General features: G+C 44.9%; 2 protein-coding genes and 1 long non-coding RNA gene across 5 annotated transcripts; 1 reads left to right on the forward strand and 2 right to left on the reverse strand.

Moving 5' to 3' along the window:
• Window positions 1–10,633: 10,633 nt before the first annotated feature.
• GNG12 (G protein subunit gamma 12) lies at window positions 10,634–135,030 on the forward strand. 3 transcript variants are annotated; one of them, XM_026497842.4, is made up of 4 exons: window positions 10,634–10,774; window positions 59,011–59,063; window positions 129,334–129,452; window positions 131,151–135,030. In XM_026497842.4, the coding sequence occupies exons 3-4, from the start codon at window positions 129,360–129,362 to the stop codon at window positions 131,274–131,276; spliced, it is 219 nt and encodes a 72-aa protein (XP_026353627.1). In that variant the 5' UTR covers window positions 10,634–10,774; window positions 59,011–59,063; window positions 129,334–129,359; the 3' UTR covers window positions 131,277–135,030. The 3 variants fall into 3 exon arrangements, with proteins under 3 accessions (XP_026353627.1, XP_048076208.1, XP_057166557.1); XM_048220251.2 differs by having other exon boundaries at window positions 10,634–10,746; XM_057310574.1 differs by lacking the exon at window positions 10,634–10,774 and adding an exon at window positions 11,306–11,412.
• LOC130543446 (uncharacterized) lies at window positions 42,418–49,288 on the reverse strand. Its single transcript, XR_008958808.1, has 2 exons — window positions 48,959–49,288; window positions 42,418–46,959 (listed from the first exon to the last, which is right to left on the reverse strand). It is a non-coding gene; the product is annotated as an uncharacterized LOC130543446 (long non-coding RNA).
• Window positions 135,031–155,724: 20,694 nt separating the features above from the next.
• GADD45A (growth arrest and DNA damage inducible alpha) lies at window positions 155,725–158,906 on the reverse strand. The gene is made up of 4 exons (XM_026497844.4): window positions 158,663–158,906; window positions 158,055–158,156; window positions 157,563–157,800; window positions 155,725–156,495 (listed from the first exon to the last, which is right to left on the reverse strand). The coding sequence occupies exons 1-4, from the start codon at window positions 158,704–158,706 to the stop codon at window positions 156,382–156,384; spliced, it is 498 nt and encodes a 165-aa protein (XP_026353629.1). The 5' UTR covers window positions 158,707–158,906; the 3' UTR covers window positions 155,725–156,381.
• Window positions 158,907–288,358: the final 129,452 nt, after the last annotated feature.

The following is a 288,358-nucleotide window of genomic DNA, read 5'->3' on the forward strand; positions in this document are numbered from 1 at the left end:
GAGATCTGCAGGCTCCTAGAATGCTGACAGCCAGGCTTAACCCTTCCCCACCCCCGAAGAGGATCTGAGCTCCTTTCTGGTGTATCTGAATAGTCCAAGAGAACAGACCTACAGAAACCAACAGAGATCGCAAAGACCAAATGTCTGCTGCGTCACCGTCCGCCACCGCTCCGCAAGCCCTGCACACACACAGGTTCTAATCAGAACTAGCCAAGGATCAGCAAGCTTTTGAAGAAAGCTAACATGAAAGACACAGATAAAAACAAGGAACTAGACATTTTTTAAAAGAAAAACGAAAAAGAAACTCAAAAGAAACAAAAGAAACAATGAAAAAAAAAAAAAGAAAAAATCTCCAAAAAGGAAAGAATACTTTCCAAGAGATGAAAAGATATTGCATCCAGATAACCATTTATTATTTAAAAATAAAGTGTGTATGTGGTGGATGGGGAGAGAGAGAGATGTGGCATTCAGAGAATAAAAGAGGTTTTTCTTTTTTTAATGCCAAGAAGACAAAGACAACTATCAGTAACAACATCATCAGAATGTATATCTCTTAGAGGAAAAACTTAAAACAGGTGTTACACTTTGGGGGAAAACATTTAATGAATTAATAACATTTAATTTGAAAATTACACAAGTAGTATTCATAAAGAGAGTATAAAATACCATTAATATAACACTGAAATGCATGTACACAAAATAACAATATTTATTTTACTTATTTAATTAACTTATTTAGTAGGCTCCACGCCCAGCATGGAGCCCAATGTGGGGCTTGAACTCACGACCCCAAGATCAAGACCGGAGCTGAGATCAAAAGTCAGACCCTTAACCAACTGAGCCACCAGGTGCCCCAACAATATATATTTTATAAGGACACATACAAATAAAAAGATACACATCAGAATTAGAATGTTCGTCTGTGAAAAGGAACAGGGTAAAAAAAAATGGCAGTATGAATGAATGATCTATCAATCAAATAAGAGAGGGTTCATGCAGAGATTAATAATAAGGGTCAGTCATTGAGGAAAGTCATGAGAAATATAATTAGCTGAAGCTTCTGCACCAGCGTTAGAAGAGGGAGTGTCACTATAGTATTCACAATTCTTTCAGTTGGAAATAACAGAAACCCAGCTTGTATGAACATAAACAAACAAACCATCAACAATGGACTGATTTACTGAAAAATCCAGGGGTAGTCGGTTTCAGGAAGAATCGGATCCAGACTCGATGTCTACAGTTCTCCGCTCCACTATCCCAAAACTTAGTGGCTTAAAGTAACCATTGACTTTGTTCATGTGTGTTAGGAATTCAGGAAAGGCTCAACTAGACAGTTCATTTCTAATTCACTTGGTGTCGGGTGATGTCTGGCCAGAGGCAGAAGTTCCTCTTCTACAGCAGCTTCTTCATTCAAGTCGGGTGCCTTGATGCTCTGTGTCCCCACTCCTACACACACACACACACACACACACACACACACACACACACTTTCTCACATACACACTCTGCATTGTAGCTTAGTTGTTACTCAGTTGCTATTTCTGCAAACTACTTTCATGGTAAATAACCTGGTACATCTAAAGTTCCTTGTTCTGTCATCTCTCCAGTAATTCAGTCTGTTAGCGCGTACGGATGGAGTACAGGGAAATATTCATGACCTCGCAGTTACTGCTCAGGGGCCACAGTTTAATTTCTAATGCACTTCATAGAGTAGAACTAAATGTACAAATCTTGACTGAGAGAAGACCATGTTCTTCTGAAACTGGAGGGCCTGTAGGCAAAGTTTAGTGCATTATAAAATTATGACGCATTGTACAAATGGGGCTTATTAATAATTATGGACTGACCACTGTGTCTGTGTGGAAAAACTCCCTTCTTTTCAGTGTCAGCATACTATAAAAGTCGTTCTCTTATATTGAAGCCAGAGAAGATTTGGGGGTTTTGTTTCTTATGTTTGTTTTAGCAGAGGAATGGAGCACAGTTCAGGTTCCTTCTAGGAAGAGTAATCTGGACTCACGTAAGGGGAATTGGGAGAGGAACTCAATCTATGATCTCTAAATGTTTTTTATTATGCACATCATCAGTAAAGACTTTGAGTATGTGGTCCCAACATACGTGTTTTTATTTACATATTATATACCTGAACTACTGTACTAACAGAAGGAGAAGACATAATAAATATAGCTATAATTTCTAATGTTTTTATCTTGCCCTCAGTTAACTGACTTGCAGACTAGAGTCAGAAAGACAGTGGAGAGGTTTTTACGATTATCAAGGGATGTTTTTAAATATTTTTTTAAGATTTTATTTATTTGAGAGAGAGAGAGAGATTGAGACAATGAGTGGGAGGAGGGGCAGAGGGAGAAGCAGACTCCCTGCTGAGCAGGGAGCCCAACATGGGACTCGATCCCAGGACCCTGAGATCATGACCTGAGCTGAAGGCAGACGCTTGACTGACTAAGCCACGCAGGCACCCTCATGTGAAGTTTTTAAGAAAATAACTCATTTGTCAAGTTCATCATTAGGATACTTATTAATTTAAGGATGTTAATAAAGATAAGCTTTCTCTTTTAAGGAGGAGGAGTAAGCATGCTATTATGGGGCAGGAGTGCTGAACACTGGTCCCAGTGTTACCAGCCTCAGAAAAGAGGTCAGGGTGGCAACTGCACTGTGAAACATAATTAATATTTGTAAAGGGCTTAGGGCCAATCAGATTAAGAGGCAGGGTCAAAGGCAAGATTCATTATTACTGCCAGGTTCCTAATTCCAAGCCGATTCCAAAAATGTGACCTAATCTACCAAAAGCTTTGGCAGATTTACCGAGTAGCTTGACCGAAGTTGCCAGCATTGTACCCCACAATGTCCTCAAATTGCAAATGAATAGAATTTGGCATATGTCCATCTAGCCTCAGAATAAGAGCCTCTGCTCTCAACAAAACTTGTTTAATTTCCTCACTTCGCATTCAAAGCCTCCCATGATCTGGTCCCTGTTAGCTTTCACTCATTCCTTCAACATTTCATGAGCCCTGTTATACATCAGGCGACGCTTTAGGAGCTGAGGACGCAACAGTAAACCAAACAGACGTGCCCTCATGGAGCTTACAGCCCGCTGAGGGAGACAGACCACACGAAAAAGGAAACGTACAAAGCAGTGTTAGATAATGATAAGTGGAAAGAAGACGAAGACGTGGTTCAGAGTGACAGGGGAGAGAGCTGCTTACAGTCAAGATGGGTAAAGGAACTGGTTTATCTTCCTACACGAAACAACCCAAACAGAGACAAAATATCTGAAACAACAGTTTGCAAAACACTGTACTTCAGATGACAAGAGGACAGTCATCCCTGAGAGAGAAAAAACAAATGAGGGGAGCCGTACGGAGTCTTCCCAGAGGAGAGCAAGGATTTCAAGAAGAGTCTGGTGGGCCCCTTGAGTTGAGAAGGTGGGGCTGGAAGCTCAGGGAGGTCGAGGCAGCTAGGACTCATAGGACAGAGCACCAGAAAGAGAGCTGAACAGAGAGAGAACCTGGAGACCAGCAGAAAGTCCCCTTGACGATGATGAAGCATTTGATGGGAATAATGAGTAATGGGGAACTCATGCAGATGAAGCAACCACCCAGGGCCAGGGAAGGAACCATCTGTAAGGATTAGAGGTAACAGTGCCAGATGCTCACACAGGGCCAGGAATGGTGCCTCTTCTACCCGCCAGACTGGGAAGCCTCCAGACTTATGGACCATTGGGTAGACATTCAGGTCTTGCTTCAGCAGGGAAAAATTAGCTCTAGAGTGGTAACTGCTCCAGTCTTGTTGGATAAATCTTAAAAGCAAGACCTAAAAGGATAAATCAGTTTCCAAGTAACTTAACTATATTCCAGAACAAAGCTCAAGGCTATTTATAGGAATACAAAAATATCTAGCACAATCCATCAGAGGCCTCTGGAAGTAGATCCATGCCCAAATCGGTAGTGGAACCATACATGACTAATAAACACAAGCAAAGACGTCCAACCTTCCTAGTAACCCAGGAAATAGGAAAATAACAGTGAGACAATCTGGGGAGGGTTTAAAACATAAGAGGAATGTGATCAGAACACTCTTTAAATTACTGCATCTTTATTACATTCAACATTTAATGTGGCACGTAATTCTCAGGGTAGTCTCAAGACAGAAATAGTCCATATTTCTATTTTTAGAAATACTGAGATAATAGAATAATACCAACGATGCCAGGATCCTGACATTATTATTAGTATTACTCTATTATCTCAGTATTTCTAGAGCAATACTGAAACACTAAAAACAAAAAGAAAGTCATTTTAATCGCCTTTTCTGAGATTCCCCTACATCCTGAAAAATGTTTTAGGTATTCCAAGAGTGATGCAGTGTAAATTGGAGTCACAGAGGTTGCAGGCTTGGTATTTTCCATTCTCACCAGAATATAAAGCTAAATGAAATTAACAGGTCTGTTATCAGGGTGCCAGAGAAAATACTTTCCATTCCCATCACAACTTAGCTCACAGGTCCACAGAGTTGACTGTGTCGGAGTCAAAACCCAGTGGCATAGGCTATAGATGGATGAATAATCTAATCATCGTCCACCAGGCTGCCTCCCTTTCGGACTCTGCAGGGGCCTTCTGTTTTCTTCAGAGAAGGTCTGGGGTGAGTGGCTGACAAAGAGAATGTTTCTGTTGCACAATTTAATTACTTAGCATCTAAGTACATTCCACATCAGGGCCAACATCCAGCTCTTCTGGCCGAGTTCTAGAAATGAGCAAGGGCCTGGCATTGCTCAGGCTGGCATTGCGTCCTCTCGCTCCTGTGGTTTCTGTAAGTGAATGCACTGATGCTGGGTATCACTGAACGTGAAGAAGAAAGATCCCAAACCTCCTCTGTGAACCTGGAGGCCAGATGGATTGTGTGGGATGGGAAGCTTTAAGGAAAACTGGAGGAGAGTATGACAGAGACTGAATGAGGGAATAAGGGATATGTCCCATCCAGTTCGCAGCCTTTCCCAGGGAGCCTGGCACCCTCCTTTCCTCCACAGCTCTGCTGGCTGTTTTTCCTCTGGGTCTGGGTTGATCTTCAGGACCTCGCTCCTCCTCCCCAAGAATAATTTATTTAGTCCAGGACTTCCTCAATCAATCTGTCTTGGAGAGACCCATGCCAGAATGAGAGAACCTCAGTCCTCCTCCTCCTCTTCTCTCTTGTGGAATAGCATTTGCGGGCAAAATGGAGAACAGGTTGTGACCTTATTTCATTGGAAAAATGAGAAGGAAATGGAAGAGCAGGAGGTAGAGGAAGACAGGAGGAGCAGGTAGAGAAAAAGGGGAGTCCGAAAAGAATAAGGGAAGAAGGGGGAGGAAGAAGGAGAGTACACAGACATTAACCACCCCAATACTGGTCATGTCACTTTGCTGTGTTATTACAATCACCACTCAGGACTGGGAGGTACTTTACATTATACAGACTGTATTCTTTTAAAATAGAAAATTCAGATGCACTGAAGTCTGAAGAAGTAGTAAAATCTAGGCTACAATTTGCCATACTGAAAAAGTTTTCTAATCCACTTGTCTATACCTCTCTAAAGAGGCAGATAAATGTTTTAGGCTTCGTGAACCCTAAGGTTTCTGCCACAACATCGGACTCTATCCTTGTAAAGCAAAAGCAGCCAAAGACAATAGGTAAATGAATGGGTGTGGTTGTGTTCCAATAAAACTTTATTTACCCAAACAGATGGCTGGTGGTCTGGCCCTCTGGCTATACTTTGTTTTGTCAAACCCTGGTCTACAGGATGCCTTTTTTTCTTCTTTTTATAATAAGAAAAAAGACACATTTATAATATCCGAACCACCCACGTTATTCATAGAGAAGCTACGTATTCACTGTAAAAAAAAAAAAGAAAGAAGAAAAAGAAAGAAAGAAAGAAAGAAAGAAAGAAAGAAAGAAAGAAAGAAAGAAAGAAAATGTATGCAGTATTTAAAAAACGTAGGTTACCTGAAATTTCACCCTGAGAAAAAAGCCCTGTGAACATTTTGCCAAGCATCATTGCAGAGACACTGATTTGGGTGCGTGTGCGCGCGCGTGCATGCTTCTTTATATGTGAGTGGGAAATTCTATGCATGCTCTTCTGTAACCTCCTTTCTATGCTCAAAAATATGTTCAGGGCATCTTCTCACATGAACATGTTTAGATCTCCATCTTTTCACGGGGCGCGTTAGAAAGCAGGACCGTATCTTTCCTGGACATTTGTGTGGGTTCCCCCTTAGCCTCTGCATTTCTATTTCCTAGTGGCCCACTGGCTGAAACCCTCCACTGATGGGAATTTTGCTAACATATGAGCCCAGGTATTTGACTTCTAGGCAACAGCGTCCGAAGACTTCCACTCTCCCAAGCTAGAGGGCCTAGTTCTCTAATAAGCCAGAAAGCTCATTTTGAGTTAGTAATCAAGTAACAGAAGTTACTGCCTCAACTTTGGGCCACTCCCATCCAGGCCTCCGAAGGCTTCCACCCACTTGAGGATGGAACTGTGTTGAATTGCCTACTGATCTGTACCCACAGTTTTGGTCATAGCTCCTGCCTGTAGCGATACACGTTTCAACATGTTACTTGGGAATTTCCGAGACTGTGGGTGCTTCTCCCTAACCTAACTTCTACATGGAAGATGGCAGCCTCTGACTGAGCAGAAAAACCAGTTTGTGAAACACTTACCCAGGTAACCTATTCAAAAGGAGGTAGCTCTCCATAACTTCTGGGGCAGGTTCGGGCAGAGTGTGGCCATGGGCAACAGGACAAATAAAATTCTTAGGGAGCAAATCTGATATTCCAGAAAAACTGTTCTGAAGTCTGTAGAGACCTCGTCACCCACAGACTGGTCGATTTGCCCCATTTTTTTTTTCATCTTTCTTCACCCATCTCTTTCTGATTGATGCTTTCGTTAGGGTGCTGTTATTGAAAACCGAATAGAAGTTCATAGAAGTAGTGCTTCACCTATGAATTGCAACTGACTTTGAAAATCAGTTGTTCTGAGTTATAAAAACATTTCTCTCGCTTGCTTCATTAGGGATTATATAGCAGAGAAAACCATCTTTTTTTTTTTAATTTTATTTATTTATTTATTTATTTGAGAAACAGAGAGCGAGAGAAAGTGCACCTTGTCAGTGGTTGTGTGTCGGGGTGTGTGGGGGGGGGGAGCAGGGAGAGGGACAAGCAGATTCTGCACTGAGATGGAGCTCAAGGCAGCTTGATCCCCGGACCCTGAGATCTCGACCTGAGGGAAAGCAAGGGTCCAGGAGTTGGTCACTTAACCTTAACCGACTGAGCCACCCAGGTGCCCATGAGAAAACCATGTCTTCTAAAAAAATTAATTTCCATGGAATTGGGACCTTAGAGACCATTCTCTTACAATCTATTTTTATTTTTAAATAAAATAAAATATTTATTTTTATTTTTATTTTATTTATTTATTTTACAGTCTCTTTATTTTAAAGGCAAGCAAATGCCCAGTAAGGTTAAGTGCCCCCAATTCACAGTTTGTTAGTGGCAAAGTCAGGACTTAATCCCAAAGGCTTCATCTCATAATGTATATTTTACATAACTACACTGCTACTCTTAGGCAATTGCTTTATTTGTATTTATTTGTCTCTAGTACCATTGGAGGGGTAGAAAATAGTTGGGCCAGACCATAGAAAGGGGAGGAAAAAAGAGGGTTTTTTGGGGTTTTTTTTGTTGTTGTTGTTATTTTTTTTTGAAAAGTGTTTTTGAAGGAGGGGTGCCTGGCTGGCTCTATCGGTAGAGCATGTGACCCTTGACCCCAGTGTCATGAGTTCAAGTGACATGTTGGGTGGAGAGCCTACTTAAAATAAAAATTAAGGGGCACCTGGGTGGTGCAGTCGGTTAAGGGTCATGAGATCGAGCCCCATGTTAGGCTCTGCACCCAGCGTGGAGTATGCTTGAGTTTCTCTCTCCATCTGCCTCTGCCCCTCTCCCTGCACTCTCTCTCTCTCTAAAAAAATAAATCTTTTAAAAAAATTTAAAAATTAAAAGTCTGAAGGAAAAAAATAGGAAATTAAATAGGTTTATAGTATGAGAAAGGTTAAATGCAAGCAAAAATTGTCTAGGGGCCATGTGGAAGACCGAGGGGTCAGGCCCTCCTGGGCTGGGCTTGTACTCCTGTTATGACTGACTGACTATAAGCCCGAGTGAGAGCTCAGAGATCGTCTGCCTGGAGTGATCCTGTGGAGTTTCTCCCAGGTCCTCGGCTCAGCCCTGAAACCTCAGTTCCTGACCATTCCCCGCTGTGTCCATCAGCAGGCATTGCCCTCAAGGACCTGCTCTGCCTATGGCTACACCTCTTCCCAGGAATGCCAGATATGGAGAAGACTGCAAAGGCCCACTTCCCTGGGCTCCATCTGGTGTAATTCTGAAGAGCCACAAACTCCAGCACCCTCTGGGCTCTAGGCCCAGCTGTAACCACATTGACAGGCAGCTTCTCCCTCTGCCCAATCCTGCCAACCTCACTCCCTTACAAGTGAGGTGTAGCTTTTTAACTACTTGCCAATTAAACTTCAAGTAAGGTGTTTCTAGGTAACTCAATCTAAAACACCACCCCAATTAACATTTTGTGTGTATCCTCAGAGTGGCACCAAAACCCAGACTTCCTGCCCCATCATCCTATGAGCCTAAACCATTCTCAACTGTTCTCCCTCTTGGATGGCTAAAGCTCCTGTTGCGTACAACTTGAGCTAAGCCCTCCTCCTACCAGGGGCAGCCTCCCAAGCTGTGGGGTGCTGACTGCTAGTGTATTCCATAAGGTGATTACGCTAGCATGGGATGGGCTGATTTTTTACTTTAACAGTTGTTATCTTAGCTGGGGATTCCCCCGAAGCAGACCTTGCGATGAGGACTCAAGTGCATCCCGACCAGCTTCACTGATGTGCCATCTATAGAGTCATGCACATCTGTGCGGAAACACAGGACCCCGTACTTGGTCTAATACTCTGCTGTTGCCAGCTTGAAATTCCTGATACGTTAGGAACATTCTTCTTTATCTTGCATGAGGCCCTGCAGATCACGTAGTTGGTCCTGATTAGAATGGGTTCTTAGGAAACACTGGTTGAGGAGTGGGACCTAGAAGGGTAAGAAGACCAGGCAAGAATGTGATACCAAGCAAAATCCCATTGAAGAGGGGAGGGAATTTGGCCCAATCTCATAGGAAGCTCTGTAGACAGCAGAGAGCCACCCTGGCATTGTCCCAACTGAGGGCTAAGGGACCATAATATTTATACCTGCATTCTCTGTCACTGGATAAAGGGTGGGGTGGGGGCAGGGGCACACTAATTCCCAGGCACTTCCAGCTGTCCCTTGTAGAGGCAAAGCAAATCCGGCAGCTGACGGTGGTACTCGGACACTGAGATGCAGGTGGCCAGGACCACACTCCCGGGGTGAGGCATCCAAGCACTGCCTCCACCTGCAGTATCCCTCTTGCAGCCTGGTCAAATTATTTCACTGGGAACAATACTTGAGTAGAGGTCGGGAGGAAAGTAAGAGTAAAGATCATGTCCTAACTGCAGTCCTTGGCTGCAAGCTTCCCTGGGCCTCACTTCTCTTCAGCTGGTGAAACTCAGCACACAGACATCCCTCACCAATGCCACCAGACTCCATTTCAAGCATGGACTCTGCCCACACTGGTTCCAAGTGACCTACTTTGGCCTCACCTTCTCTTTTGTCTTCACCCTGTCAAACAAGAAAGCAGATACCTGGGGATAAGCGGGAAGACTGCTGAGTGGTAAGATTTCTGCACATCCGTCTTTTTGACTCTTTCTGGACCTTTTGAGGGTGAGCACCTTGTCTGATTCATCTCTGTGTCTCTCCATCACCTTTAGTGCAATGCTTGGCACACAGCAAGTGCTCAGTGAATGTTCCTTGAATATGGCTGTTTGTATGAATAGTTTGAGCTCTGTGTAAACGGAAGTGGCTCTTCAGACTACCTGACCCTGAATCCATTCAGAAAAGACCAACCAAATCCAATTAATTCGTTATGCAGAACTCTGCCAGGTATTGGGCATTTGGAAGCGCAGATTTCCTGGGGGAGAGATGGAGAAGCTCATGATGGGTGCGTGCACTTCAAATTCAACAATCCGCTGTTCTATCTCCATTTTCTGGGAAACAAAATCTCCCCATGGCCCCAGGGCCCTTTAAATTTTACTGTGACTGTTTTCTTAAGAAATTCCTGGAGCAGAGCCTAACTTTTGTGTAGGGGGTTGCCAGCGCTCACATTCACGGCCCAGGGGACGGTTGGCATAGGGGTTAGCGAGGCGTTCGCACGCGAAGGAAACTTTGGAGGAGTCAGAGCCGCCGGATGGAGGGTCCTGTGAAGTGGGGGGCCCGAAAGTCCTTGAACTCCAGGGCCTCCATGGATTTAGGGAAGGGAAAATGGGGAGGGCCAAGGCGGCCAGACGTTTGTGGAGCTCTACAGCTCCCGATCTCTCCGCTTTGGCGGGCCGGACACGACAGGGGTTCGGCGGCTGAAGCCCAGAACAGTCAGGGTGCCTGGGCCGGAGGGAGGGCCAAGGGCCAGAGGAAGGAGTCCCGGGCCGTCGCCGCCCCGCCCGTCGGGCTGTCCGCCCCGCCTACCCCGAGCAAGGCGGAGCCGGCGCCCGGAGAGGCAGGAGGAGGAGAGGTCGGAGCCGTCTCCAGGAGCCCTTAGAGACCGAGTCCCCGGCGGCGGCGGCGGGGGGAGCGCACCGGCAGGCGAGTGGGCACCGAGCGGCGGGCGCAGGTGGCGAGTCTGGTCCCCGCGGGCACAGGGGCGCAGCGCGGGGCGTCGGCCGGCCAGTTTGGGGGCCGCCTCCGAGTTCCCGGTGCTGGGAAGCGAGATGGAGGGAGGGAAAGGAAGGAAGGAAGGAGGGAGGGAAGAGTGTCCCGGAGGGCGGGGACTGGCCGGGACACTGGGCGCCGGAGAAGGGGATGGGGGAGGGCGGGCGAGGGACGCCGAGACCCTGAGGCGGACTGCGCGCTTGCCCTCGACGGGCGGCGGCCAGCGCCCGGGGAAAGAGGGGGCCCGGCGGGGCTAGGACTGGGGACGCGGCCGCTGGGATGAGGGCGGGAGCGGCAGGAAAGGTCTCACAGCTCGCCCGCGTTCCTCGCCGGCCCGCGGCCGTGCGCCCCACGCTCGGTTGAGGTTGGAAGGCTCCGGTGTTCCCAACCCTTCCTTGCGGTGGTGCCAGGCTCTGGAGGCGGGCAGGCATCTGGGGGCGGCCGGGGCGCCACGCCCCTCTTTCCTACTTTCTTCCGCTCTTTCTTGGGACTAGCGGGCGGGCGAGCAGCCCTGGAACCCGCTCGCCGCTGGGTCTAGCGGGGAAGTAGCAGGTCAGAGAGGACAACCTCGGTCACACGTCCCGCGAGGGACCTTCAGCAGTGAGTGGCCTGGAGACTGTCTTTGCAGGTGGTATGGGGAGGTCGAGGCTCAGACGCGAGTCTTGTGTGAATTTTTTTTAAAGCCTTGTTGGCACCCTTATTACGTGGATCAGGGTGACTCCACCCCTTAATTTTAGCTAGGGCAGATCAATTAAAACTAATTTTAAAACACTTTAAAACACTGTCACTGAAGGCGTCTGACACTTGTCCTTTGCCTTATGTTTGTGTCTTGTAAACTTAAGTCATTCGTAACTTTCGCAGAACTCGGGATTCTTGTTAAATCACCGCCGTGGAGTAAACTTTGGACAACTGGAAATCCAAGAGAAGAAACTGATGAGGCCTGTTATCTCATAGTCACCCTTGACCGGGCGCGGTTGTATACAAACAAGGTTATAGAGAAGGAAATGGGCAAAAACCGGAGAGGGGAGGTCCCCTGCGCCCACGTGTCGGGACACGTTTAATGGCTGCTCGGAGTGGAAACAAACCGGGAATTTATTAGACCTTGTGGAGTTGGACAAACTTCACATGATTAGCTTCCTTCCCATCAGTTATTTCCTTTCCTCCCCTGCTGTCTTTGTGGACACTGTTTATGTTTCCTGGGGCTGTTGTAGCTTCGCCTGAATGGATTGTCTATAATGAATCTTTTGGATGTTGTCAGAGTCAGGGTCTGTGTTGGTGTGTTCTCTACTTTAAAAGCAGAGTTCGGCTTTGTTTTTAAAGTGCTGGTGTCCACACTGCACCATTGCTGGGTTTCCCAGCTCTCAGTATAAATTATCGCAGGATGGCGGCCCTCACCTAGGAGAACCAGGAAGGCAGGCGACTCGGGAATGACAGGGTTGGGTTTTACTATTGCCAAAACAATCACATTCAAGTAAAGAGCTGTTTTGGGTTTTTTGTTTTTAAGGCCAAATTGTATGTATTAACAAGCCCCTTTTTTCAATAAGCAAACATATGATTCACACACTTAATTTTTAAAAGTAATCAAACATTTTAGAGACTCTTCAGTGATAAAAGGACTCTGGGATCAAATGTTTAGTCCCTTGCTTCCCTAACAGTTAACTAGCACCATAAAACCCTGGTTTAAGTCCAAAAAATGCTGAACAGTCTAACAACTACGTTTTTAGACCTTATAAAAAATGTGGTCATATTTTTACTGTGTTTAACCCAGGTAATTCACTAGGTCTTGAACCCCGAAAGCATTTGAATTTGTGTAGAAATACATAAAAATGTGAAACTGTGTTTCACAAGACTGAGAAGATTAATATTTTAAGTCTTTCTGTGTAGCAGGCTCCGTTCTCATTTGAAAGATTAGCTCTCAGCAGTGAGATTGGTGGTGTTGGGCTTGTGTTGTCCTCACTTGTTGAAGGACATGGTGGTCTGTCCAGTTAGGACAGCAAAGAGGTTCATAGTCAGAACACTTGAGGACGTGGTTCGCGAATACCAGGTCAATTTTGTTTTTATGTTGGAAACCTGTCTGAGACAAGAAATTAAAAATTTCAAATTTAGAATCACGTTATTTATTGCTGGATAAATGGTCAGGTTTGTATTGGGTGTTTTTTGTGTAAGTTTTGTTACGTCAGCTTAAGCTTAATTTAGGGAGGTAAATTGTGGAAGTCAGATTTTTTTGAGGCCTGATTTGGAAGAGAAGCAGTTTAACAGTGGTTTGGAGTACGCGTTTCGGTGCAGACAAACCTGGATGGAAGTATTAGTTATTTAATCTTTTCAGTCTGATTGGTAAAATGGTGGTGATAGTGGTCTCTGTCTCAAGGATTTTTATGAGAATATATGAAACAATCTTTGCAAAACACTTTGACGGCACCTAACACACAGTTAATGTTCAACGTGATTAGATATTCTACTTCTCTAGCTTACTCTAGCGGCAAGCTATTGGATAAATTACAAGATGGCAGTTTAAGCCTTCTGGAAATGCTAGATAGAGCTATTTTAAATTCCAAAGAAGATACCTGATTTTATAGATAGAGCTGTCTATCTAGACGTATAAAATACCTGTGTACATATGTGTGCCATGTTTCTACCACAGTGGTATGAATAATTATGATTAATGGATTAATAGCTTTAATATGCTTTTAGTGCTGAAGTTATAGTCATATGATATTTTTAGAGCCAGGCAGTCAGAAATATTTCATTAATCATATTTTAAACTTAAAGAGAGTTTATATTTTAAAAAGTTGTGTTTATTAGCCTGGGTAGGAAATTAAACCAGGAACAGAAATATTTATCTTTAACCAAGTATGATTTTTAATTAAAGTATGAAAAAATGTGACCAGGGGGTTTCCAGTTATTTTTCATGTACTGATATTCAATGCCAATAGATAAGCCATCAGAAGTGTTTAGGACTGATTGGGAGCATTTTGTAAACGTTTTATAAAAGTGTTGTGACTGGTTGTAAACTTTTGTGAGAATGGGTGTTCAGCTGATTCAAGGACTCTACTCATCACATTATTGAATCAATTGCAAAATTTAAAAAATGCTTCCCTCTTTAAACCAAATCCTTTGAAGCACCTGTTGTTTCTTCCTTAACGCCTATCAGGTACATGTGATTAGACTGATGGGAATGGTAGCTTCTGTAACAGATGACTTCTCATTTTACTCACCGTCCCACAGAGATGCAGAAATGGTGCTTTATGATATTTTTAAATAATTGTAAAGGGTACAGTGTTATTATGAATCGTTTCTTGCCTATAACATTATACACCGAAGCAGTGAAGGACTTGACTGAATAAATTATGGATTCTTTTCACTGCTGGAACATCATAGCATAGTGATGGATTCCTGGCTTATGCTTCTAGGTGTGTAAGAGTATAGGCAAATTGCTTCCTATCTTTCTGCTTCCACGAGGTGTTGTGAGGGATAAATGAGTTAATCTGTCTAAAGCATTTAGAACAGTGACTGGCATATAGTCTATGTTCAGCAAATATTAATGTTAAATTATTACTTCCCGAGCTTTTCTCTTTCTAAATGTTATATAATGAGCATGTATTACTTTGTAACAAGGAAAACAATTATAGGAAATTTTAATGTTTCCCCCAAATCTAAAAAAGTTCAGTGATGTAAAAAGTCCCGCCAGACAATGCTTACGAAGTAGGAGAATATAATTAGGCAATTGCCATTGCATTTTTTAAATGTGAAATGGATTGCTACATTAATTTGTTCAAATTGATTCTCCTCGATCTCAGTCCCATTTTCCTTTCTTATTAGAAACTTAAAAAATAAAACACTAATCCATGAAGTTCTGTGTTATGATAGGTTAAGTCGGGGAAGGACAGTGTGCACAGTTACAGTGCATTAGTAACAATTATAGCTAGGTAAAAAAAAGTTTATGCAGATGAAGGAACATCTGGAAGAAAGTACAAACCAGTGGATGGTGGGATTCTGGTGCTTTCCCTCTTTTCTATCCAGTTTCCCCAGTGTGTTTGTGTATTTTTTATATATATATATATATATGTCTTCTTGTGTAACAGTTACTCAGTAAATACTGAGTTTTTTAGCTGGTTTATTAGCTACAAATAGTAGGATTTTGTTTTAGAAAAAAACACCAGATTGCATAGCAGTTGAAGGTCCTTAAATGTCAAAACCTGTGTAGTGAGAATTGTTTAGCAGTAAAAGAGAGGCCCTTTCAGAAGTTTATAGGTTTATCTTTTTTTTTCTTCTTCTTCTTAAAAGATTTACTTGCCAGAGAGAGAGCAAGAGCATGGGGGGGGGGGTTGCAGATGGAGATTAAACCCTGAAGTGACTCCCTGCTGAGGGCAGAGCCCAACTTGGGGGGCGGGGCTCAATCCCAGGACCTGAGCCAGAAATCCGGGTGGGCCGACTGCTTAACCGACTGAGCCACCCAGAGGCCCCTGGAGGTTCATCTTAAGAAATGTTTGGAATTAAGGTTTGTATACGGACCAAGTCTCCCCACCTTGACTTTATGAAATGGCCCCTTCTCAGGTCTAGACCCCACGTTGACAGGTTGCGTGCACACACCCCCTTCAGCTGTCAGGTGCCTCCTTGACAGTCCCGAGGAGGACATAAGTGCACTCCGTTTAACAGGAAAGTTTGACAGATAAAAAGTACTTCCAGCACAAGTGTGTGATCCTGGGCCCAGATCTCAGCCCTTCACATTTATGATCTTGCTCGGTCCTCACAACAGCACAGACAAGGAAGCAGAGGGTCCCTTAGTGGCAAGATCAGAATTTGACCCAGTATGCTTCCGCCTCGCACGTCCCGTGCACTAGGCACACTCTGCTGAGAGCTGGCCTGGAGCTGCCTCAGGCGACAGGGGCTGGGGGGAAAGGGGAGTGGGAATTCCATTTAGAAGCTATAAATCAAACCAAGAGAAAGACGGGAAGAGGGCTCCTTTTAGGGGTGAGATGACCCACCTGAGGAGAATTATCAGTGCCTTTCCATCAGGCTTAGCCCTCTTCAGTCAGAGAAGTCAAAGCTTCCAGAATTGCCTCAGAGACCCAGCAGGCCTGATGTGATCTCTGTGAAGTCGGTCTCTCCCAGGCCTAGACTGCCAGAGAGGCCTCCAGAGTACAGAGGAAGGAACTGGCCTGCTAAGTTCTGTTCTAGAACCACCTCTTACCAACGGGTCCTGTCCTCCCCACTGTGCCTCTGTGAGGAAGAGCAGTGAGCAAGTGACTTGGATCTATAGCAGAGTGGAGTGATTTGACTGGAAGTTATTTCTAGCTGGATTTTTCCATTTATTTGCCGAGTCTTAAAAAATCATTTCTAGTGTCACTTAAATGTTTGGTGTATCATGTCAGACTTTATCGGGTACCGTAAAAGTGCTTAGTGTGCGTGTCTGGTTGCCATCCTCTGACAAGGAGAGTTTCTGTCTTCTTTTAATGGGTCTGCATTTCAGAAGATTACTGTATAATAAAAGCCAGGGTGTTGCAGATGGTTAAGACTTTTGATACTTTCAATTCCGCTGGAGAATTAGTAGCTAAAAGAAGAAGTTCTTTTAGGTCTGCTTAGTGAATCAGTTGCTAAGAATCTTCTGAGTTTTTCACATTCATTGATTATAAGCGGAAACTTGGCTTTCTTACAGAATAGATGGTCATTCTCCTTGCAGTCAGTGTCCCGTAATTGACATAGGACCCCCTTCGTTTGACCAAGGAGAATCGTGTAAGTTCTGGTTTAACTTGGGCGGCATCATCAGAAATGCTCACTTGTACAGAGAGTTCATTCTGAATGGCTGTGTGCAAACCATCTGTACCCACTGGGGGTGGAATCGTAACTTTACCGACAGAGAATAATTGGGATTTTATTGAGCTGCAGATACTATGGGCCAAAATGTCCCGAACACTGGACCTTAAACCCTAGCTCTCACCGGGACCCTTTGACTAAGACCCCAAGCTTGTGGTGCCCTCAAATTTTGTCTGCTTTTCACAGAAAAAATTATTGCAGAGGAACAACACAATTTAGCTATCAACATGGGCTAAATGAGTCTAAGGATGGAAAGAGGAATCAAAATCCAAAAGCTGCTTGGATTTTATTGAGGCTTAGTGAGGACTTTGTTCATATAAAGCCATCACACTGGGTTTATTCAACCTGAATCTCAGGCAAATCAGAAAAGTGTTGAAATCAGCAGACTTGATGCCTGTCCTGTACCCAGACTACTGAAACCTTCTGAATTATTAGAGCGTGGCCTGCACATTAGACCATGGGGCTTCACAGGGGTGTATAAGGTAATGATTGGCTGTTCAGACAAGTTGTCAGGGGAGAGTTGGACGCCTGGCCAAGTAGCAGAAGTATTGAATTGTGACTTCTTGACAGGGCTGCCTTGAACTCTTGTACAGGTTGTTCACTGCACAAGTGTGTCCGGCCAAAGAAACAAGTGGGGGCTCAGATCTGCTCAAAAAAACCACGTGTCCTAGGTTAGAACTGCCTCTGCCAGGACGAGGGGGCACTTCTTTCTGATGCCAGCAAATCTGCAGGGCTGGGTCCACTTGGAGGGGTTGCTTTCTTCTCACACAAGGGCACAATGCGGCTGGCAGTAGCTCTGCCTCTCACAGGCCTCTTCAGCAACAATAACCTCTAAATGCCATGAGCCTGCAGAGTCCGGCACATAGTAGGCGTTTAATAAATGCCAGTGGAATGAAGCAATGTAACCATGTTCTCTGTAGTGTGTGTCCGTAAAGTACATGAGCCAGTGTTCTTTTTTTAATCAAATCAGTAAAATTGATTGTATGTGCTCGGAAATGCACATTCAGGGGTGCACGTGCCCTATGATGGGTTTCTTCCTCTTCCATTTCCTAAAGGGCAGGTAAAGACCAGCAGTCTGGGGGTTGTTGATATTGTTTACTGTTAGTCGAACACCAACAACATGCTCAGTATTGCCTGATCTATCCTGGGGTTCCTGCACCCTTTTTGTCGTCTGCCTGCTGAATGGAATACATTGGTGACTCCTGGGAATGTGCAGAGGGACTCCTGTGCTTTATTGACCAGCTTGGGCCCTTCCCCGGGGAGGGGGCAAGCAGCAGGCAAAGGACAGTGGCTGCAGGAGCCTTTGGAACTTACCTATGAGCAACTGCTTCTCGTACAAAATGATTTTTCTAGTGTATGGTAAGCTTTAGCTTATGGCTAAAGCTACCAAAAACTAAGGAAGGAGTTTGTCTGTGCCCCCTCCATGCCAGCTGGCACTTCTTGCATACTTTCTCTTTTAAGTTGATCCTTTAGAAAGCCTACTCTCAGAACTCACTTCCTCTTCCTGGCAGCTCTCCTGAGAGGCGATCGTACAGCAGGTAGGACCAGTCATGTTGAATTGATCAAACTGCTAAGAGAGTAGTTCTGAGGAATAGGGGTGCTGGTTTGTACTTAGGACTTTGGCCTTCTGCACCTTTATGGAGGGACGGCTGAGCTTGGTGTGGGGAGGGGGGGAAGCTCACAGGTACAGAAATGTAAATGCCTTTGGCATTTTATCTTGGTTACTGCAGCCTTCTTCAGGCAAACTCAGATTCCCAAAGCAGAAATAGCAGGATTCCCTACTGAGTCAGATAGCAGATTCACCTATTGCACTTACAGTTATGGTTTGATTTTGCAAAATTCCAGGAGGCTCAAATTTTCAGGAATTTCTTTCTGTTGAATTAAGCGGAATATCCTGATACATGCTTTGCCCTCTTTTTTTTTTTTTTTCCTTAACATAAATGTGTGATGAGCAGCATGCTTCTGCCATTACTGTCCAAATTGAGAAAGCAAATAAATGCCCCTGGCATGGTGCCTGGGAGGTAATCTTGGCCTTTCTGTCCTTACCTCCCATTTGCCCGCAGTTCTCCGGCTTTCTTCTGGCTGCAATGAATATCAGGGGCCACAGGGACGCCCCCCACCCCCACCCAGCAGGTGATGTGAAACAGGGCAGAGATCGACCTCTCCAGGCTCGCTGTGCGTACCCGAACTCTGGACTGAGGTTTCTCTCATTTACTGATGTCCCCATGGGAACTCACCGGCCTCTGTGCAGATTTCCCAGACCCCTTCGGAGCCAAATTTCTCCTTCGATAGGCGTCTTCCAGGCTGGTCTGGTCATCTTCTTCACACTCATGTGAATAATGGCTTGTACAACCTCTTCAGTTGTTCGTTTTGTTTTTTAGTGAGCTTCACGCGCAAGTGAGGAGCTTGAGACCATGAGATCTCACCCCTCTTCATTATTTTAAATAGGTCATGTATTTATATTATCTGGTCCCCCGAACTCTCATAACCATATATAATAGTAAACACTGAGAGACCTTGCTCCACCCCTTCCCCATCGAAGTCTTTCCCACACTCTATAGGTTCCAACTGGTAAATGCAGCAAATATATATATATATATGTGTGTGTGCGTGTTAGTAGTACGTCGTGGAGATCTCTCTCAGCACACGGAGATCTCTGTCTCTCTCTAACTGCACATTATTTTGTCACTGTGTGGATGTCCCATAGTTTATTCAACCAATCCCCTATTGCCAGACTCTTGGATTGTTTCCAGTCTTTTGCTATGACAAACAGTGCTGCCGCAGATAAAGGTGGAATAGGTCATTTTGCCTTTGTGCAGGTGTACCTAAAGGCCCAGTTCCCAGAAGTGAGCCTGCTGAGTCAAAGGGCCCTGTGACCCCCTCCAGAAGGGTTGACTCCTTCTGCCTTCTTACCGGCAAACGCACTGGATGGCCTTTCCCCCACAGCCCCACCAGCAAGAAGTGTGTCAGCTCTTTCTATTTTTGCTAATCTGGTTGGTGAGAAATGGTAACTTGGAGTTGTTTAAATTCTTCGAATTATGAGTGAAGTGGAGGTTTGGGGCCTCGTACATTTTTCCCTGTGCGCTGTCTGAGCCTGTCCATCCTCCTATGGGCATTTATTGACCTTTCCTCCGGAAACCAGCCTCTTGCCTACATTGCTGTCAGGATCTCTTAAATACAGACTTAAGAATGTGATGGCTCTTTTGGGCCTAAGGGTAGAGGGGGCTGCCAAATTGTCAGTGCAAAATTGAGAGAAGTGGAAAGTAGGGTTTTATGCCAGTTGCTAATGTCTGATTTATAAATAGTTTTCGGCTAATGGTATTATTAAACTGGGGCTTCTCCAAAACCATTATGAGGATGATCTTCTAGTCTAGAATTTCTCCCTCTCAAACAAAAACAGGAGAGGAGATGGAGAATATATAAATTCCAGTGGCATTTCCTGCGAGATCTTTTAGGAAATCTGGCGTTTTCTGTTGATGTGTATCTCCTGAAAGGCTCTACGTGCCGCATTGTTCTGTTTACCCACTGAATTGGGCTCCTGTTCTCCCTTTGACTTCGGCATCAGAGAGCTGTTCTACTCTACGTCCAGAGTGAAAGAGAGGAAAGTAAAAGTGCAATGTGAGGAGACCAGCCGGAGTTCAGGATTCGGCGAGGGGTGAGGGGCTGGAGTTGCACAGCATCGTCTTTCTTCTTGACGGGCTCTTTCTGTCAGCTCCGGGGATGATAGGTTCACATAAAATTAATTTTCATCTTTTAAAAAATGAAATCCATCCAAAGAGAGATTGTGGTTTAGCGAAAAGGATGACTGTGGTTTTTTTGGTTTAGAATCATATGAGGCAGTCCTGTATAAAGTTAGCCTACATCTATGTCAAAAAAAAAAAAAAGAAATAAAGAAAAAGGAAAAGCTAAACTAACCCCATATCAGCAACAGACTCTCCTTCGCAGAGCTCACACGTGTGGTAGAGGCCCATGAAAGCTCCGAAAGGAGGACCTGCTGCTCCAGGGCCCAGTGTCCCCTTTCCACTGCCTGAGGGTGTCGATGATCATAATTTGTGAAGGGGGCTTTTCGGTTCTCTGGATGCTTTTTAGTTTTCCTTCTAGTACTTCCTTCTGTTGCCGTAGTGCTGGCCTCCCCCGCTACTGTGTCAGCTCCATGAGGATAGGCTTTTGGTCCGCTGCTCTGTCCCCAGTACCTAGAGGGTTACCTAGCACCTTGACGTGCTCCATCCACAGTGGGTGAACGAATGCTGCTGAGGGCAGGTACCTTCTGGACCTGACTAGGTCTTTGCAGTCAACTGTGTACGATAGGGATCCGTGTCAGACATGGGCCTGCCGCAGGCAGGGGGGTGTCATGTTAGCCATTCCTGGCCTGGTCTTTGAGCAGGATTCCTTTGCCCTTATGTGCTCTCTGATAGTATGCGTGATGGTTTAGAGCTCAGGCTTGCAGTCTGAATCACCTGGGCAAGTCACCTGACTTCTTAGAGTCTCTGCCTATTTGCAGCATAGAGATGATAACAACCATATTTCGACAAATTCAAGTTGCCCTCAGTTTTGGGACGTGCCATTATTCTGTATGCCAATAAGAAAATACTGCTGTTGATTCAACTATAACCCACGGCCACCCTCATCACCCTTGAAACTTTATTAGTTTCCTGTGGCTGCCATAATAGAGCTTAAAATAGCACACATGTGTTATCTCACGGTTCTGTGGGTCAAAAGTTGGCATGGGTCTGGCTGGTTGCCGTGGGTTTTACAAGTCCTAGATCTTATTGGGAGGCTCTGGGAAGAATCCATCTGTAGGGTCATTGAGATGATTGGTAGAATCCAGTTCCTTCCAGTTGTCGGACTGAGGTCTCTGTCTCCTTGCTGGTCATCAGCTGGGGGCCGCTGTCAGCTCTTAGAGACCTGTCTGTAGTCCTTGTACGTGGACCTCACTTCTCAGAGCCAGCAATAGCATGACAAGTCCTCATGCCTGGAATCTCTTTAAGGTGTCCTTCTGCTTCCTCTTTGCCTCCAGCCAGAGAAAGTTCTGTTTTGAAGGGATCATTTGATTCATTTGGGCCCACTGGGATAATCCAGACTATGCGTGCGCACCTCCCCCCATATTAAGGTCTGTAACCTTAATTATAGTTGTGAAGTCTCTTTTGCCATGTAATATAGTCACAGGTTCCAGGGATTAGGACATAGGCATCTTTGGGCGACCATTCTGCCTACTCACAGAGTCATCCCAGTATCAGGGATGTAAACAGAATATGCTTCTTAGAATTGATGAAATACTGTCTTTAGCTTAGGAATAAAGGAGCTGCTGATGAATAGAAACATTCAGTGTGTTAACAGTAAGTGCTCAGGTATTCAGGAGTGTTGTTATAATTAATATTAGGATCCTACTGCATGCATTAAACCTATCATCTTTAATTTCAGTTGAAGTTATTCACAGTTAAGTGCATTTGGGTCTGATTGGGAGAAAACAGAGTTCCAGCAGTTAATTTGACGACGATGATGTGCTAGGAGCTTTGCATACGCTTATTCTCACCTCGCGGTAGTCTTCTGAGGTGCGTGATACTGGCTTCATTTCCAGGTTGAGGAAGCAAGTTCGGAGAGGTTGAATACTGCGTAAGAGCTAGTAGGAAGTGGTGGTGGCATCTTGCTTTGAAGCCAGGCTGTCTGACTCTGAAGTCAGTGCTCTCCATGGCGCCATGTTACCTGTCCCATAGTCCCTGGTGGTACCGTGTGGAAAGTGCAACAGTGAGAGGGGACCATCAGGTTTATGGGATGGAGGAAGAAACATTGTCCTGTGACATGTCTGTCTTGTACTCATGTTTCTTTGCTATTAATGGTTTAGATCATTGAGGTCCTGTCTCTTCATCCTTTTTTCAGTTTTTAATACGTACACAAGTGATCCTTTTCCATTCAATAGGTATCTATCAGTTACCTACCCCGGGGGTACAGCTATGAGCAATACTGTGATTTATAATGAAAAGTATATATATGGTTCATGCCTTTCCGGGCACCAAGTTCCTAAAACTCTTGGAATTTTTTTAAGTGGTGAGAGTGCTAAACCTTGTTATGTTGTGTTATAGTTAATATTGTTATGTTAATGAGGTGACTTTTGAGCCCCACCTAAGGATGGGAGCTGGTTACCAGGGGAACTAACCTCACTTGTAGAAAATTGGAACTTTCAGTCCCGCCCCTCTGACCTCCCAGGAGGGGAGAAGAGCTGGAGTTTGAATCAGTGACCACTGGTTAGTAATTTAATCAATTGTGTCTGTGTAATGACACCTCCATAAAAGCCGCAGTGGAGGAGGTTAGGATAGTTTCTGGTAGGCGGACACCTGGAGATGCAGGGAGCGGAGCTCATCTGGGAAGCTCAGCGCCCTTCCCCACACCTTGCCCGATGCATCTCTTACATCGGGCTGTTCCTGAGCCGTAGCCTGTTACAATAAACCCGGAATCTAGTAAGTACAATGAGTTGAGTTCTTTGAGCACCCTCACGAAGGAGTCAAACACAAGGAAGGTGTCGTGGAGACCTTGGCTCTGTAGCCTGGGTTTCAGAAGTACAGGTGATCTGTGGACTTGAGGCTTGGGTCTGAAGGGGCCGGGCCTGGTGGGGTGGTCTTGTAGGACTGAACCCTTAATCTGTGGAATTGGATGCTATCTCTAGCTACCCAGTGTCAGAGCTGAGTTGAGTTGTGGGACACCCAGCTGGTGTGGAGAATTTGTGGCGTGGCTCCCCTCTCTCTCCTTATCAACTGGAATTGGGGACCAGAACCCTTTTACATACTGTGCATGGTGTTTAAAGGGAGGAGAGTTTAGCATTGGGGCATTTCTGCTTTTTAAACTATTTAAAGTGTAACCAGGACAAAGGGGAAAAGAGAAAAGGAGGGGAGTGATTGAGCAGAACTGGAGCATAAGTAGTAGCTACCTGAATTCAGTAAACTACTCTAAGATCATTATCTCTAGAATTTTCCCAAGATGTATCTGCAGGTTGTCTATCTTGGGCTCTTGAAATTTACATAGACGTTGAAAACCATTATTCTTGTCTCCCCCTCAACACCTGCTCTTCTTCCTGCCTTCTCTAACTCGGGTCAAAACTTCTCCGCCCAGGATGCCGGGCTCCGAACCAGGACACCTGGAACCCCTCTCTCCTCCTCACCTGCCTGCAGCTCGGATACTCCTGGCCCCCACCCGTGCCTGCCACATCCGCCTTCTGACCAGCCCACAGCCTGCTCCTTACGGCACTGCCTCTCACCTGGGCGGTTGCCATGGCTTCCAAACCGCCCTCAACCCTTCCTGCCGCCCCCAGGGTGATTTTCCTAAAACTTCATTCTGAATATGGCACTTCCTATCTCGCAGTCCCCCTGAGGCATCCCAGGCTAGTGGTTGTGGGTTCATGGTGTCCAGGTTCAAGGCTTGGCTGTGCTTCTTGCAGGCCCTGGAATCTTAGAAGAGTTGTTTATTTGCTGTGTGTCTCTCCCCATCTCTAAAATGGGACTGATACTAGCACCTACCACACAGATAGGTTGTGGGGTGAAGTGAGTTAATATGTGTGGAGCAGAAAGCCCTCAGTGAACATTGTTAGCCGCCAGTGTTTGATGGCAGGACTGGAGCTCACCTTCCCTGCTGCTCCCCGCTCCCGTCCCAGGGCCCTGCAGCTCGGGGTCTGCTGGCAGAGCTCTTCACTGAGGAGCTGCAGCTGGGGAAGTACCCACATGAAGAGCACATATTTAGACATCTGCATAGCACTTTGACAGGCATTTTACGTCTCTTGAATCTAATACAGAATTGGACCTGCATTTTATATTTCATTTTTCTAGCAGTTCATTTTTAGTGCATTTTATCCAAGTATGGGTCCATGATGGATTGGAAATAAAACCAAAAAGCTGATCTCTCTGCACAGATGGTTTGAGAAGCATGTCTGTGTTCCCACAGGCCCTGTGCAGTTGATCCCCTCACACGGCCAGGTTACCCGTACTCACTGTGGAGCGTTAAATCGCTCTGAGTGGCTTCCCATTGTTCCTCGGCCAGCAGTGTATCACACATTTCTCAAGTGTCATTCTCCGGGGACATAAGGATGAAGAAGGTACTGCTTCTCCTTTTGAAAAAGTTTCCCTCAAACTACTCAGTAAATTCCTGCCTGTCTTTTGAAATCTAGCATAATTTCATTGTTTCACCCATTAAGAAAACGTTTATTACATACCAGCAGTTTATGAGGCATTTGCTATACTCTCTTCCTGCCCTCGAGGACCATAAGCTACTGGGGGCAGTAGACACAGAAGAAATAGCTAACAGCCCTTGCGTAGGAGTGTTCCATAGCAACGCGAGTTAAGTGTGGAAGGACAGAGCAGTGTAAGGGGGCATGGGGAAGTCAGAATGGTGTCACAGTTAAAGTAGCTGCATTGTCATCGAAAGGTGAAGACACAGGTCTTGAGGTCAAGTCCAGGGCCAAAGCCTAGCTCTGCCACTCACCAATCATGTGACTTTGAGTGACTACCTCTCTTAGTCTGTTCAGCTTGCTGTCACAATACCACGGACAAGGTGGCTTATCAGACAAACATATTCCTCTCAGTTCTGAAGGCTGGGAAGGCCAAGATTAAGACGCTGGCCTTAGTGTTCAGTGTCTGATGAGCGCCTGCTTCCTGGTTCATAGATGGCCGTCTTCTCACTGACTCCTCACGAGACGGGAGGCGGGGAGCTCTCTGTTAGGAGAGCGTGAATCCCATTCCTGAAGCCTCCACCCTTGTGACCCAGTCACCTCCCAAAGGCCCCACCTCCAATGACCATTGCGTTGGGTTTAGGATCTCAGTGTGAGTTTTGAGGGGACGCACACATTCAGACCATAACATGCTCTGAATTTCAGATTCCCCCTCTATAAAGTGAGGGCAGCAGTCCCTGTCTACCTCACAAGGGTGTTTTGAGGCTCCCCTGAAGTTCTCGTATACGTGGTGTGCTTAGGAGAGCTGCCGTAGACAGCTTCATAAATGTTAGATGCTATTACTCTTGCTGTTGCCTTTTTGCTCTCTTCTCTGCCTGCCTCTCGGGACATATTTAAATTTTTTCTTGTCTGGATTTCCAGAGGTATACTGTTAAATAATTACAACGTTGAATTATGCAGCTTTACCTGCCAGAGACAGGCAGTCAGTGTCCGGTGTACAGAAGACTCAATGTTTAGAGAATTTACATTGTATTAGAATCTAATTTTGAGCATGTCTTTTCAAAAGGCTTTGTGAGGAGTCTGATTGTTATGGACTGATGTGTCTCCTCCAAAATCCAGGTGTTGAAATCCTAACCCCCAAAATAATGGTGTTAGGAGGTGAGGCCTTTGGGAAGTGATTAGGTCATGGGGGCAGAGCTCTCATGAGTAAGACGAGGTGTCTTGCCCGCCACCATGTGAGGACACAATGAGAGATGGCCATTTTTGAACCTCACTGAATGCACTGGCAACCTTGACCTTGGACTTCCAGCCTCTGTAACACTGCCAAGTAAATGTTTGTTGTTTAAGCCACGCAGTCTGTGGTATTTTTGTTACAACAGCCCAAATGGACTAATACACTGGTCAAACATTAATTCCCTCTTTATAGGCGGGGAAACTGAGGCTCTTTCTATAATGTTGCTATTACTTGCCCTAGGTCATGGAGCTAGCTAAGGGCGGAGGTGAGATGAGAACCCCACGCCTCTTGTTTCCCTGCTTTGTGCAGCCTTGTCAAATCTACCCTGCGAGCTGGGGGTCTGTCTGGGTGCTGGCCAGGGTCAGAACTGCTTCTCACCTGGCCCCACCTGTACCAGTTTGGCTGAGTGGGCAGGATCCAGGCCCAGAGAACCTCAAGACACCCTCCCTCCCCACCTGCCTGCAGGGCTGCTGCCCCACTGGTATTTATGGGTCATACTCTCCACGGTGAGGGCACAACTGGAAACCTGGGGTGGAGGGGGGGGACAGAGGTCATCTGAGCTGGAGGCAGAAAACTGCGGGAGGATGGAAGCAGGAGCGGGGGGTGTGCCTAGGAGTGAGTAATTTGTGAGGAAGGCCATAGAGCTAAGCCGAGGAGGAGGAGCCCAGCGGAGTCAGGCGGTTGGAGACTTAGGAAAGGTATAGGAAGGATATTCAAAAGGCAATGAAGCCAATAATTTTGACTTTTTCCCCTCTCTGCAAACATCTTAATGTACTTTTCTTCCCACTCTCTTTGAAGGGGGTACCCTTCACACTCTGCTCGGGAATATATTCTGTGCTCTAATCTCTTAGACTGGGTTGTAATCTTTTTATGGAGGCAGGGCAAGGGGATGAAGTCACACCAAGTTCTGACCTTGAACTTTTATCTTAAGAAAAGTTTAAAATTTAGGATTTTAGCTTATCTTTAAATAGTATTATCTTTTTTTCTCTCTCTCTTTTGTTAGAAAAAAAGAAAAAAAAATTCTCAGAGGGAACAGGATCTGGTGGCTTCGGCAGCCTTGATAGAGAAGAGAGCAGGGTGGTGACTTGTGAACTTGTTTGCACGTTAGAATCAGCTGTGGAGTGATTTTGACAATCATGAAGCCCTGGCTGCACCCAGCCCCCGAGGTCAGCCCGTCTGGCCTGGGCCCCGGAGGGCGGTGGAAAGCTCCCAGGTGGGTCCAGGCCACAGTCAAGGGTGGGGAGCACCAGAAGGATGGCCTTCTCACTGCCTGAGTTAACAGTCTGCAGGGCGGATAATTGACACTGTGGGGAAGTCGTGATGCGGCCGCCTGTGAGTCTTAAGAGACTCTGGCTCATTGTCCTCATCTCATTATGGGGTTTGGGAGCAGCCCTTGCGCACACATCCTCTCTGTGCGTCCCCTTCCTCGAAACACACTGAGCTCTCCACGCTTGAGCTATCTAAGCCATCCCTTAAAAAACAAAAATCTCTTCCTACATATGAAGAAATTATTGGTGTATTCTGTTAGGTAAAAATAACAAGGACTGTCCTCGGAGGGTGAGTGTCACTGTTCCCATTTTGACGGTCACCCACAGGGTAACAGCACAGTAACTCTGGGAACAAGGTGCACTGGTGCCAAAGGGGTCCTGACCAAGGCCGTTCTATCTCTCTGGCAGGTCACATCACCTCATGGCAGTTTTCTTGAGAAGGCTGAAACCTGGCATTCTGTGACATCAGTGCACGCCCAGGCTCACCGTATGGAGCCTAAGAGCAAGTAGTTGTTTTTGAGGGGCATACATAGGCTCTTGAATTGACTAGAAATGGCTTTAGTGGTCAGCATAAGTTTTGTTTTATGTCCAAGTAGCACATTTTTATCAGGGAAAGGAAAAATGGTGAAGGAAGGTTACCTATAAAATTTACATTCATAGAAATGATTTGTGGGTTTGTTTTGCGAGATACAAACACAGTTTTGTTGTGTTTAGATGGTTGGGATTGAATGTCCATTCCACATAGAAATCCATAGGTTTTCCCCATTTGCTCTGGAGAGCTAGAAGCCTTCTGTATGGTTAACACTTTCCAGAAGTAACTGAAACTGGAGGTCCCTCAAGAACTTTTATGGTCTTAAACTGAACAAAAATGAAAAATGAAATTTCAAGAGTACATCTCGGTTTTAAGACTAATTTCACTTTTTATAACTTTGATGATGGAAAGGAAAGGAGAGGAACTTTTCTGTGCCAGCTCTTGACCAGGCATTACAAGCTATAAAATATAATTAGTTCATTTTATGGAAGAGAAAACTACGACTCAGAAAGGTTCAGTAACTTGCCCAAGGCTGCACAGCCCGAATTCACACCTGTGCCTGCTCCACCATACCATGCTGTCCTTTACTATTTAAAAAAAAAAAACAAAAAACGCACATAACTCGATAAGTGTTCATTTTCTGATACCTTTAAGAGACCTTTATTGTTCACAGAAGATTGTCCTGATAAGCATAGAAATCATAAAAGCACATGAAAGCATTGTAAGACCAGGGGCTTGCAGATCCAGCATCTACGTGAAGGACGGAAAGTCCAGAGGGGAGAGAGTGGAACTACTTCTTGGCAGGTACCGTGTTTATAAAAAGCCTAGCAATTACTCACACAAATTTGTTTTTAAACTGGCTCATAACAGCTGCAAAGACAGGAATTATCAGTTCCCCACTCAATTGTCTTTTTATCATTTGTGACTTGCCCTTGTTACAGGTGGAGCTTCCTAGGTAGGAACAGTTTTGCTGATTGTTAATACGCCTTTGGTTGACGATCGCACTGAACGTAGTGTTTTGGTAATTTTACCAGAAAAAACAATGCCGAGGGAGTTTAGAGTAAATGTTGGAAAAGTGACAAAATTAAAGGGTTGGCATTCTCTGGGATTTCAGGAAGGGCTCAGGGCTGGCAGTCTGCAAAGTGTGCCAGAGGACAAATCTGGAACCTGTGTTTGCTAAGCAAGTACAATTTTTTTTTTTTAACTTGGCTTGCGTGTTTTTGCAATATTTCCTGCAGGTGTTTTGAAATTTAGACCTTATAAGGTGAGACAGTGTTCATTGTGCACATTGAAAAGAGGGGTCCTGTACTGGCAGAGGGCAGGAGCCTGACCGGTGGATCCCAGTCCCGGCTCTGCCACTTGCTACTGTGTGACCTTGAACAAGTTATTTAACCTTTCACTGCCTCGGTTTACTCTTCTGGAAAATGGAGCCACTTCTTGCTGGAGCTACCGTGAGGCATAAGGCAGTTGATACATATAAAGAGCTGAGAACTGGGCCTGGGCACTGAGTTAATTAGAAGCCCAGTAAATGTTTGCCATTGTTATTGTAATTAATTGGAGTTTAATTAACGTAATTGGATGGGCTGATGGAGCCGCTGGCGAGGAGCTCCCCGAGCCAGCCTTCTGCGGATTCTGGCAGCGTAAGTAATTCTGTCCAGCTCCAGGATTTGAGGTGTGCGGTTTTTTTGTTTTGTTTTGTTTTGCTTTGTTTTGTTTTGTTTTAATCCTCGTGGTACTCCAAATTTCTATTTCTACAATCTGGAATAGTGGAAAGATCATTGAACTGTTCGGTGTTTTTTTAAACGTGTTAGTGTTCTAGCTGTACTTTCAAAATGTGATAGGTGTGTCATCTGCAGAAAGTAGTTGCTCAGTGGGTAGAGCTGGACCCAGGAAGGGGTCAGGAGCTTTGTGAGGAGACCGCCTCGCCCCGGGGGGCTGTGGGAGGGGCCTTGTGCCCGGGCGTGGACTGATGCCCAAGCATCTGATCTCTGAGGAGCCAGCCCACCCCCCAAAATCACAGTGAACAATGTAGTTTTCATTCTGTGGTGAAAAGAACTGTATCAGTTTTCTGTAGGAATCTATTTTTTTCTCCCCCTAAAGTCCAGCACATTTGTCATGTAGATCCTTAGGTGAGGAACCCTGGGGGGTGGGGGGCGGGACTCCTTAGTATCTTCAGCAGTTATTCCTAGGGAATATTTGGAGAGATTGTTCTCGTGGCCGTTTCTTATTTTAACCCTTGAAATGATTAGAAGGATGCCGTTTCATTCTTACTCAGTGATTGTGTTCCTACAGGAAATAATAAAGTCCAAGTGCATTATTCTCCTGATCTAATTTGATACAGGGCCAGTGTGGAAGTCCTAGGAAAGAAGCGTGGGTAGTCAGAAGCGTGCCCTCTGGAGTTCGAGGTGCAGAATCAGGGGGTGTTAGAGCTGAAAGGGGCCACTGCGATCGTGGAGTCCAACTTGTGCCTTTTACAGATCAGGAAACCGAAGCCCAGATATTTGCCTGAGTTCCTAGGACTAATAGTGGCATCCCTGGGACTCCTGATTCCAGGTCCAGCTACACCCTTGACATAAAGGGTGGACTGTAGAGCAGCTCTGTGCAGTAGAACTTTCCACAGCGATGGACACGTTCAGTCCAGCTACATGCGGCTCTCGAGCACTTGGAATGTGACTAGTGCAACTGAGCACTTGGATTTTTTGCTTTATTTGATTTTAATTAAAATTAAAATTGCTATAGCCACATGTGGCTCCTGGCTGTCATTGTGGCCAGGCCGGCTTTGGAGACATTTAGGAGGAGAAAAAGACCTCTCATCCCCTTCTGCCTCATTCTCACCAGGTGAGATGCCCTCTTTTCTAATGGTTCAGGTACATCTGTCCTTGTGCCAAACCAGGAGAATCACTCTGGGCTGACCACCCCACTTTGTGGATGAAAGGTGGCTCCCCTGTAAAATGAGAGGGTTGTACTTCGATCTCTCTCTGTGTCCTCGGTAGGACTGCAGACCTGGTTCTTGCCACTGAGCAGCCATGCAAACTTTAGCAGGGCATTTAGCCCACCTGTGCCTCAGTTTCTTCATCTGTTACCTGAAGTAGTTGGCACCTGTTCTGTACCTTCCCCCTTCCCCCCGACCCCCCCTGATATTGAGTGAGGCTCAAATTAGAAAATCAGTGAGAGGAAATGCCTTTGCTGCCTCCTCCTCCTCTTCCTCCTGCTTAATAGTCTTTGGTGTCTGGAAGTATTTTTAGTTTTGATGTGAGTCGTAGGTGGGTTTTCTTTAAGATGCTACAGTTGGTGAACTTCTGTGTCAAGGTGAACCTTATTGTCAGAGTAGAGACAGTACTAACTCACAGCCCGTATGAAACATGAGCTGGAAGACTCGGTACCGATGACAGATGACAGATTTGATCACTGGTGCTAGTTTTTCATAATCTTGCTTAACTAGGCCTTCCCTCATCCATCCCTCCAAAGTATGCTGTTTGCTCTGAGAAACCAAAGCAGATCCCCTCTCTTGAGAACTGTGGCTTTTCTTCCTTTTGCTCCTTTTTTCACATCAGCCTATAGAAGTCCCTTGTGGAAAATGAGGTCCCATGCATTCTGCAGTGAATAACCCCCCTCAAGAATTGTCTCCCTAGTTATCACGTCTACATCAGTGGTTCTCAAACTTTGTTCCCACGCAGTGATTCTCCACTACCATGCCTCCAGCTCTCTGGTGGGCCTTGACTGTTTTCAGAAGTGTGTCACTAAATTTTGATGAAGGCATGAAGTCTATTTCTGCTGTGACAAAATAAGTAGGTCTTCTGACCTCATGTGGGTGGGTGCCGCCTGCTCTGGGCGGCAGACTGTGCCGTGAAGCGGGGGCCAACGAAGGATGCCTACGGTCGGGAGGAGTTTGCTCCCAAGCGTATAAAATAGCCAGGGGGGGGTCAACGGTATGGTCCTGAGGGTCACCCTGGAGGGTGACCTGGTGTGAGGTAACTTAGCTGAAGACACCGCTCAGAACCCCTGGAGGCATTATCTTACTGCGGCAGGATCTGCCTTTTAACCGTGGTTGAACGCTGTAGTGTTGCATCTTTTAGATTTTTCAGTGGTGCCACCAGAAGTTGGCACTTCTGTAACTGTCCCAAAGACCACAGTTTCCTGCCTCTGCGGTCCCTCGGGATGGCCGCAGGGATGAGGCAGGACCCGGAGGGGACGTGGGGTGTCGCCAGCCCAGCACCGTCAGTTACAGGTTTTACCTTTGTTCCAAAGGATTCCTCTGCTTATAAAGAAAAAAAAAGTTGAAAACCACTACCCTAGAGCAGTGGTTCTCAAATTTCAGTGAGCACCTCATGTGGGTGGGTTTGTTAAAGAGCTACCTGGAGGCTTTGTTAAAACAGAAATTGCTGGGCCCACCCCTGGGGGAGTCAGTGTTGAGACTTGAAAAATTGTGTATCTAACTAGTTGCCAGGTGATGCTGATGCTGGTGGGCTGGGAACACTTTGAAAACAGAACCACGATTCTAGAGAACACAGATAATAATATTCAGTCCCTATTGTGTGTCAGGTTCAGTGTTAGGTGTGATAAATTCAGTCTCACTTGAAGCTGAAGACATGGATTACTATCCTCGTTACAAAGGAGAAGATGCAGGCAGGAAGGTTGCTGGAGAAAGTAATGCCATTGTGTTGATTGATTCCACCAGGCATTCAGTCTGCCTTCAGTGGGGACAGGATTTCTCCCGTAGGCCCTGTCCCCGTCACGGGCCCACAGCCCTGAACCGGCTTTCTCAGTTTCCTTCCACTCTCTCCCTGCTCTGTTGCTTGCCAAGGCCAGCCCTTCCTCCTGGAATCTGTCGTGTCCTGCTGCCTGGATTCCTTCCCCATCAGTTGTCTCCTCTCCCACTTGCATTTTTGCTTCTCTCCTGTCTCATTCAAGTAACAATTTTGGGTAAGCTTACCATGTAGCAGAAACTTTTTTTTCTCTTCCAACAGATGTGTTCAGGCCTGCCAGCTCTGCTCATAGTTAGGATAATTACACTCCTGCAATGTGTCTGACTTGGGCTAAGAACTTGCATCTATTACCACTGGCCCCTTGTGGGTTCTTGGGTAAGCTCCCTACATTCTCTAAGCATCTGTGAAAAGGGAACATAACCTCATAAGAGTGTTGTGAGGATAAAAAGTAAAACCATATATGGTCAACACTTCACATGGGGCCTGGCATGTAGTAAGTGCTCAGTGTAGTTATGGTTCAAGAAGCTGACCTAGGAAGGGAAGGAGAAAAAAACCATTCTCACTGCTATTCCCTCCACCATCTCCTGCATTCAATCCTTAAGGGTGCCATTCTCTCACCTCTTTTACTGAATCACCTTCTAGATAGTGCTTCTCAACCTTTAGTCGTTATGACCCCATAAGGAGAAAAATTAAGTGTCATTAATTACCTTAAACTTAACTTAAATTTTTCCCTAGTGAGATCAATATAAAGTGAGATGAGGAGTAAGATTTTATTGGGTAGGGTCAAGCGTTGGAGGGCCATAAACTATTGTAATATCTAAGAATTTTTTTTTATTTCCCTCCCCCAAGAACCAATTTCCACCCCCTAGAGTAGGGAGTGGGCAGTAACTCTCCAGATGAGTGCCTGCTTTAGAACCCTAATAGTCTAACATTTGGGAAATCCACTGATTCTGCCGGACGTGTCTGTCATTTTTGGTCCCTCCTCGTACCTCTGGTGGACAGTATCCCGTCCTCTGCTGCTGCTCTTCTCATGGCGCCTTCTGTATCCGCTTCTCTGGCCCACTCAGCCACGCAGCCGGCACTGAGCACATCCGAGACATCCAGGACAGGACCGTGTCTTGGGGGAGAGAGACACCCCTCACTCTACTACAGCAGGACCCAGACCAAAGAGTGGTGGGCGGAAGGAGCAGGGTCTAGTGGGAGTCTGGGAAAGGAGAGGGGAGAGGTGAGTGTGTGGTGGGGCAGAAGAAGGTAGCAGGCTGGACTGGCCCAGGGGGACGGTGATGGAACCAGAGCTTCCAACGTACCACTTTGAGCCCTGTTCTCCCCCATGGTAGTTTTGTTTTTCCATAATCTTAACAGGTGACCTTAGAAATAGTAAGTGCCACAAGTGCCACTCTTTGAGAAGTTTGCTTCTGGGGAAGCAGTGAATACCTCTCAGGCGTTGAGAGCAGAGTAGGCAGAAGTCTGGTGTCATGAAAGCATCTAATGTTAGGTTTGTCAGAGCAACAGGAGTGGCTGGCTGGAGACGGAGCTAGAACCTAAATGTGCCTTGCAGACAAGGGTTTGGAGCCATTGAAAAATGGTTTTCAGCTCGTACTTCCTTCTTGTGTGTGATTCTGATCCCGTTTTCTCCTTTTTTTTTCCCCATTTGCCCTCCCTTAAATGTCCCAGAGACATTACTTGATCCTTTGCTCTGTGCCCTTCCCTGACTGTCCGTTCTGTCTCCCCAGAGGATCTCCTGATCTTTGTTGGAAGGCTGGCCCTTTGGCGTCATAGCACCAGCATCCTCGGCACCTCCATTTGGATGCCCTGTGGCCACCCGTGTGTCTGCTCATGCTTCTGGTCACCCAGGCTTGAAACCTTAGAATGAGCTGATGCTTCTTTTATATTCTCTAGTTAGGAAACCACAGCAGGGCTTATAGATTAGCTCTCCCCCTGGCACTGCCCAGGTTCACTTAGGCATTCAACAAACATTTCCTTCTCTCCCTTTTTCCTCCCTCCATCTTTTCCTTCCTCCCTCTTTCCCTCTCAGCCTGCCTTCCTTTCTCGTAGCAAATATTTATTGAGCCAAGAACTGTGCTGGTTGCTTTGTGTGCATTTTTTCATTTAATATTCACAATAATTCTATGAAATTATATATTATTATCCTGTTCTACAGATAAGGAAAGTAAGGGTCAAACAGGAAGGGTAACAGTCCAGTGTCAGAATTAGGGGACGTCTGTGAGGTCTGACACCACCCCCCCACCCTCAACTGTCTTTTCACTTAGACCACAAAAACAGGGTCCAAATTAGTCTCTCCTCCTGCCCCTCTCTACTCCAAGCTGTCCAGATCCTGCTGTTTCATCCTGTGCAGCAAAATATGATCAAGTAGCTCCCTTACCCCAAATTCCTCGGTTCATAAACCACTTGTGCTGATATCCAAGCCCCCCACAGCATGACCCTGCTTTCTGTCACTTTGAAGACGTGAGGGCACGGTGGGAACGACGTGGGATCTGGTGCCAGAAGACCTGGGTCTGGTCCTGAGCCACCACTTGCTGGCTGTGTGATCCTGAGCAGATAACGAATTTCTGTGAGCCTCATGGGTTCACTTAATTCAGTGAATATTTGTTACGTGCCTTTGGCATGCTGGTCACCGTGTGAGTATTTCCAGTCTTCATTATGAGGAACGCAAGTCTAGTCCCTGCCTTCAAAGAGCTGCAGACTGACCTCCATTTCCCTCTCTGCACAACAGGGATGTTGACAACACCCATCTCACTGGGCTGTTGTGGGGGAACGGGCGGAGGTGGAGGGGCATGGCCGTGCTTTGCTACATGTAAGATGCTGCTGATCTAAACTTGTGTGTGTTTGCTTCTGCTTCTGCTCTAGAAAGCTTCCCTGCATATTTCCAGCTCTTCCCTTGCTTGTGCTCCTCCCACCCTCCTGTACCTTTAAACATCCTATGCGGTCTTGATGGTCCCACTGGAAAGGTATCTCATCCATTAAACCTTTCCAGAACCTCCATGCTTAATATGAGGGTTTATTCTTTCGTCGAGGGATTCAGGAATATTTATTAAGCACATTTTTGAACAGTGTTTTTCAAGGTGTGGTTCAAAGACCCTGAGAGCCTCAAGATCCTTTCAGGGTATCTACAAAGTTGAATTTATTTTTATAATATTAAAATATTATTTGACTTTTTCATCATATTGACATTTGGAATGATGCAAAAGCAATGAGGCTAAAACTCTTGGTGCCTAATCAGTAATAAGGCAGTGGCACCAAATGGTACTAATGCCCACATTCCTCACTACCCCACACTCCCAGTTTTAAAAAAATGCCATTTTCACATAAGTGTGTCCTTGAAGCAGTAAAAATGATTAACTCTATTAAGTCTCAACCCTCGAAGGCACATCTTTTCATATTCTGTGTGACACAACTGGGAGAATAAAGCTCTTCTGATAATAAAGTGATGATTGTCTCCAGGAAAAACACTTGTGTCATTATTTGAGCTGCAAGCTGAACTAACCCCATTTTTACTTGAAAGAATGTCTGGTAGACAAACTGTGACTATTCACACTTGGGTCTTTGTTGGACAGTTTCTCGAAAAAGAACAAAGCCAGGCTGTCACTTCAAGAGAAACAACTGTCAGTATTTGTTGCCCGTGATAAAATTCTACCTTTCAAGCAAAAATTGGAATTGTATAGAACTTGTACCTGCTACCATCAGCTTGACAGCTGCCCAGAGATTACTTCAAGAGAGTATACTGAATGATTTTCCGGTGAGACCCGTGGTGATGTTAACGAGCGGGCTCTTTTGATATTGTGTGATGAAATGTGTCAGCATTTGGAAAACCTGGGTGATTCAGTGAACCTGTATTTCTCAGTAACCAACATGCTACACCCCCTGCGTGAGTAAAAGTTCTATTCAAATGCAGGATAGCTGAATCAGTTTTAATGTAGCAGAGTGTGAAATGTTCATTGAGAGGGTTTGAGCTAACCTTTAAGAAATCATCACTTGTTAAGTTTTGGTGTAGTATCAAAGAAAAATAGCCACTGTAAAAGCTTTCCGTCTATATCTGTGTGAGGTTGGACTGCTTCATCTGTGACAGCCCAGATAACGTATCACAGCAGACTGAACTCCGAAGCAGAAAAGAGAATCCAGCTGTCTTCTATTAGAGATTTGCAAAGACTTGACATTAAGGAGTTTTAGAAAAAATGTGAATCTAGTCTTCTCACTGAATTTTTTTTTAAATTTTTTTTTAAATTTTTTATTTATTTATTTGACAGAGATAGAGACAGCCAGCCAGAGAGGGAACACAAGCAGGGGGAGTGGGAGAGGAAGAAGCAGGCTCATAGCAGAGGAGCCTGATGTGGGGCTCGATCCCATAACGCCGGGATCACGCCCTGAGCCGAACGCAGATGCTTAACCGCTGTGCCACCCAGGCGCCCCCTCACTGAATTTTTTGTTTTGGTTTAGAAAGCAGTTGTTTTTCATAAAATGTCACTTTTGTTGAGATTTAATGGATTTATCCGTTACATTTTTAATGCATTAGTATTTTCAAAACTTCTGTTTGAATTTCTAATGATATATCAATAGATGAAGCCAAATAAACAGAAGCCATTGGTGATCTGCAATTTCGAAGAGTGTAAAGGGACCCTAAGACCAAAAAGTTGGAGAACTGCTCTATGAGAACTGTGTGTGAAGGTTTCTACCCACTGGCGTACACCCGTGAGAACTTAAGTCTCTCCTCCAGTGAAGTTCCTCCATAACAGTCCTGTGGTTCTGGGTTCTCTGGCACTACCTAGCTAGGTACAGTATCAGGACAAATAGGCATGACGTGACTGTCGAATTGTATGCAGTGCTCTGTCATCCATGGCCAGGCCTTGCTAGGAATGCATATTACTGTAAGTGTATTAGAGATATGAAGAAAAGCCATTTGCCAGAGAGACGAGTAAACATGTCTGCCATGCCTGTAGCCCCTTCTAAAAAATCGAGTTTCTGCTGAGGGAAGCAGCCTAGACTGTTAAAAATGGCCATGTTCCTAACTAATGCGACTTCTCCCCTGACCTTTCTGTCTTAGCCACAGTTGACTGGGTCGAGAAGAGCCCCTGACCCTAAGGTAGCAATAGTCTGGCAAGCATCATGGTCTGCTGTGAAGGCCTCAGCCCATTGTAAAGGCCGAATTGGATTCTTTATAAGAATTTGTGCATGAAAGACACCCAAGGCAGGGAGAGTTGCCCAGTGGCGTTCTAATCTGTGGGCTGGAAAGACAATCAGAGAGAGGCCACTGGGCAGATTCTGAGTCCGCAGAAACTATGAGGAAGCAGAGGGGAGACCCAAGATGTGTGGCAGGAGCAAAAGAAGCCGAGAAGAAAAGGCGAGATCATCATCTGTCAGGGACTCCACAGTCCTGCTGCTGTTAGAAGACCAGGGAATCTAGTTCTGGAGGCTATCCTGGTTCCTTCAAGTTCTTGACCTTTTTTTTGGGGTGGGGGGTGGTTCTCAGTGAGACCTGTCCCTGTGGCTCTTAATGTCTGTATATCCTTACAATAAGTGTCTAATAACTGAGGTCACTCTAGAGAGTCTGTTTCTTTCCACAAAAGGGCTTAACATACAGGAAGGTGACTGGAAGTCAGTCAGGGAGGTGGAGGTGAGGGAGTTGGCTTGGAGGAGGTGGAGTTAGCAGGGCCTGATAGGATTTGAAGGGACAGAGGGCATTCCAGCCTGGGGCAACAGCGTGGCTGAGAGGTGAGTGTGAGGAGAGGAAGAGGATGGGAGGGAAAATCAACATTGTAGGGGAAGGAAGAGATTGGTTAGTTCAAGTAGCCTCATGTTGTGTAGAGCATTAGAAAACAAACAGGAGGGATACCTGGATGGCTTAGTCGGTTAAGCATCGTCTCTTGGTTTCATCTCAGGGTCGTGGATTCTAGCCCCACGTGGGGCTCACGCCAGCACGGAGTCAGCCTGAGATGCTCTCTGGCCCTCACATGCTTTCTCTCTCGCTCTGTCTCCCTCTCCCCCCCTTCCACCCTTGCCCTTCCCCCTGTTCATGCACACGCGTGCTCTCAATCTCTCTCTCTCATAAAATCTTTAAAACAAAACAAAACAGGAGGGCAGACTGAAGATCTGAGGAGAGAGCATTTGAATCTGGGAAGCTTGTTGCGAGGCCATTGTGGTGATACTGTGGTGCCAGTGGGGGCGCTGGTTGCCTCAACCCTGCGGGCAACAGAACTTGAAGAGCCTGGCTGGCTCTGTCACCTGAGAGAAGCCTTGGCTTTGAGGGAGTGGTTTTCTTGTGAAATGCGGTGTGCCCATGTTGGGAACATGCCAGAGACAGCATCCCTGCTGACTGAAATTGGACTGATTGTTTTTTCCCTCCATCCCCCACCCCATTTTCTAGGAACTTCTTCAGGCAAAGTATGAAAAGTGTTACTGGGAGTCAGTTGAATAAAATCAGTTGGAGATTTTCACAGAGTCAGAACTACCATGGCAAGGGGCCGTTTTCCTCAAGCCACATGCTTGGGTTGGGCTTTTTGAGATTAAGGCGTGGAATGTTAGGTCTTTTGTGTTATTCATTCTTGAGTTGTCCCCCCCCCCCCCCCAGTCAGTTTAACTCATGGTTTTGTGCTGCCTGACTCAACTGTGCTTACACATCTAAGTGCTGGACACTCAGTAGGACTGCCTTTCTCTACATGTCCTGTACTTGGTGACACCTCTTGGGGGGCATCTATCTTTCAGTGAAGTGGTAACGGATAGGGGGGTCCCTACCTTTCAAGAGTCTGCATCTTAATGACAGGACAAGTTAAGAATGAGTAGAAAAGGAATTTTAGAAATTATTTTTGTGAGCATGACTTTTTGTGTTCTGTCAGTTACTTTTTAATTCATAAAAGTGTGATATTCCAAGTTAGAAGGAGCCAGGTATTGAAATGGAGGTGAGCTGAAGTAGAAAGATAACTAATCCTTTCCTGTTGACCTTAGCAAAATGTTAGCCATTAAGCAATTGACTTTACCTCTCTGTACCCCATCTATAAAATTTTGGTAATTATAATACATCCTTCTCAGTGTGGACATGAGAATTAACTGAACTGAAGTGGAATAATTCAGTGGGTCAACATGTATTTACTGAGCATCTGCTATCTGTCATGTACTCCGTGTCTGGGGTAGAAGGGAAGACAAGGTTGAAGTGGGGCTCATAGAAAGTGCTTACAACTGTGCCTAGTAGATATTGAATAAATGGTACCCATTGTTGTTCTTTGAGGGAGGCGCACCCAAGTGCAGAAATTCTGGAAGAAGCCAGAGTTAGCCAAGGAAAGGGTGTAGAAACGAAGGCCTCAAGCAGAAAGCATCCCGAGTGTGCCAGTCTCAGCAAGGAATGATTGTCCCTGCAAAGCCAACTGGGTTATCTGATGTGTAGTTTGGAAAGTGTCACGTATTGTGCTTTTCACACACATAACCCACACGTGGGGCATTCATTATCATGTGGTCTTCAGGCACTGAGAACAAGGTTGATGTTGAGCTTGGCAAATAAATGGATGTCTTTCATCAGTAGAGCATTCATTTTCATCATAGGCACCTAGAAGGCATGTTTTTCAAACCGGTTACATGTTCAACTGTGAACATGCGTTTTGTAAGAATTCTGTAATATTGATCCTAAGGTCTATGGAGATAAAGTAGTAGAAAGAAAAGCCAATTGTGAGTGATTTTATTAGATTCTGAATTTTTATTGGGCCCTTAAGAACTATCCTTAGGAGTTCAGACTCATTCTTTTAAAAAAATTTTTTTTACTTACATTGTATGTTAATTGAATTTATTACTAGTTTCAGGGGTAGGGTTCGGTGGTTCATTGTCTTTCATAATACCGAGTGCTCATTATATCACGTGCCTTCATTCATGTCCATCACCCAGTTACTCCACCCACCCGCCTCCAGCAACCTTCAGGTTGTTTCCTATGATTAAGAGTTCCTTATGGTTTGTCTCCCTCTCTGATTTCTAGACTCACGTTCTAATGCCACTGTCCGTGTGTGTATGTTTGCATAGTTGGGATCAGCGTATACATTCTCTTTGTTGATCTGCTTTTGCATCTAACCTTGGTTCATGTTGCCCTTGTCCTGTGTCCTCACACTCCACATCTTTCTCCTTGTAATGGCAATAAAATAATCCCCTGGGCTGATAAGTAGCCATTGGTTTAACTTTCTATCCAAGTACTAGACATTTGGGCTCTTTCCAGGGTTTCACAAGAATATATTTGCTATAAACATCATGTACAGATTGCTCAGTCAGCAACTTATTATGCACCTTCTGGAATGACACTCCCTGCCAAGGTCTTGGAAGTGATATCAACTCATTAAACTAAGAGTCTTAAGAACTGGCATTCAGGATTCCCTGAGACAGCACCTTATTCTTTGGCTTATTTTTCTTCATTTAATTAGCAGATATGTAGGGAGGACCTGTCATGTGCTCTCAGAGAGTACCAGGCACAGGTGAGCAAGGTAGAAAAGGTCCCCAGCTGATGGTACATAGATTCAAGCTGAATGCCGTGGAAGCAGAAGTCATCATTGTGACATTCCCATCCTGTAAACACAGTGTCAGTCAGACTTCCAGGTGAACAGTGGACATTTGGTCTTGGTGAAGCAGAATGTCTAGATACAGTACAGTGTAACTACTTTAGCTTAAAGGCAAATGGTAGGGTGGGGGTAGTAAAAATTGCAGAATATTAAAACTCAATCCAGTTCTTATTATTTCTAAATTAGGCTAACAAAATGATGGCTAGATTTGAAGCTGTGTGGTATAGTGAAAAGCACAAGCCTGTGATTCAGGTGGTCCTAGATTTGACTCTTAACTCTGCCACTTGTAGACTTGTGTTTGGGGAAAAAACATTTAAACCTTCTGAACCTCAGTGTCCTTTATCTCTGAAATGGATGTATTTTCTGTCCTTTGGGTTGTTTGTACTTCTAGTGCCCAGCCCAGGGTAGGGGGCTCAGCAGTTGGTTTTTGGCAGAATAAAAGAAAAGATGGATGGGTGATTCGATGGTTGGATGGTTAAATGGTTGGTTAGATGGATAGTTGAATGCATGGATGGATGGATGGATGGATGGATGGATGGATGGATGGATGGATTGTTAAATGGATGGATGGTTGGATGGATGGATAGGTGTATGGTTGGTTGGTTAGATGGATAGTTGAATGCATGGATGGATGGATGGATGGATGGATGGATGGATAGGTGTATGGTTGGTTGGTTAGATGGATAGTTGGATGGATGGAACAATCACTGTGGATTAGAATGACTTGAGGGCCTCTGTACTAATATTTGCCCTATTACCTTGAGGTTTGCCAAGCAAATTTTCTCATCTCTAAGTTAAAGGGAACCAAATTAAGAAGCCATAAACCTCTCTTTTGTCATCTCATGTATATTGAAAGCTACAAATGATAGAAAACATGACTAATGGTGCCCCTAACATGTAGGGGGTTATTTCTCCAGATCTTCAGATAGTCTGGAGGAGGCACCTGCTTCTGCCATTTGCCACTAAGGACCTATGCTGTTCCTTTGATCTACCCTGTTTGCTGTGTTGAGTTTAAAATAGAAACTTACTTTTTGGTGGTCACCAAATGATTGTCACAGTTCTGTGCCTCATGACCAGTTTCAAAGTTGAGAACGAGTGAGGCACCGATCACGCTGCGTCTGTCTCTTATGAGGAGGCAAAATCCTTTCCCGGCATCCTCACAAAACTTCCCCTCAGGCCTCACTGGGTTGACATGCCCACCCCGAGGCCAGGACCTTTCCTGAGCTCACAGCATCTCTACCAGAACAAACTGGCATTCTGTCAGCAGGGAAATGTTGAGGGCTGTGTGGAGGGTGGGCAACCATACTGTCGGCTGTATTTTCACACAAGTAAACTGAAAAAGTAAAAAAGGCGAAGTTCAAGTTTGGTGGATATGATTTATTTATAAGACTTTACCTGTGTTAGGGGGTTCAGGATTTGTAAGCCCGCAGCCGGGATGTTAAGATGCTGTTGGTTTTAAGCTGGATGGCAATGTGTTTGTGGCTCTGTGTCCTTGTGTGTATGAAGGATTTTTTTTTCCTTCCTTCTTTTTGAGTGGCAGAAGTTAAAACAGGAGTAAAAGAGTTAAAATAGCGGAATATTTTCTAGAGTTAGTTCTAGGCCTCTGAAATGCTGCAACCCTGACTTTTGCCAGAAACCCTATGCTGACACCGGCCAAAGAAAAGACTATTAACAAAATACTTCCCAACCAAGCTAAGTGAAGAGAAGAAAATGTAAAACAGTATTTGAGGGAGGCTGGGGGAGCCTTTGGAGTGTTGGCAGTGAAGCTTTGCAGAAGAGTGTAGGAATTTGAGGGTCGTTCAAAATGTCACTAGTGTATAGTTTATGTTGGCTCTGCCCATGTTCAGTGTTCAGAGAACAGCAGAAGAAAAGAAAGCCACTTGCACAGCCTGAGAGAGATGCAAAGATTGGAGAGTTCAGTCGCACACACATACCTTCTAGGAACCCAGATTCGTGGTTAACAAAAGAAAGTGTTTTTGTGGGAGTTTTTGACTCGGATGACAAAATGCCCACTAATCAATATCTGCTGTTCTCCTCTTCAGACTAGCCCCCCGGCAGCTTGCATTCCGAAACAATTCAGTGGGCTTCCACGTCACATCAAAAGTTTTTAAGCTTTAAAGCAATACTTACACATATAAGTAAAAGTTTACCATGATCTGCATAGGATTGATTGTGCTTTATTTACTGAGGAGGTGAAAGGGCAGAACTGATGCCGATCAAGGTTTTCTATTGATGTTAACTCCACTGTCAGAATTTGACCATATCCTTGAACTGTGCTATGTGTGACTTCTTTCTGGAGTGATTGGAGATTAATAATATCTTGTGTTTATACGAGAGTTCCATAGTTTCACGTACAAAATTTCCAGAAAGATGATGTTTTAAGAAAAGGAGAAAGGACACAGTAGACAAATGTGAGTTGACTGAAGTCTCCGAAGCTGAGATCTGCTAAGAGGCCGAGTAAAGGAGAGAAAAAAAGGTGGAATTCACAGAGAGAGCTACTGGTCTTGGCAGGGTAGTATTCACTGCCGTGCTGGGAACATGCCAGAAGGCTGGGAGAACGGCTGTCCCCCCAGAGCTAACGCTGACTACTTGGTGTGTCATGATAAACGGGACTCATTCATGAAGGAGAGCACTGCTCTTCTGAAAAGCACCTGTATTGAAGAAGCCACCAGAAAATCCAAATATATGGAAGAAACGTGGCAGGAGGGATCTCTGCTTCCTTCTGGGTCTCTTCTGAAAAGTTTTCTTAATAGTATTTTCTGTGGCCACTGGGTCCAAACTGCTTGGAAACATGCAACAAAAGTAGTGTAGCAAACCACTTGGCATTGAAATTTGAGCCAGAAGTATTCAGAATTAACTGAAAGAAACACTGCCATTACCATAAATAAGGCAGACAGTCTCTTTATTAGTTGAATTCTCTGAGCATTTTTTTTAAGGTAATAAAGCTTTAAGGGTTTTGTCAGAGGCAAAAGACTGTAAAACATGTCAGGTGCTTGGATCAAAACCCAGGACACAGCCATGAGTTTGTATACATTGAACTCACCCACCACATTATTGACCCTCAAGTTGATGGTGTACCCTAGTACACTCCCCAGTGGCGTGTTTCAAAGATGGCGGACATGTGAGAACCTAAGCAGGGGGCCTGTGTCATTTAAAAATCATACACTATCTGATGATTTACTTGGGAAAGGGGGAAATATTTTCATAATGTAAACATGAGAAAATCAAATTGCAAAACATATTTTTGGCTATTTGAGAATATGCATTCATTCAGTAACCAAAAAATGCCTCGTCTCTGCCAGGCATCACGTCAGGCACAGGGGGGTGAGGGGTTGGGGACGGTACAGCAGTGAACAAACAACGTCCTTTTCTCATGGAGTTTACATTCCAGTGAAGGAAAGGGATAATAACTCAGTAGGATAGAAAATAGAGTGCCAGGAAGTGTTAAGTGCTATGAAGAAGGTAAAGCGGGGTAAGAAAGGAGAGAGCAGGGCCTCTCTGAGGAGAAGACACTTGTCACAGAGACCTGCAAGAAGTGAGGTTGGAAAGTATCTGAGAAGCTGAAGCACGAGGAAGAATAGATATCTCACTATCGAGGCAGGAGATGGCTTGGCATATTTGGTTTCTTTGGTTTTTGTTTTCTTACATAAGTAATACTTTAAAAATATTTTTATTTTTTTTTAAGTCATCTCTACGCCCCATATGGGGCTCGAACATAGGACCCTGGGATCAAGACTCACATGCTCTACCTACTGAGCCTGGCAGAGGCCCCGGTTTGCTTGGTGTATTTGAGGAGAAGGGGAGGTCGGTGTGGCTGGCTAGAGTGAGCCAGGGCCAGTTCGTGCGTAGAGCCTGGGAGGCCAGGGGGTTCGCATGTGTGCTGAACATGCCTGGAAGCCGTTGGAGAGTTTAAAGCAGGGGAGTGAGGTGACTGATGACGCGCCCTTGCTGAGGGACACCAGACTTGGGGTGGGAGAAGTGGCAAGGCCAAAGCCCAGAGATCCGCGGGGAGGCTGCGAGAGTCATCCACGTGGGATGCTGCCAGCTTGGACTGGGGGCTTGGAGGAGACACTGAGATGTGACTGGATCTGGGAGATGTTTTGAAGGTAGGGCTGTTGGGATTTGCTGGTGGATTGACTGGATGGACAGTAGGTGAGAAAGGAGCCAAAGATGAATGAGGATTTGGGCTTGAGCAAGGGCATGAATGGTGGTGTCCCGCTTCTAGCACTGGGAGCCTCAGGGGAGAAGCAGTGTGGAGACATGATGAAGAATTTGGTTGTGGCCATTGTTAAGTTCAACATCCTAGTAAGGCTTCCTTGGGAAGATATTAAGAAGTCAGATAAAGAACTCTGGAGTTCAGAAGAAAGGCTGGGAGTGGAGATGTAGATGTGAAAGTTATCAGATTTAGGGAAGAGGAAAGGATCCAGCAGGGGAGACTGAGAATGCACGTCATAGTTTCCCGGAACAGCCGTGGAAGGGCACGTCAGAATCTGGTTAGGGAAGGGAAGGTTTTTATGGTTATCGAAAGTGCGTGTGAGTTTTAAAACATTAAGAAGTACCGCCTTACATCATCAGTCTCCACACCTGTTCATAGAATTAGGGGAGACATGTTCATAGGAACAAAAGCCAGCTTTAGCAATAGGAGATAAATAGGAACCTAATTTCCAAATTCACTGTTTCGTTACTCTCCCACTACGCCACTGTGAGCAGTTCGGTATAGACCATTAGTTACAAATGTCCAATTCAGGGCTTTTTATCCGTCCTTTCGTTGGAAACCTAGGGTGTGTTAAGCAAAGAACTCATTCTTGTGGGAAGGCAGATAAAGACGTAGAAGTATAAAGTATGGCTTGTGCAGTCAGGGGACCTTATAATCGAGTTGTCCACGTAGATACATAAACAAATGAGAAATGGGAGGGCCCAAGGAGAGCGGTTGAGCATGGAAGTGGCTAGCTCCACAGTGAGAACATTGTCCGGTTCCCTGGGCTGCCTTTCACCCCCTTCCCGGTGGCATGGGGAATGACAGGTGTGTGTGTTTCTCTTGCCGCTGGGTGATAGTTTTTAGTTTTTTCTGGGGCAGTGAGTACGGGCTTGTGCACTTCCCCAAAGGAAGGTCAGCAGACTGTGTCGTTCAGAATGTGTATAAAATGGGAAGGCTCCTAAGAATGTGTGGCAGAAGGTACGAACGAATGGTGCAGTCGAGGCAGCAACGGTGGCTTTCTCCGGGAAGCAGGTGGTAGGTGCAGGAACAGGTGCAGGAACAGGAAGGTTGTGCCAGCTGGGCTGATTCGCTCACGAGTCGTCGTCTTCCTGTAGAATTTCGTGTTTGAGTGGGTGATGTTGAACACGGCTCTTTGTTTTTATAAGCTCTTGATATCTTGATGATACAGGAAAAGATGAACACGTGCATAGAATCTCTGTATCTTCTCCCATGATTGGTTTTCAATGACAAAGACTCTCAATGCCCACCCATGTTTTGATGGCAGTCATTTAAAACTGAATCAGTCGGTGGAGTCAAAGCCCCCAAACCAGGGTGGGGTAGCCCCTCCCAGCCCAGGAGCACTTACACCATTTGCTTCTGAGGCCATGGCTTCGCAGAAGTCGCTCATCCAGGCCTGACAAGGGGCTGGCAGAGTGAAACCAAAACCTTCCACGTCTTGTTTTTCTGCCCCAGCTCAGGGCAGTGCCCTTGGCCACATCCTGCCCTTAGCTGCCTGACTGTGCAGCGATCATCACCTGGATATCTGGGGGATGACTGTCTTCCTCGCTGTATCGGCATCAGACAGAAAGTGGGTCATAGAAAGGAGTGATACGATGAGAGAGCTAAGCCGTGTGGATAAAATGAGTATTTTCACCAGAAGCCGAATCTCCATTATCCAGGATGCTCCCACGAAGCTGGAACTTTTAGAGGGAAACAGTTACATATTACCAGTGATAAACGCTGCTCAACTTTGCTTTTTTTTTTTTTTTAAGTTTTCTGAGGCTAATAAAAGTTCAACCCTGCTGAGCAGCCTTTTTTTTTTTTTTAATAGCTCTATTCAAGCATGGTTGGACTTCGAAAACATTTTTTCATTGAAAAGTAACCAGAAATATGTGGGAGATCATGGTTTGTTGCCAGATCGGATCTCCATTCCTGTCGGGAGTTCTCACAAAGGGGGAGTGTGCCTGGCTGACATTCGCTGAGCTTCTGGGGAGGACGCCTTTGAGTCCGGATTTAATGGTGGGCCCTTGACTCTTCTCGGTTTGAAGTCCTGCATCTTCTGCTGACTGAAGGCCGCATGGGCTATTTCACTGTTACCCTGTGGCAAGGACAGGAGCGCCCTTGAAGAGCTTCTGCTCCCGTTTATCAGACAGGAACCCTGTGCAGCAGCTGCCCGAGTCAACAGCTCTGGCAGAAGCTCAAATGTAGCCATTAGCTCCTCCGCAATCCCTGGTCATTATCTTTTCTGTGATTCTTCCTGGCCCAGTTTTTGGCCACCAGTCATTCTCTATAAAGATTTATCAGCCACCCCCTACCCGTCAAATATAGCCATAAAGTAATATCCTGTCTGGATCATATTTTTTTGGGAACTGTGTTCTTTTTCTTTGTCTTCTAAACTTTAACTCCCTCTGTTGAACAGTAACGGTGTAAGCCATCGCCGTGGGTGAGGTAAGATCCCGGGTTAACAAAGACACATGCAAATATGTGTACTGTTCTGTGTAGATAAGTAGACTAATTTGTATTAGGGAGATTTTCAGTGTCGGAAGTTACAGCTGAAAATGTTTGGTTAACTCTGCTAACAACAGCAAAAATCAAATTCAGACCAGTCTTCTGGCTAATTGCTGTTTTCTATGAGCATTAAGTAAGTGGTTCCTTCCCTTCAGCGCAACAGCTAGTGATCACTGGGCCCTCAACTAGTCTTTGTACTCTGCACATATTATTCAGTAAGAATTATTGCAAATGATATAGGATCCCTCAAGCCCCCAAGACACTGCAGAGGGACCCGTGGCTCAAACAGTCCAGATGATTTCGGGGGCAGGTAGATCACTTCTAACATTGCACCATTTCCCATATAAAAGCCTAGGGCATAAACCTTGTTGTCCACTTCATGTACCTCCCGAACTCTGAGTAGGGTGACCAGCCATCAGGGTTGTATGGCACTGAGGGGATTTCTGGGGTGTGGAACTTACAGGGCTAACACCAAAAGTCCCAAGAATACTAAGAAGAGTTGATTTCCTTAAGCAAAAGTAGGATCAACTAACAGAAAGGAATATCACTAAAACGGCCTCCTAAAACCAGCCACTTATCTGTAAAATGGAGATAATTCTGTCTTCCTCATGGGGTTCTGATAAGGCCTGCTCTGTAGTGCCCACCCCCCGCTTTGGGTTCTGCCTGGTAATGCCTCTTAGGTGGTAAGGCGTCTCTCTGATCGAAAGCTGTCCACCCTGCACACTAAGCCATTCGCAGCCCTCAGCGTGCTGAGGTACTCACTTCCTCTGGGGCATGTGCACAAGTTGTTTCCTCCTTTGCCTTGCTCCCACCCCCCTCCTTTATCTTCTCGTTAACCCTGGATGTCCTTCCCAGGTTAGTTTCTTTTTTTTTTTTTTTTAAGATTTTATTTATTTATTTGACAGAGAAAGACAGCCAGTGAGAGAGGGAACACAAGCAGGGGGAGTGGGAGAGGAAGAAGCAGGCTCATAGCAGAGGAGCCTGATGTGGGGCTCGATCCCAGAACGCCGGGATCACGCCCTGAGCCGAAGGCAGACGCTTAACCGCTGTGCCACCCAGGCGCGCCCCCCCCCCCCAGGTTAGTTTCAACACTGCCTCCTCCTGGAGAGCCTTCCATGATGATCCTAGACTGGGATAGGCACCCCTCCTGCGTGCCCTCAGAACTCCTTGTCCTTAGTGCAGTCGGCTTACCTGCTGCTGGAGCTCTAGTTACCTCGTCGGTTGTTTATGGGACTTACCGTAGGCTCCTGGAGGAGGAGCCTAGGTCTTGTTCTCTGCTGTGCCTGCAGCACCTTCCACGTTGCCAGGCATGTTAGCAGGTTCAGAAAGGCTTGTAGGGGGCAGGATGGTGGAAGAACTCGCCACCCTCAGCTATCATTTGCTCTGACCTTGCTATGGCCCTGCCCACCGCTGTCCTTTCAGTCCTTCTTGGGAGACATAAGCCACTCCAGATTTTTCTCGAAAGAACCACATCCTCCCTGTCCAGGGACCATCCAGTTTAGCTAGGTTTTCATTCGCCCTGTAAGGCACTGATCACGTTATGAAAATACACACCCACTACCCAGACTGCCAAGGGTTACGTAAATATCAGTGGGGAGACTTAGGAACTGAGCATGTTATGTAGGGTGGAGGCACATAATTTTTTGTTTATTTGTATATACACGAAATAAAAATATTTTTCCCGTGACAAGTTTAAATGGGAAATCTTCCCTGTCAGTTCTGAAGATGTGGTGACTCGCAGGCTACATGGCGAATTTTGGATGTTTCATTTTATAATTTGATCCAGATTATTTTTCTTTCTCCCTCGTGAACATTAATCGTTTCCTGTGAATTTTCCTGATATTAGGAAACAGATGTTCCATATTTTTATCTCCGTTTTTCCCAAATGCCGAACCAGGACTTTTGTAGTTGTGTGTGTGTGTGTGTGTGTGTGTCTGTGTGTCTGTGTGTGTGTACACACAGTGAATTTTTGAGGAATGAGTTATGTCAGAATTTGCAAATAAAAGCCTAACAGTTATATCTACAGAATTATACAGATTCGTCCAAGGCTGGAAACATTGTTGGACATTCTGTTTAATGTAGTTTGGTATTGTTTAGCTAATGCAGACTTCTGGCCTAAGAATGCATTAAGACTGTCTCATGATGGTATGCGTGCCAAAAAAAAGAGCGGCGTAGCAAAAAGCACATAGTTAATTCAGCCTTTAATGCTCTTATTTTTAACTAATTTTTTTGAACGTCGTCTCTTAACTATAGAAAGCACTTCACCATCTCTCCGTAAAACCCCGAATACGTGCCACCTCCGTGCAGAGCGGGGTCCTAGGCTCTTGGGAGATAGAAACACAAATATGCTATGGGCCCTTGGGATCTTATCATCCAATAGAAGAGGTGAAATATATACCAAAATACCTATTATAAAAGGTAGAAAGTGATATAGAAATTCAAGGAGAAGAGTGGTTTCATCAAGCCTAAAAGGAAGGGAATACTTGCAAGCAGTGTAATATTTATGCCAGGTTAAAAAAATAATAACAAAGCAACACTTAATTTAAGTCTAAGTTATTTGGATTATCTTAACTGCATAAGGATGGTCTGCTATGTAAGGCATTGTTTTGGTGGATTCTCTAAAAATAATACTAGCATTTCTTATAAGGCAGAGAAAGACAAATACTGCCTGGTATCATTTATATGTGGAATCAAAACCCAAACAAAATAAATCAAACTCATAGAAACAGAGTAGAAAAGTGGTCGCCAGGGGCTAGGGGGAAACAGGGAGAGGGTGATAAAGACTTTCAGCTCTAACTCTACGATCCAGCAATTGCACTACTGGGTATTTACCCCAAAGATACGGACGTAGTGAAGAGAAGGGCCGTATGCACCCCAATATTCATAGCAGCATTGTCCACAATAGCTCAATTGTGGAAGGAGCTGAGATGCCCTTCAACAGATGACTGGATTAAGAAGATGTGGTCCATATATACAATGGAATATTACTCAGCCATCAGAAAGAACGACTACACAACATTTGCAGCAACATGGTTGGTACTGGAGGAGATTATGCTAAGTGAAATAAGTCAAGCAGAGAAAGACAGTTATCATATGGTTTCACTCATTTATGGAACATAAGAACTAGGAAAATCGGTAGGAGAAGGCAGGGAAGAATGAAGGGGGGGGGTGAACAGAAGGGGGAATGAGCCATGAGAGACGATGGACTAGGAAACAAACTGAGGGCTTCAGAGGGGCAGGGGGTGGGGGATTGGGATAGGCTGGTGATGGGTAGTAAGGAGGGCATGTATTGCATGGTGCACTGGGTGTTATATGCAAGTAATGAGTCATGAAACTTTACATCAAAAATTTGGGATGTACTATATGGTGAATAATATAACAAAATAAAAATTATTTTTAAAAAAAGACTTTCAGCTCTAAGATGAATAAGGTCTGAGGATCTAATGTAAAACATGGTTACTATAGTTGACAGCACTGTATTGTATCAGTGAAATTTGCTAGAAAAGCAGAACTTAAATATTCTCACCCCACCCCAAGAAAAAGGTAAATATATGAGGTGACGGGTGTGTTAATTAAACACTGGGAAGCCTTTTGCAATGTGCATCAAATCACCGTGACATATGCTTAAACTATCATACGGTTTTACTTGTCAGTTATATCTCAACAAAGCTGAATAAAAAAATGCCAGCATTTCTGGAGAGCCTCTAGCGCAGCAGGTGTGGTTTTCTGATGCTTTGTATAAAGCCTTTTAAATAGGAAATGATGTAGAATTTGTGCTTTGGATAATAATCCATTTTGCACAAAAATACATCTCTTTATTTTGGTTCCTTTGGTTCTGAGAATGAAGGACAGAGTCCAGTCTTGGCCGTCTCTGAGATTCGGTGACCCTTTTTAAGTCACCTGGCCCGTGTGGGTCTCAGTTTTCTCTGGTATGCAGTGGGAATTATTGTATTCCCCAGCTCACTCACAGGGTTGCCGTGAAAATCAAAGTGGGTGTAAATGAACATTTGAAAAGCAATCAAAAGCCAAGCATTTTGCCAAGAAGCAATGTCCTAGCTCATGAGGTTAATACAAGATATTGCTGTTGCTTATTATTTATTAAAATGCTGTGCAAATGCAAAGATGGTTATCCTGAAATTCAGAATACAGGGAACATATTTATAGCAAATACAAATATTAACTCTCAATTATCATGTACTATGAAGAGCTCATTCAAATTCTTAACAAAAATATCAAGATCCTACTACATGAATAAGCAAAACGTATAAACTTATTTTTCAAGGTGACAAACCATTAATAAATGGGAAAAAATATTCATTTTCACAAATTGTCTTAGAAATACAAATGAAAACCGCATTAGGAATACCATTTTATGTATAAAACGTCAAGGTCTCAGAAGTTTCCCATTATTTTGTTGGTGGTATTGTTGTATGCTAATAATAGCCCTTTTAAAACCAAAATACTGTTTATTCTACTGTTAGGAATTTAGGGAAGCTGGGGACCTAAGTTAAAGGAATGAAAAAAAGCTACAGCATGAAGATAGCCAGTGTAACCTTATTTATAATAACAAAGACTGGCAACAGCTTACATATCTAGCGCGTTAGGGAAGTGATTTACTATATTAGGACTTTTTGACCTAAAGGACTATTATCAGGCCCTTAAACGATCATTATAAATATGTGTAGAAACACACAGAAAATATTTAAAATAAAATGGAAGAAGAAAAGAATAGCTGTCATTATAGAGCCTTTCCTAGTGGCGTTGAGCCAACGTTCTCCCTTTTTATTTTTATATCAACTGTGTGCTAAAGGTGCTTTCACTGGGTTTTCTACCAACAGCATTAAACTATGGCCACAATCAGGGAGTCTCGTGTGTCTGTGGAGGGTAATAGGCAAAAATAGGTAATAGCCCTAGGATGGTGGGCATATGGGCCCAAAGATGCTTGCTGTCCTTTTATTTTTATTTTATTATTTTTTTATAAAAATTTTTTATTGTGTTATGTTAGTCACCATACAGTACTTCCCAAGTTTTTGATGTAAAGTTCCATGATTCTTTACTTCCATATAACACCCAGTGCACCATGCAATACGTGCCCTCCTTAATACCCATCACCAGCCTATCCCATTCCCCCACCCCCCTCCCCTCTAAAGCCCTCAGTTTGTTTCCCAGAGTCCACAGTCTCTCATTGTTCATCCCCCCTTCTTCCCCCCCCACCTTCCTTCTTCCCTTTCTTCTCCTACTGATCTTCCTACTTCTTATGTTCCATAAATGAGTGGAGGAGATAATGCTTGTTGTCCTTTTAAAACTGTCATTGGGGAAAACTCACACACGAAACAAAAACACACCAAAAAAATGCCACTGCCCTTTCAATAGGAAAATGGGAAAAATATGGTGAGTGTAACGTCTCAAGTGTTTACTCTGGCATAATCAGTCTACCCCCCCTCCCCCCGTCCAATTATCTACAAATTAGTTGAGGACACATACCAGCAGTTTTTTAATTAAAAACAAGATTTCAGGTCTCTAGCTCTCTGTGGATGAAGGACAGTGAGCAGGTGGAAGTTTCTCCCCATGAACAGCCCAGAGCAGCTCTTCTGGGCAGGAGCCAGTCTCAAGGTGGAGGTAATAGGGTGGCAGCATGTGGTTAAAGTAGACCAGTTCTCCCGCTCAGGGTGTGCCCTCTCCTGGGACAGAAGCCCTTGCACAGTGGGGGGAAATGTCACCATTTTGGTTCCTACTGTCTTTCACCTTTGGGGCTCAAGACTTGATTCCTGATTCTTTGACACAGTACAGCATTACTTTATAAAGTCAGGAGCCATGCAACATCTAGTAACACAAATTTCTATGCTAGCCTCAAGACACGGTGTATTTTCGGGGATTTGTGAAATCCTTTGTAGATAGGAATTCCTTTGTGGAATATGCACCTTTTACACCTACTGTAGGGCCTTTTATATGTTTTGAAGGCCCTTTCATATCCATTTTGCCATTTGAGATAACATCAGGTCAGAATTTGCAAGTGAAATCCTAATAGACCTGACTAGGGAACAGTGGAGATGTCTCAGGAGCTGCAAACACTCTCCAAAATGCTTTTCAGTATAGTCCGTTCAGGGTCACTCCCCATTTTATAGGTGGGGAAATGGATGCACATGTTAGTTACATGATTTGCTGGAGTCACTAGTAGTGAGGACAGCAGGAAGCCAGGCCTACAAATCCAGTGTTCACCCCCTCTCCCACAGTGCTGTAGTACATACATCCTAGAGAATTAACGTGAGACTTGAAACAAATCTGATCAGAATCCAATGGCTGTTTAAAGTTAAAGATCTCCCAGGACTATAAGTTTGTATTTTGTAATTGCAGTAAATGTCTTAGTAGTGGACAGAGTCCAGCAAGGTATCATGAGCATTTTAGACAATTCCCATCTAGTGGAACTTTTTTAAAGATTTATTTGAGAGCATGTACACAAGCCGGGGGCGGGGGGACCGGGGCAGAGGGAGAAGCAGACTCCCCGCTGAGTGGGGATCCCCACTAGCCTTGGGGCTCCATCCCAGGACTGAGACCATGACCTGAGCAAAAGTCAGACTTTTAACCAGCTGAGCCACCCAAGTGTCCTTCAAGTGGAACTTTTTACAATGATGAAAGTCATGTGCACTTGTGTGTTCAGTACAGTAGCCGTTTCTTTGTCTACTTGATTACTTGAAATATGGCTCATGTGACTGGGGAAATGAGTTTTTAATTGTGTTTAATTTAAATCTAAATTCTCACATGTGCTAGCAGCCATTATATTTGACAGCAACAGTTCTAGACTCCTTAATGTTTTCTTGACATCTCCACCTGGATATCTCAAAGTTAACAAGGTCAAGTCAGAATTCTTTTTTTTTTTTTAAGATTTTATTTATTTATTTGACAGAGAGAGATACAGCCAGCGAGAGAGGGAACACAAGCAGGGGGAGTGGGAGAGGAAAAAGCAGGCTCCTAGCGTAGGATCCTGATGTGGGGCTCGATCCCAGAACGCCGGGATCACGCCCTGAGCCGAAGGCAGATGCTTAATGACTGTGCCACCCAGGCGCCCCAGAATTCTTTTTTTAAAAATAAAGATTATTTATTTTAGAGAGAGAGTGCATGCATGGGGGAAGTGGCCCAGGGAGAGAATCTTCAAGCAGACTCCCCGCTGAGCAAGGAGCTCCAGGCAGGGCTCCATCCCAGGACCCATGAGATCTTGACCTAAGCCAAAACCAAGAGTCAGAAGCCTAACCAACTGAACCACCCAGGTGCCCCAGTCAAATCAGAACTCTGGATTTTCTTTCCTCCCACAACCTGTTTGTCTCTCAAAGAAGCTACTATTGAGCCAGTTGCTTTGAGCCAAAACCTTGGTGTCATCTAGACCTGTTCCTCTTGCTCATCTCTCACATCCTCTTCATCAGCAGGTCCTAATTGTTTTACTTTCAGAACCTATCCTGAATCCATTTCCTTCTCTCCATGCCAACTGCTGCATCCTGTGCCAGGGTACCATCATATCTCACCTCAACAAGTGAATGGTGTCGTAACCAGTCGCCACTGATCCATTCATCCACTCTCTCCTCTTCCTGGCTCGTCCATACAGCTGCCAGAGAGACACTGTTAAGCTCTTCCGTAGGTCCCATCACTCCATGTTTATATGGAAAAATTGGTACAACTTGTCACTGTTTGAGGTTGTCTTATGGACTTCTCTGCGTACTTATTTATTTTCTGCCTCCCGTTATGGTGGGAGGGTCCCTCTATCAGGAGCCTTGTTTACCCCATTCACTGCGATGTCTTCCAGCAGTACAACCATGCCTGGTACATAATTTGCACTCAGTAAACCTCTTGGTAACAATTAGGTTAATGTTTATTGTTGAAAAAGAGGAGTTAGAGTCAAAACACAATCGGTTGTTACTAGTTTGGTTGTTAGTAACCGAGGTAATGCTGATGTCCATATACATGGGAAGTTGGTGGTTTCTTTTACATTGTGGGTGCAGTAGGAAAGGTGGGAGTTATGGCTAATTGCCTTTCTCTGCGAGTGGTAGGTTGGGCCCCGTTCTGATGCAGTCTCTGACGTGAGCTACAAAGAACTCTCTCTCCCTAGAGGTCTGCGTATGTCCCAGATCTTGAAATTTTTGTCTTTCCCACTGTTAGGGAAAGAGAGGGGTGTCCTCCCCCAAGGTCACTTTTTATATTCTTCTGACGGGAGTTTAGATAGTGCTGGAAAGGAAAATATTATGGAACTGCCTGCAGGGTACAGAGTGGCGAAGCCATGACTGGACAGCAAAAGGAGATTTGCAACATGAGACTTTTATTTGAAAAGGTATATGGAATATACTCATATTGAGTTATTTGAAACCAAATAAACCTTAAGAAAGGAGGTTTTGTGTCCTTTTTTTTTTTTTACTTGAATATCCTATTTTTTAAAGGAAAGCATCTTTTCTGGCATTCCTTGATAATGGTCAGCCGAGGCTTCCGGAGGGCATTGTTCCTTCGATCCATGTGCAAAGTCGAGGGAAGCCGAAGAACTTGTTGGAGGTGTGATTGAGTTGGCTAAGATCCGAGTTGTGTCTGCTCCCTCTAGTACTGAGCAGGCGTGGGAAATGACCCCCCCCCCCCCCAGCAAGGGCTGGATTTAAAAGATGAAGTTGAAACTTGCTTTTTGCTTCGTTAAAGGACATATTTGGAGACGCTTTATCCCGGTGTGTTTTTATTCACAATCTGGCTCTACCACTTACAAACTGGGTGACCTTAGGCTGCTGACTTCTAGGCCTCGGTTTGCTCACCTGCTAAATCAGGTAATAAAAGAACCTACCCCATATGATTACTGAGTAGATTAAAGGAACATGCAGAGCACTTGGAACAGTGCCTGGCGCACTGCTCCATAAAAACCAGCTTTTATTGTTATCCATAGTAGTAGCAGTAGCAGTACATAATTCTCGATTGAATTAAGTGACCACTGGCCATGACTGCAATGAGAGTTGTCCCTAAGTCAGCCAAAGGGGTTCACAAAGGCTTTGGGAAGGTGACTTTTGAACTGAGACCTACACATAAGCTGAGTAGAGAGGAGAGTACAATAGTACTCTAGTACTAGGAGTACAGTAGAGAAAGGATGTGTTTGACAGAACAGAATATGCAGAGGCACAGAGGAGTGAGTGAGTGGCATTTAGGGACGTGTAAATAGGTCTGTGTGGCTAAAGGACAAGCTATCTGAATGCTCACGCACAAGACCACTGTGGCTTTGGAGTGAGCTGATGAGGCTGGCCTTGATCCTAGAACCTAGAGGAAGCCACTGAAGGGCTTTTCAGCAGGTGGCAGCCTCCTGCAGTGGCCTCAGTCCAAGGCCTGTTGATTCTGAAGTGTCACTGACCCACCCCCTTTCCTCCTGTTTGGGCATGGAGTTCGCACGTGTGGATCTTATTTTTCTCATTAGGTGTGATTTCTTTGAGGACCATGGATTAAGTAAAAAGGATGTGTTTTCTGAATTCCTTTCTACCCGATTCTTCCTCTCTTCCTCTCCACCCCTGCTAAGACAGATACAGAGGTGCCTAACTCGTAGACCCCTTTGAGAATCTGATGAAAGCGATGGACCTTTCCCTCAGAAAAATCATGAAGACAAGATTTTCCAAAGACTGACACCCCCTTACTGTTAACCCCATACTGTACCCCCAGACCTAGGCCTGACCCCAGGCCTGCTTGTGGTGGTTTTGCTCTCACTCCATGTTGTTTTTAATTTGCTGGCACATCCCTTAACTCCTCCGTCTGCCATCACGGCTATTATCTGACCGTGTGTCATGAGAGCAGCCTTGAATCACTTGGTGGTTATAATTAAAACGGAAAGTAATTATCTATTTTGAGCCATTCACATTTAATTGAGAGTCCAGTGGCTAAGGACGTGGGCTCTGGAGACGCTGCATGGATTAGAGTCCCAGCTCTGTTGGGGTGCATGGGTGGTGCCGTCGGTCGAGTGCCCAACTCTTGGTTTCGTCTCAGGTGGTGATCTCAGGGTCATGGGATCAAGCCGCACATCCAGTTCCGCAGTTAGTGGGGAGTCTGCTTGAGATTCTCACCCTCTCCCTCTGCCCCCCAACTCTGTGCATGTGTGTGCACTCTCTTTCTCATAAATTCTTTAAAAAATATTTTATAAAAAAAAGAATCTCAGCTCTGTCACTATCTTATAACCTTGAGTAAGTTACTCAACCTCTCCATTCCTCAGTTTCATTACAAAATGGGAATGATGATATGCTTACCTCATAAAGTTATTGTGAGGATTAATTGAAGTCGATGCCAAGAATAGTTCCTGGCAATAGTAAGTGCTATATAAATATTTGCTATTATTATGTGATTATTTCTAGTAAAACCACATTATGAATGGGGTAATGATGGATTACTAGGAGCAGGAAAATAGATGAGTAAAATCTCCATATGCATTTGACTGGCTTTGCCAGTACCTGTGACGGCCAAGATTGGATTCCTTCAGTGTCTGGTGTGGCTACTAGCCAACATGGCTGTGGACTACTGGAAATACGGCCAGTCTTGAGTTGTGATGTGCTGGGTCTTGAAGATTGGGTATGACAACGTGTGAAATGTCTCATTAGTAACTCATCAAATAACTCATATTCATATGTTGAAATGATAATTTTCTGAGTAAATTCAGTTAAACATACTAAAATTTCATCCACTTATTTTTGCCTTTTTAATGTGGTTACTGGAAAATATAAAATAATATATATGGCTCAGGTTATAGTTCTGTTGAGCAGCACTGCCTCAGGCTCCCCCTTCTCGAGAAAACAAAAACTGGGGGTTATTTGTGGTCAGGTGGCTGCTGTCAGGAAGCCTGGTACACTCTTGCCCTTGTCCGTCAGGTTACGCTGCAGCGTCCGTCTTTTCACGGGCTCCGTAACGGGAGCCATGGCTTGGTCCTAGCAGAGGGGTTGAGGGACCAAGGCAAGAGCAACAACCAGGGAGGCTTCCGCTGACTTGGAGGGCTTTGGACGAAAACACTACCATTTATAGTACTGGCTTCAGACTTTCAGCACTCTCTGAAGTAGATGAGAGAATGCTCTCTATTCAGGAAGTTGAAATATGTAGGCAAAATTCTCTCCCTGTTCCATCAGGAGCCGGAAAAAGCTTTGCTAATCTTTAACTAAAAGAATAAATACTCAGCATCATGGCGGTCCCTTGGGACTGAAAGCACCCCCTTCCCTAGTGTGATTTACTTACGGAATGTTTGCTTAATTCTATTTCAGATTCATTCTACCACTTACAACCTGAAAACGGTGGGCGAGAGGAAGTCTTACTGGTGAGTTCTCTTTCATTTTTAAAACAATGTGACTGTTTGACATTATTTTTGAAATGATGTTTCACACTTCTAAGTTAGATACATCCCTACCAGTACTATGATTAGATATCTATTTATTCACACATTTTTTCCTGTCTGAAATGATTTAAGATTTCTCCGAGACTTAAAAAAAATTTTTTTTAAAAACCAGATCAATCCATGTTCCTTTGCTAACACGGTCAGGGAGAAGATCTATGACTACATGCCAAATACCATTAAAATAAAAACTTTTTTCCCCCTTGTAATGAAACTATTTCCAGGCCCCTGTTGATGGTCTGCTTGTTTCAGGCGGTATCCAAAACAACAAAGTGTTATTTCAGCCAAGGAATTCAGACAGTCCCTTACAGTGTGTTGTAATGAAAATTGGCTCACGGCTATAACATATTAGCTTTCTTCTTGCTGTATTTTCCCTCTCCTCTCTCTTTGAACCTAAATGTGATTGTTGGGACATAACGGTTATGCAGTGGTAGAAAACTGACTTTAGAGTTAGGAAAGTAATATACTTTTTAAGTGAAAAAGTTTCTGGGGCTTCATGTGGAATCATCCCTAATGCTGTGGCGATACCGTTATTTGCAGTGTGTAGCAGCTAGCTTGTGCTGCATAAGGAACCTCCCCCAAAATACACTACCAGAGATTTGAGCCAAAATTTCCCAACTCAAAATAACAGTCATGTCTTTATCCTGCGATGTTGGGGGTTGACAATTTGGGCTGGGCTCTGCTGTGTGATTCTTCTGGTCTCTTCTGGGACCACTCCTGTGTCTGCAGTCAGCCTCAGCTCCAGGTCGGTTAGGTTTGTTTCTGAGAGTCACCTGGCTGTTAGCATGATGACAGTGACTCTAAGATGTGTGTCTCACCATTCTTTAGGCTGTCGTGAGCATATTCCCATGGGATTGGGCAGGGTACCAAGTGAAAGCAGGAACATCTTGAGCCTGAGGCTCAGATGTGGCACAGCATTGCTTCCATCATGTTCTGTCGGCCGACGTGAGCTATATGGCTGGCCTGGATTCAAGAGGCTACAGGTACAAAGTCAACCCCTTAGTAGAGGAGCTGCAGAATTGTACCATGGGAAACACGGATACAGGGAGGGGAAGGATTGTGGCTATTTTTATGATCCTGTCCTACAGTGTTTTTGAGTCACATGAGAAAAGAAGGGCATGGAGTGAGGGCTCAGATCCACGCCTATCCCGTAGCCCACCGCCCTCTCTCCCCAGTCTGATTGCCGGGCCCTGGCACTGCCACCTGGCATCTCAGTTGAGCAGGCTCCAAGGTAGTCTTGCCAGTGCTGGGCTGCCCTCCCTCCATTCGCCGCTACCACACTGATCGACCTTCAGCTCATCTCTCAGGCTGTCGCTCCTTTGCTCAGAAACTGTCTGTGTCCCAGATCACCCACAGCACCAGCCTCACCTCCTCTCTCTGGCTTCTTCACATCCGTCATCCGGCTCCATCCTCTCCTGCTCACCTCCCACTACCCCTTTTATTCCAGCCAGACTCCCACTACCCCTTTTATTCCAGCCAGACCCATTTCTCTTGAGGACTCACCCCTCATGCTGCTCACCCCTTCCCTCCTTGAAAACCCTTCCCATTCTGCAAGGCCCACTAGAATTTTCTCTTCTCTGTAATATGGCCTCTCCTGCCTGTTCTTGCCGTCTGAGATCTGCCCTGCTCTGAACTACTTCAAAGCCAAACGCTGTGTTGTGTGGTTCACTCTCTTCACCTTGGCCAGTCTGTCTTCTCCATTGCTTTGTCAGTGCTCTCTTTGAGCCGAAATGTGATTGTGGTGAGGGAGCAGTTACACAGTGGTAGAAAACGGACTTTACAGAGCAGATGGCTACTCAGGTGTTCCTGCAGGACCCCACAGAGAGCTGAGAGCGAGCAGCTATTTGGCCAGGAGGCAGCTTGGGCACTGTGCTGGGTCGTCCATCAGCAGCTCATCAGGGTCACATGAGACACCTGTTAAAATACAAGCTCACAGTCCCTTCCCCTGGGCCGTCCCCGTTTATTAGGTCTGGGTGGACCCCAGGAATCTTAAAGTGCCAGCTGATTCTCATGTGATTGCTGTGCAGTTGGCAACCACTCATTACGGAGAGAAGAAAACATTTATAGAAGACCTGGGCTGGAGCCCTGACCCTTCTGCTTGTGCCTCTGGGACCTTATAAACTCAACCTAGCTGAGCTTCAGTTTCTCCAGCTGTAAGATGAGAATAATGTTTAACTTGTGGCCTACGAAGAAGATCTAGGAGGATGATGTATGTGCAAGTGTTTTGCGAACCCTAAAAGATAAGGAAAAGGAATCAATGGGTTATGGATCTGCGGCTAAGCAGGGTTCAGAAAGGGGCAGTTACCTTCGTGGTGGTCATGGTAGTGAGAGAGGAATAGGCAGGAAGTAGTCGAGTGGTAGTCATGGTGGGACCAGTAGTAACAGCAACAGTAGTCGTCATTAGTGTCTGCTGTGTTTTTGAGTGTGACTACTTTACATAGACTTCTTTGAGATGTACAAGAAGATCCCCCGTGTTCAGTTGCCTCTACCGTTGTTACAGCCTCTTCCACCATTAGTGAATTAGTCCTTTGGGAAATACTTGGTTAAAATGTACTCATCCCTGAGAGAGGAAATACTTGGATAAACTATCAACTATCGACAACCTGTCGATGTCAAGTACAAGGTCCTAGAGAAGTGTGAGCTGCTTTGATTTGGTGGAAGGAGTTGGAAAAGTGAAACAACCAGTAGTCCTAAAGAGAAAGCAGGTGTGGGATGCACAGGAACGGGCCAGAGGGCACCCAGCTGCCCAAGGAGGGACGGAGCAGCAGGAAGTATGCAGGCAGGAGGGCGGGAAGACGGGGAGGAGGACCGAGACATTTGCTGACAGTTTGGCTCAGGGCTGTTCCTGGTCCAAGGCCACCACCACCTTCTCTTACTCACCTCGAGCTTCCCTGTAGGGCTACCCCAACAGGCAGCGTTCGTTAAGCTGTCTTCCCGTCACCGTCCGTTTTGTTTTACGTTATTTTGATTGCTGTTGCTCTAATATACATGCCTGCCTTCTTTCAAAGAGCTTTGGGGTGGCTTTTAATTAATTAATTAATTTATTTTTGATGCAAAAGGGTGATTTTATTTTTTTATTTTTTAAAAGATTATTCGAGAGGGTGAGTGAGAGAGAGAGAGGGAGAGAGAATCTGAAGCAGACTCTGCACTGAGCACAGAGCCGAGTGCGGAGCTCGATCCCACAGCCGTGAGATCATGACCTCAGCCGAAACCAAGAGTCGGACACTTAACTGACTGAGCCACCCAGTTGCCCCCAAAAGGCTGGGGGGGGCAGGACCTGTGTGTGGGGGCAGGACCCATGGGCAGAAAGGGCTATCTTTGAGGTGGCTTTTAAATACACACATGATATAATGAGACCCACAAAAATAAGGAAGGAAGGAAATTTGTGGCGGAGGGAAAAGTAGGGGAAGTTAGAGATAAGGTTGGGCCCCCAGCGTGGGAGTGAGAGTCCGTACGTGGGCCGTGAGGTCCCCCAGTCTTGCCTTGTCGCTCCCAGAAAGGACCCATGCTCAGGTAACAGCGCACAGTGGCTGAAGATACAAGCATGATATACTCGGGAGAGGTTAAGACTTAGAGTAATTTCTCCAAAGTGCTTATAAAGAGGAGACCGCACGAGGTTGTAAACAACATCCCTGTAATAAATAGAATAATGAGGACTGTCCTGGGTGTAGGTGAATGGTGTAACCCCCGGGTGAAGTCCAAGAGAAGCCTTCCAGTCCAGGTGTGCCCTTAATCCAAGGATAAACTCCAGTGGTTTCAGCTGGAATCACAAATACATATATTCGTGCCCCACCCCCACCCCCATATTAGTCGTGGCTCTTGACGCTGAGCCTGGGCGTCTAGCTGTGGACCAGATTTGGCACAGGAGTTGAAAGTGAATTATCATCCCTGTTCTAAAAGAATAATAAACAGCTTCCTGAAAGAACTCTGTGAATATTATTTCTCCCCAGTCCCAAATCATCTACACCCTGATTCAGTCTGTGGGTTGGCTTTTGGATACACAGAATTTGCATTGACCCTGTCCACCTTTACCTGTTCGGCCCCCTTCCCTTGCTCCACAAGTATGTCTCCTTCTGCTTTGAGCCCCCTGGCTCTAGGTCACTTCTGATACTGGAGTGTTCAGGTGAGAACCAGGGCAGTTGAGAATCTCATGGGAATAGGAATGGCAGGCAGCCTGCAAGTATTTGCTTGCTGTTAACAAACTATAACCTGGGCTAGCCTGGATGACTGTTGTTCACTCCTGGGACTTTCATCTTCGGGTCAGAAACTTTGATATTTATTGCAAGAAGTAGGGTCTGGATGGTGGCAGCATTGGTAAGAAGAACTGTGGGGGGCAGAGGGTTGTGTGAGAGTAGGGTTAAGCCTAGACTTTTTGTGGGAATATTATAGGATGAAAAACCTTTAATTCAGTAGGGGATCATTGTCGGAGAGTAACCAAGAATTCTGCCAAGTACTACCCATGAATGAGAACTTCCTTTCAGACTTTATTTTCATTGAGGTCAGGCTTAGGTGTTATTTTATTATTATTGTTATTTATGATTGTTATTTTGTTTGCAAGTAACAGAAATGCAATTTAAACTAGTTTCTTGACCTACATGATTAAGATGGCTGTACTGGAATGGACTTCAGGTATAGCTGTATCCAGGAGTTCTAAAGATATCATCAGGCCATTATCTTTCACTCTCTCCATCTTTTGGCTCAGCTCAATGCTGTCAACTTCATTCACAGGCAAGCTCTTCCCATACCGTGGTGTCAGAGGTAGCCATTGGTGTTACATTGCCATCACCCTCACAGCCATGGATCTCAGTGAAAAGAGACTTTCTCTCTTCCATTGTTCTAACAATAGTACCAAGGAGGGATCATAGCTGGCCCAGTTTGCATTCCTTGCCTGAATCAACTTGGCCAGAAGTACACAGAAGGCAATAAGCAGTATCTGTTTGGCCAAGGTTTGTTCATGTGGCCCTTGAGAGAGGGTGATCCCCACCAGAATCCCAGAGAATGGGGTCTCTATGAAAAAAAGGAAGGGGCGCCTGGGTAGCGCAGTCGTTAAGCGTCTGCCTTTGGCTCAGGGCATGATCCCGGCGTTCTGGGATCGAGTCCCACATCGGGCTTCTCCGCTGGGAGCCTGCTTCTTCTTCTCCCACTCCCCCTGCTTGTGTTCCCTCTCTCGCTGGCTGTCTCTGTCAAATAAGTAAACACAATCTTTAAAAAAAAAAAGAAAAGAAAAGAAAAAAAGGAAGACTTTCGTTACCAGAAGGAAGAAAGAGCATGCCAAGCAGATACAACTTTCAGGCACCAGAGTCCACCGCTTTAGGAATTCTGAATTGGGGGCGGGGGGGTGTCCAGTAAACTGGAAAGGTTTAAAATTAGATTCAGCTTCAGTTACGCTGACTATCTATTCCAGGGTCGGTTTCATGATCAAGACTAGTAACAATGAGCATATGGAGAGATGAAGGATGGGTGACCCCACCATGGCGTCGGGTAGGCAGCTTTGGGCCTGCAGATCTCCTGCCGCATCCCCAGAATCTAGAGGAGTGACTGTTAATCTGGAGACAGTGAATGGGCTCCAGTGGATCTGTAATCCATTGAACGAATCAATGAATGGACTGCTATAATTATTTGCAAAATTGTGTGTATGTACTTTTCTTTTTTTACTGGAAAAAGGGATTGTGTTTCCATCATTTTCTCAGAGGACTCCATGGTCCCCTACTGTTTAAGAGCCAGTGCTCAGGCTTACTTAAATTGTTTTAGATTCGGCCAGCGTAATCTTATGCATTTGTTTCTCGTCTTGGCTCAACTAATAAAGTTTAGTGTCCACGATACGCATAGCTCCCTATGGAAGGAACACAGTGATGTCAGTGGCTGATGCAGTAAATTGCGTGGTGAGGTTTTTAGGCATGTGTGTAAACTTTTTACAGTTCTAGTTACCATTTACCAAAATGCTGACTGTGGTCCCACGCCCTGTGCTAAGTGCTTTACCTGCATCATGTGAACCACTTATTTCTACACAGGACTATACTTCCGTGAACCTCCGGTCTATTACGGAAGCACCTACTAGAACCAGCTCCTTCCGGCTGCCTCTCTGAGAACACAGGATACAAACTCCGTATTTTTCCTCTTCCCCACGTCTGCTGCGTGGGTCTTCCTCTCTCCACCTTTCCACCCACAGGTGATAGAATCATAGAATCCCAGAGTTGGAAAAGACTGCTCAGATCATGCAGTTGAGGGTTTTCGAGTCCTGCTCTTTGGTTTTCTAGCTTCGGGACTCCCAAGAGGGAAAGCTGGGCAGGACCCAAGTTCCTGCCCTGCTTTAGTCACCACTCTCTGCTGAAAACCACTCATCTGTGAGGATAAAAAGGGTTCAAGATTAGATGTCAGACTTGAGGTTGAGTCCAGGCTACTGCTTTACTTACCCACCTGTGTGACTCTAGGAATGTGGCCTAACCTCTCTGAGCCACAGTTTCCTTAGCTGTCAAAGGGTCACCTGCCTCGTGGAGTTGTTAGGGGGACTTGAATGAGATAATATCTGTAAAGTCCTTGGTCTCGAGCCTGACACATAATCTGTGCTTAGCAAAGATGAGCTGTAACTACTACATTGCACACGTGACCTGACAGCTAATTAAGACACAGCTGTATTTTTTTTTAAAGATATTTATTTATTTATTTAGAGCAAGCATGAGCTGGGGGAGGGGCAGAAGGAAAGAGAGAGGGAGAGACTGAATCTCAAGCTGACTCCACATGGAGCACGGAGCCTGACATGGGGTTCGATCTCACGACCCTGAGATCATGACCTGAGCCGAAATCAAGAGTCAGAAGCTCAACCAACTGAGCCACCCAGACGTCCCCAGCTATAGGGTCTCCCACTGTTCCTTTAAAGTTTTTTCAGTGAGGTGTGCCTTTCCCCCATTTCCTTTTAATAACTTGATGAAGCCGAGATGCCTGAGTTGCTCAGTTGGTTAAGCATCTGCCTTCAGCTCAGGTCATGATCCCAGAGTCCTGGGATCGAGACCCACATCAGGCCCCTTGCTCAGTGGGGAGCCTGCTTCTCCCTCTGCCTGCAGCTCCCCTTGCTTGTGCTTGCTCTCTCTCTCAACAAATAAATAAATAAAATCTTTAAAAAAAAAAAAAAAACTTGATCAAGCCTATGACCTTTTCTCTTTATTCTTAGGCAATAAGAAGTCCTGTGGCCCCTTTAACACACACACACACACACGCACACACACACACACACACACACACCGGAGATACACATTCACTTTGGAAATTGGAAATGCTCAGTCTGGTTTGTAAACAGTCAGTATTCACTCCACGAGAAGACTTCCCCTCCATCTTGCCAGTATGGGTCTCCCCGTCCTGCAGCTGCCTACCTCGTCAGGCCTCTCCAGGTGATGCAGAGAGAGGGGGAGGAAGAGAGGAAGGTTCTTATGACTGCTACCGTCCCACCTGGCACTGGGCCCTGTGAGCCTGGCTGATGGGTAAATGGACACACTCTCTCTCCTGGCTGCTTCCATGGCTTTTTCAAGGACTCTCTGCTGGAACTTTCCATCTGGATCTCCCAGCACTCACGCAGTATGTCTCTTTCTGCTGGCTGCCACTGTCAGCCAGCAGCTTCTGGTTTCCATTCGTGTTCTCCCACCCTCAGGCTGAATGAAGCCTGTTGGGTCAAACCTGTTTTAAGGAGACCAAGGCTGGGATTGCTGGAGCCCAGAGTTCACACTACCTTCAACCCCCCAGGGGGAGGGGCTGAGCCGCCACTTTCCCTGACACAGCCTTCTCTTCTGCCACCAGAGGCCTCTTTAGTGTCCCCCTCACGTTTTGGTTCCTCAGGCAGTAGTCGCCTACCAGTCCCCAAACTCTAGGAGACCCATATCAAGCCTTCCAAATGTTGCCTTTGAAACCCTTTTCTCCAGGCTTGAAGTAAAAGGCCAGCTCCCTCCAGCCCAGCCATCTTGGGGAGGGAGGGTAGGAATCAGAATTTCTGAGGAATCTCCATCACTTTCCACTGCCCTGAACCTGTTTATATATCCTCCTTATGGATCTTTGAGCCAGCTAGGTCAACTTCTTAGAAATTTCCACATAATGGTCTGGCCCGGTGCTTTGGAATTTCCCATCTGTTGAATCTTGATGCTGCAGTGGAAACTTCCACTTTAGCATCTTGTTAGAGTAACTGTTAACCCCTGGCTAGTACAAGGAACTCCTCTTTAACACCCCTAAAGCCGCCGTTCATCCTGTGCTTGAAACCTGGGCAAGCATGGGGAGCTGCCTACCTCCCTCTTTCCCTCCTGCATGTCTTATTCCGATTTTCAGATAACTTGGAGGTGCTGGGAAGGTGTTGCTTCTACAAAGCCAAGCCTGGCTCCCTGCTACATTCCCTTTAATGGGTCAGAAGTGTGTGTGTGTACCCCATTCTGAGAAAATCTGCCCGGGTGGCAGAGATTTCGGATGGAGGCAGGCCTCCACTGACACCCTGCCTCTAAGACCCCAGAGAAGCCTTTGGCCTTGCTTCTGGTAAGGCCTTCCCTACCATGGCACCAAAGGGCTCTGGCTACAACCCCAAGAGAAAGCTAGCATTTGGAAACTCCGTGCTCAACCACTTTCTCACGCTCATGACCCTAACTAGTTTCTCTTGTTCTGAGAGCTGATTTGCCATGCTTCATGGGGATTTTTAATTGAGGCTCCATCCGTAGTTTATGAACTCTGAAAAATCAAGGCTTGCAGAATGTGCTCTACAAGCACCACCCCTACCCCTGCTTTTTTGCAGCTTTTCTTTTGTGCTTGAGCCTCCTTTGGAGTCAGTGGCTTTCCTGCTTTCTCCGGCCCCAGCACTGTGCACTTGACCTCTCTGCCAAGGTGCGCTCCTTTGTCATGTGCGGGTTGGTTGGGTGGCTGTGGTGGTAGGTGGGTCACCCTGCATTTAGGTCCCCCACACCCTGGTAGAGGCAGAGTCCCAGATGAGCAAGTGACACATGCTAGCAAGACGCTTGAGTCAGAGTTGGAATCTCTTTGGGGACGATGGCCTAAGAATGTATCAAATACATTTTGGGCAATTCCATCACTGGACCGGTTCCCCTGGCAGGACTTGACATTGTGTATCCAGATGTGAACCTGGTTTATGCGCTTGTGTTATCTTTGCTGGCTGTTTATAAAGATGGCAGGATATAGCTCCCTCCTCCTCCATCCCCCCGCTTCTGTGCCCTCCCTCATGCCCCAGATGATGTTGGAGCCAGAGGTTGTGAGGGCAGAACTGCACTCCCCTACCATTGCTCACCTGTGTTCTTCTCTTGGCCTGGAAGGATGTAGTGCTTCCCATTTGACCATTCAAATATCTAGATGTACGAAATAGCTTAATAGGCTGTTAGCTAGAACATTTTTTCTATTTGTGCACACTTACAGCAGGGAGGTGCATAGTGTAGGCAAATAGACCAGAGTTCAGGCCTTTCCTTAGCTGCTGAGATACTTTGAGCAGAGTCTCTGAGCCTCCGTTTCCTCATTTGTTAAATGACAGTAACGCCAGGTGCCTCCTTAGCTGGCTGGATTAAGGGAAGGCATTCAGGTAATGAATTCAGCACAGCGGCCTGTCACATCGTTTAGGTTCAATAAATAGTAGCTATTATTATTTGCTTTTGACTGTTGCATTGATTTCTTAAACATCCTTATAGCCTTGGAAAAAGTCGCCCGATTCTCCAGTTTTTTTTTTTTGATCAAATAGGAATTTGCAAAAAAAATCAAAATGTGTGCAGCTACCTGCTTTAAAAAAAAATACCTTGCAAAGCTCCTTAGTTCTTTAGGAGTTCTTTGTGTACAGAGTGACTTTCGGTCGCAAAAGCAGCGAGGCTCAAGGGCTAAGAATAAAGCTCAGCTTGCCCAGCCTCAGATCCACCACTGAATACCTTGGGCAAGGTGCGACCTTGGGCAGGTCATTTACTCTTGAAGCCTCAATTTCTGCATTAACACGATGAGGGTAACACCGCACGGGGTCATTGAGAGAATGAAGTGAAATGATCCCCAATGAAATGTGCAGCGCAGTCTTGGCTCGCAGGTAACACCCAAATAATGGTGGCTGCGCTCTTCCCATCACAATATCATCTTCATTTTACAGGTGAGAATTTGCAGAACATTTTTTTTTTCCTTGCGACAAATGGCTTCATGAGGACACTTTTATATGTAAGAAGTTGTTCCCGCTGTTTTGTTCAAGAAAGAACAAGAACATTTTGGAGCGGGTTTGCTTATAAATACCAAACTGTAGCATGTACGAAAGCAAGCTACATTAACTAAACAACTTGCCATTTCTTTAGGCCTCCTCTCGTTTCCTTGTTAAGATTTGGCTAAGTGATTTTGCCACTAGCCTGGGAGAAATTTATGTATTATTTTTACAGGGACTGTGAAAATATGCAAACATAGCTAGATTTGGCTGGCTGCTTTAAATTCAGATCGGTTTATTTCGTGCTAAGTCTGGCAGAGTTGGTACCTTCGTGGAGCCCTAGGAGGTCTTGAAAGGAGACGTGACCTCCGCCTCCGGAGGAGGGAGAAGGCTGGGTCTGAGGCAACAGGATGGCCCCACACGGGGGCCGAGGCTGGTCAGGCCGGGGTGGCTCGCTGGCCTGTGGCGGAGCTCACGTTTCTGATCACGGAGGTTCGGTCGCTCTAGCAGGACTGTGCGGGCGTGCCCGTGGACACGTGTCTCCTGGGGCGACGGGCACGCCTGAGGCGGTAGAGCTCTGGGCTCCTGGCATCGTTCCCAGGTGCCCGCCCCGTGCCTGACGCAGGGTCTGATGGAAGGAAGCAGCAGCATCATTTGTGGGCCTGATGCTGAGGTGAATGAATTACCCTTGTGAGCAGGAAACCCGCTCTGTCGTTGGGCGTGACTTCTCGCCTCCGCAGACAGTTCAGGAGTGCTCCTTTACACCGAAGCCTGGCCCGTAAGCCAGAGAAAAGGGAGGTGCTGTGGCCTTAAGGGAGGAACAGGTAGAGGGGACCCCTTACTCGGGTTGGTCAGAACGTGTTTACTGAGCACCTGTGATGTGCCTGGGGCAGGGTGAAGGGGGTGCGGAACCCAAGGGGACACTTTCGGCCACCAACCACCTTGCAGTCTTTCTTTTCTTTTCTCTTTTCTTTTCTTTTCTTTTCTTTTCTTTTCTTTTCTTTTCTTTTCTAAGATTTTATTTATTTATTTGACAGAGAGACAGCCAGTGAGAGAGGGAACACAAGCTGGGGGAGTGGGAGAGGAAGAAGCAGGCTCCCAGCAGAGGAGCCTGATGTGGGGCTCGATGCCAGAACGCTGGGATCATGCCCTGAGCCAAAGGCAGATGCTTAACGACTGAGCCCCGCAGGCGCCCCGCAGTCTTTCTTTCCCAGCCCCTGAGTCCACTCCCTGAGGCAGAAACTGAGCCACATGACCACTGCCGTGTTTGTGGACAAGGCCCGCGGAAGCCTGCTTGCCTCCACACTCGTCAACCAGCAGGGATGACCGTGGAGCTCCTGACGGTTATGGTGCTCAAGCCTCGGGGCCCTTCACCCCCAGGGGCCCCTTCTCATGCCCTGTAGCTAATGGGCTGGTCCTAATTTTGTATTCTTCTGATAAGGCTCAGGCTCCACGAAACTAGATCTGTTCATAGGCCAGGGAGAATTGGCACGCACACTCCGGGTCTTCCCTCCACCCTGTCATTGCTATTACTGAGACACTAAAACTCCAGTTTGTTCCAATGTTGAGAACAGGTTTTGCCCCTGTGTGTCACCTCTTCTGCGGCTTTACCTGAGTTTCCCCTGGGAGCATCTAACCCTTTCAGGGAAGGGGACGAAGGCCCAATGAGGAATTGCTGTCTGGGCTCGTTCCTGGCCACCACACACCCTCGGAAGGTGGAAAAGATCCACTATTCCCTGCAGGAAAGCAGGGCCGGGGTCTCAGACCTCCAGCAGCTTTGTGGGTGCTCAGAAGGAGGCCCTGCAAAGGAGCCGGTAGGGGGCAATCCTGTGTAAGGCATCAGCTGGCCACAATAGGCCCAGTGCAAAATTCTCCTTAAAAAAAAAAAAAAAAAAAAAAAAAAGGTAATATCCTTGAAACTGTATCAGCATGGGCAAAACCATCACGGTGATCTCAAGTTTTAGGAGAATAGGCCTGCCAACCTGCAGGACTACGCTGATAAAGTGTTTCTGCCCACTGCCCTTAATCAAATCCCTTCCCTCGTTTTGCACAAAGGGCTGGAATGCTTTGCTAATCGGTCAGAATTCAATGTATTGAAAAGAAGAGAGAGGAGGGAAAATGGCCCTTTTTGTACTTGAATATCTTATCTTCATAGCGCTCTGTGAAAATCCAAGTTTGAAAGGAATTTCCTTTTCCAGTGAAATGCTGGCCAACTTTGCCCCCTGGAGGAGAACTAGAGAATTGTTTAAAACGAGCCTTCTAAGGACTAAGGCCTCCTCCTTGTTCTGACTGATAATCTGGAAAGAAATCGTGCCTGTGATGACTCAGGATAGAGAAAGGGACCTGGTCTGTAAGACTTTTCGGTTTTTTTTTTTTTCTTTTCTTTTGCCTTGAAGCAAGTATTCTAAACTTAGGTTTAAATGCTTGTTTTCTAGCTGTAAAGAATAAAATGGTTAAAATGCTACCAGGGTTAAGGCTCACACCTATTAAACTATGGTGGACTTTTTTTTTTTTTGCCAGGTTTCTCCGCCAATGCTAATTATGGAAAATTACTACCAGTATTGAGCCTCCTTTTAGCCCTTGAAGTTGAGGTAGAGACAAAAACGGTCAGAAAATAGAAAATATCAACCACCAACTGGATATGTATTAGTGATCCTAATTTACGAACCGCAGGTCCCCGTTGCCCACACTGGAATCTTTTGAGTTCATCCTGCTAGTTTATATTTCTGGCCTCAGTGTATTTATTTACCCTTGCTACTAACACCTGCCAGACAGTCACTTTCTGTCACAATTAGGCCAACAAGGTATTACTTACTTCACTACTACTTTCTACAGTTTTTGTATATTTTTAAAACCAAAATGCAAAACAGAAGTACAAGAGTTGAAATATAAAAACCTTCCCATATATTTCATCTTTTGTTAAAGTGATTTTATCCTGACACCTTTATTAATCCTTTGTTAATTACTCACCTGCTTTTAATCACAAGATCTGACCTGATTATTTAGCTTCTGTTGTGTCTTCTCTCATGAGAGCCTTCATAATAGAAATCTCCTCTACTGTCTTTTGTTCACCAAGTGGTAGGTCGCGACCCTGGGTGAGCGTTCATCATCTCCATTGTTCTCGATGTTCCTCCACCAAGTGGAGGATACACGGTATTTTTATTAGTAATGCTTTAGATAGTTGCTTCTCCTTTCTCTGCCCTCAGAAGTCCTGCGATGCATCTCAGATTTGAGGGCTGGCGTCGTTAAGAGGCTGTTCATTCCTCAGACATCAGATTCATTGCGCACTTGGGGCTGTTTTTCCTAAAAGAAGGATGGGAAAGGGAAGAGTGTGCACACACCTTGTAAGTTATTATTGTGAATCTCTTAAAAAATATGTGACTTGATCGTAAGTGTATATATTGTATATAATTTTTCATCTCAGGCAGTTTTTACGTAAGGAAAACATGTCTTTGACCGTATCATCTGTTTGCTTTTTGCACCCAGTGTATGGAAACCAATTGTCCTAAGCACTCAGTAGGCATTACTGGGAGGATGTATTCCCCCCAGGATAAGTTCCTGGGAGATTGCCCTTGTTTCTTGCCTCCTGAGGCACCTGACAAAGCTCAGAGGGGAGGAGGGCGTGAGCCTGGGGAGCCAGAATTCCCACTGGCCTCGTCCCAGTCCACAGCACAGGCTGGTTGCTTTTCTTTGTGAACAACTTACACCCTCGTTGCCTATGACTGCAGCCACCGCCCCTGTTATTTGGAGGAGAATACACACACGCCCCTTTCTTCGTCATCTGTCCCCTTTTCACTGTTGAAAGGGACCATTAATCTGATGTGGAGACAGCCTGATTCATTAATGATTCCTTGATGTTCAGGTAATTGCCAGACTGAGCAACACCAGAATGATTTGCAAGTTCCCTCCTCATTTCAGAGAATTTTCAAGCTTTCGTTATTATTCACAAATTGCAACACGTTCAAGTTCAGACTCTGCTGACTAGGACAGACAGGAAGGAGAAGGGCAGTGTTTGCTACTGAGAAGTGGGTGTTTGGGATAGGGCAGAATAGGGGTTCGTGTTTTTAGTCAAGGGCAGTGTTTTGCAGACATTTTGGTGCAATTTCCTGGTAAGTAGTGTGGGATGAAATGAGAGACACCCAATGGGTGACCCTTCCCCCCTGTGCTCCCCAGCTGCACTTACACCAGCTCTTTCTCAAAGTACTAGGCCCTAGGCTGTCTCCACCTGGAGCACCCCCTCCAGGTACTTATTACTGAAGAATCTCGCGGCCCTTAGCACAACCTGTATTATCTTGTTGATTTCTTTACATTAAGAGCTTGATGTCATCACCTAGAAGAGTACTGGCACACAGTTGACCACTCAGTGAACATTTGCTGAATGAAGGAACACAGAAGCAAATGAATGTGTCCAGTGTCATGAGAGGACCAACAAACACCCTTTGTTAGCTGTACTTTAAGAGGAAATCTGCTACCACAGCAATGCAATATTTTTTGTCTTTCCAAATCAAAAAATATCTCACAACGTAGCAGTGTGCAAGGCCACTTAGCCTGAGGTGGAGTAGAGGCATTTATCAGTTATGGGACTGCAAACTGACAGGATCTTTTTAGAAAAAGGTTAGTAATGTATTAACACTTAAAATACTCTTAAAATAGCCTGAATTCATTCATTTAACTTTATGAGTTAATTGTTAATATGGGAAATAATGGAGAGAAGCCAATAGGTAGATAGCTGATAGGAAGAAAAAGAAAGAGCTTTATTTTGGGATTATAGCAAAATTATACAATGGCCCAAATTCCACAATAAGGGAATATTTATATAAAATGGAATCTTGCCAAAATCATGAAAAATCATGCACACTCACTTTTGTGGCCCAAAAGTGCATCGCCTTAATCTGGTCAGGAAGAAACAGCTGATAAACCCAAACTAAAGGGCATTTCACAAAATAACTGGTCTTTACACAAAAGAGTCAGCATCAGGAGATACAAAGACAGACTCAGGAACCATTCCAGAGTAAAGGAAACTAAGTTACGACAGTGGAACACACTGTGGAATTTTGAGTTTTCTTTTGCTGTAAAGGGCATCACTGGGACAATTGCCGAAATCTGAATAAGGTTCTAGATTGGATAATAGTAGTATATCAGTGTTAGTTTCCAGATTTCACTAATTGTAGTGTGGTTATGTAAGAGAACTCTTTATTTGTAGAAAAGACACACTGAAGTATTTAACGGTCAACCAATATCACGTCTACCTCTCTCTCATGCTCTCTGTTAGAGGGGAGAATGCAGGGAATAAGGTAAATATAGTAGGGGCGCCTGGGTGGCATAGTCGGTCACGCGTCCCACTCTTGCTTTCAACTCAGGTCGTGAGATTGAGCTTCGCGTCGGGCTCTGTGCCCAGTGCGGAGACTGCATGAGTTTCTCTCTCCCTCTCCCTCTGCCCCTCCCACTTGTGTACTCTCTCTCTCACATAAATAAATCTTTAAAAAAATAAATAAAAAATAAAGTAAATATAGCAAAATGTTGACATTTGAGGAATCCAAATCTGGGTGAAAGAGAACTATTTTTGCTATTCCTGTAACTTCTCTCTACGTCTGAAATTATGTCAAAAGTTTTAAAACATGGTGCTTATGAAGACTTTGTAATCACACAGGGAAATGCCTTTGCTGCAAAGGAGCGAACTATAAAATTGTATCATCGAGTGTGATTTCAGCTCCTTTAAAAACTCATGGAGAAAATATTAGAAGGAAATAGAGCAACATGTTAACTTTTGTAACCTATTATCCATGTTAATATATGTTATGCATTTTTCTCTAAGTAGCTGGTATTTCTTGAAAAATCAGGAAAAAATCTTGTAAAAAAAAGTCGGTGGCTAATTCTCAAAGAAAGATCTCAAAGAGTGTGTCTCGCTCTTGGAGTCTTCACCACCATGCACCCGTGTATGTCCTAGAAGGGTGTCACTCGTGCATGTACAGACAGTTCCCGACTTATGATTTTTCAACTTCACGATGGTGCAAAAGCAATACACATTCAGGAGAAACTGTACGCTGAATTTTGATCTTTTCCCAAGCTGGCACTGTGTGGTAGGGTACTGTCTCGTGCTGCTGGGCAGGGGCCACGAGCCGCACGCATCTCCCAGTCGGGGACGTGATCACAAGGGTGAACAGCAGATATGTTGGTATCCGTTCTGTTTTTCACTTTCAGTACAGTTTTCAGTACATACATGAGGTGGTCTAACCTAGGCTTTGTGTTAGATGATTTTGCCCAACTGTAGGCTAAGTAAGTGTTCTGAGTATGTTTAGGAGGGTAGGTTGGTGTATTTTTATTTTTTTAAGAATCATCTTTATCGAGGTATCATTTACATAAACACCCATTTAAAATATATAGTCTGATGAGTTTTGACAAATGTGTGCACCCGTATAGCCATCATCACAATCAAGATACAGAACATTTCATTACCCTCAGAGATTCCTTCAGACCTTTATTTTTTATTTAATTTATTAATTTTGTTTATTTAACTGTTTCTAATCTGTCCCTCTAAAATACGAGCTTTCTAAAAAAATTATTTGTATCAAAGTGTAGTTGACATACAATATCATATTAGTTTCAGGTGATTCGACAGTTCTCCACACTATGCTGTGCTCACTACCATAAGTGTAGTCACCGTCTGTCATCACGTTGTTATTACAATATTACTATGTTCCCTGTGCCGTACTTTTAATCTCCGTGACTTATTTGTTTTGTGACTAGAAGTTTGTATCCTTTTAAATCACCTTCACCCATATCACTTACTCCCCATTTCCCTCCTGTCTGGCAACCACCAGTTTCTTCTCTGTATTTGTGAGTCTGTGGTTGTTTGTTTGTTAATTTGTTTTTTATATTTCACATATAAGGGAAATCATACGGTGTTTGCATATCCCTGTTTGATTTATTTCCTTTGACATAGTATTTTCTAGGTCCATCCATGTTGTCACAAGTGGCAAGATCTCATTCTGTTTTTATGGCCGAGTAATATTCCATTGTATAGATATTACCATATCCTCTTTATCCATTCGTCTATGGATGGGCACTTAGGTTGCTTCCGTATCTTGGCTGCTGTAAATAATGCCGCATTAAGCATAGGAGTGCATGTATCTTTTCATATGAGTGGTTTTTTAAAGATCTTATTTATTTGAGAGGAAGTGAGTGAGAAAGAGAGAGAGAACACGAGCAGGGGGAGGAGCAGGCAGAGGCAGAGGGAGAAGCAGACTCCCCGCTGAGCAGGGAGCCCGATGTGGGGCTCCATCCCAGGACCCTGGGATTATGACCTCAGCCGAAGGCAGACATTTAACCAACTGAGCCACCCAGGCGCCCCTCATGTTAGTGTTTTTGTTTTCTTTGGAAAATACCTAGTAGTGGAATTACTGGATCCTATAGTATTTCTTCTTTTTTTTTTTTTTTTTTTAGATTTTATTTATTTATTTGACAGAGGTAGAGACAGCCAGCCAGAGAAGGAACACAAGCAGGGGGAGTGGGAGAGGAAGAAGCAGGCTCATAGCGGAGAAGCCTGATGTGGGACTCGATCCCATAATGCCGGGATCACGCCCTGAGCCGAAGGCAGACGCTTAACCGCTGTGCCACCCAGGCGCCCCTCATATAGTATTTCTATTTTTAATTTTTTGAGGAACCTCTCTACTGTTTTCCACAGTGGCTGCACCAGTTTGCATTCCCAGCAACAGAGCACAGGGCTCCTTTTCTCTGCCTGTTTGTCAACACTCACTATTTCCTGTCTTTCGTAGTAGCTAGTCTGACAAGTATAAGGTAATATCTCATCGTGATTTTGATTTATATTTTCCTAATGATTAGTGTTGTTGAGCATCTTTTCATGTGTCTTTTGGCCCTGTGTATGTCTTCTTTGGAAAGATGTCTCTTCAAGTCCTCTGCCCATTTTTAAATTAGACTATTTGGGTTTTTTTTATGTTGAGTTGTATTCTTTGTATATTTTGGATATTAACCCCTTATTAGATATATCATTTGCAGATATCTTCTTCCATTCAGTAGGTTGCCTTTTCGTTTTGTTGATGGTTTCCTTTGCTGTGCAAAATCTTTTTATTTTGGTGTAATCCCAATAGTTTATTTTTGCTTTTGTTTCCCTTGCCTGAGGAGACACACCCATAAATACGTTGCTAAGGCCAGCGTCCCAGAGATTCCTGCCTATGTTTTCTTTTAGGAGTTTTATGGTTTCAGGTCTCATATTTAGGTCTTTAATCAGTTCTGAGTTAATTTTTGTGTATGGTGTGAGAAAGTGGTCCAGTGGTAGGTGGGTATATTAAATGCGTTTTCAACTTAATGCTATTTTCAACTTATGATGGGTTTATTGGGACATAACCCCACGGAAAGTTGAGGAAGAGCTGTATGCATGTGTACACACACACCTTTTAAAACTTATGTTTTTCTGTAATGATATTTTGAGGGAAATTCTATATTGGGCAGGAATTCAGACACCCTGACCTCTTAAACCTCTTCCCAGCCCTGAATTCCTTGCTTTACTTTCCAGACACTAGTGCTAGGTACTGAGTGCATAAGGACAGATGGGCCACCCAGTCTGTCCTCTAAGGATGTTCACAGTCCACAGACAGACAAATCTGGGATCACAGTCCTGTGCTAGGTACTGTGGGAGTGTAGCAGTTTCCTTGAGAGGCAGACTTGGCCTGGGGCAGGGGTGGTGGCCCGGTCAGGCGGGTGTTGATCTCTAGACCTAGGAGGTTAAGTGAGATCTTGCCATTCCCAGAAAGGTAGCAGAGCATTCTGGGCTGACCACTCCAGCCCCTATGTTCTCACTGTGGCCCACTTAGTATCACTCTAGAGACCCTGACCAGGGAAGCAAGGGAGGTCCTGATGAGACGTGGGGAGCACCGGGTCCCGCAGGGGCTGCTTTTCCAGGTGCAGAAGGAAATGGTCCTGTTGCAAACAGCTGGGGGTGCTTCCTGTGGCCCCACGGCCAGGTCCCCATGAACTCCTGCCTCCACTTACAGAATCCCTGCAGGGGTTTGCCTGATCGCCCCACCACCGAGAAAGCCTGAGCTGCCTCCATACCCCCAGGGAGGAGCAAACAAAGGCTGATGACAGTACCATTTTGGAGAGTTTGCTCACCCCTGATGTACTCAGTGGCACTCCTGGAACGTGCTTCATTCATTTGGAATCATAAATAAAATCCAAGGGTCAAGTCTGCCTGGCACTTGGCCTTACAGGCTCCATAGCTGTTTCCGGAGTCCCAGAGTTACCCCAAAGTAATGTTGTTGAGAAATGTGTTCCCTGCTTTCCTGGACAGGCATTCATCTTTGAACCACCATTTGTCTGGGCCCGTTATTCATGCCAGTTGGGAGAGCCTGAGGATGCTGATATATAAGTACTTTTAACCCACCATGTGACTAGATCAAACAGAGGCAAAGCAGTTGTTAAGAATCCCCTAACTGGGTTAGGTTAGAAGCTTCTCCATTTATCTTGGAACTTTTTTTCTTTTATCTTTTTCTAACCATTTGAGAGCATGATTTTTTTACTCAGGTATTATTTTTCCTTCTAAAGGTACGTCATAGGTTCTTAAGAGGATTGCATGAGTTCAGACAAATTCAGGTCATGGTACAGAGTGAGCGTTCGATAACGACCAGTCATTATTAATAATCATCAGCTAGCACAGCGTGTGAAGAAAGAGCACGAGATTCTTGGTCAGGAGACCTTGTTTCTAGTCCCACAAATCCTAGATTTCTAGTTCCCCAAATCCTAGAAGAGGCACTGAGCTGGAAAGAGGCCTTCAGCCCTAGTGTTTAGTCCAACAACCTCATTTTTCGGAAGCTTAGAAAGGTCTCAGGGCCCTAGGTGGATTGCTCTTAGCTGAAATGTTCTCCCGCTCGTTTTTTTCAAGCAAGAGTAGCAGTTGCACTGCCATCCCATGGCCGTTGGAAGGATTACACGCGTTCAGCCCCTCCTGCTCGGCCGCAGTACTTGGCAGCACGAAGTCCGCAATTCCTATTAACTGGTGGTGGTCTTGAATCCTGTGCAAGTGTCTTCCTCTCCTGTTTGACTGGGAAGATAGAGACTTGTCATCCTTGCATATCGTCATGTCCCCACCATCGGGCACAGTGACCAGCACTCTTTAATGCTTGAAGGAGGTATCTTGCTGAGGGTAGAATTTAGGTGAAGTCTGAACCAGAATCCAGCACCTAACGCCATGGTCTAGGCTTTCCGCGCTGTTCCACATGGGCTTCCTTCTCCTTTTGACTCTAGGCCTCAGTTTCCTCACTTTGGCTGTGATCCATCAGATCTCCCGGTCCTGAGCATTCTTGTGTGCGTGCCACCCGCTGGCCTTTTAAGGAGACCCATGTTTGTGCTCAACTTGCCACTAGATGTCGTGATTGGCCAAGTAGCAGAAAGCAAAAAAAAAAAAAAAAAAGCATTGAATATCAGTTGGAGTTATCTTATCATTAGAAACTAGTTGCCCTTGGATAACTTGGGGAGTTTCCTTGGGGAGGGAAGCAGTTGTTCCAGGATTTGTGTGCAAGGACTTTGGAGCCAGGTATGGGTTAGAGGCCACAGCTCTGCTCACACGTCCAGCACCTTGGAACTTGCCAGGGCCCTTGTCTCAGTGATGTCATGCACAGAGCATGCTCAGCTCTTGGCCCGGGTGGAGGATGAGCTCCACAAGGTTAGCAGCTATGAGAGCTACTTCTGGTATTTGATACCATACAACGCCGTTTTTCTGTTCCCTCCAAGCCAAGTGGATGGGCTTCAGAAGCCTTGTGGCTTGCTCCCTGTTTTACAAAGCCACAATTTTAAGTAGTCCCTTAAATGGCAGACTGGATGGCATGTCAATATCAGGTTAAAGGGGAGCCTAGAATATTTGAAGGGATATCAGAGCTCCCCGGGGAGTCAGCACGGAGCTTAATTAGCACAGAGCTGGGTGTCGTGTTCATAACTAGAACTCGGAGGAGGAGGGTGATGGGGGCATTGTCACAAAATGTTCCTTGCTGACATTGTTCAAAGAAAGGATTTCTTTGCTGCATGGATCTTCATTCAGATCTGTGTGTCTTATTTTTAAAATAATTTGGGGGGAATCTTCTAGGAATAACAATGACTAGCATTTATTGCACACTTACTGTGTGTAAGTTACTATACTAAACACCGTACTTGCATCATTCTGTTTAATGCTCACAACAACCCTGAGATAGGTTTGCTTATTATGTCCATTTTCTAGTTCTAGATGAGGAAATTGAGGTGCAGAAAGATTGTAGTAGTAATAATAATAATAATAATAGTAGTAGTAGTAGTAGTAATAATAATAATAATAATAGGCAACAAGTACTGCGTACTTACCACAAGTCAGGCATTATTCTAAGATCTTTAAGTATTCCTCCCCCAATAACCCTATTTACCCGAGGCAACCCAGGCACAGAGAGGTGATGTAGCTTTTGAGGTCACACAGGGAGGGAGTGGAGCAGTCAGGACACAGATCCTGGCCCGCACGATGGCCAAGTTCCTTTTTAGCCACTGTCCTGTGCCGCCTCCTGCAGCACTCATATATATATGTGGCAGGTGCTTGGTAAGTGTTAATGGAGTTGAATAGTTCTCAGACTGATAGCCAACACAGGAGACTCGTGGAGGAAGAGCTCTACGGTTCTTCCTACTCCTTCTACCCCAAACCACACCTCTGCTAGCTTCCATTAATGTTATGGGACACATATGCTGCTCTCTGAGCAGGATTCTGTACCTAACTTTTTGTTGGTAATAAATTCTTCGGGAAACACTTCCACAGGGAGCATCTCCACTCGTTTTGTTTGCGTCACATGCTTCTGGTAGGCCTGTGTTGAGTTCGTCTGCTCTGCTGTCGCGGTGTCCAGCAGTATCTGTTTAGCCTCTCCAGGCCAGGGCCAGAGGGCTGCCGGGGTGGCGGGCCAGCCCTCCGTGTTGCACCATCCGTGTGTGCTCTGACGTGCAGAGGGCACTCACCAAGCCTTGAGCAAGCATGCTGCCCAGGCCTGACACCACGCCGATGCCAGGGGACACGAAGGGCAGAGGACCTGCTTCCCCGGTGAGCAAGCTGGCCACTGCTACCAGGTCATATTTTTTGGTTGTCACGGTGCCAGTAAGCTCTGAGGAAGGAAAACAGGACCCAGGCTGCATTAATCATTCTCCAGGTATAATAATTCAGTCCCAGTGGTTTGGTTGCTTGGTTTTCTTATGTGTCATTGCAGTGGGAAACCCAGGTGAAGTCAGACTGAAACCTCCTCACACCTGTGATTCTGTAACCTTCTATTCATTATTGCTTTTTCTCTTTACGTGAACTGAGCCATCCATCTCAAATCTTCCTCGGAGCTTGTCAGCATCCCTGGGGCCTGTGTGAACTAGAGGCCCTGGGGTCAGCCTTCTCAAGGAAAGCAATGTTTTTCCTTCTGAATAGTTCTCCCTCTAAGTACAAGATTTTTTCCCCCCACTGTGACCAAAATTATGCATATTAAAGGAGATAGAGTGAGGGTTTGGAGCTGTGGGAAGGGTAGGTGACAGCCAATAGGGTGAGGTCCGCAGGTAGGCTGAAAGGCGCGAGGTGGAGGGCACAGGTACAAAGGCCCCCACCCGTCATTGCTCCATTGGCCCTATTGTCACCTTCCGTGTTCACCTCCCCAGGATGTAGCTGGAAGCAGGTGTTCGCCTTGTCATTAATAGAGCTAGTGGACACTTGAGAGATAGGAAGGCGTTTAAGTGACAGGCCAAAGGAGATTCTGGACTCATGTGGATGTTTTTCTTTCTCCCATCTAGGACAGGGCTTCCTACGTGCTTCCTCATGATGGCACACTTAGAAAGGTCACACCACAGTAGGCGGGATGGTGCCCATGGCCTGAGGCTCTGGATAGCCGGGTTCTGCCTGCCCACGTGGGCTGAGGCACTCCTTAACCTCAGCCGGGGGAGCTCAGTGAGACGCTGAACTCCATAGAATCCGAAGCCTCACAGTAGGGATTATTCTGCAGTCAGTTGTTAAGGCTATTTTACCAAACCATTTTGCTGCCAGAAGTTGGAAATTCAGAGTAGGTGTTGACTATAGAGATGTCAAGGTCCAGATCCTTCGTGGGATTTGCAGGAGGAAAAAAATGAGTCAAAGAGTCTTGAGCTGGTCACAGAGGGAGCAGCAGGAATGTTGGGAGCAGAACCGACCCTGAGCTCCCCTAACTATGGAATAGGGGTGACTGAGGAGGCAGGACTTCGTATCACACGTGTGTATGTATGCACACGCACGCACACCCCAGGTTCAACGGAGTTACTCTACTCTACTCCTTTTTGCATTTCATTCTAACGAAGTATTTTACAAGCAAAGAGAAATTTTAAACCACCTATACCACGTTGCCTCCAACGCAAACCCCTTCCCCAGCCCAAACCCAGACGGTGGGAGGCTGGCGTCCAGCACTGTCATCCTTTGAGCAGTAGGCACAGCACCACAAGCTCCTGGGGCCCGTGTCCGACATCAGTTGTCATCCATCTGGTTCGAGCCCGAGAAGCCCGTTACTCAGTAGTGAGTTACTGCCGCAGCCTCCCAGCTGGTACCCGACTCTAGCGCCGTCTCTCCCGCCCCAGCATGCGGTCAGAACGGACTTCTTAGGAACTAGAAGCCTCATGGTGCTACTCCCTTTTTTTTTCCTTGTCCGTCTGATGAACTGACTCCCCGTCTGCATTCGGGTGCCGTCCGCACGTTCCTCTGGGGGGTCTTCCCAGCTCAGGGGGGCGGCCTGGGGTCCCTGTCGCACCATCTACCTTACCTCTTACAACAGTTACTGCGCTGTTCGGAAGTTCTGTGTTTCTCTCCCCTCCCCCCGGATGCTAAGCCCCTCGAGGACAGTGGGCACTGTCTCGGCTGGTTGTAGCCTGAAGGCCCGGCCCAGACAGGATGACCATTCAGTGCACACTCACCAGGGGATTGAACTTTAGTCTCTGGCTCACTCTACAATAGGCATTGTAAGTTCTGCTTGTTGTGCCAGCTTAAAGCCTTGGCATCTTGGTGGTATCGTGGTTCTCCTATAAACAAACAAGAACTGACCACTAGTGACACCCTGGATCGGGATATATTTAGCACATTTGTTGGTAATTACTGTTCATCATTATGACCCTAGGACTCTGTAAAAGTCTTAAGTGCCCTTGACTCACCAGAAGCAAATTAAATTATTCATTTGGCAAACATTTTGAGTATCCACTTTGCACAAAGCTTGTACTCAGTGCTACGAGGTGTATAAGGATGGATAAGATAGGGTTAGCCTCCTAAAGTTGGCTGTAAAGCTTTTATATTTTGTTGATGTTTCTTTCTATGTCAGACATTTAAAAAGTACAAACAAAAACAAAGAAACAAAAAATTAAGCCCTTGAAGAAGGCAAGACCCTTTTTAAGAGTACTGGGATCTCCCAGTATGGAGCCAGAAGGCACTGTGGGCTCTTCATTCAAGTGCAGGAGTGGGTTGAGATGAGCCGTGCTGCCTTTGGGGGGTACGAGGATATATCGAATGTAAACCTCGCCCTCAGAAAGCCTATAATGGAACAGAAGAAACAAGAGTTATACCTAAGTACCTCTAAGACAAAGTGGAAAAAAATGCTCTACGTAGTTAGATCTGTTTGGTCTACAAGTAAGAGAAAATCCAACTTATCTAAAAAGCAGTTCCGATGCAGGCTTTCTCCAGTTGACCAGTTTAGTAGCTTATCAGTATCAGGTTCTTGCCATCTGTTATGTCATCCTCAGAGCATCAGCTAGCTCTCCTCATGGGCACAGAAAGGCTGCAGGCAGCTCGTCCTTTATCGATGCCAAGGAACATAGAGAACTGCTTCTTATGCATCTCTCCTTAAGAATGAAGAGACCTTTAGAAACCCGTGCCACACCCCCAGCTAACTTCTCGTGTCATTGGCAGAAGCGGGACATATGCCCACCCCAAAACTCATCCTTTAAAAATGAGATGGAGTCATTTATGTGGCCTATACCAATTTGGATTTACCCTGGTCACATGAGGAAAGGGTGCCCTTGTTCTGCCAGCAGAGCAGAAGGCAGAGATGGCTATTGAGTGGCAGGTTAGAGTGCCCGGTAAGAGGGAATCATAAAATATGTCATATTGTTCAGAGGAGAGCAAGGTAGATCCTCATGGAGTTTGCTTCTAATGGAGAAGACCTACAGGCATTGTCTTTTTGGTTTGGGGGATTCTTTTGCACGCTTTTTGTTTTAATGGAAGAATTATAGATGCTATGGGAGCACATCAGGAAGGCTTCCTGGAGGAAGTGATGTCTAAGCTATAGAAGAAGACTAAAAAGGGAAGGGACACGATATGTTTGTCTTTCAGGAAGATCACTCTGGCTGTGAAGAATGGATTGGTGCAGTTCCGATGGCAGGTAGACTGGCTAGGAAGCTGTCACAGTGTGAAAGAGATCAGTGGGCGTCTGCTCAGCATCCCAGCTGCGTTCGTGGCAGTGGGATAAAAGCACACGAAGTTGAGAAATACTGCATAGCAGAGAAAGCGGGACAAGGAGATAGAAGAGGAGGTGCAGTGGGGCGAGGGCGGGGGGGGGGGGCGGCGACTCCAGAGCGCCTGGCGTGAGCAGCTGCCCAGAGAGCGGTGCCGCTCCCTGAGCTGGAGACCAGACCCCAGCAGTAGGCGGACGTTTGTGGTGGGGGCAGGAAGGGTGAGTTCAGGTGTGGCCAGAGCTCGGGCATGGGAGGCGGGCGCGGTCAGAAGCAAGCTGGAGAGATAGTCAGGAGTCAGAGCTCACAGGGCCCTGTGGGCCCTTTCAGGAGCCTGATGCTGGAAGGGTCACATCAGGTAGCAGACAGCAGGCTCTCATGTGTTGCAGTAAAATGGGCTGCACGAAGAGGGCTAGAGGGGGGCCCGAGGCGGCTGGAAAGGGGTTGGGGCTAGTCTAGAGTGACAGCACCAGCTCTGGACACAGCAGCCTCACAGAAAGGAGAAGTGATAACTTAAGGGAGTTTAAATCCAGTGACACTCTCAAGGCACGGCACCTGTCCTGCCGGGCGGGCATTCTCCCGGTACAAAGTACAGAAACAACCTCCCAGGGCTATCAGGGCGCTTCTGGAAGCAGCTCCCTGTGCTCCCGACTCAGGCCAGTGCTCTTCTTACTACAGGTCCCTTCAAGGAGTCTTCATGCACCACTGCCCAGACACTTGACTAAGTGCTGGGATTGTACAACCGGGGAGAACACAATCCAGTGTGCTGGGCAGAGAAAGGCAAAAAAAAAAAAAAAAAAAAAGGCAGTGAAGCCTGAAGGCAAATAAAGAGCTGTGAGCAAGGGAGTGAGCATGGCACTTTCAGCGCTCAGCAGGGAGGAAGTGGGGGCCAGGGGCCGGGCCAAGGGCAGACTTACACAAGCCCACTGGGGGCTACCCTGACCCTACCTCAGTTCTGCCTGGCCCGACCTGACCAGCACACCTCGCTTTATGATGTAAATGACCTCCCTCCCTTGGTAGCAGTGCTCCCGGCTCCTGTTCACTGTAGCACCTGCCTGAGTTGAAGCTCTGCGAGTGTTTGAAAACAGGGGCTTTGAAAAAAAAAATTCTTGCAACATATGCACTGAACACCCACAATGGACACAGCTGTGTTCCAGGTGTAGGGCATTCAAAGATGAGGAAGACGTGGGTCTTGTCTTCATTGAGTAGGGAAGACAGTTGCATGAACTTGCCATTGTGGTACAATGAGGTCAGTGCAGTGGTGGCCCTGGAGGACACCGAAAGGAGGCCACTAATTCAGCCTGGGAGTCACCAGAGAAAGTTGCTAGAAGCTGTAATACAGATTGGATTTACGCTACCCTTCTCTGCCTTGGGACTTTTGTAAGGACATAGGGATATAAGTTAGCACTGACTAATGGCTGCCTGGCACATAGTAAAGGCAATGGGTGATAGCTAATATTTGTAGCTAGATTAGTCACGGGACCAGCTGAGAATAAAGAGAAATCAGAACATTGCTAAGAAAGTAGTGATACCTCAGTCAACCGTCAGTTGCATACATTTACATAACTTAAGGTGTTTGAAGTCAGTTGAACCGGAGTAGCTAATTGTTTTCAACATATGCACCGCCCACAGTTGATTGGAGCCAGGTGTTGAAAAGTGCTATTAATTAACATGTCTGCGCCCAACAAGAAAGAATGCTGTGATCCATTAGTGATGTCTGCCGTGGGCACAGGAAAGGGAAGAGACCTCACATCTGCCATCCTTAAATTAGAATAATAGCTCAAATAACTGGGATCTGACTACATAAAACCTATGAACTCCACCCCTGTGCACTTCACATTTTTCAGAGACAACAATGCTCTGTTCATGTGTGAAATTTTTGAAAGTAAGTAATCATAATTCAAAGTTGTCTGTTGGGATCTAAGTACATTCAGCCCAGTCTCTTATATTTGCTACAGCTAGACAGCGGTCCCCTTGTCACTGATCAGAGCTAGAATCAGAGCAACATCCTGAAACACCAAGGAAAGGTGAATGTAGGGTAATTAATTGCTATGTCGATTAAATTGTATTTCTCCCAATGGTGGGAGGGTAAAGGAACATATCTTAGATTTTCTGTAAGAGCTGATAGGAGAAAGGGGCTGCTAACGAGAATGTCCATTATTCAGAGCTTCCCATTAAAGGGTCGGCCCAGTCACTCAAGGATGGGCCATAATGAGTTACCGCCAGGCGCCATGCAGCGGGGTGGAGAAGAAAGGGCAGTTACTTGTATCTTGGCAGTAACTTGTTGAAAGACAGCTGCAATACAAATGCACTGGTACTTGTCATGCTTCACAGTCATTAACCTGACATCTCTGTTTTGCTGTGCTAAATGCTGATTTGGGTTAGAAAGGCCACCGTGAACTCCAGAAGATGGAGTGAGGTATGTTTCATGCATGCGTTTAGCACGTTACGTTTGCAAGATCGTCCTGTTTGCTGTTCTGGTTTTCCCACTTCTAGGGTCATCCACAGGTTAATTCTTTCTGTCAGTCTTAGAGAGACAAGAGATATCTTGCTTTTCATGTGGAATATATGTAGGCTTATCTTTTGGGGGGTACTTTTGAATGGGGAACAAGGGCCAAGGTAAAACCGTTTAGTTGACCTAAATGTCCAGGGATCCAGTAAAGGGAGCAGGTGCAACAGCAGGTAAAACTTTGGTACTCATGGTCCCAAACACAGCAGCCCTGACCTGCTGGAAGGCCCCACCCTGGGCAGGGAATGGTGCTTCTCCGGAGTGGCCACACTGCGGGCTCTGAAGGAGACTGGCCAGCGAGGCCACAGGCTGTCCTCACCATGGGCCAGGCAGCGGATGGAGTTTGTCCTCCTCTCTGAGGCACAGAAAGCTTTTTTCTGTACATATAGCATCATTCCCAGAGGCAGACCATGAAACGTTCTCCCTATGCCCCAGCAAGAAAGTCTCCTACAGACTCTGCCTTACTTTTGAACAACTGTAGATTTTACTTTAAAGGCTAATGTCATTGATTCAGTGGCAAATAAATATTTTAATGCATATATATGTGTGCGTGTAACAAAAATATAAATGGCCAGTCATGGAGGTTGTGATTTTCACTACAAATCTTTTTTGGAAATAGGTTAATATGAATGAATATATAAGGATGTGTGTGTGCGTGTGTGTAAAATGTTTGGAAAAGTCCTGGGTGGCCCAAATAATAATTGTAGTTACAAACTGTTGAAAAAGTATTTTAATACAGAAGGAAAAACAAACGTACATGTACCTTTTTTTAAATGATGAAGAAAAATAACTCTGTCTTAATGTTATTTTTCAAGTATCTGATGTATAGATCATTACCAACGTACAGTGTCCTAAAATAGGGAGATGCATCCAGTAAGAGGGGGAAGAAATCTGTGCAAATCACTGATGCTGTAACTAAAATGAATCATTAAAGTTAATGGAAAGAACTGAAGTCTGTTCTGCACGTGGTCTGCCGGTCTGATGTGAGTCTGGCTCAATAAGAGGGTGTATAAATATGGACGGGATATTCTGAGAAATGAGTGGGCCTGGAAACCTAACCCCCCAGTTATACCGCTGTTTCTATGGGAAAATATGCTCCCTAAGAACCTCCTTTGAAGCCAGCTTTTGAAATCCTGCTGATTTATAAGTTGGAGGGTTAAGGGTATAAAGTGATCGCCTACTGATCTGTAAAATTCTCAGCACTGTCCCGTCCTCGAGCATTTATTGAGTAACCGCTGGGTGGCTTACGCTGTGATAAGCATAGCAGGGTGAGACAAAAGCAATAAAGGAGCGTTTCTGCCCTCAAGAAGCTTGTCCGGAGTCCGGGAAGGAGAAGGCATGCCTGCAAAGCAACCTGAGCGCTTTGACGCCCAGGTCTGCAAAGCAAGAGGCCTGCAGGGGGCGGCAGGAAGGAGGGGTGCGAGGCAGCGTGGCTAATCAGGAGAATGTGGGGTTCCTCGGCAGAGCATGTTCCCCATTCATTTGTAATCCCCCCGAGGCACACCAAAGACGCCCTCGTCTTCCTGGAGAGCCTCACACAAGCTCCAAGCGAGGGCAGTGAGTGTCATATGATCCCAGAGTGCTGAGCAATTCGAAACCACAAATGGCATGTGGCATTACCTTATTAGGAAAGGTTCAGATGGTTTTCTTTCTTTTCTGTCTTTTCTTTCTTTCTTTTTTCTTTTTTTTGGAAGAGAGGCTCTTGGCAGGCTAGGCTGTGGTGAGCCTCCCATCCCCAAAGTTCCAGCTCTGAAGCACACCCTCGTGAATCAGCCTGAGATGTGGAACCCGACTTTGTGTGTTTTGTGTCATTTTCTGGGAGAGTCGACAAATGGGACAGGCCTTAACTGGTGACTCACGGCAGGCAGAGCCCTTGCCTTATTCGTGAGAAGCTATTGCTTTTCATTTTTCTCAAGACTGAGCAAAAGTGAGAAGAGACGTGGGGGGCAGTGCAGCAAGTTGGCTGTAAATTCCTGAGTCTGGGGCTTGGCTGCCTCCTTCTGGGAATGCTGGTAGCCTGTGCGGAGACGCTGTGGCTGAGGCTGGGCTGCCAGGTAAGGTGTCCAGAGCAAGCACCGTGTTGTGATTGGAAACGCCTGCAAAGAGCCCCCTTGCTCCGTGCTGCATGCTGCGTCTGAGAGGTGCTTCCCAGGGGCTGCCATCAGCCCGCAGTGGCATCCGAGCCTTCCTTATGGTACCGTGCTGTAGTTTCGAGAAGCACCGAGTCCTTATTTACTCCTTGGGCACTGGGGGAAGAGGGGAGGTGACATTCCTATCCAAAGAGTTTACATGATAACCGCAGTAGTAGTGGTGAGAAGAAAGCACACATGTGTGGAGTGTTTCCTGTGCTGCAGGAACTGGAAGCACCGCATGCTTCGTGTCATTTAATTCCCCTTAGAGGAGTTTTTACATTATTATCTCCATCTGGCAGACCAGGCAGCTGAGGTTCAGGGAAGTGAAGTGACCTGTCCAAAGCCTCACTGCTCGCGGACAAAGCCAGGATGCAGAACCAAGTCTGGCTGCCTCCACATTTACGGCTCTTCCTCCTCTTGGACGCATTTTTATTTACAGTTTCTTACAGATCTTACTGGTACTTCATTCTCCTGTGTTACTTGGGAAGGAGGAGAGCTTCCCCCACACACATACACCCCGGGGGGGTGGGGTGAGAAGAGGGAGAGGCGTTGGAAAAATAAGTCAGGAATTTATTTTGAAAAAGGAGGGTTAGTGAGGGAAGTGTTGAGCTGGCCGGCAGAGAGGGAGAGGCTCTTCGGGACTTCGCGTGCGTGCCTTACGGAAGGATGCCTGGAAACGAGTGGGAGAAACAGAAAGTAAACTAGGACAGGGCAGGACCCAATAGAAGGAAACGAGATAGTCAGCAAAGAAAGAGGCTGTCCTGCCTTCAAAAGCAGTGTGTTAATGATTAGCACTCTGCAAACGTTTCAGATCTCACGTGCTCTCAGGGGCATGCAGAGCTCTCTTGTTTGGAGGAGAGTTTTGCTTTCCAGAAGACAAAACCGTGACATTTAATTCTGAGTTTCTACAACGACTGGATGAAATCACCACCAGAAAAACAAGAATGGCAGCGCATGTTAATTATTTCAGGAACTCTGAGACGGTGCAAGCAAAACACCCGCCACCCCATGGAGAGATGCTGCGGGCTTTCCTCCACCCTCTTGTCTTGCTGCCGGCACCCCCCCCCTTCTGCTTCCTGCCCCCTTCTTGCTGCCTCGATTGAAGATCCCACATCCCTTGTATTTCTCCAAAGAAGAAAAAATAAATGCACAGAGGAGATTTTTGCAAAGTAAACTCCATCTTCCCAGAAGCCTAAGGTACCCTTGCTGGGCGTCTCTGACTTTCCTATCGGACGATTGATCTTTGATTGGCAGCCTGCCTCCTGACACTAGTTTCTCTGCCACGAGCATCTGAAAAAGCCAGGGATTTCTTTATTGATCTTTAACCAAACTCTTAAATACCCAGGACTTCCCCCTCTTAAAAAGAACCATTTTGCAAGCAGAAGAATCCTTTAAAAAGTGAAGTGTAGTCCACTTTGCAGGTTCTCTCCCCACCCACTCCCCCGCCTTTTTTTCCCTAAAAGGAAGGCTCTTCATTCCTGCCCGCCCTCACCTCCCCTCCCCTCTGCAGACTAACAGTCTCTGGTTTTAATATAGCAAGTTCTGTAACTATTTGTCTTTTGCAGATTAGGATAGTGAAACATTGCAGCCGCTCTCTGCGGGTTCCCATTCTACCCCAGTGAATAGAGCTATGCCCCACCATCCTTCTCCTCCTGGCCAGTGGCCTCAAGTCCCCTGGTATCTCTGCCTTGGCACAGGGAGCCGACATTGTTTGCATAGCGTACATTCCTGGACAATTGAACTAGCCAGTTTAACCTTCAGAGCATCCCGGTCGGTTTGTGGGTGTTTGTTCCGGGGAGAGGGGGAGAAGAGATGGTGGCTTTCATGGGTCACACATGATGCTACCCACATACACAAAATTCCAAATCTTTATACTCTAGAGATTAGCTGAAACTGTTGCCAGAATTCACAAGCGAAACCAATTGTTGAAGGTACTTTGGTCTTTCCAGAAGCAGATAGCATTCATACTTGCTTCTTACAGCACTCCCCACTCCCCTCACTCCCCTCACTCCCATCCAATGAAAGCCTTATTTTAAGACTAGCCCCCGTTTCTTGTGAAATTAATCTTCATTAATTAAGATGCAGTAACAGCCCACCTTTCTTGAAATACATTATGATTGGCATTTAATGAGGGAGATCTTAAAAGTCTTATCCCAAAGACCAAGTCTTGGACCACTCAACACTCAGAAGATTATTTGTGCTTTTAAAGCTACCTGTTAGAAATTATTTCCAGTTTTGTGTGCATGAAGGTCAGTTCCAGAAGTGACATCAGGAAAGATATAAGTTGAAACTCACCAGTCTTTCTTCCATTTATTTTGAGTGAATTATTGAATTATAGCTCCTTCTAGCACCTGCCCCCCGCACCAAGAAAACTTTTAAAATATTACTTGCTTGAAGGATGTCTACTGGCCTTTTGCTTTCGAATTGGAGTTTAAGCCTTCCACATCATTATCACCAACCTTCCTTTTATCTCCTTTCACCTTTCCCCAGATTCTGAAACAATAAATGTTTTAGAACCTTGAGATCAAAATGAAATTGTAATCTCTCTGAATTACTTACCAGTACTCACCAGGTTAAGCATGATTTTTTTTGCACATAATATAAAAATCAAAACACCAACTGGTGGATTTAAGCCAAACTACTATTTTTAGAACAGTGTAAAAAAGAATTTTATTTTAGGCCTCACAGATGGACAGTCGTGGAGGAGGCTCCTGGGCATTTCTCCATCCCTCAGTGAAGAGCTGGGGTGACCTCCTCCTCTGGGTAGCTGCCTCCCTCCGGATGCCTTCCGCAGTCCAAGCCACTTCCAGACCTCTGACGAATTGGTTACTGGGAAGAAAGGATGTTGCAGGCCTAATTAAAAAAAAGAAGAAGAAGAAAGAAAGAAAGAAAACAACAAAAAGTGTTTTGTAACCTTCCTTTTAGTTATCGTGCATTTGAGTGCTCATTGAGCTTGGGGGGAAATGGAAACTTTTTTTTTTTTTTAATTAAGAATGGAGGAGAAAAGTTTCCTTGTGTATTCTTACAGGAGTCAACTTAATTATGCCTTTGTCAGCAGGTAGTTTATAGGGGAGTCAATTTTTAAAGAAGGAGAAGGCTCTGGCCTTTAATTATCCCAGTTGGTACTCAGCTTTAGAAAGTCAGTGTACCTGCTGAGTATGTTAATTTAGCCACTTTATAGCATCTTAACTCTGCCATTCCTCCACCAAACCAACTCCCCAAAGAAAAGAATCCAGAGGAGTCAGGTGATACAGGAGAGCTTTATACCTGCATATCTAACCTCCTGTTTCTCTGTGCTTTGGGCTTTAATTAAAATCTTCAGGTCCGTTTTGGCTGTTTTTTGTTTTTTTGCTTTTTATGCTAGTTTAAAGTCATTGGTTCATGTGTTACTACATTCCACAAGTTCAATCAATAAATATGTAAGTGCTTACTTTTTACCAAGTAAAGGGATACAGACAGAGATATCCTGTCTTCAGAGACCTTAGATTCTAAGGGGACAGAGAGACAAGTAATAAGGGGGTTAGTCCAGACCATGGTAAGTGATCGAATCATTTCCACAGATATTTATTGATTGTCTACCTGGTACCCAGATACAGGAGATGCTCTTCTAGAACAGTCCTTGCCGAGGGGCTCTCAAATTTGTTTTTTTATTTTTCGCTAACCCCATGACATAAGGGGGGACAGGTACCATTTCCTTCATCTTCGAGGAGAGAAAATTAAAAATTCAAAGAAATGAAGCCATTTGTCCCAAATTCCTATGTGAAAGAACCAGAACCCACGTGTCCTGGTCACGCTGGGCCTGGCGGTTTTAACACAGGACGAAATGGGGCCCAGAAGAATGCGGTGCCTTCTCCAAATCACACAGCTAACTCCTGTCCGATCTGGGACTAAAGCCTAGAACTCGACTCCAAGTGTATCCTTTCAGTTCAGCAGTTCAGGTCAAAAGCCTGCCGGGTCCCACAGCCAGTGTCCATGATGGGCTTGCTTGGCCACTGGGAGAGCAGATTTAGATCTCTCTTCCACTGATGCCATATCCATTGTCCCCTGCTTGGCTTATCAGCCGTGTGTAGATGCCCACATAAGAGAGACGTGTATTTTATTTATTTACAGCATTTATGTAATATTTACTATGTGCTGAGCACTGTTCTGAACACTTTACAAATATTAACTCATTCACTCCTCAGTAGCAAACTGAGACAGACAGGTGCAGTTGTTACCCACATCTTGCAGATGAAGAAAGAGGCACAGAGATAATAAGTGACTTGCCGTCAGTCACATACCTCAGAGGTGGCAAAACTGGTCAAGGCCAGACAGCCTGGCTCCCATCTGTGAATTTAGCCGCTACTCCGGGCTGGTAAATGGCATCGCATAGTCCCTTAGGCAATATGCTCGGAGGGACAGAAGATTTGGACCTAGAGAAGCCTAGGTTCAAATCCCAGATCTACCCCTAAGTAGGAGTGGGATTTAGCACAAATGATTGGACCTTTCTGGGCATCATTCTTTCCATCTGTAAAATGGTACTAATGCATGGTTCATTGGGCTGTGGTGACGATGAAAAGAGATTGTATTTACAGAGCCCCTCACAAAAACACCCGAGTCCTCTCAGCCGCTAGGTGGGTAGTGGCGTCACAGTCATGCTTCTGGACCTGAGCCTCCTCTCCATCCATTTCTGTAAAGCTGCACTATGATATGCGGGCTCTCTGCATATTCCAAACTGGCATCCCTTTTCAAGAACGTGCTTTACATATCTGAAAATCAATGAGTTGAAGAGGTACCTGAGTATGACCTGAGGCCTAGGGCAGAGGAAACACCCTGGGTAGCTGTTGCCTTTCCTCCGACACCCTGAGACTTTTGACTTGGGCTCTAGACTCACATGCAGCAGCTGGCAGTTCAAAACCCCTGCTGCTTAACCTGGAGCCATCTTGCTCAGAACGCAGCTGAGGGACCTGCATTTAAGAGCAAAGGTTTGGAGCTTATCTGCCTAGGGTCGGATCCCAGCACTGTGATGCTTGCTAGCTCCAATTTACTTAATTTCTTTGTGCCTTTGTTTCTCCCTCTGTCAAGCGAGGATGATAGTAGGTGCCCCCATAGGGTTAGTGTGACGGTTAAGTAACTTAGTTGTTGCATAGCATTTAGCACAGTGCCTGGTACGTAGTGCTTGTGCCCAGTCCATACCGCTGAGCTTATCCTAAGTAGTGGTCTCATCAGTCAAGCACTGTCTTTTGGGACTTCCTCCCTTCTCACACTAGCACACCTGCAGTGGCTTATTACAGTATTAGCGTACTAGCCATTTTCAGTATTCTACTTATAGGTAAATACCATTTTCTCTATCTCGATACATTTCCAGAAAATTATGTAGCATCCAGCTGATGTTCCCAGGTCTCCCAGGGAGCAATACTTTCGAAGAAAGCGAGATGACGGGCCTGCTTCATAACTTAGCTCCTGCTGCCAGAAGCATTGCAGCCCTCTTTATCAATTGCTCTTTGAGTTTTCTGAAGTTTTAAAAATTTAAGTTTTAAATTTAAGTGGTTTTTGGGGGGTTTTCCATTTGTTTGGGTTTTGTAGTTTTTTTGTTTGTTTTGTTTTTGTCTTTTTGGTGTTGTTTTGGTGGCAGGGTCAAGAAGCAAATTCAAACATAGGTAGATAGGCGTAAACCTAAACTGTCTTCCTTCCCTGGGGCCTCACGTTGCTGGGTGCTTCTATCCAGGGCCCTCTGGCCTGTCATCCTCCCCACGGAATCCAGGCGACGTAGGGAGGGATCACGCTCCTGCCGCTGCCTCGGGCTGTGCCGGCAGCAAAGACAAAGTCTCGCAACTGCTGGACAGAAATGTTCGTGCCATGGAATTAGGTGCAGTTATCATTATTTGCTAGCAAAAATGTGTTGCATTTTGCTTTCTGTAACCGTGTTTTGATAATGCTGGCCTACCCGGCCAGCCGTGGCAAGAAGAACCTTGCTTCTGCTTCAGGTGCTAGGTACAATACATACTGAATGTTAATGCTGAGAATCCGAGATTCAGATTCCCGAAATACTAGACAGCATGCTGTGTTTGCCCAGCTTCCCCTTCTTCCGTCCTTCAGACCCTGGAAAGTGGCTTCAGTCGTAGCACCAGCCGGAGACTCTATCCTCAGTGAATCCAGCAGTGTTCTGAATTTTGCCCTTCACGATTGGAGACCTTTGTTCTTCTGATTAATAAGTAGACAGCTTATGTCTGTACTCTCCTAATGAGTAAAACACAAGTATTTTGCATACCGTCACAGTATTTATCATATCTGTATAGCATCTAATATCATATGTTTACTGTTTTTCTTTAAATCTATTTCAAGTTAACTCAGGTTTTAAGTTAGCCTCTTTTTTAAAAAAATGTTTTTATTTAAATTCAATTTAGTTAACATATACTGTATGATTAGTTTTAGGGGTAGAATTTAGTGGTTCATCAGTCGTATATACACCCAGTGCTCATTTCGTCAAGTGGCCTCCTGAATGCCCAACACCCAATTTAGTTACCCCTTCCCCCCACCCACCTCCCCTCCAGCAACCCTCAGTTTGTTTCCTATAGCTAAGAGTCTCAAGTTTTGCCCCATTCTCTGTTTTCATCTAATTTTATTTTTCCTTCCCTTCCCCTATATTCATCTGTTTTGTTTGGTAAATTCCACATATGAGTGAAATCATACAGTATTTGTCTTTCTCTGACTGACTTATTTCGCTTAGCATTAATACCCTCTGGTTCCATCCACGTCATTGAAAATGGCAAGATTTCATTCTTTGAGATTGCTGAGTAATATTCCATTGTGTATATATACCACATCTTCTTTTTTCATTCGTCTGTCGATGGACATCTGGGCTCTTTCCATAGTTTGGCTATTGTGGACATTGCTGCTATAAACATTGGTGTGTGTGTGCCCCTTCGAATCACTATGTTTGTATCCTTTGGATAAATACCTAGTAGTGCAACGCCTGGGTCGTAAGGTACCTCAACTTTTAACTTTTTGAGGGACCTCCACACTGTTCCCCAGAGTGGCTGCACCAGTTTGCATTCCCACCAACAGTGTAAGAGGATTCCCCATTCTCCACATCCTTATCAACATCTGTTGTTTCCTGGCTTGTTAATTTTAGCCATTCTGACCCACGTGAGGTGGTATCTCTTTGTGGTTTTGATTTGTATTTCCCTGATGCTGAGTGATGTTGAACATTTTTTCATGTGTCTGTTGGCCGTTTGTATGTCGTCTTTGGAGAAATATCTGTTCATGTCTTCTGCCCATTTCTTGCCTGGATTTCTTCAATATCATCCAGAAAACCATTGGTCTGGTGTGTAATTATCTTTTTCTAACAAACATTAAAATAAGCATTAGCTATTATTATTAAAAAATATATGTGTGTGACCACCAAAAATTACTGAATGTTCCAAAGAGTGGAAAAATAGCGCTCGTCGACATTGAGGCCAATCACATGGTAATTTGCTAGCATTCTTTCACTGAGGAGTAGTGACTTTATTTATAACCAAAAGTATTTCTATTTTGTCTGTGACTTTGGATACACTGTTCTGTACTGTTTTTCTTCTTTTTCTTCAGCTTCTTTGGACTCTGCCATTTAAGGCTCTAAAATGTCTTCCTCTTTTGAGGTAATCCTCCTCCTTATCTCCTGGCGGTGTGAGGACGACAGCTCTGTGCACAGTGCCTGGCACAGAGTTAGAGCTGTCAGGAGGAAGGACCTCTTTGGTCTGTGTGGGTGTTTTCTTCTCAGCCGAGCTTACCAAATCCTTGGGACCACGGAATTCCTAGATTCCTTGTGAGTATGTAGTAGAGTGGCTTGCCTCCAGAAGAAACCCAGCACATACTTAATAAATGAATAAAGATTGGGAAGTTGGGGAGGATCCAGGGGTCATACACAGAGACTGGGGTCATAAGGATAAAATGTTTCTTGATATTAATGGGAGTTGTTGTGAAGGAGTCTGTTCGTGACTGCCTGTATTCACGTGATTTGTGAAGGGCTGTTGGAGAATCTGTGTCTGGCCAGTTAGCCTTCATTCGTGCGGCCTGTAAGAGGAGAAGGAGAAAGAACTGACGTTATCTCGGGACATGGAAGTTTTTGATTCCTAAGCTTGTCATTGGTCCCACCACCTGCTTGACACATTGGAGCAACTTTCCAGAAGATCTTTTACCCCGTGGTCAAAAACTCAGATGCTGAAGGACTCAGGCCAGGACAGTGCAGCAGGGAGGGAGACCCGGTTACCCCAGGAGCGCCTGTCTGCTCCGTAGCCCCAGCTCAGCCACCATATGGGAATGTGTTCTCTGTAAACAAGCCAGATATCTGGATTTTTATATGAAAACTCTCAATTTCTAAATGTTGGCACTGTGTGTTTTCTTTCTTTTTTTAAACTAATTCTCTGCAGGCCAAATAAAACAGGTTCGCAGGCCAATTCCAGGCCTCCAGCTGCCAATTTGTGAGTTTTGACTTAGAGTTTGCGTCCTTGATTTTAGAGTTTGTCCTTAGCTAATACAGTGGTTTTTTTCAATAACTTGTTCTAATATCAAGCAGCTAGTTTAATTGTTACAAACTCTAAGAATGATGGAATCAAAGAGCAATTTGTAACTTTGGTGTGAAGTTCCTGTTGGGGGGTGATCCCAGCTCTTCCAAAATCTGAGAACCAGCTGTTGGCCCTCAAGCTTGGGCTCACATCTTTCCCCTCTTTGCAAACAAAGGAAACAGATGCCGGGCAGTTAACAGCACAGGTAACATCTTGGTAGGGACTTCGGCTAGAATACAGTGAACTTTCTTCCAGGGTCAGTGCATTTTTGTAGAGCAATACAAACGGCTTGGATGAAAAGTCCATGTTGGCTGCACATGTCAATGACCTTACAAAAGAAGTGGCCTTGAAATCCAGGTGTGCAATCATTTGGAATAGCCAGGAATTCTGACTTGTTTATTCTTCCCAAAGGCCCAAAGAGCTTTAACAAGCAAACAAAAAAACCATTTAAATCATCAGAAATGCTTTTTAGTTCTCAGCGCTAATAATCTTTTAGAAGTCATTTTCTGTCTCCTTTCCCCAGTGTGTATTTTATAAAAATGGACTAAGATCCAAATTAGATAATAAGCTATATGATTAATGCATAACCTTCATACCTGAGCTGAAGTGGAAACAGTGGAGAGAAGTATCTGGGGGAGGTAGTTCATTTTAATTATTTTTGCTTTAAGAGCTAGTGGATGAAAGTACGAAACAGGCGATACCCTGTATATTCGTCCATATTTGTGGAGTACGTGGTAGGTTCTGTGTGTAGTGGACTTCTGCATGAAGCCATAATGTTTCCTTGCTCTAGATCAGAGAGTGGCAGGCTCGTTCTATAAAGGGCCGGATAGTCATTCTTTCAGGCTCTGTGGACCGTGCAGGGTCTGCCACAACCATTCAGTCCTGCCATTGTTCAGTGAAAGCAGCCATGAGTAAAACGTAATCAAGTGGGCCTGTCCAGGTGCCAATAAAACTTTACTTGTAAAAATTGACAACAGACCGGATTTGGCCCACAGGCGGTAGTTTGTCCCTGCTCGCGCTGAGCGAGGAGGAAATACGGGAGACTTGATTATATTTATTTGTGATCGTCTTCATTGGTTTTATTGCTCAAACAGCAATAGCAAAAGCGCATGCATAGTCCTGTCTAGGCAAATCAACTTCCTCTTTCTGTGTTCTAATCACTCTTTGTCCATCTGCATATATAATCTTTATACACCCTGTGAGTAGCGGAGGTACAAATGTTCTCCTTAATGTAATGCTCTAAACATTGTCATACAGCAGCGCAGTCCTCAGAATCATACCTTCAGTGGTGGGGCACCCTCCCTCTTGCTGACATACCATCATTTATGTTTTGTGGATTTTTATTTTTTTCTTCATTTTTCAGCAAATAATACTGCAGTAAATATCTGTACGCACATGCCTTTTACTTTGGATTATTTCCTTAGGATAAACTTCCTGGGTTAGAATTATTGGTTCAAAAGATAGGAACATATTTTTTTTTTGTTTACTCATTTTGAAAAGGGTTGAAAAGTGACTTTGGAAGAGTGGTAACTACTGCCCGCGGCCGTTCTGGGTTCTCGGTGGCATTCATGGCCACGTTAGGCTTGGGTTCAGCAGGCCGTTCGGACTTGGGCTCTCCGAGCTGCCTGTGTCTGCTTCAGGCCCAGCTCTGGTGAGCTCCAGCACGCAAGACTGGAAACTTAACGCCTCCCTCCCAGGGAAACTCTTCTGCTGGCTGTTCTTAGCAACGCCGGGATCATTAGGAGTAAATCTCTAACTTTCCAAGTAGGCAGCTCTGAAGCAGCCTTCTCCTTGGAAGGCATAGATTTTTTTTTTTTTTTAAGATTTTATTTATTTATTTGAGAGAAAGCAAGAGACAGAGCATGAGCAGAGGGGGAGTGGCAGGCAGAGGGAGAAGCAGACTCCCCTCTGAGCAGGGAGCATGAAGCAGGGCTCGATCTCATGACCAGAGCCGAAGGCAGATGCTTAACCGACGGAGCCACCCAGGTGCCCCAAGGCATAGATTTTAAACACCATTTCTGGAAGGCCGTCCCTGATGGCCGCTTGGAGTCCCTTTGCTCTGTGATTTCCCAGCATCCACAGCACTTTTTGTCAGCTGTGTAATGCCAGCCTTCCCTCACTGCTCTATCCCTGGTACCTCATGTGGGTCCTGGCACACAGTAGGTGTCTGATAAACTTAGGTTAAATTAAGAGCATGCTGGCCCCTGTGTGGCAACTCTGTTGTACGTTGGTGGTCAGTGGATAGGAGGGTGAAGAGACTCCCTCTGTTCTCCAGCAGAGCCTGGAATTGAGATGGGCTTCTGAGACTCAAACTGGCAAAAATCCAAACACAGTGGAGGGGATGGACCATCTTGATGTCACCTGAGGGAGTGGATCTCAGAGCAGGAAGACCTAGGCCCAGAATTCTAATCATGGCCTGACTGAGTATTAACAGAAACCGTGACCCCTGGAGTTCCCACCTCGGAGAACGGAATGTCTTACTGGAAAGCAGGTGATCTGCCTGGAGTCCAGAAGGGAGAAGAATCAGTTGATGGTTACTGAGCGTTGTCCAGACAGATATCTACTGGATCTGGGTCACTGGAGAGGTGGGTCGGTGTGGCCTTCGGGCCTCACCACAGCCCAACAGAGCCATCTCGCTGCTCCTCGCTCTTTGCTTCACCCATGTGCCCCCTGGGCAGCCTCCCAGTGTCTCCTATGGCATTCTCTCTGAAGCACCTGATCCCAGGGAGGGCTGCCCTGTGCAAGCAGGAGCGAGCCCACTGGTTTCTCTGTCTCTTTGAGTCTGACGAGCACAGATCATTCCTGGAGAGGATCCCCTCTGAGGGCGCTGATGGGGTTTCAGAACCTGATGAGCCGAGGCCTAGACTTGCCCAGAGTGTCTCACTGTGGCACTGCCTTAGCCCAAGCACCAAGCTGGGGGTGACTGGCATTCTACCTTTGGGGCGCCTTGCCCTTCGCCCTTGGGCACCTTCCACCTGCCTCAGAACTGTCCGTCCGCCCTGAGGAGAACCGCACACATGGTCAAGAGACCAGGGTTTGGAGTTGGGCAAAGCCAGAACTTCTAATGAATAAGGGAGGAAGGGGCGACATGAGCAGGAACTGGTGGAGGGTTGGACTTGTGTGAAAGCCCGAGGGTGGCTAGGACTGGTTGAGCCACGGGGCAGCAAGGGCTTCAGAGCTCCCTGATACCACCATCACCACCACATCCATTTAGGACTCAGGATTTTCTCCAGTGGCTGCTAGAATAATTTCTGTGATCTCCTTCTCACAGAAGTGTCAGCATCCCACTAACCGCAGGCCCAGCCAGCAGAGTCACCAAGCCACCAAGCCACCCAGACACTCCGCCATTTCCTCGGCTTTCTTATCTCACATTTGCAACTTACACCCAGGTTCAAACCCTGCCTCTTCCAGTCAGTGGCTGTGGGACTGCAAGCAGCTCACATATACCTTCTGAGTGCGTTTCCTCATTTGCGAAATGGTTGTAATATTATACGCCTTGTCAGGTTGGTGTATGGGTTAGACATAAAGTAAAAACAGAAGCTGGCACATGACACATGCTCAGTAAATGGTATTTATGGTATTCTGTCACCCATTCAACACATGCATACGAGGCACCGTTCCAGGAGCTGGGCAAACAGCACTGAAAAAGACAGACCTTGTCAGGTGCGATGGTGTGTGCCTGTGGTCCCAGCTCCTCAGGAGGCTTAGTGGGAGGATTCTGTGAGCCCGTGAGTTCTGGGCTGTGGGACGCCAGGCCAGTTGGGTGTACGCACTAAGTTCCGCATCAATACAGTGACCTCCCGGGAGCAGGAGATGACCAGGCTGCCTGAGGGAGGGGTGAACCAGCCCAGGTTGGAAAAAAAACTCTCTCTCTTGGAGCTCAGATTCTAGGGGCAGAGGTAAGCAAAAAAACCCACACAGATTATAATGTCAGGCAGTGATCCATGTTCCGAAGAAAACTGAAGCAGGGTAAGGAGAAAGAGAGTGACAAGTAAGGTAGGGTGGTAGCTATTTCAAGCAGGACAATCAAGGACTGCCTTCCTGAGAAAAAGGATGTGAGCAGAAACCTGAATAAAGCAAAGAGGATAGCCCATATACATATCTAAGGGAAGGGCATTCCAAGCAGGGGGAACAGTCCTGGCACGTTTATGGAAAAAGCAAGTCGACCACAAGAATTAGGGGGGAGAGTGGGAGAGAAGCCTGGAGTAGTGTCCAGGAGCCAGATCTAGGGTCTCCTAAACCATGCTAAGACCCTGGAATTATTCCAGGAATTATGGGAAGCCACCGAAGGGTTTTGAGCAAAAAGAATAGTGTGATGGGATTAAATTAAATTTAGAATGTTTTGCTCTAGCTGCTGATTTTAAAATAAGCTGTAGGGCAGCAAGAGAGAAATGGGAAAGGCCCTAAAAGGCCATGTGAGAGTCCAGAGGAGAGGGGAGTGTGCTGGACCATGCCGGGAACATGGAAGCAATAGGAGGCTGCTGGGTTCAGGCCGTGTTCTTGTAGGTGGTGCCTACTTGCTCCCGAGATTAACTGCTGCATATGACAGGAGACCGGCATGGCTCCAAGCATTTGGGGCCTGAGCATTGGATAAATGATGTTGCCATTTCAAGGACTGGGGAATGCCAAGGGAGGAAGGATTTTGGCAAGCGGAGGGGGGGGAAACCGGAGGTAACCTTCCAGGTGTTAAGTTTGAGATGCATGTCCAGTGGATATCCAAATGGAGATGTTGGGCTGGCAGGTGGATAGTCGAAGCCAGAGCCCCCAGGGAGAGGTTAAAGCTGGAGATACAAAGAAGTGGGGGGCTCAGGTCTGTGGGAAAGACTTGCTGTAGACCAAAGGTCTGGGAGGACAGTGACCGACCGACCGTCTGTGTTTTACTCACCTCTGTATACCCAGTGCGGGCATTCGTGTCTGATGAGTAAATGCATCGGTTGCACAATGAATGTGGTTTAGTGCCAAACAAAATCGTTGACTGAGAATTTGCTTAATTATTCCCAACAAAAAATAGAAACCTGGTGTGTAGTTTCTTGAGAAACAATTAGCATGAGATAACATCAAAGTTGGACACTGAAAGGAACGTTTGAGGCCATTTAATGCAAAAGTTTATTGCCAAGGGTCAGAATGTTTGCAGGGGCCACGCATTGACAATAAACTGAATCAAAAATACCTTGCACAGCAGTGCACTGTTATCATTCACGTATAGGGAGAAGTTGCAATTAATATAAGAGAACAGCACTTCTGTTTATTTTTGTCATTATGTGTTCTCATAACTAATAGGTTCCAAAAGAACAACTGTCTTTGGAGGGGAGAGAGTTCAGTGAGCATTTGCCCATCAAAAGGAGTCTGTTTACTAAAATGGGTGGGAAGTGGGGATCTAATCCAAGCCCTTTGTTTTACTGATGCAGAAAGGGAAGAGGGGCGGGATTAAGTGAATTGAATAAATTAAGGAGCTAATTAATTAATGGGCCTCCATGGACCGTGAGCTGGGTAAGAAGCTCTCTCCACCACCACTATTCCTATTCCGTCTCTCAGCACCAACTTTTTTCAGACCAATAACTGAGGGATTGCCTTTGAACATCATTCATATCTAGCCGTGGAATTATTTTGGTGATTTATTTTGCTAATGATTTAATATGAGAATTATAATTAGAGTTTGCTTTCGCTGATTTTAGAATCCACTCACAATTGCCTAAACACATTCTATTTAGCAGTGTGAAAGAATAAATAGTCCCAGAAGGGTCAAGGAAAGTGAATTTTTTTTTAAGATTTTATTTATTTATTTGACAGAGAGAGAGAGAGCACGCGTGCAAGCCGCAGGCAAAAGGAGGAGAAGCAGGCTCCCCGCTGAGCAGGGAGCCCGATGCGGGACTCCCTCCCTCCTGACCTGGCTGAAGGCAGAGGCTTATCCAGCTGAGCTCGCCAGGCACTCCAGAAAGTGAAATTTTTAATGTGCTATAGATCATGTACCAAGTGATTCTCTTGTCGAAAATTAAGACTTGATTTTAGTTGCAAACATCACTTTAAGGAAGCTTAGAAGCCCATGTAGAATTTTGGGATGGGACACATCTGAATATCCACAATTTTCAGTTTAAGGCCCGGCTCCACAGCACCATCACCTGTGTGGACTGCAGCCATGCTCACTCCTCCAAGCCTCAGTTTACGTATCTGCAAGATGGGGAGGGAGACACTTCCTTTCCAGTGTTGCTGTGGGCATTAGGTAGCACACACGTTTGGTGCCGGCAGAGGCCCTGGGGAAAGAGACCAGCTCCCCCCTTGTCTTACATGTAGGGAAACTGAGGCCTCTGAGGAACCCACAGAAACTAAGCTGAGTGTAGCCCGGAGTCCAGTCCCCTAGGTTGGAATTACCCTCCAACTCAGACCGTCTCCTGGTGCTCGGGGCTCCCGGCTTCCCCAGGCTGTGCCTGCCAGGACGCTGCCTGTCTGTACTAATAGGCAGTTCCCCCGGAAGGAGGTGCCCTGTGAGGGGCCCCGCCCGTGGGGTTGGCCTCCCAAGTCCGAGCCTGTGGGCTGCTTGAGCAAGTCCCCCTGAGACGCTGCCGAGGTGGCGGCATTACTCACACGTCCCTGCCCCGCGGTGCAGCTGGCCCGCACAGGTTCATTTACATAGTTGCACAACAGGAAGCAAGTCCAGTGTCGGGCTGGCCCACGGGAGCAGATGTCTCCAGGTGCCCTGGGTCCTGGGACCTTGGGCTCTGCCCTTGCTTTCCACCCTTGCTTCAGGGAGCCGCGGTCTCTCACGGCAGCTTGGCGGGCCCGGGGAGGGGGCACGTTTTGGTGTGTTGTTTGTCCATGGTCATGTGTTTGGCAGGCCTGACCGGAAGGGGGGTGCTGTGTCAGGCAGGGAGGGGGCGCCTTTTGTGGAGGCAGAGTTCCTGCACGGAGTTCTCCCACAGTGGCTACAAGCGAAATGGCAGATGCATGAGTCACTCGGTGAGACGGGAACAAGAGGACATCCTGTTGGTGCCAAGCCGTTTTCAGTTCAGTTATGAGCATTGATCCCCCCAAAAAGTGTGCATCCCCGTCCTTTCCCCCCCGACGCAGTGGGTCCGGCACCTGGCTCCGCGGGCTCGCGTGCTCAGGAAATTGGCCGGTGTCCTTGGTCTGCGTCTGTTGCAGTATCAGAGAACCTCTCTGCCAAGGAAACTGTCTGAACGACTTTCTGAAAATATTTTCCCTTGTTTCTCCTCCCTTGGAATGGGAGTGCAGTCTGTGGTGTTTCAGGATTGTCCTTTGCCCAGACGGTTCAGGTTTTTCTGACAGGAGGCACTGTTGTTGGTGCACATCTTTCAGAAAGTATAGTATTTCTGGGGGTTCTCTGTTCCTTTTAATAGGATTTTCATAATTCCCTTGTTCTTAAATGAATCCGTATTCTTGATCATCATTTTCATAACTGCCATTTATTGACTGCTTCAAGCCCAGCACCATTTTAAGAGCTTTGCTCGCGCGCTTAATCCTCTCAGCGGCTCCATGAAGTGTACAAACTGCTGTTATTCCCATTTTGCAAATGAGGAAGCTGAGGTTCAGGTGAAGCCATTTCCAGAGTCGCCAAGTTCCTTAAATGGCAAGAGCCAGAACTGAAGCTCTGTTCCTAAGAGCTCCCTTTGTAGCATTTATTCCAAGTGTGGTCAGCAGAACACACTGATCTCATGAAATGTTCCTAGGAAAACATTTCTACGTTCAGATAATTGGAAGAAATGCTGCGAACCATATGCCTCCTGCAGATCATAAATGCATTTTAGAAGTCTTGCATGGAAAAAGCCTGCTTATCTTTGTTCCAGTGAGGACTTTACAAAATATAAGGGACTTGAAACCTTATTTCATTGGATGCCTGTTAAGTTGTAAACACGTTTTGAGAAACGTAGCTCGCACAGGGAGGCGTGTAGCCTGAGGGATAAGCGTTCAGATCCTGGGTCTGCTACTACCTAGGTAAATTATTTAGCTTCTCTGCCTCACTGTCCCCTTCTGTCTAACAGGGAAATATAATGGCACTCTCCCGTAGCCAGGGTGATCATGAGTATTCAGTCGGTGCCTCTAAAGGACCAGAAGAGTGTTGTGCACAGAGAGAAGTACTCGATGTTCTAAATGTAGCAGAACGAATCAAAACATGTGCTACCTGTGGGGTCTGACCACAACCAAAATGCTGTTTCACCATGTTCAGAAAACACATCTCAGAGGCACGCCCTCCCACCGCCCTCTTTCTCTCTGCAGATCCTGACTCAAGGGCAGAGACCTGCTCTTCCCTTTGGTGCTCTCTCTCGCTGCCCCGGATTCTCTCTGTCCCTCACCATCTGGTTGGTCCAGATAGCAGCTCAGACCAGGGCTTGGGTCGCAGGCTTTGAGTTAGGATTGGCATCCACTCCCCCTGGGACAGGGGACCGCTATCTGGCTTAGCCACATGCTTGTGGGTGGCCCCGGGGCAGAATCTGCAGGAGAATGTGCTGGTGAGAAAAGAACTCAAGTTCCCTATTTAAATGAGACTGCTGCCCTTGCAAACCGTTGGTCCCTGGATCTCCAGCAGGGGAAACAATTGCAAAGCATTGCACTTTCACTGAATTTGCAACTCCTCCTGTGACCGGCAGCTAGCCAAGAGAGCCCGTCCAAGGGGAGTGGGTGCTGGTTGAAGAGTCTGGCAATTCTGTAAACTTGCCCAAGCTGCCTCTCAGAACGGCCTGCAGCAGGCAGATAGCACTTGGTGGGGTCTGGGTCTTCCCCTCCCCAGCATGTTCTGAGGTTGGTCCTGCAGTGACTCCCAGGGTGATTAGGGAGAAGTCCATTGGGGAGGAGAGCAATTGCAGAAATGACTAATTTTTAAAAATGAATCCCATATATTTATGTTGCCCTTTGTGTTCTTTCTGTAAATTTTAGGTGTCTCAAAACAAGAAAATTAGAAAAATGTACCAACCCTCCGTATGAGCAAGGCTGGTTGCTCATAATATATTTATTAAGTGAAAAAAAAACGTAATTTGCAGAACTATATGTAAATATCCCATTTGTTTAAAAAACCATATGTGCGTGTAGGATGTGTGTAAAGTCCAGAAGAAGGTGTGCAAGGAAAGAAGAAAAATACAGTGGGTATTTTGCACAGTGGGTACCTCTTTGGAGTGAAATTAGCAGGAAAGAGTTTTAACTTTTCATTCCGTTCTCATGCATATAGTTTGAATGTTTCAACATATTCATTTTGTTATTTAAAAGGGGAAGAACATAATAAAAGGCAAATACCGGAGCTGGTTCCACAAATAGGGCTAGACTAAGTAGTGGTGGCTCATCGTGGGTGTCGCCTGACTGGCTGGGAGGCTTTGCACTAAGAAGGAAGGAAACCCAGACCAGAAAATGGGCCAATTCCAGGCACAGAGCAGTGTACCCTCCGCAGCACGTGGCTTCCCAGCCTGTGCAGTTGCAGACGGTGCTGCCGAGTTGTGCTTCTCTTTCCCCACACCTTCCCCGGGGAAGCCACACAGCTGCTCAGACCTCCGCAGTTCAGCTCCCCTTGAATTGCCCTGGGCCATGATAAAGCCCCTTTCCATCACCCAGGCCCTGACCAACCCGAGAGATGCACCCCAAGCTCACACAGACGTGGGCACCCCTGCCAGTAGGGTCGGCCTTATTGCTGGGTCACCTCTGGAGTTCTCACCCCCTGTGAAAGCTACTCCCCCAAACCCTGGAGCCCCACCCAGGTGGAAAGGATCAGAGAGCCTGGGACGGAGTTTGGGGAGGGGATGCTGTCTGAGAGTCAGGAGCCCCAGTGCCTGGAGTTTTCAAGTCCCAGGGGCCTTGGGCAAGTCCTCAGATTTCCTTTTGCCTCCGTTTTCTCATACACTGGCTGGACAGAGAATTTAATGACAGGGTGGTTGGGAGATGTGATAACAATTAGAAGAGCTTCAAAAGGTAAAAGGTGATGATATGCAAAGAAAAGCTGCCTGGTGGCCTTTCTTATGAGCAGCACTGTGCAGGGGGACCCACGGTGCCTGGGGTGATTTCTCTTTCTCTTTTGATTTGGAAGCAGAGCCCCTTTCTTTGCAGCATTCAGACTATTTGCTGTCCCAGAAATCCCCTCTTTATAGATAAAGAAACCCAAAGATCTGAGAGGTCAAACAATCTTCTCTTTTCCCCACCTTCTTAGATGCCACTGACGTCAGGAAGGAAGCAGGGCCCAGGTGACATTGGACTCCCAGGTGCCACAGTCTGGGTGCTAAGTTCTAACCAGACTCTCCTGATAGAACAGTGCCTTTCATGCTGAGGACCCCCCTACTGATAGTCCGCGTTTATTTAAGAGCACAGGGTAGGAACACCACTCCCCACATATACTTCCCGAAGGGCCTTAAGTAACTTTAAACGTTCTACTTTGTGATTGTAGGGTTTTCCTCCAGATGTCAGTTGTTTGGAAGAGTGAATGTGTAGAGGTGGACCTGGGACCCTAAGGTTGACTGGAGCACCTGAACTGTCCAGCGCATTTGTGTCATGGTCTCTGTGTGGTTTTCTTTCCCATTTTCCCACACTTCTTTCCTCAGTCATTCAAAAACCATTTTAGGTAGACATTGCACATTGATTTGTTAAGTAAGTATTTACTGAGTGCTACCGTGTGTGAGACAGTGTGCTGGCACTAAAACCAGTTCTGTCTTGCACTAGCTTGAGTCCAGCGGTGGGAAGCACAAAAACAAAGCACACAGGGAACCGCATTACAGCAGAGGCTGTTCAGTGCCGCAAAGGCAGAACGATGTGTCTTAGACCCTTAGAGGAGGAACAGACCATCTCCATCCATCTGACGTAACAGGGAGGCACATCTCTGATCATATCGTTCCCCGCTCAAAATTTTACAGCGGCTCTCCGTTGCCTACAGCGTCCCAAGTTCAGACTTCAGAGCCTGGCAGCCAATCTTTTGACCCCATCTCATACCTCTTCATAATGTCTCTGCTCTAGACTCACTCACCACCTGCTCTGGCGGGCACAGCACCAGAGCTTTTATGACCCTAACCTTTGCCCCTCCCCTCTCAGCTCCAGTGATGCAAAGCTGTGTCACCTCCTCCACAAAGCCTGCCCAGATTTCTCCCAGCCACAAGGAATCACTGTATACCCGGGACTCCGCTACGGCCCACCTCTCTCTCTCCCGATGCTTCTTGCTGCCTGAAGTTATTTGTGGATACATCTGTTTTCCCTCTCCTGGATCGAAAGCTCCTTGAGGTTTTGTTTATTTGTACATGCTCGGTGCTTACCGAAGAATCAGAGCAGACCCTGATAAACAGTTGTGGGAGAGAGGGAGGGGGGGTGTTTTGGAGTGGAGGATGATCAGAGACTTGGTAGTGGAGGCAACCTGACGTGACCTGCACGCAGGGCGGGAATCTCACAGGGGAAGGTGGGAGGGCTGGGGCTTTCTGAAAACAACAAAGCGAGTCACAGAGTTCAGTTTCAGAGATCGTTTGGGTTGCTGCAAGGAGAGGATTTGTCTTTTCCTCTTTTGGATCGTGTGGTCCCTTTGATCAATGCTATGGATTCTTTCCCCCGGAAAATGTAAATACCCACAGCATTTCACAGAGGGGGGGGGAGAAAAAGAGTTGAGAAAAGGCAGGAAAGGTGGATTAGAGCCATTGTGTAATGGGCTTCTGAGCCACAGTGAAAGTTGCGTTTGGTTCAAGTTAATTGGGGGCAGTTGATGGTTTTGTTTTGTTTTCACTTTTTGTTGAAGTGTATCATGCAGCTACTTACCCAGATCACAAGTATAATTCCCCCCCACAGGCTAAACACATACACGTAGCCAGCAGTGGGAAAAGCCCCCTATTGCCCCCTTTGCTAGCTTCCCCTTCGACAGTAACCTCTAGCCTGATGCCTAACAGCATAGATTAGCTTCCCCCAGTTTTGTACTTACCGGACTCCTATGGCACGTGCTCCTTTGTGTTCTTCTATGAGTCTGGCTTTCCCCAACATTGTGTGTTTGAGATTCATCCGTAGTGCTGCATGAATTTGAAGCTTGTTCATTGTCACTTGCTGTAGAGTATTCCATCGAGTGGGTTATTACTCTCCTGTTTTGGTCATTTGGGCAGTTTCCATTTGGGGGTATAGTTATGAATGGTGTCGCTCTGAGCATCTTAATGCATGTGTTTCGGTGAACACAGTGCTGTTGGTATTCACCGGGAACTAGAATGGCAGTCAGTGTTCTGCCCACAGTTGCCGTCCCCACCAACTGGCGATGGTTTTTAAGGAGCATGATGTGACTGGAGCTGAATGTCAGAAGATTTGTCTGGCTGTAGTATCTTGGATGCCTCGGAGCAGTGGTTTCATACTGTGTTTCAAGGGGCCTTGGGAATTTGCAGGGTCTGCCTTTTAGGGGCTGTGACAGTGGGGAGAGAGGGAATGGCTCCGGGGTGGTGCTCTGGGCTGTTCTTTCTCAACCACCCTCCAGCCGAGCCGAGAGCTCTTGTCTATTGATTAGCTTTTGCCATTTTCTAGGATTACTGGCCCGCCGCCAGCCATCTGACAGGTGGACAGCTGCTGGGGGAGAACTCAGGGAAACCAAGATCAGCAAGGCCGCTTCCGTCATCTCCTAACACACATCAGGGGAGAGCCTGACCAGAAGGTCAGTGGCAGGACCACCAGGGAGGGAAATGTGGATCGGGAAATAGAACCTGTGAGGACTGGTCCCCTCTTCAGATGTCAGGGAATAAGGGGGTAGTCTCAGAACTAAAGTCTTGCGTGTAGATAACTGGAATAAAGGCTGTTTTATTAGCAAGGAGATTGAGAAGCCAAATCCAGAGAAGGGCCTCCTGTGTCAAAGAGCGGGGAGTCCAACCTCTGGTGAGTTCGAGGAACAGGCAGGCTGTCTGGGTGGGGGTCCCGGGCCAGATATGCGTGTAGAGCCCGTGCCAGCCCTTGCCAGCAGATGAAAGGAAGATTGGAGCGAGGAAAAACAGGTGCTCAGGCAGAATCTTCCTGCACCCTGAGCTTGGAGGACTCAGGGGAAGATGTCAGCCCGGGAGACAGGATGATCAGGGATGTGAACACGCACCCAGGAGAAGACTGAGGGCAGAGTCAGGAGGGTGGGACCATCCAGCAGGGTCAGTGAAAAAAAAAAAAAAAAAGAAGGACTTGTTCAAAGTTCTTCAGCTTTATCTAGAATCATGAAATTTCACAGAAGTGCCTTCTTAACCATCAGTTATGTTCAGGGCTGTGTATGTATTGTGCTCTTATCTCTGAAAACTGGCGACAGTGTGCCTTGCACATGGTAACTCAACCAGAAATTTCAGTTTACTCTGATATCCTTTCCCAGAACATTCTGGCTAAAAGCGAGCTTACTGTATTTGTGGGCATGGCTTTATTTTTAAACACCCATAGACACTATTTTCTCTCCTGTATACTTGCCAGCTTTCAGACCCACTTGATTCGCACGTGGCCGGGTCTGCAATCGTAATGTGTGTGGGGGGCTTCAGGAGCAGCTCTGTACTGACCGTGCTCCCACCACACGCATGATCTTCCCAGGGCGCTGCATGCAGCTGTTACTGTCACCTAGCCGGTTCACACTGGTGGCCCGTGCAGTCCCTGCCCTGGGCATTATTCATCCATATTAAGAGCTTAAACCAGTGGTTTGGGTAATTCTGAAGAGTAGGGAAGGGAGGACCATGTGGAATCTAAAAAAATATGAATCAACAAATACAAAGCCGAATCGGACCTACAGTACAGAAAACAAACTGATGGTTGCCGGAGGGAAGGGCGTTGGAGGAGGGGTAAAAGAGGGGAAGGGCAGGGGGAGGGACAGGCTTCCAGCTATCGAACAGAGAATTTACGGGAATAAAAGGCACAGCATAGGGCATGTGGTTGATGATATGGTAACAACGCTGTATGGGGACCGAGGGCAGCTGCGCTTGTGAGCAGAGCATAATATAGAGACCTTGAATCAGCATGTCGTGCACCAAAAAGTAATGTAACATTGTGTGTTAACTCCATTCAAAGTCAAAAATTAAAAAAATAAATAAATATACAAAGAAGAAGCACAGAGCACTTCTGTTGTTCTCCCTTTTTAAGGATGCGGAAGCCAAGGCCCCGAAAGAGGAAGTGACTTGTCCAAGGCCACTAGCTTAATTCAGGCCGAGCAGTCACAGAGACCCGGGTGTTGTCCCTGAATAGCCCTCTACGTTCAAGTCCTGTGGCTCTTTCTTCAGAGTGCAGACCCAAATCACCCAGAGCATTCTCAGAATGCACCTTTGCCAGGATCTACCGCTGATATTCTGATTCAGGAGGTTTGGGAGTGAGGTTTGGATGTGGGCACATTGAAAGAGCTGCCCAGGGGATTCTGAAAGGCAGCCCTATTAGGAATCCAGCTTCTAGTCACTTTGTCTTCTGCTCCACATTACCTCTTAAGTGCAGGTATAATTGCTTCTAAGAAAATGTCACTGACTGGCTTCTATTTAAGAGAGGAAAAACCAATACTTTCCTCCATTTAAGAAGCATGTGCAATTGTTAAAAGGGAAAATACACTACGTATTAAGAGGGGAAGTACCTGACAGGCGACTAAGAAATAGGAGTCTCATGAGGCAAAAGGATTCGTATTTTTCCAATTATCTGCAAAAATAGCTTACTTACTTACTAATGGCATAAATTTGCAGCGATATTCAAGAGGTCCACACAAGTCCAGAAAGAGAAATTAGAATACAATTCAGTAATTAACTGAACCCTGTCTAATATAGATGGTATAGGAGGAAGCACTTTATAAATTGCAATCTTTTAATAGCATTATGATTATATCAGGCTTACCACGTTAGAAACAGAATATCACATCCTACACTGGAGAGGCAGAGTGAACGACAGATGTGTGGCAGCTTCTGCATGCGTGACACGTAAGGGTGTTTCCCCAGAATTCAGCTCGGGGTGGTTTTCATTGTAAGGAGAGGCACAGGCCTCTGGTGGTCATGTGATCACAGAGTCTGCCCATTTATAAATGTTGCCACTGACGGGTGATGGCTGTTTGTAGAACTTGGATGCATTTGTTCACTCAAGCCACTAAAATCAGTCTTGTAATTTGTATGTGTAATATAAACACGTGCCATTTATTTCGACTTACACCGTGCCTAAAAGTGTTCCAGAGAATCTCACGCACTTTGGAAAATACCCCAGGGACAAACCTTTGATAGAATCAACTCAATCCTCTGAAACTCGTATTTGGCCAGACAACTACATGCTGATCTCCTGTGATCTCTCTCAGGAGTTTAATCCCTGAATTCATTAAGTGTTAGAAAAGTTTAAGGAACTTCACAGTTAAATACGTGAATAAATAAAAGGTATTAATATTGCCGTATGAACTATTAGGATTTGCTTGAAAGTGTACGTTATGGCCAAGGTCACTCATGAAATGAATGACCCTTGGGAATCGACCCTTCCTCCCCCTGCTTTAAGCCCTCGACCTGCACAGGCGGATGCAAGCAATGGAAGCTTCTGGGGGTACTTCTTTCTTTCCTGGGGCAAGCAGCAGCAGAATTTTCCTTTGCTATATCCATCCTTAAGGGGAAAAGTGTACCACGGCCAGATGCCAGAGAAGGAGCTGCTTTTGAAGCCCAGGACCACAGGTATCCTGAAACCAAATCTGTACCACTCTCCCTTTCCTAAGTACAGGAAGGAGGACAGCTTACACACTCGTATTGTATTTTGGAAACCAAGCAGAACTGCGTTGAGGACACAGAAGCAGCCGTGTAAAGTGTTAGAACTTTGAGATGTTTCATATGGTTCCTAATTGACATTTAATTAGAATCCAAGTTAAACAATGAGTTTCTCTGACTAAGCCTCTTGGTCCAGTAGATAACGCGTCTGGAGAAGTATTATCTGAAGGAATCCTTTCGTAATGTGACATGATCCCATTTGTCAGACATTTCCCTGTTCATACGTTGGGTTCAGGCCTTACCACTCAGCTAAGGCACTGCCAGGGACCCTTGGGTCATCATTTCATTGGTAAAGTATTTCTTGAGTTCCTGCTGTGTGCCCAGCCCCAGGAATATAGTGTCCCTTGTGTTTCCTGAATTATGAGGAGGAAAAATTACAAAGCTGTCACTTGCTCCCAAGGCCAGTGACTTCTTTCACTTACCAGACTATCCTCTGAGTCCTTTCATCTTGTTGCACGTGGTAAGATTTCATTCTCTTTTCGTGGCCAAATAATACCCCATCGTATGTATATACAACATCTTTATCCATTCATCTCTGCGGGCATCTAGGTTGCTTCCGTATCTTGGCTGTTGTAAAGAATGCTGCCGAAATCACAGGGGCGCATGTATCTTTTCAAATTAGTGTTTGTGTTTTCTTTGGGTAAATACCCAGGAGTGGAATTACTGGATCGTGTGGTATTTCTATTTTTGACGTTTTCAGGAACCTGCCTACAAAACAACAAGTACTTTGAACCACGAGGCCAGCACAGAATGTTCATCTCGCTGGTCACCCAAGGCATTTCATAGATTTTGCTTTTCCTCAAAGCACTTATCAAGTCCGGACATGTTTGAAAGGAGGTAGGACATGTTTCCTGCTGTAGTTAATGGGAGAAGGTGAGATGAAAGAAGAAAGAGAAATTAAGTATCGTGTGATGTCTTTTAGCATAGCCGTGGTAGGAATGTGGACCACAGGCTTTTGTGTTTTGAGGGTGAATTCGGGGAGCCGTGCTTCCCGGCAGGTTGAACTTTGGCATCTAGGATCCGGGGTCTGAGCGCTGTGCAAAATGGGCAGAGGGCCTGGATTATGGCTGCTTTCATCCTGTCTGTGCCTCCGCAAAGGGCCAGTGCTTCCTCTGCACTGTGGACATTGGACATGCTTGCTATATCATGATCCACAGGAGGAAATGGTAGATAATAATTAACCTATCTTCCATTCTTTAATGACAGAGCCTGTCTTATAGTGTTAATTATTACTGTGTTATAGACCATGAAGCATTTCGGATCATAGGGTTTTACTTTTAACTTTTAATTCTTGAAATTATCCAACATCTACCAAGAAAGAAGGCATCCCGTGTACATGTCAGCCAACATCAGCAGTCAGCCCCCGTACTCATGGCCAGTCCTGCTTCATCCGTCTCCTCTCCCCCCTTCCACTCATCTAGTTTCTACCGCCATAGATTTCTTTGGTCTTGAACTTTCTGCACGTGGAATCAGACGGCACATGCTCCTATACCTGGCTTCCTTTGCTCAGTGCGATGCCTGGGAGATTAGCCCGCGTTGTTTGCGTGCACCTCTGGAGGGTGGGTCTTTGTCCCTCACCTGTAAGAAGGCTTCTGGCATGAGCTGCTGGGTGCCCGCTCCCCTGCTTTTCCTCCTCTGTGTGTTGCAGGCCTCCCTTTCTCAGCCCGGAGCTCCAACCTGAGCCTGTGCTCTCAGACCCTCAGTTAACCTGTCTGGCGTCTTCACACTCTCCTTGTTGCTCAGCGCTCCTCCTCTGCTTTTGAAAACACCCAGATGACAGCCATCTCTCGAATCAGCCCTCCCACCCCTCAAAGTTCGCATTGAGTTCCTTGTCTTCAGCATACTGCCGCTTCTCTAAATAGCCCCCCACGCTCACTGCCCAAGTTCCTGAATTCCTCATTCTCTCTGGCCCCCCCTTATCATTGGACCCTGGGAACCCCTTCATCATCCAGTCCCATGAGCTATGGTCAGTCTGTCCCCATAAAGTGACTGATAACTGCCCCTCCTCCTGGTTTTCTGAATAACACATGCTGGGATTCATTTATATATATTTTTTTTCATCATAAAAACATCACATGTGCTTGAGAGCACGGACTCTGGAACCAGCTGCCACGGTGGGAGCGCCGGCCCCTCCGCATTGCATCCTGAATTGGGGAAAGCACTAGTAACCACCTCATAGGATTAAGTGAGTGAATATTATTTTGAGGATTAAGTGAGTGAATATCTGTAAAGCTCTCAGAATAATGCTTGGCAAGCGTATGATATGCAATAGAAGTCCTAGCTGGTGAGACCGAGAAAATAAAGACGTACGCGCTGCAGGAGTGCATAAAACAACAGGAAATGTCCCCCACTTCTCACCCCTAGCAACAGCTACAGTCTGGAGTATATTCTTCTAGTATGTTTTCTGGGTATAATGTATTTTTAGCTAAGCATATGTCTATAGCATTAACGTCTGCCCTCCCTCCCCAACACCCTTCTCTCTCCCTAGCTGTCTGGCGTCCCCTGTCCTGGCAGCCTCCCCAGCCTCCCTCTCTGCTCCTTTGAATCTGCCCTTCTTGTCCTTGCCCATGTGAGGAAGACCCCGGATGCGTGCTGCTCTTTTCCTCAGGCACTCCCTCCAAGCCTAGTGCCAAACCACCACCTCTGGGCTGTCAGTCCCCATTCGGCCCCAAGAATGACATCTTGTTCATTCTTCCATTCCCTACCTCTTGTATCCAGCTCTTCCTTGGCATTCCAGTCACCTTCCTGTTTGATGAAGTCCTGGTAACGATGATGATGATGATGATGATGATAGATAGATAGACAGACAGACAGACAGACAGACAACACTGGGTGGTTTCCATGTGCCAGGCTCTTTTCTGTAGGATTCCATTTAATCATCACAGTCCTGTGAGGCAGGCACTCGGTGTCCTGTTTTACAGACAGAGAACCTAGGAGTTCAGTGAGGCTAAGTCATTGATTCAACATCACACAACACTAGGTGACAGCCAAAGCCTGGGCTCTTTACCCTGTTGTCCGCCCCTAGGCCTTCCGTGGAAATAGTCCATCTTTTCTTTCTCTGCCTCCCAGTTCTAGTCCATCCAACATAAGGGTGTTCAGTTCTTTTTCAGATGTTGCTCCCTATGCGCGTCACCTCTGCTCAGAAACCTTTGGGGGCTCCCGTATTCACATAACAGTCAGCTTTAACCCACTCGTACTCCCTCAGTATCCATTCTGAAATGCTCCCCACTCCTTCACCACCACCTACCCAGTTCCTACCCTTCAAGGACGGATTCATTTAAGAAATGTATTCTTCACGCACCTCTCTGCTTGCCCAAGTGCCCACTGACCGTCCTCTCCCCCAGCTCCTTAGGCTTACATCTGTCATGCTTTATTGGCCTTTTGTTCCTTATTTTTCAAGACTTTGTCCATCCTGTTGGCTTCCCAAGCCTTTTAATCACAGTCTGGTAGCCCACACGCCTTGTTTGTTACGCAGCACAGCCCCGGCCGTGACTGTGGATGTCAGCGAGCTGCTCACTCTTCCCGGTCTTCTCTTCGCCTTCTCTCTCAACTCTGCTCCTCTGGTGCCTCCAGGCAGCTGGCACCTTCAGAGCAGGAAGAACGACTACCTGGTTACCTCCTCATCGGAAATGGAGGCAGCGGCATTTGCCTGTTGCTCACTGCCAGGTCTCCCAGTAGGTGTTTGGGTTGTTGTCGGAGTGGACTGCAGGCAGGTGGGTGAACATCTGTCTGCTTGCAGTATCACAAAGCATGCCCTCTGCTTAAAGAGGAGAAGATACTGGGTCTTTATGACCAGAATCCAAATATCTCCGTTCTTCTGTTTTGTCAGCAAACCAGGAATGAGGGTAGAACAGCTACGTTGTGGAGAACATCCTGGGCAAGGGACCCCGTTGCAGACCACCTCCCGCCCTGCTCAGCAGGTGGCAGCAGGTCCGGGAAGGCTGATGGAAGGGACTCCCAGTTGGTCACACAGGTGGAAAGGAAGGGACAAGTTCTCTGGGTGTGGGTATCAAAAGGACCATGGACCACATTGCGCAGGTCAGAGTTTGGAATGTTTGCCTCCTTCCTTAGGCAGACTAGTCCTCTCCTTTGCCAGAAATAACTTCCTCAAGGTGAAGGCTGTGTGCCTCAGTTTAGTCCTCAGATAATGCCAGGAATGTGGACCAAGCTTGGTTTAAATGGACCAACTGTCGATTTACTTAACAGCTGGATTCTCCTCTTCTAATTCAGTTCTAATTCAGAACTCCGCTCCTTCCAGCACAGTGGTTCTTTGGCTTGAGGGAGCACGTGGGGGGCTTCTCAAACTCCAGGCTGCTTGGGGCCCCACCTCCAGAGTTTCTGAATCAGGAGGTTTGGGGTGGGGGTTTGAGAATCCTCCCTTCTAAGACGTTCCCAGGGATGATGTTGCTGTCTGCTGGTGTGGAGCCTCACCAGTCTACAGGACTTCCCCACTGGGGCCACTCCCTGCTCTGAGACTGCTTCTCTTCGCACGTGCTTAGCACCTCGGGGCGCCATGGAACTGTATCTGGGATTTGTTCTTCTGTTGTTTGGAAATCATTCTCGCTTCACGTAGCATCGTTTGCCCCACCAAAACAAGGAGCCCTTTTAAGGCAGGAGTTTTGTCTTCTGCTTCTCCGATCATTCTTTCCAGCCCCAGCCAGCTCCCCACACAGGGCCTGCAGGCCATGGTTAGGGACACCAGGGTTCACTTCGGCCCTGGCACTTACTCGCTAGGCATCCCAGAGAGCTTTGGTTTCCTCATTGGGAGAGTGGGTTAATAATACCACCTTCGCCGTGATCTCCAGATGAGAGTGTTACAATAAAAAAACAGGGTACAGAGCCATGCCTCAGACATGCTCCCGTTTGTATTTTTTTAAGACATGTAAATTTTTTAAGATACGTAAAAAATCATGCTTGTATATGCAGGGGTTGTCTTCAGAAGGAAACCTGAGAAGCCGATAACAGTGATCACTTGGGGAAGTCTAGTGTAGGAGGACAGCGAGTTTTTGTTGTCTACCCTTTGGGTAAAGCTGTTTAAAATTTTTCCTAGATCTACATATCCTTTTAAAATTTAAAAACTAATGAAATAGAAGTGATTTCTTTTTCAGAGTAAATAAATAACTTTAAAGCCCATATCGCAGTGCCTGGCACAGAGAAATTACTCTGTAACTGTCAGCTTTTGTGTTGAATATTAAATAACTGTAGAATTCATACGTGTATTTATTCATTCACTCATGGATAGACGAGATCTCCAGCTATCCTTAAGCCAGCCATGCAGATAGGAGCAAATCATTTCTCAGCCAGGCTTGCCATGTGAGGGAGAGACTAAACCTTGTTTCTAAAGGTCGTCCTCCTTGTCGATGGTAAATACATAGCTCTGCGGGATCCTGGCCTGGCCTAAGCAGAAGGGGCTGGGTCCCGCACCTGTGCAGGTGGCCATCACGGAGCTGCTCCCCACGGCCCACCTGCACTGACTGCAGGCCTGTTCGGGGCACAGTATGGGGGTGCAAAGCAGCATTGCCCTCCGAATCTGGGTGCTGCACAGGTGGTCAGCCGGTGCTGCAGTTGAATGTCCACAGTGCCGGCAGCTGACCCAGTCAAGTGCATTGGAGTCCCAGGGACTCCACCGAGGCTTCTCAGAGCTGTGAAGGGAACCAAACAGGTGGGTAACCTTTGGCTTGGAACAGTCAGTATTTTGTGGGATACTTGTGGGAAGGAGCAGCAGGGTGTATCCTACTTCTAAGAAAACAAACACCTGGCACAAACACCCCAGGGTGACGGGTTCACTGGTTGATCTGTTGGTTGCTACATCTTGTATCTTAATCTTACCCACGTGTTTATTGAAGCCCCAGTCTCTGATTTAGTCAATAGGAGAGAGAAGATGGCATGGATATATTAAGGGTTAAGGTTAAGGGTGTGGCTTTGAAGGAGGAGAGATCTGGGTTCCAATCCTGTCTCCACCACTTACTAGCCATTTGATCTTGTGCAAATTATTTAACCGTCTTGAGCTTCAGTCTTGATAGGTGTGATAAATCTGACCTCCTACAGTCGCAGATAATAGTAAATGAGTAACGGTGTAGCATATTTGATACATTGCCTGGCACATAGTAAGCGATGAGTATATGTTACTGGGATACTATTAGTATGGAGCTAAACTTCTCACAGTTTAGTGGGAAGACAATATTCATACATACAAAGTCAGTTACATAATAGCAAGCATGAACTGACATACCATTAGCACCGGAATAAATGTGTTGCCCTTTGAGAGCGTGATGATAGCTATACGTGTGTACTTGAGACGGAGGACACAGGACACGGGCAGCTGCTGCTGCCCCCCTCACACCTGGGCCAGCCCCTTCGGGATCCTTGAACCCTTGGGCTTGACGCATCACTGCAGGCAAAAGTAGAGAGACCTTTCTGGAAGAGATAAAGATGTGAATGAGGGCCTAAAAGAAGGGAGGATTTAAACAGGGCCAGAGAAACGGGGAGAGAACTTGCACAGATGCTTGCAAGAGGACTTGTAAACACAGCCCACGGAAGAACAGGGAGTGGACTGGCAGCCCCCTGGAGCTATGGCAGCGCCACAGGAACGTTCTGGGCCTGGCCTCTGCAGTCAGACCTCCCGGGCTCACATCCCCGCCCAAGCAGCTTGCTGGGTGTTTGACACGAGGCACAGATTGAACTTCTCTGTGGTTCGGTTCCTTCCTTTGTAAAATGGCGATGAGAACAGAACCATCTCACGGGGTCACGGTGCAAAGTCAGTAGGATAATGTATTGACAGGGATTGGCACATAGCCTGGGGTCTGGCGACACGGCAAAGCTCTGTGTGGTAGCAGGTGTCTTTATGATGAGGAGTTTTATGACGGGGGCAGAAATGTTAGGAACTGGATTGCAAAGCTGAGCCCTTCGGACTTTTCCTAGGGTCCTGAGGAATCCTATTTTTGCGAGATGGGAAATGAGTTGACGGCACTACATCTCAGCTCCTAGCAGTCAGGATGGATGAGACTGGAGAAAGGGAGGTTAGAGACACGAGTCCTGTGATGGGGCTGACACAGTGGCCCTAACTTGAGGTGCTGGGAGCCACGACAGAGGTACACTAGAAGCAGGGAGATGGGGGAGAAATAAAAACGGAGGATTTGTCAAAGTGTGGGGAGCAAGAGACTTTGGGAAGTGCCAGAGTCTAAGGTTGCACTGCCCCATGAGGCAGCCACTATGACTCGTGAACACGTGAAATGCGGCCGGTCCAGATCAAGATGGGCTAGCCATGTAAAGGGCACACTGAGCTCTTAAATATTTAGTACCCCGAAAAAGTAAAACATCTCAATTTTTAACATTGATTACATTTTGATTTGGGGCATACCCGTCTAAATATATCAAAATTTCACTTTTTTCTCTTTTTTTCATGTGGCTACTAGAAAAATTTTTAATCATATATATGGTTCAGATTTCTATTGGATAGCACTTGGCCTAAGGAATCAGGAGAAGGGATGAGGCAAAAGGATGCCTCAGTGACCAGGACAGTGGTGGTGTCACTCACTGAAGAAAGGGACATCAGAAAGGTTGGGAGCAGGGGCGCCTGGGTGGCACAGCGGTTAAGCGTCTGCCTTCGGCTCAGGGCGTGATCTCGGCGTTATGGGATCGAGCCCCACATCAGGCTCCTCCGCTATGAGCCTGCTTCTTCTTCTCCCACTCCCCCTGCTTGTGTTCCCTCTCTCGCTGGCTGTCTCTAGCTCTGTCAAATAAATAAATAAAATCTTTAAAAAAAAAAAAGGTTGGGAGCAGGCAGTGGTGTTTCACCAGCTTTTCCATGTGTTGTGTTTGAAGCAACTGTGTACCATTTGCGTGTACATTTAAATAGGCTTTCATTTAAGACATTGCAGTTGTAAAGGGTTGCACGAGAAGCACGTCGGTCACAGCTACTGTCACAAAGGTGGAACGTCATCTACCCTACTGAAGACCGATGTGGGTCAGGCAGGTGCCTGGTAATTTACATACGTTCTTTCATTTCCTCCTGCTAACAACTCTGTGAAGTAGGAACTGTTATCATCCCTTCCTATTTTGCAGCTGAGGAAACTGAAGTCCAGAGAAGTAAAGCAAGTGCGTTGTAGTGAGTGATGAGCTGGGATTCAAATTTATCTGACTGTCAAAGCCCCATTCACTCTGCTGCAGCAGTTCTCCAGGACTGAGCCCCTGAAAAACCGCGTCCAAAGAAGGAACAAGAGCTGTAGAAAGGAACATCATTGGACAGGCAAGAACAGGACAGTCTAGCATCACTAAGAGCAGAAAGTTTCCAGAAGGAAGTGGCTGTTCAGAAAACAAATGTAAACTTCTGTAGCAAAGAAGTGTGTTAAAGGGTGGCTATTTCAAACGGGAGGATACTTAATCCTATAAGTTAAGGTCATTAAAAGAAATTAGAATTTTCCAGCACTTGTTCAGAACTTTGAAAAGTTAAGCATAGATAGGAAATGGTATTCTTTTAAGTGGACATATTTTAATTCCCAGGCAAAAACAAATGTGGGTAGAACCAAGAGGCAAGACTCTGACAGTCATTATTGGCGTTTCTCGGGAGAACCAAACGAGAATCACGTAGGAAGCTTTAATACAGATTCTTGGGTCCTGCCGCAGACCTACTGAATCAGATTTTTCTTTTAACAAGTGCCCCAGATGTTCTAGATATACAGTGAAGTTCGGAACCCGCTACTCAGGCTGTGCAGCTGTCTGCTGGATTTATTAGCTCGATTGGCTCATTCTGGTGGCTTCCTACCAGCTTCACTAGGGATGATGGGATCATCCTGTGTCTTTTAGCAATAGCCTTACCTAGAATCTGGGACAGTCCTTCTTTTCAGTTCTCCTTCACTTAGGTCTTCTCCCAAGGCCACTTAACCCTACAGCGCCCGCCATTGCTCTGGAGACTACCTGTTTACATAAGCAACAGGCTGATTGAAATGGAGAGCATGCCTTCTTTTGGTCGGTGCTCCTGACTGACAGTTCCCTGCTTCCTCCCCATTCCTTCCTTGTGTTCTTGAGGTTCAGAGGCAAGCATTATAGGTGATGATTAAGAGGATGACCTTGGGAGTCAGGTGGCCCGAGTCCCAGCTCTGCTACGAAAATCAGTATAGTCTTTGGCAAGACGCTTTTGACCTGTGTTTCATCTGTAAAACAGAAATGATAAAAGGACTCATCTCTAAGAGGATTAAATGAAATGATTCATGGCATTCACTTACCGGGCACATCCTCAGTAAGTGGTGGCGGTTGTCAAAAATTATCATTATAGCAACAGTATCCTCATCCACCACCATCATCATTATTCAGGGACATGTGCCTGGATAGCAAGTAAAATGAACTCCTCAAAGATACCAGATAAGGACTTGACAAGGGTCTGCATGTAGAAAAGCAAGCTACTTTTAGAGGATGGACCCTTTGGGGTCTTGAGAGACTGCTGTTCGTATTCTCCTTCATTTTGCTGATTCTGAGCCTACGTAAACTCTTTGAAGAGCTCCAGTCACTATGTCTTCCCAGCCCAAACTACGTTTTCTACGGCTCCGTGCAGCCCTTCCTCATCTCTGCCTCTCATTGTTCTCCTCCTCAGGCTAGTAACTTGTTCTTTTTGCCCTTTGCTCTCAACACTGGGCAGGAACAGGGCAGGATGTGTGGCTCGTCCCAGGTCCACCACCCACAATCTCACAGCCTGCAAGCTTTGGTTGGGGAGAAGGAGAAAAAGAACTGTATGTCTTACATCTCCCTGTTTTCAAGTCTTCGTGTTTGGTGTGTTCGGCAATAATAACGTAATAATAGAAATCATAGCTAATCTTTGTAAGTTATTTACAGATTACAAAACAACAGGTTAACAATTGTGTTATCAGTCAGGGTTCAGTTAAAACAAACAGAAAGCATTCTTGGCAGTGCTGGCAGAATGGGCTTTCACCCCGGGGATGAGGTGCTTGCGTCATCCGTGGAAGGGCTGGAGGAACTGGTTCTCGACTTCCAGACCAGGACCAACTTCCAGACCTCAGCACGGAACGGACCCCTGGGACCCAGCAGGAAGTGGAGACTCGGGAGGCTGCTGCAGCCATATGGTTTCTTAGCACCACATTGCTAGTGACGGCACGCTGGCATGCTCCCACCTGCACCGAATGCAGCCTGCCCCCCACCCTGCTTGCCAGCAGAAAAAAAGGCAAGCCACGAGAACTGGCCCTCTCACTTCCACTTTCCAGATCTCTGATGAATGCTTCCCTCCGGCAGAGCCCACCCCATCCAGATCCCTAGCTGCAGGAGAACCTTCGTGCCTGGGTTCACAGCACCACCGACAGATTGGCTCAATGCAGAAATTTATTTTCTGGAGGCTGGAAGTTGGCAGCAAGGTGCCAGCAGGGTGGGTCTCTTCTGAGGCCTCTGTCCGTGGCTTGTAGGTGGGCCGTCTTCTCCCTGTGTCTTCACGTGTTCTTCCTTCTCTACCATCTGGGTCTAAATTCCCTCTTCTTGTGAGGATACCAGTCGTGTTGGATCTGGGCCCAACCTACTGGGCTCGTTTTTACTGAATCGTATCTTTAAAGACCCTATCTCCAAATATGGTCTGTTCTGAGTTATTGGGGGCTGGGACGTCAGCATGTCCATTTTGCGGGAGGCACACTTCAGCCGATCGCACTAGGAGATTTTTTTTCTGTCCATCTCCACAGATCAGGGCACAGCAGGAGGAGGGTAGGGAGCTGCTCGGTGCCAAGATTGGGGACTGTGGGGTGCTGAGCGCGCACTGCTGGGGGCATGTGCAGAGGGTGTAGGTACTTCTCAGCGGGAGTATTCTTCGTATTTATTACACTCACGTGCTTATTTTATCTGATGCTCTTAACAGCCCTTTGAAACAGGAAAGTATTATTATGCCCATTTTTCCCATGAGAAAATTGAGGCTTGCATAGGTTAGGAGTCCTTCCCCAGGGCCCCAGAGCGAGGCAGTGGCAAGGGCAGGAGTGAGCTCACGTCCCCTGGCCTAATCCTTAAGTATGTCACTGGAACTAAGTGTCCAGGGCACAGTAGTACAAAGGCCGTGTCACAAGTTCAAATAGAGGGACGGGCAGGTGTGCCCGCCAATGTGAAAGCAGCAGCCACTACTCAGACCTAGCCTGGTTTGGTAAGATTTTCTGATTTTTCCAGAAATCTGTCTTAAAGTGAAATATCGGTTTTTCAAACGTTGACAATTTAAAGTTAAAATACACACACGCACGAGCTAACCCTGTGTATGGCTCAACCAAACACACCTGCAGTCTGCCTTCAGCCTCTAGGCTCTGATGTGAAATACGTGTTCTTCAAGGTCTCACTGTGCGCTGAGGCCGTATTAGAAAGATATTGCCACTCATCCTATTCCCTTGAAATTCTTCTTTTGCTGAGTGAATTTTTCTCGTTTCTCACCAAACGCATGATTTTTTTTGTCTTGTCAGGGAACGTAGGGACCCAGCCTTTCTTAAATGTCTGTGTGTCGAGGGTCCAGTGTGGCTAGACACTCGTTTGTCCTCCCCGCAACCCTGTGAGATTCGCATTGCTGCCTGCACCCCTGTAATGGATGAGGGGGACAGACAAAGAGCCAGGGTAAGACAGTAAGACAGTGAGAACAGGAGGCAAGATCAGAGCAGGAGTGGAAACCTGGTCTTTTATTGCAGACAGGAGGAGTGTGTTTACTCAGAACACTGGCTTCACTCCAGCGATTCAGTTATTGGCCAGGCCAGGCGGACTTGTGATTCAGCGGCTGCTTCCCCGAGTGAGCTCCCTGACACACTTTCCATCCCCACCCTCTCCCTGCTGCAGGCCCCTCTCGACAAAGATTAAGGCATTCTTATTTCCCTAATGGGGAAATCTTGTTCCTAGGAATTTCTAGGAACCTAAGAATTCAGATGAACAACATCATTAAAACCAATGCCAATTATTTGAATAAGTAAATATTACATGTGTTCATTCAAATCTGCTAGCCACGTGTAAAAATGCGAACAAGGCCGCAGAAGCGATAGCCGGGTTCTTATCAAACTGGGGGTCTGCGCAGGCCTCCGCACTTCTCGGGGGTGGGGGGTGGAGAGAGCGCTGGTGGCTCAGGATCTCCAGATGCTGACCTCAGTCCTTGCCTACTCGTGACAGCGAGAACATTCTTGCTTAGCTTGCAGGAAGGAGAGGGGAGGTCTGTTTTTCAGGGCTCTAGACAAACAGATGCGTTCTGCCCTAGAAGGGATGATACACAGCCGCAAAGCCGTCAGCAAGCCCGGCACTCGGGTCATCAGGGTCAGGGTCACCCTTGCCTTGAGTGTGTGTGGGTCCAATTAGCTGCAGTGGCACCCTTTCCTTGGTGTAGTGGGGAGTGTGGCTGCTGGGGTGAAAGGTTTACAGGCTGGTTTAAGGTTTAGGAGCTGGGTGAACTTGGAGCAAGCTTTTCGAACTTCAGGCGCCTCCTCTCTGAAATGAGGATGAAACAGTAATCCGGCTTTCAGGCCTAGAGGGAGGCTTCACGGACTCCTGCGTCTGAAAGCAGCGTGTGCACTCTGAGTTCCATAGAAGGATCAGGTGTTGTTTGCCTTGGAAGCGATTCTGAAAGTAAGAATAAAGCGAGCTTTTTATCCACCTGGTGGCACAAGCAACCAGCCAGACATCCTTGCCGTTGAGGCAAGAGCAAAGAAACCCTCTGAAGGCACAGACAGGGTGGGAGTGGCTCTCTGGGCTGGTCCGCCCCAGCCAGGCTGTTCCGATGCCGAGCAGGGGCAGGTTGGGAGGAAATCCGCAGCTAGCCGTCGGGCTCCTTAAACGCCGCTGCTCCGCCACCACCCAGCGCGGCCCTGCTCGCGGCCCTACTCACACAGCCAGGCGGCGGCCCAGCCCACCGAGCCCCTCCGGGACGCTCCTTCCATTGAAATGGTAGAATTCTTCTCCATAAGAAGAATGTTGTAATAAGAGACTCTGTTGTTTTCCAGTGGTGCAGTAGACAGCTTTTTCTAGGAATGACCCCACATACCCCATTTAATGGACTGGCCAAAGCTATTCCTACACCATATTGAGTAGGAAATTGTTTGTGTTTAATAATCCGTGAAGCTGTGACAATCACCCGTGTCCTAAACTTTAACTTTCTGGCTGGGCTTATCCATAGGCCAGGAGAGGGACGTGGCCTTTGAGAAGAGAACTTGTATTTGAGTTGGAACCCCGAGAGAAGTTGGTGAGGCAGGAACAGGGGCTCCAATCCCCTTGAAGCAGAGGGGAAGGGACCCCCGGGGAAGGAAGCAGGGGAGAGGGCGGTCAGTGAGGGAGCAGGTCAGAACACAGATATCAGAACGGGGGAAACCTGCCAGCGTGAGCAGTCAGGTGCTCGCTGTTTTTAACCGTGACCATGATATAGTCAGGAAGAAAGTCCGCCAAGTACGCGTTACAGTTCCTCACCGATGTTAGAGGCGCCTACCCCAGGATTTTATACAAAGAACCCGCTGGTGCTCTTTGGTCCTGATGCATGTGAATGAACAACGGAGCCGTTGCAGGAAAACTCGCTCGGGCCTTGGAACCTTTGTGCCCTGGAAGCTGAGAAGAGAATGTTGGCGTTATTCTCATGCAAAGGGACATTCAGACAGTCCTTAGGAGGCAGCATGGAAACCACAGGCCCTTCAGAAGGGTATCGTGTTCACATTCTGGAGGCCGGGGCCCAGTGCTCAGAACCCTGGCCAGCTGGCACGGGCGCCCAGCTTAACATGCTGCAGGGGACGGACTGTGGAAGGAGCGAGCTGTGAAGCAGGGCGCTCCGCTGCGTTTGCCTCGGTCCCCTTCCAGGGGCTCTGCTCCGAAGTCCTTGCCTGGGAGCGCAGTAGAGCGCTGGGCCAGGCTGCCGGGTAGGAGCACAACCCCTGGGAGCTGACCGTAGGCCTCTCGTTTGGGTGGGGCGGCCTGACAGGAGTCCGAGGAAGAGGCAGCTCTTGGCAGGAGTGTGTCGAAATGAGGTCGCGAAGGCCTCAGAGAAAGCAGGGCCACCCCTCCCTGCCAATACGATTCCTCCTCCCACTTCCCTGCGCTGGGGCTTCCTTCTTCTAGGGACTTCTCCGCTCGCCAGCCCTTCCATTCTGCATGGACAGAGCGCACTGAAGAGGGGCTGATGCCACAGCCACCACCCCCCCGCTGCCCCCGGGGCCTAGTCGTCAGGATTCTGGAGGCTCACTGACTTGGGGGTGGGGGTGGGGCAGACAGGTCCACAGGGGACTTCTGATTCCTGGTGCTGGGTGTGAGATCCACGGTAAGTGTGAGCAGCTGCTGCTTTTGGAGTGCCTCGTCCTTGGCTAAATACCACATGTGCATCAGCGAGTTAACTCCTCAAACACACTCCTCCCCTTCAATCATGCAGAAGGAAACTTGGGCTCGTAGAGGTCAAGTAATCAGCCCAGCTTCCCCCAGCTAGTAAGTGGCAGAGGCAGGGTCCAAACCCAGGAATGTGAAGCATGCCGGTGAGGCTGGATGGCAGAATTGTGCACAAGCTAAAAACAGTTTTTATTTGTGCATTCGACGCAAAGCTGCCTCTCTGACCCAGGTCTTGGCGCTGAGCTCCGGGGAGCATTCCACGTGTGGGGACACTCGGGAGAGCACCCGGGTGCCCACGCGGGGACGCCATGGAGTCTGGGGCTTGCTGTCCTGGTGTGCAGCCTTATCTGGTCCTAAGCCTTTATGGCAGGTAGGCTCTGCAGCGGCCCCTCCAGAAGGTTGAGTCAGCCTGGGTTTGCTGCCGGCGCCGCGGTGCCCTAAGACTTTGCTGAGCCTTTGCATCGTCCAAGGAAGGCTTACCTACTGTCCACCTGCTCCTATGAGTCATAAAACTGCCACATGGGTGCCAGGCCTGCCAGCTCTGCATTTTCCCGCAGTCGCCACAGTGCTGGGACGGGACTTCACCATATATGGCAGAGGCAGCGCTTTGCCCCTGGGGCTGCCTTTTGGAATATGTCCTTGGACACCCAGACGGGTGAAGCTCAAGGTCCGGGAGGTTTCCTTTACCTTTTTACCAGGTGCAGGGGCTGAGAGAGAAAGGGCAGCCTTGGCTCCAAGGGCTCAGGCCAGAGAGGAGAGTCAACCCACATCCCTGGGGTGGGGGTAAAGGATTAGCAAGTGGCCCGGCCCCAGGAAGAGGCCAACAGAGACAAAGGAGGGAAGGAGAGAGTTCTGTTAAATCTTTCAGGCTTTAGGCTGCTCCATGTGTCCCCCCGGACACTGGCGGTGGGTCATCACTGAGAGTCTTTCAGCTGAAAGGTTCCCACTTCTCTTGAATAAAGACTTCCTTATCTGCCCAACTAACATTCCTCAAACGATTGCAAACCTGGATAGCGCCTAAAAATGTACCCTTTGTGCAAGTTCTCCAGACGCACTCTCCTTTGCTGTTTTTGGTTGCCAGGACTTGAATCAGTGTAATAGTTGGGTAAGAGAGCCAAAATGAAATAAAATCAAACCTTCCATTAAAGTACATAGCAGTAATATTAAGCTGCGTGCGTAATGTGGCCTGTGCTTGCATTCGCTCACCATTGCCGGAGGCCCCTGAACTACTACAAATGTTTGTGTGTTTGTTCCCTCTTAGAAAATGCTAGAAAAGGCTCTGTTGTGCTGTATGTTGGGGTGCACGGATTAAACGACTAGTATTGCAAAGGAAAGATTTATGAAGGAGCTCCAGTGGGAGGGCATCTTAGTAACCACCTCCCAGAGCCCGTGAGGACTGGGAAGGTGCACCCTTTTCCCCTAAGGAGCGGAAGCTTTAGGACTGCTTCAATCATTGATGTTCTTTTCAGGTTTTAGGTAGAAACAATAGTTGAAGATGTCTAGCAAAACGGCAAGCACCAACAACATCGCCCAGGCCAGGAGGACCGTGCAACAGTTGAGAATGGAAGCCTCCATCGAGAGAATAAAGGTCAGAAGCCTGGGTGGGATTGGGCCCCTCTGCTCTCCAAAGGTGAGGCCCCCTTTTGGAGAAGGCAATGCCATAATGCAGCTGGGGGTCAGGATTTTCCGAGAGCAAGCGGAGAGTCTCAGAATCTTAACTCTCTTCTACCTGGCACGGGCTTCATTTCAGAAGTACTGGGCAGCCCATGTGTCTGACTTAGCCTCTCTGTTTGGACAGAAAAACCTAAAACCCAAGACAGGATTCCCTGAGGGCCTGCCTTCCCTGAACGAGCACCATCAAGTCCCACAATCTCTGTGTTCTGCATTGAGACAGGGGGTCCAGACAGACTTTATGAACACCCTTGTCATCCCTCTGGAATTTACTAAATGTTATCAATGCAGGTGAGCTAGCCTTGTACAGCAAGTCAACATGCATGGTCTCCTTTTTTTTAAGAGTATGCTGCTTTTTAAATGTGTGCAGACTATTTTAATGACACGTTCTGCAGCCAGGGTGAGTAATGCCAGCCTTAGTTGAGATTTGGAAGAAATGGGAAGGCATTTATAAGGTCACCTGACTTCGAAGTCTTTTCCCCCCCCCAAATCCCAGGAGAGAACGAGGCAGTGTGTGCCCTGGAATGTTGTGAGTAATGCTGTTTCCTAGAAACTGAAGCAGTCACCTGATACATTCCTCTGGGCCTGGGGATAGTCACCTGTCCTCAAAACAGCAGGCTGCCTGTGCTGTATTTGACAGGACTCAGCTGCCCCGTGCTCCTTGCCTGAAGACACAGAACTGAAGGTTCTGCAGGCTATCCCACCCCAGCTTCTGAACAGGGCAGGGCATTTTCCGTTCTTAACTGCCACCAGAGGAAGGCACTGAATCTTCCCATTCTGGTATTGTCCCTCTTTTTATTTTCCCAAGCCCCGTCTTTAACTCTTGAAGCTCTTCTAGAACTTGACTCTGTCTCTCAAGAGTATTGAATCCAAACCTGTAATTCAGTTCCTAAACTGCGCTGCATTCCAGTTTCGTATCAAATACAAACTAAGATACACCCTTCCCTTGATTCCCATAAACTTCCTCCTCCCCACACTTTGAGAAATTTCAAACCTGTAGAAGAGTTATGACAACAAACACCCCTATACTGCTGGCCAGGATTCACCAGTTATTAACATTTTGGCACATTTGCTTTCTGTCTACACAGCCGCACAACACCTATCCCTTAAGCCCCTTGACAATTATGTGCAGCCATCATGAGTCTTCACCCTTAAACACCTCACCGTCTCTCCTCCTGAATACAGGGGCGTCCTGCTGCATCGCCGCAGGACAACAGTAACGTTCAGGATCATCTAACGCTGAGCGAATCTACCACAGTCCACGCATTTTGCAGAATGGCCCGCACTTTGAATACCCTGGTTCGCTGAGGACTCGATTCCCGTTCAGTGTTTTGGCAGGCATACTTGCTCGCGGGGGGTAGGTCATCTGGGCTCGCGCTAGGACACACATGAGGTCATGAAGTCTGATCACTTGGTGAAAGAAGGCCGGAGCTGCCCGCCTGGTCCGTTTACGGATCTTTCCCCTTTCTTAACTCCCAAGTAATCCAGGAGAAGCTGACTCCTCTCAGAGTAGCCCCTCGACAGTCTTCTGCTCAGGGGGCCAGCATTCAACTATACTTGTAATGTTTGCAGATAAGTTATTTTGTTTGTTGGCTTTGCGTTTTCTACCTGTCAGGTTTCAAAGGCGTCAGCGGACCTCATGTCCTACTGCGAGGAGCACGCCGGGAGCGACCCTTTGCTGACAGGGATACCGACCTCAGAAAACCCTTTCAAGGATAAAAAAACTTGCATCATCTTATAGAGGAACAGTGAAATGGCTCCTCGCCTCTTCTCTACAAAGCAAATTATGAGCAGCTCCTTGGAAGAAATTTACCTTCAGCTTATTTGGTAACCACTGCTAATAACTAAAATACTCTAACTTGGAATAATCGACTCTGACGTCTTTATTTTCCAAGTTGCCCTTTCTCTAAAACACCTTTTGCTGATTTAATCCAGAATAACAATCTCCTTTTCCATTTGATAACGATGGTGTCCTATTGGGTTACTGCTTAAGAAAAGTTGGTTTGGGCCATTTCGAAAAAAAGGCAAGTATATACTTTTAAATATATGACTAACCCAATTATATCCCGACCTAAATTACCCAAGTACCTGTCTAGATTAAAATGCCAAGAATTACTTGAGTCCTAAACCCTTTACATCCCAGTATGTTCTTAGTCGGGTTGTGCCAGGAGTACAGCGTGCGTGCGTGAGGAGTGTGCTGTGTGTATACACACACGTCCATGCTTAGTTCCTGAGTAAAAGGTCTCTCTCCGTGCCCTCAGTTCCACTCCAGAAGTCCTGTGTCTTGAGCTGTATGCAGGTAGGATAAGATCTTTTCACATAGTGGACTGTACAAAAAGTAAAGACCGTCCTAAAGATCGGAGCCACTGTAATTGAGTAAGGAAGAAATCGTGCTGACCTCTTAAGCTAGGATCAGCTGTCCCGATGAAAGTTAAGTTAAAAACTGAACTACAAGCCCTCTCAGGAGGTATTCACAAGGGAGCCTTTTGGGCTTCAGTGATCCTGAGTCCAGAAGTGGGGGGGGGACTGTGGGCAGCTGTGCCCCTGGGGCTCCTGCTCTCTGGATTAGAGCTCTGATGTGTCCACCCTCGTGCTTGGAGGGCGGCAGAGTGCACGTGAGCCCGGCCCAGAGAGGAACAGGCATGTGTGAAAGCCAGCTGCTTTTTTAGCCAAACCTGGTGATCTCCTCCTCTCTGCCCTGCCCTTTGTCTTTCCTCTCCCGCGAGGACAGCTGTTTCCAGAGGTGGTATTCACCTCCCCAGCCCCACTTGGGTGGAACGTGGTGGGAAAGAAACGTACCAAAGCCAAAGGTATCGGACACTAAAGCGCTTTTCAAATACCTGCTGGGCCACGGTTGTTCCCTACCTTGTCCACAAACCACCCGGGGCAGGCAGGGTTCCAGGGTACACTACTTGGGCTTCGGGGGTTCCTTGATGTTCCTCTGGGCGTGGACGGAGCCCTCACATCCTTGGACTTGCCCGTGGGCATCCTGAGGAATCTCCTATGGCCAGAGAGTATTTTAGTTTTATCAAAGAGGGAGAAAGGGTCCCTTTCTTAACAAAATCGCTCACTTAAGGGCTCAAACCACACATAAGCCTTTGATATTCTAATTCATCTTTAGTTCATTAAAATATCTACTAGTGAAGGATTCAGAGCTTATTTTCAAAAAGGATCCAACCCCAGTATGGAATTATTTAGAGCGGTTTCCCCTAGTTCTGTACACTCTTGCTCTGCAACACAAGCCCCTTTCAAAATCTAAGGTCTGAGTTTTGAGTATGAAGCTGATTGAAGGTGAACAGATGTGGGGCTATTTTTAAACTGCTCAAATAGAGTCAGGATTGCCCCAGACATCTATCTGTTCAGCACTGTGAACTGCCCTCACTTTTCCAACATCATGTGAAAATCATGCCACTGGCCTTAACCTCTTGTCATCTACCGCTTGGTTTTGCAATAGCCCCAGTTTCCAAGTAAGTTAGAGGAACCTGTTTAGGAGAGAGAAAGGTGAAATTTGACGTGTACGCTAGAAAGACATTACATTCAATGCTTCACTGAATGAGGCCTTTTCTTTTAACAAGTCTTTTTCTACAGATAGATAGTTTCAGAACACTAATCTTATTTTCATTCTGGTTTTAACATTTTTCTTTAAGTATTTATAATGCAGCTTGTTAAATATTTTTATGAAATTTTATTATACCTTTCTGGTGTATGTGTACCTTTTCAGTAGCGAGCATAGTTTATTCTTTAGTACTAAATTATGTCCTTTTTACTTAACAGAAAACAAATATGTTTTGCTCTCTGTTGATACGCTTGTAGTGGTAAGGAATGGACTCGGGGTCCCAGGAGATTTCATTTTCGCTGGTCAGATATCATAAAGGCTAGGAGTATGAATGTCATGTAACTTCCTAACTAGGTCTAGGGCCTGTTCAAGAGAAGTGAAATCCTATCCTTGGGTGCTGGACCCAGTGGGGGGAAAAATGTAGCTAAATGTTGATTGACTTACAGCTAGACGTCTATGTAAGAAAATCTGTGTATAGGATATGCAGAAGTCACTTATTTATCAGGCTTTATTCTACTTATGAACTGTCTGCAATAGCTGGTTTATAATGGACAAATGCCCAGTATGTGTATTTTTTCCAACTACCACTATAAAGACACAATCACATAATATACATGCAACTTCTCGACTTCGTATCTATGAAGCTATTTAAGTATGTTCATTATATTTTTGTCTTTAATGCTGCTTCTAGTAACAGCAATCTCTTTTTTCATTCTTACATGTTCAGTAGGGCATCAGTCTGTCCAATTGAGGCCTCGGGACCATGGCAAAATATGCTAGACAAACGTTCATGACTCCAAAGTATTTTACAGAAACACATTATACCAGGTCGTTCACAAGGTCTAGGCTGTAGTTACTTTTCTTCTAAAAAGAATCAGTTTTTTACATTTCCTTCCCTTATTAAAATCAAAGTGCCATAATGATCTTTTAAAGGAAGGAACCGACTTGCTTTCTCTCTGTACTGTTTTTGTACTTTGTCAAAAAAATTATACCAGTGATTTAGTAATTTTGAGGCATAGGCTTAGGTAGTAGAGAATGTGCTAAACTTGGCTTCACATGCCCTCTTTGCCAATTTACAGCCAAGATAAGTGTCACCTGATTATTCCAACTATCGACTGAAGATCTGTAGAGGCCCAAGAAATGAACTACAGTACACGTCAGTCCTTCTCAATAAAATACTGGAGTGTGTTATGAATTGTATCGATTTCTTTTATGGTAGATCTCTTAATAGGAACAAAATACATGAATCACATAGAATGATGTGTAGAGTGAAACAGAGCACTTACCTAACGTTGGGTGGCCTGGATCACAGCCTTGGGTCTTCTTCCAGCCGATCCTGTGTCCCTGTGTCGTGCGACTTTGGACAAGGCACTTCATCTCGCTGGGCCATTTCACCATCTGTAAAACAGGAGGCTTAAAGTAGAGGATGGTGGAGACTCCCCCCAGTCCCCTCCGATGCCTCGGTCCAGCAGCCTACCCTCTACGGGTCCTGCCAACGTGTCGGTGCTATAAGCTGCTTCAAATGTAAAATGGGTTCGTCTATCATATATACTCATTTAATAGCTTATGAGAGGCCTTTTTGTTATATAGCTTTTTCTAGTTTTATGGACTTGATTACTGTAATGTCTTGTTTGTAGTCATGTCACTCTAAACATCATTCACTTGATGTTTCAGTAATCTGCATTTGATACATAGTTGGAGGGATTTTGTTATTTCCTAGCATTCTTGGGCTACTCATCTGTCCAGCATCTTATTACCCTAAGCACTGTGATCATTGTTTGGAAATCTGTCCTATGGAAAGAATAAAAGCAGTTACGTCACATGTATTTTCACAGGTTTGAAAGAAGTTTCATTAAAACATCATTGTTCTCTTTACTGCATCAGTGCCTCACTGTATCATCCTGCCCGTATTTTGCTCAATAAATTATTAGAAGACCCATTCTCTTCCCTTTTCCTTCATTCAGTTAACATTTTCTGGACACCTACTGAGAGCCAGATGTTGAACACAGGCTCTGACACTCCGATGAGTAAGACTCCCACCAGCCCACAGCTCACAGACCAGAGCAAGGTGGGTGGGAAGGGCAGGTGCATAAGCTGATCATTAGGGTACCATGTGAGAAGGTGAGCCTGTGGTGCTGTGAGGTCCCAGAGGAAGGAGAACCAGCTCCACCTCAGTAAAGTCTGAGAAGGCTTCCAAGGGAGGTGATGTTTGAACTGGGTCTTGAGAAAAGAAAACCTTATAAGCACTGGGATTAAGTCTTGGGAGGTAGTGAAGGAAAAGGAGGAGAGTGTGCTCAAAACTAGCATGCAGAGTACCTCCCCTACTACTTGTTTATCCTGCAAGCAACAGAAAGGCAGTGGAGGTTATTAAAGAGGAGTGATGTCATGATACCCAGTGTGTGGAGGGCTGTTTCCCATCCTGAGACCCAGCTGTGACCATGGAAACAGATAACAAATGAAAAGGCCATTACACTCACAATGACTCATATTCACCACGTGTGTGCCAAAGGTACCCTGCCTCCTCCTCAGTCTCTCCTTCTAGGGCTGGGATTCCCATGGAATGAAGGGAGAATATCATCCAGAAAGGGAAAAAAGGCAGCCAGTGAGTGTCTGGTTATGGACCAGGTAGCTACAGAGATGGCCTAGGCTTCTGAGAATCAGTACTTACACACTACAGAGGGTAGGAGCAAAAGATAGACATTCAACCCTTTCTAGGAAAAGACTAAAGAATTTGGATACTTTGGTCATGAAAAGCAGACAGCAACTGACATGTACTTCCACTGGTTCAGACTAAATTACCAGAAGTTCCTACAACTCGTGATGGAAGACAGTTGAATTGGGGGGATGGTAGATGGGTTTGGGTAGGGGTGAGTTTAAAACAAGGTGAGGGAAGGGAGTGTAATATAAAGGGTAGACTGTAAGTCAACATGGCAGATGAAATGTTACACCACCTTAACGTTATGAACAAGGAACTCACACCTACAGGTGCTGGTGGTAGCTTAGTGTGGAGATACAGGTCATGTGACCCTCCAGCTTGCCTGGATAGGGAGGTAAGCTGCTCATTGGCCAGCGGGTCAGTTCTGCTATATACATGTGCGTATAGTCACTATAAGCCTTCTTATTTAAAAGGTGCTAGGTAGACGGTTGTGGACGATTTTTCCCTCCTCCCCTCCCTGTCCTAGGTTTATAAACTTTTGGCTGTGTTTATAGAACCTGATCCCACCATCAGCTGTAGCCATCTTTGCACAACCTAGCATGGATATTGCCTTTAGTTTATCTTCAGAGCATGGTCCCACTGACTTCTTTATCCCTTTACCACTGTAAGCAGCAAACAGTGATGGTCATGCCTTCAGATGCGCCCTTCTGTTGCTCCAATTACTGTCTCCTTAACAGAGTCATTCATGTCTGTTAAGGCCATTTAACTGTAGGCCAGCCTTGGGCAAACATGGATGGCTGGTCTCAGGAACCCCCACTTCAACTATTTTTTCAGAAACTAGTATTTTATTTTCTTTGTCCTGTAGGAAAATGCAATCCAAGTAAATTCATCCTAAAATGCTAATGACTTAACGGATAGTAGAAGGTCATTGGAACTACAAGAGAGGACTGTGGAAAGAGCAATGCTTACCATAAAGGAGTAGAAGTGAATAGTAAAGATTTAGATATCATCAAGAATTATACATTTGAAGCATGCCTATACCTTATAAATTCTAGATAATCTATTCAATTATAAAAACAAGTAACTGAAATCATTGAGATACATAATGGTAAGATCCCAGGTTTAGAAGTCTAAGAAATATATCTTTATGCAAGTTGCTACTTCTGGTCTCTAAATCCAGTCATCCCCTATCCTTTCACATACACATCCTGCTTAGATAAAAGTGACAGCCCTTTTCACTAGAAGACTTTAAATCTGGCCCTAATATAAGATATTCATCCTGTGACATCATGAGGACCCTGTGGACCCATAAGTTGATACAGCAGGGGCAGGCCTAAGGCAGTCACTCACTGGAAAAACCTGGCCAGCAATACCTGCTTCATCCCTGGCACTGATAGACTTGAGCATTAATGTCCCCCAGGATCAGGTTAAGGATAAGCCTAGGTACAAGTTGGCATGTGACCAGAATAGAAAAACCAGAAATAAACCCATGCTTATATGGTCAATCTATGACAAAGGAGGCAAGAATGTACAATGAGGAAAATAGTCTCTTTGATAGATAGTGCTGGGAAAACTGGACAGCTACATGCAAAAGAATGAAACTGGACCACTTTTTACACCATACACAAACTCAGAATGGATTAAAGACCTAAACATGCAACATAAAACCATAAAACTCCTAGAAGAAAACATTGGTAATAATTTCTTTAACGTTGGCCTTAGCAATATGTTTCTAGATAGGTCTTCTTGGTAAAGGAAACAAAAGCAAAAATAAACTACTGGGACTACACCAAAACAAAAGGCTTTTGCACAGTGAAGGAAACCATCAACAAAATGAAAAGGCAACCAACTGGGAGAAGATACTTGCAAATGATATATCTATTAAGGGGTTAATACCCAAAATATATTAAGACTTATACAACTCAACACACATACACACACACATACACACACACTCTAATTAAAAATGGGTAGAGGACCTGAATAGACATTTTTCCAAAAAAGATAATACAGATGGCCAACAGACATATGAAGAGGTGCTCAACATCACTAATCATCAGAGAAATGCAAATCAAAACCACGATGAGATATCACCTCACACCTGTCAGAATGACTAGAATCAAAAAGTCAAGAAATAACATGTGTTGGTGAGGATGTAAAGGAACCCTCTTACACTGGTGGTGGGAATGCAAATTAATGCAACCACTGTGAAAAACAGTGTGGCGGTTCCTCAAAAAATTAAGTCAATATACCGTATCGTCCAGTAATTCCCCTACTAGGTATTTACCCAAAGAAAATACAAACACTAATTTGAAAAGATACATGCACTCCTATGTTTATTGTAGCAGTCTTAAAAATTTTAATTCCAGTAGTTATAGTTAGTTATATTAGTTTTAGGTGTATAATATAATGATTCAACAATGCTCTATACTACTGAGTGCTCATCAAGACAAGTGTGCTTTTAATCCCCGTGACCTATTTCACCCATTCCTCCACCCACCTCCCCTCTGGTGACCATCTGTTTGTTCTCTACAGTTAAGAGTCTGGGTTTTTTTGTTTTGTTTTGTTTTGTTTTTTTGGTTTCTTTTTCCTTTGTTCATTTGTTTTGTTTCTTAAATTCCACATATGAGTGAAATCATATGGTATTTGTCCTTCTCTGACTGGCTTATTTCACTTGGCGTAATACCCTTCTAGATCCATCTGTGCTGTTGCAGATGGCAAGATTTCATTCTTTTTTATAGCTGAATAATATTCGTGTGTCTGTGTATGAAAACTTCTTTATCCATTCATCTATACATGGACATTTACTTGCTTCCATATCTTGGCTACTATAAATAATGCTGCAATGTAGCCAAATTACAGAAGCAACTAAATATGTCTACACACATACACACACACACACACAAATTACCTTATATATGTAAATATATGTGTGTATATACATATATACACACACACACTAGAATATTCAGCTATAAAAAAAGAATGAAATCTTGTCATTTGCAACAACATGGATGGATCTAGAAGGGTATTACACCAAGTGAAATAAGCTAGTCAGAGAAGGACAAACACCATATGATTTCACTCATGTGGAATCTAAAAAACAAAACAAAAAACAGAAACAGACCCATAAATATAGAGAAGAAACTGGTGGTTGGGGGATGGGCAAAATGGCTGAAGGCAAGTGGGAAGTACAGACCTCCAGTTATGAATGAGTAAGTAAAATGACTAAGTAACTGAGATATAAGTTACAGCACAAAGAATGAAGTCAATGGTATTATAATATCATTGAATAGTCACAGATGGTAGCTATACTTGTGGCAGCGCATAACATACAGAATTGTGGAATCACTATGTTGTACACCTGAAACTAATGTAACATCATGTGTCACCTACACTCCAGTCAAAAAATCTCAAAACAAACCCATGACATAGCTCCTATTATTATCCCGACTTTACATATGAGGAAATAGAAGCTTGAAGAGATCTACATGCATATTTGATAGGCCTTTCAAGAACACTGAATTTTTCATGAGCAGTTAGTATGATGTAAGAGAGAGAACACATGTCCTGGAATCAGAAGTGTAAGTTCTAGTCCAACTGCAACCGTAACTTCCGGTCCTGTTTCCCAAAAAAACAGGATTTACTTCTAAAAAGGGATTTAGGCCAGTTAATTATTAACATTTCTTCTAGCTTTAAATTTTATGCAAATTTGAGAGAGGAGAGCAATTCACTTTCAGTTGCATTTTGCCATCCCTACCCCAAGTCATTTTACATTTTCCTCCTTGAATTAAAAATCAGGAGAACTGGAGGAGATAATGCTAAGTGAAATAAGTCAAGCAGAGAAAGACAATTATCATATGATTTCTCTCATCTATGGAACATAAGAACTAGGAAGATCAGTAGGGGAAGAAAGGGATAAAGAAAGGGGGGTTAATCAGAAGGGGGAATGAAGCATGAGAGACTGTGGACTCTGAGAAACAAACTGAGGGCTTCAGAGGGGAGGGGGGTGGGGGAATGGGATAGACTGGTGAAGGGTAGTAAGGAGGGCACGTATTGCATGGTGCACTGGGTGTTATACGCAACTAATAAATCATCGAAATTTACATCAGAAAAAAAATTAATTAATTAATATTTTAAAAAATCAGGAGAACCAAAGTCTAGAACATGGGGTCAGAGAAGGACATGTGGGTTTGCTGTATGTTTATAGGTATTTAAAAGATATTTAAAGAATCACTTCCTGATACTTCAACTACTGACTCATCAGCAGGACTGGAAACAATTTGTAAGCAAAACGAATTGCAGAAAGGTATTTTGTATATAGGCAATTAATAGAATTGAGAGAGCAAAGTTCTAACAATGGCTTTATAAGGAGTTCAAAAACATAACTACAAAAAGAAAAGTAGCTCATTCAAATATTAAATGTGAATAACAGAACATTTGTTTTTTTAGAAGCAGGACAAAGAATTCATTTATTTGTTGAGGTCCTATTAGGAATATAGTAGTTCCTACTAGCCCTGTTCTAAATATGTCCTAGGATAAACCCAGAAAAAAGGATCTCCCAGGATGGTTGGGGCGGGGTTTATAGGGTTGGGCAGTAGGAGGTAAACAGATAAATTACTATGCAGTGTGGTAAATGCTATTATAAGAAGTTGGCTCTGAAAGAACAAGACAAAAATCACAACAGGAGATCGAAGTAGAAACAGAAAAATGTAATATGCCTGATAGAGAATTTAAGGTAATGATCATAAAGATATTACTGGACTTCAGAAAAGGGTAGAGGACATCAGTGAGACACTTAAGAGATTTAAAAAAAATAACATATCAGAGATGAAGAACTTAATAGATGAAGTTAAAAATACAACAGATGGAAAAAATACCAGGCTAGAGGAAGCAAAGGAAAGTATCAGTGACCTGGAGGCTAAAGTAATGGGAAGCAATCAAGCTGAACATGTGAGAGACAAATGCTGCATAATGAGAATAGACTTAGAGAACTTAGCAACACCATCAAGTGTAATTAACACTCACATTATAGGGATCCCAAAAGGAGAAAGAAAAGGGAGGGGCAGAAAATGTATTTTAAGAAATAGCTAAAAACATCCTGGATCTGGGAAGGGAAACAGATCCAGATTTAGGAGGCACAGAGATACTCCCAACAAATTCAACCCAAGGAGGTCCACACCAAGATACATAGTAATTAAAATGACCTCCCCCAAAAAGTGAAAAAAATTTTAAAGTTTGCAAGAGAGATTTTAAAGTTTGCAAGACAGTTACATACAAAGGAAACCCCATAAAGCTATCAGCTGATTTTTCAGTAGAAACTTTGAAGGCCAGGAGACAGTGGCCAATATATTCAAAGTGTAGAAAGAGAAAAATCTTCAGGCAAGAATAGTCTATCCAAGGGCACCTGGGTGCCTGAGCCAGTTAGGTGTGTCTTCAGCTCAGGTCACGATCTCTGGATCCTGGGATCGAGCCCCACATGGGGCTCCGTGCTCAGCAGGGAGTCTGCTTCTCCCTCTCTCTCTGCCCCCCACCCCCACTCATGCATACACTCTCTCTCTCCCTCTTTCTCGCTCTCCCTCTCAAACAAATAAAATATTCTTTAAAAATAGTCAATCCAGGGGCGCCTGGGTGGCACAGCGGTTAAGCGTCTGCCTTCAGCTCGGGGCGTGATCCCGGTGTTATGGGATCGAGCCCCACATCGGGCTCCTCCGCTATGAGCCTGCTTCTTCCTCTCCCACTCCCCCTGCTTGTGTTCCCTCTCTCGCTGGCTGTCTCTATCTCTGTCGAATAAATAAATAAAATCTTTAAAAAAAAAATAGTCAATCCAGCAAGACAATCATTCAGAATAAAGGAAAAATAAAGAGTTTCGCAGACAAACAGAAGTTAAGCATTTATGACCACTAAACCAGCACTACAATAAATGCTAAGGGGGACACTGAGTGGAAAACAAAAACCACGAGGAAGAAATATAGGAAGCACAAAAGCAAAAATAAATAAGTATATCTGTAAAAAAAATCCATCAAAAGAAGCATAAAATAGAAGGCTGTAAAATATGATACCAGATATCTGAAACATGGAGAGAAGAGTACAGATGGGTTCAAAAGTAAGCGACTGCCAGCTCACTACATGCTGCTACATGCGGAAGATGTTCTATATAAACCGAATGGTAACCACAAATCAAAGAGGAATAACATGTGCAAAAAACACTAAGGAATCCCAATGTATCACTAAAGAAAACCAGCAAACCATGAGGAAGAAATAGAGAAGAATCAGAGAAAAACTACAAAACCACAAAACAAGTAACAAAATGGCAATAAATACATATCTATCAGCAATTACTTTGAATGTAAATGGACTAAATGTTCCAATCAAAAGACACAAGATGATGGAACGCATACAAAAACAATACCATCTACATGCTGCCTAAGAGAGACTCATTTCATACCTAGAGACACCGGCAGAATGGAAGGGAGGAGGTGCAGAAACACTTATCACGCAAATGGATGTCAAAAGGAAGCTGGAGTAGCAATACTTATATTGGACAAAATTGACTTTAAAACAAAGTCTGTTAAAAAAAAAAAAAGACAAGGACACTCTAAAATCATAAAGGGGACAAGCCAACGAGAAGATGTATCAATTGGGGCACTTGGGTGGCTCAGTTGGTTGAGTGTCCAACTCTTGATTTTGGCTCACGTCATGATCTCAGGGTTGTGAAATCGAGCTCCGTGTTAGGCTCCGTGCTCAGCAGGGAGTCTGCTTGGGATTCTTTCCCTCTTCCTCTCCTTCTGCCTCCCCACCTGCTCTCACTCTCTCTCTCTAAAATAAATAAATAAATCTTAAATATATATATATAACAATTGTAAGTATTTATGTACCCAACATGGGAGCATCCAAATACATAAAGCAGCTCATAACAAACATAAAGGAGCAATAATAATACAACAGTAAAGGACTTTAACGCCCCACTCACATCAATGGACAGATCATCCAAACAAAATCAACAAGGCAACAGTGGCTTTGAGTGACACACTGGACCAGGTGGATTTAACAGATATATTCAGAACGTTCCACCATAAAACAGTAGAATACACACTCTTTTCAAGTGTATATGGAACATTCTCCAGAACAGATCACATATTAGGCCACAAAACAGCCTCAGCAAATTTAAAAAGATCAAAGCCATACCATGCATCTTTTCTGACCACAATGCTCTGAAACTAGAAATCAACCACAAGAAAAAATCTGGAAAGACCACAAATACATGGAAGTTAAATCACATCCTACTAAACAATAAATAAGGCAACCAAGAAATAAAAGAAGAAACCAGAAAGTACATGGAAACAAATGAAAATGAAAACACAATAGTCTAAAACCCTTGTGATGCAGCAAAAGTGGTTCTAAGAGGGATGTTTATAGCAACAGGCCCACCTCAAGAAGCAAAACAAATCTCAAATAAACACCTTAACCTTACACCTAAAGGAACTAGAAGAAGAAAAACAAAACCCAAAACCAGCAGGAGGAAGGAAATAAAATTTAGAGCAGAAATAAAAGACACAGAAACTAAAAAAAATTTTTAAAAAGAACAGATCGATGAAACCAGGAGCTATTTCTTTGAAAAGATTAACAAAATGAATAAATCTCCAGCCAGGCTGATAAAAAGAGAAAGGACTGAAAAGTCACAACTGAAAGAGGAGAAGACAACCAACGCCACAGAAATACAAACAGTTGTTAATAGTATGAAAAACTATATGCCTACAAATTAGACAACCTAGAAGAAATGGATAAATTCTTAGAAACATAACCTCCCAAAATGGAAGCAGAAAGAAACAAAAAATTCCAACAGACCAGTTGTCAGCAAGGAGAGAAATCAGTAATCAAAATATGACCCAGAAACAAAAGTCCAGGACTAGATGGTTCACAGGTGAATTCTACCAAATATTTAAAGATGAATTAATACCTATTCTTCCCAAACTATTCCAAAAAATAGAAGGAAAACCTCCAAATTCATTCTATGAGGCCAGTTACACCAAAACCAAAGACACCACAAGTAAAGAGAACTACAGGCCAATATCTCTGATGAACATAGATGCAAAGAGCCTTAACAAAAGTACTAGCAAACCAATCCAATAATAATACATTAAAAAATATCATTCACCGTGATCAAATGGGATTTATTCCTAGGTTGCAAGGGTGGTTTGATATTCGCAAAACAATCAATGTCATATATCACATCAAAAGAGAAAGGATAGAAACCATATGATCATTGCAATAGATACAAAAAAAGCATCTGACAAAGTAAACATCCATTCATGATCAAAGCCCTCAACAAAGTGGGTTTAGAGGGAACATACCTCAACATAATAAAGGCCATATATGGAAACCCACAGCAAACATCATACTCAATGGGGGAAATCTGAGAGCTCTCCCCCTAAGATCAGAAACAAGGATGTCCAACTTCCCCACTTTTTTTAAGATTGTATTTATTTATTCGACAGAGATAGAGACAGCCAGCGAGAGAGGGAACACAAGCAGGGGGAGTGGGAGAGGAAGAAGCAGGCTCATAGCGGAGGAGCCCGATGTGGGGCTCGATCCCATAACACCGGGATCACGCCCTGAGCCGAAGGCAGGCCCTTAACCGCTGTGCCACCCAGGCGCCCCCGATTTCACCACTTTTATTCAGCATAGCACTGGAAGTCCCAGCCTCAGCAATCAGACAACAAACAGAAGTAAAAGGCATCCAAATCAGTGAGGAAGAAGTAAAACTTTCCTTATTTGCAGATGACATGATGCTCTATGTAGAAAACCCTAGGGGCGCCTGGGTGGCTCAGTCGGTTAAGCGTCTGCCTTCAGCTCGGGTCATGATCCCAGGGTCCTGGGATCAAGTCCCAAGTCCAGCTCCCTGCTCAGCGGGGAGCCTGCTTCTCCATCTCCCCTGCTCGTCGCGCTCTCTCTCTCAAATAAATAAAATCTTTAAAAAAATTTAAAAAAAAGAAAATCTTAAAGACGCCATCAAAAATCTACTAGAACTGATAAAGGAATTCAGTAAAATTGCTAAATACAAAATCAATGTGCAGAAATCTGTGGCATTTCTACACACTAATAATGAAGCAGAAGAAAGAAATTAAGAAAACAATCCCATTACATTTGCACCAAAAACAATAAAATACCTAGGGATAAAATTAACCAAAGAGGTGAAAGACCTGTACTCTGAAAAGTATAAAACACTGATGCAAGAAACTCAAGAGGACACAAATGGAAAGACATTCCATGCTCATGGATTGGAAGAACAAATACTGTTAAAATGTGTATACAACCCAAAGCAATATACACATGTAATGCAATCTCAATCAAAATACCAACAGCATTTTTCACAGCTAGAACAATCCTAAAATTTATATGCAACTATAAAAGACCCTGAATAGCCAAAGCAATTTTGAAAAAGGAAAGCAAAGCTGGAGGCATCACAATTCCAGACTTCAAGTTATATTACAAAGGTGTAGTAACCAAATCAGTATGGTTATGGCACAAAAATAGACATATAGGTCAATAGAACAGAATAGAAAACCCAGAAATTAACCCACAGTTATATGGTCAATTAATCTTTGGTGAAGCAAGAAAGAATACGCAATGGGAAAAAGTCTCTTCAACAAATGGTGTTGGGGAAACTGGTCAGCTACATGCAAAAGAATCAAACTGAACCACTTTCTTAGAACAGACACAAAAATAAATTCAAAATGGATTAACGACCTAAATGTGAGACCTGAAACCATAAAAATCCTACAAGAGAGCACAGGCAGTAATTTCTCTGACATTGGCCATAGCGACATTTTTCTAGATAGGTCTCCTGAGGCAAGGGAAACAAAAGCATTGGGACTACATCAAAATAAAAAGCTTCTGCACAGCAAGGGGAACAATCAACAAAACCAAAGGGCAACCTACTGAATGGGAGAAGATACTTGAAAATGACTTATCAGATAAAGGGTTAGCATCCAAAACATATAAAGAACTTATATAAATCACCACCCAAAAAACAAATAATCTAATTTTAAAATAGGGAGAAGAAATGAACAGACTTTTTTCCAAAAAAGACCTCCAGATGCCAACAGACACATGAAAAGATGCTCAACATCACTCAGCATCAGGGAAACACAAATCAAAACTACAAGCTATCATGTCACACCCAGCAGAATGGCTAAAATCAAAAACACAAGAAACAAGTGCTGGCAAAGATATGGAGAAAAAAAGAATCCTAGGGGCGCCTGGGTGGCTCAGTCATTAAGCGTCTGCCTTCGGCTCAGGGCGTGATCCTGGCATTCTGGGATCGAGCCCCGTATCAGGCTCCTCTAGCTGGGAGCCTGCTTCTTCCTCTCCCACTCCCTCTGCTTGTGTTCCCTCTCTCGCTGGCTGTCTGTCAAATAATTAATAAAATCTTAAAAAAAAAAAAAAAAGAAAGGAATCCTAGTACACTGCTGGTGGGAATACAAACTGGTGCAGCCACTGTGGAAAACAGTATGGAGTTTCCTCAAAAAGTTAAAAATAGAACTACCCTATGATCCAGTAATAATGCTACTGGGTATTTACCCAAAACATACAAAAACACTAATTCAAAGGGATACAAAGACCCCTATGTTTATAGCATTTTTTACAATAGCCAAATTATGGAAGCAGCCCAAGTGTCCACCAATACATGAGTGGATAAAGAAAAAGTGGCATAGATATACAATGGAATATTATTCAGCCATAAAAAAAAAGAATGAAATCCTGAGGCACCTGGGGGGCCCAGTCGGCTAAGTGTCTGACTCTACATTTCAGCTCAGGTCATAATCTCAGGGTTGTGAGTTCGAGCCCTGCATCGGGCTCCATGCTGTGCGTGGAGCCTGCTTAAGATTCTCTTTCTTTCCCTCTCCCCACACTTCCCCTCTTTAAAAAAAAAAAAAAAGAAAAAAGAAAGAAAAAATATCTTGCCATTTGTAACAACATGGATGGATCTAGAGAGAGTATTACCCTAAGCAAAATAAGTCAAATGACAAATACCATATGATTTCACTCAAATGTGGAATTTAAGTAACAAAACAAATGAACAAAGAGGGGGAAAAAGAGAAAGAGCCAAACTGAAAAACAGACTATAAAGAATGAACTGATGGTTACCAGCGGGGAAGTGGGGGGATGGGTGAAATAGATGATGGGCAGTAAAGAAGGCACTTGTGATAAGCACCAGGTGATGTGTGGAATTGTTGAATCAGTATATTGTATAACTGAAACTAATATAACACTGCATGTTAACTATGCTGGAATTTAAATTCAATTCTTAAAAAAAGATCAAGAAGTTGGCTGTAAGTCAAAAACGTTCTTGCAGAGGAGGCAACATATCAGTTGGGTCTTGAAGGCTGAGTAGGAGTTGTTAGTAAAGGACAGGGACAGTAGATTCTCGGCAAAGAAAACAGTGCATGCAAATGCGCCAGGTTCTAACGGGGTCTAGGGTATCCGAGCAACGCAGATATTTGTGACAGAGGTATGGGGAGGAGAATGTAGAGGAGGCCGGGAAAGAAGTTTGGGTCAAGTCAAAGAGTTTGTGATGATTATACAGACAAGGGAAGGGAGCTTTTTAAGCAGGGTCTTGTTTTGTTTTAGAAGCTTTGTTTTCATAAAGATAATTAGAATGAACAAGGGAAATAACAAGTGGTGAGAAACCGGAAGTAGTGTTTCTAATCTCTGAGTCCCCAGAAGTGTCTCACAACACTTTCGTTCCACCTGTGCACCAACTCCTTCTTCTTTCTGAACCATTATCACCCTCCTCAAACCCACCCCCCCACCGCTGCCACCTCCTATTTATCTCCTTCCCATCAGGCAAATAATTCTGCCTTCTCCATCAAGCAACCAAAATGTTGGGGCCATTTGGCCTGAATTCTTAAATTTCCTACCTTCCCACTCTCAAATGTCTCCATCACACCTGTTCAGATATCTTCCATCAAAGGGACAGGTTGAGAAGCAACCTCTGGTTCAAGTCCAAATTCTCCAGCTATCTCCTAAGCCCGCTACCATCTTCTTCCCTTTATTAAAGATTTCCAAAGAGTGATCGGCCTTCCTTGTCTTCTCCCCACTTCCCATCTCTCGATTGGCTGCAATCTTGCTTTTACTCCCACCATTGTAATAGAGCTGATTTCACCCACTAAAATGGCCAGTAAGCCCCCAATTTCCAAATTCAACGGAGCATTTTGGTTTCTGTTTCAAGGACCCCTGTTGGACTTGTTCTTTTTCATAAACTCACCATTCTGCACCACTGGCTTCTGTGATATCAGACTCTTTTTCCCTCCTCAGTCTCCTTTTCATATGTCTGCCCCCTAAAATCTCACCCTCAGTCCCAAGTTTTGGTCCTTAGGCCCACTGCTCCTTTTCCTGCTTTACCCATCCTTCTTGGGTACACGCTAAAGATTCCCAAATCTATACAGCGGGCTCAGTTTTTGTCCAAGCATCAGACTTACCTATCCCATTGGACATTTCAACAGCACACACAGACTTGGAACATGATGTGTTGAAACCCATCCCCCTCCCTAAAATTTAACTGGTAGCACTACCGTCTCTAAATTGCCATAGCTGGAAACCGGAGAGGCATTCAAGAATCCCACCTCGTTCCTTACATCTGCTCACCCATTCTTGCCTATTTCATTTACCAAAGACTTGGGAAATCCCAAATCCCTGATTTTCCTCATCAACTATGAATTCAGGCCCATATAATCCCTTGGTTGAACTACTGCAAAAACCTCCAATCTAGTCTCCAGCCTATGTGGCGACCTCTGGCATTAAGGTAACCAACTGTCTCGATTTACTTGGGGCTATCTTGGTTTGGGCCCCGAAAATCTCACATCCCAGAAATCCCTCCACCTCTGTTGCTCATATTACTTTTACTCACAAATGAAACTTGCAAAACTCACAAATGAAACTGAAAATCCATGGGCCTCTCTCAGGTACAGCTAGATCCAGGAGCTCGCTTTCAGGTTCCACTCTGACCTTTCCTCTTGAATAGCTTTATTCTCTATAAGGCAAGCCTTCTGCTAGCAATCATAGACACATCTATCAGCTTGCCAGCACCAGAAAGAGATCCTCTACTCTAGCAGAAATGTCCCAGGACGTTTTCTGATTGGCCCAGTTGAAGTCACATATCTATCCCCAAACCAATCACCATAGCCAGAAGGACTGGCTAAGCCTGTATAACAAATCTACCCTTGAGGCTGAGGTGGGGAGTGCTAATAAGAAAGAAGATTCACAGAAGGAAGCGGGGGGGGGGGGCAGACAGATGACAACAATGAAGAGCTGTCCCCTTACGTGACACTGCCTTCAAATCTCATCCAGCATGCTATGGCCTGACCAACTGAACCCATCTGAGAAAAGTGACTCATAGAACACTCCAACTTAACCATTTTACTTTTCTACATAAAACTCCCAGAATCCTCTCCATGCTTGGATATGGACAAAGTCCATGCTCTTTAGAAGAGCATACAAGACTATGACCTGGTCTCTGTCTACCTTCTCAGCCTATTTCTCCACTCCCTTCCTTAACACTTAATCCTCTAGTAAATACCACAGACTGAAGAGTCTCTCATGTGCCACACCTTTCTCCCCTGACTAGTTCCTAAGCATGCTTCAGGTCTCAGGTCAAGCATCACTCTTTCCTGGAAGGCTTCCTCACCACCACCACTACCCTATACATACACACACACACACACACACACACACACACACAGCATGCCCAAACTTGCCCAACCACCGCACCGACTTGAAAACGTGTCAGCTTCCTATACTCGACTGCAGGTAGAAACCGCATCATAATCATGTTTATATAGCAAGTTCTAGCACAGTGCTTGGCACACAGTATGCACTCAACCTTTGATTTCAGACAGAAAACGTTCTGATAATTCAAATAAGCAATAAGGAACCAAATTAATAGAAATGGAGGAGAAACCAGCTTCATCGAAATGAACATAATCTAATTGGATGGTGTCTCTCCATATTCTCTGCTGCTGGGCTATGTGGCTGACTGGGGGTTTTCTTTTTTCTTTAAATCTCCCTCTAATTTGCAAATACAGAAGGATTACATAGAACACATACGTAGCATGCATACATAGAAAATTACTCATGGGAGATACCATTGTCATTAGGTTACATAGAGTGAGTACTTATAGGAACTGACCTAAGTGTTTTCTACACACAATTCCTTTAATCCTCACAACAAACCAATGAAATAAGCCTTGTTTATTTTTCCATTTCATAGGAGAAATAATTGAGGCTTAGAGAAGTTACACTAACTTTCCCAAGTTCTAGCTGGGATCAAGGATCCAAGCCCTGATCTTTCTGGTTCTAAAAGCCCATGGTCTTAACTACTACACTCTTGGTCTTTATTTTTGCCAGCTCAGTCCTTAACAGTTACACCAAGAAGCAGTGTGAAATCAGAAGGTTCTTCTCCAGGTGAGCCATTTCTTGTGAAATGATTATTTTGATGATTGTAATACAATTACAGTCAGGTGTTAAGGGGTGATACTAAGAAAGTTTGCTGCTTCTGCGGATAGTAAGTTCTTTCTGAGAAACTTAATCGTAGAAAATGTGTTAGCCTAAAAGCACTTTAGGGACACACAAATCGCTTGTGCCACAATGAAGTTCCAAGATGAAAGGGAACAATGCTTAGAATTCTCTCCTGGTTTTTGTCTCCTTCTGTTTTCCTGAGGCTCTGTCCCACTTATTGGATAAGTAAAAGATTAGATCCAATTAGTTTCATCCTCCCCCAGGCTAACCTCTGCTGTCTGGTTGGCCTCTTTGAGAGACAGCTCCAGGATACAGAGGACTGAATTCACACTAAAACTCTTGATTCTTTTTCTTCCTTGCCCTGGGACTCTGGCGGTGTCTCTTGACCTCTCTAAGCCTCAGTTGCTTTATCAAGGAATCAAATTAATAAATGTGAAAGCATGCTCCAAGCCAGAAAGTGCTCATTGATAGAAGAAAAATAGGAACTCTAGTCACTGCCGGAGCTCCTACCTGTGCCTGACACGGAGCAGTACTCCTTGTACATCAACGAGCCGTTGTTTGGACCGTGCCGATCGGGTTCTTCCTTGTCTTGTCCAAAGCGCCCAGCTCTGTGTCTAGCACCGAACAAACAGGGCTGCAGCTCGGCCAGTTCAAGGCCGTGCTGAGAGCCATTCTGCGCGTGGACTCAAGCCTCTTGGCGTTCTGGCAACTTGCGCAATAAACGCCGTAGTAAACTAAATTCTAACTCTGTCTACAGGTAGCAAGTATTGCTGGTTATTATCTCTTCCCCGAAAATCTCTTCAGCCTTTGCAGAGAAATGTGTATTCCTCAGCTCCTAGTGGGCTGGCATCGGGGCGGCTGGAAACTGATCAAACGAGAGCGTCTCCCTCCGCCTCCCCTAGATTTGTAGAATAGTTCTGCAGAATTTCACCTGGAAGAATGCCAAGAGTGCTTCTCAGACTTCCCTGATGATAAGATTTACCTGAAGTGCTTGTTAAGAAACAAATTCTGAGTCTTATCTCAGCCCCTCTTAATCTGAAGCTCCTGGGAAGGGTCTCGAAGCTATGTTTTTAACAACATAGGTCTTTGTTATTATCAGAACGATTGAGAAATTCTGATACTGCGAACAACTCACTTTACGCAGGAAAATTCTGAGCCCCAGACTGAGAGATGTGCATCGTGGGGGGTGAAGAGTGAACCCCACATGCTTAAAAGGATTACGACGGGAAGCCTGAGTCCAGCAGGCTTGAGTTTACAACTGGGAGGGGAGGTCTGTGGCAAACAGGAAATCCTTGTGTAGAGGCCTCCTCTCAGCTCCAGCCACTTGTGGCCATGTACAGCAATAGAAATCAGAATTTTTCTAAAAAATGTCTCCATGTTTAAATGTTGACAATGGATTAAAAAAAAAATTCTTTAAGCATTTGCAAGCCAAATTTCTCTTCACTACCAGTTTTTGCATTAGGACTCTGAGCCATAGCATCTTTTCCTTGACTCCCATGCTAGTGATAGCACCGTCCCTTCCCTCAGTGGTAACGGTTATTTTTATGGCTTAAAAAAATTTTTTTTTTAGTAAGTAATCTCTGTGCCCAATATGGGGCTCAAACTCACGACCCTGAGATCAAGAGTCAGATGCTCTACCAACTGACCCGGCCAGGAGCCCCCTACGTGATTCTCTATCACCTAATAAAAAAAGCCTGACTCGTAGGGCCCTTCGTGGTCTGGCTCCCGCCACGCTTCCCACTCCATCACCTATCGTTGGAAAACATGGATTCTAGAGCCGGGTTGCCTCAGTTTGCATCTTGGAGTTGCTATGTACTAACAGTGTGACTCTAGGCTAAGTTCTCTCACTGTGTATTTGACTCTTCATCTTCCAAATGGCAGCAACAGTACCTACGTCCACAGAGTTGTCGTGAATCCTCACGTGTTACTGTAAAGAGCTTAGAACAGTGCGGAGCCCGTAGTGGACCCTATCTGTGTTATGGTTGCCCCCCAGAAGCTAGCCCCGCCATGCCTCGAATTCACACATTCAGAGCTCCAGTCCCCCTTTCTGGAATGAATGTTCTTCACTGTACCCTGGCAGAGCTCTTTATCCTTCAAGTTTCACTGAGCTGGCAAAGCTTCCTGCCCCCCAGGAACACTTACACCTTGAATATAATACATCACCACTTAGCACCCCGTATTGCTCTGCTAAAGGCACAGACTTTGCTTGTCCACTTTTGTAGCCCCAGGACCTGACGCCGTGCCCGGGACGTCCTTTCCGTAAATAGTGTTAAAGGAATAAATGTGTTGATGTTGATTTTCTTATTTGATTATAAATTTAAGGACAAACGCTCCCATTGGCTGCATCTATGTAATCTCTACAGCGCCTAGCAGAATTATATTCAATAGTCAATAAATTAATTTCTGCAAGCTTGCAAAATACAATGCTCAAGTCTGATCAAAGAGCTTCCTACCTTTTGCTCCGTGCCATCCCCATATGCCCTCCAGAGATTTCTACCATTTGAACTCCCATTAGCAGTTCTCTGGGCCTTTCTTCTGTTACTGGGCACTTTTTGCTTTGGATTATATCTACCGATGTCCATGGCTCGTTGCTTGGGGCTCCTTGAGGCCAAGTAGGTGCCTGATTTTTTTTTTCAGACTTCAGTATAACCAGTATGGTTCCTTGCGCATAGTAAGCACTCGCTAAATATTTCTTGGTGGTCTTCATGAATATGACCTTTTCACAGAGTTTATGTTTTTTCTAAAGATTGTTTAAAAAAAAAGAAAAAAGCTTCAATTCAATTTGAGGGATGCTGGCCCTGTGTTAAATCATGCCATAAGGGGTTTTGTTCATTTGAAAGAAACACATCTCACTGCTTGCAGCCTTTTACCATACGGCAAAGAATAAAATTTAACTTACATAGTTGAAAATTGAGGAAACAATGATTTCACAAGGGTTACAGTAAAGCATCTCAAAAGATGTTTTGGAAATGCTTCCAGTTCACAGTATACAAATGCTCTTTCCTAGAAATAACCCTTTTTATTTAATTGGGAAATAATATATGTATCACAGGAGATTCATTTCCTTCATGCGTCCTTTTATTATAGAAGTTTAACTTACTGAGGGTGGCCCTGGTTTAATTGTAAAAGGAGGAGGCAATGGTATTTACAACACTGAGGTGAAGTTACCAGTGGAAAAATAGGTATTTTCCACACACAACACATCTTAGGTAGATGAAGGGACTTTTGTTCCTGTTGTAACATTCCCACCTACTTGCAATAAGTAGGCTTAACAGCATTTAAGGCAAGACTGAGGAATAGTAACATCAATTAGAGGTAGAAGTTGTCCAGGTAACCGCACACTTGTTTACAATTAACTCAACTGTTTCACGATTGGGTTCTTCAACACCAGGTTAAGTTTGTGTAATGTTCAGTCAGGAAAGACTGGCAACGGTTAAAACTTAAAACCCCAGACAACAGTTTTGCATTAATTATTGGGATCTTCCCAAAACAAAACGATCTGAAGAACGGACACCACCGCTTCCTATCTCTAAGCACTATGAATTCAGAACAGAGATTTGAAACTCCTTTCTCAAAATAAATATATTTATACTGTGTTTTAAGGCAGCAATCTGTCCGATGGTTTTTAGTTTCCCGACTGCTCTCGCCTGCATTTTAGTAATAGACTATATTGAGCACCTATCACATGTCAGGTTGTTTGCATTCACTGTTGCTAAATCATTCACGGAGCCACCAAATATTAATTCAATGCCCACTGCCCGCTGAGAAGTGCGCTAAATCCTGGGCCACAATTATGAACCAGACATCAGCTCTTACCTTTAGTTTCGGAGACGAGGGAACAATTCCACAACATTCTATCTCCGTTTTATAGATGAGGGGAACGCGATGCAGAGGGACTAACCCTGGCCTTCACACCAAGCAGTGCTGCTGCCCTTCCGGGGTTAATTCACTCAGCGTCTTTAATCAAGCAACTGTTTGGAGGAGGATTGAAAATCCTTAGTAGGAAGGGAAGAACATTCTATTCAAAACTCCATGCTCTCCATCTTTTGGTAAAACAAAGATTAAGTACCAGTTACGTTTTAGATCCGGCACCAGCTTGAATAAAATACAATGAGCTTTCAAAAGGCCTAACAACCCACATTTCCAGCAGATGTGGAAAAACAGAAACTTAATTGCGAGGTGAAGGGCTTCATGGGCCTGTGTTGTCCCTAAGATGCAGAAACTTGGAGCTTTGTGTTACTGTTAGTCGGTTTGGTTTTCTCTCCTGACTTCTACTTTTTCCTAATTACATGTAGTCATGACAAGGATGGGAGACAGATGGCGGGGGAGCCGTGGGGGGTGCCATTTGCCAAATAGGCAAAAAAAGAAAAAAAAAAAAATTCTGTGGACTAAAACTATGTGAGGCTTCCCCTCAGTAAGCATTTTTGCTTTCTTTGGCTACACCTAGAGGAGATTGTTGCAGTTAATTATCAAGTGACTGTTCCAACTAAGAGGTGATTGATCTGCTGAAACCTTTCATCTTTGCTCTTTTCTTCCATCTCTCTCATTGAATCCAACCAGACCCCTCAAAACCAGAGCAGAAACGTTCAGCTGGAAGACATACAGCTCTAGAGAGAATAAGGGCACCGGAATTCTTTGCCAGGCCACTTCCCTGTTTGTTCCTTAAACATGGTTCTGCAAACTGCACAGCCTTGGACGGATCCAGTCACTTCCTGATTGGTGTTACCTCCAGCCTCTTATCCCATAACCTCTCCGTCACAGGCCCCAGTGTTATCTTCCCAGAACACAGATCGCGTCACTCCCCGTCTGAAGGCCTCTGCTGAATCCCCGGGGTTGACAGAAGGAAGGAAGCCCAAAGGCCTAAGGGTGACACAGAATGCCCTTCGGAGTCTGGGCCTGATCCCCACCCCCTTTTTCCACCGTATCTCCCCCTTCTCTTCCACACCAGAGGCACACAGAATCACCCTTTGTTCCCTGAACCCGGTTTGGCCTTTCAGGGAACCACACCTTTGCACAAACCAGGGCCGCTGCCAGCAGCATCCTTTTCCTCTCTAGCTGGGGAGATGAAACTCGGGTTTGAAGACCCACATAAGATGACCTCTCCACAGCAAAAATGTCTCTGTTCTTGCAGGTAACTTTGGTCACTTTCCCCTCTCTGCTTCCTTAGCATTTTGCATTTATTCTTACTATAATATTAATATCACTGAATGGTAATTATTCTGATTTTGCAAGTGTCATCTCGAACACTTCTTTCCCCTAACTGCAACCCCAACTCCTCTTAAATCACCTTTGGTTTTTGGACATAGTGTAAAGTAGGGTGCCGGTAAAATGCCCGTTAAATAAAGACTAAGAAATATAATCATGCCATGTCCAGCCCGAATGTGTAAAAGTGGAAAATATGTACATACGTAACACACAGATATTTATCTATATAGAGGCAGACACATATACTATAGATACATGATTTCAGAAGGGCTTTAATTTTTCCATATAAAAAAACTTGTTTAAAATACATTGCAAGTTAAAAGAAACAAAAGCACACATTAAGAAATGATGCAATTATTCCATACCAGTTTATTGTAGGTATTGTGTTTCAAAAAATTTATAGCATAAATAACTTTTCATGTCATAAAATAACTTAGTACAATTTATAATAAAACTTTGAGAATTTAACATCTCATCAAAATACAATAAAATATGGTTTTAAAATATGATTAACCCTTTCCGCTTTTCTTTTACTTGAGGGCATATAAACCAAAAATACCCAAACTGCTGCAGTACATTTGAACTTTAAGCACATTTGGTTTATTTAAATGTAACTCAACCATCCTAAATTAATACATAGTTTGTTTTCCTTCCTGCGTGGTTCTTTGTAATTTTTTGTTCCTTTTGACTTGTATTTGTTTCAACACAGCTTCCTTCTTCATTTTCACCTCTTTCCATCTGCAAAGTCATCTAGCTCCGGCCCCCGGAACATGTAGTTGAACTCACTCAGCCCCTTGACATCAGTTTCTGTAATCCTTGCATCAGTGTAGGGAGTAACTGCTTGAGTAACTACAAAGGTATTTCAAAACTTCAGTGCAATTTGGTTCAGTTATTTTCATTCAGATGCCATCACCGTTCAGGGAGATTAATCACTGGAACCCACTGATCCATGTAGCGACTTTCCCGGCAAAAACAAATAAGCTGACTTAAGGCAGGGTCCTTCCACTGCGATGAATGTGGATTCTGGAAACAAATTGAGAAAAATAAATGTACTATTTAAAAAAATTCACATCTGCTAATAATGACACTCATGTTGAGGGAAAGACAACTTGAACATCCTATACTTTGCATGACATAGAGACCAGTTACAACCATAAAACAAACTTTCTTCTAGGTAGTTGTTTTCCTGCAAAAATCATAAGGGTAATTCTCCACTAAACCATATTCTGCAAAGTGTGAACACATGCAACTCTCCGAACCATATATGTATGTTTGCATGACACTTATTTAGTTGTGCATGAGAGTATCATTCACAGGTTTGTCCTGTGGAAGAGACGTGAGTGAAACAGCTCTGAGAAATATTTCCATGCTCTGTGTACAATGAGATGAGAGCTGCATAACAGTTAAGGAGAACTGCCACCTGATAACCTCCCAAGAGACAGAGTAGTAATTTTCAGGAGTAGCAAAATGATTGGGCTGCCACTTAACTAGACGAGCCAAAAAGTAGTAAAACGTAAAAGACAAAGCTATCATATTTACCTCTGGAAATACAAGTTATCTATCTACCAAAGGTTTTTATCAGGGAAAAGGGTTCATGAAAAAAAGGCAAGATTGCCAAGAAAAAATTCCTACTCCATACTCTTAATGTATTTCTAGGGAATTAGTAAGGTCTGTCTCCTACACCATTTCTATTTTTAACTTTGAGTGGTGGAGAATGAAGCTGACTCCTTAATGAGGGTGAGCCAGGAATTTATTTGGCTTTATCTAATCCGCCCTACTAAAGGAATTAGTCACGGGAGGTAGTGCAGATGTAGGTAGGGAGTAGCTGGGCTGACAGTGCTGACTCACAAGGATCTCTTCCGCTGCTGGCAGCCTCCAACGTGCTTAGACATGTTCTGTACCAGAGAAAATCCTGATGATGAAACCAGCACATCTCGGCTGAAAGTCCAGCCACACGCTCTAAAGGGGCAAAGGCAGCCACGCTCTTGCCCTCCCCCTCACTCCAGATCTGCAGTCAGGCGACTCTCAGCCCTCGCTCGCTTCCCTCCAGGACTCTAACTCCGGCCGGCCCGCAGCCCCCTTTCGCTTACCGTCACCAGGACGCAGTGCAAGTCCGGGGGCTGCTCGGCGCCCTCGCTCGCTGCTGGGCTGGCGTCGGGCTCCAGGAGCAGGAGCTCGGCCAGTCGGCCCGGGTTGCTGACACGCAGGATGTTGATGTCGTTCTCGCAGCAGAACGCCTGGATCAGGGTGAAGTGGATCTGCAGAGCCACATCCCTGTCGTCGTCCTCGTCCGCCGCCAGCAGACACAGCACCACGTTATCTGGGTCGCTGAGGGCGGCGGGAGGGGCGGGTGAGCGCGGAGGCACCACCCGTCCGCGTGGACGCCCGTAACACCCGCCCGGGGGCCCCGGGGTCGCGCCCCGGCTTGCTCGCTCCCCCCTGGGGCAGGCGGCCGCGGGGCGGGTGGGAAGCCGCAGGAAGCCGCAGGAAGCCGCGCTGCAGGGCGAGGGGCGCTCCGCGAGGTCGCCCCCGGGCTGGGGCGGGAAGGGGTGTCACGGGGGACTCGCGAGGGCCCCACTTACACGTTGAGCAGCTTGGCCGCCTCATACACCCCGACGGTGATGGTGCGCTGACTCAGGGCTTTGCTGAGCACTTCCTCGAGGGCATCCCCCACCTTATCCATCCTACACGCGAGCGAGAGCAAGGGGGTCCCGTCAGCCCAAGTCTCTTCGGGTCCATTGCCGCCCCCTCACCCGGCACCGCGACCCTCCCTCCCGCTTTCGTGCGCCGCCGCGCCGCCCGGCTTTCTGCAAACCCCAAGCCTCCCCCCCGGCCCGTGACCCCTCGCACGCCCAGAGGCCGGGAGGCCTGCGAAAAGCCCCCCCACCCTCCCCCGAGGGCGCTGCCAGTCCCCGGCGCTGGGCGCAGCCACAGGCTGCCAGCCGCAGGAGCCGCACGGGCAGGGACGGTCCCTTCTGCCCTTTGCCAAGGCCCGGAGGGGCTCGGCCGGGTGGGGGGGCACGCTCCTTCCGTCCACCGGAGCCTCTGAGAAGGTCCCCAAAAGAGACACACGGGAGGTGGCTCTGCAAACTTTTAACCGCTCGCTCCCCGGCAAACCTTGCACAGCCTGGACGCGCTGGGTGCGCGCAGTGGGCGAGAAGAGTTCCGGGAGAGGCTCCGGCCGCCTTACCTTTCGGTCTTCTGCTCTCCAGCCGAGAATTCCTCCAAAGTCATATTGCAACTGCGGGTCCCCCACAGAGAGAGAGCGGCGTGCGGGCTGCTCCTGCCACTGTGGGCGCTCGGGCGCCTGCTCTCTACGCTCCCTCACAGGCTCCTCCAGCGCCCGCCGCCGCAGCGCCGTCCGTCCGTCCCACCCGCCCCACTCGCTCGCCCGCTCCCAGTCCCTCGCCGCTCCACCGGCAGCTGCCTCACAGCCACTGAAGGACAAAGGCCCCGCTCGCCGGAGTTATCCTGCTAACCCCCAGCCAACCACCACCCGCTTCGTTTGCATATGCGCAGCCATTGGACTATGCAAATCAGCCTGCTCCGACAATTTGACCCCAGGCCCTGGAACCGTGGGGAGAGGAGAGGAAGGGGGTGGAGCCACTCGGAAGGCGAGCTTAGGGGGCGGGGGCGGTGCAGGGCTCGGGGAGGGCGGGGTCCGGAGCGGACTCTCTCATCCAGTTGGAGGGGCGGGTAGGGGGGGGGGTCTTTGCAGTGGCGGGGGAGAGGGGATGTCTTCCACTTGAGGTCAGATCAGTCTGCCAAGTGTTTTTCTAGTTGGTGCACATTTTTCTATTGTCGTTTCATGTCTTTTGTTTTTAGGGGTTGCTATTAAAATCTATTTCCAGGGCTAATGCACCCAAGTCTAGTAATTATTAGTAAGCAGGTTACATAAAAAGAGTGTTTCAGACCTCTGGGGCAAAGTTTACCTCAGAAGTGTTGTTTATGTAAGTCTAGGCAAAGCTGCTTATTAGTAGTAGTATTATTTCGGTGCCCTGATGGCTGGTTTGATTTATTTTTGGAAGGTTGCAAGAGTTGGAAGCTCAAAAAAGAAAAATCAACACATTTGTGTTTGGTGATGGCATGGAACCAAGTTGGAATCTTTTCCATAGAAAGCAGAAAGCCTTCCCACCTGCCCAGGGTAACTGGGAACACGGAAAACCGTGTTCAGGAGGAGCTGGTTACCACGTGTGTGTATCCTAGCCTTGCAACCCAAATTCACCTTTCTCAGAGAGCATTTCCCAGAGGACGATCCTTCTGCACCACACCAGCTAACAGACAAATAAATGTCTGACACCCACACACGTCTAAATTGAAAACACACTCAGTATGCCCTAAGCTTCCTTTCATAAGGCAAGTATGTCACTACCTTCCACAGAGAGCCTATGATCTCACTGTGAATTATTGATGTTAGATGCTGAATCATGAAGCTGCAGCTATAGGACTTTTTAGTCATATGCTAAAATTTCACCTTTGAGATAATGGCAACCTGTGGGTGGAAAGCAAGCAGAAGTTACACATTTTTGAAAAGCAAACTTCAGTGTATAGACTTTGACTTAATAAGTTGAAAGTTCTTGCCTTTGTTTTATGAGTATATGCAATAAATGCATAAATATGTCTTAAACCTATTGAAGTTACCAAAAGTGGTGCAAATGCCTCCCATATGCTCTCATTCAAAACCGTGCTTGCATTATTAAGGTCTCCGTATAGCCAGAGGTCGGAGAAGTAATTTTTGCAAAGGTACATAGGAGTTTTTGCACCTGCATGTTTGTATCATTCTAGACAAAATATTCTCCAGCTCTCTTGATCTTAATTTAGTGGAAAAGAAAAGTGATATGTTGGTTTTCTGGCTCATTTATTTGAGCTGACATTTTGCACTTAATCCCTAACTGCATTGTCAGCAAGGGGCAATGTTTGAGTAAAGGAATGGTCATGGTCAATGGATAATTTACCCAAGGGTGCGTGTGTATTTCATATCTGTGCCCTAAATCCTAACATGTGATGCCTTTCTAAAGAATTCCTTAAAATTGAAATTTTGGTGGGTACTGAAATACTTTCAGTTGTGCAAACAAAACCCGAATTATACAATATGGCCTGAGTCATCATTTGGAAATTGTTGAAATGTGTTCTGTGAAACTCCAAGGTTCTCTCCACTAGGTATTTCTTACTGGTTCTTTGAAAGAAAGTGTGATCACAGCAGGCTCACAAAGAATTAGGGAATTGTGTGAGTTTCTTGCTAGCAGGGACTGTGACTTCACGAACTTAGTGTTCTCAGCATCTCGTACAATTTCTGCATTTAATAAAAGAACAGTCAATGTTTATTAAGTTGAAAAGAATCCGAGAGCTGAACGAGATCTCAGGATCCTGCAGTCCTGTGCAGTGCATGAATCTTCTCTAAGATGTTACAGCTGTAACTTTAATTCAAAAAAATTTCTTTGATGTCATACCTTATACCAAGAACTATACAATTCCCGATCCTTTGCCTTTAAAGTGCTTGCCATCTAATTGGTATGCCCATGCTTGGACTGGATTTTGGGACAAAATAGTGTGCACTGTCATCAGCTAGCTATGCTGAAATCCCATGACTTTAGTCATCTGAACGGAAGCTGTAGGACAGTAGAACCCGTGTATTGTTTACACCAATTCCAATGAACCACGGCCCTAATAATGCTCCACCCAAGTCAACTATATACAGTGAAAATGTGGTATAAAGTGGTTATTTCTTAATATAGGCCTAGTCCCTCATTGGAGAACTATCGTGCATGCTCTGTTTGGCCTCATGGGAAGGCAGTTTGTTCAAGTGTTATGGGGTTGTTCTCCATGAGATAAGCCTAGCTTTCCAGTATTCAAAAATATTCACTTGTCATACTTTCTGACTTAGATACGTTACATCATTTCACCTCATTGCTGAGTCTACCTAGAATGTTTCATCAGCAATTATCTTCCAAAGTGGTCATCTTGGCTGAAGTAGAAGCTGCCATTTCTCTACAGCTAGATTACAGTTATATGTTGGTGACGATGATCTCAGATGATTTATTTCATAAACGCTTCTTAGTCCTGGGGATGTTGCTGTCCAATGCCAGATCAGAGGAATTTCCCTAGATCAGGACAGAACATGTATATATGTGTATTTTTAAAAATAACTCTAATATGTGAAATCATTTTAAAAACTACCCCAAGTAACCCCAAGTACTTCAACTGCACAGGACTGGAATGACCTGTAATAATATTTGTAAAGTTGCCAAATGGTTATTTTCAGAAATCAGATGAAAATATGTACCTAAGAATAAATTATCTTAGTACTGCTACCTACTTTGTATGTTAAGAGTCTTTTTGAAATTTTCTTCACTTTTATCATACATGTATTCCTATGACTGGTTCTATAGTGTAGAATAACTTTTTTTTTTCAAAACTTAGTCCTTTAACATCCAAAAGAAATATGATGCTTATTATTTCACTATTAGAAAGATCATTGTTTTTATTAAAGGAGATCAATTAGACTATGATGTAGTTCTATAACTATATGACTATATATTTTATTATTAAAAATCATAAGGTTTCTGATATATTTTTTGTGTAAGTCTGGTGAAGCTAGTTTCTAAAGGCAGACTGTGAATTTTCTTCATTTTTTCTCCCAGAGAAAATTCAGCCAAAATTTATTGTCACCTCAAAATGTGTTGTTTTTAGGGTCAATATTTCCATTTGAATTTAACATAAATGTTTAGCTTCTTGGACCACCACTGTGGTAGGCAAATTCTAAGATGACCTCAATGATCTCTAACCCCTGGTGTGAAGCTCTGTATAATCCTCTTCCCTTGAATGTGGACAGATCCTATGTCTTGTTTGTAACCAACTGAATATGGCAATGGTGTTGGACTATCACATCCACGATTATATTACATTCTATGGCAAAAGTGAAAGGATTTTGCAGATGTCATTAGGTCCCTAATCAGCTGACCTTGAGTTAATTGAAAGGGAGGTTATACCAGGTGGGCCTGACCTAATCAGGTGAGCCCTTAGGCCTTCTCTGAAGAGAGACTAGAAGCATCAGAGATTCTCCATCACTGGCTTTGAAGAAGCAATTTTCATGAATTCTACAGTGGCAAGCTAATTAATTTTGCCAACAACCTAAGGGAGTTTAGAAGTGGATCCAACCCTAGTCAATCCTTTAGAGGAGAATGTAGGCCTGGGTGACACTGATTTTAGCCTTGTAAGATTCTGAGAACAGAGCCTAACTGAGCTATGCCTGAACTTCTGACCTGCAGAAACTGTGAAATAATAAATGAGTGTTGTTTTAAACCACTAAGTTTTGGGTAATTTGTTACATAGATCAAAACCTAGGGGCGCCTGAGTGGCACAGCGGTTAAGCGCCTGCCTTCGGCTCAGGGCGTGATCCCGGCATTGTGGGATCGAGCCCCACATCAGGCTCCTCTGCTATGAGCCTGGTTCTTCCTCTCCCACTCCCCCCGCTTGTGTTCCCTCTCTCACTGGCTGTCTCTATCTCTGTCAAATAAATAAATAAAATCTTTAAAAAAAAAAAAAACCTAATACAATCCCCTTAATGCCATCTTGTGTGTTCAATAAATCCTTACCTGATGCAAATTCTCTTCAGTTATTAATATTCATGGGAGTGGAGTCATGCTGTTGCTTTAAGCCATATGTCAAACACTTTGTGTTGACATCAGCTGTTCCCATTTCACCAGCCATGCAGGAGCGAGGCAGTTGAGGTACCAAATGAAGAGACTCGCTAGAACATTTTTCAAGGACCCCCTCACCCCATTCCTCATCTCCCCACTGAGTCAAGTAAAGTCAGAAGGCCTCTATTATAGTAGGAATGGTCTCTCTGTGAATGTCTCTGAATGGTAGACTAATCACTGGTGAGGAGGGTAGGTGGTGGTAACTGGACAATGGTAGTTTGCTCTGGTACCTTGAAATGCTTTCTGTATTTTCTATCTCTGAAAGAGGAGAGATCGTTCTTTTCACCCATCACTTCATTGCAAAGTTTTCTTCTTCCTATCTCGTAACAGCTCAGTCCTTGGACCGCTTCTCTTCTCTGTCCATACTCACTCTTATGGTGACCTCATCCATGGCTTTAAACATTTATATGCTGATGACTCCCACATACACTTCCAATATGGCCAGTCATCATTCTTGAACCTCAGGCTTACTCATCATCTCTGTCTCAATATACAATAAGGATCTCAAACTTAAAATGACAAAGGTTGACCTTCTGATTATCCTCCTATAGGTCAATGGCAATTCCATCCTTCCCATTGTTCAGCCTCCAAACCGTGGTGTCATCCTTGACTTCTTTCCTTCACAACCCACATCCAGTCCATCAGCAAATCCTATCAGCTTACCTCAAGATGAAAAATAATTCAACCATTTCTCAGGGCTGCCACCACTACCACCATCATCTCCCACCTGGATCACTGCAACAACTGATCTCTCTCTCTGCTTTTGCCCTTCCTCTGCTCACGTCCAGCAGCCAAAGTGATTCTATAAATAGCAAGTCAAATCACAGTCAATTCTCTGGCTCAAACTTATAATAGACCCTCTTTTCACTGAGAGTAAAAGCCAAAGTGTCTACTATGGCTTAAAAGAGCCTATAAAATCTGTTCACCATGATAAAAATGTTCTAATATTGGTGGTATTGATAATTGCACAACTCTATTAATAGATGAAAAAACACTAAATAGTATACATAGGGTGAATTATATGGAATATGAATTATATCTCAATAAAGCTGTCATTAAAAAAATATATCATATCCCTACTCCAATCTCATCTTTTACTACTCTCTCTCATGCTCAACCTCCTCTGGCCACACTGGTCACACTCTCACTTTCATTTTGCCTCAGGGCCTTTGTACTGCCTGCCTGCCTGGAATATTCTTTCTCCTGATAACCACATTGCTCACTCCCCTCAAGACCCCTTCTTAATGAGGCCTGCCCTGACCACTCAAGTTGTAAAACCTAGCATTACTGATATCCTAAACCCTGTTCCCTCTCTCTTTAACAAATTATATCACTGGTCACTTTCTAATAGATACATAGATAGGTAGATAGGTAGATAGATTTTATTTAAATTCAAGTTAGTTAACATGTAGTGTATTATTAGCTTCAGGGGTAGAATTTAGGATTCATCAGTTGCATATAACAGCCAATGCTCATTACATCAAGTGCCCTACTTAATGCCCATCACCCAATTACCCCATCCCCCCACCCAGCTCCCCTCCAGAACACTGTTTGTTCCCTATAGCTAAGAGTCTCTTGTGATTTGCCTCCCTCTCCATTTTTATCTTATTTTATTTTTCCTTCCCTTCCCCTATGTTCATCTGTTTTGTTTCTTATGAGTGACATCGTATGAGTGAACTCGTATGAGTGAAATCATACGGTATTTGTCTTTCTCTGGCTGACTTATTTCAACTAACATAATATCCTCTAGTTCCATCCACGTCATTGCAAATGGCAAGATTTCATTCTTTTTGGTGGCTGAATAATATTCTATGATATATATATATACATATACATATATATATCTATCTCATATCATATCTTCTTTATCCATTCATCTGTCGGTGGACATCTGGGCTCTTTCCATAGTTTGGCTATTGTGGACATTGCTGCTATAAACATTGGGGTGTAGGTGCCCCTTCAGATCACTATGTTTTTATCCTTTGGATAAATACCTAATAGTGCAATTGCTGGGTCGTAGGGTAGCTCTATTTTTAACTTTTTGAGGAAGCTCCATACTGTTTTCCAGAGTAGCTATACCAGCTTACATTCCCACCAACAGTGTAGGAGGGTTCCCCTTTCTCCACATCCTCACTAACATCTATTTTTTCCTGAGTTGTTAATTTTAGCCGTTCTGACCGATATCTCACTGTGGTTTTGATTTGTATTTCCCTGATGCCAAGTGATGTTGAACACTTTTTCATGTGTCTGTTGGACATTTGGTTGTCTTCTTTGGAGAAATGTCTGTTCATGTCTTCTGCTCATCTCTTGACTGGATTTTTTGTTTTTTGGGTGTTCAGTCTGATAAGTTCTTTATAGATTTGGATACTAGTCCTTTACCTGATATGTCCTTTGCAAATATCTTTGTCCATTCCATAGGTTGCCTTTTTTTTTTTGGCTGATGTTTCCTTCACTGTGCAGAAGCTTTTTATCTTGATGAAGTCCACTAGTTCATTTTTGCTTTTGTTTCCCTTGCCTTACTTCTATATGTTGTCTACTGCCTAGCTACCCCCTCAGCTTACTCTACTCCCTCAGCACAAATTCAGTGCAGTAGGATTTGCCTTGTTGCCTGGTTGATCCCTAAGTGGTTAGAATAGTGCCTGGCACAGAGTGGACCCTCAATAAATATTAAATCAGACATTGTTGAATGAATAAGGTGTGCAGATTTAAAGATGTAATTAATGAACTAGAACATAAAGCTGTAAGTAAACTTTTGGTCTCTTCTTGTATATTGGAAAGGAAAAGGTCTTGACTGAACACTATTTTTGTTGGTTGTATTTTTAAATCACGGTGGGTTATGCACCTTTATCTGCATTCTCTATTCTTCCACATACTTCCTCCACCCACAGCCTGACAATTTTTAAAATATTTTCTTCAGGAGCTATAAACTGGTCCATTTTGTAAACTGAGGATTTGTGACCTCTACCAGTCTGTACTGTATACACATATAAAACCCAGTAGATTAAAAGGTGCTTAATTGCCAAGCTTCAAGTCTTGTTCTTTTCATGTAGCATAAAGAGATTATAATGATGAGGAAAACGACCTTGAAAGGTTTTATGAAGGTTAGTTTTGAAGTGGGAGATTTAAAAGGGCAAAGATGGGGTGTTTTGTTGTAGAAGCAACATACAAGAATCACAATGGAGATGAAATTAAAGAAACTGAATAATATTTAGGACACTGCAAACAAAAGAAATAAGGGATAAAGGAAAATAAGAGCATCCTTTACTATTTGAACTTTTATCCTGTTTCTCTGGCTTCAGTACTTGTTTATAAGTATTTAATCTCTATTCACTGAAAATTTTTTGCCAGTAGAGTTATAAATTGAAATGCTTATAAGATCTGTTCTGTGAATAATATGCATTTTTATATTTCTCTTTGGTTCTCTTTTACTTTGGCAATGAAATGTCAATCTCAAGGTCTGGAAGGTATTAAACAAGATAATTTACAATTAAACCTTCTAAGACTGATCTTTCCAAGAGGGTCTAGGACACGGTCTTTTGTGGTTGTGTGTGTGTGTGTGTGTTTAAGATTTTATTTATTTATTTAACAGAGCGAGAGAGCACAAGCAGGGGGAGTAGTAGAAGGAGAGGGAGAAGCAGGCTTCCTGCCAAACAGGGAGCCCGATCGGGACTCGATCCCAGGACTCTGGGATCATGGCCTGAGCCGAAGGCAGATGCTTAACCATCTGAGCCACTCAGGTGCCCAAGGACATGGTCTTTTGAAGCACCCATTTCTGCATGGCTGGTCTTGGAAGATGTCTGACAGTACTCTGTCTGGCTACTGTTAGACTTTATACTGTAAAGGTCCAAAGTAGTCTCATTTTTAACAACCAAAGAATGTGGTGAGCAGACTGTTATCTGGCTGCCCATTAAGAACGCTTTACTCCTGTGCTCTGTGGACCATATCAGTTTGTGGCAAAGTGATGGATTGTGTTTAACATTCTGTTGTTGACCTATAAGGATTTTTGCCATATGTTCTAGCTCATGCCCTGAAGATATAGGAGGGGGAGGGCATATTAGCATCGCTGACCACTAAGCAGAAACGTGTCAGAAATTTTGCTTTCTCAGCTGAAACATCACCCTTGGCAAGCCGTCCCTCCCTATTCTAGGAAAACATCACCATCAGATACAAGAAGGCCTGTTTATAGATTCATATGATTGTTTATATTTTATATCTGTATGTTAGGGAAGTTTTGAAATAATGCTGTAAAATTAAGATTTATGTGGCTACTTTGCACGCACAGCCAATGCAAATCTAATTTGATGTCCTTTCAAGAATATGGCTTGAATGACTCATATTAGGCTGGCTGCTCACCCACTCCATACCTCAGTTTCCCCATCTGTCAAGTATTTAACAAAAATTTTTTTTTAGAATTCTCTCTCCCTAAAATAAATAACAGGCATAATCCTTACATTTAGATAGATAAAAGCAGAAGCGTTCTGGCTACAGCAGCCAGATAGGGATGGGATAGTGGAGGCAGAGTTCTGCAGATTTCAGCCTCCTCTCATCCCCCTCCCCCAACTCAACCCATAGTCTCTGAGATACATATTGGTCACAGCTGGAAACTAAAAAGTTTGTCGTGTAAGACCCATCCAGCTGTAACATTTTTTTGTTTAATAATTTTGTTATTCTATAATTATTTTATAATTTGCACAGCCACTGAAAAACTTCTATCTTACTTTACCACAAAAATGTTGTTTTTTGGGGCCTAAACAATTTAATCACCAAATAATCTGTGTCAAGAATCAAAAATACATTCATATTCTTCTGTTTTGATATCAATTTTCAAAAATTGCAATCCATTTCAATACGTTAGTTGAAATTACGTTACAACTTGCCTTATTAACCTTAATATATGGCCTGGTTACCAAATGCTACGGAGTATGGTTTGGCACAGCGTCTTAATAAACAGGTCGCACCTGGGAGCTAGTGGGAACTCTCCCATCTGAGAAGAAACAGCTACAACAGATGGTAAAACGACTGAAAACCAGGTGGGGTCATTGCTTAATGACCATTTGAATTAAGTTTGGTTAATTTGGCGTGTCTCTCATTATCCCTGGCAACTGGACCCTCTACTCCATTTTATAAGTTTGGATTTATATCTTTTACATAAACTACGAAAACAAGTCCATCTGTGATCCCCAAGCTACACCCGCCTTAAATCCGACCACAATGTAAATCCTGATTTCTGTGGTTCTGTCTGCGGAGAGCCCATAAACACGGGGCTTTGGCAGTTCTCTGCAATTTACTTTTTCTCGAGTTCCTTCTTATCGTCCGTGACACGCCCCCTTCACTCTTTTCTAAGTTTTTATTTATAAAAATAACCTAATGTTTAACTTTAAACACTTATTAGCACGGTTTCCAGGAGTCTGAGAAGTCAAAATTTCAGCCCACGTGTATCCCTTTGGAAGATTTTCTTCTGAAATCCACGTGTAACAGCGAGTTACACAGGAATGTTTCAGAACATTTCTAACTCGGCTTGTGATTTATTAATAAAAACAGCAAATTTGTTAAATGCTCATCACGCACTTGGCACGAGGATAAGATTTTTATTTCTATGACGTCACTCGACTGCCATGACCCTCTTTGAGGAGGCTCCGGTTGTCTTCATTTTATTGCTGAAGAAGCTATAGGGCCTCTTGGAGAGGGGAGGCTAGTTACTGGCTCAAAGGCCCCCCAGCTAAGCGGCGGAGCCAGAACGCAAGCGCAGACCTCACCTTCTTCGGAGCCGCAGGGCGTCTTCGTCCCGGACAGCGGTAGTTCATGCAGCATCGGGGCATCGCAGTCAGAATGCAGACTCCGGAGCCAGGCTTGGGCAAGTCACCCGCCGGCTCTGGTCGCTTTCCTGGGTAACAGCAGTACCTGTCTCATGAGTTCGTGGTGACAGTGAAATGCGATACTGTACGTGCATTTACAATGCACAGCGCGCCATACATGTTAGACAGCACCCATTTTCCAATTCCCACTCTAATTTTCTTCGTTCCTAATTCCTTCGTCTGAGTAAAATATTGTTATTTCCTTTTTCTCTCACATTTGGGGCATCACTGCCGAGGGTGAAAGTACTGGGCTTCCCAGTCCTCACCTAATGCTGTGAAAAAGTCCACTGCGTTTTAACACAGCCACAGATGAATCCGATCTACGTGTTCTGCTCTGATTGGAGACGAACCAAGCTTTCTCCGTTTGTGCCCTTTAGACCTCTCTGCCGTTTTGACAGCGGCAACGAGGCAGTTCTGCATGCTAAGGACCCGGGCTTCATGTTATTCAGACCCTTCCTGTGTAGTGTGTGTGCTCGTGCACGCGGGCTCATGTGTTTAATGCGGAACAATGAGTCTCTGACATTGTGGAATACCCTCGCATTTCTCTTATCGTCTGAAAGCTTCCTGTATTTGTGACCTCCTTTCAAACCAGCAACTGCAGCCTCCACATCTGGGTCCTCCCTGCTGTAGGGAACATAAATTAACTGGTAGCGTCCTGTAAATGTTATGGGTGGGAGCTCGGGAGTGCGGAGAGGCAGGCCAGGGTGCTTTCAGTATCTAGCAGCTGGTCCCGCTGTAGTGCCTCAGAACTGGTTTTAGCTGACGTCAGATAACGCTGATGTGCACCAGATCGGCTTGTAGTACCAGTAAAGCTGGCCCCTCCCACTTCCCCTAGTGCCCCGTGCTTGCCAGAATGCTGGAGACCATTAGGAACTCACAGTTGTCATTTGATCTCCATCTGGCTGCTGTCACTAAAGCTGCCTTTTATCGCTTGCCAGAAGTGTAAAGCTGAAGACATTTCTCTTTCTCACAGATCTTTGCTTCTAGTCCTTACTTTTCTAATTTTCTGGGTAGTTTCAAATAATTCTCCTTCTGTCGTCGTCCATGTATCACGGTGGGGAAACTGACAAAGGACCCACTGGAATATTTTCCCACATGTCTACTTGGTGAACTAGATTTAGCAATAGATTTTTCGGAAGTGCTGGAGGTGGGCTGTGGCTTTGTTGACTTCAAGTATTATGTTTTAAGTTTGATGTGGTTTGAATTTCTGAGATAAATGTGAGATTTGCGTGTATGATCTCATGCCGTGGTAAATTTTATGGAGCTGTAGATCACAACAGCCTAGCCATACAATTACATGGGTCCCTGCACTGAATTAGAATCTACACAAATTACACAATAAATATCAGAGTAACATGCCATAGATTGGATCTTACAGCAGCTTAATAATCTGAGGAAGACAGGAAAATGAATTCTGAGGTGATGTTTGTCATCAGACTTTGTCACTAGAATGTTCTTAGTAAATCTTTGTCACTAGAATGTTCTTAGTAAATCTTAGTAAATCATTGTGAATCTGGTACCAGCTTAAAGATGTACTGTTAGTGTGACGGTCCAGTAGTTAGGGTTTAGCAATCTTAGCACCACAGCCTGAAGATCATTCCTGGTCAAGAGACCTCTTGAGAAATGGCATTTCACATTCAATAAGCATTGTTGATGGTGATGGATGGAAAATGGGCTCTAAAAATTTTGGAAACAAATTTAGGATCCTGATTTTTACTTAGTTTAGGAAATTAATCCTTTAAGAAATAACTATAAAGAAACTTCTATGTATGTTCTTAGTATACTGTTTCTAAAAGAAAATTAGGAGTCACTACATGCTGTATGAATCCATATTGTGGTTTGCATGTAAAAAAAGGAAACGATGTGGAGGGACATACATCACCATGTAAACATGTTCCTCTTTGAGTGATGGGATTACAGGTCATGTTGATTGTCTTATTTTTGCTTACTTTTATTTGATAGTGTTTCATAAAGTAAGTATGTGTTACCTTTGTAAAAATATTTTTAATAGAGGTAAAACTTTCAGTGAAAGACACAGAGCATAAGTATACAATCTGACGAGTTTTTGACAACTATATACACTCATTTAACCCAACCAAGACATAAAGTCCAATCAAGGTATAACCCCAAAATTATATAACCCCAATCAAGATACATAACATTTCCATTTTCCTAGGAAGCTGCCTTTTACCCCCTTCCAGTTAATGCCCACATCCCATAAGCAACCATTGTTCTGATTTCTATTTTTTTTAGAAGGGGGGAGGGGCAGAAGGAGAGGGAGAGAGAGAATCTTAAGCAGGCTTCACACTCAGCCCAGAGCCCGAAGCAGGGCTTGATCTCACAACCCCAGGATCATGATCTGAGCCAAAATCACGCACGAGTCGGACACTTAACTGACTGAGCCACACAGGTACTCCTGTTCTGATTTCTATCATAGATGAGCATGCCACTTTTTAATGAAAAAACACAGCATAGGTTTTTTTTTTAAAGAAATTTCTGTGTAGACTAAGATAGCACTAAAAATTAAATAAAGTTGAAACATTCCTTGCATTCAAATATCTTACCTTGTCAGTGAGGAGATGAGAAAAATAATAAAGTATGGAAGAGAGAATTTAAGAGCTAAATCAAGAAAATTCAGAGAAGAGCAAGATAACACCTAAGATTTTATGAGATCTTAAATTCCATTATTTTATTCCAGTAGAAAAAGGGGGAAAGTCTACTAGACTGTAAGCTGTAAGGGGTCAGGAACTGTGTTCATTTTGTTCACTGTATCCTCAGTAACCTGCACATTACCTGGCAAAGGTAATGACTCGAGAAATATCTGTGGACTGAATAAGTGGATACCATTATTCGGTTACACAGTCAACAAATAGTCTTCCAACAAATATTTGCTGACGTCTTACTATGTGCCATGGATTGTGCTAAAGCCCTGGAGACAGAATGATAGACAATGACCCCTGAAAAAGATAGACATGGTGTCTAACCTCATGGACCTCCCGATGTGTATTGTCAGGAAGACTGATAGTAGCAGTGTTTTAGAGACAGACAGAATGGCACGAGTGAGGGACTAAAGAGCAAGGAGCTTGGGGAGGCTGAAGAAATGAGAGAAGCAAGGGTGAGGAAGCAGCAGACGGGGCTGCAGAGTTAGTCAAGGAGATGATGCAGACAGGACCTTGTTGGTTGTCAGATGGAGTTGATATTTTATCCCAAGAAGAACAAGGAGCCATTGAAGGATTTTAAGCAGGAGAAAGACATGGTTGGTTTTGTGTTTCTAAAGTATCATTCTGGCTCTTGGATAGAGAGAGGACGGCTTGGACGAAGGCAATGGCAGACAGAGGAAGACCAGTCGAGAGGTTGTGGTACTAGTGTGAAGGGGGGTGGAGGGCCCTGGAGAGGATGGCAGCAGACAGAGGGGAAGAAGTGGAGTTAAGGCATATTCAGAGGTAGAACGGAGCCTTGGCATATGACTGGCTGTGATGAAAAAATGAGTAGAGGTGTCAGGAGTGACTCCAGGTCCTGGCATGGGCAATTTGGTTGATGGTAGAACCATTTAATTTTTTTTTTCTCTCAGATCAATATGTAAAAGAAGCCAAGCTCATAGACTGGCCATGGTGAGGGTCAGCCCTCTGTTGGGCGGAGTTCAGACCATGGGTCTATGATGTGTCCATTGCATACCTGAGGCACAAAGGTGGTAATTTGCAATGGCTGGTGTAGGGCAACATGGCGATGGTGTGAGGATTTTTATGCCCACCCCCTTTTCTGTTGGGTGCTCTTCCTTGATCTTGCCTCTGTTCCTCCCTTTCTTCCAACAACCCTAATATCTTTTTCAGGTGTCTGATAATTCATTTCTACTGAGGTAATTATTGATACCTGTGGCTCTAAGGTGGGGTTGGCTTTTCCCCACCTCCTAGACCCCACATATCTCAAGTCTTTGCTCTTTAGAAGTAATGGGATGGATATCAGGGAAATAGGATGGGTCACAGAGTCAGTTGTTGGAATCGTAATTTCGTAGAGAAATGAGGTGGTCCTTAGCTTTTGTAAACTGGGTTGCTTCTCTTGCTCTCTGTGTCCCCTATTATTTTCTTTCTTGCCCTTTCCCAGTATTTTCTTTGCACTCTCTATCAGTTATTTTTATTTTGGGTCCAAGCTGTGTGACCTGGGGAAGTTTACTTAAGATCTCTGAACCTCAGTTTCTTCAACTATAATTGGGGCATAATATTAATGTCAGTGGGTTCAATGCCTTCTACATGATAATTTTTCACTGTTGATTGCTTCCCCCCAGCACCCATTCATTGGCTTCATTGCTGAGCACCCTCAGGAAGTCACTGTCAGACATACTCAGCTTCTGTAGACAAGCTGAAAGTACCACCACTGTTGGATTTGGAAGGTGTTTCTCCCATCTCTATTCCCCTCATCACTTGCACACTACATGAGGACATGCCATCTTTGAGAGATGGTTATTTGTCTCACCAAGTGATAGGTATATCTCACTGGACACAATAATGATTAAGGAAGAGAGTGTGGCTCGATCTGCACAAGTCATCTCCATGACGAGAAAAGCAGTTCAGTAAGTGTCCTATACTGATTACCAATCACAAATGTCCTTGTGTATAAAAACGAGTTCTTTGTTTGAAGAGTACACATATGAATCAAGCAAAGTAGCTCATATCGTTTACATCTGTGAATAATACGTGTGTCTATCCAAATCAGTTAACAAGGACCCGACCCCACTCATTTGTTTAGTCATACATGGTTGTTAAGCACCTTCCACATGCAAGAGGGTGTCCAGCAGGAACTGGGTCCACAGTGATGAACAAGACAGAGCTCCAGTGGGGTTCCCATTCTGTTGAAGAAGATGCACTTGAAACAACTAATTGCAGATTTAATTGATCGATTATAATTGTGGTGAGTTCTACAAAGAAACAATTACAGGTTGCTATGAGAATTTATAGCAGGGGATCTGATCACATGGAGAGGTCAGGGAGGTGGGGAAAGACTTCTGCAGAAATTACTAGTTAGTACTGAATAAGAAGGCTAAAAAGCAGTTCCGAGACAAAAAGGAGAGCTCCGCACTTGTTTGGGAAGTGAAGATTCTGAGTTTCCCAGTGCTGGTGGTGGTGTCTCAGGATCTGACCCTGAGATCTGCAGAGCAGATTTCAGTCTCAGCGACTTTCATGTTTTAAAGCTGGAATCTTACCACTTGGTTACACCCAAAGGGAAGAAATGTACTCAGGTACTCTCAGAACCAAGCAAGAAAAATTGGGTAGAGAGTATAAAGGCATCAAAAAATGTTTAATTTTCCTTACCAAAGACACACACCGCCTACTCAGGAACCCTCACTCTATGGAGGGTCTGCTTTGGGACACTAATATACACAAGCAAGAGCTCACTCAGCCCTACGCTAACTTTGCAATGCAAATATAAACCCACTTCACGCCCGGGGAACTGAGGGCTAAATAACCTGTCCCAAATCACACCTGTACCAACGCTCATTCCCGTGAAAGCCCATGATCGTCCAGCTACACCAAGCTGCCCCATTCTTAGCATGTTGTTAGATGACTGCTGTCCTGATCAGGAGCAGTTAGCAGGTTAAAGAAACGGTTTCAAAGTGACAGTGAGCCCTGGAACCGGAGAGTAAGCCTAAGTACAATCTGCAATGTTCCCATTTTTAAAAAATAGTTTTTAGGGGCGCCTGGGTGGCACAGCGGTTAAGCGCCTGCCTTCAGCTCAGGGCGTGATCCTGGCGTTATGGGATCGAGCCCCACATCAGGCTCCTCTGCTGTAAGCCTGCTTCTTCCTCTCCCACTCCCCCTGCTTGTGTTCCCTCTCTCGCTGGCTGTCTCTATCTCTGTCGAATAAATAAATAAAATCTTTAAAAAAAATAGTTTTTAATAAAGATACCGATGGCTTGTGAGCAGGTCCATGCTTCAACGATTTAAGTTAGTCTATGTTGCTATTCTGGTTCCTTATGTTTCATCAACAAAGAGGTGACAAAGGGAGGTTAACAGGATTAGGATTGCTACAAATGGGCTGAACCTTGAAAACTTAATAAAAGACACCATCAGAGGGTTAAGGAGAAGAAACTAGTTGTGTGAACCGTTCTAAGCTTCCCAGGATCTGCATGCTTACTGTCTTTGTGTAAATGAAACTAATATTACCGTATTTACATTGAACTTCCATTTCCAAAGCACTCATGTGTTATTTAATTTTATCCTTATTATATTGGAGATCACATTCAAATAGTGCCAGAAAGCCAAAGAGAACTCAGGAAGCTTCTTGAGAACAGTTTGGCAATTGAGAAATCACATCGGAAGGGTTTAAGGATTATTTCTTTTTCTATTTCATGGGAAAACTCGAGTGACCCAAAAAACCATGGTTCTTTGGAAGGAGATCAAGAGACAAATAAATAGACTCTTCATGTGCCTTTTTGCTTGTGGGAGTTGGAAAAATGGAAATCCACACAAGAACTTCATTTCTTGCAGTTTGTGCATTGGTCTTCTCCAGAACCGGGGGTGTCCCTGATACACCTGATGCTAAGTAATTATATCGAGTACTACTTTAAATTGGTCTGGTAGGCCGAAGCAAAATGCCGTGCTCTCTTGAACCCACACCCTTGGTTGAGCCTTGGGTCCATTCCTCTTTCCTCACAGACTCCTTGTGCACCTGCAGTGTCGACTCCTACAAGATGTGTCCTGCTCTTTCTCACACATCCCCACTGACAAACACAAGTTCAAGGCTTGAGCCTCTCTGGCCCCATATAATTGCTACAGCTGCTGTGCCGCCCCACCCCCACCCCTTTCCTCCCTGAACTCCCCAAGGGAGTGCCGGAAGTATCTTTTTGCAAACGAATCCAATCAGGTTGCATCACTGTGGAGAACCTTTATATGGCTTTAACTGTGGAGCAAAGTCCAGGCTGCACAGCATGGCAAACGATCTGACCTCCACTGGCCTCCCCAGGGTCATTTCCTGTCTTATAAAGTAGTTACGCCCCCAGGTACTTCTTGTTCCAGCAGCGCTGGAGCATTTATGGTGCCCAATGGGTCTGGCTTCAGGGAGGTGCAAGCTGTGTCGTCACATAAGACCCTGTGCCTAGAAGGCCTATTTGAAAGGTCTGCTATAAGGGTTTGAAATTCTTAATAATTTATGAATAAGGGGCCCCACATTCCATTTTGTTCTGGGCTCCGCAAACTAGGTGGTTGGTCCTTGTGCCCAAACATCAGCCTGCTTCCCTCCTCTGTGTGTTGTGGGTACCTTTCTCTCTGCCTACCATTCCTTTCCCTGTGTCTCCATCTCATGTGCTCTTTATAGTCTTTCAAACCTAATTTGAGGGGTGCCTGAGTGGCTCAGTCAGTTAAGCATCTGCCTTCAGCTCAGATCATGATCCCAGTGTCCTGGGATCAAGTTCTGCATCAGGCTCCTTGCTCAGTGGGGAGCCTGCTTTGCCCTCTCCTTCTGCCTGCTGCTCCCCCTGCTTGTGCTCTCTCTCTCTGACAAATAAATAAATAAAATCTTTAAAAGAACCTAATCTGAACACTGCTTCTTTAGTGAAGACTTCCCAGAACCCTTGTCTTTTTACCCTCTACCACGTTAACCCCTCCCCCCTCTGTACTATTCTCATGCAGTTATTACAGTCCTTCCTTGCTATATATAGTGATTAATCACTTACCTGTCACCCTCTACCAACCTCTGAACTTCTTGAGGACAGGCCCATGCAGGGCCCAGGCGGTGGAGTGCTAGAACCAGACCATGTGTCTGGATGTCACCCTGGCCAAGTCACCTGGCCTGTGTCTTAGTTTTCTCACTTAACAAAAGGAGGACAATCATAGAATCTATCCTGAAGGGTTGTTACTGCAAGGACTGAACAAGATGATCTCTGTAAAGTGCTTGGCACAGGGCCTGCTATATTGTTAGTGCTCAGTAAATGTTTCCTGTTCTTATACATTACTCTCTTTTGATTTCCTGGAATGTAGTTCAATGACTAGAACATTTGTTCTTGAACGTTTATTGAAGACCTACTGTGCACCAGGTTCTGTGCGGGCTGCCTGAGATGCAAAGTGAGATAAAACAGGACCTCTCCTCTCAAAGAATTTCATTTTAGACACGGAGAGAGGCAAGCAATGAACAATTATGGTCCAGCATGATAAGATACTAAGCGCAGATTACCTTGAGAGCACAGCAGAAAGGCATCTGAATCCGACTGGGGAGGTGAAGTTTGATCTGACTTGTGCAGAATGAGTAGGAGTTAGCTAAACATGGAAAAGGAGGAAGATTATTTTAGGGAGAGGAAGCAGCATATGTAAAGGCAGCTGAGGGTGAAAATCTTGCATGTTTAGTTAGAAAACCAACTGTCATTTTCTGTTCCTGAAGCAAGTGGTGTTTGGTGATGTTTGGAAGACTAGAGATAGCCTGGCAGGACTAGCGAATAGATTGAACTCTGGTCTATTGGTGGTAGCCGCCCGGAACATTGCATCGAGCAGGATTCCGAGACCATGTCTAGTCTGTGGGAAATGTGATGAGATCCATTAGTTCCGTTTGTCAGAGAAGTAGAAGAGAGGAGTGGGAGCCTGCATGTCACATGTCTGCCATGAGTGATAGATTCCGTAGGGCCTCATACGCTCTACTGAGGAGGTTGGCTTTTCTCCTGAATACTATAGGGAATAATCAAAAGATTTTAAGTATGGCAGGGATATGATCAGATTTCATAATAGGTGCCCCATAAATGCTTGTTGAATTGAACTGACTATGGGCCTCTCTTCACCTATTAATGATTTAGTGTATCAAATGCACCCAAATGATCTGAACCCAGCAAATTAAACACGCATAACTGAGCCTGTCGTGCTCAGAGGCACCGTGCTAAGTGCTGAAAGAATGAGAGCAGCATCTGAAAGGTGCTTAACATGCTCCCAGGGTGTGGTTTACACAGGAAAACAGTCTGCTTCACACAGCAGTTTCAAACAGGATTCAAGGGGTATTAATAATTTATGTGGCTATAATATTTCATGCTATGAGCTGGACATAGCCCAAAAGAAAGACTTCCAGGGGCTTTTTGAACCTTTAACCATTCTGCTAGTTACAAATCAAATGGTAAGGAAATAATTGAAAGAAACAGGTTATAATGTTCTTAAACATAAATATATTGATACGTGTTTTTATAAATATTTCTGATAGGTATTTCATTTGTAACTAGATGGAAAGGGTTCTGAAATTTGGGCTATTAAAAAAATAAATACCCTAACTTATTACTATCAAGAATAGGTTAAAACCCTATAAAATTGCAATCACTATCTTTTTAAACTGCGGTTTAAAAAATCTTGTGAGAAGCGGTGAGTCTGCTAGAATACGCAAAGGGAAGATGTCTGCAAGAAATCTCGTACAGTGGCCCACGACAGAGTCCTCCTCGCTTTCCTTGATTCCCAAGGGATTTAAGAACAGTGCAAATAGGATAGCAAGGAAACATTAATTTAAAATAACTACAAAACATGGGGTAAAAGAAATTTGAATGTAAGAAAATCCAGTGTGGAATTAGTGCACAACAAATAAAGAATTGTATGCATCTCAACACATTCAAGCCAAACAACACTTGAGTTCATATTAGGTACCAAGAAGAAAACTGTAATAATCGACATGTCTGATTTAATTATTATAAGTAAAAAGACTAAAAGCAGATGTTTCAGATACTGGCTAGAAATGATTAAAAGAATCAATGAAGAAAAAAAAGAATCAATGAAGATATCAAGATTAAAATTTCACTTTTTCGGAAAAAAATTTTAAGTTCTCTTTTTTATTGAAGTATCTTTGACATACAATGCTACATTAGTTTCGGCCATGTGACAAGATCATACTTAGGCTGTGCTCACCACAAGTGTAGCTGCCATCTGTCACCATAGAACACCATCACGACACCATGGACTATATTCCCTATGCTGTGCCTTTTAGTCCTATGATCTCACTCTCTCTCTTTTTTAAAAGATTGTATTTATTCATCTGAGAGAGAGCGAGCGGGGAGAGCATGAGCTGGGGTTGGGGGGGAGAGGCAGAGGGACAGGAAGAAGCAGACTCCCTGCTGAGCAGGGAGCCCGATGATGCAGGGACCCCGATCCCAGATCCCAGATCCCAGGACCCCGAGATCACTAACGGAGCCAGAGCCAAAGGCAGAGGCTTCAGAGGCTAAGCCACGCAGGCGCCCCTCACTCTTTCTTACGGGTCTATTTGTTTTGTCTGTAGCTGCCTGGCATTTCCCCCCTTTGACTTCCTATCATTATAAAGACTGACAATGGTCATAGGTGAGTATGGAAGAGTTTCGTCTTTGTGTAAATATCCTTGTTTGCAGTCACATTTCAGGGGTTGAGGGTAAAAGGAAAGGATTTGAACTGCAAACGACTTGAGCAGTGTTACGTCTGTATCACTAGTCTCTAGCACAGTTGGTAATATATAATTGATACTCAATAATTCGGAGTTGAAAGAAGAAATGAAGCTTCACAGAGTTCATTAATCCTTACAAAACTGCGTAACCACTAAAGGTTTGCGCCTCTATGGTACCTTTATCATAGCTCAATTTTTAATTTATATGGTCACGTTACCCGGACATTTTCTTCTAAAAGCATCTCAGCTACAACGAAGAAGGTACATTAGGAAGACAAGGAATGGAAGTCAAAGAAAAATCAAAGAGCAATTTCTCTTGCTTTGCTATTACTCCATTTGTTGTTTCTTTAATTCATGCTTTTGTGAAAAACAGGAAGACCTCCAGGGCCTCCGACAAGACTCTCCCACTCCCACTCCCACCCAGCTGCCTCTTACTCTCAGAGAGGACTTTGTTTTGGCTTCCTTTCACTGAGACTCCAGAACACTCGGGAGATCTGGGAAGGAGATCGCTTTTTTTTTTTTTAATCTACTTTGTGCCAGGTACTACTATACTAGGCAATTTAGCAGAGATGATACTATTTAATTCTCACAAAAAATTTGAGAGGTAGGTATATTCTCGCTTTATACATAAACTACTGCACATGAAGATACCTAGCTTCAAAAATCGTAAGTAATGGGATGGAGTTATAATTCAAGCACGTGTGCTCTCCGCTTCTTCCCCCTGGGCTCTGCTCCCACTCTCAAACCTGACCCAAGGTCTTTCTTGTTTAGATTGTTGCTCAAGACCCTTTATGCTCCATCATGATGAGGACGCAGTATTCTTACCTTAGAATGGGCATTAGTATTGTTGTTTATCTTTCTAATACAATTGGCATGGACTGTTATCGCAGCAGATCAATCCAGTGACCGAGGTTCTTCATAACAATCTATCGTTTGAGTAGGAAAAGGAGGCCATGGCCAGTATATAGAAAAAATACCTCTGTACTGTCATAAACACAAGAGATCTCCTGTTCCATGAGTTGACCATTAAAATGAGTTACTCGAATTACCAATAGAATGATGATGATGATGTTAGTTATAACTCCTGTTTACTAAGCATTTAAGATGTGTCAGTTTGTTTCCAATACTCCTATTATATCATTTAACCTTCATAATAACCCTATGAAGTAGGTGTTATTGTCCTCTCTGTTCAGATGAGAAAACTAAAGCTCAGAGTTGGGCTTTGCTGAGTTCTTATAGTACTAAATGGCAGAACTGGGTTTGAACCCAGATTGACGCTCATGCCCCTAATTTTAGACACGATGCCATATAGCCTCCGACGAAAACATCTGGCATCATGCTGCTACCTTAGATTTTAGTTTTGCTTTCATGTCTCTACCAGCATCGCATTTATTAGATTTTTTTTCTGGTATATTTGTGTGTGGGCAGACACACGCGTACGTGCACCTGTGTGTATAGTATGTGGTTGTAGTTAACCCTGCCATAAGGGAGAATTCTACCGATAATCCCACAGCTCCAAGAGTCTTCTCGGCCGGGATATGCTAGTTTGTCATGTAACTTAATTTTATTATAAGTTATAATGCTTATTTTTTGTAATAGTTTTCAGGAAATGCTATTGTTTTACTTCATTCGTGTGTGTGTGTGTGTGTGTGTGTATTCACATATATAATATGAAAAACTTGTGCATATAATGTCAGTGGCATTATTTACCATTAAGGAGACATGATGTTTCCTCTCACAACCCAGCTTCTGCCACTTTTACTTATTTCATATGTATTTGCGCACTATCAGTTGGATACTCTGGTCGACATCCAGGACACGCTGATATAAGGATATGGCTCCTGTACTCAAGGAACTTACAGTATCTTATTGTCGTTTATGTTTAAAGTGCAGGTAAGGTTAATCTTAAATTAGTGGCACAGTTGCAGCTTAATTAAGTGAAATAAATACCCGCAATCCTGTTCCCCACCCTCCACAGAAACTCTTCTATGATGTGGCAATAACTTATAGATTACCTACGTTTAGCATGTAGAATAAGAGTTGCCCAATAGCCTGTGGATGGATTCTAGTTAGTTCCTGCTCAAGATGTTCTAGTCCTGGAACACTAGATACTGGAGGAGTCCCAGAAACTAAGGGATTACCTTCACAGCTATCAGAGGATTCTGTTGTTTTAAATACATTATCCAAAGCCTTGAACACCATGTCCCACAGTCGAATCCTGGCTTCTCCAGCCACTATCTGTATCATGTTGCTATGTTATATAACCCTTCTGAACGTCAATATCCTTATTTGTAAGACACTAATAAGATAATAGAATAATAATAAAACAATAATAAGCTAATAAAAAGATGATAATGCCTTATATTGGTTTGCTTATATGTTTATTCATCCAGAAAACATTTTTAAAATGTTTACGTTCCAGGCCTTGAGCTAGGCACTATATATAAATAATGTTCAACAAGATAGACCCTGTTTGTGCACTCATGAAACTTCCAGCCTGGGGGTGGGGGGAGAGAAGCAATAAACGAACCAGATGCTATGATAGGGAATGAGGAGAGAAACCTGCTTTTGGGTGGGTGAGTGGTCAGCAAAGGCCTCTCTGCAGAGGTGACATGTAGGCTGACATCTGAAGACTGCAGAGGGTGAACTTTGTAAGTGGCAAGTGGGAAAAGTGTTTCAGGTAAGGGAGATGATTTGTGCAAAGGCCCTGAGCGGGTAAAGAGGGGTTGAGAAATTAAATGTAGTCTGGTAGATTGGACAACGAAAAGGAGGGCATTATGCTAAAAAGTGGATATTAGCTACCCCCCAATCCAGCAGTTCTACTTCTGGGTATGTGTCCTAGAGAAATTCTTGCATGGGTCTACTAGAAGACACGTCTAAGAATACTTCTAGTGGTGCTGACCTTTGTTCACGATAGCACAAAATTAGAACAACCCAAATACTGACAGAAGAAAAGAGAAGTAAGTCTTGGTATAGTCACATAATGCAATGTTACAAAAATGAATGAATTGTAGCTACATGGACCAACAAAGATGTATCTTATAAACATTATTTGGAGTGGAGAAAACAAATCATTAAAAAAAGAGCTTGTATTATTTACTACACATTTAAAATCATCTTAGAATATCCAAGATTTAAAAATATTTTTTGTGGATACATATTATATTGTAAAAGTATTTTTAAAAAGCAAGGAAACTGAACCTTCTGCTTCTGGCCAAGATACTGGAACAGAGAGTAAACGTAGCCTTCTGCCTTAACTAGGAAAGTAGACTATATGAAACAATGGTTTTTTGAATTTGAACAACAGCAGAGAAGGACTGTAATGCCTGAGCAAAGGAAAACAAACAAGGTGGGATCTGTCATTGTACCAGCTGATCCCCTGGAAGGAGTTTCCAGGTGGTGGTGCAGGAAGGGGGACCCCAAACAGAGGCCAGTGATCTTGCTGAGCGGAGGAAACAGAGACGGGAGTAAGGAAGAGCAAGGCAGCCAGGGTTTGCTGGTAGCGTCCTGCAGAAGAGGGAAGCATACAGAAAGAGAGCTGCAGAGATCTGCAGAGGGGTCCCCTTCACATCTTTGGCTGAGTGCTTATCTATGCTGGAGTGAGACGGGCTTACCCAAGGTCAGGGAAAGGCCTATTAGAAAGGCATGGGTCTCACACAGGACTGGGAAAAGTTCTTGTTTCACAAGTTAAAGTAAAAAGATCTCACGATATATGGGGTACCAGGTAGGAATCTTAGAAGTCAAACACCCGACCAGTGGGCTTAAGATCTGACTAAAGGCTGCAATGAACCCCAAATAACAAAGCTTAAACCAAGCTTGAAAGGATCCAACTATGTTCTAAATAACGTAACTGTGTGCCAGAAACAACAACAACAACAACAACAACAACATGAACCATGATTTAAAGGAATACAAGAAAATCTAGCAACCAGCAACACAAATTCATAATGTCCCGCATCTGATAAAAATAAATAACTAGGAGGCGTGCAAAGATGGAGGAGCGTGATGAGCATAACGACCCGGAACCTAGACAAAAGCAGTCCACGGAAAGAGATACAGAAATGAAAGCAACCAGCGAACTTGCAGATAAGGGCATGAAAGCAGCTGTTATAAATGTGCTGTGTGCGTTCAAAAGGTGGAAGAAAACACAGCTCTAGTGAAGAGAGAATCCGAAGAAGTGAAAAAGACCCAAGTGGAACTTCTAGAGATGAAAAATATAATAGCCAACATGAAGAATACCCTGGACAGCATTTAAAATGCATCTCTGGCAGAAAACATATGTCAAATCTTACTCTTTAGAATCTGGTCTGACAAGCTCTGAATCTTGGAGTCTTTAGTCCCTTATATGAAACGTAGTCATGAGTATAGTTGGATGAAGTAGGCCATTTTGCTGGTTTTTTTCTATTCACCTCATCTCTCTCTCTCTCTCTCTCTCTTTTTTAATCATTGTCACTCTCCTGTTCTTCCTTTACTACTTTTTTTGTCCTTAAAAACTTATTTTTTGTATTCCATTTAAATTTGTCTATTAACTTGATTGTTATATTTCTTTGCCTGGTTTTTTAGTGGTTCCTCTAAAGACATAATACGTATCTTTAACTTATACCAATCTACCTCCAGTACATACTGATAAACTTCTGCTAAAATACAGGAATTTATCACCAGCCTAGTGGCATTTCCCTTCCCTTTGTGCTGTTGTCATATTTATTACATCCACATATGTTGTAAACCCCATAATAAAGTATATAATGTTTGCTTTAAAGATTCATGTTCCTTTTAAAGAAATTAAAGAGAATAAAAAATATGTACGTAAGTGTAATCTTTCATGTTTATGCTCATATTTCCCAATTCCAGTGTTTTCCATTTCTTCCTGTGGATCTGAGTTACCATCTGGTGTCATTTTCCTTTAGCCTGCTGGATTTCCTCTAGCATTTCTGATGGTGCAGACATGCAAGCCACAAATTTCATCAGTTTGTTTATTTGGAATTGTCTTTATTTTGTCCTCATTTCTGAAAAATAGTCTGGATACAGAATTCTTGGTTGACAGATTTTTCTTTTAACATCTGAATCATCATTCCAATGTTTTCTGGCTTCTATTGTCTCTTACAAGGAGTTAACCATTAATTGTACTGTTTTCATTCTTTATTCATTATGCTTCCTGCCACTTTCTTATTCTCCCTTTGTGGGATTTCAGCTACATGTAGGATGAAGTGTTTCATGAGATTCTGTTCATTTTTCTTTAATCTTTTTTCTCTCTGTTCTTCAGATATTTAATTTCTATTGATCTATCTTATTTAAGCTCACCGACTTTCCTCTGTCAGCTCAAATCTTCTGTTGAGCTCCTCTAATAACATTTTTCATTTCAGTTTTGTACTTCCCAGCTCTAGAAGTTCCATTTGGATCTTTTTTATAGGATCTGTTTCTCTGGGAGATTCCTTATTTGTTCACTCATTATTAGCATATTCTCCCTTAATTATTTAAATATATACGTTTAAAAAAATTCCTTGGATGTACTTATAATAGCTGCTTTGAAAACTTTTTGTGCTAAATCTAACACCTGGGGCCTTTTGGAATCAGTTTTCATTGACTGATTTTTATTTCTGTGTATGGGTCACACATTTCTGTTTCTTTGTGTATCTAATAATATTTTTGGTTAAGAAGCAAACGTTGTCAGTAATCTATTTAGTGATTTGGGGTCTGTTTTATTCTTCTTATAATTGTTGGGCTTTGTGTCAGTAGGTAACTAATTCATCTGCACTCTGTAAAATTGTAAAAATTGCCTCTTCCAGAGTGTACAGCCATTGACATCTCCGCTCGGTTTTGTTTTCTCCTAGAAGAAGAATGCTTGGCTCCCTAAGGTCTACCCGATACGAACATGGCTTATTAGTAAGTCAATGATTTGGGTGCAGGTTTATGCTCTGATACTGCAAGCCAACAAGGCTTTCACTCTCTGCTGAGTTGTGTGTAGACTGAGGAACACATTTAAAAGTATAGCAAAGTCACAAGCCTCCCCAGACTTTCCATATTCACTGGCTGCTTTGGAGGGCACATGTGGTACAGCACGCCGGAGATCTGTGCAGATTTTATGATGTCAGCCTTTCCAGGATTCGCAGACTTCCACAATTTCCCTATCCTAGCTGTTCTGCCAACACTCCCCCCAAACCAAGACAACCACTTTATCCAGCTGATAAAATTATCTTTTTGCTACTTGACATGGGGTGGGTACATGGCGATGCCTCCAGCATGAAGGCCACAAACTCGTTCTTTTTATTTGGTATGGTAAAATTAGAATTCTCATGACTAAAACTTCTTATATTGTTTCCCAACTTTGGTCACTTTCCAGTGCTATGAAATTGTTGTTGTTAGTAATTTTGTTCAGTTTTATACTAGTTTGCTATAGAGGGGAATTTCTCTACCTCTTCTTCCTGCCACCATTACAGAAAGTAGAGCCTCCAAGGAGACTTTTTTAAAAATGGAAATTGACAAGTTGATTCTAAGACTTCATGGAAATGGAAGGACTGAAAATAGTCAAATAATTTTGAAAAAGTAAAAAAAAACTTACTCTACGTGACTCCCAAGACATACTATACAACTAGTGTGATTTTAGCATAAGAAGAGACACCTAGGTCAACAGAAAAGAGTAGACCCACTCCTACATGGTCAACTGATTTTTGATAAAGGTGCCAAGGCATTTCAATGGGGAGAGGATAGTCTTTTAAATAAATGGCACTACAACAATTGGCCCATACATTATATCACATACAAAAAGTAACTTGTAACTTGAAATGTATCATAGACCTAAACATAAGAGCTAAAACTATTAAAATTATAGAGGAAAAGTCTTAGGAGAAGATCTTTATGACTCTGTAGTAACAAAGATGTTTTTTGATGGGACACAAAAAGTATAAACGATAAAAGAAAAAAATTAATAAACTGGATTTCGTCAAAATTAAAATCATTTATTCTTTGAAAGACATTGTTAAGAAAACAGAGATGCAGGCCACCAATTGGGGGAAATTGCAAATCATGCATCTGGTAAAAGACTTGTATCCAGAATACACTAAGAACTCTTACAACCTGATGAGAAGACAAACACCTAATTAAAAAAAGCCAGTGAATATGGAAAGTCTGGGGAGACTCATGACTTTGCTATACTTTTAAATGTGTTCCTCAGTCTACACACAACTCAGCAGAGAGTGAAAGCCTTGTTGGCTTGCAGTATCAGAGCATAAACCTGCACCCAAATTTTTGAAAAGAGATTTCACCAAATATATGGATGACAAACACATAAAAAGAGGTTCAACATCATTAGTCAATAGAGAAATGCTAATTAAAACCACAATGAGATACCACTACATACTAGAATGGCTTGAGTTAAAAAGACCAACCATACCAAGTGTTAATGAGAATATGAAGCAACTGGAACTCTTATACATTACAGGTGGGGCTGAAAAAATGGTGCAACCACTTTGGAAAAAGCTTGGCAGTTTCTTATAAAGTTAAATATACACTTTCCATAGAACCTGGCAATTCCATCCCTGGATATTTACCCAAGAGAAATAAAACATAAATTTACAGAAAGACCTGTAACTGAATGTTCAAAGCAGCCTTAGTCATAATAGCCAAAACCCGAAAACAACCCAAATGTCCAACTGGTGAATGGATAAATACATTGTGGTATATCCATATAATCAATTACTATTCAACCTAAGGAGTGAACTATTGATATACATAACAACATGGATAAATCTCAAAAGTATTATGCTAACTGCAAGAAATCAGACACAAAACTCTGTATTGTGTCATTCCATGTATATAAAATTCTAGAAGAGGTAAGACTATAGTCACAGAAATCAGGGGTTGTTAGGGGCTGAGGGTGGAGGTGGAGATTGACTACAGAGGGGTAAGAGAATTTTGGAGGTGAAAGAAATGTGCTAGATTATAGTTATGTGGTGGTTAACGATCGCATGTATTTAGCAAAATTCATCCAATTGTACTCTTAAATTATGTGCATTTTACTGCATATAAATGATTAAGCAGTACATCTGATTAAGAAAAATCAAGGGAATAATAAAAAAAATTCAGATGGGGTTAACTTTGGAGGAGATGCAAGGGGACTGACTATGAGAGGTGTACATAAGAACCTTGAATACTGGGGATCTTTTTTATTATGTTTCTGTATATTAAGTTAAAATAAAAAATAATAGTGGAGAATGAATGAATAGGGGAGAAGAGATGTAGACACATGCAAATAACCTTAGGGAATGAAGTCAGCAGCAACAGAAGGATGGGATGCCAAGGCTTTTGTTTGTTGGTAAATGTAGGAGACCTAGAGCATATTGTTATGCCGATGAGAATGAGTCACTGAAGAGGGAGGGAATAGTGACAGAAGAAGAAGGGAACAAAGGAGCCAAGTCCTTGGGAGGGCAAGAGGGGATGGCTTTTGGAGCCCAAAGGAGGGACTGCCTTTGGTCATGCGAAGCTCTCTTCCTCCCCCATAAGGAGGGAGTAAAGAGAAGATGGGCACAGATTCAGTTAGGTTTCAGATCATGGTGCTGGGAAGATGAAGCAATTTCCTTCTGAAAGCTCCAATTTTCTCAATGAGGTGTGGGTTCAGGCCATCGGGGAAGTGGGGAGGAGTAGGAGATTTGAGGGCAGGGCTTAGAATGGCCACCTGGAGCGAGTAGTGAGCATCGCACCCGGGAGTGTATGCTGAGTGCCTGCTGGTACATAGCACCCCGTCCTTCGTCCTTCTCCGTCCTGCTCACACTTCAGCTACCCTCAGGGCCTCCTCTGGTGGAGGGTTATTGCCTCCCGGGCTGCGGTCAGGAGGGGAGAAGTGCTCAGTCATGAGTAAGAGTCAGCAGAGGAGGCAGCTGTCTCCCTGGCAGTCTCCTTGTCCCGGATCTGCAGTCGAAAACATGGCTAGAGATCTGTTTACAGCATTTTGCAATCCACGGAGGGCAAGAGAGGCCTCTTCTGAGCGTTTTGCTTGCTAATCTAAAGTTTCCAGCTAGGCCACTGCTACACAGGATGTTTTCTGGGGTGGTTTTGTTTCGGACGTGCGTATGTGGTGTTTCTGATGGGTGCTGAATGGATCAGAGGATTGCTCCTGTAGTTGCGTGCCCACTCTCTGCGCTGTGCTGTAAGACAGCTTCCGCTGTGTGTGGGAGTCGGTAGACTGTGACTTAGGGTCTACTATAATAGTATTTCCTACTTGTAATGTGTGCTTTACCTTTCTGAGATTGTAGGTTTTCATTCAATGTGGAAGGAGCGAATCAATCAACCAAAGTGTACTGATCGAACACTTGTGCAGGGTTGGGAGACAGGCTTCAGCAAGGAGTGTTGACAGACACTGCCCTCGGCTCAACTACGACCCGGTTGCTAAGATACATACATACTAAGGAGATACAGTGTGGTAAAATACCAACATGCAGAATCTGGATTTGAATCTGAAACCTGCAGATGCTAACGACATCTATGACCTTAGGGCAAAATGCTTCACTCCCTGGGCCTTGTTTTCCTTGTTTATAAAACATGGGGGCTTGACGTGTTGTGAGAAATAAATAATACAGGTAAACTGACTAACGTGATAACTGAGCATAGTCAGGACTCAAAAAAGTTGACCCTGCCACGTGGAAATATCTTGTTAGTTAAGCGCCCCATCAAAGGGCAGACAGTTGTTTTCTGCTCTATAAAACGGAGAGCCCAGCAGCACCTACTCCTTAGGGTCATTATGGGACTTGTGCTACCACAATACTAAGTTGCTTACCTGCATTATTTCATTTGCTCTTCATAAGAGGCCTGCGAGGTGGGTGAAGCAATACCCATTTTACAGATGAGGAAACTCAAATACAGAGAGATTAATTAATTTTCTCCCAAGGTCACCCAACTAGTACATGGTAGAACCAAGGGGTACCAGCCCAGACCGCCTTTTAACTAGATGTGAGCGTTCGTCGTGGTATTAGCAGTACTACTAGTAGGAGCGGTAGAAGGAAGACTCAAAGGCGGATCACTTTGGTGGCGGTGGGCACGAAAGACTTCCTGGCAGTGGGGTCTGAGATTGGCTTTTAAGTGTGCCAAGATCTCTGTAGGCAGAGAGGGAGGGAGGCTTCCCGAAGCGGAGGGCGATAGCGAAAGTTCAATCTGGGTAGGCTTGGGCTTGCTCGCTGAACTCGGCCTTCTTGACCCCTGGGAAGGGTCTGCCTTATAGGGAAGTAGTGTAAGATGCGGCCAGAAAAGGGATAGGGCCTGCTACGGAGAGAACTAAATACTGGAATACGACATTTGCTTACAAGTTCGCTGTGAACGCTGGGAGTCTTTGGGTGCGCCAGCCTGGAACTCAGGACATAGGCCGGCATAGAAATAAAGATTTGGGATCCGTGTGTACAAAGGTGGTGAAGACTTCCGTGTCTTCCACTCTTCCAGAGCTTCAGAGTTTGCCTCGTGCTTTCACCTCCGAGGCTTTTGCAGCTGCTCACAGTAACCTTGTCCTCAGGGAGGGCAGGTCACTCCCGCTGAGCTCTCACAGGTGAAATGCCTGCTTTCGAGTAGATACTTAAGTCACTTGTTTATAAACAAGACAATGAGGGTCAAAGATGTCAAGTAACTTACCCAAGTTCACAGTTAGTAGGTGTTGGAGCTTGGACTTGAGCACTTCCTTTGCTCCCAGCTTATTCAGTTTTCCACACCATATACTGTCAGCGCAGTAATTAGCTCTGTATAATTCGTGCAGCCGACCACTGAGCACCTACTGTGTATCTTAGGCAGTATCACGCTACAGGGATGCGAAGACAAATATGTGTAGTGACGCTTGCAAACCACTGGGAAAAACAGACTTAAATCTGGCAGAGTCTGGCAAGCGCAGAGATGGTCGTGGGAGCCCAACCGCTCCAGGATGGGGTAGTGTGCGGGGAGAGTGGCTTTGCAACGAAGGCCACGTTTGACTGAGCCACGTATCCCAAGTCGGCGCGCCCAGATGGTCTGTCTCGCACTTAACCCTCCCAGGATGTCAAGCGGTTGTGGACATGCTGGAGCTTCTAAGAGGAAACATTGTGTGAACCAAAGATAGGAAGGAGATGGATGTGGCAGCCAGGGGGGTGCAGCCTCGGATCTCCCTCCAGAGAAGCAGATGTGAGGCCTACAGGAGCTGACAGCTTCCAGCTGCGGCCCCGCTGGGGTCCGTGCAGTGTTCGCTCCCCGGCTGCTCCCGGCCAGGGGCAGGGCCTGACAAAGTACCAGAGCAGGTCATTCCTGCCCCACAGCGGAGTCTTCCAACAGGTAGTCTTTGCTCTGGAGCTCCTTTTCTGGAGCTGCCCTGCAGCCCGGGGCGCTTCCTACCCAAACCTCCTCCTTTCCCCTCTCCTTTTCCCGGTGTCGTATCTGCATCACGGTCCGAGGTTCTCCAAACCCATTCCCACTCCCTCTCTTGCCCCGACACGACACTCAGAGTTAGACAAGGAGAGACACTAAGGGCGAAATGCTTGGAAATGTCTTTTTTTTTAGGAGGGAGGAGGAGAATGAAAAGCACCACGGAGGTAAGAGGAAACGCAGCAGAAAGCCTGGTGACCACAAGGCAGAGAGCGCAAATCTCAGGAGGATGTTGGATTCTGAGGAGAAAACGGGGGTTGGGGAGACGTGAGAATACTCACAGCTACGTTTCCAGGCACAACAGTCTGTGCGAGAAAAGTGTTGACTGCATGAATGAACAGAAATGGAGAACTACTCGGATATTTAAAGCCAGCAGCTGCGACAGAAAAAAACCCCAAATTCTCAGTTGGTTTAACCCAGTAAAGGTTTGTTTTTCACTCACAGAGAGACCAGTGCTGGTCAGGAGACCCTTCTCTGTGGCTGGTCCCTCTCAAGTAAGAGTTGCCCTTCACAGCCAGAAAGAGGGGGAGGCAGCTGGAGCGTGCGGGTTGGGGAACTTTAAGGGTCTGCCTTTGGAGTGGCCTGCATACTTCTCTGCACACCCCCGTGTGCCAGAACCTAGGCACCTGGCCGCCACCTTCCAGGGAGGGAGGAGAAAGATCGGCTCCCGAGCACCCAGGAGGAGGAAGACGGAAGGAAGCTGGCTGAACCCACACCATTACCTCGGCCGCATGGAGTACGCGCTAGTGCTTGGCACTTAGGGCAAACCTTCAACAAGATGAGTGTACACATGAGGGGTGGGGGAGGGGAGGGCAATTAAACCCACCAAGCGTTTCGGTAGAGTGAGCGCACGGTCCAGGTGCAAGCAGCGAGGGAAAGAGCAGAGGCTGTAGCTGTGAGCAGGTAGAGAGAACTCAGGGCTGCCTGCCTCTCTTCTCCCTTCTGAGCCCAGGGCTGAGAGCTGTGCTCTCATTTCCCAGACAGCCTGCACACTCGTCCATCCTGCAGCTCTACAGATAGCACTCCTTCCTTTTGCAAGGCCAAGGCCATGAGCTCTGCCAGGAGGGGACGGTATGTGCCGCAGGTCTGCAACCCCAGCCTCTTGCACGGTGCCTGGGGCAGAGCCGCTATCCGGTGGGGGACTGGGAAATATTCTTCACTCTGGAGATTCTGATGTAGGGATCTGGGTGGAGAAAGGGCACCCTTCTTTTTTAATATTAAAAAAAAATTGCTGTGAAATATAGATAATATAAAGTTTACCATTTTAACTGTTTTTTCCCCATTTTACCCATTTTTAAGTCTACAGCTCTGTGGCTTTGAGTACATTCACATTGTTGTGCTGCCATCACAACCAGCCGGAACCTTTTCCCTCCTGCAAAACTAAAACTCAAACAAGTCCCCTCCCAGCCCTTGGCCCCCACCATTTCACTGTCTGTCTCGATGAATTTGCTCTTAGTACCACAGATAAGCAGAATCATATAGTATTTCTCTTTTTGTGACCGACGCATATCACACAGCACGAGGACCTCAATGTCCCTCCAAACTGTGCATATGCCAGAATACCCTTCCTGTGGCAGGCTGCACGGTATTCCATCGTACGCACACAGCATGTTTTGTGTATCCATCCATCCATGGAGGCACAGCGGGGTCACTTCCACCTTTTGACTATCGTGAGTAATGTGGCTGTGAACATCAGTGTCATATCTCTTCAAGAGCCTGTCTTCCATTGTTTGAGTATATCCGTACTTTTTTTTAAGGCACCTCCGGTGATCTGAAGCGCAGCTAGGGTTGAATGCCTTTCATGCAAATGAGAAGGAGAGCAGAGGAACTGATGAGGAACATGGGAGTTTGGGGCAATGGGTGACAGCGTGAGGGTCCCCAGGGCGCTGGGTCCAGTGGAGGAGTTTTCTGTGGCTGGGAACCAAGAAAAGAGAAGGAGGAAAGTCACAGCCCTCTGAAAAGGAAAGAATATCGGATGACCTAATTCCTTAAGTAGAGGTGATGTCATCTGCTGACCAGAGCAGGGGCAGGGTGAAGGTGAGGTTGGAGCCTGAGAAAAGAGAAGATTCCCGGCAGCTGTGGAGAAGAACACAATGGGAGGGTAGAGGATCAAAGGACAGAGACAAGTAAAGGTCCCAGTGGGTGTGTGTGTGTGTTGGTGGAGAGGGGTAGAAGTAGCCGGAACACCTTTCTATAGAAATGAAGCTCATCTGAGGTCAGGGAGTAAAGAAAGTAGGTGGCAAGTGTGCTCAGAAATGGATGAGAAATTGTTAGGCGGCCGGTAGGGTGTCTGTAAGCACCCAGGCAGATGGGCGCCTGGCAGACCAGGTCACGTGCTGGGCTCAGGGGGCTCCAGAGCGAGGTGGAGAAAGTGGATCGTGGAAATGATCCAGGATTGGAAATGGGCCAGAGGATGTGGCAGAAGGTCAAGGGAGGGGAGGGAGGCTAAATGCCAAAGAAGTGCTGAGCCTTGCATACCTAAACAATCCCATGGCTTGCAGAGGTTTCCCCGGTACAAACAAGGAGAGTCACTGTCTCCTACGTGGACACCCTTGTCTTATCCTATCAAAGCAATCACAATGTCCGCTGGAGAGCAATCTCTAGGCCTAGACTGACAGTCTTTCCAGCCAGTGAAAACTTGCCTTATAGATCAAGGTCTTCCAGGGGCCCTCGGGAACTAGAATTTTCCCTTGTCCCTGCCTCGTTGCTCTGTCACTGCAGCACTTAGCACAGTCCAGGGCCAACAGCTAGCTAAGACCTCAGGGAATCCCCCAATGAGTCGAAGCAGGCCTAGAAGTTCTAGAAGTCCTCACCCTTCCTACTTGACTATGACAGCTGCAGGCGGCAGTGACAAGGTCTCCAGTGATCTCATGTTGAGCTCATCTTTGTAAAAAGGAACAAATCAGAAGTTTTCTAAGCAATTGTACTGAAAAATGCATTCCCCTCCTCCTCCCTTCCTCCTCCTCCCTTCCTCCTAGATGACCCAATCTGTCTTTTGGATCTGGAACTTTATCTGGACTCTATGGCAAATAGGAAGCTTTGTTCATGTTTCCCTCTGCTGCCCCCATTTACCCCTAAGTCTTTGTTGGCGTCGTTCCATGTCTTCTCATTGCTCTGGGGCTTGGCTTCTTCCCTGTGTAATTGCTCACACTGCCTCCCGCCTGCTCTGAGCAATCTGTCAGTTGCTCCCTGCTGCTTGCTGTCTGCTATCTTTTACTTGCTCCACTGGGCTTTTGGCTGCCCTCTGGACATTGCTGCTGTTCTAGGACTAGATATAGATCTGTTTGTTTTTCTAAGCAGCCTCTTACACTAGCGTTTTGCTGTCCACATTTTACTGCGTTTCATTTGTTTGTTTCCCTCCTTGTCTACTTCCTGCTGAGACCAGGCATGTCAGAAGCACTTCAGAAAGGAGGCAGCCTAGGGAAGCCACCATCCTACTGGAGTCCTTGGAAGGGTCCAACGTGACAGGGTCCTTCAATTGCAAATGCGCAGGCAGCCTGGTGAGTAGCCAGCTGACATTGGGACAACCCAGTCCTCAGAGGATGTGGGGGCATTAACTTTGTTTAATACATAGAAGAGCCAGACGAAATTAAGTATAAAGATGTGGAGCTGAGAAATGAAAAAGGGATAAAAGGAAGTATCCCCTTTCTTTTGTGTGTGCCATGTGGCTTCTAACTGGTAATGGGAAGTGAGGCCACTCTGGGCTCTTCTTGGAAATGCCCAGGACCCTCCTTGCTTCTTTTCCAGCCTGCTTCCACTTCATTCCAGCTTCTGCAGAGCTGCTGACCTTTGACCCCTCTGTTTGCCTCCAGAAACTGGTGTTGGCCCTTGGCTTCCTGTGTTTGTACTGGCAGCACTCCCTGGGGACTTAGGCTGTTTCAATTCTTGGCTGCCCCAAGCAGAACACCCCACACTCGCTTTGGTCCCATTCTGAACCAACTCTAGATGCTACAGCCAGGCTTTTCCCATCTGCCCAGGCCTTCAGAGGCTGTCAAGTTTGGGAGGTGGAGGGGGTGGTGGAACACAGGTCACAAGGAGTATTTGAAGGATTCTTGTCCCTGGGTGGCAGAAATGTGGGAAGAGAGAAATTTCAGGAAAGGAGTGGAAAGTGGTTCAGAATAAGTTCTTTGCAATCTGGATAAAAGAAATATAGGGGAAAAATTAAAGCATCAGTCAAGTGGTGAAGAAAATCACGCATCCAAAACTGGTAAGGGTTTTAAGAAATAGGGGAAAATATTGAGTCAAATATTGGTGTTGAACATAAGAATCTGTGTCAGACTTCGATCTTATAAAATGCAGTCATAATAATCCAGATCACGAATTCACAGCTGCCTACCACTATTTTACGTAAATACCATTCCCTGATCAAAAGCGTGAGACGATCTGGCCTTATTCTTTCATTCCTTCGCTGACGTATTTTACTGAATACCAGCCAAGTGCCTGCCTGTTGCTAGATGCCACGGAAGATAAAAAGAAGTATAACACATAGTACGTGCCCTCAAGATAGACACAGAAAGGGGAGTTAGGTAAAGAAACAAAAGGTGCTGCAAGAGAATATGATTAAGTACCAACTAAATAAGTACTGTGTGTCCTCAAGAGGAAACACCCCTGGAGGCTGGAGGGAATCACAGAGGGTTCACAGAGAACAGGCGCCTCAAGGGACCTTGATGAATAGGTAAGATTGTAAAGGAAAAGAGGACTCATGCTTAGCGATGGTTCAGTGGGTTCTCATTACGTATGACAAACTGTAGACGAGCTGTCTCAAGTTAAAATCAACAAATGATGTCTCTGCTGTTTTCCTAAAGTGAGAGAAGAGTAAGAGTCAGGGACAAACATCTGGTTTCTGGGTGCTGGGTGATTGGTTGGTCACGGTGTGTTTTAGAGGCTGTGTGGTATCCTTAATGTGGTACCTATCTGGAAGGTGTGTTCTGTGACCTGGAGAAAAATATAGGCTTAGGATGCACTCACCTTCCATAACAAAGAGCTTGATCAACATTGGCTTCATCAATAAACTTTAATTATCTCACAAAACAAGAAGTCTGTGGTTACTATAAGTTCCCCCATACATCCTGTAGGGCCCAAGCTATTTCCTTCACTCTGCCAACTGCCGTGGAATTTTTTGCATGTCCTAAGGCTAATTTCCCCCATGGTCATAAGATGGTGGCTGCAATTCCCACAGAACTGCATTACAAGCATGAAGAAAGGGGCGAGGGCCAAGGACATTCTCCTCCTGAGGCTCCGTCTTCCCTCTAAGAAGAAATGTCTTTGGTGGACTCTCCAGCCCTTTTCCCTGAAATCTCATTGGCCAGAATTAAATCATATGCTTACCTCTAGCGAATTACTGGCAAAGATTTAAGCCATTCATGATTCATCCCCTCAGTCTGGGGTAGACGGCCAGCTTCCATGAGATCAAGGGATCTCTCCTCACTTTCTGAACAAAACCAGACTTCTCTTTGGCAGAGGAGGGAGTGGTGATGATAGAGGAGTAGACAGGAAACAGCGTCTGCCACATTCACCAGTGCTAACGGTTCCTGCTCGTGTGACTTCTCCAGGGGCTGCAGCCTGTTTCTTCCTTTGCTATAACCTACAGCCCCTGACCTTGGCCTTCATTTACAACTCTGCCTTTTTTCCCCATTTCTTGAAAACTATTGTTCCTGCAAAATGGATCTGACTTATGCAAGAGAGGTAACTCAAAACTCCAGCCAGTCAATTCTTATTCAGAGAAACCCCTTTGGCCATACCCCATTAAATCGGTGAATGAATGAACTTTCATTTGTTTTAAGTTTAAAAAATGTTAAAGCGAGGTACCCTTCTTACAACTCTCCTCTTTAACTAGACTTGCTCAGAGTGAACCAAACACTCTCTAGACCCAACTGCTTTAGATGACAGGGCTTCTTATATTGTAATTATTAGCTTTTTTGCCTGAAGTCCCTATTGGATTGAAATCTAGAGGACAGAGTTCAATGTCTTAAACAAGTCTGCATCCTGAATTTTAGAAGTGTGCTGTCTAATACAGTAGCCACTAGCCACACATATAGTGACTGAGCATTTGAAGTGTGGCAAAGGAGACGGAGCAATGGAATTTCTACTTGCATTAGATTTTAATTACTTTAAGTTTAAAATCTAATTCAGTTACTAGAAAACTTTTTTTTTTTTAAGATTTTATTTATTTATTCGACAGAGACAGAGACAGCCAGCGAGAGAGGGAACACAAGCAGAGGGAATGGGAGAGGAAGAAGCAGGCTCATAGCGGAAGAGCCTGATGTGAGGCTCGATCCCAGAACACTGAGATCACGCCCTGAGCCGAAGGCAGACGCTCAACCGCTGTGCCACCCAGGCGCCCCACTAGAAAACTTTTAACTATGCTTGGAACAACTCAGGTATGTAAACCTACTCCAACTGTCAACTTGATGAAATCTAAGTACAGATTGATTATTGCCGATGAAAACTTGGCTCTTGAATTGAGATGTGCCCTTATATGTAAAACATATATGGAAAAAAATGTAAAAGAAAAATCTCATAATTTTTTCTATTGATTACATGATGCAGTAGTAATATTTTGAATATATTGGATTCAATAGGGGCATCTGTGTGGCTCAGTTGGTTAAGCATCTGCCTCTGGCTCAGGTCATGATCCCAGGGTTCTGGGATCAAGCCCTGTGTAGGGCTTCTTGCTCAGTGGGGAGCTTGCTTCTCCCTCTGACTGCTGCTCCCCCTGCTTGTGCTCTCTCTCTGACAAATAGATAAATAAAATATTTTTAAAAAATGAACATATTGGGTTCAATAAAACACATGAACATCAATGTCACCTGTTTCTTTTTACTTCTTTAAAAGTCATTACTAGAAATTTAAATTACACATGTGGCTTGTGTTATATTTCTCTTCAATGGCAATGTTCAAGTAGGAGCACATTCGAATGTTTGTTGAATGAATGAATGAGTTCAGCGACTTGACCCAGGTCACTTAAAAAGGCTCAAAAGGAAGGCTCCGGTTCCCTTGATCCGCACTCCCTCTTCCGTTCCACCATCCACCGAGCGTCCTCTGCACCACACTATGCTTCCTGGCCACACTCTCCTGCCCAACTACAGGACGGAAAACTTCCTTCTGGAAGTGAGCTCTGGAAACTCTGCGGAGCACGTGGGTTGAGGTTCTGTGAGGCAGCAGCTTGTAGCACATGGAGCCCTCTTTGATGGGCAGCAGTCAATGATTGAGGATGCCAAACCCCAGAGGACTCCGTTGTTTCACGTTTTGCCATTTCTGGGTATCTCTTCTGAAATCTCCAGTCACCTCCGTGTACGCTGCCTTTCTGAAAATTCTTTCAGTAAGAGGTGGTTTTACACTTGGGGGCAGATTTCTTGTCATCCCCAGGGCTCTGGTGACACAAAACAGGAGTAACGTAGGCTGTACACGCACAACTGGAGGAAGGCCGAGAAGCTGAGGCCACCCACGCTGCCGCGGCTGCTGCTGGCCGAAGCCCGCATGCCACCGCCCTGGCTCGGACAGCAGCTGCTTTGTCAGACCCCGCACGGAAGATCTGCTCCAAGTCCGCGGAGCCCGCCCCCCAGACTGCAATCATCACACTGTGGTGCTTCTCCGTAAATCGGCACGAAGCCCTCCAGGCCCGTGAATCACACTACGTATGATTAGTGATAGTGAAAAGCACTATCATTTCACATTTTCAATTTTAGGTCCCCACATTCCCGCTGGAAGTGTCTTTATTTATGAAAGGTTTCATCCAATAGACATTCGTTCAACACATTTTTATTGAATATCTGTTATGTGCCAAGCAATGCGAGCTGCCAAGATAAAACAATACAGACTGATGTGCTGGTCTGAACTCTATACCCATTACTTACTTAGCTGACTATCAATAAATTATGTATACATTTATCTGAACTCTCAGAGGTGAAAGAGGCACAGATAATTTTTAAGGCATAATCCAAAGATGCTTCTTTATATAAAATAGTATACTTGCCATCCTGGCTCGAAGCTAGAGTTCTCTCTGGACCAATTTTTTTGATCTCTGACAGTGGCTTTAAAACATTTGGTGTAATTCTAGGAACCCATTCTAAGGAAATAATCAGATATATGTTCAAATATTTATAATATATGGGTGGTCATTACAGTGTTACTTAAAAGAGGAAAAAATGCAAACCCTCTAAATGTTGTAAAAGAGAGGTTTGATAAAATGTGTGCGAATCATCACAAATCACTACAAATCTTTACAAATCATTACAAAGCAAGTTTTAAAGACTACTTAGTGATGTGGGAAAAATGTTTCCCTTATATATTAAGATTTAAAACTCAGAACATAAAAATACACACGGTTTATGGTTTCAATTTGAGGGAATAGCTATATGGCCAGAGAGACAGAGCCTGGGAGGATGGACACTGAAATTAACAAGGTATCTCCAGGGGTGAAATCATGCATAGTTTTATTGTCTTCTTTCACTATTTAAAAAAAAATATTATTTATTTTATTTTTTTAATAATTTTTATTTTGTTATATTAGTCACCATACAGTACATCCCTGGTCTCTGATGTAAGGCTCGATGATTCATTAGTTGCGTATAACACCCAGTGCACCATGCAATACATGCCCTCCTTACTACCCATCACCAGTCTATCCCAGTCCCCCATCCCCTTCCCCTCCGAAGCCCTCAGTTTGTTTCCTGGAGTCCATAGTCTCTCATGGTTCATTCCCCCTTCTGTTTACCCCTCTTCATTCTTCCCTTCCTTCTCCTACTGATCTTCCTATTCCTTATGTTCCATAAATGAGTGAAACCATATGATAATTGTCTTTCTCTGCTTGACTTTTTTCACTTAGCATAATCTCCTCCAGTGCCGTCCACATTGCAGCAAATGTTAAGAACTCGTTCTTTCTGATGGCTAAATAATATTCCATTGTATATATGGACCACATCTTCTTTATCCATTCGTCTGTTGAAGGGCATCTCGGCTCCTTCCATGATTTAGCTATTGTGGACAATGCTGCTATGAACACTGGGGTGCATATGGCCCTTCTCTTCACTACGTCTGTATCTTTGGGGTAAATACCCAGTAGTGCAATTGCTGGAAAAAATATTATTTATTTTAGAGAGAGAGAGAGCATGCACGCACATGCACTCTCACAAACACACACACACACGCGCATGCACTTGAGCAGGGAGAGAGCCGAGGAAGAGAGAGAGAGAGAATCTCAAGCAGACTCCGCACTGAGTGCAGAGCCCCCACACGGAGCTCAATCTCATGATCCTGAGATCATGATGTGAGCCGAAATCAAGAGCCAAATGCTGAACCAACTGAGCCACCCAGGCGGCCCCTTCTTTCACTAACTTTTTAAATGTTCTGCATAATTGCTTACTATTTTTATAATTAAAAAAACAATAAACTTTAAAAAAATGGTACACTTTCCCCTGTGGAATTAATTTTAAAATATTAAAAAAAAAAAAAAACTCATCACCCCCCTCAACATCTCCACCTTTCCTCAAATACTCATTCTGGTTCTGTCACATTAAGTCTGTTCAAACTTTTGAACCAATTTATAACATTGTGGCAAATTGTGTTTATGATACACTGTATGGGCAATTAAGTCTATAAATTTACTTTCTGATAGCATGAGATGTAATACTTTCACCTCCCTGAGCTTTTGGGCAGACTAGACGACACAAAGAAGACGGAGTGCCCGAGTTCGGCGCTTGGCCCACAGTGAGCCCTCACTACCGGTTCCCTCCCACTCTGCCGGCATTTAGGCTACTCACCCCTCCCTGCTTTGTATAGTGTTAAATTCTTTTACAGTAAACATTTCTTTTTTCAGTGTGTTAAAATATACATAACATTTACCATTTTAACCTTTTTTAAGTGTCCGGGTTTGTGGCATGAAGTACATTTACACTGTTTTCCAACAATCACCATCACCTATCTCCAGAACTTTTTTCATCTTCCCAAACTGCAACTTTGTACTCATTACAAAATAACTCCACATTCCCTCCTCTCCCCAGGCCCTGGCAACCACCATTCTGGTGTCTCTAGGACTGTGACCACTCTATGGATCCCATGTAAGCAGAATCTTCCAGTACTTCCCCTTTTGCGACTGGCTTAATGCACTTAGCCTAATGTCCTCAAGGTCCATCCAATGTTGTGACATGTGTCTGAATTTCCTTCTTTTTTAAGGCTGAATGATATTATATGTATGTCCGTTGCACATTGGGTTTATCTGTTCATTTTCGATGGATGCTTAGGTTACCTGAATCTTTTGGTTACTGTAGATATTGCCACCATGAACATGCGTGTACAGATATCTGTTTGGGCAATTCTTCTGCTTGAAGTAGAGATCACTGGCTTATATGTTAATTCTATTTTTAATTTTTCAAGGCATCACCAAACTGTTTTCATTAGTGGCTGTACCATTTTCCATTTAATAGTGTTATTCTTATTCACTTTTCTTCTCTCTAATTAAGTTGGTACCTTCTTAAGATCAAGAGCACGCCCTTCTGAATCCCTCAGAGCAACTAGAAAATTGCCTCAAGCATTGCAGGTGCTCAATAAATACTTGATGAATTTAAGGTCTTTTATTCTAAATTCTAGGAGCTCATTTCCACTGTTGGTGTGTCCATTTTCTCCTCCTCATTCTTCCTTTGGCTCTCATAAACGGTGATGGAGTTGACCTCTGCCAATAATCTCCCTATCTTTAATGATGTATAAACTTTGGTCACGCGGCTTCTTCTTCAGTGTCACTCGGCTGTGAAGAGTTTGGGCAATGGAGTCAGAAAGACCTGACCTCAAGTCCTGGCTCTGCCACTTGCACAGCATATGACCTTGGGCGAGGTTCTAACCTCTTGTTTTAGATATTTCTTGCTGTATAACAACACACTCTGAAACTTAGTGGCTTGAAACAATAACCATTTCATTATTCATTACAATTCTGTGAGTCTGCTGAGTCAATTCTTGGACCCCACATGGTGTCCACTGGGGTCATTCACATGGCTGCATTCATCAGTGAGCTTGGCGAGAGTTCAAATAACCAAGAAGGCCTCACTCACATGTCTGGCCCCTCGGCAGGGAGGGCTAGAATCACTGGGGACTGGCTGGCCTTTTCTCTCTTTTTTGAGTCTCTCATTAAAACTGGGCCTCCTTTTCTGTGAGCTCTCTCTCTCTCTCTCTCTCTCTCTCTCAACAGGTTAGAGAGGCTTCTTTACATGGCAGTTGGCTTTCAAGAGAATAAAAACGAAAATTGCCAGTCATCTTATGACGTTGACAAGAATGGGTCCAGCATCACTTCTAACCTCTTCTACTGTTGAAAGCAGCCACGGTCCAGCTGAACCTCAAGAGGAGGGGAAATACTGTAAAGAGCGATGCTTGGAGGGAGGAGGGCCATGTGCATCCTGGGATGGGGGGGATTGGTGGCCATATTTGCAGACAACCCTTCTCTAAGCCTCTGCTTCCCCATCTGTAAGATGGGAAATAATAAGAGTAATTATTTATAAGATTATAGTGAAGAGTCAACATGATAATGCAGGAAAGATATGCACGAATCATGATTCCAATCATTATTATTGTGATTTTACTCCAAGGAGGGTGGAAGTTGCTCAGGCACCTTCTGAAATTCACCTCTCTTCTCTTTCTTTAGTAAGACCAATACCACGCTAATCGTCATCACAGAGAGTATTGGACTTAACACAACAATCCCTATTCTGACACCAGGCACGACTGGCCTCCTGGGAATCCTCAGGCCTTTCCAGTCCCCACACCTCCGCTCCTCACTTCCCTCCTGAGGTGTGGCTCTTGGAATCAGAGGTCATCACATAGTCTTTGGAGTTTACTTTCAAAATGCAAGAGCTTTCTGTAATTTGTTTATATGAAATCAGCATTTTGCTTACTGAAACATTTTAATGACTTCTTTGATCTCTGAGATTGCATTATGTACTTTCATGAAAGAAAAATAAAAAGCAGAGGGTAGCGCAAAATGCACTCACCTCATAACTCAGATATTCAAAGAAAAATGTCATTTCCATGCTGATCTGGTTTTTCTCACCAAATCGTATCCATTGGTGAGTAGGAGGAAAGATTTGCTTGAGTCAATCTGATTTAAAGAGCAGTCTGATGTGATCATCCAAACAGTTCCTTCTAGACTATGTCTCTTGGATAAAATGTTCTGTATCTTAGTTTTTCCCTTCTTCTAAGATGGTCTCTGGGAATAAGGGGGATGATAAGGCTATTGGCACTTCCTGGACAAATGGAAGAGCCAGAGTCCTTGGGGCCATGTCCTAGCCCTCCTCTGGTCTCCATGGTGATGCCACTTGTCCACCTGCTTGCTGCTTGCCCTGCAGACATTGGCAGCTGAAGCTCAGTCTGATACTAGTCATTTACCTCTGTGGGTTTCGGCAGCACTCCTACTGCCACTGGCCCAGTTCCATTTCGGCAGCATCCCTGCGGGTGCTGTGGCCACTTGGTGACTCAGGCAGTCTTCTTTGCAGCCCTCTCTCTGGAACAACCTCGCTCCAACCCAACAACCTCTCTGGCATTCTCCACTGCCCAATTCTCAGCCCTTTCTGGGTTCAGCGTCCCTCTGGTTGACCATGCTGCCAGCGCCATCACCTTAGCCTTTAGACATCTTGCTCTCTCAAATAATGCTTTGATAAACATATTGTGTGTGGCTGGTATTTTCCAGGAACAGATACAGAGGAGTGGAATTATTTTATTTTAAGATGGTCCGATTTACCTCCAAAGTCACTATTACCAGTTTATACTTTATTTCCCCATGCCAATGTTAATTCAGAAAAGTATCAACTTTATAAAGTTGGCCAACATGATGGTTCTTAAAAAGGGATTTGTGTATTGCTAAGCATTTTTTCTTATGTTTATTGACCATATCTATTCTGTGAATTAAAAAGAGATTTAAGTATTGCTAAGCATTTTTCTAATGTTTATTGACCATATCTATTCTGTGAATTTCCTGTTCATATCTTGACTTCTTTTTTTAATTGTTTTCTTTTTCTTATGGATTTATATATCCAAGTATCTACATTAGTTTGGGCTGCCATAACAAAATACCACCGACTATGTGACTTAAGCAACAGAAATTGGTTTTTCTTAGTTCTGGAGGTTGGAAGGTCCAAGATGAAGGTACCTGCCAGGAGAGCACCTGGTGAGAGCTCTTCCTTGGGTTACAAAGTCTTCTTGCTGTGTCCTCATGTGGCCTTTCTTTGGTTGCATGCATATGGAACATGAAAGACCTCCCTCTTTATAAGACCACCAATCCTCTCAGATTATGATTATTTAACCATAATTACCTTCTAAAAGTCCTATCTCCAAATACTATCACATTGTGGGTTAGGGCTTCAACATATGAATCTGGGGGAGGGGACATGGTTCAGTCCATAGCACCAGGGTACTACTCATTTGTTTGTTATATATGTTCGTATATATACTTATGCATATATGTGTATGTATTTGTGTATGTATATGCATATACATATATCTTCAAATATTTTCTCCTAGACCATAACTTGACTTTTTTGTTGTGTCTTCTGTCGTAGAGAAGTTTTTAGTTTTGCTGTGTCAAATTCATTCATCTTTTTCTTACAGCTTATTTTTACAATTTAAGAAGACCTTCTATACCCCAAAGGTCATAAACAAATGATTTGTTCTTCCATAGTTTAGAAGAACTTACGTATAAGCCTTTTGAAAATGATGCCTTTTGCAGGGGCAGGAAGGAGGTATAGTTTTAAGTGATAGTTTAATTTTTTTTAATGATTATTCATTTAAGGTTTCCATTTCTTGAACAAATGTTGGTTATTTATATTTTCCTAAAAAATCATCTATCTCATCTGGGTCTCAAATTCATTGGCATAAATTTGTTCCTAATGTTCCCTTTAAAAATCCCTCTTTATATGTGTACATCTGTCCTTTTCACACCTAATATTGCCTACTATTTTCTCTTTTTTAGTAATTGTTCTAGCAAAATAATGTTTTGCCTCAAACAAACCTCTGGTTTTATTGATGAAGTTTGCTGAGTTTTTTCCCCTGTATTTCATTAGTTTCTATTCCTATATCCACTGATTAATTTCTTACCGCTTATTTTGGCTTCGTTTTGTTTTTCTTCTCAATCTTTTTTATGCCCTAATAAATAAACATTAAGTCTAGAGTTTTCTTCTGAAAATTGCTTTGGCCATATCCCATTGGCTTTGATGTGTGCTGTTTTCATTGTGGTCCAGTTCCAAGTAGTTTATTTCCTTTTTAAACCAAGAGATCTTTAGAAGTGTTTTTATATTTCAGGACTATAGACTTATTTTGGCTCCCTGTTTGTTAATTTCTAAATTTATTGCATTCTGGCCAATGAATGTGGCCTGTATAATAACAGTTTTTAAAAATATGTTGCCATTTCCTTTGGGCATAGAACAGAGCCAAATTTGGTGAGCTCTGTATGTGTGCTTTTAACTAAGACCAAAAAAAAAAAAAAAAAAAAAAAAAAAAAAAAGCTTAATATTTCATTATTTCTACCTTCCAGTTTTGTCATAGCTTCTGAGATAGGTGATCATTTAGTTGCCTTTGGTAACAAAACTTATCGTTGACTAATTTATTCAACAGATATTTATTGAGTGACTTCATATTCTAGGCACCACAGGCTTTGGGGGACACAAAGGTGGGCAAAAACAAACACTCTATGCCTTTATGAGTTTAGAATTTAGTAAGAGAAGCAGACATGAGCCACTTGATCCCATCCGTGAGACAACGGGCCAAAGCGAAAATATTTGATTCTGTGAATGCATATCACAGAAAGTCCTGTCCTAGAGAAAGTTCTCCTGATATTTGAGCAGAGAGCTGAAAGGGGAATAGATGTTCACTAGGAAAAGGACTGGGAAGGGAGGAGAAGAGTATTGTAGGCAGAACAGTATGTTGCAAGGCCCTTTTGTGCAATGTGAACAAGGTGTCCCGGACCCTGGAAGCAGGCCAGTGTGCCTGCAGCACCCATAGCTGCGTGTTCATAGAGCCGGCCAAAGCTGGGAAGAGTGCACGCGTGTCCACAGCAGAGGGACACGGGGTATAGACCACACAAGGCCTTATGAAGAGTTTTTGTCTTCGTTGAAGAAAAATGCGAAACCATTAAAAGAATTCAGGGAGCCTTACAGGATCACATCTGTGGTTTTAAAAAATAAATTGAAGAGGAACTGGAAATGTTTGCTCCGGGGAGGTTTTTTATTCCTTGATGCTGTACACATAGAGGTCCTATCTCCCTTCTTGCTCGCTCCCTTTAGTGAAGTCAAACTTGTTTAAATGTTGTCAAAAATGTTTAAGAAAAAGAACTGTCCAGTCTCTTGTCCATTAGAAGCCTACAAATTACCTTGTGCATTTGGAACCAAGCCTGCACTGGTGGTAGATTATAATAATGATAACAACAACAGTCACATAATAAAGAATGATAGCTATCATTTTCTGGGCATTTGCTATGTGTCCTAGCTCTGTGCTGGATCCTCTTCAATCTTTACAACCTTACGTGATTTTTTTTTTAACAAGTTTCGATCACTCTATTTGTCACCCCTTCTAAGGGAAACTTCCTTGCCCACAACTTCAGCTGAAAGTGGGCTGCCTCCAGTGGCTGCAATTTGTTCAATGTAATCATCTTCAAACACACTCACACACACACACACACACATACACACACACATACACATGCCTGTGCACACACCTTGATTGGGTCAGAGGTGGTACTTGGACCCAATAGCAACCAATCCATTGGCCAGGCAGCAGTTTTTAGGGTATCATAACACAAAAGGCCTTGTCCAAATAAATTCTTGCTTTTAGAAATTTCGAGATGGGGGTATATAAAAGAAATCGCTTAATTGCAGAAAATGAATGTGGAAGATGAGAAGCCGGAGAAGCCATGATGGGCCCGAGGGAGTTGAGGGCATGAGTAAGTAAAAGTACAAGTCAGCAGAAGCTGTGACGTAGAGAGAAGTTACCCAGGAGGAAGATGGAGAAACTGGTTCAGGGAAGAGAAGTACATTCTAGAAGCAGCCAGCTCTCAGAGAACAGCTGGGTCAGGTGAATGCTGGACACTAGAGAAAGGCTTCACATACTCCTACCCTGGGATCCCAGGCCAGTCCCTGAGAGCACGGCTACAGAGTGGTTCCTACTCTAAGCTTTGCATGAAATGCTTGCCTCCCTCATCAGGCCTTACCAGAGGCTCATTGCGGAGCGTGGCTGAAGAAATCTTTGCTCCATGCAGCATACAGGACTTGGCATTGCCATGTGAAGATGAAGAAACAGAGGCTCAGAGGTCAAGTAAGTTGCCCAAGTTGATAGAGCAGAAAATCCAACTCAAATTAACGTGAATGTAGAGCCCGTGTTCTTAAGCATAATACTATTCATATGACAGCAACAGGAATTATCTGTTCAAAAATGTTTGTTCAAACCTTTAGTTTTTCTTGTCTTGAAAACAAACACAAGGGACACACCACTTTCAAATCAGCAAACCAAGTAACTTAGCATTATTTGCCTGTTAAGTATTATGGCTTAACAATGGATAACATTAAGAAGATCCCTGCTTTTGAGGGGACTGCACAAAACCAGTGTTTTTGTGTCAGCTATTTGCGGAGTGGGAGTGAGGAGGTGGGGGCAGGGACACATCAGGAGTTATGTTTATAATTCCCCTTCCAAGACCTGGTTAGAGCCTTGCAGGTCTTGGATCTGATTATCCATTGACCCAGGGACTGGCGCTGAGTGAACTAGATCGTGCAAAAGAAACTTCCGGCAATCATTGAGGAGCAGATTGCCGCTAATCTAGTTTTTGGTAGTCGAGGGACAGAGCTGGGTGTCCAAGCAACTCTAATTGCGGTTGTCTATGTAGACTGTCCTCTTCCTTATAAAAGGGTTTCCAAGTGAAGTGACAAGGAGAATGAATCCAAAACATATTTAATGAGGGCCTAGAAATGTGAGGCCTCATGCCCAGGTAAAGAGCATAAAGATCAGAGTTGTAGGTCCACAAGGTCTGAAGTAGGTCACCTTCACTGTGACATGGCAGAAAAAAAAAAAAAAACTCTGAGACTGCAGGCTTCTGGTAAACCAACAACACTTTCTTTCCTGAGACCTTTCTCAAAATGTGCACACGGACCTAACTGACTTTCTGGATTGTTCTAGGTCCTGTGCTGAGAGTCCTCTCTGGTAACCCTTCCCAACAAACCCCTTTATCTCCTGAGCTAACCACAGCTGAAGACATTTCCTCTCTTGACCTTTGCCAAACCACCTTTTACCTAATTCCTGTGTTTACTCTGTTGAGAGGGGCTGTGGCTACACCTAGAGACCAGACAGACCTACCAAGATAAGGCAGACTAAGATTAGAAAGTCCCAGTGGGATGCAACAAGCCCCAGGTGTATGCTCCATGATGGTCAGCCCACTAACAGAGTCACAGAGTCCAGTGGCAAAGATCGAAACCAAGCCTTGAGGTGGACTCAGGATTCCACTGGTTACTACCTGTGTCTGTCTTCATTCTTCTTTCCTTAACCATATACCCAGTGCACTATTAATTTACCTAACATTTTCTTCTAAAATTTTGCTTTTTAACTTAATTAAACGAAACGTTATATCAGCACAACAAATGAGAAATGAGGATCACTTGTCAAAACTAAAGAAGGACACCTTAAAAACAGATTTAACTATTAAGGTAAAAATCATCTGTCCTTGTTTCACCTACCATCGTAGCTCACTGCCATTGGAGAATGCCTGCCTCGCACTGTGCTGTGGGGGCCTGACCTGAAGTCAGCTCTGCATGTGGATCCTCTTTTCACCATCAGCAGTTGAGAGGCCACAGAGGGGGGACTTCAACGAGCTGAGCTTGTTTCCTTCCCTGTCAACTGGAGACAATAATAGCGCTTGTGTCGTAGGGGTGTTGAAATACTGCAGTGAAGGCAGTTAGCACAAGACCTGGCACATATTGTCTACTCTGTAAATGCTGTCTGCCTTTTCCAGAGTTCTCCCTATATGTGCACTTGTGATTTGCAGACCATCTATCACAATGTTTGTTTGGGAATATCAGTAAGACCAAAACTCAACTTGAAATAGAAACCATAGAAGTTAAAACCAGTAAGAAAGATATAATTATTAGAGCTCTTATTGACAAGGACAAGAAACTGCAAACTAGAACAATGGTTTGTGAGGACCAATTAGCCAAGATTAAATGCATCTTTATGAAGGGGTCCAGGGCTGCCTCCAAATAGAAGGTGTCATCCAGGTCCCCCTTAACACAACCCCCTCATTCAAACTGTTCTTTAGAGAAACCTAACTCTAGGCTCTTGGCAGCACAGGCTGGAAGCAAATCAGATCTGCTTGGGTCCAGAGTCCAGGTCCTCAGCCCCACTTGGAACAGCCTCCCTCCCAGGTCTGAGCTTCACCGTCGTGCCCAGCTCAGCCAGAGGTATGGCTCTCTGCACTCAGGATGCCTCTCAGCCCAGGTCAAGGAGCATCTGTGGCCAGTCCTCAGGTCCAGCAGAGCAGCTCCAGACAATCTGCCACAGAATGTTCCCAAATGAAACATCCCCCTTCCTGTACAGCTTAGCTCCAGCCGCCTTGACCTCTCCTCACTTCCAACCACTCCTTTCTTTCCCAATACCAGTTTCCCTCTACATGCCCTGCCTTCCCTCTGCATCTCTTCACAGTGTTGCTTCTCCCGTTTTCCAAGAGACTAACCTACCTTTCTCCTATCCTCTTCTCTGCCTCCTCGCTCCCATTCTCTCTTTCTTCCTCTATTTCATCCTACCTTCTCCTCCCCTCCCTCCATCTTTTCCTCCATCTCTTCTTTCCTTCTTCCACACACGTTTCTGGAGCATTTACTGATGGCCTGGGAATTATGCTAGGGGTTATAGTGAGAGCAGAGTCCTTGTCTTTATTGGACATTTACTTGAAAGGGAGAGACTAATACTAACAAATCATTCCTCAAATAATTATTTAATTATAACAGCAATAATGCTATAAATAAGGAATCCAAGCAGACCAGACCCTATAGGACTCATCTGATATTTTCCATGCCGAGCTGGCATATCTGATGTACTAGCACGTGGCTACCCTATGGAGTAAGGATTACGTTCGCTCTGCATCGTATCTCCAGCATCTAGCACAGAGCCTGGCACACAAAATACACTTGGTATTACTTGTGGAATAAATCAATAAAATGCTTTTAAATATAACTTACACATGCTTGTTCATACATGGGGGGAAGCACAAGGGGAAGTCGGAGTGGGCAGACATCCCCTTTCTTCACCCCATCCACCCCCCTCCCCCCCACATCAATAGCCAGGTAATTAATAGCCAACTAACTGACAACTGTATGAGGTGTCAAGGAATGGATGTGGTCAAGTGTCCTCCTAGATTCCCTGCCTTCTGCTCTCCCACTGAAGAAAACCTACCTGAGAACTCCCTTCTAGGAACCCCCAATTTTGGGGACAAAAAAGGACAATCATTCTGCCTGGCATTGTAGCTTCCTTTGACAACTCTCACTATGGCCAAATGTGTCTTTCAATTCGCATCCACTTTGGGACTTTCTCAGTTATGTCACAGAGCGGGAAGACCCTATCTAATTGCCACAGGGTGTATGAAGTGTCTGTAATAGTGAATGATGGTGGTGGTGGTGGTGATGGTGATCGCGGCGAACATTTACTGAGCACTTACTATGAGGAAATGAAAGTGAGGAAGGGACCTTGTAAGCAGGTCTTGGTTCTGCTGTTAACTTAGCAGCAGACTATCTCAGTTATGTAGTAAGCAGTGGGTTACTGAAAATCCCATCAATATGAGCAGCTGTGAAAAGAAATTAATCTAAAATGGGGGGAAGGGGGCAACTTTTGGTAATAACCACAAGGAGAAAATATCCAGCAGATACATATCCCCGCATGTTGTCACTTCAAACTGGAGAATTCTAAGACGGTCTGAAGGATGGGAGAAAACAAGCCGAGAAAGAATAGGAGACCCTCCCATGACAGCAAGGCGCCATTCATTGGCAGGGGAGTAGGAAGCGCAGAACTAGCCCCCCCCAGTCCCTCCAGAAGACGCATGGAGGTCATGGTGGACGCGACTGGCCTTAGGCAAGACCTGGATGTGAGCCGGCTCTGATAAGGATCTGTCCAACTTGGCAGCAACGTGACAGTGAATTCCGCAGGATTGAAGAGCACACTTCATGCCAAAAAACTTGATTGCTTTTTTGGACAGAATTATCCTCATTGTTATTGTGTGCTGGACAAAAAAAAAAAAAAAAAAAATGCAGGAGCTGCAGCATCTCTAACTTTCTGGCTCGAGACACAAGCAGCCATTCTCCTGGAACCCTGGGGAAGTAGGCAGCTGTAAGCACTGGTGAGGTCACCTTCGACGCACGGAGTGCCCTGGCAAGCATGTCACAGCGAAAGACACAGGTGCTCAGCCCACTTGGGGCCAAGCAATAGCTCCACGTGCTTGCTGCGTAAACTCAGGATTTTTTAGCTGTAAAGGATATTAGTGATAGCCCCGTCCAACAGCCCTGAACCAGTTCAACTCCATTGTTTCCAGGGTGAGACGGAGGTCAAGACAAGGGAAATAGCTTTACTCAGGGAACATTGCTAAGTTAACAGCAGAACCAAGACCTGCTTACAAGGTCCCTTCCTCACTTTCATTTCCTCATAGTAAGTGCTCAGTAAATGTTCGCCGCGATCACCATCACCACCACCACCACCATCATTCACTATTACAGACACTTCATACACCCTGTGGCAATTAGATAGGGTCTTCCCGCTCTGTGAATGCAGGAACCAGGCAATTTACTAAGTGGAGCGGGCCTGGAACCCAGGTGTTCTGACTCTACTCCCTGTGCTGTGTGTCCTGTTATCTGTATATTGTGACATTACAAGCTACGAGCTTTCACCCACACAAAGACTCTGTGGCCGTTGACTCTAGAGAATAACCCCACCAGTTTTGTCAACGCAGCAGCCGGGCTGGTAGGGTGCTCCCCAAGAGTTTCTTCTAGAGTTGGAGGTGAGGCTGAGAGGCTGTGAGATGGTGCACAAGAGGTGTCCAACTCGTGGGGCTTCCAGGTCGGGCTGTCAAGTTGGTAGACATATAAAACATCTAAAGTTTGGGAGAGAGGCCAGGGCTGGAGATAACGATTTGGGGATTATCAGTGTACAGGTTGTGGTTGAAACCATGGGGGCCATGACCTGGGGACAAGCCCTGGGGAGCACGTGAGCAATGCACAGAGGAAGAGGAGCCTGTGGAAGATCAGGAAAGGTTGGAGAGATACCAGGAAAACCTGGAAAGTGTGGTTCTGTAGGAGCCAAAGAGGTAGCATGTGACAAGGAGGTTGGTTTGCATGCCTCTGGTATATCATGTGCCACAAGAAATCCCACCAGGTTTGGCGATCAGGAGGTCTTGGGGGCCATGGGCAAGAGGAAGTTTGGTAGAACTGTGGTGTTGGAGGCCACAAAACAGAGGGTTGAGGTATGAACAGGAAGTAAGAAACTGGAAAGAAAGGTACAACCTGCATGGTCACCAAGATGGCCCTTGAACAGGAGGAGCACAACAAAGAGGTGAGAACAGATTTTAGGTCAGGGAGGGAGGAGCTGAGGGAGATCAAACAGAACAGCCTTAATTTTCATGATGAAACAAGATAATGTGCTGAGGTTGCAGAGTACATGAATCAGAACGGACCATCCTCCCTCTCCCGCCTCAAGTTTGCACCTGGGGATTGCAGGAAGAGCTTGGTCTAGCATTTAGTTATTGCGGGTAACCCATCAGGCGGTGCTTACTGAGCATGAACAACGTGCCAGGCTTCACGCATGGAACTGAGGACAATACAAGGATGACTGTGATGTGGTACCCACTCATAAGGAGTCCCAGGCTTAGGGCCTGAGAATTAGCCATACTCCAGAGGAAGCTGGAGACTGGGCTGGGCCAGTGATGCTGATCCGCGGTCCACGAGCCCATTCAATCATTCAACAGATTTACGGAGGGGCTTTTGCATGCCAGGCACTGATCCAGGTGCCGAGAACACAGCAGAGAACAAAACAGACCCAGATTCTACTTTCATGGACCTTATATTCTAATGGAGTGTGTTAGCCAGGAGCGTCTGTATTATCTGCAAAGTATCAGTAGCTTAACAAAACAGTGTTCCATTTATGTCTCTTTCACACAAGCCCATTGAGTTTCCAGGGCAACTATCCTCCAGGCAGTGACTCAGAGGCCCAGAAGTCTTCACCACCTCAGTCTGAGGGTGCTTGGTTGTCACGGCAGAAGAAGAGAAGAAAGAGAACTTGCCGAGGGCTTGTCAGCACTGCAGCTTGGAAATGACCTACCACACTTTCTCTCAGGCCTCGCCTAATGACAAAGATGCTAGGGAGTCTGGGGGAGCAAATAGAATATTTGGGGAGCATTATACCCTCTGCCACATGGGAGGCAACAGTCCATAGATTTAACAAATGAATAAATTATATAACTATATAAGAAGGCAGTAAGTGCCATGGGAGAAAGTAAAGTGGGGCGAGGAGGGTTCGTTTCTGTGTTTTCTTTTCTGTTCTATCGTTATGCGTCTATTTTTGTGCCAGTACCACACTGTCTTGATCATTGCAGCTTTGTAATATGACTTGAAGTCCGGAATTGTGATGCCTCCAGCTGTGCTTTTCTTTCTCAAGGTTACTTTGGCTATTTGGGGTCTTTTGTGGTACCATACAAATTTTTAAGATTGTTTGTTCTAGCTCTATGAAAAAATGCTCTTGGTATTTTGATAGGGATTGCATTAAATGTATAGATTGCTTTGGGAGGTTGCTCAAAAAGTTAAAAATAGAACTACCCTACGATCCAGCAATTGCACTATTAGGTATTTGCCCAAAGGATACGAAAATACTAATTCGAAGGGATATATGCAGCCTGATGTTTATAGCAGCATTATATATAATAGCCAAATTATGGGCAAAGCCCAAATGTCCATCGACTGATGAATGGATAAAGAAGATGCAGCGTGTGTATATCCATATATATACAACCACATATATATCCATATATATATGTAATATTCCATTATTCCATTATATATTAATGGAATATTACTTAGCCATCAAAAAGAATGAAGTCTTGCCATTTCCAACGACATGGACAGAGCTACAGAGTATTACACTAAGCAAAATAAGTCAGTCAGATAAAGACAAATACCATATGATTTCACTCATGTGGAATTTAAGAAACAGGACAAATGATCGTAGGGAGAAAAAAAGAGAGGAAAGCCAAGAAACAGACTCCTAACTATAGAGAACAAACTGATGGTCACCAGAGAGGAGGGGGCAGGGGGATGGGTGAAGTAGGTGATGGGGATTAAGGAGGACACTTGTTGTGATGAGCACCGGGTGTTGTGTGAAAGTGTTGAATCACTATATTGTATACCTGAGACCAATATTACAGTGTATGTTAACTAACTGGAATTTAAAGAAACACTTCTATCTTTTTTAAAAAAGTGGCAAAAAGGAGATTGGCAATGTAGGGTTGCGGGGGAGAGGGTAAGCACTTTTAAACAGGATAGTTAGTCATGGTAGGCCTCACTGAGAGGTAGCATTTGACCAAAGCCCTAAAGGAGATGATGTTCTTGCTTGACTATCTGGGAGAAGAGTGATCTCACAGAGGGAACGGCACGTCAGGGCTCTGAGGCAGGAAGATACTGTGAGGAGGAGAGAGGAGTGGAAGTGAGGTGAGAGTGTTAAGGAGGGGCAGAAAGAGAAGAGGAACAGTGTGCAGATAGTGTAGAGCCTTCGAGGCCATTTGTCAAAGCTCTGACTTTGACTCTAAGGGGAAAGGGAAGCCACTGTCGGGTTAGAGCAGAAGAATGTGAACCTTTGATGTGACTATTCTGGCTGCTTGTGGAGAATAGATATAGGGGAAGGGGGCTTCAGGGAAATCAGACAGAAGTTGTTATAGTCATCCAAGTGGGAGATGATGCTGGCTTGGACTGGTACGGTAGCACTGGTGAGAAGCAGTGGAATTCTGGAAATGTTTTACCAGTCCGTCCCATGGGGTGAAGTTTCTAGAGCTCCCATGCTTCATCAGCCCTGACTGAGTAGGTCCTGGCAGCCCAGAGTTCCTGAGAATAAAGTATGTCTGAGCCTGTGGTGGGGTAGGGGTGGACGGAAGGGCTAGGTGGGGTGTCCAGTGCCAAGGCTGAGAAAGAGGCAGATTCTAAGCCAAGTCCTGCATATGGGGCCTGTCGATAGACTGGCCTCCAGAACACTGGGAACTTGCCACAGGAATGACCCACGCGTTTCCCACTAGATCCCAGCTCTGCCGTCTCTCCACCTGTCTTCCATCACACACATGCACTGAAGAGCAAGGTGAAGAGACTGAGGCAATGTGACCTAAAAAGCCAGCGTCACAGTCAGCAAAGGAACCCACTGTCCTGCCTCCCAGCTTAGAACTGCTGCTTCCTTCTCCTACCCTTCCCTCTTTGACCTGTCCTTAGCAAGATCAGGAGAACTGGGGCAGGGGAAGGAGTATAAACCAAGCAGAGTGACTCTTAGCCAGGCCCCACCCCCTGCACTGGGCCTGGGGACACAGCAACACTGTGCAGATCAAGCACAGTGAGGTAGATGGAATATGTCAGGAAGGAGGGCACAACAGCCACAGTCTACACAGTGGGTAGAGGTGAGAAGCACAGGCTATTAGAACTGATTCCAGCCTCAGTTTGGCACAGATTGGTTATGGTACCCTGGGAGGTTACTTTAGCCTCAGTAAGCCTCCATTTCTTCGCCTGAACAGTGGGGGTACTAAATCTCCCATAGGATTGTTAGAACAGATGTATATAAGATGCCTGGCTTAGGGGGGAGGATGTGATAGGTCCTATAAGTTTGTTCACTCAAAATCTATTCTCAAGGATTTTCTTCTTTGCCTTCCTCTTTTAGAAAGGGTAGAAAAGGAAATTGTACTCAAAAATCCCATCTCTCCTGTAGTTAGGGGTGGCCATAAAACCCAGTTATGGTCATTGAGATGTTGGTAGACATCCTTGACTTTTACGAAAGAAAAGGTGGAGCTTCTCTCCCTCCCTCATCTTCTTGCCTGGAACTCAACTGTGAGGGCAGAGGTAGAGCAGCCATCTTGCAGTCATGAGGTAAGAGGCAAAAGGATCCCAAATGGAGGACAATAGGGTGGCAAGACGGAAAGCACTGGGTACTTTGATGACATTGTTGAGCCACTATTTTACTCCATGGCTACCTGCCCAGAAATTTATTTTTGTGTCAGACAAATACCTCCTTACTGATATTTACCAATGTCTGTGGAGGTTTCTGCTATGTGAAGCAAACACAATTAAATAACAATAACTTTCACCATCACCATCATCATATCTGGTCTCCTACATCTGCAACAACCTCCAGCTCCCAGCTTTGGAGTTTATTATCTAATTGGGGAGCCAATTAAGATTAAATGAACCTCTAAGGGATCATTTCCCAGGGAGTATTCCAAGAAGCTTTGGTTCCTCAGTATTAAGTGTTCTGAGAAAAGAAAAGGCTCTATTGCCAAGTGAACAAGAGGCGGTACCTGGCAGAGATCTTTATAACAGTGGTTTCAAATTGGTATACCATTCGAAGGCTTTCCAAAGGATCTGTGTAAAAAGCATATTGTTAAAGAACCAATTTCAGATGCTCAACTACCATAAGTACTCCTTCCCAAAATTAAGATGTCTAAGGACTCCTCACTATGGTTCTGTCTTTTCACCATCTCCATCCTTCCACCTTATGAAAGAAAGGCACATCTCCCTTCTGCTGCAAATTACCCTGATGTGTCGCAAAGACGTGTAGAAGCCTCCGTGCCACAGAGGGACAAGTCTAAATACTGGTGTCTAACTGGATCCTAATGGCTGGGTAATGAATCCTTTTGCAAGCCATGTGGTGCCCAATTCTCTGCTTTCAACAGAATTAAAGGACGTCCTAATTGAATGGTCAGCTGACCGATCGTTGAAAGTTATCTTAATGATAGATGACTCTGTGATCTTTGTCTGATACCCCTGAAATAGTATAGACTTGAGCAGCAATGCCATGAAATCCATTCTCACCTACTTACTTATGTGAACACAGCCCCTCAATGCCTGTATCTGTAAAGGTCATAAGTAGGAATGGAATGGGTGCTGCACCCTCTCCCATTCGAGCAATAAACACCTCACCCGTGGATACAAGAGACAATTGGGAAAAGAGCTACTCAGATTATTAATGAATGCAATTCCAACAAAAATTTACTTTTTACGTTTCATCATTACACATCAAAATATGTAATATTTGTCTGTTGATTTGACTCATTCTGGGCTAATGAGAACTAAATGCAGAACAAAAAAATTTAGAACACTTTGAGACCACAACTTAGGTGTGTGTGTGTGCGCGTGCAGGTAGGTAGGGAAGTATGGTAGGGTGACCAGTAAGAGACTTTCAAGTATCAAAACATTATTTAAAAACTCTGTTAGAGAAGGAAGATGGAAAACCATGGTGAAAATGTTTATTAAAGAAAAGCTTGTTCAAGTACTTTTAACTAGGTGGTGATACAATATCTAATCATAGCAGTTAATGTAAAATTGCTGTGGAATTTCGAATACCTTGGGAAACACTGGAGAGGGTAATAGAAGAGCTTTGTTTTTAAATGGCAATATCTAAATTATGTCAGAAGTCACATGCTTTGCAACTATTTAAATGTATTCGATGTTTACTTTAAAAATGGATGAGGGCATATAGTTTTCAAAATTTTTGGAAGAGTATGGCAGAAATGTAAAGATCAGTGCCTTAGAGGATCTGTTTCATGAATAGATTAAAAATTGCAAGTAATGAAGAATGAGATTGTGGAAATAGTGCTTCTACAACCATTTGTTCTTCTTACAAGGGCTGATTCGAATCACTGCCTTGCATATTATTACGTGTACCTGGCACACTTTTACACGTCGATAAAATGCCAGGGTAAACTTTATCTCCTCTCTCTCCCACTTAACCACCAAAGACAGGTGTTTGGAATCCGAATTTATTAGGCTAGTATAATAGTTCATCTAAACTGTGAAAAAGAAGATAATACAGTCCACAATCAAGTAGCTTAAAAGAGAAATGCGTTTGGAGAACAAAATACAAAAAAAAAAAAAAAAAAAAAAAAAAAAAAAGAAAGAGGATAGAACTCCTAACAAAGAGCAAATTAAATATGTTGTCAGTGAGGGCCGTGTAGGAAAAATGGGCAGTGCAAGCGGATGATAGTGAAATGTTCGGCTGCAGGTGTCTTTTGTAAGATGTATTGTCTACTTTTATGGGATACATATGTTGGGGCCCAGTATTTCTAGAAAGAGATGGAAAAGGCAAAGAATAGCGATCAAGAATAATGAAGTGCTGACTGTCCTGAAAGGTCTGGATACACTTTAAAGTAGTATATTTATTACAAGATTTGTTTCTTTCTAAAAGTAACAGGAAGTCAAATGGTAACCCAATGGGTATCTTAAGAGTCAAACTTCTCCTGAGGAAATTGCTTAGGGTATACTAAGAATGCATTGAAACAGTTTTTGAAGGGATTATTTATTTTGGTAAAGAATCATGAGTGATAGGGGTGCCTGGGTGGCTCAGACGGTTAAGCGTCTGCCTTCAGCTCAGGTCATGATCTCCATGTCCTGGGTTCAAGCCCGACGTCAAGTTCCCAGCTCTGTGGGGAGTCTGCTTCTCCCTCTCCCTCTGACTCTCCCCTTGCTTATCTGACTTTCTCTCTCAAATGAGTAAATAAAATCTTAAAAAAAAAAAAAAAGAATCATGAGTGATTAAACTCCTGCTTAGATTTCCTCCACTATGTAAAAGGAAAGATGGGATAAAAGAAAACTTCAGGTTAACATGGCATCACCACTATTGTGATGATCAGATTGTAGCTTGAATCAATTCTAATAACTAAAGCCAACTTTTGGTTAATAATAATGATAAATGTTGTTAATTAACCCCATTTATTGGTTAATAATACAAATAACTGAATAAATTATCCAGTTTCACACCCAGTTTTCAAGCTTCATTTAAACCAGAAATCGTAACATCTCCTCTGGTAGAGGTGTCAAAATGATCTAAAGGCAGAAGAGAAGTGGGAGATATCTGACTGATTCACAGCAGGGACTCTTGATAGCTGAAAATAAGGAGTCAAGTGAATATAGCAGGAAAGTTGATTTTACAGTCTACACAAGAAAGAACAGAAGACCTTTAAGAAAACAATTCTCTCAATTCCAGCCCATGCCAACATCATATATTAAGTGTTGGTTACTGTGGTATGAAGAATAAGACTATTCCCCCCAAATTTGCTCTTCCTACGTTGCCTCGCTTGTCGTGAGTCTACAACCTGTGCAGCTGTACATGGTAGCCCTAATCTACTATCATCCATTGCTTAAACTAGAAATCTGAGAATCATCCTTGATTTCCTCTATTTCCCTCATCCACTTCTCTCCCTTCCAACTGCTAGTACCTAGTCCCCAAGCTATTCCTGGGGGTAACAGCATTTGTCTCTTAGCAGAAAACTCATTAAACATGTGTGGAATAAATGACCTGATTTAATATGATCTGTGATTGACCTCTTTCCTCAAGCAGTGCTCTCCCGAAAATGAGGGGATGGATATAAAAAGTCCTTGTCCTTTAGGCAAAGCTCTTCAGGTGCACCCTCCTCCAGAAAGCCTTCCAGATCCTCTCCCGCCAATCAGACTGGGGTATGTGACCCTTTTCTGATCTCCCAAAGCACCCTGAGTTTACCTTTACAAAGAACCTATAATCCTGCCTTGCAACAATTGATTAACCTGTCTGAGTCCCCCACTAGTTAGGGGATTTTAAAACTGGATGCCCACTGCCTAGCAGAGTACCCAGTGCAAAGTAGAAAGTCAGTGAATGTTGCATGCATGAATGAACGATACAAGGAATAAGTTCAATAAGAGGTACACACGAGGGGCGCCTGGGTGGCACAGCGGTTAAGCGTCTGCCTTCAGCTCAGGGCGTGATCCCGGCGTTATGGGATCGAGCCCCACATCAGGCTCCTCCGCTATGAGCCTGCTTCTTCCTCTCCCACTCCCCTTGCTTGTTTTCCCTCTCTCGCTGGCTGTCTCTATCTCTGTCGAATAAATAAATAAAATCTTAAAAAAAAAAAAAAAGAGGTACACACGAAGTAGTCCTAGGTGGAGACAGATGAAAGAGCTGCTAATTCTGTTATTGGGGTGAGTGGTGAGTGGCGGTGAAAAATGTCTTGTTAACTGGTCTTGAAAGATGACTTAGAGTTTCCCTGGAGTTCAAGGCAGGGAAGGGTGTGACAAGCAGAAGGAACAGCATGAACAGAAGCACGAGAGAGCATAGAAGGTATTTAAGACAATGAGAGCCTGGTGAAGCTCAAGAACAGTTTTGAGTGGGAGCAAGTGGGGCATGTGTAGCTGGAAAGGTTGCTTTAAGTGAGTTGTGAAAACTCTGAAGGGTTACCAAAGGGTTTGAAGATTAAAAAGTCACTGAAGTTTTGAAGCAGAGGAATGACATGATCAGATCTTTAAAAGAAAAACAAAAGTATCTGCTTCCTTTTTAATACCTTAAAACCATCACTCTCACCTCCATTTTTACATTTCTGGATACTTCATGAAAATAAAAACACCAAGTCCAGCTGAAGCAATTCTTCTTCCCTTGCCTGGTCTGAACTAGGCGTCGTTTTTTTCTTTCCCTTGTTTTCTGGCCAATTATTTGGTGAAGTGAGTGCATCATACAGCTGGGAAAACACGAGCTTCTCCAGTTTGTTTGGCTTCGGAGCTATGTGGGTGAGCGCGAGTCTGGGCAGTGTGTCAGCTCCTTCCTGAAAGTCTGGGTCAAGGAAGTCCACAACACAACCTTGTTTACTTGATTTTGCTTTCAGTGTCGAGAACACTGGTTCAGAGGACTGCAAAGGTGTATGTGGTCACTGTTGGCTCACAACCCTGTAATTCCTTTGAAAAGATGATCTGATTGGGACAGCTGTGACCTTATTTTAATAACTCAGTGCCTTTTGAAACATCCAGAGGAAAAGTGATGCGTTATTTTCCTAGTGGCTTTTGTTCCTGGCTAGCCATATGGTTTGCTGGATCACTGGGAGTTATTCTGCGGGACTGAGTTTGCTGGTCCGGCAGATTTAGAGGGGTGGACGAGGACTGACCGGTCTGAAGCCACTCCTCTGGCTGAGACATGTGAAGTTACAACTAATTGACAAGTGTTTACAGAATCCCTGCTACATGCCAAGCATTGTCCTGGGCACTGGGATACCAAGATGAGTAAGACAATTTCTAGCAGAGTCTAGTAACCAGACTGAAAACTCATCGAAGGTGAAAGAAAACTCTTCTTTCTCTTTACATTTCCCAAAGTCCCCTGTGCAGTGTCTAAGTCAAGGCAGAGCCTTAATGATTACCAAATGCCTGAATAGACAGGTATATCTCAATTTTGCCCAACAAATATTTACTAAGCACCCACTATGGATAGACATTGTCATAGGTAGGAGAGAGGCGAAGATGAGAGAGCCCATACCCTCTAACTGCTCACATTCTGGTGGAAAAGACAGACATTAAAACAGTTATTATTTCCAGGATGCTGACCCGACACCATGTCTATTCGGATTGGTTGATGCCTTTGCCTTTTTGGTTGATAATACTTTACTATCAGTCCTGCAGGCAGTTAACAGAGGCGCAAGACACATATATGGGAACCAGAGGAAGAAATAACTTCATGATATGAGAGTGTTGCCTGATTAAATCTGGAAGGGGATTATGCGACCTTTAGCAAAACCCAACAGAGCAGGCGATATTTCATTTCTAGGGATCTACTCAAAAGCCCTGTCCCTGCGAGCATGATGAGGGACTCCAGATTCAAGGAATTGTGCCCTACAGATGCAAGGGGGCACCGAAACCTTATTTCATGTAAGTAATTATGGATTCCACATACAGAAAACCATTTTGAAATGGTATTACAAAACATTTTAATTTTAAAATTTAATTTAAATATTGTCTTTATTTGTTCCTATTCTAGACCAACCATTATCCATAAGCCTAGTTTTGCAGCCCTCTTGGTTCAAATAAACTTGTTATTTGCTGAATCACTGGACTCACTCATGAGCAGTTGTGATCCAGAGAACCTTCCAAGAACAGTTTAAGAACCTTTAGAGCTAATCCTCCAGGCAGGGGAAAGAGGAGTGCTTTTGTTTCCTTTTCAACTCTTGCAGAGCTGATGCTTAGAGCTTAGAAATATCATGAAACTTTCAACATTTTGAAGAAATGAAAGAAAGAGATGGGGAGAGGATGAGAGAGAAAGTAAGGAAGAAAGAAAAGAAGGAATGAGAGAAGAAGGAAGGGAGAGAGAAAAGGTGGGAAACAATCAACCACACAAAAAACATGTAATACTTCCCAGATCTCCCCTCTGATGTTCAAACCACAGAATTATAAAACCCTCCAGCTGGAAGGGTCAATTTCCCACTTGTAAAAGCATCAAACATCACCTGAGCCAGTTTTCCAATAAGAACCACAATTATTCCATGGAAACACGTCAACAGTTCTCTGCTCAATTTTATGAGCAAAAACAATGAGGCAAATTACACTTGTCTGTGTTCTCTAGATAATTGAATTTGGCTTCTTAAAATTCAGGTGTTGTCCTGCTGAGAAGAACATGCTAGTTCCTTTATTAACTCTTTTGTTTTTACCTCCTTTCACACAAAGCAGATTTCATAACGTTGACTACTTTAAAATAAATGACTGGCTCAAGACTGGACTAGTCTCTAGTCACTTGTTTGGCTTCACTTTTCTTCCCCTCTTGCTTGGCACACAGACTATGATGCAGACACCACACCATTTCACCCCCAGGCATTGTCCATGTCCCCCCTCCAAGGACTGGCCCCTCCCCCGATGTTCCCTGGAAGTACAGCCTTCTCCAAGGTGACCTTTTGCCTCTCCCTCCCTTTCCTGGATAAGGAGCCCTTCCTCTGCTCTCCTACCTCCTGCTCAGCACATCTCCATATTGCACTCACCATCTTGTGTTGTTCATACCGTATTTGCACACACGCCTGTCTCCTCCTCTTCCCGCACAAGGTGACCAGGCATCAGTCCTTCTTCACATTCTTAGGACCTAGCACAATATCTGAAAATAGTAGGTAGTTGTATCAGTTATCTATTGCTGCATAGCAGATTACCTCAGAATTTAGCAGCTTAAAACAGTATTTACTACCTCACAGCTTCTGAGGTCAGGAATTCAGGGGCAGGTGGCGCTTAGTTGAATGACTGGGGCTCAGGGTCTCTCACAGGACAGCGGTCAAGGCGTCCATCAGTCTCTGTCATCTCAAGGGTCAACTGCAGGAGAATCTGCTTCCAAGCTCACTCATGAGGCTGTTGGCAGGCCTCAGAAAACTGACTTCCAAGCTCAATCACATGGCTGCCAGCAGGCTTTAGGGCCTTGTTGGCCGTTGACTGAGGATATTATTTTCTTGCTGCATGAATTTCTCCATAGAGTTTCTCAAAACATGGAAGCTGGACTTCCCCAGAGTCAGGGCTCAGAGGGAGGGAGACAGAGACAGGGACCGACACAGAGTGGAAGCATTCAAACAAGATGGAGGAGCAGACTCTTTTTGTCACCTAAACTCTGAAGTGACAGTCCATCACTTTTGCTGTATTTTTATCTGTTAGAAGCAAGCCACGAGGTCCAGCCCACACTCCAGGGGAGGGGATTGCACAAGGATGTGAATACCAGAAGGTGGAAATCGCTGGGGCCATCTTACAGGCTGCCTACTGCAGTGCTTGATAAATATACTGAAGAGATGAATTTCTCTAGTCGGATTGAGTGTTTCCTTCCCTGAAGATCCATAGCACTGGAGCTCTTTATTAGGGAACACAGCACAACGAGACTTTTCAGCTGAGCATAGTTCAGACACACCAGTGAATTAGAAGCGACTGTGTGAAAACAATGCCAAAATATGGCTGGCGTTCAATAAATAATTGTTGATTGGGTGAATAAATGAAAGAAAGGTGGGCAGAGACTAGTACATGTCCATCAGTATTTGTTCTTCGATAAAGGAATTTCTAATTCTTAGCTAGGCAATAGGTGCTTCAGTGGAGACTACATTTCTCTATATCCCTTATAACTAGAGGTGGCCACGTTACCAATTTTTGGCTTGTGGGATGTGAGTGGAATATGGGGTAAGCACTTTGTTTTCTCTCTTCCCCCTGACTGCAATACAGAGGTTTGGGTAGGACCCTAAGAAGGAAAAAACACAATGAATGTGACAGGATCACCTGTTAGACCATCTATCTCAGGACTAGGGCATGAAGCTCTATCTCACAGAAGTCACTGCTTGTTGTAATGTAGGGCTTGTTGTAATGTAGGGTATTGCAATATAGAGTATTACCTGTCTGGTATAGGATTTAAAAAGCAAGGAAGATGGAGTGCCTGGGTGTCTCAGGTGGTTAAGTGGCCAACTCAGGTCATGATCTCAGGATCCTCGGACCAAGCCCTGGCTAGGGCTCCCTGCTCAGCAGAGAGTCTGCTTTAGGATTCTTTCCCTCCGTCCCTCCCCCTACTTGCAAGTGCACGTGAATTCTCTCTCTCTCTCTCTCTCTAATAAATAAATAAAATCTTAAAGAAAAAAAAAAGCAAGGAAGAAAAAAATTCTCCCTACCCCAAAGCTAGCCCCATGCTTTTAACATACTATAGGAGTTCCTTAAATGTTTGTTAGATTAAATTGTGCCTATAGACCTGTCAGGCTGTGTCGGTAGATAAGAAAGGAACAGTTAATACAGCATAAAAAATATAGTTAATAATATTGTAATAATAACTCTGGTGACAGATGGTAGCTAGACTTGCTATGGTGATCATTTTGCAATAGATGAAAATATCAAATCACTATGTGGCATACCTGAAACTCACGTCATATCGTATGTCAATTATAATTCAACTAAAAATAAATTTAAGAAAGAAAGGAGCATCTAAGTTACCACCTTTCCCCTTGATCAGGCAAGCGTAGGCTGCTTGGGTCAACTCTTGTAAAACTCAGAGCTGTGAGGCTCCTCAGAGAAGTAACCCATTAAGTGGCCTTAATTTTCAAAGCCTGAGGCAGAAAGCCACCACAGGAGGCAGAAGGCAGAATGGATTCTTCTCAAGGAAAATCTGTCCAGACTGAGGTTTCCTTACAGGAGGTTGATTTGTTTTTCCCAAAAAGGAGAAGAGTTCTCAGTATAACCCCTGCAAAGGGCCAGGCCAGCAGCTCCTCCAAACTCTTGTGGCCGTCAAGGGCAGGTGGCCCAATGGGCGGCCGCAGCCACCGTGGGCCTGGCTCCCCACTTCTCTGCTCTTGGACGCCAGCCAGCACTCGATCCTGGATGAGAAGGGCCTCTGCCTTAATCTGGAACTGGACAGGATCCATGGCCTCAAACTGAACGTTTTTGTTCTTTTGGTGTTCTTTACAGTATACAGACAGAAGGCTCCAACCAACACCATCCTCGAATGCCAGAATAAAATGCTCACCCAGCCAAATCATCTCTGCTGAGGCTAGCTCTAGGAGATGACAAAACCTTGTTAAAATACAGGAAGGGGATAGGAAGGAAGTGGGATAAACCTTTCTTGCCAGGATTGAAAATCTGTTAATAGGATGGTATATGCCAAGTATAGAGTCATTGGAAGATGTTTCTTTTTCATAGGAAGGGGATTTTGAGAAACCAGAAAAGAATGGGTGACGGACTCCAGCTGAAGTCTAGGAATCCAGGTATCTAGAAATGTAGGGAGGTTTAAAACACGTGCTATTCCTCGGGCATTCAAGGTACCTAAGACAGCCATGCTCATTACCGAAGACGATTCCATGTGGAAATGTTCTCACATTGTTGGTGTTGGAGGGAGGGAGACAGTAAGTCTGGCTGAGGGATAGTTTCATGAAAGTGGACGGGAGGAACTCACCCTTGAAGGGTGATTAAACTTCCCAGGTGGTCACTAGCATACAGTGGAGGACATGTCAGGCAGGGAGCGACATGAGCCACACTCCAGAGGGCTGAGAGGACAAGGGATGTTTCTGGAATTCCCAGCAACATAGAAAGGTGGAATCATAGGGTGCTCAAGTCAGGTCTTTCATAAGAAAAGTAGGGATGACTTCAATTAAAAATATGTAGAAAATAGGGGCTCCTGGGTGGCTCAGTCAGTGGAGTGTCTCACCCTTGGTTTGGGCTTTGGTTTGGGTTCGGGTTGTGATCTCCTGGGTCATGGGATCAAGCCCCATGTTGGCATCAGGCTGTGTGCTCAGTGGGGAGCCTGCTTGAGATTCTCTCCCTCTGCCCCTCCCCACACTCGCGCACACATGCATTCTCACGTGCTCTCTCTCTCTCTCCCCTCCTCTGCCTCCAGTAAATAAATAAATATTTTTAAAAATATGTAGAAAACAGTGTTAAGGAGATGGAAGGAGATGAGGAAGGGTTAATAGAACAGAGAGAAAAGAGAGAGTCTGTTCTGTGGAACCCAGCGCTAACAGTGGCATAGGGTTTAACGAAACGGCTACATCACTTGTGAATTCAGTGTCAGGAAACATCAGAAATGTGTCGTCTCACAGTTCCGGAGGCTAGAGGTCCAAGATCGAGGTGTTGGCACAGTTGTCTCCTTCGCATGCTTACGCGGAAGCATCTGTTTCATGCCTCTCTCCCAGCTCCTGGTGGTTTGCTGGCCATCTTTGGTGTTCCTTGGTTTGTAGGTGCATTACCCCACCTCTGCCTCCATCTTTAGATGGCAATCCCCCCGTGTCTGTGTCTAAACGTCCCCCTTTTATAAGGACACAGTCACCTTGGATCTGGCCCACCCTAATGACGTCATCTTAATTACCTCTCTAAAGACCCTCTCTCCAAATAAGGTCACATTCGCAGGCACTGGAGGTTAGGACTTCAGCCTCTTTTTAGGGGGACACAATTCAACCCATCACAGCCATCTCGGTTTGAAGCCCAACGTGACCGCTTTACCGCTGTGTGGTTTTAGGGAAATTACTAGCTGTGTAGTCTTGTGAGAACTGCTTAGGATCTCTGGGCCCTGATAACCTGTTTAAAATGGGACGAGCGCTCAGCTGGTGCAAGGATCAGCACAAAGGAAGGACTCCGTAAGCGTCGGTGGTGACTGCACTAAAGGACCCTGTGCGCAAGTCCGAGTCCGGCCCTGGCACCACTCCTACTTCAGGAATGTAGACGAAGGGGCCACGGGCAGGTCTTTATTTTACTCGTGTCTTCCCTCCACCCCTGGTGCCTAACCCAGTGCCTAGAATCTTAGGGGCTCAGTAAATATTTTCTGCAGATGATGACTCTATCGCTCATCTTAATTTTAATTTTGAGCCACTGTCCTTACAGGGCAACAGAAGCCAAAACTCTGCCAATTTGGAGTTTCGCTCTCCCTTTTCCTGGGATTGTGGCTAAATTTCAGAGAATCCCATCGCTCCAGGCCTTGCCGCAGAAGGCACGGGAACTGGTTCTTATTTCACTGGTCTACAGTCCTGGTGTCCTGGTTGGTCCTAAGGCAGCAGTCCCCTCAGGCCTTGTTCCCGTCTGGATGCTCCCTGAGATCTGGTGGGGTTCTCCACCCCCTCCGTGCCTCACCAGGGCATGGGTTCCTCCTGTTGCCTCCAAACCAGCCTGGGGTACATAGTTCTCTCCAAGACTGTCTGAAGCTTCACCCCTCACGGAGTCTCCCCGTTTCCTCCAGGGCTCTGTGGTGAAAGAGGTAGAGAACATCTGCCCCTCAGCTCCCCAGCACTTTCTGAGGGCCTGCAGCCCCTCCCTGTGCCAGCCCCTCATTTGGAGACCATCCTACCCCCGCTCTTATTTGCCCCCCGTTCTGCATCCCTAAACCCAGCTAGATTGGAGGGATCTTTTCTCTTTACTGTATTTTCCTCAGACATTTTGGGGATACCTCACAATCCTCTCCATTCCTTTAAGGGCTCAGGCTTTGAAAAGCAAAGCCAGGGAGAGACCTGTGGGCTCCTTGTGCCTTCCTCACAGTACCTCCCCCCACCCTTGTCCAGACCAGTCAGTTGCCTCAAAGGGGAAATGCCAGGAAAGGGGGGGGGAGTTAATATTTAAAAAATATTATCCCAGCTTATTTCGGGGAATAAATAAATGAATACATGGCACCGGCCCAAGGGCCTTGATCCTAAACCAGTTTCATGAAAAGCCTCACTCCTGAGTTTCCACGACCAGCTCTGTGCCCCACAGCAGGGCTGAGAGCCCCCACACCTTTCCCAAGTGGGGGTCTGAGTGGAGGGTTAAAGCTTCTGTGGTGTCCACGAGCTGCCTGTTCACGAGGCCCACGTGGAACCCCAGGTTTCTTCCCCTGTGCTCCCAAGCGTGGCTGGTGGTTCTAATGAACACTTAGCCCTGCTGCCCGGTACTATTACAGTTAATCTTTTACACGGCTGACCTCCTTACTCCCTGCAACCAGTTCTTACTCAATCTGGGCAGCAAAGTGAAAGCTTTGCCCCTTACTACCCAGTGACCTTGGGTGACTTACCTAAGCCTCTCCCAGCCTCATTTGCCTCATAAGTAAAATGGGGGTAAGAACACCCACCTGCTGGGTTGTTCTCAGGATTTAGTAACCGGGTGGGGCTGATAGCAGGTTGCTGCTGCGGAGCATAACTGAGGCTGTGGCTGGCCTGACCCGCTCTCCTGAGCCTCCCCCAGAGTGAGAGGGAGAGGCTGTCGTGCTCACAGTGTCACCCAGCAGAAGGAACCCTGACTGTGGACTCCACCCAACAGCAGAGCGCTCACGGAAACACACTCACGCCTAAGCCACCCCCTGTTAGGTTCAATGTTGATCCATTCAGTAGCTAAGCACTCAGGAAACGCCAGCCACGAGCCCGGCATTTTCATGCACCTGATGAAAGGGGCTCCACGGGGAGACAGATATGGACAGAATAATCCTGAAAAGGGCTAAAGCAGCTTGAAGTACGATGGGATCATGGGGGAAAACCATTTGTCTGCTTGTGGTCATTCAACTCTTCACAGCACCCTCACAGCCACCGGTGTTTCCAGAAAGGAGTTAAGGGGGCCTGGGAGAAATGAGGAACTTTGCCCAAGAAGCCATCTGTGAGCTCGGCCCCGAAGACTCTCACCAGGCATGGCCGTGAGCACAGGGAACAGCATGTGCGAGGTCAGGGCTCTGTGGCCACACGGGGCCCAGGAAGGAAACAGAGTGCTTGTCCCCAGATATCCAACGCCTTACTTGCTCACCTCTCACAGGTTTCCCATCGAATGGCGCTGTCTCGACAAGGCCTTCCCCTAACTAGCAGTGCTGTGCGCGAGCCAACCAGTACTGGCTCATAAGAGTGGATTGTTAAATTCTCAGAAAATCTGCGAGCCAATTAGTACACATGATCATTAATGTGAATTAAATGATGTAAACTCGTAATTAAATGAATTGTATTTGAAATCAAGATTCAAGATAACCCAAACTCATCCCTTCTAAATTATTTTACGTTTTACCAGCCTCTGTACTGGTTATTTGCGTGCACGGTACCGTGTAGTGGAGGTATCACACGATGTCGTGCTGCTGCGTGCACTTCCTCCTGATGTCGTGTTTGATGACGTCACATTCGTAGTTTCCAAGCTGCCGTGGCACCACTGCGATCAGGATGTCCCTCCCCCTAGAAAGCTGGTTATTCAGCATGTACCGTACACGCACCTCCCCCTTTCCCACTGCTGGCCCCACTCACCGGGTTTACTTTTACCACGGAATCTACTGCTTTCTAACAGGTGCATAATTTGTTTAGCATCGTTCTTTTCTGTGTCATCACAGAATGTAAGCTCCATGAGGGCAAGGACCTTTTCTGTCTTACATCCTTCATGGACTCCCACACCCAGAGGTGTGGCCGGCCCCTAGCTGGCTCTCAGTAAGTCTGTACTGAATTAATGCTGGTGACGGTTGGACTCTCCATGGGTACGAATGGTGGGGGCAGGCGGTGGGGGGGAGGCGGGAGCCCCTACCACCACCTTGCCTTAGCCCAGCAGTGTCTTCTGACACACAGGTGCACCTGACTTGCGGCCCCTCTCCTTCTCTCCCTCCCTCCATCTGTCCCTGCCGTCTCCCTGCTGCCTGGGGCCTGAGGAAAGGCTTGTGTAAATGTGTTCCTCGAGAGCCCAAGTCAGGGGATTTGTCTTTACCTTGCCAGATCTAGTCACAGGCCAAAGGTATTCAGCACATGGCTCTTATGTTCCCAAGACCAGTGCTTTGGCACCTCCAATGCAGTGGGTTCCAAGTGGCCCCAGACCAGCAGCACCAGAAGGACTCTGTTAGAAATGCAAGTTCTCAGGCCCCACCCCAATCATACTGAATCAGAAATTCTGGGGATGGGATTGTCTCAGTCCCTTTGGGCTGCTGTAGCAATATACCATGGCCTGGGTGGCTTATAAAAACAGAAATGTATTTCTCACAGCTCTGGAGGCTGGCAGTCAGAGGTAGGGTGCCAGCACTGCCGGGTGAGGGGCCTCTTCTGGGTTGTAGACTTCCTGTTGTACCCTCACGCGCTGGAAAGGGCCAGGGAGCTCTGGGGGGGGGGTCTCTTTTATTAGAGCACTAACCCCATTTACGAAGAGTCTGGTCTCATGACGTAATTACTTCGCAAAGGCCCTACCTCTTAATCCCAGCACATTGGGAGTTAAGTTTCAACATATACACTTTTGGGGGGACACATTTAGACCTCAACAGAAGCCCAGCAATCTGTTTCTGAGATACCAGTGTGGGAGATTCTGATGTATGCTGAAGTCTGAGGACCACTAATTAAGCTTTAGATCTAAGGCAGTGGTTCTCAGACGGGGCTATGTTTGCAGCTCCCCTCTCTCCCCGCCAAGCAGACATTGGGCAGTGGCTGGAGACACTCTTGGTTATCACACCTGAGAGCGGTGGCCTGCTGGCATCTTGGGAACAGAGGCCCTGGATGTTGCTAAACTCTTAGATCGCACATGGCAGCCCCCATATAGCAAAGATTTACTGGCCAAATGTCACCAGTGCCAAGGGGAATAACCTGCCTGCTCTAAGGTATCCTTACTCCCCCACATCCACCCAGCCCTTCCTTCCTTCTTTTCAATAATGTTTTCTCTGCACCCAACAGCTGATAATAACCAATCTGCCAACCTCTAACAGTCACCTGTGAGGGGGACCGATGAGACCGGGGACCTGCTTCATGATTCCCTGTGCTGAGAAATACAGACACTTCAGCTCACCTTCCCAGCCCAGTGTGTTAAGTGTTATGATTGGGGAAATATGAAAGAGGTTATTAAACCCAAGGCTGGAACATCAGGGAGGACTTCCTGGAGAAAATGGCTTCAGTGTTGAGACTTCAAGGCCAAGGAAGACTGAAATGGGGAAGGTTGAATGGGGGATTGCTTTCCTTATGGAGTACTTTCTAGGTTTTGATCCCTATGCTGAGTATTTTACTATCTCATTTAATCCCGGAAATGCTTTCTGAGGTTTATACTATTGCTATTTCCATTTTACAGATGGGGACACTGAAGCCCAGATACGTTAACAACTTGCCTAAATCCACACAGATATGACATTGAGGCAGGGATTGAGCCCGGGTCTATAGATTCCAAAGGAAGTGATTGTTACTTAGAGGGCAAAAGGGTCAACTGGGAATTTTTTAAAACACAGTTAATCCTTGTGTTATTAGCCAAATTGTGTCACCCCAAAATTCATATGTTGAGGTCCCAACCTCCAGCACCTCAAAACGTGACTATATTTGGAGAGAAGGTGTTTCAAGAGGCGCGTAAGCTAAAATGTGGTCATCAGGGTAGGCTCTATTCCAATCGGATGGGTGTCCTTGCAAGAGGAGGAAATTTGGACACAGAGACATGAGGGGCATTCATACATAGGACAGACCATGTGAGGACATGGAGAGAAGGTAGCCATGTGCAAACCAAGAAGACAGGCTTCAGAAGAAACCAAACCTGATGAACACCTTGATCTTGGACTTCTAGCCTGCAGAATGGTGAGAAAATGAATTTCGGTCGTTTAGGACCGCAGTGTCTGGCATTTTGTTATGGAAGCCCTAACAAACTAACTGTCCTGTACAGAGCTTTGGTGGTGGGGAAACTTGAGGCACACTAACCGTGTTTTGTTTTCTCTGCTGCACAATAAGAGAGAGTGAGAAATCTAGGTCTTTGCCCTCCCCCACCCACAATGACACGCAGCCCCAGCCTCAGGGGCCATCTGCCGGGCCAAACCTTCTGGGAGACCATTCTCTTCCTGGCTTTTTTGTAAGAACCAAACGTCATTGCGATTTCAGCAGTGTAGGATGTCGGAAAAGGGAGGAAGAGACGGCAGGGCCTTAGCAGGTAGAGGCAGAGTCTCTGAGGTTGAAGAGGTGATGGAAATATGGTGGTGCCACCAAGCAGGACCCAAGTCTCATCTCCTCGAAGCAGCACAGGGAGTGGCCATTGCCCAGCCAGGCAGCACTTGGCCAATGCTGCCGACCCAGGAGGACACGCAACAGAGAACTGGCACCTCAAGGCATAGAGCACGGACATCTCGGCACCTGCCAGTGTGAATCCAAGACTGCAGACAGGGATTGCCAACAAGCTTTTCTCTACTCTGGACCCCAGAACTGACACTGCTTCTGGAGGACATGGGGTGCCTTTAGCACCAGTAAAAGATGAGACTGAATCTCCCAGGAGCCCAGGGAGACGGACCCAACGTAGACTGAGCTGAAAAAACTAAAAAGAAATGTGATCTAGTTTGCACACCCAGGCTGGCGTGTCAAGATTCAAACTGACTACACTTTATTTTCAGAATTGGGATACAGAAAAGCAGGCAGAAGCCAGTTCAAGGCAAACTGAAAATACTTCTGTCAGTGGGAGAGACCCTGAACTAGGGAGAAGGAGGAGTAAACTACCCAGTGTTTTCTTCTGCCTCTGCCGCTGTCTTGGCTCTGTTTTGTCTCCTGACTAGACCTAATTATGCTTGTCATCTGCATCAGAAGGATGGGGCTAAGATTAACAAGTTAAAGTGGGTAAAAGCTCTTGGAGCTCAGTAGATGAAAGGAGATCTAATTAGCAAGGCCAGCAATGACCGCAGGCAGGCCAGCCAGGGAGGACTCCGCCCTTTGTACTCACCAAAGAGCTACTTATAGCTCCTGGGAGGGGCTTCTGCAAATTCCACCCAAGCCTTCAGCACGCAAAGAACCTTCCATGTTTTCTTCCTGCCCTAGAATTTTGTGATTCTTCCTGGGTGGAGAAAAATGGGCACGTCTCTAAACTGATTGAAAGAAGGAAAAGGTATAACTCTTTTTTTTCTCGAGGCAGGGTGATCTGCACAAATAGGGGTCAATGATGCGGGGTGGGGAGGGGCAAGCAGAGTGTCAAGGTCAAGTTCTGCCATGGCAAGACATGGATGAAGGTTCAAATCCCAACTGCCATTTACTAGATGGGAGAATTTTAGCAAAACACTTAATACCCTCGAGACTCTGGTTCTTTCTTGCCAAATGACGATAATACTTCCTGTCCGGGTTGCAAGGCTTAGATTGTTCATGCTGGACCCCAAAAGTGCATGTTTTAATTAACATCAATCAATAATAGTAGCACCTGGCACATGATAGCTGTTTGAAATATTGGTTGGACTGAACTCCTTCATCCAACAAATACTGAGTTATCTATTATGGGCCAGGGAGAAGGGGCACTGCATCCCCTAGGCGCGCAGTGATGAGCCACAGACACCGTTCTGTCCTCACAGGGCTGACGTGTATATCAGATGATAACCTCCCTCAGCTCTCAAATCTTCCCTCCATGTCCTCCTGCTACCCCTAAAAGGCATCACTTGAGAATTCTTTTTAAATTAAAAGAAAAAATAATAATCCTAAAACCTGTTCACAGGTATGTTTGCCTGAAAGAAAAAGACTGTTGATTTTCCTCTAAGAATTAAAGGGGCTTATTCATTTGGAATACCCAAATTAGCCACGAATTTTAAATGCTAGACCAAGTCTTTTAACCTTTCCCCTTCAACTCTGCCCTGTAGTCACCAGAGTTGCTGTTCTACCTGTTATGTAAATGGCAGACTGGTGGGAGTAGAAATGAGGGAAGAGATGGTGAGAAAGACTGGTTCCCACTGGCCCTTCTCCTTGGGGCGCTCACTCACTGCACTGCCCCTGAGCACAGGTTTGTGTAAATATTGAGTTAATGGCTGCGCCCCACACTGGGCAGTGAGCCACAGGGGGGAGGCAGGGACCCTGATGCTGTGTCCTGGTTGAATCTCCAGGCCTGCTACTGCCTTCAATTACTGGGCTCGCAGCAGGCAGCACTCCCTGCAGGTCCCCTGCAGCCACCGTAAGAAGTGGTACTCTGATCGAGCAGCCTTTGTGCGTACAGAATACGGGGCGCAGCAGGGCACCTGACTCGCTGCAAATCTACAGCGAATGAGTGCAGAGCCACGCCTCAGAGTGTACAGTCGGGCACCAGAAAACCCACGCTCTCCCACTCCACCGCGCTGACACACATCTGTAGGACAGGGCTAGGTGGAGGATGGGCTGGCTGAAGGGATGAGTGCTTGGATGCAGCGGGGCCACATTTTAGGTCTGTGGGCTTCAGCGGCTGTGCTCCAGAACGGCCCCAAGCACAGAAGGTCGTGCATTCTGTGTGGTCTCTCTACGGGTGAGCCGGATAACCCTGGGCAAGTTACTTCATATTTTAAGCCTCAGCTTTCTCTTCTGCAAAATGGTGATTTAAAAGAAACAAACCGGTCAATCAAAACCACCATGAGATACCATTTCACACCCATTAGGATGGCTACTATTTTTAAAAAGAAAAGAAAAAGAAAATAACAAGGGCTGACAAGGCTGTGGAGAAATTGGAACCCTCGTGCACTGTCAGGGGGAATGCAGAATGGTGCAGCCAATGATGGAAAAGAGTTCAGTGGTTCTGCCAAAAACCTAAAAATAGAAATACTATATGATCCAGCAATTCTACTCTGGGTGTACACCCAAAAGACCTGAAAGCAGAGTCTCAAAAAAAGGTATTTGTACACCAATATGTTGATAGCAACATTATTTACAATGCCAGAGGCGGGAGCAACCCAAGTGTCCATCAAAGGATGAGGAGATCAACAGCGTCTGGTACATACACACAATGGAATATTACACAGCCTTAAAAAGGAAGGACACCACTACGACATGGGTGAGACTTGAGGACACTATGCTAAATGAAATAAGCCGGTCACCAAAGGACAAATATGACATGATCCCACTCATATGAGGTACCTAGAATAGTCAAGTTCATAGCAACAGAAGGGTGGTTGCCAGAGGCTGGGGGATGGGGATGGGTGAGGAGGGAATGAGTTATTGTTTGTCAGGTACAGAGTTTCAATTTTGCAACATGAAGAGCGTTCTGGAGGTTCACAACCAAGTGGATATGCTTAGCACGATTGAGCTGTACACTTAAACATGGTCAAGTGGGTAAATCTTACGTATTTTACCACAATTTTTAAAATTAATTACTAAGAAAGAAACAAACCAATCTCCTGGGAAAGTGTGGTGAGGGTCCAGTGAGATCAAGTCTGGCGCGTGCACTCTAGGGAGATAAGGGGTTAATGGCCCAACTCCCTTAGGATCTCCCTCAGACTCCGCACTTTAAGACAGGGTTCCTATACCTTCAGCCCTGAAGAAGTGAGGAGCGCTTCAAGACTTTCATCCCGTGTGGCAGGCCACACAGAGAGGCCTATTGTTGGTGGTAGTTTGTTTTGTTTTGCTTTTTTTTTTAAAGCAGGGAGGACTCTGGGTGCAATTTCTAACTTCAAAGCAGATACCTCTTACCACCGACAGCCACAGGCCCAGGGAGTGTTTGGAACTAGCCTCCAGGCGGGGCAGGGTAAGAACAGAGCCTGACGGGGTGAGGTCCCAGTTTTATGTCTCTGCCAGACACTGGTGCCAGTTTGCTACCCGCTGCCGGCATCTTTCAACGCGCCAATAAAAGGTTCAGGAATGCTCACCAAGCCAGAAATGCCAGGCCTCCATCCCGGTCAGCGCCCAGCACGGCCACCGGCGCTAACTCTCCGCACCGTCTGCCGAGCAGGAACCAGAGCCGCCATGTGTGGGGCCCAGGTGTTCTGCATAGTTAATCTCCACAACAATCTAATGGGGCGAGTGTGATGAGGGCCGAGGTTTAGGTGTGAAAACTGAAGTTCAGAGAGGTAAAGGGACTTGCCCAAACTAGTGAATGGAAGAAACTGGACTTGAACGTAGGTCTGTCCAGAGCTGCTGTCTATTTTTCATCATGCTACCTTGGAACCAAACGGATGATTGACTGACTGACTGACTGATGGACCAATGGAAAATGATGGGGATTGTTATTTCCAAATGCCTTTCACCGGAGGATTTCAAAGCACCTGTTGAGAATTCAACAGTAATTTGTTGACTATCTCCTCTGCAGGCATCACAGGCCACTGGATGTAAACAGTTAGGCCTAGTTGCCTTTGTCCTTAGGGAGCAGATGGCCCACTGGGGAGAGGAACATGTGATAATGAGCAATAGTTAACTTTAACTGACATACTGGGCTAGCTTTCCCAGGGGTTATTTTATTTAATCCACACCAAAAAGATAACCTGTGAAAGAGGTGTTATTACAGTAAGTCCATTTTTCAGCTGAGAAGGCAGGCTTTAGGTGGGTTGAAAAACTCATGTACGGTACTCTAACTCACTCTTGATCAAAGTGTTGTCCTTGGACCTGACTGCTGGTCAGTGGTCTGCTAACAAAGGAATATAGAAATGGAGTACCCGTGTTTTGTAGCAACTTGATAGAACAATTTTATGTTCATTGAGGATTCTTGTATTTCACATGTTCATTCTTTTTACTTCATCTCATTTTTAACGAATTCACTCTATTTTATTTTATAAAAGTGTTGGTCTGCAGTGGATTGAGGGGTGGTGGTAGCGTGGCTCCCTGCTCCTCTGCTACAGATAGTTGAGGAACCAGTGACACAGCTAGCAATAGCAGACTTGGGATTTGACCTGGGAGTCTAACTTCAGAACCTATGCTTGTCCTCAGGGTGGAAAAATGGCTGCTGCCCCTCCAGGCATCCCATGTGAATTCCAAGGAGGAAGAAGGGAAGACAAAGGGCAAAAGGGACATGCCAGCTAATTCACATGCTTCCTTGAGGTATGGCTGTCATGCCAGCTCACAGCCTTTGTTCTTGATATCTTCTCTTCTCCAGATAACTAAATTGCTTGCTCCTTCACTCCATGCAGATCTGAATTAGAATGTCACCTCGTTAGAGAAGAGGCGGTCTCTGGCCACCATGTCTAAAATAGGACTCTTGTCCTTTTCCTCTCAAGCCCTGTGCTGTCCAACATAGTAGCCACTAAGCGCTTGTGCCCATCAAGCACTTGAAATGTGGTTGGTCCAAATTGAGGCATGCTGGGGTATGAAATACACACTAGCCCCAGACATCGTTTTATTTTCCTTCATAGGAGCTGTCACCACCAGATATTAGAGGATGTATTTGTATTGTACTTGTTTATCATGAGCCTCCCCCATTGGAACGTAAGCTCCATGATGTCAGGGACTTCATTTCCTGTTCACCAGTGTCTAGAACGGTGCCTGGCATAAAGCAGGTATTTCCAAACTATTATGAATGGACGAATAAATGAACAAAATCAACAAGAGAGCCTCTCGGCCTCATTCTGTAGGTCTGACAATTCGCTTAAAAATATGTTTTTGTAGAAACTGGGATGCCTGTTTGTATATTAACTTTAGTCTCCATCCTCAAGGTAGTTAGACAGTAATCGAAGTGCCCTATTCAGCAATCCACACTCTAGAGACTGCTTAAGCTTTTCCAGTATAGAAATCTACACCAGGCACTTGTTAATTGGCATTAGGAATGTCAAAAATAACTATTCCTCACCAGAGAGAGAGCAGTGCTCCAGGTAGCACAGCTAGAGAGACCAGACAGCTCAACTTGCTTGCAGAGCGAGGCAGGAAAGTCAGCAAATGTGGCAGCATCATGGCTCGGAGCAATTCTTGAGGACCCATGCCTCCCTCTTGCTGCAGGACTTTTATGCTTGACCCGTCTGCGTGGTGGGCTTGTTTAACTTCGAAGAGGATCTTTCCTACAGGATGCTTACTGGATTTTCCCCTCCTATCTCTCATACGTGGAAGAACAGACTGTGACTTTTGTGCCTAAATTGCCAATGCAAGTCTGGTAGAATTTGGCCTAACCCCTGCTTTCAGCACGTACCCAGGGGGCAAGGGGAGTGGGATTGGCTGTGGGCCCTGGTTCCCATCGCATCTTCTCTGATAGCTGGAGGCTGCTGATACTTGGGAAAAGAAACAGACAGTTGTTGAACCAGCAGCCTGGCTTAGGCCTATTAGTAAGAGACAGATTTTACATCCCAGACACGGCTCCTTCATTTCTGATTCATCCTCAAGCTCTTCCTCCTTCCGAGTAACAGAACCCCAACGCTGGCTCAGACGGTGCCTGTCTGCACTTTGGCTCAGTGTTTCTGGTCTCTTCCACGCCTGTTGCAACAAGCTACTGCCAGGGTGGCAGACGGCACTTCCACAGCGTCAGAGGTCAGGCCGAGATTGCTCAATTGGAGCCAAAATGTTAGAGGCAACTGACGTTCTCATGGCCAGGCCTCCGGAATTGGCTTTGGGCCTGTACTCCCCCTTTGGGGGAGACAGAGAAGTTCAGTTTTGAGAATCTAGGGTAGGCCCTACTTCAGATTCACCAGCGGGGCCAGCGCCCTTGGCCGGCTCAGGCACTGCAGTCTGGCAGGGAGTCCACACGCCTGCCAAGCCTTGTCTGTGGGCGGAAGAAACAGGTTTCTCCCATGCATACACAATGCTTTGCATGCTTACAGATGAATAAAATTCATTTTGATTGGGTTACCACCTTCGTAGAAACTTTTTGTCAATATCTGAATCAATAGATCTGAAGGAATGAACGCTACCCCTCAGGGTCACCATACTTAGAGGCTGGGTGCTGTGGAGCTTATCAAATCCTGAGCTGGTGTTCGGAGAGTACCAAGATTTTCAAATTTGGGGAGGCGACATCTTCTTTTTCTAACTAAAATGCAATTGGAAAGGGAGACAGCAATACAAGTCCTAGAGGTCTCCCTGCCTAAGCGTGCACACGGGGGCTGCTTCTTCCCACACCCACCCTGGCAGGTCTGAGCTGAGATGCCTCATCACCTGTGGGACACGCACGGCTGCAAGCCCTGTACCTCATCAGCCTGGGGCCCCCTACCTCTCCCTCTGGAGGAGTCGTCCATTCATTCTGTTATCCAACAAACATTTATGCTCACCTACTGTGTGCTGGGCCCTGGGAAGGAATTGGCACACGAGACTGCAAGGTTGGTCAGACAAGGGCATGGTGGTAGTGTGGTAGGGCAGGTAGCTACAGGAAGTGGAGCCTGGGACACCCCCCCAAGGGGGCCCGGGAAAGTTTTCTGCAGGAAATGATGTCTCAGTGTCCCCAGAAGGTAAGCGGGTAGAGAAGAGAGCAGGGCCAGGAGCAGAAGGATGGCGTGAGTATTCCAGGCTAGGGAATCTTGGACAGAGGGAATAATTACTACAACTAGCCCACGTGACAAAGATCTAATGCCTTTGCATGTATATAGCTGCCTAAGATAGGTGCTATTATTTGCCCTATCTTGTAGATGAGAAAACCAAGGCCCAGAGCAGTTAAATAACTTGCCCAAGACCACAGAGCTAGAAAGTGGTAGAGCCAGGATTCGAGCCCAGATGGTCTAGAATCAGAGTCTTTGTGCTTATTCACTGTACTGTACTGCCTGAGATATCAGAAAAGCAGAAAAACCCAATTTCACCCGGTTCGGTTTGATGGGACTGGCTCAGAGGTCCCCCGGGGAGGGAGAAGGGGCCAGGTCATGCCAGCTTTGTTCACAGTGCTGAGGAGTCTGGACTTACTGTTCAAGGGCTTTAAACAGACGTGAAATGAACAGATTTCACTAAATTTTCTGTTACCAAGCCAGATTCTTATGAGATCACCAACCCTATTCTCATAATTTCCCACCTCCTTGTTCACCTCAATCGCCTCCAGAAGGTCAAGGCCCCCTCCTAGGTCATTCACTATCGCCCCAACCCTCAAGCCCCAAGGTGCTCTGCACGTCTGTTAACCTGCCCGTCTTTTCAGCAGTCTCCAGGCCCCTATCCTTATCCCTTCTTAGAATATTTCCCTCCTCTCTTGACCTGACTAGTGCCTGAATTTTGCCCTAAAAGTTTTGCTTCCATTGTTGCTACTTGAAAGTGGGCTGGCTTTTCCCCCCCAGACCCTGCCCATGCGACACAACAGCAGACAGGATGGCTGTGTGCCCCCACCCACTCCTTCTGAGCTTCTGTCTCCCCACTTTCTATTGAGACAGCCCTTGGCAAAGTGACTGGTGACCCTCAGATGACCAAACCCAATGATCTCTTTGCCGTGCTTACTAGAACTTTGCAAAAGCATTGCACGCAGACTATCAGATCCACCTTTCGGAAAGACTTCTTTCCTTTCTTTTGGTTTCTGTGACACCAAACTTCCCTGGTTTTACCCCCACCTCCCCGGCAGCATCTTCTCCATTTCCTTTGCCGGCTTCCTCCTCTTTGACTTTAAATATCACAGCTCTTTTCTATATTCTTTCTCCCCTTCGTGATCTAATTCAATCCCACAGCTCATATACCAATTTAAGTCTATGTTTCTTGCACCTAAATCTCCAATACTAACTTCTCGGGCACTTGGAGACTCACGTAACCAACCACCTCCATGACACCTCCAGGGGATACCAAATAGACCCTTTCAAATGTAACATGGTCACAGCACGGCTTTTCCTTTCCCTGTCACCCTGAACTTCACCAAGCTTCCCAAGCAAGGTCAATGACACCGCCATCCACTTGGTTGCTCAAATCAAAACCCTAGGAGCTATCTCGATTTTTCCCTCTCCTTTATCCCCATCAGCTAGTGCTCTTCACTTTCTCTCCCAACATATTCCCAGGATTCATCCACGTCTTGCCTCCTCTACTATTACCTCCCCCAACCAAGTCCCAGCATTTTCCAGCTCGACTACTGCCAGAAACCTCCTATCAGACTCGGCCTCCTCTCTTGCCGCTTCCCTGACAATCGACTCTCCACACCCCTACTAGGCTTCTTCCTGAAAAGTAAAGCATAATATGTCACTTCAATCCCCCAATACCTCCTCACCTGACTTAGAATAAAATCCCCACTTCTTGTCCCAGCTCATAGCGTCCTCCATGACCTGTTCTCTGCCGAGTCTCCCCCTTGTTCACTCCATACCACTCAGTGATCTTTTTGGTGCTTTGGACTCAAAAGGTGGTTCCAGCCTTAGGTCCTTAGCTCTAGCTCTACTCTGCCTAGAATGTTCTTTCTCTGGATGTCTGCACACATGAATCTTTGTCAAGTGTCCGCTGAAGTGTGTCATCCTCAGAGAGGCCTTTCCCATTGTCCAACCTAAAGAATCAGCCCCACCACCATCACCCCCACATACACAACATATGCAATCATGCTATCTTGTTATATTTTCTTCAAAACTGGTGAAGAAAACAGCACTTGGCATTTTCATGTTTGTCTGTCTACCTCCCTCCTCTCTACCCTTGCCACACACACATTCTAGACTGTAATCTAGACCTTTTTCTGTTTCCTAGCCTAGAAGAGCAACTGATGCTCAAAAACATACTTGAATGAATAAATTATAAACTATGTATTCCACATGCCAAAGTCTAGACTCTGTCGCTATAGCTAGATTTTTTGTGAGAGGAAGCATGAATCATCAAGAGAAAGATTTTCAGGTGAGATATAAAGAGGCCTTTCAAATCATTAGAACTATAAATGGACTGAGCTCCTCTAGAAAGAGGGAAAGGTTCAAAGAACTATTATTTAGTAACTTTACTATTTAGTACCTATTTAGTCTCATTCTCACCACAACCCTACAAGGTACATATCATTATGTGCCCATTTACTTCTGGAGAAACAGGTTCAGAGTGGTTAAGTAAGTGGCCCAGGGTCACACCAGAGGAAGTAGGATCTGAATCAGGGGTGTTTAATTCCAGAGCCCATGTTTTTGACTGCCACACTAACCTGGCCCCCTTACTTTGCTCCTCAAGCCTCACGCTCCTCAACTGCAAAGTGATGAGAAGGACATACTTCAGAGGCTGTCGCGAGGATTGCAGGAGGTCATGCATTTAGAAGAGCTTGGCCAGTGCCTGGCACAGGGAGTGCACTTGTAACCTATTTGTGATTCATGTATCAGCATTACTGCTAGTGAATGGGAGAGCTAAGACATGAAAACAGGCCTGGCCAACTCCAAAGCCTGATTTTCCCATGGAGTTGGGTGGGAACGAGTCAGATGTGCCGTAGAAGGAAAAGATCCTCAAGGACAGACCCTCCTCGTAGTCCTTCCTGACGGAGAGGCTGTGGTCCCTGCCTTTATAGTTATGGGCCAACAGTAACCCGAGTTAGGCTGGACAGGGAAGCTGTTCCTTTATCCAAGCAGCCGCGGCACCATGGAAGCCCAGGCGAGGCTGCTTGGCGTGATGCTCATTAGTCAAACCCAGCTGGGTGTGGATACCACCCCATCCCGTCTTGGGTGAGCAGGCAAGTTCCTTCATCCATAAAATGGGGATAATAATGGGACTTACTCTCCAGGATGGTAAGGATTAAAAGGGTTAATATGCATACGGTACCTATTTCCGTGCCCACAGAGCCTTGCGAACACTGAGAGGGGCCTTGTCTCACTGGCGGTTATGGTTACTAGTCCCACCTGGGACTCCAGCGTGAGCTGCGATTGTTTCAGGCCCCCGGGCAGCCATGGTTGTGCAGAATTCACTTCCTATTGTTGGACCTGTTGGATTTGTAATCAGCAGATCAGAATTTGCTCATGCTGCGTGAGGGCCAGGATGTTAGAGGGGACTGGATCCCTGTGCACAACGCAGAATGAGGCAAACAAGTTGTGCTGTTCCTGTTTTTGAGCTGCAGGGAAAGCCCGAGGGCTATTTTTAGCTTTGGTAGGTTTGGGTTCTGGGGAGGGCACCGGCCGTGTTTGTTACATTGCGTTTTAACATAATACAGAGTCGGCTGGCTGAAGGGAACTGTTTCAGGTTGTTTTTATTAATCAAAGAGTCTTGTTTTTTTTCCAAGTTGCGATGTTCAGACTTAATGGGCAGCAAGCAAACACCACCCGATCCACACAGATTTATCCTCATAAAAATAATGCCTTTGTTCTGTCAAGTTTCCATGAGCTATCCTAAAAACAGGAAAGAAATGCCATAACTATAGCATTTGCCTTCACTGGAGTAAGTTGTTCTTTCAGGGAAAACATATTTTGCTATTCTATTATTGTATATCTCACACAAGAGAGATCTGGAAGCGTGTTCTGTGATTCAGGAACAAAGCACGAGCAACACCTACCCAGAGACGACTTTTTGAGCTCTTTCATGTGCAGGCGAGACATTTATCTTTCTCCTGAGATGACGAGCAGCACAACATGACAGGGTGGGGGATAATGACAGCACGTACAGAGAATTTGGGTTTGGGAAGTTAGAAACAAAATGCGGATTGCTGGGATGTAATAAATAACATCCTCCAGAATCAGACCCAGTAAAATCCCCTAAGAAACAGTAGCTGAGTACGTAGGATGGCCTTGCCCACTGGAGGTGCAAAAGCGAACAAGGTTGACCCCCGTGCCCCAAGGGAGCTTGTGGCTCAGAAGGGAAAACAGATCCGGAAACAGTGTGGCAGGTGCTCTGCTGGGGAAAGACCCTACTAGAGCAACTGAGTGAGTCCCAAGTTGCTTCATGTCCCTGAACTTCAATTGCTTCATCTCTGACATGAAGCTAAGAATTCCCATTAAAGATGGCACGTGAAACATGTCGTACATATGGTCAAAACAAACAAAACCCTCCCATGGTCTCTTTCCCACACTCCAAGCTAAAGGAATAACCCAGAACAGAAGAAAGCATGGGAACCACCAACGAGGAGTTTCAAGCTAAAAGAGAGGCACAGGGAAGGCCTGGCGGATACTGAAGGGATCTTGGGATGACAGCTGTACCCCAGGCGTGGGGACCACCTGTCCGGATTGGAGCCAGTCAGAAGGCCCCCAGGGAGGTTGCTTCGAAAAGCTGAACTTGATAGAACACCAAATATATTTGAAGACATTTGGAAAAGGTTTCTGCCACCATGGACAGGCTTGAGGCTGAATCAGAGAGAAGTACATAGAAAATTAAGCAAGCTTCAAATATAAGAAAATGATTCCAGGGAAATAAAAAATTGTGCAGGAAAAGTGAAAAATCGAGTGTGCTAGGTGACAGAGCTCTGAAAATACTGGCCTGGCTGAGAGTCAGTGATACCTATGTTGGGAAGCTAGGAGAATGGGGAGAAAGTATGTGTGTAGGTTGCATATGGGGCGGTGGCTTGATGTCAGAGCTACACCCTCATCTCACGGTAGAAAGCCAAGAGATAAAGCCTAAAACTGAGCAATCCCAGAGTGGCAGTAGAAGCACGCTAGGAAAGGAAGTAGGGCGAAGAGAGCCAGGTGTTGACAGTGGTTGCCTCTGGACCCTGGGAAGCTACCCTGTGTGTGTTTGGGGAAAGAGTGGGGAACACGGAAGTAGGTACCACCTTTTGTATCAAAGCATCTTTTGATTCTTTAACGACATGCACGTATAACTTGGACAATCATAAAACTAAATTTAAAATAATAGCTACACAAGAACAGAAAGTGCTGGAATTCCTTGCTGTGTTTGTTAACAAATATAAAAGTCATGTGCACATCACATGAGAACTTTTCTGAGAAGGAACTGCCATCACATGTTGTGCCAGGCTGACTGGCTCTTCATGTTATTTCTCGGATTTGCAAAGTTGGCTTGTTGATAAAACATCTTTTGCTTAAAAATGGGAGGGAGGATAAAAACAGCATTTACCCCCATAAGGTGGTTGAGAGAGTCAAATGAGAACAGGCATTTCTTCAGCACGGTGCTCTGTAAATACTGGCAAGTGTGCTGTCTGTTCTCCTCTCTGTTGTAATTATATAATTACCCCCAGGTGACCCCTTAGAGCGGCAGGGAGAAGGGGCCTGCTCTCTCCACCTCTTTTAGCACTCTCTTAGCTCTGGCTGCTGTAAGAGAATACCATGGACTGGGTGGCTTAAGCAGCAAATCTTTATTTCTCACAGTGCTGGAGGCTAGAAGCATGAGATCAAGGCACCAGCATGGGTGGGCTCTTGGTGAAGGCCTTCTTCTGGATTTCCAGACTGCTGGCCATCTCCTCCTTGTATACTTGTGTGGGGAGAGAGGGAGGGAGTGGGACAGAGAGAAGAAGAGAGAGAGGAAGGGAAGGAGAGAGAGAGAGAGGAAGAGAAGGAAAGAGGGAGGAAGAGAGGGAGAGGGGGAGAGAGAGAGGGAAGGAGGGAGAGATGGAAGGGGGCATGGCACTCCTGTGTTTCTTCTTATGAGGGCACTAATCCCATGAGGGGTCTACCCTCATGATCTAATTACCTCCCCAAAACCCATCTCCCTGGGGATTAGGATTTCAACATATGAATTTGAGGGGACACAAATATGCAGTCCATAGCAAGCACCACACAGCTAGATGGCTGGAATGTCAGACACGGCGGTGAAGTCATCTGGGACTGTGCCAACAGGGCAATCCCTCAGGATGGTGAACCAACAAGATACAAGGACACTTGACCTGCTGCCTCGCCCTCTAACCTCCAGTCTAATAAATGAGAAAGAAAGATACTTTGATCTTGTTTGAGCCCCAGGCAGTGTCTTATATTCTACCTAATCCTCTTCTTAATTTCATGAGTATTAGCCGCAGTGTAGTAGCAACCATTGAGGGCATGCGAAGGTGGAGCAGCTATCTCAGACCTGGACCCTGAAGTCCTGACACGTATGCAAGATTGCAGGGCCATTAGGCATTGCGGCAAGGAAAAGCACAAGAATGTTCTGGGCAGAGTGAACAACACGGACACCAGCACTGAAGAGGAGAGACACACACAGTTTGGGGAACAGGAAGAAGGTGGGGATGGAGGAAGGAGGGAAGTTACAAGAAGTGAGGCTGGTGAGATAAGCAATGTCAAGGCCTTAGAGGTCATGTTAAGGGTTTTTTTTGTTTTGTTTTGTTTTTGCTTGTTGTTTTAAAGATTTTTATTTATTTATTGGACAGAGAGCACAAGCAGGGGGAGCAGCAGAAGGAAAGAGAGAAGCCGGCTCTCCGCTGAGCAGGGAGCCCGATGCAGGGCTCAACTCAGGACCCTAGGATTATGACATGAGCTGAAGGAGGACACTTAACCAACTGAGCCACCCAGGCTCCCCACATTAAGGGGTTTTGACTTTCATTCCAGGACAGTGGAGAACCACTGAAGGGAAGACGCTGGGACTTGCTTTTTAACCGGTAGTGTTTGTGGAATGGAGAATGGACTGGAGGTGGGAGAATGCCGTCAAGGAGGCCAATAAGAAGGCTGTTCGGTAGTCAAAGCCTAGACTGTGGTAGGGGTAGTGGGGATGGAGACAAGAAGATGAATTTGGACAGATTTAAATAACTGAGGGTAGAATCAACTAATTCAACAAGAAGGTAGAGGGAGAAGTGGGCGTCGAGGATTAGGCCCAAATTTCTGGCTATTACGCTGGAAGGATGACTGAGCCATTCTTGGAGGCAGAGAACAAAAGGGAAAGAGTGGGTTTGAGGAGGAACATGGAAGACGCTGATCTCAGGTCAGACACGCTCAGTTGGAGGAACAGGCAAAACATCCAAGAGAGTGTCTGGGGCTACCTACGGATTTGCACTCCATCCGAAAGGAGGCTTTTCAAAGCATTTCTAAAAAGTGAGCTAGGCACGCTTCCGAATAACCACATTAGGTTAGTAAAAGGGGAGTCACCACTTACAGCAGAGGACATGAAGCCCAGAAAGATCTAAAACCTACGGTCCGGGAAGTTAGAGGGTTAATCCCTGAGTTTTGCTAAAAAATTAAATTAAATTAACATCAAGACCATACAATGAAACACTACATAAAACCCTGGATCTTTGCAAAACCGCTAACCTGTGCCAGTCAACCCTCTCACTAAGTCAATCATTTATTCACCAAACAATAACTGAGAACCGAACTGTGCTTTGTGCGGTCCTAGAAGTTGCAAACATACAAGGCGAACAAGGCAAAGTCTCACCTGAGTGACTTCTTATACTAAAGAGGCTATTTTAATCGAGGAAGACAGAAAGTCAACAAATGACAACAACTGAGGGAATGTCAAGAAGCAAAGGATAAATACTATGATAAAAATAAAGCCAGGTGGATAGGATTGAGAGTGGCAGGGGAAATACTTAAAACTGGATGATCAAGAAAGACCTGAGGACGCATTGTGAATAAGAAGAGCCAGCCATACAAAAAAATCTAGAAGAACATTCCAGAAGTAGAGGGACCCATCAGTGTAGACATCCTAAGGTGAGACGGATTTTTATGTGGAAGCGCAGTGAGAGGCCTGTGTGGCCAGGCTGGGTGAGCCAGGGGGAAGAGCCACAGAAGATGGGGCCAGAGAGGTGGGGGAGGCCCCGAGCTGGGGGTCTTGCTTAGGCCGGAGCTGGGATGGTATTCTAAGTGCGACGGGGAGTCGTTGGAGGGTTTTAGCAGCAGAGCAGCCTTGGTGCGTGTCTACATGCCCAACCAGTCTGGCTGCAGTGTGGGGAGTGGATAGGGCAGGGGGACAGGGGGGTGCAGGCAGGGTGGAAGCAGGGATGAGGAACCGCAGCGCCCTCCTGCTCCTGCTCACTTCTGTGCTGCCTGGCGTCTTATCACCGTGTCTTCCTCAGGACAGCCAGGAGGGGAGGGGGCTGTCACCCCCAGGGTTCACTGAGGATCGATTGTATTATCATATTCTTCTACAAAGACAAGCGCAGGTTGGGGCATGTCACTGTCCCTTTAATAATGCCTGATGTTTGATTAATAAGTTAAATAACCCATTGATTCCATGCATTCAAAGACTCAGACAAACCGATTAAAAGCCTAGAGACAAAGGCCAGACAGAGCAGCTGTGTGCCAGCCCCGGTCAGTTGCTTGACGGAGAAGACTTGTCAAGCTCAATCAACAGGGTGAAGCTAAGAGTTCAGAATGACACAGAGTTCCCCAAATCGGCCATTGTTCTCTCGCTAGTGTTAATCCACGTCTCTGTGCCTCCAGGAATCTGGAGGAAAACAAAACATTCTTTTTCAAACCTGGTGTTTTCAAGTCTTTAGTCATTTGTCACCATCCTGCCACACTAGGAGCACCCCCGGGCCTGGGTGTGGATCAGCAGGGCGCGCTGGGCAGAGGCTGCTCGTTCTTTATCTGCTTCCTCCCAGATTCACTAGTTAAGGCAGGACCTTTGGGCTTTCCTCACAAACAGGGCCTGAATCACCGCAGAAGCCCGGGAAAGGCACCGTCATACTTCCTGTCCTAGCTATCCAGTTCCTGGGCCGGGCTGAGGCATCGACGCCAACCTCTGGATCCCTGCCGCCCTCAGACAAAAGGCACGGGCTCCCGGAGCCGCCTGCCCCACACAGCTCCCCCTGGGGGAATCCCCCCTAGCCCTTGTGGAGAGAGTGTAAGATTCCATGACCCTGTGGTCCGGCAGTGAACCCTGACCCCAAAGGGTTTTCTAGAGTGGCCTTTAACTTGCAGCATGACTTGACAAGATACGATAAGTGAAGTCAATCAAATTACTCTCCTAGGATCTGGAACCCCAAAGCAGAGGCACGACGATCGAAAGTGGGCCCCGGGCTGGGAGGTGACGCCAGTAACTGTGACTGACCATGTGGAGAGGATGGAAAGGAAGCGGGGGGGGGGGGGGGGCGCACACGTGTGCAAAAGGGAGAGAGAGAGAGAAGCCAAGTCTAGAACTCTGCTGTCCAACTTGGTAGCCATATGGGGCTTTTTAATTCTGTTCAAATAATAATTCATTGATGGGTTTAATTTGTTTAAATTAAAATTAATTTATTTAAATAACATCAGTAATTTAAAATTTAGTTCCTCAGTTGCACTGCACAGATCTAGACCATTTCCACTGTCACCGCTAATTCTGTTGGACAGCACTGGTCTAAGAGACCCACTAGGATAGAGCATGCGAAGTCTTAGCTCCCCGTTTGCAATCCCTGATTCCAGTTCATATGAGGCTCAACTCTGCCTCCTGCCCTGTATTCCATAAGGTAATTTGTACCCTTATAATTTGTACCTATCACTCTACCTCTCCCACCACTATCTTTTTCTTGAGCTAGATTTTAGTCCTCATCTTACTTTTTTAAAAAATTTTATTAATTTCTTTGAGAACAAGAGAGAGAAGCACGAGTGGGGAGAGGGAGAGGGAGAAGCAGCCTCCCCACTGAGCAGGGAGCCAGACTCGGTGCTCATCCCAGAACCCTGGGATCATGACCTTGAGCCGAAGGCAGACGCTTAACCAGCTGAGCCATCCAGGCGCCCTGACGACTATATATATATATATATAAAATATATCTTACATATATATATATATAAAATATATCTTAACTTTTTATATTCAAAAGAATCTTAACTAAGTACACTGACTGACAGATATGAACGATAAAAAAAATAGCCACTACAATTTATTGAGCCATCCAGGCACCCTGACGACTATATATATATATATATATATATATATATATTATATATCTTACTTTTTATATTCAAAAGAATCTTAACTAAGTACACTGACTGACAGATATGAATGATAAAAAAAATAGCCACTACAATTCATTGAGTGCTTATGTGTATGAACACTATGCCTTAGCATTTTATACACATGCTTTTATTTAATCCTCATAGGAACCTCACAATATAGGTCTTTTATCTCCATTTGACAGCTGAAGGAACCAAAGCATAAAGAGCTTACGCCAGTTGTCCAAGGTCACAGAGCTGGTAGGTTAGTAAAGTAGGAATGGGATTGATCTTTCCTCTCCAACGATGGATGCGTAGGAAGCTGGCCTGACTTTTAACCGTGGAAGCAGACTGAAAAGTAACAGACAGCCCAGTCTGGGACATGGTTAAGTAGGAACTACCGGTCTGAAACGTCCTTAGATATCTCTGGATTCTGGGGCACCTTCTTAGGGCAGCTATCTGGTCCCAATCATCTCTCTGCCTAGCATTTTCTCTTTTCCATTAAAGAACAGGAAGTGGGAGAAGTGACAGGCCATGGGCCCAGGCTGACCCTGCTGAGAAATAGCTCATCAGGAGCAAACTGTATGTCCTGTGAACCGGGGGACGGGCCAGCAAAATTCCCTGATGCTAGAACTCTGGTTAGAGAATGTAAGTCGTGTGCTGATTGTCGTAGGAAGCCAAGTTGTGGGGGGCGGCGGGGGGAGTCAGCACATACTTCTCTGCTGAACTCCATTTCCCATTTGGTTTGGCAGCTTGTTTTTCATGAAATGAGGCCAATCCAAGAATTCCATGTCAACATCGCTCCTTTTACTGGAACCACAAATGCAGCCCCCTGGGACCTGGCTGTATCTCTGAGCAGACATCCAAACAACTCCTTTTTACTTTGAAATTATAACAGTCTTCTAAGAGCTACCCGCTTCCTTACCTTTTTTTTTTCCTCTCTGAGGAAGAAAGTAAGGGCCAGGGTTTGTGGGCTGCAGCACCCCAGGATTTACTGTTGGCATAGAGAGCCTCCGGGCTGGCCAGGCCAGGGGGGTTCTCCTGGACCCTGCAGTCGTTTTTCCTTTCTTGTGCTTCCAAGGCCTCCTGGTTGCTTCCTGCCTGCTTGTCTCCCTTCCAGGACCAGCTTGACGAGTAGGCATGGCCGTCCCCAACCCCCTCATCACCCTCATCGTGAGCTGCCCTCATGCTGTGACTTCAGGGGGCTTGCAAAAGAGGCCGTCACATCTGAAATCCTCTCCTGGTCAGTAACGAAAGCTGGACATGCATCCATTAAAACTTTTGTTGCTCTCTGGGACTCCTTTCCTTGGGGGAGAGGGACCACTATTTAGCTGCTCCAACACTTGAGACCCCAGCTGGGGGTGGAGGGTGGGCAGGAGGGGAGGAGGAAAGCAGGCACATTTGGGGAAGGGGAGTAATAGTGGCTAGTGATTAGTGAACAGTTAAAAGTGGATTTGTTGGCAAGTGCTACGTTCTGATAGGGCATGTCAGCAGTGGGGCTTGCGGCAGACAAGGTTCTCTCCATGAGAGAGGAGCTGGGAAGACTTTTCATGGCTTGTCCCCTGGGGCTTGGGATGACCTGGCTGCAGGTGACCTTTCTCTAGTAAGGCTTCTGCAACTCCTGACCCGCTCGAGCATGGGTATGTGTCCTCTTCTGTGTCCTCATAACATCCTGTGCTTCTCTCCTTCATGGGTCTAAGCACCCAGTCATTGCCTTTTCGCTTTTCTGCCTTCCCAACTGGATTGTCTTCGTCTTTGTCCTGTGCACCCAGTGCCCTGATGTGTATGCGGCTAGGTTAACGCACACGTCCTCCCTTTGTTGAGTGAATGAACGAGCACTGGCTGCTCCTTGAGGTGCTAGGGGAGGAGCACATGGGGGAGCAGTGTGGTTATTGCTGAGCTAACCACGGTGGAGGCTCTAGCCAAGGCCAGCAGGGTGGTTTCTGGTTACATAGTGTGCGTGGGGTGTGAGTCTGGGCTCTGTCAGTTACTGGCCACGTGCGTGGGCAAGCTGTTTAACGTGGGTGCCTCCATTTCTTCATTTATAAAATAGGGATGATAATAATACCTATCTGACATTCTTCTGCGAGAAATAAATGAGTTAATAGATCTAAAATTCTTCAAAGTCTTATATGTTATAAGCTCTTAATAAAAGTCAGCTTAAGAAATTTTTTGAAAGCCCTAGAAGAGAGTCAGCTCTTTAAGCTGTCATCATCTGTTGCTGACTTCCTTTGTTCCCACCTCACAGTCCTCCTCCTACTGCTCTAAGGTACTGGCCCATTCTTGCCTCAGGGCTTATGCTTCTTTCCTTACCAGGCATGCTCTCCCCCAGATAGTCATATGAGTTCCTCCCTTACTTCAAGTAGGCCTTTGCTGAAGTACCATTTCTTCAAAGCCTTCCCTTTAGACCTTATCTAATTCTAGGAGAACACAACACTTGCCCTGCTTTGGGTTTCATCTCATGTGTATAGTGTATAGCATAGAGTGCCAGACACGGTATTTATGCATTACTTTATCTGAGTTGTGTTTGTGTCCACACTAAAATGTCAGCTCCAAGAAGATGGGGACTCTGTCTTACTCACTGTATCATTCCTAGTGTCCCATAGAGTGTCTACCAATAACAGGTGCTTAGAAATAGCTGTTGGATGATGGGTGGATGGGTGGATGGATGCATGGATGGATGGGTGAATGGGTAGGTGGATGGATGGATGGATGGATGGATGGATGGATGGATGGATGGATAGATGGATGTATGGATGGATGGGTAGCTGGGTGAGTAGATGATAGATGGGTGGGTGGATGGTAGATGGATGGATGGACGGGTGGATGGGTGGGTGGATGGGTGGATGAGTGGATGGTGGATGGATGGGTGGGTGCATGAGGCTTTTGGGAGACTTCCATGTCCATTTCCACCAGCCTCCCCATCCTCAATCCCACATGCATCCATTCTGACTCCTGCTCTATACCAGACTTGCTCTCTTGTTCCTTTCCCCTCAGTTGGCCCAGTTTGCCAAAGCCATGAACTGATTGGAGGTGGGTCCTTGCACAAGCAGTTTGGGATTTGTTGACTAATTCAGAAAAATCAGCTGCCCAATGTCAGCTGTTAAGGAGACACAGTGAATGAGACAGATACTACAGTGGGGGAGACAGGTGAAGAGAGATGATTACATCTTCACTGGAGCTGGGTCAGAGGGAAGCCCAGGAGTGGAGCCACAGAGGAAGGGCTCATAACCCACACTGCAGGCAGGAGTCCCCTGTAGACCCAAAGCTAAGCTCCATCACAGAGCCTCATCTTAAATCAAGTGCATGTGGATGACATATAACTCGTCTGTCGCATTTATCCTGAGCTGAAAAAATACCTGAAGAACCAAACTCTTGTGGAACCAAAAACTTTTATCAGTCACAGATTTGATACCATCAGAGAAATATTCTCCAGACCATGGGGAATGGCTGGAAGTGTAATGAGCAGTGAGTGGAGCACCTCTGGCTTTCAAGGCAGGAGAGAGCTTGGGCTCCAGATTCTGTGGGCCCAGAATGGGGTGGAGGGGTGACTCTCAAATTCCTGGCTGGGAAAGGAACTTTTCACCAGCCTTGGTCCTCTGCAAATCACATACTCAAAGACACTCAGAACAAACAAACAAACAAAACACTCATAGACATACAAAAAACACTCAAAGATTTTTTAAATTTAATTTTTTAGTCCCAGAAGATGCCTGATCAGAGTTCCTTGATATGATTTTAAAAATAATTTTCAAACGAAGAGTTAGGGATTGAATTGTGTCTCCTTGCCCCCAAATTCATATGTTGAAGTCCTAACTCTCAATACCTCAGAACGTGACCTTATTTAGAGATAGGATCTTTACAGATGTAATCAAGTTAAAGTGAGGTCATTAGGGTGGGCCCGAATCCAGCAGGACTAGTGTCCTTCTAAGAAAAGGAAATTTGGACACAGACAGCCATTGAGGGAAGACAATGTGAAGAAACATAGAGAGAAGATAGCCATCTACAAGCCAAGGCCAGAGGACTGGAACACATCATTCCTTAATGCCCCTCAGAAGGGAGCAATCCCATGACACCTTTATTTCGAAATTCTAGCTTCCAGAACTGAAGCGACGAATTTCTGTTGTTGAAGCCACCCACTCTGTGGTACTTTGTTACATTAGTTCTAAGAAACTAACACAGCGAATTAATAACAACTCTTCTTTAGATCGAGAAAAAAGGACTCCATGTCTTTTCTAATCATTGGCAAATTCAAGTATTTGACAGGACAGTTTACTTTCTCTATGACAGTATATATGTTGGATGCATATTATATGTATGATATGGTACAGGGCAGAGCGTAACCACACCTTTAAAGTTCTTGAGGGCACTGGTGGTATGTTAAGCACATGGGTTCAGCTTAATTTAACAAATATCAATGGATCCTACCATGTGCCAGGCACTGGCCTAGAAACTAAGAAAATGCAGTCCCTGCTTTCAAGGAACTCATAATCTGGTAGGAAAAGCACAAGGGTATAAATAATTCCATCCCAGAGCGACAGTGAGTGATTAAAATTTGTAGAGTGAAAGGCAACAGGAAGAAAAAGCGACTAACTCAAGGAAAGGGGGGTTGGTCAGAGATGGCTTGTCAGGGGAGGGTCCGGAGCAGAGTTAAACCTGCAATCTTGGGGCGCCTGGGTGGCGCAGTCGTTAAGCGTCTGCCTTTGGTTCAGGGCATGATCCCGGCGTTCTGGGATCGAGCCCCCACATCAGGCTCCTCCGCTATGAGCTTGCTTCTTCCTCTCCCACTCCCCCTGCTTGTGTTCCCTCTCTCGCTGGCTGTCTCTCTCCGTCAAATAAATAAATAAAATCTTAAAAAACAAAACAAAACAAAACCCTGCAATCTTCTCCTTGAGTTTACAAATCATGGAGACCTACAAACCTATAAATCAGTGAAATAGATTGATATGTGTTGTCAGTCTGAATATGTTTTCGGAAGCTGAAAATCATTTGCAGATCATTGCAGTTTTGTTTATAATAGCAAAAAAAAAAGAAAGAAAGAAAGAAAGAAAGACAGAAAGAAAGAAAGAAAGAAATTGGAGGCATCCCAAATCTTTAATAGACAGTACTAAAGTAAATTATAATGTATACATATAATGGTCACACTGTGGAAAATTATGCAACTGTTAAAAAATGAGGTAGAGCTATATATAGCACCATGGAAAGATCTCCGAGATATATTGTTAAGTGAACAAATGAAATGTTAGAACAATGCACATAGTATGATACCATTTGTTTTATAAATACAAGGATATATGCATTGTTACTTATATTTGTGAACGCATAGAAAGAACTCTGGCAGAATGCATAAAAACTGGTAACATTAGTAGCCTGGCAAGATGGGGTAGGAGAGAGAGGGATATTTTATGTGTGTGTGTGTGTGTGTGTGTGTGTGTGTGTATACATATATACATATATATATATTATATATGCATATATTAACTTAATCTTTTACAACAAAAAAGTCTTTAAGGCAAAACAAACAAATTTTAAAACATCCCTTGTGCAAATGGCTAGTCCACCACTGTAGGCCTGAGGCCCTGGGGCCCTGGAAATCTAGTCCGTATGTCTGAGGTGACTAGTGGGGAACTTATGTCCCACCGTTTGTCCTCATGCTCTGTCCACCGGGCCAACATGTCCATTTACACAGTGGCCTTGCCCCAGCTCCCCAGTCATGCGCGTGCTATTTACTTTGCTACACTTGTAGCTAAGAGCTTTGGATTCAATGCAGGCAGACCCGGCTTCAAATCCCAAACTTTTCACTCACTAGTGGAAAAGGTCACTATGTGACCTTGAAAAAACTATCCTTATCCTCTGAGCCTCTGAGTTCTCCCACAGGATGACTGCAAGAATTAAATAAGGCATATCCCATTAAGGGCCAAATAAATCGCAGCTCTAAAAAGAGAAATGACAGAAATCTGCTGTTGACTATGTTCAGTGGCTCCCCACTAAAGTCAAACCAGCCCCAGATGATCCCCACCTGCGGTGTCCGCCTCTTCTTCAGTGACTGTACTTCACCAGTTTTAGTGAAAAATTATATCAAATCAAACCAAAAGGAAATGAACAATGAAATTTAAATATCTAATCAAGAGTGCTCATTTTCAATAAATCAGATTCCACCTTCTTCCTGTGTCCTCTATTTACCTCCCATGACACACACACACATACACACACACACGCACACACCTTAAAAGCAAGAGAAGTTTGTACAGACCTGTTCCCATAGGAAGAAGGCCCAATATGACACTATCCAAATGTGCAAATTCACTGTATCTTTTATCAGAGCATTCATCAAGAAGTTTCTTTAGAATGCGGCGTGCCCAATAGCATTTAGCATGTGTTTGTAGAATAAATGCAATTACTAAATATTTATCCAGTCATCATGTTATTAAAAATAATAACATAGTGGACTCATCATTTTCAGATACCCAGCATCTGAGTCTGCTTCCTATTTCAGAGAATTTTCTCATTCTGTGGGTTTTGGCAAGACGCAGGAAACTTCCTCCCCCCCTACAGAAGCTGAAAGAAGGCAGGCATTTTCCATCTCATTCCCTAGCAGCCAGGGCCCTGATCTGTATGTTGGGCTCAGCCATTCAGATGCCTCCAGCTGGAGCTCTGAATCTGGAGCAAGTGACACAAAGATAGGGGGATGGCCGAGATGATCACAGGCACACGGTCTGGGTAGCTGGCAGCGGCAGGTGCCAGCCGCAGGTCCCAACCAGACAGTTCCGGGGCAAGGCTGGGCTGTGCTCTCAGCTGCCCAGTCTACATTGGTTCCTGCCCATTTTCCACACCTGGTTCTCTAGCCTTCCTGTTGACTCTGTAAGCCACCCAATTTCCTTTCAGTGACTTCCTATTTTCCTTAAGTAAACCAGAGTTGGTGCCCATTTATTTGTCACCAAGAACCCTGACTGGAACTAATTACTGCAAATTACTGAGCACCTATGAGCTAGGAATTATCCTAAGCTCTTTACATGGGGTATCTCACTTAAACTTCATAACAACCCTAGGAGAATGGAACCTGTTATTCCCATTTGACAAATGAGAACATTGAGGCTGGCTAAGGTTAAGTAGTTTGTTCAAGGTCAACACTTAGAAAAGAGGCAGAGAGTCACCATTCAGATCCATCTGAGAGACTCTTCCTCCTACTCAGCTCCCAAGTATTTGTGGATCAGTTTACTAGTTACTCCAAGTATCTCGTAGCTTGTCTCATGTAATCCTCGCAAGTCCTTGGGGTTGGAATTTTTAATTCCTATTTTACAAATGAGGAAACTGAGACTCAGAGGGATTAGAGTGAGTTGCTCAAATATTTATCATAAGCCTTAAAAGTGCACATATCCTTTGATCCAACGATTCCAGGTCTGAGATTTATCCCAAGGAAACAATCAGAGGCATGACCAAAGATTGTTCATTGGGTTGTCATTTATTGCAGGGAAAAATTAAACACCATCCTTAAGGTCCAACAGTCAGGCAACAGTGAAACCAATTAGGACATCCCATATAATGGAACCTTACATGGTCATTAAAAATCAGGCTGTAGAAGCAGATGATGGGTTGCCCAGGCCCAGGGGGAACATGAGGGCTGACTTCAAAAGGGTATTCAGGAACGTTAGGGAATGATGGAAGTGTTTTAAATCTTGACTGTGGTAATGGTTACACAAGTGTATGCAGTTGTCAAAACTCGTCAAGCTATACACTTAAAATGGGGGCATTTATTGTACATAAACAATACCTCGATAATTTTTTTTAAATCCTGTAGAAAAGATTTTTATCAAAGACAATATTCTCAAAATATTAAGTGAAAAGGTTACAAAACAATATTTATAGTATATTTATTTCCATGTGTGCTACGTGCATAGAGAAAAGAAGGAAATATACCAAAAGAACAATAGTGGTTATCTCCAATTGGTGGAAATTATGGGTAATTTAGACCTTCTTTACGACTTTTTGTATTGTTTAGCGATCAGAAGAAACAAACACTAAGAAAAATTCAATGACTTGCCATAAATCACAGAAATATTAAATAGAGGAGAAGAGGCTAGAAATTAGGACTTTGCAGCCAAGCTAATTGTACCTTCTACTCAGAGTTTCTGCTCTGTACCAGGAATTGCTATAATGCACCCCTTGGAAAACTGCCTATAAAACATGTGCTTGCCTGCGAGGAACTTGAACTCTGCATGGAAGAGTGAGGAGGGAGTGATTGCATCTGGTTAGGGAATCAAGAGAGGCTTCATGGAGGTGGATTCTATGATGAGCCAAGAAGGATGAGTGGGGCTGCAACAGGCGAGGGAGGTCGAGACAGTGACATGCTTGTGGGAACAGAGAGGCTTCAGTCTAGACCGGGAAAGTCATGTGGAGGGTGGTGCTGGGTGATGAGGGTGCAGGGGAAGCTGGAGGTACACTGGGAGGGACCCTTGAATAAGGCCTGAGCAGTTGGGCCCAACAAACTGCTTTCCAGATCATCGGTCAGAGGCACCCGTGGGTCAGCAGCGCTTAATCCCCATTCCCGACAAAGAACCTCTGAGTTATAATGTGAATCCATGAGAAAATGAAACATAGTACTGAGAAATCCAATGTAGGGCTATTTTGAGGGATACATATGATGAATGTGCTTTACCATAGCTGGTACAGGTATTCAGGATGCCAAGATGGCCTGTGGTTACTCAGCTGCCTCTCCCCACTGCAGCAAGGGGACCCCCAGGCAGAATCAGGAGCTTATTGGGTCTGTATCGCTGGTGCCCATCACGATGTATACCTGTGACTGGTACAGGGTAGAGGGTCAGCAAATGACTATAGAATGAATGACGGAGACATTTACATCTTAGAAAGGTATCTAGGAGAGGAGGTATAGTGCAATGATTAGAGCCTAGTCTCTGGAAGCAGATTGCCTGGCTTTGAATCCAGGCTTTGCCACTTACTGGCTGTGTAGCCTTGGGAACGTTACTTAATCTCTCTGTGCTTTGGTTTCCTGTTTCTATAAGATGAGATCATGAGAGTGGCTTCTTCCTAGGGTTGTTATGGAGATTAAATGAGTTACTAGATGGAAAGCACTTAGGACCATGCCTAGCACAGAGTATAGGAGTGTTAGATATTATAGGAGATCTTGCTAGTCTGACCTCTTTTACAGATAAGGAAACTGAAGTCCAAAGAAAGGGTAGTGATTTGTCCAAGGTCATAAAAGGAGTTGAAAGTGGAGCCAAGGGCTCTGACTCTGTGAATCAGTAACTGTCTGGAATAAAGGACTTATAGGTGGCTTCTTGCCATGTGCCTGGCATTGTCCTAGATCCTGTCTGGGGAACACGTTTCTAGCCTTTGGATTGGGATGAAAAGATGTATACACAAGAAACTACTCCAGACCAGTGCAATGCCATAGAATGCATTCCTAATCAGGCAGGCTAACAAGAACTGAGACCTCCTGGAAACACTAGGATTTCAACCTGGGATTTGTAGGGTGAAGAAATAATTAGAATAGTGGCTTTCCATTTTTTGTGTGAAGGTTGACTAAAAAACATGATACTCCTTCTCCACAGACTCTCCCTCCACATTATAGTGAAAGGGGCAAGCCCTTTGGAATCAGACAATTCTGGATTGAAATTCTGGCTCTCTTGCTTATCAGCTGAGTGACCTTGGGATAGTCACTTGCTGTCTCTGAGCTTTAGTGTCTTAATTTACAACATGGAGGTAAAAATAGCCTGTTCACTGGGTTATTGTGGGACCAAAGGAACTAGTATATGAGAGATACCAGATGATCAAATAAAATCAATCCCCCACACCACCCCCTTTTTTGGTCTTCTTGGCTGGCCTACCAGATTGAGGAGTTCTTCAATACCTCTATAATGAGGGACAGGCTGTAAGCTGCAGAGAACACATCAAATTATATCACTGGAAGAGTTTAAATTATCTTCCCCTAAGACCTGAGACCAGGGCTTTGTTCTTCTCTTTTTTCTTTTTATTTTTTTCTGGTTGTGTTGTTGTTGGTTTTTGTTTTGTTTTGTTTTGTTTGTTTTTTTGGCAGTGGGAGGAGGATGTCGAAGATGGAGGGAGCACAAGGCTTTGGAAAAGGGTGTGGTGAGGACTACAGAGGAAAGGCCTAGAAAGGGAGAGGTAGGCACTGAGGACATTAGGTATGGCCAGCCCCAAGCAGGATGTCAGCTTTCCTTTGGTGGAAAGGGAGGATACCAGCATGTGTCCAGCATGACTAAGTGCCAGTTATTGTGCTAGATGCCGGGGATACAGCCTTGAACTATGTATGACTCTTGCCTAAGAATCTCCAGTCTTATGGTGAACGTTAGCATGAAAATAAAGTATTATAATCCAAATAATTTTAACAACAACAAGAGAGAGCACAGAAGTCCGCATGATTGGTGCTAGGAGGAGGTCTGTGAAAGGTGGGTCTTGAAGGCTGAATAGGAGATCGATTCAGGGAGGCAACCAGGAGGGGAAAATGGACGTAAGGTTCACTGCTGCCGGAGTAAAAAGGGTTTGGGAAATGAGGCTGGGGAGGGAGGGAGGAGTTAGATGATGAAGGATCATGTTAGCCTTTACCCTAGAGTGATGGGGGCTGAGGAAGGGTTTCAAATGAATGGAGGACTCTGTCCAATTTTTAAGTTAGAAAGACCCTTCTTGTAGCAGAATGTGGGGTACATGGGAGTGGAGGCAAGCCTGGAGGCTGGATGCCAGTGAAGACAGTTTCTGTGGTCTAGGAGAGAGAATGAGGGTCTGAACAGGGAAAGCAAGTGACCATCTTCTCCCAAGCCCCCCAGCCACACACAATCTTGTCCTCTTCTAAACTCACAGCATGCATTTTCCTGCCTCATGGCCCCATGACCCTGGGCCATGTATTGTGATCATCTGTCCCCACTGCCGGGTTGGGAGCCCTTTACCCTCGCTGCGACCCTGGGCTGAAGTGCTGGTTCACAGTTGGCACTGATGTGTTCTGAGGGTCATGGGGTTCGAGAAGAAGGGCATGGGGTGAATGCTGCATGTGGTCCAGTTCATGAGCCAAACAAGACCTCCAGGCCTTCTGCTCACTTCCCCTTCTCTATTTGTCCTTAATCAAACTGTGCAAAGAAATGTCTCAACCGACTTCTGTATTGTTTTGTGAATCAACAAAAGACTCTTACATGTTTACCAACCAGAGCCGTAAGGAAATAACATATAATCAGGGGAGGAAAGGCCAGCTGGTGGTAGCTGGAGTTCGCCTGCACGGTTGTTTGTCTCTCCCGTAACAGAAAAGTCAGTTGTGGTTTAGAGCCTAGGGCATTTTCCAGAGGTGAATTTGCCAGGACACAAAGACGCTTGCAGTGTTTTCTCCCTCCCTCTTCCATGACTTTCCCTTTGCTGCCTTCGGTTGCCTCTGTGTGGGCACAGATAGGGTGGTTGCAGGTTAACTAGGACCGAAAAGTTGTTATCACCTGACATTTGCACCCGTGGCTTATGTAAAACGAGCCGATTCTAGCAAGCACATGTCCAGGGCAGGAGCCGGCCCACCGCTGGCATCCTCCAGGCGCCGGTGAGCCGTGTGCTGCCCAGGGCCAAGAATGAGGCAGCGCCGAGGGCTGGGGCCACGTGGGGCACTGGAAGGAGCGGCTTCTGACAAGGGCTGGGACATGTGGGCAGAGGAGTCAGGCAAGAAAGGATTGTGAGTCCCGGGTAGCACCTGTTCCCAGGGAGTAAATAACACTTGGCCCTTGTGTCGTAACGCCTGCCTGTCGCCCAGCAGGCATCCTGTTCATCCTTCATGGTGGGCCGCCAGCCTCACACCACGGTGCTGGTTTCAACTGTGCTTTGGAAAAGACAGGGAAAGTCCTGATAGCTTCTGCTCGCTGAGTGTCCCTCCCCAACTCTCATTTCGCAGCTGCTGTCCAACTGCGGGGCGCACAGGGTGGGCTGGCCGGCCCAGTATTTGGATCTGGTGTCCCCGGCTCTGGAGAGAGGAGAGGGGACGGGGGCAGAGAGCCTGCGACGGCACTCGGCTGTGGTCCCAGGGGGACAGGTGTTGGTGGCTGAGCCTCATCCTCTTCCCCCCGCCCTTCCTCTCCTCCTCCCTCTCGCCTCTCTGTTTACAGTCTATTCACAGGACAATATTTGAAGTATTCGAAATATGGGCATCAGAGCCCAAGACTGAATGCTGGGCTCCTGGTGCAGAAGGAGAATTGGTAAGCTTAGAGACAAGAAAGACTAATCAGTCTGTTTAGGAATGAATCAGAACTTGGAGATGACTCTGTTTGGAAAGGACGTCATTTACTGGTTTAATAGTGCAGTGGTTAAGAACTTGGGTGCTGAGGGCGAACAGGCCTGGGTTAAAATTCCAGCTCAACCACAGGCCTGTGGCAAAACTAGGCCTGTTTGTTGGGTGAGCAACTCATTCAAGTTCCCCCAGGATTGTCTGAGTATTGGGAACCCCCTCATCTTGGACGCATGTAGAAGACCATGATCGTGCTTAGCTTCTCCACTGTGAATAAGATGCAGACCATATTATCACAGTCCCTGCCTGGCACACAGTGTGTGCTCTGCTAGGGAAGCTAGTATGATGCCCTTTGAGGACCCAAAAGTCTTGGAGTACTCAAGTCACCCAGGGCCCTGCTGGAGTGCAAGGGACACGGCTGCAGACATACCCGTCTCTGCACAAACATGGCCCCGTTTGCGAGTGGAGCTATCCCTGTCAAGTAGCTAGTGTTATCTCTTTCCTACTGATAAGGAAATGACATCTCTGAGGAGTAGGACTTGCCAAACGTTCATAGCTAGAAAGGGAAGAACATAAATCTTGAACCCAGCTGTTCTACAACCCAGCTGCCTGAGTTCTGTGCTAGATCATTCCACTTCCCTTGAGGGAATTTGCACTCCATCTTGAGTACTGCATAAGCTCAAGCTGTCCCCTCTTCTGGAATGCCCCTACCTCACTGCCCTGGTCTTTGGGCCCTCCATCTCTCCACCTGGCACATTCCTACTCTCCTCGGGTAACTTACTCAGGCATCACCTTCTCCAGAAATCTGTATAGATCCTTCTCGTGTGTTTCTACTCTCTTAACACCCCTTATATTTCTGCTGCTACGTCTCCCTCACAGCATTGTAATCACTTACTAATGGACTCTCTCTTCGAGCTCCTGGAAGGGATTGTTTCTCTCTTTCTACCTCCCCCAGAGCCAAACAGGTTCTTGACATACAGGTGCTCCAAGAATGTTGAACTGAAGGTAAGACATGACTGTTTTGACTTAATAAAAGCTATCATTGCTTGAATGCTTATGATGTGTCAGGCACTATGCTGAGCATACATATTATCTCATTTCATCCTCACAACAAAATCATGAGGTTTGACTGAGGGCAGATAGGAAAACAAGGCTCAGAAAGGCTAACTATCCTGCCCAAGGTCACACAGCCAGTAAGCCACAGATCCAAATATTGAGTCCAGAGCTGCCTACCACACCATTCACCACAGGCTCTTCTATCACCAGTGCCTAACCCAGTTCCCTGCTCCTATTAGGCCCTTGGTGCCAGATGACAAGTTGGATGGGTGCTGTGGGGTAGGGACCAGCCAGCTTTCTACAGGACGTGCAGCACAGGACCCAGGGTCATTGCCTTTGGGTCCTCACAGGCCAGCTGTGGGGTATTTTCAGGAGCTGCCAGATCCCTGGGCTGGCACGAAAAGCTCTTCCTAATTCCAGAGCTTATTTTCACCCTCATACCTTCCCAGCCTTTCTCATCCTCCCAGGGCAAGGTGAGGTCTGAGAAAGCCGAGGAATGCAGCTGGATTGTCTTCAACGAATTCTTTTGTCGATAAGACCTGGGGGAGTTTCCAGACACTTTCCTATGACTGTTGCAGCTCCGAACATTGAGCTCAGCTACAATGACTCAGCCCATCGAAAAGCGGAGCCACTAAAGTTTCCCAGGAAGTGAGGTCACTGTACGCATCTCTGCTCAGTCGGGGCAGGAAATCCCGGGCAGCCCAGCACCCTCGGCGACTCCTTGTGGAGGAGATGGGCAGACGGTCTGAAGAATTCCGCTCCGGGAAGAGGGGCTAGGTCTGGAGGAGTGTGTCTCCCCTGACCATGACTTCTGATCTATAAACCTCCAGGACGGCCTCGGAGTACGGGTCCTGGGCTAGAGTCCTTGCAGTGTGACGACAGGCAGGGACGCAGCCTTTCTGAGCTTCGGCGTCCTCTCTGCAGAATGGGGAGGAGAAGGGCACCTACTTGACGGGGCTCTTGCGAGATGGAAAGAATGAAGGTCTACACGGTGCTGGGCAGCTAGCACGTCTAATCGATGCTTGATAGTAGTGGTTCTTATCGTGCGAGAGAACAAGGGAAAACGGTGGGGGACACTCCAGCAGCGGGGTGGCCAGGATTCTGGCTGATTCCTCACTGCTCCTGGACCGAGCAAATCTACTTGCTGTGCCATTGTGACTGCTCCCTGGCTGAGCAACACGTACGACGTTCCTCTGACCAGCGGCTCCCAACGCGTGTTTTCTGCAGGCTGGTATCTGCAGGAAGGACCGGTTCAGCCTGCGCCCATTGTGTTTACAGCACGTGTGTTTCGCCTTGGCAAGCTGGAAGGGCATGACCCCACAACATTATCTCAAGGGGACTTTCTTTTTCCTTTTTTTTTTTTTTCCCAGAGGTTGGGCTGGGTCTGCTTTCTTACCCTAAGAGAGCCTTTAGTTTGAGACATTTCTTCTGGATACAGCACACCAGGGTTCATGAGCTCCACAGTCTTGGCTGTGTCCCCTTCCTCTATTATCCCCCCCCCCTTTTGGCAGAACCTGAGGTAAATGGAAAATTTATGCCCCAGCAAAGAAAGATGTGTAAATGTCTTAGATAATATCTTTTCTTCTCTGTCTTTGAAGTGTGTCAAAGAAAAGCCAAATGGCCTAAAATTGATAATAAGTAGCCTTTTAGTGTGGTTGTATCTTCTTGTCAAGTCAACAAGTGTCTATTAAATTGTAAGTGTTGGAAGACTGGGGCTGTGAAGCCTTTTTGGACAGAAAGTCCTGTGGAACAGATTTAACAGTCAAGAAATGAAAGTCTCAAGAGAAGTGACATTCTGAAGATTATTAGCCAGCTGGAGGGATTTAAATCCAAGACTCTGATCTTTGGCTTAATTCTCTCTCCCTTCTCCTCCTCCTGATGGCCACCCCATGGTGTCACTGGTGTGGTGCTGGGCAACATAAGGACACCAAGAATTCAGGGGAATACCTTCTGTCTTTGAGGGGCTTTCAATCTAGCAGAGACATGAGCAGGTTAAATAATGAGTAGATGATCCTTAACAACATGCTCAGGAGAAAGAACAAAGGCTTTCATGCAAAAGTAACTGTATCCTCACTTCATATCCTTCAAAGGCCCCACCCTTCACCCTCTGTGGGACCTGGTGCATGTTACCTAAACTCCTACAGCCCCAATTTCTTCATCTGGAAGACCACCTCTTAGGGTCACTACAGAAGCACTTAGTACAGAGCTAGCACGTACTAGGTGTTCAATAAATGGAAGCAAAAAATCAGTCCAACCCTACAAAAACGCTACTTCTCCTCTTGTACTTCCTTGTGGGTATCCTGTCATTTGCAATGTAGATTTACATCTGTTTTCCCCTTCAGTTCTCATAAGAAATTCCAAAGGTAACTAGAGAAGATTCTGAATAGTCACTGAATAAATGGCTACATGGGTGGATCAATAATAAACAATATGCCAGGGACGGTTCTAAGCTGTTCTGTGTAACTTATATAATACATGCATTATATTTGCACAACAACTCTATTATCATCCCCATTTTACAGATAAGGAAACTGAGGTCCAGAAGATATTAAATACCTTGCCTAACGTCATAGGTAGTATGTAACTTAGCTGAGATGAAGCCAGTTAAGCTGGCTTCAGAGTTTGGGCTCCTACCCAGAACACTGCGTTGATGGGCGGACTGACTGACTGAATAATGAACGAATGAATGTAGAGGCCAGATAACCCTCTTTTTTACAGATACCAAGGCTGACAGAGTAGAACTGACTTGCCCAAGGTCCCACAGTTGGCTTAACAGTAAAATGGCCATAACATGGCAGGATTCCACATCCCTGCCCCCTTTGAAGTTAAATGTAACCACGTGCCTTATTTTATCCAATAAAATGTGGGTAGAAATTGCATATAGCCCTCCTGGATGGAAGCTTTAAAAACTCACCACATTTCTTAGAAGCATACTCGAAATGAAGCCTCTAACTGCCCAGGTCACTGAGTGACTAAAGCGAGCAGAGTCTATCTGCTTATATCTTTATGATGTTAAGCCACTGAGATTTGGGAAGGTTTGTTAGCACGGCAGAACCTGGGTTCTCCTGACCGAGACAGGTAGAACTCAGAATGAGAGCTTAAGTAATCAAATGCCTCGTACAACTTCTGTTGCTTTCCCTTACCCAGTCAGCAATGCACACTCTGGAGTCTTACCCGCCAATGACTTCTCCCCCTCACCCACTGGACTATTCTTGGATTGAATGAGCTGGATCATTTATGGCATGAAGGGAAGACAGCTGCAGAATTCCAGCCCCTGACAGCAGGTTTTAGACAGACATTGACAGCTTGGCTCTGCTGGTTTGATACAAGAGATAGCCCCTTCCCAAAAGTGCTGTCTTGTATCAATTTTTCTTAGTGAATAGAATATTGTAGAGCGAGTGAGCTTTTCATAAAGTATTGAGATTAGCAACGGTATCTCCTAAACTTAAAGATATAAAGTCAAGTTTAATTGACTGGCTTTATATTTGACTGATCTTTTAAAAGGTTGTAAAGATTTTTAACAATAATTAGTTACATAACCTAAAGACTTATTACTATTTGGCAAATCATTAATAAATAATTGATATTGACGTAAAAAATGCTCAACTAATTTTTCAGAAACATTTTTGATTGGTTAAATGAATACAACTAGAATTTTTAAAAAGCAGTTTCTATATGCAGAGAGTTTCATTTATATTATATTTAACTAATGAGAGAAGATTATACAAAAGAGGAGGATGAGGATTTTAAATACTGACTTACATATACTGATTTATTCTTATTAAAAATGTTTGTTGGCACACACCAAAAAGATAATAATGTCTAGGTCTAGATGAACTTTATATTCATTCTTACATTTTTCTGCATCCTTTAAATTTTACGTATGGACTTTATATTTTTCAATATCATTGGGATTTTTCCATAAACTGTACTTATAGCCAAGTAGTGCAAACAAGTTTTTCTTTTGTAAGTTATGTTTCCTTTCCTGAGATTGGCTGACTATCTTCGGGGCCACTGGAGGTCATCTTGAAAGTGAACCTGAGCCCAGCTGCCGTGTCAGGTGAGGGCAGACCCAGAACATGACCATGTGTGGGCTGAGTGAGACACTGGAGCACACTCCATGTCAATGATAAGGGAACTGAGGCCCAGAGAAGGGCTAGGCCCAGAGCCACAGAGCTAGTGAGTACAGAATAAGAACTAGAACCCAAGTCTGCCTGATGCCAAGTTCATATGCTTTTCAGCACTCCCCAGTTTTGAGGAGCTTGTAAGCCCCTGGTTTGCATTATTATACTAGATGCTCTTCTGAAACTAAGGTGGACATAACTTGATTCCCCGTGTTCTGGTCCGTTTACCATTTGCACTGCACTTTACAGTGAAAGCATTTAAAAAAGCATTATCTCACTTAAACCCATAACAACTCTGTGGGCCACTAAGGACACTTAGCATGGAAACTCAGTCCTCCCATTTTCTTGGCCCCTCTTCCCACATCAGCATGCTCCCTCACCTTCATGAAGTCAGTATGGAAAACCCTGTGGTATCACCATATCTCGGTGCCTCTAATTTTGTAACTATGTACTTTACAGCAAGTGACTTGAACTTCCTGAACTTTAGTTCCCTCCTCTGTAAAAGGGGCATAATAATGTAAGCTGTCCAAGTGATCAAATGAAACTACACACGTAGCATGCAGGGCCCAGGTTCATGTTCATTTTGCAGCTCACTGGGTCCCCCCAGGTGCATTTGACCTACAGTTTCATGGCATGTCCTTTCTATTCCCCTCTATAGGGTCTTCTCCATGTCATAGGCTGGTGCCCTCTGCCTCACCAAACCCTGCCCCTCCAACGCAGTGTCACCTCCTCTGAGAAGCACGCCCTGACTCCTTCAACCAAACTGAACCCTCCCACTTTTGAATTCCTATTGAAATTATGGTTCTTGCCCCACTTCCCTGTACTCTAGGTTTGTGATACTAACTGGGTGACCTCCTTCCTTTTCCACCATGCCACACCAGTCAGGGATCTTTTATAAAAGATAAAGCTGGATCTTTAACTAAGGCTTTCAAACATTTTTGTTATCTATATATCTATATCTACTAACTATTCAGCCTCACACACATATATATGATTTGTATATATGTATATCATATAGGCACCTGTATTAATATATGTATATAAATATGCATATGTATATATTTTTGATAACTCAGCTCCATTAGAAGAATAGATCAAGACCTGGAAGACCTTTGCTTTTCTTACCTAGCTTTGAAAAGATAAAGAAATGGGTACTAAATGGGGACAGAGGGAGGGGAGGGGAAGGGAGGGAGATAAGCTTGAGAATGGAGAAAGGAGACAGAAGGGCTAAATGTATTATCTCATTTAACCGTCAGAACCACCCTACTGTGATACTCACTTTACAGTTGAGGAAAGGGAGGCCTGGGAAGGTTAAGTGCCACATCCAAGGTCACAGAGCCAGATTGATCCTCGCTCTGCCTGGGTCTGAAGTTGATGCTTTTCCTGCAAAACTAGGCTGTGTCTCCCTCACACAGTGGGTCTGCACACACTCTGAGCCAGGCTGTGTTGAATTCTGGTCCTACCACTTGCTCATTATGTGACCTTGGGTAAGTTACCTAATTCTAGGCTTTGGTTGCATCACCGATAAAATGGGAGTGATACACAAGAGGACCACTTCCGGAGGAGGCTGTGAACATGAAATGATCCCCAGCAGGTAAAGCACTTAGAAAAGTTCCCGGTGCAGAATTAGGGCTCTGTCAGCATGAGCCATGATCCTTCGCTCAGGTCTCCCCATGAAGGGAGCAATGGCCCCAGCAGATCCAGGAGGAGCCCCCCCTTCCACACCTAACTTGTCCTCTGTCCTCCTTCCCCAAGCCCAGGACCCTGCCAGGACCCCCAGCTGCTCACATCATCACAGCCTCGGTTCCCATCCTTTCTGCCGGGCATATCAGCTAGGGCACAGGTGGACTTTTGATGACAGGAAATACATCTGGTAGAAAACCAGTGAAAGCAAAAGTCTTCAGTAGGCTCCACTTTACCAATGTCTCTGGCTTTGCAGTTCACATGGCAGCAACTTCGGTTTCTGCTTCATTTTCGTATCTCCCTTTGTCTCCAACCTGATAAGGAAAATGCCGGGGATCACATGGCTACTAAGTGCAGCAGCTGGAATCTGAATCTGAACCAGCTGATTCCAGACCCTGCCTGCTTAACCATCACCCCACGGGGCCGCCCCCTTTCCTTCTAGAATATGCCTCGAGGACAGGCATCACCTCCTATCAGAATTTCAGCAGTGGCCAGCACCTAGTGACTTGCTCGTAATAAATCATCAGGACCCACAGACAGATGTGTTTCCTGACAACATTAAATCTTTTAATCTTTTCTCTTCAGAGCTGGTTATGTCAGGTTGAATTGAGGAGAGGTTAAAATACTCATTCATTCATTCATTCATTCATTCATTCATTCATTCATTCATCAAATGTGTACTGAATGTGTAACCAGGGCCAGACTCCAAGCTAGGTGCTAGAGGAATAAAAATGAATAAGACAAGAACCCTGCACTCCAGCAGCCTCGAGTCCATATTGGGGTGGCAGTGGGGGTGGGGGTAGTGTGGGGATTCTCAACCCTGGATGAACATTTTCATCTGCTGGAGAGCTTTTAAAGAAATACTGATGCCTGGCCCTCACCTCCAAGTGGTTTTAATTGTTCTGAGATGGGGCCCCAGGCTTTGTTTTTGGGGTTTTTTTTTAAATAAACTTCTTTTAGAACAGGTTTAGATTTGCAGAGTTATTATGAAGGTCGTAGAGAGAGTTGCGGTCTACACCACACCTAGTTTCACCTACTATTCACATCTTACCTCAATATGGCACATTTGCCACACTGAATGGACCAATATTCATGTATTGTTATCAACTAAAATTCATGCTTTATTTAAATTTCCACACTTTTTTTTCTAATGTCCTTTTCCTGTCCCAAGATTCCATCTAGTACAACCTAGTACATTTAGTTATCTTGTCTCCTTAGGCTTCCCTTGGCCATGACAGTTTGTTGGCTTTGGTTTTCTTGGTCTTTTTTGAAGTTCTTCAGATTCTAATACATAGTTAGGGAGGACTTCTGCTCTGGGGTCAAAAGCATGGAAGTTCTAGAGGCAGGCTCTCTGGGTTCAACTTCTGGCTGGGCCACTTAATAGCTGTGTGACCTTGGTACAGTAAGTAAGCCTGTGGGGTCTCCATTTTCTCACTTGTACAATGGGGATAACAATAGAATCTACGGCTCTGAGTTGGGAAGGTCCAATGAGGCCAAAGTTTCTCAACTTTTTCACATCACAGCACCTGGAGAGAATACATAGTATTTGGTATTATGCATTGGCATAGTATATAACACAAGTTGTGCTGGCCTAAATGGATGAGTCTACTCACAGTGGAGAACGAGAGAATTTAAGAGTGGGCCACCTATCACTCTGGGATGCCACTGTAGGAAGTTCTCAGTTGACCCATGTGAAGGCACTCAGATTATCTCCCTGGATCTGCATGGGCCTGTCATAAATGGTTTCCATAACTACAGAGGTGGAGACAGACCTGTGAAGAGCAGGGAGTAGCACAGAGCTAGGCAGCGATAGTGGGCCAGGCAAGGACAGGTACTGCAGGGGCCCATTTGTGTATTTCCAAAGAGAACGTGCACTGTCTCTGCAGCAGGAGGGAAATGCTCTCACTTCCGGAGCAACTCCGGGTGACGAGCTATGGACAAACCCCAGGGCACCTCGTTACACCATGAGGAACAAGAGCAGCCAGGCTGCTGACACATGAAGAATGCAGAACGGCTGGCCAATTAAGCCCTGGCACTTGGAAACTGAAGGCTCAAGATTTCTTGTCAGGAGCCTCCAAGGCCAATCCTCCTGCGGCTACTGCCTCTCTGGCGCCACCACCTGGTATCCGTGGGGCGGTTTGCAGCCAGCAGAACCTACCAAAACTGGTTCATTTTTTTTTCTTTAATGGATTTTTCTTTGAGAACTGAAAGACTTGTGTATATTAAATAAAATCAGTTTCTAGAGGAGAAACTTAAAAATCACAATAGAAAAAAAAGTTAACACTGTCTAGGCCATAGCAGATCCCAAAGAAAATATTCATATAATTACAAAATTCTAGGTGCTTCCTAATTGACCTCTTGATACAAAATGACCTATTAAATTTGCAATTTGTGGTTCTTGGTGTGGAGGTTCGTAGGACAAGCTAGGGAGCCTTCAAACCTTGATCTGACTTCCCTGAGCAGTTATTTGGCTTTTGAATCAGATTTTCCTTGTCTAAGAGGGAGCAGCAGCAACAGCACCGACCTTCTGGGCAGTTTCTCCTTTGGCATGGTGAGTCTGCAGAACTACCACAGCTTCATCCACTCGGGAGGTGGGAGCCAGTGACCATGGCACATGCAGCAGCTCAGGGTTGCCAATCTCCAGCAACATTCTCTGGATCTTTCCAGCCAACTTTGAGTGCAAGTGGGAGCAAACTTACTCCTAGCATCTGCTTCTGTTCCTGAGAAAGTGCTGCAGCCCAGCATGGGCTCCTGTCCCCACACAGGCACCACAGTGCATGCTGCCTGCAGATGCTGTAGGGTAGAATGAGGGCAGTGGCCACTGTAGGCATATTTGTGAGGTGCAAAGATACTGGCCATTTTGATTTCAGCCAAGCTTTGTTTCCTCAAAGCTGATCTGGGGATCAAGTTCCAGATTCAAGTGTTCAGTGCATCTTCAGTAACAGGAAGTCTACTCCCCCAATCCCCCTACATTTGCTAGGTATGTGTTTCTTTAAGGCTAAAGAAATCAGAGATGTGAAGAACTGTTGACTCGAGATGGTTCTCTCTGCAATTTGCCCACAGATGGATCAGCACCATCCCTATCAGACAGTCCTTGTGCCTTTGAGACCCAGAGAGATTCATGGATGATTGAAATAATGATAGATGCTGATGTGCAGAAAAGACTTCTCACTGTTATAAAGCATTCCTGTGTTCCTCATCTTATAGTGAAGTGTATGAAGGCCAAGAGTGTTACAAAGGACACATCAGGGTTCAAATTTTAGCTCTACCGTGTGACCAGGGGTAAATCACTTAACCTCCCCGGGCTCCATTTCCTCATCTGTAAAATCAGGATAAAAATGCCATTCTCAAAGTGTTGCATTGGGAGGATTAAGAAGCATAGTAAGTGCTAAGCTTAATACCCAGCATGTGGCAAAACCTCAGTCAAGGGTAGCTAGGACTATAAGGATTCCCACCATGACTTTGTGAGGCAGGGCAGGCCTGCTTCGGAGATGAAGAAATTAGAGCTCAGAGACAAGGGTGACTGATCCATGGGAGTGGCAGAGGCTCCTGGGTCTCAAACTCTGATTCTCCAGGCACTGAGTCCAGGGCCCTTTCCTCACACCACATACAAGGTGCCTATACTCCCTGCCAAGTCTATAGACACTCGGCTGAGGTGGAGAGCTCAGGGCTGGAGAAACAGCCACATCCAAGGGAGCCAAAGCAGGCAGTGGGGGACCCACCAGACAGGCAGGAGCTGGATGCCCAGAGCTCAGGGCTTAGACACAAGGGGGGAGAGCCAACCCTGGGTGGACGGCAGGGAGGGCCAGAGGGGTGCATGAGGCCAAGGCACAAGGTCCTTGGCATGAAAGGACAGATGGCCTCACAAGCAGCCAGTGAAGCCTGACTCAGGGAATGGCATAGTGACATGAGAGGCCAGAGGCTGGAGACCAGGAGATACGGAGAACTCAGAGACAGAAACAGAAGGAGGAAAACCTGACTGAGAGGCTCCCTGATAGCATTAACTTAGGATGGCATCTGCCTTTTTGGGCATGGCAGGTGAAAACAGTTTGTGGTAAAGTCAGCTCAAGGAACTCCTTTAGGGTTCCTTCTAATGACATTTAAAAAAAGTGTCTTTCCTTAGCAAACCAAGCAACATCCCCTTCATCTCTAAATTCAAGTCAAATTCCTCCAAGTCTACAGTCAAATGAAATTAGCTGGGAGAAATATGACTTGATATGATTGGATCTGGGTCTCTCTGATGTGCATGTGATGTGTCTATGTGATGTTGCCGTGACTGTCCAGAAGTCACCAGAATCTCTTTAAGCCTGTCTTCAGAGGCCAGGAGTCAAGGAATCTTAGAATGAAAGGTCGTGCAGCTCAAATTTCCCTCCAGTGCACGAAACCTCCCTTCCAAAGGGAAGTGGTCTGCCAGGCTTTGCTTGAACATCTCTGAGGATGACGAGCTTGCTCCCCGCCAAGGCAGCCTCTTACGTATATGGACAGCTCTGAATTTTAGAAAATGTTTCCTCGTTTGCCTGCCAGGATCCCTTTAGTTGCCAGTGACAGAAAGGCCAGCTGAAACGGTCATTACCAAAAGAATAATTAAGGAATAACTTGTGTGGCAGGCTCTTGACGGACCCATCAGATGCCCCTCCAGTGAAGGATGTTTAGCACCAGCTGACGGAGAGCTACCAGTCAGCAATCTTTAATCCTCAACCCCTTCAGGAATTGCTTTGCTGCCCCAGCCTTTCCTGGGGTAACCCAAAGCCAATGAGTAATCAATGCTGGACTACAGATGTCTGGATCATCTCCACCCAACTCAGGGTGTGGCTGAAGCCGTTGTAAGGTCTCGCTTTGCAACCTCTACTCCCTTCCCTTCCTCAAGTGTTCATCCCCAGGACACTCCCCAATGAAATATCCCACACCCCAGACTCCATCTGAGTCCACCTTCCAGGGAACAAAATTGTGACATACTGGCTCACCTAACTGAAAGATCTAGAGAACATAAGGCACAGCTGCTTCCAGGGGCTCAGAAGGAAAGAGCTGGGGCATAGTGTTACCCCTTCTTTTTGGCTGTGCGCTCCTTTGTGTTGAGCTCCCCGTAGATATATGCACCTGTGAATCCAGTGAGGGGAGAAGATTTTTACCAACAATTTCCTAGAAACTCAAAATGTACTTCTCATCAAACTGATCTGAGTCACAAGCTGATTCTTAGACCAATTATTGTGGCCAGAGAGGAAGGGGTATGCTGATTATCTTAGGCCAGAGCTGTAAGATCACCTGGGGAAGGTAATAGAGTTAGCCCGCCAAAATGACCATGTTGGCCAAGCGTAAGAGGGATTTATTCCCTGAACGAGACATGGGTTCTGTGATAAGAAAGAAAAGCAGACACCATGCAGGCAAAACCCACAAACGTCTACCACAATTTTACCATGTGGGACTTGGTCCCCATGCTGTTCCCATTCCTGGGGCCCCCTGATGTCAGCCTAAGCCCTCTGTCACCAGATAGCCCTTCATGTTTCTGAAGAGCTCCACTCCACCCCCACCTCCGGTCTGCTCCCCCCAGTTCCTGACCTTCCATCCTCCTATGGCCTGACCCTGAGTCCTCTCACCTCTTCTAAAAACAATCTATCTTTTGTCTTTAGTTTCAAAGTGTGCTACCCAGGATAAAATACAAAGCTCTTAGAAAAGTACAAGATAATCACTTCTCTCCTACCCATCCTACTTTTATTAGTGGAGTCCGAAATCAAAATAATGAGTTTTTCTCGGTGGGCAAAAAATTGACTTGTAACAATGTTAGCTCTTTACTTACAAAACCCTATTTGCTGACCACACTTACTGCTCAGCTGCTTTCCCAAGTGCCATGGCCTCACTCCACTGCTGTGCAGTTGGAGTTTTGCACAATATTGTGTATAACAAATTACAATACTATAGGTATTGATGGGCTATTAGTGCTCATGCAACCTTGCGTCTGTGTGTAGGGTTATAAAAATTCACATGAGTGAGAAAAAGTACTAGATCAGAATCCTGGATTCAAGGCCCAAGCTCCAACTTCTACAAGAGGTAGGACCTCTGCAGGTCACTTAATTGCTCAATCTCCATTTCGTCACATCTACAATGAGTTAAAAATAGCTACCTCGTGTGGGGTGTACATATCAAAGTCCAATATATAGGCTTTGAAAACTATGGGAATGTGTGTGTGTATGCGGTATAAAACACTGCATTGTAAGATGTTTTTCTTACCATATAAAAATGTTACAGTATAAAATGTTTCTCCTACTGTAGGTCACAGTTTAAAAATCTGGAGAAAACACTCCTTCACACCATGTGCTCCAAAGTGCCCAGGCCTACATCTGTCTTATTCACTATGGTGCGTGCAGATACACACACACACACACACACACACACACACACAGAAACAAAAGCTTCATGAAACAAACCTCACTCCTTACAAGGAAGTAAAAAATAAAGCTAAGTAGCAAACATGAGTTTATTACTATTGAAATGTAACCTAGAAAAAAAATTCCAAGATAAAGATTACAAAACCTAAATAAACTGGTCATGACCCACTATGCTGATTTCACAGCCCGTCAGTGATCGCAACTCAGTCTCAAAAGCCCGGGTCTGGTACAAGAGCCAGACAAGCAGATAGGGAATCCAACAGAGTGTAAATACTGCCCTGAGGAAACGGCACCAGCCAAGACCCAGGAGGTGGGAGGGCTCTCTAGAGAAAGTTGCACAGAAGCTGAAGTTGAAGGATGACCAGGAGTTGCAGACACCGCGGCTGAGAGAAGCCTGGGCAAGTGTGGAAAGCGACTAGCAGAAGGACCTGTCTGTGCAGGGAGAAAACAAACCCCTGGCCTCTTGCCACCCAGTACACAGGAAGGCGAAACCAGTATTTCGTACCTAAAATATCACAGTGAGCCGAGGTCGTCGAATTGAATGGTTGCAAGTTAAAAACATAAAAGCATCCTTACAAAAATCTATGTATTATTACAAAACCATTAAGTATGCAAAAACATTGCTCCATGTAAATAAAAAAAGCACTTCAGAACTCTTAAGAAATAAAGAAGACAATTATGACCAAGATATTTGAGAGGTGGGATGAAGTTCAAGGTTATTCTCTCACACTTCCTTAGGGAGTACTCAATCAGGCATAATTTATGTAATTGCTCACGCTTACTTTTAATCTCAGTGGAAATGAAACTGCTTAAATTGCAAAGGTGATAAAGCTTTGAAAAACGTAGACAGGTGTGGTTCCTGGCTCCAGAGAGTTCCCCTTTTCCATGTGCCCGCCATTCTCAGCATTACTCACACCTGCAGACGAGGCAGGGCCTCAGGCTGCAGCTCCCAAGTGGAGCCAGGGTAGGGCTGGCTCCTATAAAAAGCAACCCAACCACAGACCAACCACCTTCCAGCTGACTCTGCCCCCACACTCCACTTTCCGGCACTCCGATAATTGGGCCTCTGATTGACTCGTTTCCTGGTTCTGGTCCATCTCCCTCATGCCAGGACCTGGCTCCTGGACCTCACCCCCTTTGGCGTGGCATTTCAGCAAACGTTTTTCTTTCTCCAGTTGGCTCCAGCCTCTACCTCCACCGTTTCCTCTCTACATAATCCTTCCGCTCACCTGCAACAAAATTATTGCCCTAAAAGGTCCTAAGAAACTAGATGACCTGAGAAGGGGCATGCATTGTCATTCGTTTTTTGAATTTATTAAAGAAGTCCAAGGGGATCCAAAGGGTGCAGAATAGATTAACTGAGGGCAGAGAAAAGGGTGTTAGGGTCAGGAAAGCAGCAGGTCTGTTCAGAGAGAAAGGGGGACAAAGAATGAGACATCTCAAGCATCCAACAGGCAACATGAAGATGGAGGATTTCAAGTGAGTGGCTGAGATGAAGAAAGGAAGGAGCCTATACAGCGAAGCTTGAAGTTTTGCTGCATTAGGCTCCAGCTACCCTGACCTTTTGGTTGCTTCAAACACAACTTCTTCCTATGATGTGTTGTCCCCTTGGGCTCGACAGACTGTCCCCCCACCCTGGCTCCTCCTTACTCATCCTACAAAGTCATATTATGGGTCCCCTGCTTGAGGAGGCCTCCCCAGGCCATGTCCCCTATTATAACTATCACCCCACCTTCTTTTCTTAGTAGCTCCCATCTGACCATGATTACCATATTGGATACACCATTATTTAAGGTTTCTCTTCTTCACTAGATTGTAAGGTCTGAGAAGGTAGAGATTATATTTAGCTTAACTTTCTGCTATGCTTGATAGCCCCTAGACATTTCACTTAGGTGAGCCAGTATGTCACAGGTTCATTCCCTAGAAAGCAGACTCTGAGATGGAGTTCGGGGGAACGATATTAATTAGGGAGCATCCCAGGGATGAACACTTGAAGAAAGGAGGGGAAGAGGACAGAAAATGCAGATGAGGGCAGGAGGTGCCCTGGCACTAGAATGGCCTTCAGAGTTATTGCAGCTGGGCAGAGATGACAGGCATTGATTACTCATTGACTTCAAGTCACTTCAAGAAGGGGTAGGACCTTGGGCAAGGTAACTAAGCAGCAAAGCCATCCCTGAAGGAGTTGACAGTTAAAAGTTGTCTGCTGACTATGGCAGAGTTTAGTTAGAAATTAAGACTTTCAGGGCACCTGGGTGACTCAGTTAAGCGTCTGCCTCTTGATTTCAGCTCAGGTCATGATCTCAGGGTCCTGGGATCAAGCCCCATGTCAGGCTCCATGCTCAGCATGGAGTCTGCTTGAGATGCTCCCTCTCCCTCTCCCCCTCTCCCTGCTCACACACATGCTCTCTCTCTCAAATAAATAAATAAAATCTTTAAAAAAAAAAAAAGAAATTAATACTTTCAGAGGGAATTCAAGATGGCCGTGTAGGAAGACCCTAAATTCACCTCCCCTTACAGACACAGCCAACTTATAGCTAGCTACCTACAAAACAATTTTCTCCTGAAAAGGACCTGAGAACTAGATGAACAGCATCTCCACAACAAAGGACTAAAGAAGTTCATTGAGCAGAGTAGGAGAGGCAGACATGGCCTTGCCCAGGACCTCACCCCAGATTCAGTGACCCCACAATCAGGAGAGATCCCAAAATATGGAACTCTCCCTCGAGGAGTGGAGGGATTGTGCCCCACATGAGACATCCAACCCCGGGAGTTAGCACCAGAAAGACCAGCCCCCAAAACACCTGGCTTTGAAAATCAATGAGGATTAAGAACAGAAGAATCCTAGAACTATAGGGAATGGAGATTCAGCTCTTCAAGGGCTTGCATACAAACCCACTCACCCTGAGACCTAGCACAGAAGCAACAAACTGCAAAGCACCTAGGACATAAGTAGGGGGACCCACTTACTAATTTTAAAGCTGCTACCAGAGAGGCAGGAACCCGCAGGGACTTTACCCAGGGATGGAAGTGCTGGAAGACACCATTTTTACAATCTCATCCTCACTTGCTGGTAATGGAGCAAACAGGTACCATTTTTGGTGCCCTCCCTCTGGCCTACTAGCTCCAGATGGCATTCTCTGCCCAACCCATGCCATATCCCAAATGGGAAAGTGCCCCCAAGCCACACCCTACTGGAGCAGATGAGCGACAAATGGACCAGACAATTGCTCAGAGCCCTGCCCACCCCACATAGCAACCTAGCTGCAACCAGGCCAGATGAGTGCCCTGAGCCCCACTCTCCCTACACAGCAACCACAGCCCAATCACTCCTGCAGGTCCATACAGCTCACATGAGGGATGCTTAGAGAGTGCCTAGCTCTGTGGCCAGGGGAGATTGCACTTCTGGGCCACACAGAACAGATCCTACACAAGACCATTCTTTCAAGACTGAGAGAGGTAGCCATTTTGCCTAATACACATAGACAAACACAGAAAGACAGGTAAAATGAAGAGACAGAAGAGTATGTTCCAAACCAAAGAACAAGCAAATCCCCCAAAAAAGACCTTAATGGAGATAAGCAACCCCCCTGATAAAGAATTCCAAGTAATAGTCATAAAGATGCCCACCAAGGTCAGGAGAAAAATGGATAAACACAGCAAGAACTTCAACAAAGGGAAAATATTAAAAAGTACCAAATGGAAGTTATAACTGAAGTGAAAAATACACTACAGGGTTCAATAGCAGAATGGATAAAATAGAAGCACAAATCAGCAAGCTGGACAATAAAACAATGGAAAACAACTAAAATAGAGCAGCAAAATGAAAAAAAAAAAAAACAATTAAAGAAGTGAGGATACCTTAAGGAACCTGTAGGAATCAAATGGAATAACATTTGCATTATAGGGGTCTCAGAAAGAGAAGAGAGAAAGAAAGGAATAGAAAAGCTATTGGAAGAAATAATGGCCAAAAATGTCCCTAATCTGGACCTCCATGTCTAGGAAGCCTAGAGAGTTCCAAATAAGAGGAACCCAAGGAGAAGCCTGGTGATGGGTCTTAAAGAGCACGTATTGCAATGAGCATGGGGTATTATATGCAAACAATGAATCATGGAACACTACATCAAAAACTAATGAAGTACTGTATGGTGACATAACATAATAAAAAAAGAGAGAGAAGCACACTGAAACACATTATGTTTAACACGTATAATGAAACACATTATAATTAAAATGGTAAAAGTTAAGGATAAAGGGAGAATCTGAAAAGCAGTAAGAAAAAAACAACATATTACATAGAAGGGGAAACCCCATAAGGACATTAGCAGATTTTTCAGTAGAAACTTTGCAAGCCAGAAAGGAGCAGCATGACATACTCAAAATACTGAAGGAGAAAAACTGCCAACCAAGAATTTTTTTTATCCAACAAGGTTATCATTCAGAATTGAAAGAGAGATTAAGAGTTTCCAGCTAAGCAAAAGCCAAAGATATTAATCACCACTAAACTGACCTTATAAAAATGTTAAGGGGACGTCCCTAAGCTAAGAAGAAAAGGCACTAATTAATAAGAAAACATGTAAAAGTAAAATCTCACTGGAAAAGGTAAATAAATAATAAAGGTAGCAGATCAACCACTTATAAAGAAAGTATGAAGGGTAAAAGATAAAAGTAACAGAAATAATTAAAATACAATAATTAGTTAAGTGATGCATAAAATAAAAAGATGTAAAATGTGTCACCAAAAATATAAAATGTGTGTACGGGGATAAAAATATAAAGTTTTGGCCTGTGTTCAAAATTAAGTTACTGTTAACTTAAACCAGACTGCTATATACAAAATATATTATATGTGATCCTCACAGTAATCACAGAGAAAACGTTTACAATAAATATACAAAAGAGAAAGGAATCTAAGTATAACAATAAGGAAAATAAATTACAAGAGAAGAAAAAAAAATTACAAGAGAAGAGAGAAAGAAGAAAAAAGGAACAGAGAGAAACTATAAACACAGCCAGAAAATAATTACCAAAATGGAAATAAGTACATACCTATTAATTACTTTAAATGTAAGTGGACTAAATTCTCCAATCAAAAGACAGAGTGGCTGAATGGATTAAAACAAATAAGACCCTTCTATGTGCTGCCTATAGGAGACTCACTTCAAACCTAATGGAACTCACAGAGTGAAAGTAAAAGTACAGGAAAAATATATGCCATGCAAATGGAAATAAAAAGAAAGCTGGGGTAGTGGTGCTTATGTCAAATAAAATCGACTTTAAAACAAAGGCTACAACAAAAGACAAAGAAAAGCACTATATAACAGTAAAAGAGTTGATCCAACATGAAGATATAACATTTATAAACATTTATGCACCCAACATAGGAGCACCTATATATAAAGCAAATATCAACAGGAATAAAGGAAGAAATAGACAGCATACAATAATAGTAGGGGACTTTATTACCTCACTTACATCAATGAATAGAGTATCCAGAAAGAAAACCAATAAGAAAACGTTGGCTTTAAACAGCACATTAGACCAACTGGACTTAATAGATATATACAGAACAATTCATCCAAAAACAGAAAACACTTTCTTTTCAAGAGCACATGGAATATTATCCAGGATAGATTGCATGTTAAGCCACAAAACAAGTCTTAATAAGTTTAAAAAGATTGAAGTCATATTAAGCACCTTTTATGACCATGATAGTATAAAACTGGAAATCAATTACAAGAAGAAAACTGGGAAAAAACAAAAATACATAGAGACTAAATAACATGCTATTAAACAACCAACGGGTCAATGAAGAAATCAAAGAGAAAAACAAAAAGTACCTTGAAAAAAATGAAAATTGTCTACCTCAAGAAACAAGAAAAATCTCGAACAATGTAACTGTACATTTAAAGAACTAGAAAAAGTAGAACAAAGAAAACACAAAGTTAGTAGATGAAAAAAAAATAAAGATCAGAGCAGAAATAAATGAAATAGAGACTAAATAAATAAATAGGGTCTGGTTCTTTGAAAAGACAAGCAAAATCCACAAACCTTTATTTAGACCCATCAGGAACAAAAGAGAGAGCCCAAATAAATAAAATCAGAAATGAAAGAGGAGAAATTATGATGGATACCACAGAAATACAAAGGATCATAAGAGAATACGCTAAACAATTATACACCAACAAATTAGATGACCTAAAAGAAATGGATAAATCAATCTTTCAAGACTAAATCATGAAGAAATAAAATGTGAAGAGACCCATTACTACTCATGAAAGTGAATCAGTAATCAAAAACTCCCACCAAACAAAACTCTAGGTTCAGATGGCTTTATAGATGAATTCTACCAAACATTTAAAGAAGACTTAATACCTATCCTTCTCAAATTATTCCAAAAAATTGATGATGAAGTAACAATTCCAACTTCATTTTACAAAGCCAATAACAACCTGATACCAAAACCAGACAAAGATACTCTAAGAAAAGAAAATTTCAGGCCAATAGCTCTGATGAACATAGATGCAAAAATGCTCAACAAAGGTTGGCAAACCAAATTCAACAATACATTAAAAGGATCATACACTACGAACAAATGGGATTCGTGAGATGCAAGGATAGTTTAACATCTGCAAATCAATCAACATGATATACCACATTAAGAAAATAAAGGATAAAAATCATATGACCAACTCAATAAATACAGAAAAGCATTTCACAAAACTCAACATCCATTTATCATAAAAATTCTCAACAAGGTGGGTATAGAGGAAACATGCCTTAACCTAATAAAAGCCATATATGACAAACCCACACAGTTAACATTATACTCAATGCTTAAGAGTTGAAAACTTTTCCTCTAAAATCAAGAACAAGACAAGGATGCCCCCTCTCCCCACTTTTATTCAACATGGTACTGAATATTCTAGCCATAGCAATCTGACAAGGAAATGAAATAAAAGGCATCCAAATTGGTGAGGAAAAAGTGAAACTGCCACTATTTGCATATGACATGATATTATATACAGAAAGCCCTGAAGATTCCACAAAAAAAACTATTAGAATAAATAAATTCAGTAAAGTTGCAGGATACAACATTAACATACAGAAATCTGTTGCATTTCTATATATTAATGATGAACTACTAGAAAGAATTAAGAAAACAATCCCATTTACAATTGCATCAAAAAGAATAAAATACCTAAGAATTTAAACGAGGTAAAAACCTTACACTCTGAAAACTGTAAGACTTAAAGAAAAAATTTGAAAATGACACAGATAACTGGAAAAATATACCACGCACATGGATTATAAGAATATTGTTAAAATGTCCATAGTATCCAAAGCAATCTACAAATCCAATGCAATCCCTATCAAAATACCAATAACATTTTCATGGAACTAGAACAAATAATCCTAAAATTTGTATGGAACCACAAAAGATCCCGAATAGCCAAAGGAATCTTGAGAAAGAAGAACAAACCTGGAATTATCACAGTCCCCGATTTCGAACTATACTACAAAGTGTAGTAATCAAAACAGTATGGTGCTGGCACAAAAATAGACACATAGATCAATGGAGCAGACTAGAGCCCAAAAATAAACCCATGCTTATACGGTCAATTAATCTACGACAAAGGAGGCAAGAATATACAATGAGGAAAAGACAGTCTTCAAGAAATAGTTTTGGGAAAACCGGATAGCTACGTGCAAAAAATGAACTGGACCACTTTCTTATACCATATGCAAAAATAGGTCAAAATGACTGAAAGCCTAAATGTAACATATAAAACTAAAACCATAAAATTCCTAAAAGAAACCAAAGGCGGTAAATCCTTGGACATTGGTCTTAGCAGTATCTTTGTGGATCTGTCTCCTCAGTCAAGGGCAACAAAAGCAAAAATAAATAATTGGGACTACATCTAAATAAAAAGCTTTTGCATAGCAAAGAAAACCATCAACAAAATGAAAAGGCAACTTTCTGAATGGGAGAAGATATTTTCAAATGATATATTAGATAAGAGATTAATATTCAAAATATATTTTTTAGAAAACTTATACAACTCAACACCAAATAAACCAAACAATCCAATTAAAAAATGGGCAGGTGACCTGGATAAATATTTTTCCAAAGTAGACATACAGATGGCCAATGGGCACATGAAAAGATGCTCAATGTCACTAATCATCAGGGAAATAGACTTCAAAAACCACAATGAGATATCACCTGACACCTGTCAGAATGGCTAGAATCAAAAAGACAAAAAATAACAAGTGTTAGAAAGGATGTGGAGAAAAGGGAACACTTGTGCATGATTGGAGAGAATGTAAATTGGTGCAGTCACTGGAGAAAACAGCGCAAATTTTCCTCAAAAACTTAAAAATAAAAATGCCATACAATTTAGCAATTCTACTTCTGGGTATTTATCCAAGGAAAACAAAAACACCAATTTGAAAATACATGTTGCACCCTTATTTCACTGCACATTATTTACTATAGCCAAGATATGGAAACAACCAAAGTGTTTGTCAGTGAATGAATGGATAAAGATATCTCTCTTACATACACTTACACACACACACACACACACACTACTTAGTCATGAAAAAAAGAATGAAATCTTGACATTTGCAACAAGGATAGACCTTGACATTTGCAACAAGGATAGACCTAAGTTATTATGCTAAGTGAAATAAGTCATACAGAAAAAAAACCAATACCATGCGATTTCACTTACATGTGGCATCTCAAAAAACAAAACAAACAAAACAAACCAGAAGCAGACTCATAAATACAGAGAACAAGCTGGTGGTTGTGCTGGTGGTTGTGAGAGAGAAGGGGAATAGGGAGTGGGCAAAATGGGTGAAGGGGATTAAGAGGTACAAACTTTCAGTTAGAAAATAAGTAAATCACAGAGATGTAAAGTACAACATAGGGAATAGTCAGTAATATTGTGGTATGATGTATAGTGACAGATGGTAACTAGAATCACCATGGTGATCACTTTGTAATGTATACAAATATTGAAGTACCATGTTGTATGCCTGAAACTAACATTATATGTCTGCTATAACACAACAAAAAATAATGAATACCAACTATAGAAAGGCACTTCCCATACATTATTTTATCTCCCCAATGAGTGATGGATATATAACTGTCTTATTTGCTACAGAGGAAACTGAGTCTCAGAAAGTTGACAAAACTTGCTTAGAATCATGGAGCTCCAAACAGTGCCAGATACAAACCCAGCTCTGCCTGAATGTGGGCTCACTGCTCATCTTTTGCCTGAGGACCTTGGCTCAGCCCTTGCTGGGAAGTCATAAATCTGGACATTGCAGCTGCAAGGGGGCCTTGCGGTGGCCGGAGAGATGCTACCTGGGCCAGCCTGGCATTTGACAAACTAAGTCTGAGCACCCATCCTTCTCTGTGGCTGTACCCTTGTGGGTGAACCCCAACCTGCTAACCTTACTTGCCCGGATTCTTGATTGCTCTCTTTGCAGAATGAGTCAACTCAGCCCTCCTGACCTTGGGCTGTACTCTTGACTGTAATTAACCTGGCCACAGCCACAGTGGCTCAGCCAAGAGAGCCCATAACCCTTTCTCTGGCGCCCTGCCTACTCTTAGATGAATGATCTCATTGAGTATAACAGGTGTAGGTGTTCTTGCTTCTATGAAAATCCCCAAACCTCTCATTGTATTCTCCCATAGAAAATATAAGCTTGAGCTATCCCCTGCTAATTGGTAAACTCCTTCTGGGCAGGATCAAAGTCTAATTCCACTTTGATTCTGGGTACCCAGTGCGTTATCTGGAGAGAGCAAATGCTTATGGTCCATTCAATGAAAAGGTAAAACCAATCCACACACAAACGAGTGAAGCTAGTCATTCAAAACTAGAATGACACTGACAAAAATTACTAATGTGTTCCACTATATCAGAAAGATCTAGACTTAGAACATCTTTTATTCATTTAGCAAATACTTATCTAACACTTGCTAATTGTCAGACATTGTGCTAGGTGTTAGAAGGACATCACTGAAAAAGAAGATACAGTTCCTAACTTCATGAAGCTTACAGACTAGGAAAAGAAATTAATATCAACAAATCCTTGTTCAAATAACAGCCATTATGAGCCGCAGTACAGAGAAGCATGATGTTGTGCAAATGAGCATAATCAGGTGCTAATCTGATCTCAGGGGCTACAGAAGATATTTCAGTTGGAACCTAAAAGGTGAATGGGAATTAGCCAGACAAAGAGGAAAGAATAGAAGGAGCTCTGTCCATCCAATGCATCTAAGGACTTAGATGTCCTTAGAGTAGGCCTGTGGGACAAGAGCACCAAGAAGACAGGAGAAGGGACCTGGAGATACTGAATGACAAGGATGAGGAAGGTGTGGCTAGGTTATTCAGGGCACTGTGAGCCATGGCAAAAGCTTTGAATTTTTCAATAAAAGAACTGGGAAACCATGGACAGTGTCTAAGCAGGGGAATAACATAATTAGATTGTTTTTTTTAAAAATCTCCCTGGCTGCTATGTGGGAACTAGATTAGAGAATGCAAGAAATGGGGGGTGGGGGGCTTGGTGCCTAGGTGGCTCAGTTGGTTAAGCGTCTGACTCTTGATTTTGGCTCAGGTCACGATTTCAGGGTCATGAGATCAAGCCCCGTGTCCGGCTCTGTACTGGAAGTGGAGCCTGCTTGGGATTCTCCCTCTCCCTCTGCCCCTTCACTCATGCTCACTTACTCTGGTGCTCTAGCACGCGCTCATGCCCCTTCTCTCTCTCCACCAAAAAAAAAAAAAAAAAAAAAAGGATGTGGGGAAACTGGTTAGAAGGCTTTTGTAGCAGTCCAGGCAAGATACTCTGTTGTCTGGGAGCAGGGAGCCAGCAGGAGAAATGCAGAGCCATAGACAGAATGGAGAACTCCTTGGGAGATGACTGGATCGTCAGGGCTTGATGATTATCCAGTCCTGTAGTGGGGTAGGGTGAAGGGGAGGTGAAAAGGAGAGGAGGTGTCAATGAGGACACATCCCAGATTTCATCCTTGAGTATCTAGATGGCAGGTGGTGTCATCCTCTAGATAGGAAACCGAAGAGGAGGAATGAGCTTAGGAAACAGCTGATAAATTCATTTTAAACCTGTTGAGTCTGTGGTGCTAGGCACATATGCATATGGCGATGACAGTAGGTGGTTGGACATGTTGGACAGAGCTCAGAAGGCAGATCTGAAAGGGAAATATAAATGTGGGAGTGGTCATCATATAGGTGGCATTAAAGGCCATGGTTGTGGATGAGATCACTCAGGGAGAGACTAGAGTGAAAAGAGAAAGTTAAAACAGACAGGAGTCAGTCTAGAATAAAGTCTTCATGACTTTTGCAACATCAACAGCAAAGGCCAGACGATGACCACGTGTGCCCACCACTGAGTCTTCTTTGTAGGGCTTGGAGCTTATGGGATCAGCAATGGATGAAGGTCAGCCAAGCAATTTGGCAAGGCAGTCTCGGGGGGAGGGGAGGAAGTAGACTTTTACATCCTGATAACCCTGAAAGAGGTCTGTTCCGAAGAGGGGTACTATTGAAACTCTATACTTCTCTTGGGTAAAAGTCTCCAGGTCAACCTCCTTCCTGTGCTCCTTACGATTTTTGCAGTATTGAAATGGTGGACTCCTACAGGGTTAATTCTAAAAGCTGAGGAAATCCAATTTCTCAGATATTAAAGGGAGTCTGGCTCCTGAATGCCATTGCTTGCACAGAAGAGCTAACCCATGAAATCTAGTTGGTTAAATATGAACTTACCCACAATCAGCATACCATCCTGTTGTCAAGTCGCACAGTGCCAAAACTGAGTTATGTAAGCTCAGTGGATTTATTAAGAGCTATTTATCAATTTAAGAGCATAAAACCAAGGAGGAGTCAGATTCTCGACTGAGGCGGACAGGTTTATGCAGGGTATGACTCAGGTGCCTTTTCCCCGCAAGCTCCCTAATAAAATGCAATGGTTGACTGAAACCTATAAATGTTGTAGGAAGGATTAGCTTGTACCTTAGAAGTGGCAGCTTCCAGAAAATAAATGGCAAGAATCTTGATACATACCCGCACATATATACACAAACATACCTCCATACGCACACATGCATATCCATCTCTATGTACATACCTATGTGCGTATGTAGAAATATACAAATACTTTACAGAAATGAGAAAAGCATTTGTGGGAGTGAAGCCCTAGATTCTAAGTCGGCCTCGTAACTAACCCCCTTTTGCACAATTTACCATCACAGATGTTTGTGTGCACACACACACACATCCAAAGCAGCAAAATATGCTTCAAGCAATGACAAGGTGTGGTAAATGATCTTTCCCCACCCCCAGCCCCCGTAATGACAAAAGCACTTGTCTCAGTGCCTCGGAGACAAGTGCCTTGGAGAGAAACAGGCTTTCTGAAGAAGATAGCACCTGAGCCAGACCTAGAAGTTGTGCTGGGGTTCCAGTAGCTGGGTAGCTGGTGGGGGTGGTGTTCTAAGTGGTAGAGAGCAGTTTGAGCAGGGATGGGAAAGGGATGGTGAGGATCTTGGGAAACACCAAGCTTGCACTAGAGTATCAGGTACATTTTGGAAAGAAATGGAAGATAAAAATGGACAAGCAGGGGCGCCTGGGTGGCACAGCAGTTGAGCGTCTGCCTTCGGCTCAGAGCGTGATCCCGGCGTTGTGGGATCAAGCCCCACATCAGGCTCCTCCGCTGTGAGCCTGCTTCTTCCTCTCCCACTCCCCCTGCTTGTGCTCCCGCTCTCGCTGGCTATCTCTATCTCTGTCAAATAAATAAATAAAATCTTTAAAAAAAATGGACAAGCAGCTTGGGGGCAGGTCACGGAGGGTCTCCAATTTGGGATGACATAATTTAGATTTCATCTGTAGAAAATGAGGAGTGGGAAGCACTTGAAAGGGTTTCAACAGGAAAGTGACATGACTAGGATTATGCTTCAGGGGCAATATTGCTCACAGGGTAGAGAGAAATTAGCAATGGAAAATTCAGGAGGTTGTAATACCAGGCCAGGCCAAAATTTAAAATAGTGACGTTGATGAAAATCTACTAACATAAAAAGATGTTTAATATAAATTTCTAAGCCTAAGTCAGTTGCAAATTGATATTATATAAAATCTCCTTTTTTGTAAAATAAATACACGTACACATACTGGGTATATCTGCAGAGAAAAAGTCTACAAAAAATATATCAAAATACCACATTGGTTGTTGGTGGGATTATGAAAGACTTATTTTTCATTTGATTTTGTGTATTTTATATTATTTCCTACAATGAACAATATCATGTGTTTAAAAAGAGGGTGGGGAGATGGAATCTGCCTCTTTCAACCAAAATGTCCATTAAAGTGCCTTTCCAAACAATAGAATCATCTACTTTGGAGCTAGACTGTACCTCTTCCCTCATTTAATAGCCCCAAGTAAAGGTCATCGTGACCTGAACAAGGGAGGAAGCCACCAGAATGGGAAGGACTCAGACTTTTCCTTCTGAAGTTTCTAA

Source organism: Ursus arctos, unplaced genomic scaffold (assembly GCF_023065955.2).
Source record: "Ursus arctos isolate Adak ecotype North America unplaced genomic scaffold, UrsArc2.0 scaffold_12, whole genome shotgun sequence".
Taxonomy (NCBI): domain Eukaryota; kingdom Metazoa; phylum Chordata; class Mammalia; order Carnivora; family Ursidae; genus Ursus; species Ursus arctos.

What these genes read in the sequence shown, in the direction of transcription:
- GNG12 (XM_026497842.4), top strand. Translation starts at nt 129,360, where the DNA reads ATGTCTAGCAAAACGGCAAGCACCAACAACATCGCCCAGGCCAGGAGG. An exon ending in CCTCCATCGAGAGAATAAAG is followed by an intron (nt 129,453 to 131,150) that starts GTCAGAAGCCTG and finishes TCTACCTGTCAG; the next exon opens with GTTTCAAAGGCGTCAGCGGA.
- GADD45A (XM_026497844.4), bottom strand. Translation starts at nt 158,706, where the DNA reads ATGACTTTGGAGGAATTCTCGGCTGGAGAGCAGAAGACCGAAAG. An exon ending in GGAGAGCAGAAGACCGAAAG is followed by an intron (nt 158,157 to 158,662) that starts GTAAGGCGGCCG and finishes GCTCGCGTGTAG; the next exon opens with GATGGATAAGGTGGGGGATG. An exon ending in GCGGCCAAGCTGCTCAACGT is followed by an intron (nt 157,801 to 158,054) that starts GTAAGTGGGGCC and finishes CGCCGCCCTCAG; the next exon opens with CGACCCAGATAACGTGGTGC.